General features: G+C 42.5%; 8 protein-coding genes across 9 annotated transcripts in view; 5 read left to right on the forward strand and 3 right to left on the reverse strand.

The window, feature by feature from the left end:
- The first annotated feature begins 565 nt into the window (after positions 1–565).
- On the forward strand, positions 566–8052 carry LOC126385218 (zinc finger protein 14-like). Its single transcript, XM_050036821.1, has 7 exons — positions 566–936; positions 3202–3404; positions 3828–3929; positions 4036–4131; positions 4256–4366; positions 4855–4978; positions 5224–8052. The coding sequence occupies exons 1-7, from the start codon at positions 909–911 to the stop codon at positions 7803–7805; spliced, it is 3246 nt and encodes a 1081-aa protein (XP_049892778.1). The 5' UTR covers positions 566–908; the 3' UTR covers positions 7806–8052.
- An 11152-nt stretch (positions 8053–19204) lies between these two features.
- igf1 (insulin-like growth factor 1) lies at positions 19205–46284 on the forward strand. Its single transcript, XM_050036853.1, has 5 exons — positions 19205–19534; positions 20845–21004; positions 36978–37234; positions 39359–39394; positions 40432–46284. Exons 1-5 carry the CDS (start codon positions 19487–19489, stop codon positions 40489–40491), a joined length of 561 nt encoding a protein of 186 aa, XP_049892810.1. The 5' UTR covers positions 19205–19486; the 3' UTR covers positions 40492–46284.
- Positions 46285–58228: 11944 nt separating this feature from the next.
- pmch (pro-melanin-concentrating hormone) lies at positions 58229–62174 on the forward strand. The gene is made up of 3 exons (XM_050036855.1): positions 58229–58516; positions 60919–61060; positions 61218–62174. The coding sequence occupies exons 1-3, from the start codon at positions 58274–58276 to the stop codon at positions 61265–61267; spliced, it is 435 nt and encodes a 144-aa protein (XP_049892812.1). The 5' UTR covers positions 58229–58273; the 3' UTR covers positions 61268–62174.
- A 136-nt stretch (positions 62175–62310) lies between these two features.
- parpbp (PARP1 binding protein) lies at positions 62311–82601 on the reverse strand. 2 transcript variants are annotated; one of them, XM_050036835.1, is made up of 11 exons: positions 82530–82601; positions 82045–82200; positions 79314–79550; positions 79092–79196; positions 76562–76732; positions 76261–76415; positions 72787–72970; positions 72461–72642; positions 70192–70273; positions 63828–64014; positions 62311–63296 (listed from the first exon to the last, which is right to left on the reverse strand). In XM_050036835.1, the coding sequence occupies exons 2-11, from the start codon at positions 82192–82194 to the stop codon at positions 62971–62973; spliced, it is 1779 nt and encodes a 592-aa protein (XP_049892792.1). In that variant the 5' UTR covers positions 82195–82200; positions 82530–82601; the 3' UTR covers positions 62311–62970. The 2 variants fall into 2 exon arrangements, with proteins under 2 accessions (XP_049892792.1, XP_049892793.1); XM_050036836.1 differs by lacking the exon at positions 70192–70273.
- A 221-nt stretch (positions 82602–82822) lies between these two features.
- nup37 (nucleoporin 37) lies at positions 82823–103335 on the forward strand. The gene is made up of 10 exons (XM_050036847.1): positions 82823–82983; positions 83973–84169; positions 84253–84374; positions 92834–92906; positions 93138–93232; positions 99671–99761; positions 101675–101856; positions 101964–102014; positions 102945–103038; positions 103129–103335. Exons 2-10 carry the CDS (start codon positions 84014–84016, stop codon positions 103240–103242), a joined length of 978 nt encoding a protein of 325 aa, XP_049892804.1. The 5' UTR covers positions 82823–82983; positions 83973–84013; the 3' UTR covers positions 103243–103335.
- Positions 103336–111588: 8253 nt separating this feature from the next.
- th2 (tyrosine hydroxylase 2) lies at positions 111589–119813 on the reverse strand. The gene is made up of 12 exons (XM_050036838.1): positions 119418–119813; positions 117685–117859; positions 117434–117522; positions 117274–117341; positions 117141–117191; positions 116904–117049; positions 115157–115292; positions 114998–115067; positions 113614–113670; positions 112537–112632; positions 112304–112437; positions 111589–111942 (listed from the first exon to the last, which is right to left on the reverse strand). The coding sequence occupies exons 1-12, from the start codon at positions 119727–119729 to the stop codon at positions 111777–111779; spliced, it is 1500 nt and encodes a 499-aa protein (XP_049892795.1). The 5' UTR covers positions 119730–119813; the 3' UTR covers positions 111589–111776.
- A 1861-nt stretch (positions 119814–121674) lies between these two features.
- Positions 121675–147420, reverse strand: pah (phenylalanine hydroxylase). Its single transcript, XM_050036861.1, has 13 exons — positions 147261–147420; positions 143614–143733; positions 135664–135847; positions 131598–131700; positions 131060–131113; positions 128346–128542; positions 127994–128129; positions 127835–127904; positions 127625–127681; positions 127001–127096; positions 126377–126510; positions 123868–123983; positions 121675–122264 (listed from the first exon to the last, which is right to left on the reverse strand). Exons 1-13 carry the CDS (start codon positions 147330–147332, stop codon positions 122221–122223), a joined length of 1383 nt encoding a protein of 460 aa, XP_049892818.1. The 5' UTR covers positions 147333–147420; the 3' UTR covers positions 121675–122220.
- A 22563-nt stretch (positions 147421–169983) lies between these two features.
- The window catches only part of LOC126385221 (uncharacterized), an 82399-nt gene continuing 11101 nt past the window's right edge, over positions 169984–241281 (forward strand). The window contains exons 1-10 of the mRNA XM_050036824.1: positions 169984–170273; positions 176559–176624; positions 185812–185995; positions 187726–188178; positions 190098–190583; positions 197886–198038; positions 205456–205656; positions 210092–210168; positions 213553–213655; positions 223257–223487. Coding sequence (XP_049892781.1) covers positions 170106–170273; positions 176559–176624; positions 185812–185995; positions 187726–188178; positions 190098–190583; positions 197886–198038; positions 205456–205656; positions 210092–210168; positions 213553–213655; positions 223257–223487 — 2122 coding nt within the window. The 5' untranslated portion in view covers positions 169984–170105. The remainder of the gene's footprint in view (positions 170274–176558; positions 176625–185811; positions 185996–187725; positions 188179–190097; positions 190584–197885; positions 198039–205455; positions 205657–210091; positions 210169–213552; positions 213656–223256; positions 223488–241281) is intronic.

Genomic DNA, 241281 nt, shown 5'->3' on the forward strand with positions numbered 1-241281 from the left:
AGACAAAAAATGACAAAAGGAGACACAAAATGATTACAAGTAGACACAAAATGACAAAAGGAGACACAAAATGATTACAAGGAGACACAAAACGGCAAAAGGAGACACAAAATTACTATAAAGAGACACAAAATGACTACAAAGAGACAAAATCACTACAAGGAAACACAAAATTACATTAACACCAAAAAACAAAACAACTTCAAAAAGACACACACAAAAAAGTATCAAGGGGCAAAATGACCAAAAGAGATACAAAATTGTTATAGGGAGACACAATAGATACAATATTATCTATAAAAAGACAATACAGAGACATGAAATAAGTTCACAGAGGAGAAAACAATAACAACATCAGCAACAAATGAAGACGGAAATGACCACAACAAAGACAAGCAACAAAATCAATCAATTTTATATGGGAGAGGTTGTGGTGCCTTTTGTCTGTGCCCAGGGGTCCACTGTCTCATAAGCCGCCCATGCTTGTCTTAAAAACAGTCACTTCCTCAAACGTCCTGCAGGGGGCAGTGACCACCAGAGCAGCTTCATGTGAGTCCGACATTCAACAGGCGAAGAAGAAGAACATGTTTTCATGCAGGCAACTCCGAAGTTAGTGAAAGACACCACACAGAGTCGTTTCTGTGTGTAAAGTTAACAGAGTGTGTGTCTCTGCAGGTCGTGTGAGTAGATGTAAACTATGTAACCATGTATTAAACTATGAGGAGTTAGAAGCTAGTGAAACAAACCACCGAGACGTATATTAGCGACGACGCCTGCGCACTCTAGTCTGGACTGAATATCGAGCCGCCCTTCCTCCCCGCCAACTTGCACCGCAGGGTCGGGCAGACGTCGACTCACAACAACCCCGAGTTCATTTCCTCGTCTATTTGGATATTTTCCTGGATAAAATGGAGAGCCCGTATCGCACCGAAAACGGTAAGCCAAAGAGAACCTAAACATGTACCACCCATCCAGAGTTATCTGGTTTTATTTTGGATTGTGTGCGCCCGATTTTGAACATGGCGTACCCCGCTCTGAGATGGCGGTGGCTTTGTGCTACGTTACAGCGCTAGCGAGCTGATGTGTACTGTAGTTACTGGAAGGAGCTTCACGTCAGCTAAGCTAGTTATTAGCCAGCTAGGTAGTTAGTTAATCTGCACTGATACTTAACTATGAGAGAAATACGTAAACGTCACAGGCGGTGACAACTCACTGTTGACACAGGTTAGCATTAGCTAGCATGTGAAAACTAGCAGAGTAACGGTTGACTGATGCTGCCTTCGTGGGCTTCATCGAAAACTGCTCAGTTATCTAGCTAGTAGCTAAAAACAAAAATGCAACACAGCTAACGTCTGAAAGTCGAGCTAGCAGGAAAGTAGAAACACTTGCCAATTAGAAAAACGACGTGGAATTTTAAGAAGTAAATCGTGTTTACTAATTGAAACAACTTGTGTAGTCACGACTTCCGCAGCCATGTTACCACTGTGTTGTGGTTGTCATGTGCGGTAAGTGGTAATTACGACACTGTCGCCAGTCCATGAAGGCAACCAGGGCCAGCCTGTGGGAGCTGGGAGTAAATAATGTGCCAGCACATCATACTGGGTGACTGACCCGGGGCCACTGGGCCACCAGGGACCCCAAAGGCCTGAGGTTCACTCTCTGTCAGTCAGTTATTAAAGTATACTTAATTTTAAAATGGTTTTGTTCGGAAATATGATGGATAGTGACAAAATATTGCAGTGTTAAGTGTGTCATTATTGATTTACCACACTATATTTCACATACATTAAACTTGGGGGTAATGTAGTTTTTTGCATAGTAGAGGAGAGTGGGATTGGTTGGCACTCAGCTACTTTCTGGTCCTTTGAAGGTTTAGTTTAGTTAAGTTTATGTTGGTCATTTTCCAACCTACAAAACTCACATACACTGGCAGACAGACAATAAAAAAATATTAGGTTAATGACGAAAAGGTGTAGGCTGACACCTTAGATTATTACACCTACCCTTTTAACATTAATTATTTTTGTCCGCTCCCGTTAATTACACAGAACAATAAAATAAAGTAACAGAAACTAAGAACATATGCATTATGTTGGCCTACTGTCTACCCCAAAATCCCAAACACATTTCATGTACACTCGCATGTTCATACTTAGGTTTTATGTTTGTGACTCATACTGTGTTTATTAATTTTTTTAATCTATTGTGTGTATTATAAATCACAGAATATGTATAGCTGAGACTTTAACCTATCAATAGTTGCTGGTTAGAATATATCAACATAAATTATGTCAGAGAAGTATGATAAAGAGTGAAAGTTGTGCCAACCAACCCCGGTCCCCGCTACCACTGGCTGTTTTTTTGGGGTTGCTTGCCAATGTATATGTAAGCTGCCATATGTGATCAGCTGTGTGTACTGGACTTGATTGTTACTTGAACAAGTGTCAGAAAATGGCGACAAATACCCTGCACAATATCTCAGACCCAACTTGACGTACAGATAGCTTGTAAATATTACAATAAATTAAATTTATCATTGTAAAAAAAAAAAAAAAAAAAAATTCAGCTTGTGTTCACATTTGAGAAGCTGGATAATGGATTAAACTGGTTATGAAAGCCCTATAAAATAAGTCATATGTCTTTTATTTACAGTATATTCACATATTTCTTTTCTGCAAGACAAAGAAGCTACTTGAGATGTCTTTGAGGTTATTTATTATGAAATAAAGCCCGTTTTTGGCACCTAAGTGGTGACTTGTACGTGTTTTTAGACAGATTACTTAGATTGACACAGACAATAGTTGATATTATGCCATGTTAAGATTAGAATACTGGACCATCTTTATACAGTAGAGGTCTTCAGTGTTTCCGTCAGTAATTAGTTAAATGACTTAATGAGTTTAATCAATAAACGTCTGAAACTAAAGCCTACACTCTCTAGACCTTGGAATGTTTACGGTCTTCACTAAAAGCCTGTGCAGAGAAAAATATCGAATATTTTTTATCATTAATTGTGAAAAAATAATATCTATTTCTACATGTGTGTAATTCATTTCAAACATTAAAGCAAAGTCATGTAAAATACTTTCTATAAAGACATTAACTGTGGTGATGAGATATATTAGAGTTGTAATTAAAGGCTTCACTTTGAACATGTGATTATTCAAATTCTGATTTTAACATTGTAAATATATTCCCCAGACTCCCCCCTTCTGCTGCCATCTCTCCGCCTCTTCATCCCTCCTCTGCGCCTGGTGTCTGCAGCCATGTGGCAGGTCGTGCAGAGGGGCAGCGTGCAGGACTACGGGATGGTGGAGGAGTTCATCAGCACGGTTTCAGAGCTCGTACCTGATCTTTTGAATGCAGATCAAAAAGCTCAGCTCCTCCTGGGCCTCAGAGCGCGGGTAAGACTGTAGGGTGTCATGTGTTGAGTGTTTAGCAAAGACATTTAATGGTTCCTGTGAGCAAACATAATACGACAACAACAGCAGTTTCTCTCATGCAGATGTTTATCTGTCAAAACAAGTTGTGTATTCTAGTGGTCCCCTTTGACTCAGTCGGTGAAGACATCAGAATTCACAGCATCTAAACAATAAAAAGTTAAATTACGGCCTGGCAGACTGACAGTAAAGGAGCAGCTGATGAAGAGCTTTAATATTTCTTTTGACAGAAAATGTCGGCGTCACCTGCAAGGCACCGAATGTCTCATCTGAAAAGAGTTATTAAAGATTTAAATTTTACAGTGCTGAATCCTGTCTGAGTGAATAACACTTCCAGGTGCTGTTCTGTCAGCTGTATTCACCCCGAGGTGACACCATGTGTTACAGGTGGTTCTTGAATTGTGTCGTGCCGAGCAGATAAGAGATACAGAAACCATTGAGATGCACCTGGAGCGGATCAAGTCTCTCATATCCACCTGGGCCGCACAGGTTAGCTGCTTTGAATATGATATCTAGGTCAGCAGTGTTGTCATGGTTTCCATCAAATTTTCATTTTTCTCTGCTTCAACTGCATCTGTGCATATTTCTGTTCCAGCCGTGTTTTGCAGAAGTCGAGTTTCCAGAATCCAACTTTGTGGATCAGGTTGAATTGCTGATGAAAGACTCTGAAGAGAAGGAGAAGTTTTTCCAGGTTTGTAACTTGTGTCTTTGAATTTATGTGTTAGTTAAACTCTTGGTGTGTATAGGATGTATAAATGTATAATGTGAAGTGGCTGTTGGGTACCTGAGCATTAAACTGTGATTATTTCCTTCAGGATGTTTTCCCTACGGATTTTGGGCCTGAATATGACAGCGCTCTACAGGTGCTAATGCTGGATTTCCTGTCCAGACTGGAGAAGCTTCTTCCAGTGCCAGACATTCAGCAGGTACTGCAACATAAATCTGCTTAAGAATCATAGAAAAAGAGATGTTGTGTTGTAGTGTGTGCATGTTTGAGATTAGAGAGAAGAACATCTGTGAAGTTTGTCCTCGTGTGATGCAACATGATTTCAAAATCCGTTAGGATTTCAAAACTCCTGTTGTCTGACCCTGACTTAAGATAATAACAGGAGTAAGAGACGTGCAGTTATACATCAGATGACAGTTCACCAGGTCAACCAGCTTTTTTGGTTGTATTTTATTTATTTTTCAGTAACCTCACCTGTCTGGTTGGTAGTAATGTTGGTGGTGGTATACGTCACTGAAATGTGAAACCGTTGAGTATAAGGCCAAGTACATGTTACAAAATAGGACCAGGAGATTGCTTAAAAACCTTCAAATGTTTGTCCCTGTGTTGAAAACCTGTGAACACAACGACAAAAACTTTTCACTTTTCACTCCTTGTTCTGACTGTAATCTGGTGTCTCTTCCTCAGACTGCGTCCATGCTCAGTGCCGTTCCATCTGCACTGGAGGAGTGTGTGCACTCTGTTCCTGACCCTCAGCACCTGAAGACTGTGCTCCTGTACCACACAACACTGGGACATTTCGACTTATCTGGTGAGTCACATCTGGGCTGTAATTCAATCAGTTATTAACGTTATATCCTTTATTTAATGAGGTATCTTGACCTCATACCTTTTCTTGTCCTCAACAGAAAATTGTGCTTTTTTCTGATGTAAGAAACACATTTTAAGATATAAGATTGATTTATTGGTTTCTGAGAATGAAGCACATTTTTTCTCATCTGGTTTTGTTTATAGACACGAACCATAAAGCTGATGGGATTCTTATTTTCCCCACAGATGAAACTCAGACCATTCCGTCTTCCTTTGGGAACTGCATCCTGTCCTCGCTGTCCCTCCCTCAGCTGGAGAAGGTCGTCATCGACGCAGATCAAATACAGTTGCAGCCTCCGTCAGAGCAGATGCAGGGCTGTATGACCGTCCAGGTGGAGGGGGAAACTGTGACGCTGCTGGACTACATACAGATCGAGCAGCCGTCAGGTTTGGTCGATCCCGATGACGAAGCAGAAAATGAAGTAAACGAGGATGGAGCTGAGGACGTCGGTGACGCCCTGAAGCCAGCTGCTTTTCAACCACTGAAACAAAGCAAAAGGCTCCAGGGGAAAAGAAGAGCCATAACGGATAAAGACTTTACGACAGAGAAGAGGCAAAGAAAAAAGTACCCTAATAATAAGACTTGTCCTGTGTGTAATAAGGTTTTCCTGCGGGCTGCGGCCATGAGACGCCACCAGGAGACTCATTCTGCCAATCGGGAATTTAAGTACAAGTGCGCCAACTGTGACAAAAGATTCAGGGACCATTACGACATGAACCGACACAACATGCGTGTTCATGAAAAGGAAGGGATCGGTAACAATGGTAAAGAGGAGGACGCAGAAGATCCCAGCACTTCTGAGATGTCAGAAAACAAAAACTGCGCTCTGTGTGGGAAGTACTTTGGCCGTCGCGTTGACATGGAGCGACACATGAGGTCGCACTCTGAGGACCGCCCGTATAACTGTTGTTTCTGTGAGAAGAAGTTTAAGAATCCTTACGTTTTAAAGAGACACCAGAAGGAGATCTGTAAGAGCAGAGAGCTGAAAAGGCCGAAGAAGAGGGAGGTGCAGCGCTTAAATCCACAGCCACCGTCAGAGGGGTCGACGGAGGGCAAAGTCTGTCCCATTTGCAGCAGGATCTTACCGTGCACTGCGGACATTGCAAAGCATTTACGGTCTCACACGGAGGAGCGTCCTTTTATTTGCGTCACCTGTGAGAAGGGCTTCAAGTACAAGGACACGTTGAAGAAGCATCAGATCATTCACGGTCACGAGGGGATCAGAGAGGAGCAGAGCAAGACGGTGGAGCAGATTTTGGCTGAAGCTGATGCAGGTATATTTGATAAGAAAGACAAAAATCCAGACGCACCTGCAGACGCTTGTGAGGACTCTCCATCTGAGCCTGTGCAGAAAGTCAAGAAAAAAGCCCTCAAAGTGTGTCCTGTGTGTTCGCGGGCGTTCGACAGCGTCAAAACACTAAACAGGCACATACAGTGTCACACAGAGGACCGTCCGTATCACTGCATCCACTGCAAGAAGCGTTTCAAACACATGCACGGGCTGAAAAGACACCAGATTTACGCCATCTGTCACAAGAAAATCACCCGATTCTCTTGGAAGAAGGAGCAGAGGGCGGGGCCCAGCCAGAGCGAGGTAACCAGCACCGACCCTCAACAGGGGCCGCCTCTGAAAATACCCGTGTGGTGTTCAAACTGCGGCAAACACTTCGAGTACCCGTCGGCTTTGAAGGAGCACCAAGAAAACGTTTGCAAAGTGGAAGTGAGCGAAATCATGAAATGCGACGACTGCGGGAAAGAGTTCAAGAGCATGACGATGCTCAAAGTGCACCAGAGGATTCACGACCCGCTCTACTGCAAAGAGTGCGGGAAGATACTCGCCAACGAGCCCGCGTTCGAGAGGCACAAGCTCATGCACAGACCGATGCAGTGCACCATGTGCGATCAGACTTTTACTCTGTTGAGGCGCTTGAGGGAACACTACGAGAAGCAGCACGAGTTCACCGGGCCGTATCCGTGCGCTCAGTGCGACAAAACCTTCATCCAGCTCTCCTACCTCGCCATCCACCAGAGAATCCACAAAGGAGAGTTCCCGTACATCTGTAGCATGTGTCCGGAGAAGTTCAGGTCGTCCAACTGTCTGACGGTCCATCAGAGGAAACACACGGGGGAGAAACCGTTCCTCTGCTGGCAGTGTGGGAAGTGTTACCGCTCGGCCTCGGAGCTCACGGTGCACATGGGAACCCACTCCGAGGAGCGACCCTGGGCGTGCACACAGTGCGACATGGCTTACCGCACCAAGCTGCAGCTGACAAACCACGTGGAACAAATCCACATCGGCGTCCGGTATCCCTGCAACAGCTGCGGGAAGCAGTTCATGAAGGAGACGTCGCTGAAGAGGCACGAGCTCATCCACACAGGCGAGAGGCCGCACCAGTGCACGGTGTGCGGGAAGACCTTCCTGACCGCCAACGAGCTCCGGCTACATAACCGCTACCACACCGGCGAGCGTCCGTACAAGTGCGAAGTGTGCGGGAAAGCCTTCATTCAGTCGGGTTATCTGAAGTCGCACATGCGCATCCACACGGGAGAGAAGCCATTTAAATGTGACATATGTGACAAAGGCTTCCGGTTGTCGTATCACATGAAGAAACACAGGAGGACTCACGCTGGGAAGCCAAAGACCTACATATGTGAGGACTGCGGGTTAGGGTTCCTCCTCAAGAAGTCCCTGTGGGAACACTCGCTCAGTCATGAGGTCAAAGTGGAGCCATCCTTCACTGATGAAGTCAGAATAGAATTTCAATAGAGACGCTTGTATTTTCATGCAGGTGAGCTGGAAACATCGTCACCAAAAACACTTAAATCGCTCTTTGTTGTCTGATTTTGACCAATTTGCAAGTTGGTTGTTTTTGTTTTTCTGTCCCTGTTGCTTTACTGTGTTGATTTACATCTTCTATAAAGCATATGATGAACTATGAGGCATGTATATATTACAAGACAATGAATAATTTCTGCTTACATGGCTTTTTGGAATAAATTTATCATGAATGTAATTCTTGCTCCGTTCATTTTTATTTTAAAATAAGTGCTGAAATGTCATCGATTAGTCGAGTGTCAGAAAATCAAACAAAGACATGATGATCAATTATTTGTTTAACTGTTCTGCTCTGTTGTCTGTCTTTGTTAAATGAAGCCACACTTTCAAATTGCTTCTTCCTCTCCGCCATGACTCCGTGTTGCAAGTTTCCAGCAACGTAGATGCAAGTTTGAGGTCATTGTTATGCAACTGTCAGGAAAACATGCAGGTATCAAGAGAAGGAATTGATAAGCTCAGAGAATATGGAGCCAGTTATCAACTGGAACCTGTTCTCGATTCCCATGCTGAGTCATCAGTGGCTGTAGGGCATTGTGATGGACATTTTTTTATTGTTTCTGACATTTTACATGAGACATTTGGATATTCTATTAATACCAACAGCTTTTTTAGCCCTCATAAAAGGTACATAATCAGTATTTTGTTCTTCCCAAATCACCCAAAACAAATCCGTGTTATGGTCACCGAGTAAAAAGACATTTTAAAGGGATAGTGCACCCAAAAACGAAAATTCAGCTATTATCTACTCACCCATATGCCGAGGGAGGCTCAGGTGAAGTTTTACAGTCCTCACAACACTTGCGGAGATCCAAGGGGAGAGGGGGTAGCAACACAACTCCACCTAATGCAGGCTGACGGCGCCCCAGATTCAAACGTCCAAAAACACGTAATTGAAACCATGAAATATCTCCATACTGCTCGTCCGTAGTGATCCAAGTGTCCTGAAGCCCCGAACTGCTCGTCCGTAGTGATCCAAGTGTCCTGAAGCCCCGACATAAAAAGTTTTTTGGAAAAACATCATTTGAACTCTGTTTTTAGCCTCATTGTAGCCTGTAGCTCTGACTGCCTCTCTGTATACAAGCTCACGTGTGCTCACAAGTTGTGCTGCTACCCACTCTCCCCTTGGATCTCTGCAAGATGAAAAGGTGACCTACTTGTAATATATATACACCTTATTTTTGTTTCATGATAACTTTTACAATTAAATATTAAAGATCCCCTCCATATGTGTCCTATAAAAGATGCTTTGAATAATAATTTGTTTCTGAGATGCTTTATCCAGAAAAACTGTTACACTCAGATTTAAAGGGACAGTTCACCCCCAAATCAGAAATACATATTTTCCCTCTTACCTGTAGTGCTGTTTATCAGTCTAGATAGTTTTGGTGTGAGTTGCAGAGTGTCGGAGATATCAGCTGTAGAGATGTCTGCCTTCTCTCCAATATAATGGAACTAGATGACACTCAGCTTGTGGTGCTCAAAGTGCCAAAATATATACATTTGGAAAACTCAACATCAATGTCTCTTTCAAGTCATCTGTCTAAATTCTAAGTCAAGTGTCATGTCATAAATACCAAGTCAAAGTCGGCTCTTATGTCAGTGTTAATCAAGCAAGTCTCAAGTCCTCAGCTAGCTCAGTGGTGCTAGGTGAGCTAGCAGTAGATGCACTCTTCCTTCTGCGCAGTGATACAGTTGGCAGGTGTTCAGTAGAAAGAAAATAGTTCCTCCATGAAACTGCTCACAACAAGGTCTGTGGATTATCTTCAGTATCTTCAGGTCATGATTTCTGGAAAGAGACGATGATGTTGAGTTTTTCAAATGTATTTTGTGGTGCTTTGAGCAGCACAAGCTGAGTGTCATCTACACTGAACAAACATTTAAATGTAAATACTTTTGTTTTTGCTCCCAGTTTTCACAGGTTTAAGTTACAGATCTATTTAATGCATTCAAAAGACACTTCTCTCAAATGGTGGCGGCAAGTTTCTCCTTTTCCAAGCTAACTCATCCACCTGACAGGTCTGGCATACAAAGACACTGATTACACAGCATCATTACCACACAGGTGTGCCCTGGGCTGGTCACAGTTAAAGGCCGCTCTAAAATGTGCAGTTTGATGACACAGCACAATGACACAGAAGTTTTGATGGAGCGTGTCATTGGCATGCTGACTGCAGGACTGTCTGGATAAGCTGTTGCCCATGATCTGGATGTTCATTTCCCTACCGTAAGACGTCTCCAGTGATGACTCTGTGATGGCGGTGCATCTAACCATCCTCACAACTGCTGACCACGTGTTACCAGCTCGTGACTTCCACATCCAGTGTCTGCATCTGCAAGATGGTCTGAGGTCTGCCACCTGGACACCTGACGAATTTCTGCAGAAGCTGTCTCAGGGAAGCTCATCTGCATGCTCATAACCAACTCAAGTGGGCAACTGCTCACCATCGGTGGTGTCTGGCACCTTGGAGAAGTGCTCTCTTCACAGATGAGTACTGTTTTACACTGCACTGGGCAAATGGCCAAAGTACAGTTGCTTTTTTTTGTTTGTTTTCTTGGGTGCTTTATGCCCCACAAGTGCCATCTCGTTCCTTTATATTCAAGAGAAGGCAGACATCTCTACGGCTGATATCTTCAACACTGCAACTCACACCGAATCCAGACTGAAAAATCGCACCACAGGTAAGAGGAACGTGTTTTTGATTCTTGGGATAAGTGTCCCTTTATACACTAAAGAAAACATACTCATAATATTACATTCCTGCCTGTATACCCCCTAAATCCTTCACACTGGACCTTTAAGTTGAGCACAAACAGCTTTCCTCTGTCAGCAGCTGAATGTGAAAGCAGCCCTCTACGGTCAAACTTAAACGTCTAAGTGGAGAAACAGAAAGCACAATATATTTTAGAGTGCAGAGGGACTTTAGTCTTTCAGGATTTAGGATTTTGTCGTGACAACAGGAAGTCAAAAGCTGCTTTTGGAGCAATCGCAGCACTCATGAGGTCGACCAGTGCTGCTCAGTGTTTCGTCAGTAGTGTTCCTGAACCAGGAGATGGCAGTATAGTCGTGCTAATGAGCAGCAGGGCTCAGCAGCTGGACCTCACAGGGGAGGGAGAGCTGTCAGTGTTGCCCCCTGCTGTTACAGCTTGTGTTGGAGCCTCTCAACTCTGCAAGCTTCCTTATACATAAATAACACAGTGTTTATCCTTCGTTAGCATCCATATCTCAAGTGCAGCACACATAAAGTCATCTGTTTACGTTGTAAATTTGCGGGTTAGCTTGTTTGTTTTATGCAGCGTCTCTACTTTATGCAACATAAATTTCCCAATGATTGTTTATACAGGCTCAGTGACTGCAAATCAATATTTATCCTGCGCTCTTCCTCGCAGCCCGTGTCACCTGACTGTTTACTCAGCCTGAGTGACAGTTTAAACCACAGCAGCAGCAGCTAGAGCAGCATCCCCTGCCCAATTCCCGAGAAACTGCTCCCATCTCTGAGAAAAAAATCAAAGGCCGACTGAGTCAGAGCCTCTCCAGAGTGTTGGGAGCAGATCACTTTTTAACCCAAAGCATATTGATTTATATGGGGCTGTAATTGCTTCAGTGTGTCCTGGATTATTCTCCCCGTAATTGAGGCCTGGCAGAGGTCTCTTTCCTAGACATAGCCTCCACGGTGCCAGGTGGTGGGCAGAGAGGAGCACCGCACCCACTCCCCAGCCAGCCCGGAGAGAGCCAGGGAGCGGTGGCCCTTACCCCCCAAAACCGCTCCTCGTCGTGGGATAAGTAAACAGCACCAACAGTACGCTTCCCTGCATGCTTTGAGGTATCTTGCGCAGGCCCTCGTCCAGCTCTAATTGCAGTATGAGGCAGCACATTATGAGCAAAGCTGAATGGGACGGACAGCTCGCTGCAATATCACTGACACCAGAAAGTCCTGAATGTGTGCATTTCTCTGGTTGCTTGGCTCTCGTCTGTGGTTTGTCTCTCCAGGATTAGTTGTGTTTACTGAAACCGCATATTAAGGCTGTAATTACTGTACATGCTATTGTTCAAGTATTTGTTTTGTGTTTTTGTTCGTGACTCAGTGGAACATTCCTAGATTTTGTAATAGACGGAATGCTTGCACGCTCTAACAGGTCTGGAGATCACCGGGGTGTCACACGCACAGGGGGGTAGACACAATAATGTCAACACTCCACGGGGAAGTCACCTTTTAAAGCAACACCACATTGTCTGTGCAGTATGTGCCATAGGTTGCACCTGCAGACAACTTTATCTCTGCTGCAGAAAAGTTTTGCTTCTTTCTTTTGAAACACTTTAACATCTGCAGGCCTTTAAAAGGCTTCAAAATAAACAGTCTGAGAACAAAGAAAATCACTTTCACAGACCATAACTTTTGACAAGATGTTGCAAGTACACATTGACTAATTTTAATGGGTCACAAGCCAAAAAGGTTTGGGACCATTATATTCATAGTAATTCAAGGAGGCATTTGTAGGGTTGCCAGTCGTAATAAACCCACATAGAATTATCACTCAATTCTGCAGCCACGAGGCAGCTTTTTAGCCTCTTTTAGCGCATTGTTTTGGTTTTATGGCACATTAACTGCATGGTTCAGTCTATCCACTCTCATCACATTAATTTCCAGCTGCAGAAGGCAGCTTTTTAAGCAAGAAAAGCTCAGATAATCAAGTGTACCAAGATGCCTGCAGGTCCTTTTTAAACCAGTGGTACCTAAGTGGTGCAGCCACGGGGTCCAGATTTCTCCTCAGTCATTAGTTCAAGGTCCACACAGTTTAATGAAATTAAAAAATTAAATTAGTGGTCTTGTTTTGTCTCCGTACTGTCCTAGAGGCTTTTTTTAAGAGGTGCCTTTCCTTGCATTGAACTCTGGGCGATGTACTGCGCCAATAGAAGTGTAAACGACCACCAAGACGCACTGTGATCTGATCGCTCAAACCACTCACCGAGGTGGTCTGGGTTGCATTTAACTACATGTCTTTTGATGTGTAAAGAGAACAGGATACAGCGTTGGAGGCAGGACCCCAGTGGTGCATGAAGCCAAAAATGTTAAACTGGCACAAATAACTTTACCTGGATGATCGGCACTGTGTCCGCGTCATTGGGCCCATAGAGCAAGTGCACTAGAGACACTAGCCAAGCTGGCTACTTCGTTTTTAGCACTCTGCTAACTTGACTGAGGATAAAAGGATTCAATCATTCGGCTCTTCTAGACCCTCCAACTGTTAGTGGACTGGATGGATTCAGTCCTGATAGTGAAACGAGTTATTTAGCAGGGGTTAAGAGGTTTCCTTTTACTATGAAAGTCAGCTGGAAAAGTCTGTTTGGGCCTAATGGCGTTACGTGACGGACAGAGGTTGTAATTCCGCTGTTTGGCCACAACGAAAATTGGCTTTAAAGCCTGGTGTGCTTCCGGGGTTTGGTCCTCCTGACGCGTCCTCAACAAGGACTACATCATCAATGCAGGACATGGTGGTTGACGACTTGTGTTCTGATCACGCAAACACGTTAACCACTGTGTAAAGTTGTGGATGGTACCAATGGAACCGTGCCGTACCGTCCCCATGTTTGGTTCCCCCTCTGTTGGGGTACCTAGCACACAGATCTGGTACTAAAAGGTGGAGCTGTGAACACTGCAGTCTGATTGGTCAGTAGANGACAACTTTGACCATCACTTTAGTTTCATCACTTTTAGTAATGAGTGGATCTTCAGGCATTTGTGTATATTAATTTCGACCAGGTTATGTGAACTGTATATATTCTAATCCTCACTCGGAGAAAAAAAAAGCATCATGGATCATCGTTCCTGTGGGCTACAGCAACACTAAACCCCTGAGCTTGCCTGAGAAGGACTAAATGCACAAACCTGCTATATTTAAATATCCCATGGAGAGAGACTCTCACTGCAGCCTGTTATATTTTGTTCCGGAAATGTCGGCGTGCAGCCTCGTTCTGTGGACGATAAATGAGTTGGAGACTGATAAAGGAGGAAATACAGTGAGTGCTGGACGGAGCAGTGAGTGACAACAACCCCGCCCACATTTAAGAGGACTGTTTGTGGTGGAAACACTAGGGTCTAGGTACCATGTCTGAAGGGTTACTGTTGGTTCCAAAGGTACCATAGTGAAAGAGTTTGGTGGAAACTGGGGTTAAAAACAGCCATTTGATTCATTGTCTATATAATGATATAGATTAGTGCAGCTTTAACTGATCAGGGCTTCAGTGAACCAGCTGCTTCAGACTACCTTCCTGTTATGTTCAGCTACACAGTCACATGAGCTGAATATACAGAGAAACATACAGTAAATAACGGCTGAAAGTCTACACCGAGAATGTGGTTGTATTGTTCTCATCACCAGTAAATGGAGGCTGCAGCGTCCAAGTTTAGTTTCCTGGGAAGCTGATGTGATTTGTTGAAAACCCTGCCACTTCCAGCATGTTCAGCGATCACAAACAGTTAAACTGTCCCAGAGATATTTTTGAAAAAGTAGGTTTTGATCATCAACAGGCACCACGGAATTTCCTGGCCTTTTTGCCAAAATACTGTGACCCCTGCGAGTTACTACGGAAACATAGCGTATCAAAACAAGCGCCCCATTTCTTGCTCTTGCTCCATGACGCACCTTTATTTCTTCCATATGAACAGTGTATGGCACAGCAGAGGGCTTTGATAACAATATCTGCCTTGAATGCATGGACAGCGGTGCCACGCACACACTCGTGCACGCCCGCACCACACCCTGTTTAACCACCAGGCTTGGCAAAGTTATGCACACACAGAAAAATTACCCCGACAATCACTTGTAATGGATACTTTCATTGTTTTTGCAAAGCTTTTTTTTTTGTTTTAGTCAATTGATAAAAGAGGAAATATAACAGAGAACTCACTAAGCTGGAAAAAACCCTCAGACTAATCAAGAGAACAGAAGGATTGCTGTACTAATCAAGTGTGTGTACATGCATGCGCTTGCATGTGTGTCCTCAAGTGAGCCCTGCAGTCCCCACACTCTCTCGCCCTCCATCCTCCCTCAACGCTGTGGGTTTATCTCGTTTTTCATCCACTCTAATTCTTCCTCCGTCCTCTCACTTTCATCCACTTGCATTCATTTGCATTCTGCACCGCTGTCTGTATCTGTGTGTCCCTCTGACTCGGACATTTGTTTGGCAGGAGACACCAGACGGGATGCTGTTAACACTGCAAAAAGTGTCTGTTTTTGCAAGTCTGTTTCTTTTTGTTAACATAAAGATGCATCCAAATGGGATGCAACAGCTCTGCTGAGTGCCAGATTTGTTGCATAAATTTTCTCCTGCAAGTCTCACTCTCTTACCAAGGCAGATCCCTCAAAATGAAATGACACTAAATGACGGAAATCATTCTTTAAAAAGTGAGAATGCATGGTAATGATGTGCGACTATCCTGGTGGCATCATTTTAAACTCTTCCTCAGAGGAAGATGTGATTTTGAAGCTCCCTCCTGATCAAAATAACTTACAAAGATGCACATTTTTTGCAGTGAACACTTCTCCTTCCTACACCAGAAGGGAGTGAAAACAAGCCTTTCCCTGGTCAATGAGTTCACTGGGGCGGACGTCTCCTTAGACAAGGCTGCAGGGGGGGTTAGGAGGGGGAGGTGGTGGTGTGGTGGTGGTGGTGGGGTGGAGGGGGGTGGGGGGGTTCAAAAGTCTTGCAACCGAAGAGAAAAGAGAGTCGGAGTGAGGGAGGGAAAGGGAGAAACCTGGCACCAAGACAGTTCAGAGCACTGGGTATTAGAGACGGCGAACAAGGGAAGGTCAGCCCCCCCCCTCCTCCCTCCTCCTCCTCCTCCTCCTTCTTCTTCCTACTACTGCATCAGCAGATGTACGGCACAAGCCCATCATCAATACTGCCAGACCACAGCGATAACAGGAAAGTCTGTGATGAAGCGTTTGCATGCTAGATTGTGGGGTTTTTATGTCAAGAGTCAGTGAAAGATGAGATGATTTCACATCTAAGATCAGCTACTGACAGAGAGGCTTAGGGGCATCAGTGACCGGCCACGTCCCTGATCTGATGCTAACAAGGTCATCCTCTGGTCTGAAAGCAGCTTTGTCCCTCTAATCAGAGGAGCATCATCATCATCATATTCAACGTTGTATCAGCAGCTCTTGGCAGTGACGCAATCCGCCAGGGGAGGCAAACGGAGACGCCGCTCGGTGCACGTCTCAAGCAGCCATCCTGAGAGAAGGATAAATCAGCTCTCAGATTGATAAGGAGCTGAGATGTCGAATGTAGATGTGTTATTTAATGCACTGACCGTCTGCAAGCAAGATGTGACGGTGTAAAGCAAGGCCGCAACTACAGTTATAGTCAGAATCAATTGATCGTTTAATCTATAAAAAGACAAAAAGAGAGCTTTCAAGATCCCAAAGGAGCATCTTCCGATTGCACGATTTTACCCACCAACAGTCCAAAACCTGAAGATATTCAGTTTACCATCATAAATGACAAAGAATGTTGGGCGTTCTTGCTTAAAAATGGACTGAATCAATTATTTGATTATTAGAATAGTTGCTGACAGTGGCGCATCCCAAGGAAGGGGGGTGTGCGCCAACATACTCTGGTCAATATTACTGTTTTTAATGGACAGTGGCGTGCTCATTTTGTACGCTAGTAATAAAGGTGTCTCAGGAAACTAGACAACCTAAGGCATCCATTGGTACCAATCACGCCAACATAGCTTGTCTGGAAGGGAGCTAGATATTGTTCCAAAGTTAGGCAAAATTTTAGCAAGGGAATTACTGGCATGGCAGTTTTCAAAGGCGTCCCTTGAACTCTCACCTCAAGATATCTGACTGAAAATGGGTTCTATGGGAACCCACGTGTCTCCCTGAAATTTGAAAAGGCTTGTTCCCAGGAAACGTTTTGTTCCCTAGAATCAACTTCAAATTAAAGCTGTGACAACAGACAAACAGCATATCCTCATACAACAATGAATTAGTACCCCATGAATAAAATCTTTAATATAACTCCAAGTTCACTTGGTTTGACACAGGACATGAACACTGGTTCGTGGGGGAAAGTCCTGTATTTGTCTGACCCATCCTCCCTCTGTACGCAGACTTTTGCTCTGTATACTACCTCTTTCTTTACACCTTTCAGCATATTGGTGATGTGATCGCAGCCCTCTCAATTACGTTGGTTACATAGGAATTCTGGTGCATTAGTTATCGTACGTATATGTATGAACAGTAGTAGATTTTTTTGATCAAAAGATCACCTTTAAACAGTTGAGGGAATATCTCTTCAGGCGCAGAACATACTGTATGTGCTTGTTGGCTGTTGGCGGTAGTCTTTGCGGTGTGTTCAAGGGCAACTTCATGACCACCACCAAAGAAAGTCAGTGTTTGTTGGACCCATCCACCACAGCTCCTGCCTGCACCATTCGGACTTTCGCCACCTTAACTGATGTTGTTTTCCCCCCTGACACCACCAGGCAAACTATAATGGCGACGTCTGTGTCTGACACCCCAAGTCACTGCCCAACTGCTGGATTTCGACAACCTCAGAGTGAGACCTAGGCGACGAAGCAGTCAGGCTTTGGGCCCTCAGGAGTACTTTCTGCAGTGGAAATGCAAAACAAATTGAGGGTATGGGTTTCATATGTGTTCTAAGGGTGCTATACCGAAAGTGTTAAGTGGAAATGCAGCTAAAAAGTACCAGGTACAAGGAACTATCCACATTTTCTGTGTGTGGAAAACCAAAAAAGAGCAGGATGAGTTGAATAGAGCCTTGCCATATCACACAGCAAAAGATATATGACGATGAATCAGCATCACCTTTGCCAACATTTTTGGCTTTTGACTCTTTAAAACAAAGTAATGTCTGCTTCAAAGGCTTTGTCATATGTTTTATATGACCATGAGCTGTGAGAAGTTCACAGAGAGCATATTTACTATAAAACAGTCCAGTAATCTAAAGCAACAGTTTCACAAAAGTCAAATAAAATCAAGTTTTCTTTTCTTCCCACCAGCTTGTGACCCCTCACCTGTATCATATGACCCCTTCAGGGGCCCCAACCCTCATGCTGGACACCACTTATTTGGTGAAGTTTGGACATGAGAGGCCTCAGCAGCCTCAGCACCATGAGATTCAGTGCCGTCCGTGTCAGGCGGGGACATTTGATCGTGCTTGTGTTGTGACCCACTTTACCCCAACAACCCTAACTGTTGCGTGTCTTCATCCGCGGTCCCCTTTGGATCCGACCCTGCTTGTGATGCACTTACACACACTGGCCGAGCATGCTGGGATACTCGCTGGTGTCCTGTTTTATGATTGGGTCGCAGCACTGATCTCATGTTTAGCGATTGGATCAGTGTTGATATGCCGTCCCTGCTGAAAACAAGTCTCTTTAAGCCCTCGGCTCGTGTGAAGCTGTGGCCTGTCAGTGCTGGGGCTTTTTTTTCCTTCTTCTGTGGCACAGTGGGAACACTGGGGCCCTGACTTTAACATGATGAGGGTGGGTGGCTCTGCACAATGGGTGCCATCAAGTGTTTGTCAGTCCAGTAGTAAAGCATCCAGCTCTGTAGTTTGCTTCAAGGAGGTGCAGTGAAATCAGAGAAAAATGAAATAAGTGCCCTTTTTTCCCATAAATTCATGTTTTATTTGTTTTTCCACTCTTTTTTCACACCTGTCAGTCAGTTCATGAAAGCATCACATGCATTAGAGTGAATTTTTTCAGAAAAACTCATGCATTAACTAAATTTCAACACAGAAAACAGACAAATTACTTATTTCTGATGTGGAATTGCAGAGACAAAGTGCAGAAAAGCAGCAAATCCTGCACAGAAGCACAAACTTTGGAGAGAACAGGACTCCAGATGGGGCTTTTCTGGTTCATATTTGCTCTGTATTAGAATAAAAATGTAATTTCCCCCATATTTACTGCAGTTCCCATGCATTTAGCTTGTTTATTTTGTTTATTATTAGGTGTTTATGTCAGTAACACACTAGTGACAAAGTGGGAAAGTGTTTTTATGACTTATTTAAGCCTTAAGCAAACCAGACTTTGGATACAAGGGCTGTTGAGTTACGCGGTGCCAAATTACGCACAACAGTGCCATCATAACCTCCAGCTTGTCTTTAACTTCTCCTTCTTTCAGCGCATAGAATAGTGTGTTGTGTGAGTGTGTGCTGCTGCTGCTGCTGCTGGTGGTGGGGCAGCACCGCTTTTTCTATCTTGATCTGAACTACTAACCAAGTCTTAGAGAGATCAAAATTCAATCCCGTTCTGAGAAAAAAAAAGAGAGAAATGACGTTATTTGAATATGTGCCCAAAATCCTTAATGAATAACTTAGGACGAGTAGGAGGCAAATGCTGCCCCAGCTGTTTCCTGTTGAAAATGTCTGTGTAATGTAGATAAATGTGAGGGATTTTCTCTCTAAATCCGTCTCCTGTTCGCTAAATCTCACTTCTCCAAAACGAGCCTGCGCAATGGAACAAAGTCGGAATATTGAGATGTGACATTGCCCGCATCTCATCCTCTTTCTCCCCGTTTTTTAATGACTTCAAACAAGTTCATTTTCGCCGGGCTTTGTCTTGCGGAGACCCGTGGGGATGTCTAGCGCTCTTTCCTTTCAGTGGCATTTATGTGATGTCTTCAAGGTAACTTACCTGATTTCCTTTGACACTATACATTATCACCTTCACTTGCTCACTATTTGCACAGAGCATCCTTGTTTGAAACTGGAGCAACACTGCTTCACTTTATTTCTGCTGCTTTGCAATGCATGATAAATGTGGATTTATTCTGATTTTGATCCTTTTTTAGTCAGCCACAGAGTCCTGCATGTCTTGTGATTTTTTTTTTTTTGAAATAACAAAGAGACTGTCCACCTTCTGCTTTGATTGACTTTTTCTCTTTTGGAAATCTTGATCGTGCATGAGTTTCACTGCTCGGATGAATGGGTTTTCATCCCCAGCGCCTCTGTGCGCCCTGCGCTCTTTTTCAGCAGAAAGTCCTAATGCAGCTCTGCAACTTTCAGAGTAATTACTGCTGAGTCTGCATTATTAAGTGCTAAATATCTAACCTGGGGCTGCGGGGTTAAGAGAGAGGAGAGCTTATAACATGAAATACTTAAGGGCGTCGGGACCGTGCGGTTGGGGTTGTGATGTAGATGGATAGTGTCCTGTGTTTATTCTTTTTATTATGTATATTTGGCCCACTCAGCTTCCTCGGCTGGGTTTGGCGGGAGAGCCGTTTTCCATCTCACAGTTTGGATCGGAAAGATCCCTGGCGCTTTTTGCATCTCTTATTCTGCTTTTTTTTTTAAATTTTGCTGCACTTTTAGTTTTGTGCGTAATAATGCGCTGACAGCTTGTTTTTTGGCACCGGTGCCTCACGCGCAAGTGGTGATTAATGAATGTAAAATTCCCTGATGAATGTGGATTGTTGTTAAGTTGTGAGGACGTGTTCAGGGGCTGAGCAGCGACATGATAAGGAGAAACGTGTGTTTTCAATTTGGACGCGCTCTGCTCGGCTGCGCACAGGCGCTCCGGAGCATCAGAGCTGGTCAGCCTCCTGTTTGACTGTTTGACTCTGGCACCAAGTGGAAGTTTGGGATTTAATACGTTTTCCTCCACATCTCCAAACCCCTGTAAAGTTACCATCTGTGGCCACTTTTATTTCTTCTTTTTATTTCCTTTTCTTAGTAGAGCGAAAGTTGGGGAAGCGAGCCCTCAGCTCACTGGGTTCAAATCTTATGTGGGAAAATGTTTAATGTTGCCACCTCTGATGTGTCACTGAGCAAGGCACCGAGCCACCAACTGTCACAGCAGATCTGCTCAGTGGCCAGCAGTGTAACCTGAGAGCAGTGTCGCTTAAATTAACTGGATATATCTGTGTGATGATGCTGTGTCTTTAGCAGCAGTGCAAATGTTAAAGCTCTCCCTCTGTGTCTCTCCCTGTGCTGCAGAGTGCGATGTGCTGTATCTCCTGTAGCCACACCCTCTCACTACTGCTGTGCGTCCTCACCCTGACTCCGACGGCAACAGGGGCGGGCCCAGAGACCCTGTGCGGGGCGGAGCTGGTCGACACGCTGCAGTTTGTGTGTGGAGAGAGAGGCTTTTATTTCAGTAAGTGCACCTTTTTATTTATTCATAAAGGTTGGCTGTATCTGTCCCAGAGCTCTCCACCTCCAGCGAGCTCATAAATAAAAAAGCAGCCAGTTTGACATCTTGTCTTGACTTTCCCTGCATTAATGTTCCCTTTCTTCCTTCATTCATTCCTCCTCCACTGTTACATCTCCTCTTTAAGTTCATCCCCGCTCCACTCTCACTGATGGACAGGAGCCCAGATCTTGAACAAGCAAATGAAATATGGAATAATGATAATTAACTATATTGTTGGTGGCAAATCGCAGTTTTGCCCACGGGCAAAGAGCTTTAAGTGGAATTTGGCTGACTATCTCTGAGAGAGAGGAGGGGTAGAAACTAAATGTTGCAGTGAAGTTTTTTCTTTTTTTCCACCAGAGAAGGGAAAGCGACCCAAAGAAAACCCTCCACCAACAATCCAGGATTTAAATCTCAGATTTTTCCATTAAGGGTACAACCCAGCCCAGAACAGCACAGGATATATGGAGCTACCGAGGTTAGGTGCAATGTTCCACCAGCTGCCAGGGTTTCTCAGGACATGTATCCTGATCTTTCTGTCAGAGACCAACAGTGTGGCTGTACATTAGCAGTATGGCTGGCTCAGACGCTGCACAGCAGAGCTTTATAACCTCATTATTCACATTTCTTTGGCTCACGTCCACCAATTAAGCCAATTTGCATGGAATGCCCCGCAGGAGCATCGTATCTCCCTGAAAGTCATTTTAACATTTTCTGTAATAATTGATTGTCCCTGCGACTCCTGCACAGCTTTGACATAACAATCCATCATTAATGGTTTGGTTCCGACCCAAAGTTATGAAAGATTTTCCACATGTGGTAGACTTTGTCAGCTGCCAATTTCAAAAAGAAAAGAAGAAGAAGATATAAGATTTCTGTGGGAAATCAGCAGCATCTATAGTGCTCTATTTTCCAGTAATTGATTGCTTTCGCCTCAACCTGAACCTGGAGTGGTTTGTAGATACACCTTCTGGAGAAGCTGGTGACTGATGGAAGATCAGGGGCCAGGAGGGAACCAGCCTGTGAATCCCTGACTCAGTTCAGCAGACGTTCAGCCCGTGCAGCCTATAATAATCCAAATCTGAAGCCATTACAAGCCAAGAATAGATAAGTCAATTTTATTGATTAGATAACATGAAATGAGTGTACAGCCAGCTCTGTGAGACTGTACTGTATTGTACACTGTGGTGCTTAAAGCTAAATGCTAACATGAACATGCTAACATGTAATGTCATTAGTTTTTGGACACTCTTGTGTTGACCTGATGATGGCGCTATTGGAAAATTTAAGGGATAACCCAAGTTATTAGAATTTATTCTGAGAGGGACAAGTTTGTGTAAATCTGAGCCCGGTGTCACTCCGAAGTCGTCGAAATCAGGTGCTCTGGCAGTGCCTTGTGGCATCAGAAACCAATGATAAAAGGCGTCCTGTAACATCGGCATGATATGCAGTCAGTCGCCGTTATAGTTTAATGGCACCCGGCGGTGTCAGCGGGACAAGGACGAAAGTTAATGCGGCAGAAGTCCGAGTGGCGCGGGCAGGAGGGGTGGTGGATGGGTCCAGCAAACACCAACTTTCACCCGAGAGAGCGTGGTTCTAAAGCCAAACCCTGCTCTTTTTTCCTAAACCTAACCACATATGTTAGCTGTTGAAGGAAAAGAAATGTCAATTTGCGTTGTTGTACCAACGTAGTGTGTTTATTTTGAAAGAGACTGTACGTAAATGTTAAATTTCCTGTTAAAACCGAAGTGTATCTTGAAAGAAGACAATGCATGTAACAAGCAGACCTTGCACGTCATATGTGGATGTGGAAACCAAATGTCAATATGTGACGAGGTCGGAGTGAGAATTTGTTGTAAATCCATCTCTTAGTTATCAAGACATTTCCCACAAAACCTCATGGTGGTGCCCGAAAAATAGTCATTGGGATTCGTCCTCTGGGGACCATGAGTAGACCCAAATAGAGCCGCACACCAAGTAGCTCCTGTCGGAAGGATTTTTAACATTTCAAGCCAGTGGCTCCGCCTCTGACGCCTTGACAATGAATGTCCGCACAATATTTGATCAGTACAACAGTTCTAATCCAATGATAGTCATTTTAAAGCCAACGCTGCCGTTTAGTCTCAGGTTTGATGGCCTAATGTATCCGACACTGTTGGAAACTAGTGCTGTTCATCCTTGGCCATCTTTGTGTGATTGACTTCTCAGTCTAATCCATTCATGAACTGCCCATTGACGTCACTTCACAACCACCTTTCTTGATGTTTCGAACAGCAAATGTTTGCCCCTGATTTTGGGGACTCTGAAATGCCCTCCTATACGCCAGCAACTCATGTCTTTGATCATTCAGAAAAGCCCAAATGGCATTTTTTTTGCAGGGGCTGAGACTTTTTTCCTGCTTCAACCAAATCATTGAAGCTGTCGTGCTAATGCCTGAGCCTATGATACACACTACAGCTTCTAGCACCTGCTCATGGTACCAACAAACCACCAGTCTTTGATGCAGCTCAGTCACCAGAAGAAGATGTTGGCATTGTACATTTTCTGCAAACCACGGATATACAGTGCCAACTGGCGATTGGGTTGTTTTACAAGACAGCGGAAGATGTTCTCTGAGATCGTGCTCTTAAAGCACACGATAGGGTGGCTCTGCTTTGCCTCAGAGGAGGTTGAATGTGCAGGGAAGTGTAGCGTCCCAGAGCTTTGACCATTCAACACTAACGCCACACAAGAACGTTGCCGGTGGCCCATTCAGCTAAACCTTGGATTACATTCAGTGAGCATCCAATGTCAGTGTTTAAAAAATTATTTCGTACGGTATGGTTGATGGTAGGGAAAGATGCTGTTTCCAAAAATATTAATTGCAAGCTTTTTTGCTTTAACCGGAAACCACACCAACACGTGCTAGACATGGATCCACCATCCCAACCTCCATGCTAAATGTGCCTACACAGAGTGTACTACTTCCTGCATTGGCACTGCAGATTGGCATTGGAAGCATTGTAAGTTGTTGTCTATATATAGACGTAATTCCTATAGAAACTGGGCTGGGCCAACAAACCTCTCAGGTCCATTGCCTGTGTGCTCCCATATATGGACAGCAATTAGGTTCATAATGGATCATTTATGGCACACAATGTATGAACAGACTGTTGGTACCAATAAAGAAAGTAGTGTTTACAATATCTAGCCAGATGGAAAATAAGACTGTGAATGGGTGTGTTAATGCTAACACTGTAGTGCCTAAAGCCCAGTCACCAGAGGAAAGTGTTGGCATTGTGCCCTTGGAATTTTGTAAACCACGGATACGTTACATCTGCACGTTTCACACATATCATATCAACATTTCCAAGGCGACATTACCTATAAACTGACTTTCAAAGTGAGGTGGATCAGATGGTTAATGGCATGTTACTTCGACAAGTTGCAGACAACTGTTTGAGACCAATAAACAACAGAACCAGTTGTTTTTAGCGGGTCAGTGCTGTGTTTCCAGTTGCTGTTTAGGCACCAAACGTGGGTGTTTTTAGTGACCTGTCACTGTTTTTCCTGCCGGGATAATAGCATGAAAAGTGGTTGTTTTTCTACCCAGACATCACTGTGTTTAGAGTTGGGATTTGGCCTCTTACGCCAGGTCTTTTACGTCAAAACATGATATTTTCCTACCCATAACCAAGTGTTTTTTGCGCCTAAACATGACAACCACAGTCGTATCTACGACTTAATAAGGTGCTAATGTAACAAATCCATGGTTTGAAGAAACACAATGGCAATTGGGTTGGTGCTAACCCTACACTAATCATGTGTTGCAGTTGCCTAACCTTAACCATACCTTAATATTATTGTTGTTTCCATGCATGGATATTATAACAATACTTTAAGAACGGTGGCATCGACCATCACAGAACGTCACTGAACGAAATCCGAAGTTTTTTGCTGAATCATCCCGTATCAACGTAATGCCTGGCAGTCGTGTCACCATGCACCTTGCTGCTGCTCCCCACCGTCCCGCTGCCACCCTCCTCCACCCCTGCATGCAGCTTTTCCAGGACCAGTCAACATCATTCTCTGCATCGGGCCCTTTGTACGGTGTTTGCCAGAGAGTCTGTTGGAGAGCCACCAAGCTGCTGCAAAGCTGCGAGTCTTGTTCGTCCAGATGCTGCTGGCAACACACACATGTTGTGAAGTGGTCATGACAGCCTGCTCGATTGCCAGTTTTCTGCCAGTTAAGACTTTTTGGTCTTTGGATTCCCTCTGCTGCAGCACTTCTCTGGTATAAATGACCATGTTCTCCTCAGAGACAGTGGAAGATCACGGACTACATGATTAAAGAGAGCTTTTTAGCAAATCGTGCGTCACATTTAGCGTCGACGTGATGCAAGGATCAAATCTTTAACACCAACAAGACCTGGCATTCTCTGCTTAGATGGTGTTTGCAATTACATTTTGGTCAATCTTGCCGACTGGTAAATCCCATCTCAGTTTGAGTGTTTGTAAAATGTTCCCCAAAAGCGTCTGCAGCCGTAGCTTAAAGCTGATGAAATGTTCAAGACTTTGACAAGGTATGAGGGTGTCCAGAGATTGGATGATGTGAGAATGTGACAAAGTGTTGGCTACTGATAGCAGAGTTTTCGCTACAGCTTTATAAATGTTTCTCACAGGCTATAGAAGTACAGCACTACTGTCTATATTCATCTCATGAGAAAGTGTTGAACGGAGGCCAAAGTAACTCATGAATCCTCATGCAGGATACACTTCTTAAACAGGAACAGACCTTTTTGTGGTACGGGGAATGTATTTGTCTTTCCCGCATTACCTTACACTGTGCAGTCACTGAACTGCACAGCGTCCATCTATCAATGCCACATTTTCCTGTGTTGAAAAAGAGGTGTATTTCACGAACACTCCATCCTTTTTCTGAAAAGACGATGAGGTTTGAGCAGCAGGGTGCTGTGCCTCGGAAAATATGCTGCTCCCTGTCTTCCTCTGTTTCTCTCGCGCTCTCATATTCTTTCTGTCATTCCTTTTCCTCCTCCTCTCTCTCGGTCGCCACATGTACCAGCGGCTGTATGCGTAAAAATATCTGGAGAATCCATTTGGGTTCTGTCGTCTATGGGACCCGGCAGCGTAACAGCTTGGCCAAAGGAGGCGTACTCCTTTCCCTGAACTCTTCCCCTCCAGTCTGGCCGTGTTGAACTTGGCAGCCCTCTGATTGATAATGTGTCCAGAGACAATGTTGCAACGACAGTGGGGCTTTCTGTGCTAAGAGTGCTTTTTGCCAATCCACCTTACACTGGTCACCAGTAAAGTAGCATACTTGCATTTTAAGACTACAGGTTTCCTACCCCGACAGAAATGCTAAATACTAGTTAGTGGAAATTTTTTTTTTTTTTTTTTTTTCTAGGTAATGAAACAAACTGCGGTCTATGCAACAGAAAAAAACCCACAACCGTAGTCAGTTTTTCCAATTATTAGCCTGACCTAGAAATCCTCAGTTGTCTTTGTAATGCTTTAGCAGGCAGTACCGTGGGGTGATTTCACTGCAATGTTCATTCCATGAATCAGATCTGTTATGGGAGTTTTTTGGCCAAAGTGTGAGTGCTAAGTGGCTCCCAGTCCTAAGTCACTTCATATTTTATCAGTTCATGCTAAAATATTCACATTGATTCAAGAGTGAGCATGGGATATATAATCTCACTGTTGATTTCTGTGAAAAGAATGATGCGCAATCGCTCTTGAATTACGACAAAATGGAATAATCCACCATTTTTTGGACTATTGTTGGTATGCAAAGTTCAGCCAGATATGAAACGTGGTAAATTTTTAGGTGTTTTGGCTCTGACTGATGGCATCTGTGGGGAAAGGAGAGGGGAAACTGCCTTTAGCAGCCATTGATGAGACTTCCCCTTCAGTGTTTGTCCCTGTCAATTTTATTCAAAGCCACTGGAGCTGCAGAGGGAGGTAGAATGTGCAAACAGCACGTCACATGCATGCACGCACACATGCACACACTCAAACACACACATTGCCAGGCCTCAGCAGCAGGGGATTATGTGGATTACAGGATGATCAGGACACCCCCCCACCCTCCCTCCCTCCCTCCCTAGTTTTACACTGGACCCGAACACACAGCAGAAGGCACTGAGATCTGAAGAAAGACCTCCTGTGTCCTCTCCATCACTGAGAAAAAGGTGTCGTTTTCCCATTAAGACCTGAACTAAAAATCTCCCCCGACCCTTGTGTGAATTACTGCTTGGCAGAACAAAGAGGCATCTCATGAAAAGGACAGGCAGGCGTCCTCCAGATTTAGATCTGTACATTAGCTGAAGTTGAGACCCGAGGGATTTGAGGACACTCTCTGGGACTAAACACTACTTTACCTTTGAAACTCTTCATCAGTTTAATCCAATCACATAATGTAGGACCCCTAAAAAGAAAATCGAGGATATATCTAGTTGCATTAGCGCAGAGATCAGCAGGGTTCATGGTTGACATCCTGGACCTTTCTGGCAGTCTTTCTTCTTCACCTCTTGGCCACGAAAGAATCGAGGCACTCTGTTGAACATTTGCACTCACTTAATAACCTCTGACCTTTGATTTTACCTTCATCAGGTACATGTGAGCACCAGCACAGGATTATTTTGGCTCCTTTGCAGTTAGGAGTTTTTGATTCTACACACCTGTCAATAAAAATTATTATCCATATCCGCATTCCCATTGTACACAAGAAAAGGATTAACCTCACATAAAAATGTGAGCATCATTCTTTTCGTTTCTGTATTTTTGTTGCTCATTTTTTAGGGGATGGTGGAAGTCGTAAAACCCAAGTACAAAGCCTGACTGGTCACTATGCCAGTAGGAAATGCAGCAATGTCTCAGTAAAAGGAAAAAAAAAGCACTCTTTGTGCCACTATCCCCATTGGAAACACAGCGACAGGTTGCTACAAAACCCATTTGGTGCCTAAAAAGCCGCTGGAAAAGCAGCAACAGGTTGCCTGCCAAGCTGCAGACCACTGTTCAAGACCAAGAAACAACAAAGCCAGTTGTGATTTAGCGAGTCATCTCTGTGTTTCCAGCAGCTTTTTAGGCACCAAATGTGGGTGTTTTGTAGCGACCTGTCACTGCTTTTCAAGCGAGGATAGAAGCAAGAAAATGCAGTGTTTTTTAACCGAGACATAGCTACGTTTCCTGTCGGGATAGCGGCCAGTCGGCACGCCACCATTTGAGACCAACAAACAACAAAACTGATTCTGATATAGCAAGTCATCGCTGTGTTTACAGCAGCTTTTTAGGCACCAAATGTAAGCGTTTTGTAGAAACCTGTAGCTGTTTTTCCAGCTAAGATATAGCTGTGTTTCCTGCTGGGATAGTGACCAAGCTGAAGACCACTGTGTGAGACCAGCAAGCAACAAATCCGGTTGCGATTTGGTGAGTCATTGCTGTGTTTCCAGCAGCTTTTAGGCATCCAGTGTAGGTGTTTCGTAGCGACCTGTTGCGTTTTTCTAAATGCACTGACAGTTACACCCGTAGTTGTTTTCTATGGAGACACTGCAGCTTTTCCAGCAGGGATCGTGTCCCAAAACTGGGTATTATACACCAAAATGTGATCTTTTCCAAACCATGACCAAGCGGGTTTTTGTGCCTAAACCTAACCAAAGGTTAACCAGTGTTGTTAAAATGTTAAGTTTCAACATATCTGCTACATAATAACGTGCAAATGTTTGCAGAAACGTGCAATGCCAACATTTTTCCTGGTGACTGAGTTGATTTATTAGATCACTACCAAAGTTAAAGAATCCCATACATCTGTTTCCATCTCTTGCTTTGGGATTTTTTTTCTTTTTCATATGATTCAAAAAAATCTTAATTATTTCTCATAATAAATCTTTAGCGATAATACCATGAAAAACACTTATAGTGGCAGTACCTTTGGATAAGACTCCAGTGTCACGGCGCACTAATGTGAGGAACACTTCACTCATGCCATAAACTCTTTGTGGTACCAGTGATAAAGAGGTAGTTTCCAGTACTTTAGCAGCTCTTATAGTCCCTGCCCAGCCGTAAACTGCTTGACACTTTGCAGGAAGAGCAGTGCACAGGCTCCAAGAATCCACTGGTTTTTATTGACCATGACCAAGCTGTAAAACTCAGATGCTTTCTGTGCCACTCTGGAATGGGGGAATCCAGCCATCTCTCTCCAGTGCCGCTCCTTGGAGGAATGAACACTATGTGTGCTGAGGCTGTCAAACACCAAACCAAAAGATGTTAGATGGAGCAGTACAGCGGCATCAGATGAAACACTTAGTCAACACTAAATTTGACAGGTTGAAGACAGTTGGTGCTACTGCATAGTTTTCTGTTAGGAGGATGCTGGCACTCCACTCCAAAGGAACACTCCTTATTGTACCAAGTAACTCAAGGTGGTTCTGAAAAGTTCATAACCTGCTGATTCGTGGAGGACAGCAGCTGTACTCAGCACGGATTTACGGCAGATACAATTTCTTCGTAAGGCGACTAGGAGTCACGGAAAACAGTGAATGTGCCAGAACATAACAAAACATCCACAGAAACTCCTCAAACCACCTCTGTAGAGGCTGTGTTCAAACGTGCAGCATGTTGATTCATTTCCATGAGACCTCTGTGAGAGAAGAAAAAAGGAACATTGTCCAGCAAAAACGACAATCAACAGGCGTTTTCGGAACCAGAGGAACTTTTTCATAGTTCTAAGAACCTCCTTTCGGTTGTGCTCGCACTGCAAGAACTGGGAATGCTCATAGTTCTTAGAACACTGTTTTGAGGGACTATTCATATAGCTCTTATTCCAGAGTAGGTATGCTCCCAGAACAAGAGGAGCCATGAGTCATGAAAGTGTACAATGCAGCACTGGCAACCACCATTTAAAAAAACCCATTGGCCGTGTAAACAAGAGACAACACAGAACACAAACAGCTCGTATCAAAAAAACATGAAGAAAACACGGTCAAATGGATCAACAGTCAAAGTCGCACTGTGGAAATATAACACAATTATGACCTCTCAAAGTGATAGTGATGTTGCTATATCGACTGCTGGCCAGCTCACAGTGCATCACTTCAGTGGTGCAAATGCAAATATAAGCCCTTGAAGGTTTGTCGTTCTCTCTCAGGGAGTCCTCAGAACTGATTGGTTCAAAAACGCCTAACGTGACATGATCTAGCAAGGTGTCGAATTTGTCAGTCAAACACATGTACGTGCATGTCAACAGCAAATTAATATGTAACATGAATGGGGTTATTCTACCTCGCAATCATTGATCGTAACAATGTTGGTCTCCATGATAACTCTCCAAAGATGTGAAATCCTTTCTCATAGTGTCAAAAAGCACTGTACAGTGTTTTGGCGTCAGATAAGCCTTCAAACTCATTGATGTTTGGCATTGGTGGAATATATTTCATTGTTTCACTGGTCCATGAAGCAACACTTCCCTACAATGAGGGCACTTTAGTACTTTACCTATTTGGCATTGCGCCTCTGTAACAGTGGCCCACCTGGTGTTAACATACGTCTTGGGTGATGCGATCACAAGTGAACAGTGCTAAATACAACTGTAAAAGACCTCCAGGACACATTAGGCCCGTTTCCACTTAAGAAGTTCCTGGTACTATTTGGGGGGCAGGAACTACTACAGGAACATCCTCTCGCTCGGCCCTCTCAACCGCCATGTCTCCACTGAGAGAGCGAAGTAGGAGGAAGGTTCCTGTAAAGTTACTGGGCTCTGGATGTGACGTAATCGTTGCGCGACCATTTTGACCGGGGCGACATAGGGGCGTAGGGACGTAGTTAGCTGTTAGCCGTTAGCAGTGTCTGTATTAACTCAATAACTCAATAAACGGTCCGTGAAAACAATATTTTTCCAGCGGATGTCTTAGTTACAACATGATTGAGCTAACTGGAGTAGTTTCATGTCGTAAACATGATTGAGCTAACTGGAGTAGTTTCATGTCGTATCCGACAACAGGAGACTTTTAACAGATGACATCCTGATGTTAGCTTTGCTGCTGCAGTTAGCTGTCCCTGTCAGCTGCAGCCACTGATGCTTTCTAGACATCGTGATTTCCCAAAACTGAATGAATACCACACATAGCAACACAAAACTGCTTTGCTAGCTCAATCATGTTGTAACTAAGATATCCGCTGGAAAAAATATTTTTTTCACGGACCGTATATTGAGTGTACTGAGTTACTACAGACACCGCTAACGGCTAACAGCTAACGGTTAGCCCAGCTAATCTACGATAACCATAGTAATTACAAAACGTCACATCCCGCCTTGAGTATATCCAATCAGCACCAAGTAATCCCCAAGCCCCAGCCAGGAGTTTCTCGGGGCCGTTCTGAGTACCTACTCCGAGGCAGGGACTTGTTTAGCCCCTGTAAAAGTTCCGGAACTCTGTCCTTCGGGGGTGGTTCCTGCGGTGGAGACACGCACCAACGGCCCCGGCCCCATAAAATTACCCCGAAGTTCCTGCGGTGAAAACGGGCCTATTGTGACCCAATCACTGAGACCACTTACTGAAGTGGTCTGGAACGTATTTGACCGCTTATCTTTTGTAGTGTTGCGTGGCCCTGTGGAAGAATTAAGTGTTGCATTCTGCTGACAGTGATATCTCGAGCTGTACGGACACAACCGTGGACATAACTGTCTGCAGGGCCATTTGACCTTCTAGTGATGTAGGCAGTAACAAAACCCGAACACAATTGGTCAGCTGGACACACGTAATGGACACAGATGTAAAAGGCGATGTATCTCAGCTGTCCACTTGTTTGGATCGCCAAAATGCACGTTATTACCAGGTGTAAATAGGGTCATTTTTGGACTCTTTATGACAATTCTCAAGCCTGAAGTTACACCATGTTAGACTACTTCTGGTGGAGAGATCCCGCAACAGGGTCGAAACAACTAACTTCATTATGTTGCCTTTGATTTTTTTTTTTACACTGAACCAAATAACCCCAACATAATGCAGTGCCAGTGATTTTAGATGCATACTGGCATTCCGGAAGCTAAAGAAGCGTGAAAGGCGTGGCATGTAACACAACAGCATTGGCCTCTTGCATAACAATAACAATGGCATAACATGGCAATATCATTAACCTTCTTCTTGTCGGTTGATCTTGTCCTCTCTTAAGACGGTAAGGAGCTCTCGGACTTCATTGTGCCCCCAATTTATGGACATTTTTAGTTGCTTTTCTTTTTCTTTGAGTTAGCTGCTAACTGCTCCTAGCTGCTTTTGAAATGTTCCAGCGGTGGAACACACACAAAACATGTTGTCGAAACGTCACACCAGCTGACAGCTGTCCCTTTTACATGGACGTAAATTCAGTTCTATCATTACCTCCGCTGTTGGCTTGAAGGCGAGGCAACTCTATCCCCCCATTCCGTGATCATACAGAATGTCGAGGCAGAATAACGGCACAAAGTTCCTGTCTTGAAAGGAAGTGTAAAAGGGGGAAGAGAGAAGTGGATTATACTGCAGGAGAGCTTTGAGAAGTTTCTATGGATAGTTTGACACATTGACGTCCTCTGAACAGAACCGAGTTACAGTATGAATCTTTTTGATCTACATTTAATCCCATATGTGGTGAGAATTCAATACTCAAAAGATACAGTAAATTTGTGGTGTATGTCTTTAAATGACCTTACTATAGTTTGGCCCCTGCACCCACTGATTCCTTACATATTACTGTAAATATGCAGAAAGTGTATATTTACCATTTCCCCCCCTCAAACCTGATAAATCACCTCTGTGAGAGGACAAAAATCCACCAGACATTACTGCACTCTGCCTCGTCATGATGGCTGAAACGCTGACACGCGTTTTCTAATCTGACCTGAAACCCTCCTTCATCAACGTGCGTGATCCGTGCATCCTCCACCCAGAGTCCTTTGCAAACAGCAGCGGGGAGCACTGGCAGAAAAGGCTGTTTACCCTTATTTGTTTAACAACAGTCACAGAAAACAACTCTTTGTTTATGAGGGATTACAGCAGCTATCCATGGAGTTGGAGCATTTAAAACCTCCCAAAGCTTTTAGACCTGATTATTATATGCGTGTTTTTCCCCAAACCTGCCCGAGCTGATTATCCTACATGTTACAACCGGTGCCAGCTGATTTTTCTCTCCCTTCCAGCTGTTTGTGCAGCAGGGTTGCAAGCTATTTTCAGAATAATAGCGGATGTTAATTTGTAAGGCTTTATTGGGAGGGATTGAAAAACAGGCCAGGCAACGAGGCACGGCCCCTCTTTTGGCTTTCAGCAGCCATTATATAATCGCTAGCCAGGGCTCAACGTCATATTTCTCCCTCTCTACATTTCTTGACATCAGGTGTTAATATAGCAGCCAAGGCTGATCCCAGTGATGCACACCACAGGGAGGAAATATCAGGTTTTGTTTGTTCAGATGACTGAAGGGGTTGAAAAGAAAGAATTACAAAAGGTGTAACTGTCAGTGCATTTGGAATTAATAAAAATGCAAATGTCAAAAGCTAAATTAAGACTTTTGTCATCTGCATATTTCATTTAACACATCCCTTTTGGCAGTTTGAGATCTGGGTGACTCTGGTTCCTCTGTTCCCTAAATAATGCAGGTGCACAGTGTATTTTTAGCATCATTCTACCTGATGTGCAACATGAAAGCCTCCCTATTGTCTCCCCCCTTTTCCCTCCCTCTCATTCACACCTCCATTATCTCCCACTCTGCTTTGTGTCGGGGGGTCCGAGGAGAAAGATGCTTCTGTTTCTGAATGAAAGCCGCTCTCTGTCCAGAACAACATTGTCAGGACAAGGCAGACAGAGAGCAGAAGTTAATGCACTTTGTCAGCACTGGCAAGCTTCTGAGCCAAGAGCTATTAACTCTGAGAGGGAAAGGCATTTCCTCCTTGTAAATGCCATATTAAATTATTATTATTTTATTTGGTAACAGGGAAAAGCCCATCAGGGCTATATTGCTCAAGGTGAGCAGGGAATTGTTAATGGAGAGTCTGCGTTTTTCTAAAGGCCACCAAAAGAGGGTGGGTTTGGGGGGTAAGGGAGTTGAAAAAGGAAGTGAGTATTGGCGTCATGGTAACTTGATGTGGTCACTGAGTCAACAAGCTGAGTATCACACCTTTAAATAATGTTTTACCCATTTTTTGTCAGTGATAATATGGACTACAACACAATTTCCGCCTCATCTCTAATGGTCTTGTACTTACAGTCGTTTCTTGGGTGCCCCCATCTCCAGCATCCATGTTCTCCAGGGTGCTCAGGCTTCTGCCAAATGAAAATGTGAATGAACAGTGGGGGTACAGTCAACGGGGGTGCGGCCTCAAAGCCTGCCCAGCTGTTTCTGCAGGTTGATCAGGCCCAGAGGGTCTGTGGTTTGGCCTCGCTGGACGGGCCTCTGTGTAAAGGATACCTGGGCCAAAATGGCTGAGCGTGATATTCTCAACGTTTGGGTGACTGCGGCCCCTTTTTACAGGGAAGCAGCTGCCAAAAAGGGTCCATAGTGTGCAATGTGATACACTGTAAATTATACACGGAAGAAATCCATGTCATTAAGGCAGTTCATATATCAGAAAAATCAGACCCATGGCCTGGCCTTTATCACTGCTTTCTTACAAGCATAGTGTCTGGCAACAAGCCACAATTAGTTTGATTGAATGTGATAACAGATATAAAGCAATGTGAAAAATATCTCTTGTTGTATTGACTGTTTGCTAAACCCCCCCTTAATTACTGTTGCTACACCTGTCAAGCTTTTTTGTTGCACTTCACATGTGCAGTTTGCAACAATGAAGGACAACTTAAAATTAATTTTTTTTAAACAGCCCGTTTTACACAGAGATACCACAACAGGGCCGCAACGAAGAGCCTTCATTACACCGGCTTTGCTTTTTTACACAAAACCAAACAATGCCGGCATCATACCACCCCAGTGTGTAAGTCATTGAAGTCGTCAAAATCCAATGCTTGGGCAGTGACTTGCGTCGTTGGAAACCAACAAAAAAAGGCATCCTTTAACGTTGGCTTGATACGCGGCCAGTTGCCGTTATAGTTTAACGGCGCCCAGCAGCATCAGGCGGAAACGCAGCAAGGACGAAAGTTAGGGTGGTGGAAGTCCGAGTGGGGCGGGAGACTTTCACCCCTAAGAGCCGCCATTTCTAGCTGGCTGTCATCGATTTTTGTTTCCGTTTTTATCAGCTGTAGCTAAACGTTTGGGGAGTTCATTGAAATGTCGTCTCAGGCTGACTTTTTGTGTTTACATATATCACGCCGAAAGACTGACGCTAGAGCTGCATGTTCCAGGAAAATTCAGCATCCTTACCAGTTTATGCGACATGGAAATTAAGAAACAGTTATTCTTAGGAACCATGTAACATCAGACTACTGTATGCTTGTGGCTAGATGGTAACCCTAGATTTGCGAAACTCTCGTGAGCTGCTTCAACATATACTTGTCTAGGTGTTGTATGGTGTGAAAATGCTTTGGCTAAGGTCTTGTTAGGTTTAGGCACAAGAAGCACTCGGTTATGGTTAGGAGAAGATAATGGTTTCGGTTAGTAGGTTCTAGGACTGAGGTTAGATATCTAGTTTCTTTGATGTACTCTCAAACTATAGGTAAGGTTTCACTTTCAGCGTTACAAGAAAGAAAGCTGTAATGTTTTTGGCAGATCACTAGTTTTACTGTGGTTGTTGGATTGTAATTTCCTAGCTCCAGTAGGGCAGCGTCATCTCTATATTCCCCAGTGCCTAGCCTAGCATTGTGTCCAGTTTTGAGCATATGTTTCTTGATATAAACCAACATTGTAAGAGATTTTAAAGAGCTGTATTTTTGTTGTTCATATTGCAGAAAAAGGAAGGGAGAAAGACATTGCAATTGCAGTCTGAATAGTAGAAATCTGTTCAACCACTGTGGAGATATCAATGTCTAAATTCAAGAAAGTCTAAACTCTTGCTTGCAAATTGAGGAGCTAATATTAGCCTACACTTTGATATAGTAGAGCCTTCGACCTGCACATAGATTTCGAGTCATGAACAAGACTTTTTTAATGTAACCCCTGAAAATAATGTAGTATATAATGCAGCTGGCCTTGGTGATAACGCTGGCACTGTCTCAAATCAGGTACATTCATTAGTACACTACACTGCGTATACTATGTACTTACTTGTGGAGGGCACAAATTTTGACAGGGCGGTGGAAATGATGGTCACAACATTTGAAAACTTTTCTGTGCCTTTGTCAGCTAGCTTGCAAGCTAACCTTGGCATCCATGTTATCGAGCACGGTCTCTCTGCGAAGTCTTCGAAACCCGGCGCTTGGGCAGTGACTTGCTGCGTCAGACACCGATGAAAAAGGTGTCCTGTAATGTCGGCATGATACACGGCCAGTTGCCATAACAGTTTAACGGTGCCCCTCAGCATTGGAGGAAACGCAGCAGGACAAGAACGAAAGTTAAGGCGGCAAGAGTCTAAGTGGGGCGTAAGATTCTAAAGCCAAACCCCGTTTTTTTTTCCAAAACCTAACCACGTGTTTTTGTTGCCTAAACCTATAACGTCAACAACCAGCGCACCCAGGGTACTTTGCACGTCGTGTGTGGACGTGGAAAGTCCATGACCAAAACATCGCTATGTGACAAGGTCGGAGTGAGAATGTGTTGTGTTACAGTATGCTAATTAGCTATACATGCTAATGTTTGCGGCTAACAAGGCAGCAGATAAATTTAATTCCTTACACTTTTGCTCTTATATTTTTGGTTTTGAAGAGGGTGAAAAATACTTAGAAGAAGACTATAGAATTAAAAATGCTATTTGTTTGAGCAATAAATAACAGCACTGAAGGAATTCACAACCTAGATATTCAGCCTAACTATGTTGCCGTTGAAACTGACTCCAACTCCTCCTGCTGTTTCTCTCAAACAGGTAAACCAACAGGTTATGGCCCCAATGCACGGCGGTCACGTGGCATTGTGGACGAATGCTGCTTCCAAAGCTGTGAGCTGCGGCGCCTGGAGATGTACTGTGCACCTGCCAAGACTAGCAAGGCTGCTCGCTCTGTGCGTGCACAGCGCCACACAGACATGCCGAGAGCACCCAAGGTTAGTACCGCAGGGCACAAAGTGGACAAAGGCACAGAGCGTAGGACAGCACAGCAGCCAGACAAGACAAAAAACAAGAAGGTGAGCACAGCACCAAACAGATACACTCTAAAAAACGATTTACTCAACAGGAAATGTGTAAGAAAAAAGAAAAGGTTTGATGTTTTGGTCGCATCTGTCAGAGCATGAACACGTCATGTCTAGAGAATGTTAAAGAAAGTGTTTGACATTTGTTTTGTTTTCTTCGAGATGAGAAGATTGATACCACGTTCTGTTTATTACAGCAAGAAAATGGTTAGCTTAGCTTAGCATAAATAACCCACTAACATTGCGCACTATACATAATCAGTATGTAGGCCCAGTAAATACTGCTTAGTATGTTATTACCAGCAGGCTGTTCACAAAAAAGTATAGACTGAATCACAGCGTTTGTTTCCAGTAACTTTCTGGTAGAGAACCCCCACGTTACGCACTTAAAACGAAATGGCACTGAGTAAATGTTGCCTCAGTTGGTTAGTTTTATAGCCACCCAAAAAAAGGCCCACCAAAAAACATCATTGTCATTTTAGGTGTCTTTAAACATTACAGCTACAATTTCACATATCGCCACATTAGAGGTCAATTGCCAGTTGCCGACCGGGGAGTGAATGTTGTTCAGTCTATTTAACTTACAGCTGATATGGGCAACTAACTTGTTTGCTCGTTTCTGTAACGGCAACAACAAGTTAATGATATAACCTAATTTCAAACAAACATTTCCTGTCAGATTTTAATTATGTTTGATAAGTAAGTTAGCCACACTGTATATCGCCTACTTCGTACCAAACAGGGCTTCCATTTTGGGTCTTGATTACCCTGTTGCTATTTATTTTGCCAGTGCCAGCTAAAGGTTGCTTAATAACTTCATCCCCTACACAGCCTACTGTAGTCTGTGGATGTTAGCATAACCCATGTTACGCAAACTCAGTAAAAAAGTCTTTTTTCGCCTGCAACTCACACAACCAATACGCCATGTGCGTTTCTTAAACTTATTTGTAAGATAGTGGCTTATCAATGTAGTCAAGAAATACTATATAAAAATGCCAAAATACATTGGAGTGGGGTTTCAACCATATCGTAACATTACTCACCATCATTCGTTATCCAGTGGTTAATTATTTAAACCATCTGCCTCACAGTCCGCCAATGCATAGTCTGAAGAGACGCAGTGCATTCTGGGGTGGTTGAGTTTGTCCAGTAAGCTCATGTCGCTCATTTTTCGTCTCTCTTGTTTACCATGCCAGTAAATCCGAATGAATTAGTCTTCTGTGGTGCTCATGGTTTCAGTAAACTTAAGTGAACAACTGAATTGTGGAGAATCTAACTGAACTAGCGGTGTGTAGCATCTCCATACTGACAAAAGTTTAAACCTTTATATTTGTATGTGCCATCAAAGCAGCTAGCTAACGTTAGCTTAAGTGGCCAACAACCTGGTTTTATACAGCCAAAGAACTTCTATAAAAATTAAATGTTTGGCGACCAGACTAGAGGTCTCATTTAAAAACAGTGCGTAGGATCCATACTAGAAATGTACATACAGACAAAAGCCAAAAATAGTGCACAAAAAATATTCGACAATTTCTACAGTCGGCTTCCACCTCACCATCTGTGTCGCCAATTTCCCGTCTCCAAAATGTTCGTAAACGTGGGTCAAAGTTTCTCCCATCAAGTCTGCTTTTATAGATCACAGCTTTTGTGTGGGAAATGGCGTACACCTCTTTCAGGCCTCATTTTGTGCATACGCAATGCCTCACACTTAGTATTAACACTGTTATATGCGATCAACACCTTAGCCTAGCTCTGCCCACGGGTGTCCAACCAAGAAATAGTTTCACTCAAAACACTCAAGCCAAAACATGGTAGTTCATGAGCTTATGACCTGAGCCAGGCTAGCTAAGCTCACACTTTAATGAAAAGTAAAAACGTTGCCCATTTTTTGCTAGACTTGCTGTCCTCCTTTTTCCAGTCTTCATGCTAAGCTAAGCTAGCTAGGTAACGGCTGTAGTTACATATTCAGCATACTGACATGAAAGTGGTCTCAAACTTCATATCTCATAAAGTGGTAGCATACCTTAACTTTAAGGGGTCACTAGATTTGCTAGTAGCTGTTGTATAGCAAGTCGAATGAATCCATCCAATTTAAGTGGCTTCATTTTCCTCCCACAGAGACCTTTACCTGGACATAGTCATTCATCCTTCAAGGTATGCATGCCAGTGAATACTTTTTATATACCTGTATTATTATTCATTCAGACCTGTAAATCATAAAACCTCCACCGTGACATTCTCAGGAGTCTCAAAAGCAGAGCAACCTTTATTTTGAAATGAGAGAGATTCATTTAAAGAATCTTAGTTCTGAAATCTTAATCTCTTGGCCAAAGAAAGAAAGCGTGAGGTCTAAATGCAGACTCTGTTTCACCCTCGCCAACCTGCGGGAGAGCGTGATCCTTTTAAGATTCGACCGTGTGCTTTTTACCCTTCTCTCAAAAAAGAAAACCATTAGCAAGAGAAGGAACTAAGTGTTTTTTGTGGTAGACCCAGTGGCACTCCCGCTCCCCAGGCAGAATCTCCACTCTGCTACTGTACATTGTGTGCTGAAATTCTGGCGTCTCACCATAAACAGACTGACACATGCAAGGTCCAGAGATGAAGTCAGCATATCACGTTTAGTGTATCTGCGTGTGCAGTGGCTTCCACATCACTCGTCTGTTTATTAATTTGTGGATTGTGGTGCAGCTGTAAATGGTGGATTCATCCAGCAGTACCATTTAATTAAATGTAATCCTCCTCTCGTTTTTTAGTGATTTAAGACACCAGTCCTTTTACAACACTTAGAAGAACCTACTGTTAATGTTGGATTGAACTAGTTAGCAAGCTAGGCTAGCTAGCGTTCACCTAGCTTGCTAACTTTAGCAATGCCTCCTTCTATTCGTTACTGTTTGTTCATGTTATTCAACACCTAACTACCCTCTGACTAGAGTATAGCATTGTACGTTCCATTACATGATATCTGACAGACACTTGTCCGAAGTGACTTGCATAAGCGCAATGCGTAGCTACCATCAGCAACCAGTAAGGCATCTACTGCTTCACAACATTCAAAGTTTGTGAATCAGTAGTTTAGCTTGCTCATGTGGATGTTTATTCCCATTAAAAAACACAGCTCAAGCTTGCTCATTTTATCCTGTATCAACTGTGTCCCTGATAAATGTCTAAAATGCGTTTCTCTTTTGTTGCAGGAAGTGCATCAGAAAAACTCAAGTCGAGGCAACACGGGGGGCAGAAATTACAGAATGTAGGGAAGGTGCGAATGGACAAATGCCCAGCGACTTGGGAAGAGAGAAGGGAGTGGCCTTACCTGGTACCCCTGTGGAATGGTTCACTGTAAAACAAAACAAAGAGGATGCTGACAAAGGTCCGAAAAGCTCTTCAAAATGATTGAAACCTGAGAGCTAAGTGGTGTTTAAGGGTTTGATGAGGGATCTTGTGATTATTTTATACACTGCACCATTCCATATCGGGAGGAATTCTTTGTTAATGCAATGTAACAGACTAGTTTAGCTGCTGAGACACGAACAAGAGCTTATTATACCTCCATGTGTGAGCTGCAGCATCCCCCCCCCCCCCGGCTCCAGGAAAGGTGGGAACGGATCTGGGCTTCAGCCAATCAGAGAGCGGCAGGCTGTGTTTGAGAATGAGTGGTCCGTCCTGTCTCCTGAACTTTGCGGAGGTAAATCCTTTCAGTCTGAGAGAGTGGATTCATTCACTCCTCAGGTAATACTTTATCACCTGTCACATTTAATAGTTACTACCCCAGTTATAAACAATCTGATTGTCTTACCTTCAGACTTTGTTTTTATGCACCATGCATTGCTAAAGATATTCTAAGAAGAAAAAGCAAAGTTTGCTTTAAAGGTTCAGTGTGTAAGATTTAGGGGGATTTAGTGGCAGCTCGTGGTGAGGATTTGCAGATTGCAACCAGCTGAAACTTCTCCCGGTTAGATTTTCTTTAGTGTTCATTGTTCAGGAGGTTTTTACCGGGAGCTGAATTATCCGCAGAGGTCTCCTCCTCTCTAAAACAAATGGACCAGGTGATTGAATCCACTAAAAACACTGTATAAAACAGTTTCACTTTACAAAACAGTGTTTCTCCGATGCTGTTTGGCATGACGGAGACATGCCGCTAGCATAGCACCCGCTAATGTGTGCTCACCTTTCTTCTCTGATAACTTAAAATCCAGACGTTCAGGAGGTTTTTATTGGGAGCTGAATTATCCGCAGAGGTTTCTTCCTCTCCAAAATTAACGGACCTGCTGATTTAAACCGGTAAAACACTGAAAAAAGCAGTTTCCCATTTAAAAAATCTGTTCTGCCAGTGCTGCTTGTCACAGAGGGGCTGCTAACTATGGTGGCAAAAACATGAATGGCCCTATCAAGGGCCAGTGTTTTGTTTGTCTGTTCTGGGCCACTGTAAAAACATGGTGGTGCAATATAGCAAACTCTGTGGATGAGGACCTGCTCGTGGTGTAGATAGCAACAGCTCATTCTAAGGTAATGAAAACACAGCAGTTCTTATTTTCAGGTGATTATAGACGGAAAAAAAACACACTTACTATATTATACTCCATTTCTGCCGATATATCCCCATAAATCCTACACACTGGACCTTTTGACAGACAAAGACCAGGTGATTCATTATCAGACTTTAAACATTGTTGTAGTTATTTTACCTTGAGCCCAAGTCAAATCCCTACTTCTCATTGACTCCAGAAGGCAGCGTTCTTCTGTCTCAGTGGAGTCCCTTGAAGGTTTGAGTCCAATCCAAATCCCTCCTAAGCCTCAGGAAGTGTTGAGAACCTGAGGACAGAGTCTACGATCCAAACACTTCTACAACAACAGATCAAGCACCATTAGAGGGGATTTTCAGGAAGGTGGGAAGTACAAAAACAAGATTGTGCCTGTTTAAGAAAAAAACAGAGAAAACTAATTAACCAGAAGCTAAATTGAATTAAGGATTTTTTGGCCAGTCGGTCCATGGTGCTTGTTTTGTTGTCAGAAATGGGTCATTCAGTGGATTCAAAGTGCATTTGGCATAAGTGAATGGAAAAGGGCAAATAGCGACAATCAGGCAAAATGTCGTGGCCAAATCTGATTTTTGTCAACAATCCAGTCAACGGTGATCAACATTTGATTCTGAGTGGAGGCCTGTGTTCAAGGTTAAGCACCAGTCATGAAAGTTTAGTCACAGCAAGTCAACAAGCGCTCTTTAGAGTAAATTATTTTTCCTGTTCTCTTAAAGAACTATTATGTTCCCAGATCTGTCAACACCTACGTCTGAAGCAAAATAAGGAGAGGCTCTGACTATAGCCACGTAGATGGGAAGTTTAATGGTTACTCGATCTTGGCCATTTTGATAGTTTGGGGAGGCCGAGACCTTTGCTACTTCAGTTGTCGCTTGGACTGCATTGCCTGCCATCATGGCGAGAGCACATCAACGAAACCCACAGCATCTGTTGCAAAGTCCACCGAAGAAACACGCAGATTAAACGATTTGGTAAATATTGCGAACCAAAAATGACAAGTCATCCTGGAGATGTGAGATACGGCACACATATAACAGTACACAAACACACATGCAAAGCACCCACAGTGTAAATGAGAGTTGTGTAACTGTGCGCAAGGGTCAAACACACACAGACACACAGACACACAGACGTTTCATAAAAGCCAGTTCTGAGAAGTCCTTGCATGAGGGCCGACAGTCATGGCTGTTTGTACAAGCCTCCATGCGGATCTACAGTCGTTTTATCGCACAAACCGCCCAAGACATCTCATCTCTGGCTCTGCCTCCTCTGCCTGTGTATAATCAAACAGTACTCCCATTTATGTTAACCTATGCATTACTATCATTCATTGTACATGATGGTTTCATATAACAAAACTGTATTAAGAATCCTATCCACTGTATAATGGTGCTATTTTGTAGTTTGTTACTTGCAAGAGATGGCTAAGACAGACAGATGGCAGGGCTTACATCGGAGGTCTTCCCTTTTGCACAGCCTTGTGGCCACCATTTTAATAGTGTTTTTATTTGTAAGCTGTTTCAATAAGGTAGTAGTGTAAGCGAGTAAATGTATCTGTGTGAAATCTGTGAATGCATGGAGATAAAAAAAAAAGAAGAAAATACCATGTTGTGGTCCCAAGAAGGCAAAATGCTATTTTTTCTACTGTTTTTGAATTATTTTCTCAATATAGATCCCTTATGCCAAATAACTTGACAAAAGTACTGTGAACTGTGATTCTTCCAATTGTATTGACATTCTTAAAAGTCATGGTGTGCTTTTGTCTGCCCTGAGATGTGTGTGTACATGCACCTCACTGGAAGCCAAGGTATTGATTATTGGAAAAAAAAACTATATATATATGTATATATATATATATATATATATATATATACACAAGACTACGTAGCTTTTGCTGAACAGCAGCCACTGTGGCTACAAGTGGTAATTACAGGATAATGGCATATTAAATTTGCCTTCATTCCCCAAGATTCTCAAGAGTCAGACACCATTATGTTTATCTGTGACACGCTAAAATGTAGTGTAACAGGACTGGTAGAGAAAAACAAGTAGAGAAAAGGTTTAAGGTCAGTGAATTTAATCATTAATATCGCACAGCGTCTAGCTTAAAGGAATAGTTCATATTTTTGGGAAATTCACTTTCTTGCCGAGAGTTAGATCAGAAAATGCACTACATAAAATAAAAAAAATTGGCCACTGTGACGACACCCATTGGTTTGTGGACTCACGTTTTGAAGCCTCGAGTTTGGCATTTTGACTGTCGCCATCTTGGATTTTTGGAGCTAGTTGTGACCGTGTTTGGACGAAAAGGTGAAGATAACCCGACTGCTTGCTGCTAGCTTGGTTAGCGCGATGCATTTACAGCTATGGTTATGTGTAATAATGCTAATGCTAACTTTTATTAGTGAAAAAAAGGCTGAAAACCATTAAAACAAAATGTACTTAACGGAAAGCTGGATATCCCTGTACAGTTGTCATGATCAGGGAAATTAGCTGTAGCTAATTAGCTTAAGACCAAAACTGTTTCTTTACCAGGCTGTAAACATGTTTATTTCTGCTGTAAAGTTGGGCATTTTGACATGGGTGTCTGTGGGTATTGACTCGCTTTTGGAGCCAGCCTCAAGTGGCCATTTAAGGAACTGCAGTTTCTGGCACCTCGGTGCTGGCTTCATTTTTCAGCTGTGAAGGTTGCCACTTGGTAAAATACAAGGCTTTAGCCAGCAGCTGGTTAGCTTAGCTTAGCACAAAAAGCTGAAATAGGAGGAATCAACTCCTGGCCCTGAGAAACGCTCAGCCATTTTTTCCAAATTTTCCCAGTGGCCACTCTCTGTATTGCAGCACAAAAATCCCCCTGCAGCCCCAAAAGTTTTTTCCCCGTAGACCACCATTATAAAAGAGATGTCTGTAAAACTGTTAACAGGACACCCCGTGGTCAATTACGACAATTTCTATTGTGAATTTTTGATCCATGGAGGTTTTATATTCAAAAAACTTCAAAAAAGCGATGGTGGTCGACAAGCTAGCCAAGCAAGTAGTTTCCCCCTGTTTCAAGTCTTTATGCTAAGCTAGGCTAACTAGCTTCTGGCTGTAGCTTGATATGAGCGCATTATCAATATTCTCATCTAACTCTGAGCAAGAATGCGAACAAGGGTATTTCCCTAAATGTCGAACTTCTGCTTTAAGTTTGCTAACATTAGCTAACATTAGCCTGCATAAGCTACTGGTCATACTAGACCAAACAAGGCTGTAGTTACAAAACCCGTAAGTGTATTAAATTGAGCAAGGGTGCATTTTGTTGCTTTTGAATTCAACTTTTCATATGTAAGAGAGAGAATGTGTTATTTCTTCAGAATGTTGCATAGTCTCACTTTAAGAATAGGCCAGGAGTTTAATTTATTTTCACCAAAACATTTGGGTGCCATGCCATCGTTCCAACGGCCAGAAATTAAGAAGCCCCTGTAGTCTGAAAAATGTCCCATTGGACCATAAGTCCATTTCTTTGACAACCCGTTATCCAAAAATCAAATGCCCATTGATCTGAAATCTTGTTTCTTCCAAAAGACATATTCTGTGCAGTTAGTTTTAGTTCCCAAGCAGCGTTCGAGCAGCTGATCCAGGGTGTTTTTACCAATCCTGCCGTTTGAGCCACTGACCCCAGGTAATTTATCAACCCTTCATGGTGTTTCCAAATGGCATTTTAGACACGATCCTGGGTGTTTCTACCGACCCGTTGCTGTGTTTCCAATTGCCATTTGAACCACCAATTCCAGGTGTTTTTACCAACCTTTGAAGCTCACAAAGCAAACATTTTTTCTGGTGATTAGATTGTCTAACTGCAGGAAGTGTATATTTTTGGAGAAACGGGACTTTGGAGCAATGGCCGTTTGTTTTTGAGACAATGGGCTGTCATAGTAACGGGCTTTGTGTCCAACAGAACATTTTTGGACTAACGGGGCTTCTGAATTTTGGGCTGTCGGAACAAGTAGCAGTCCCCAACAGCAGCTCTCTGAATTAAAACTTCTTTTACCGATTAATTTAAAAGTGTGTTTTTATCTTTAACAACCAAAAATCGGAATTTGCATATGTGCTTTGGTGTCTATTATTTAAAAATTATGCTATCAGTCAACCTGGCGGCTGAAATGAAAAAGAAACTGGTCCTCCCAGATTTCCAGATATACAGAACAAACCAAAGACTTTTTAATGAGAACAAAGCCTCACTTCGCATCATTATGCAATGAACTAAACCAGTAAATATCAAGTGTTGCCATTCTTGTCTAAACTGCGCTGCAGCTACAAAACACCCTTCGCACACCGTCTCTGGTACCTGACATACAGCTTATAATATAATAGATAGCAAAGTGAGCCAGACAGAAGTCCCTCTGTGTATCTGGTATATTTGAAGAAAGCTACAGCAACCAACTTCAAATCATGTGACTATGAATCATTCAGACATGTCTGTTTGTCACTTGTGTGAAATAATAATAAAGTCTAAAATGTGGGAGTGAGAGATTCACGACTCTGTGAGGTGTTTAATGAGAAAACGTCATTTCCTGAAGCTCACTGTCCAAGAAACTGTTTGATTACAGCGCTGTTATTTATGGTGCTCGATTGCCTTCTGTAGAAAAAAAAATACTGACAAATTGTTCACCATTCCTGCTGAATAAACCACTTGTCAACATCACAGAAATGGCTGTGGAGTTTTTCTTTTAATGCATCATGCACATACATCACATTCACAAAATATTAACTCATTTCACATTTTCTTATTTTGCAGCCTTGTGCTTAAATGCTTTACATTATTTTTCCATCATCATCAGTCTACACTTAAAACCCCATAATGACAAAGAGAAAACAGGATAGTAGAAACATTTGTAATGTAATAAAAAGAAAAAACTGATATATCACATTGACAAAAGCATTCAGACTCTTTACTATGACTGTTTAACTCAGGTGCCTCCCATTGCTCCTGATTATCTCTGAGATGTCTCCACGCCTTGATTGGAGTCCACCTGTGCTCAATTCAGCTGATTGGACGTGTCTAGGCTTTATAAGGCCAGAGAGAGGCTTGTCTCGAGTCACAGATTTAGGGAAGGCTACAACAGTGTTTTGCTGCTTTGAAGGTTCAGAGGAGTGCAGTGAACGCCATAATTTTTTAATTAGAGAGGTCTGGAACAACCAGAAATCTTCCTAGAGCCATGTGCGTGGCCAAACTGAGCAATAAGGGGAGAGGGCCTTGTTTAGAGAGGTGATTAAGAATCTAATGGTCACACTGGCTGAGCTCCAGAGCTCCTGTGTGGAGATGGGAGAAACGCCCAGAAGGACAGCCATCACTGCACTGATCTGGGCTTAATGGCAGTGGCCAGACAGCTCCCCTCAATGAAAGATTGAATGAAAGAAGATGTATTTCACTTAATGACCAGCAGGGCGCAGCCATCTTTCTATAAGCTAATTGGTGACATCATGAGAATGGTTGTCTACGAGGGGCCTGAGACAGAATGAAGTTTGAGTTTTGATGAGATACAAAGAACCTTAGACAAAGTTAGAAACCAACCACCAATGCTTTTTGAGCCAATAAGACCTGTTTACATGCAGTAGTACAAGAGCTGCCTGAACTTGCCTAAATGTTTTATTCAATATCAGGTTGCTGCAGCTGACAAACCGTACAAAACTCTTCTCTACACCAAATATGTGCTCTAACACTAAGTGAGTTTCCATTAACCCTAGAAATGCACAAAACCTAAATATCACAATAAAAAACTGGTAATGGAAACACCTACATTTCGAAAAAACTCTCAGATATCAAGGAAAAGTTTTTACGCTCTCGAGGTGGTTTTTCAGACGTGTCGATATAGAAGTATATCGCAAAAGTGTAATGGAAACACTTTTTGCGCAAATATACGTCACCGGACATTCAAGTCCTCTGTGAATTCCTCGTTCACGATCCTCTTCCAGAAATCCTTTATCCGTGGTCGCTGCCACACGTAAGGACTTTGCCTTTGGCCCTGTTTAGACGACAACGGTTTCTCTAAAAACGGAAAAGTCTGTCCTTTGCGTTTTAAAAAACTAATGCGTTTATATGACGACGTTATTGAAACGATAACACGGAGCCGCAAGATCTACTGGAAACGCTGTAGTATGCACGCCAGGCCAATGGGTGGCAGTGTAAATTTGCAAAGCAACACCACGGCATGACGCCATGCGCCTGCGCTGAAGCGCCTTCCTCTACAACGCGGTGATTACAAACCAAAACAAAGAAGACACAATGGCGAAAGCATGCGCAGATAACTTTGTCTGGATGGACGACGAGGTGGAGTTGCTACAGTAACTGATCTACACTTCACTTCAAATCAACAGGGTGAGCAGCACAAACAGAGCTCAGCATTGCTGTTGTGACGGTCGGCGTGCCTAGTGACTGGAACCATAATGCGCATGTGCGAAAAGTCTTCGTTTTCAGAGGAACTGCATATTGCAAGTTTACATGACAACGGAGACGCTGCCGTTTCCAAAATGTTGCACTCTGGAACCCGTTTTCGAATCGTTGCGTTTTCAGGCACCCAAAACGCCGCTGTCGTGTAAACGATGGGCCAAAACACAACTAAAGTTTACCGTTTCCAGTTGAAATCGTTGTCGTATAAACGGGGCCTTTGGAGTACCACTCGCTCTCTTTGTCTTCGGTTGTAGACTACTGCAACAGCAGCAGTGGCAACCGAGATGATTGTTCCAGCTCGCAAGAGATTTGGAATGTCCATCTTACTTCTGCAAACAAAGTGGAGTCTCGTGGGACGAGATTTTACGAGAATTACGGCTCAACACCTTTTAATGGAAACACCTACAAATTGCAATGGTACTGTGTCGAAACTTTAGAAATATCGCATTTATTTTGCGCAAAACCATAATGGAAATGCGACTACTGTCTGCATCAAGGTGTCAGACCACAACAACAATGCGAGACCCTTCTAATGTTGCATTAATATTATTCTGTCGCAGCTAACATTAGCTTAACCCAGCGGTCACGTCCACAAGCCACCTTATATCACGTTCAACACCATTCCCACCAAGAAGCTGAGTCAAATATAGGCATTTCCTGCATCATGAAGCATCCGTTAAATAAGCAAACTGTATGATTCATGTTCAGATGGACTGTCTGGGTTGAGTGCCACTTGCACTTGCACTGTTTCCCTGTGCATGTTGAGTCAGATAACTGGTGGTGGCAGTTTGGTTTTGTGTTTGTGTGCCCATCCATCCTTCTTCGTATACATAATAAGACTGTTATCTTTGTCATGGAGACACCACCAAGGTGTTGCCGGTTCATCTGTAAAAGTTTGGAAACAAAGTGCTCCCTCCTCAGTGACAGAATTGGCTCAGAAAGTCAGGCTGTTTAAACACAAACCAGAAATCTTACTCTGTTTACTCATCATCACTTTCATAATAAGTGCTCTGCTTGTTTTGAATATCCATATGAGTAATCCCAAACTCCAATTCTTCCATCGACAGCAAGTAAGGTGGACCTGCTACGCCACCCAGACACTGGTGGTGTCCCTTCTGTCAGGCACTATGTGTCTTCGTGTACATTCATGCACCGCTCTTCTCAAAATGCCATCTCGTACTGCAACAGAGGACCACAATAAAAGTTTATTTCAACATCGACAATTCTAAATATTTTACATGTAGTCTGTCTTGTAATCACCCTGTCGTTTATGTTTTGATCTTGCCAAACATTCTTTTTATCTATCTTTCTAAAGCTTGCGTGGCGTTTACCAAGAAGTTTTGCAAAGCTTGTCATGTCATACCCAAGAAGACTCAAGGCTGTAATCACTGCCAAAGGTGTTAAGGCTCTGACTGCTTATGTCAGTGTTATATTTAAGCATTTTCTTTTTAATAAACTTGCAAAATAAACCTATAATCCTGTTTTTGCTTTGTCATTATGGGGTACTGAATATTGAATGATTAGGGGGAACATGGATTTAAATGATTTAAGCACGAGGCTGCAACACACCAAAATGTGGAGGGGTCTGAACACTTTCTGGATGCATATACACTCATAAAACCTTGTGGGGAACACCATCCTATAAAGACATGACTGTTTGGATTATGCAACATCATGCTGGTATACTCTGCAGCTTTTATGAGGAACCCTGTGGATTCAGACACATAAACAGCAGATAATTGCAAAGCAGATGTTTGTCTCTCTTAAGCGTGTGCAAATCTTTTAAGCCATTTTAGCCATAGATGAAGCTGTAACTCAAGCTGAAGCTTTGTGCACCGTGCAGTATGAAGCTGTGTGCTGAATGACAAAGTGATACTTCCTAAGAGGTGGCGGGGTCTGCCAAAGCAAACACGACGGGGCGTGGTGCTCCCTGAGGCCAGAGCTGCATGTTCAGCTCTTTGGAGGATGCTCGCAGTGACAGCGCCTGAGCTCTAACTCACTCACTGTCAGCACTTTTTTTTAAACGGATGTATGTGGGACAACAATCAAACCCTGATAAATTGGCTCTCTGGCCCGCCGCGCAGCAGACGGTGGAGATCAAAATGTGGAGCAGCAGGGAGGTTGGCGAGGCCCCGGTCATCCCGGCCATCCTGGATGTTATTTCATCCGTCTCCATGACTAATACAGAATCAATTATCTCACCCTAATAGTCCAATTGTAGGCTGCAAGCTTGCAAGATTTAGAGTTCAAATAAATCAGAGAGAAATTGTGTGCAGAGAGGCCTGGGCAGTGGTGGGTAACCAAGCCATCACAAATAAGCCAATTCTCAAAGTGAATACGGACGTACAGTATCATCCAGTTGTAATTATTATAAAACACAAACTTCAGGACGTCTTAAAAATGCTCTGTTTATCCTCTTATATGTGCTAATTTTGGATTACATGGTGACTCATGGAGTGCAACACAAAGATGTTTGAATAACCTCAAGAACCAGGATGGTTCTGGAAGGAACACAACCCGTTCCCATTGATCTGCTTGCACTCAGGATCCAGTGCATCTAAGGACACAGAATTTGGACCGAGCCCTGAAACACAATCTCTCCACACTCTTCAACTCCTCATCTTAAGCACACAATTGTCTTTTGAATGACCTTGTGGTCTGTTTTACTACACTCACCAATTTTACTACTTATTCTACTGGTTGTTTTACAGGAAAAGTGGTTGTAAGGCTTCATCAGTCTCCATTCATTTTTTTTATTCCCCAATAGGACACACAGGATTTCACTTTGCTGGGTTTAACCAAATGGCAATCTCCAGGGCTGAAAAATGAAGCCAACTCTGAAGTGCCAAAATCTGCAGTTCCTCTAATGGCCAGTTGAGGCTGGCTCAAAAACAGAGTCAATCCCCATAGACCCTCATGTTAAAATGCCCATCTTTACAGCAGAAATAAACATGTTTACAGCCTGGTACAAACACAGTTTTGATCTCTGTAGCTAATTTCATTAAGGCTTAACGTTACACATTATTAAGGGCCCCTCCACCTCTCACTTCGTCATGGCTCTATCCTCTGTCAAAGATTGGCCCTAACCCCTCTGGCTCCAAAAACCAAGATGGTGACGGCCAAAATGCCGAACTCAAGGCTTCACAACATGAGTCCACAAACCAGTGGGTGACCTCATGGTAGCTACATCCATTATCTTATACAGTCTATGCAGAGGGTGGGACCAGGTCATTGTTTTGCAAGTCCAACTGGATGTAGACTGTCGGTGCTTCTCAAAGTCAAGTTTGATTATTTGGTAGGACAGGTCCTTCCAACTTGGGTCCTACAGAGGTTAGGCAAGACTTCTTTCTTGCATTCAGTGAACATGCATTGGAACAGCCTAGCGAGTGCCCAGGTGTGCATCACTGAAGAGGTCCTACCTTCAAATCCAGCAAATTATGCATAAAGGATTGTACTAAGAACGGTACTTCATGCCCGCTGAGGGTGCATCCTTGAAGGACCCAGTCCTCAGAAGAATTCAACGGATCCTTGACATTGGAACAGGCGTCCTTGAAATTCAGCTGTTTAAGGATCATTCCTCGACTCTGAGAAGCAACAAGAGGCTATAAGCCTATGTGGCCGGATATTTAGGCTAGCATTCAACCCCCATCCCGCTATCTCTGTGTAACAGTTTTCAAATCCCCTTCGCTATGGAAAACAGCAACCTCAGAGCTAGCAACCTACATGCTGTTTGATCACACAACAAGGCATGCCGGCTTTGCTCTTTCTCTGAATTATTACTAAGATCTACAACGAATAAAACAACTTGTCAACGCACCTCGGAGAAGTCCACTTAACAAAGAACTTTTTAAAAGTTCTTTGTTTAAAAAGTTTGTTTAAAGTTTTTGCGCTTCCATCTATAATGTGAACCTGAATGTTTTGCATACTTGTTCCAACTGGTGCTTCATAACATAATGTTAGTTTTTCCATGGAATTTTCCTGCAACTTGATTGGATGCTGTCAGTTTAGTTCAAACAAAGTGGATCATCTGGGGAATCAAGAGTCGACTTGCTGGGAATGAACAGCGTTAATGTTTGTCGATTCAGGAAATAAAAGGGAAATGAATTAATTCATAACAGTTTTTAAATAACATACTTTTTATTCTTTGGATTTGGGGGGAAGGTATCAAGTAGTGTCATGTCAAAAGGCTCAAGTCCAAGTGTAGTCACTAGTCATTTGAATTAAAGCCAAAGTCATTTTGCAAGTCTGATTTTGTCAAGTCCAGTCTAAAGTCATCAAATTTGTGACTTGAATCTGACTTGAGTCCAAGTCATGTGAATTGAGTCCATGCCTCTGAGTCTATGGGTTTAACTGTTGCTCCTGTCAACTCAGCGTTTGTTGTCTCCATTCCCAAGTATTCTCATATCCGGAGACTTGCATCCAGTCTTGGCCAGTGATGAGTCCATGACAAATTTACAAGTAGCCTTGTGTCACATTTTATTGTTATCGCGAGCCAAGGCCAGATGTAAAAGGAAATTGAGACACAAGAGTCCAACAAGTGCACCATGAGCCTCGCACTACAGCGGGAATGTTAGCAGTTACATTAAAGCATTTGTTTAAAAAAAAAGTGTCTAAACCATTGGAGGAGATTCTCCCTCTTTCTCAATTTCAGTCGACAGTGGAAATTCACTGAGGCTTGATTATAGCAGGAGAGAGTGTTGGCTCAGCTGTGTGCTTTAAGAACCCATGATGTCAGAGCCTTATTTTCCTTGGAGAGACTCTCATCAGCTGCATTGTTCCAGGAAACCATGGTCTGTTCTCTGGGCAACAAAAAAAAAAAAAAAACCTGCCCAAAATGTGGTCCCCCCCTTTTGCACCCGCATCTCTGCTGAATGCAGCACGCCGGCCTCTGGCACAGCTCAAGCCTCTGCAGCACACAGATATAGAACATCATGCATTGAGCATCGGTGCATCATATTTCCCTGGAACCAGAGCCACTGTTTGTTTTTTCTTTCCTTTATATTTTCTATTAGAAGACGAGTGTCGGTGATGAAAGGCAGCGTGTTAATACAGGACGAGGAAATAATGTGTTGTCCCCCGGAGGATTATAAAACAATGCTGCTACTGATGTCATAGGGCCCAGACTTCTGAGGCCTCTTTATGCACAAAGCTGTAGGCGGTGTGATTGAAATACAGCACCGGCGACTGACAGGTGATGCAAGCAGCTGACAGAGCTGATGAAAAAACTACTCTGCAGCTTCTTTGGGTTCAAAATTTAAAGCATGCACAAGGCCGGATCGAATCTGGACGCAATTACAACAGCGTACAAACAAGACCAAATATAAATCAGCGACAGCACCGTCAGTAGTTGAATAAACTTTACTGGCATGGGTTGAAGATTTGACGAGCTGTGTTGTGGAAACATAAAGATTTAGTAAATAATGTTCATGGATACTCACCGAATCACATCTGGTCCTCATAAGATTATTTGACTCTTGGCTTTTTTTTTCTCTAATGTTCTTTGTTAGAGAATTATGGTAATGATTTCTTAGAAATTCAGACCAGGGAAAAATCACAGTTACCAGATAAAGACCTTCACCACAGCTCAGAGTTCACTGAATCTTCTCAGTGAGTGCCAAGATAGCTGATAGAGCCCAGAAGCTTTGGATCAGGTGGCACTGATTTGCAGCGTCCATATCAGCAAGTTAATACAGCCTATATGTCGGGAGAAATATGGGAAAAGGAAAGGAGAGATTATCAGAAAGAGAGAAAAAGCGAGAAAGGTTACAACAACAGAGCATGAAGCTCACAAGTTCAGTTGTGCTTCTGCTGGAACGGCCGTGCCCCTGTGGACAAGTTCAGTCCTTCAGTAGAAGTCCTCGCCCTCCAACAATAATACTTACAAAATAAAGGCTGACCGCTCCAAGTAAAATCACTTCAGCTGAGTTCAATAGCTATTATTCATGTCCCGGCTCTCCATCCCCTGCGCTACGGCTCCTGTGATGTTAATAAGGTAAGCCTTTTGAGCCGAGAAGAAGCCTGCGAGGAGCTAAGTCAACATGGAGGCCCTTTAGGTTTTTATTTGCCTCCGCCTTTCATCATCAGCTGATGGGTGCTTGTCCATCAAACGCTCCCAGGGCTTGATCACAGAGCTGTGGCATATCAAATTCAGACATACGAGAAATACGTTTATTTGATCTCTTGTCGAGAGCGAGATGAGAAGATTGATACCACCTTCATATATAAACTAAATATGAGGGTCCATCCATCAGCCTGCTACCACTGCACTGCATAAAGACTGGAAACTGGGTATACAGCAAACCTGGCTCTATCCAAGAGCAACAAAACCTGTCTACCAGCATCTTTAAAGGTGCATTTCCATGAGATCCAGCAACCGAGGGGGTCTCAGCTCTTTCTTTTTCTGCATGGTGGGAATGTTGCAACCATGAGTGGATTATGAGACAATGGGCCCCTGGGCAGAGATGCAAAGGTCCCCACCACCACAGGAGCAAGACACACAGACTTGGTGGTGGTTTACGTCTCTTTGTGGTCGTTATGTGGCTTTGTGTCTCTTAGTGGTCATTTTGTGTCTCCTGGTGGTTGTTTTGTGTCTCTTTGTGGTCATTTGGAGTCTCTTCAAATAATGGTAATATTACAATTTGCACCTGAAGGCCAAGGAGCCCATGGGCCTGTGCCTGGTAGGCCCATTTAGTTATCCATCCATGGTTGCAGCAAGTTTGGGGTAGGGGTTGAGCTACGTTTGCTGGTCTGTACTAGTGGAAAATAGACTAGATTCAATTTTATGCAGATGAGTCTGTCCACTGCGATGCAGCTGGCTCATGAAACTTGATGCAAGCTGTCAGATTAGGCGGTGTAATTCTAAAATAAAACAAGCTTCAGCATTGGTGCTGCCTATTTCTTGTCTCAAATGTTTTCAGAAATACATTTTGGTGGATTGTTTAGACAGAATAACAGAAAGATTGTGAGCAGGCTGCCATATTGTTTCCTGTTTGAAATAACAAGTGGAGAACCAGGGACCGCCCAACAGGCAGCCTGTTATCCAATCAAGTGAACTCCATGATAGAGTACGTCATCGGTGGAACAGTGCATCACTAGTGTCCTTGCCAGATCTTTTGAAAATATAGTGTAAAGCTAAATCTAGTTAAATCCGTACAAAAATTATGAAAAAATACAAAGAGAATCTACAGCCATACTAGCAGCTCTGTGAGGCTGCACATCATGCTAATATAGCCCCAATGACGAAGCTAACATGCTGATGTTAAGCCTCTGGGGGCAACGACCAATATTCCCAAGTAGCTGCAACTGGAGCATGTCATCTGGCCACCAGCTATGTGACTTGTCCTACTACCTACAGGTTGGTAGGCTGACCAAACGTCCTCTTTTGCCTGGACATGTCCACTTTTCACGTCCTGTCCGGGGCGTCCGGGGGATGTTTATAAATTGATGATAATGTCCGGTTTTCCTTTACGAACCCGACAGTCATTCTGTTTTGTTATGTCCGAAACCGAACCGAGTCCGACATTATTTAATCACTAAAGCACTGAGTTTGTGTCACACAGTTGTTATGGTTACAGGGTATTTAACAGGCTGGGCGTGCGCCGTGGGTGCTCCGCGAGAGGGAGACCTCCGTGTTTGAGACGGGAGCGGGCAGTGGGAGGTCTGAGGCTTCCAGCGAGGGGAGAGGGAGAAATATAATAAAATAAGATAAAATAGGAAAAACCTGTCTCCCTCTTTTATTTTATTTTCAGCGTTTAATCAAGGCGGAGGCGGGCGGCTGGAGGTCCGAGGCTTCCAGCGAGGGGAGAGATAGAAACAAACAGCCAATGTGTGTCTGTGTGTGTTATGTTCAGGTGTTGTCACGTAAATAACAGTCCCCAAGCAATAAACAGGACAGACAATAGGATTTTATTTATTTTTACACTACATTTTCACTGAAAGCTGACCGAATCCGACCCGAGCCCGAATACAATTTATACATTTTGGACTGAACGGGTAGCCACACTCTAGTGTGTGTATGTGTCCCCTATCTATAGAGGCCTATCTGAATTTCTGTCTTTGAGAGATGTTATTTTGTAATATAACTGAATTTTCTATCCATACATATAAACTTTAAATATATTAAAATTATAAGGCATCTTTGAGTAAACTGCGAGAATCATTTAAGTAGGCTATCTCGTGGCCAGGCCGAGTGTCCTCTTTTTTGGAAATCAAAATATGGTCACCCTACAGGTTGGTCTAAGATAAACCCCCCTTTATTCCCTGAGTGGAAGCCTTGAAAAAAAGGCTATGTTAAAATTTAGTTAGCATTTAACACTGGTAACGGTTAGGTAGGCATCACTTAAGGTGAATCACTTCTTGTATCACAAATCATAAAGTGGATACTTGCTATATGTGGCCTCATATTTTGATATATAGAGTTCAAATAATCATTGTGTTGATGGGTTTGTCTTGTACTAGTGGGTTCGATTTGTGTTGTGTAGACTCCGAATGAAATGTGGCTGTAGCTGTACATGTTTCAGTATATCTGGAGATTCGGTACAGATATTCGGGCTAAGACATCCTCTTCTGTGCACTGGTCATTGTTTACAGTCAATTAACAACTTGAGACAGGTCCAGACAGCATTTTGGCAAGCCTAGACATCTACATATGAATGCAAATAGTTTAGTAAATACCAATAAAAAGCTAAATCATCGTCAGATGATAGCTGGTGGATTCCGAGGTTGGATTTTGGCCAATGTGTTCCACCTCTTTGGCTCTCCAAATGGACTAAAACTTTTAGTATTGACTCAGTCAAACATGATTGGTCAGTACTACTCTGACTACAAACAGAAGCCCGTAAGTTTCTTGTCCCGTCAACTACAGGTTGTGCATATATGCAGAAAACGGTTTATCAACCCAGTCTTGCTCCAATGCGTCAAAATATGCTGCTTGGGCAGTGTCACAGGTGTGATGCCAGGGGCACTGTTTAGCATCTGTAGGAGATGCACAAGGCTTTCAACCAGTTTCACTGTAAACCCATCAGGGCCATTATTAGACACTCAGAGCAATGGAAGTCGTATAAAGAGAGTGACAGTCCACGTGGGGTAAGTGGGATAGGAAGTAGATGGGCCCAACAAGCACAGGACTTTGACCCAGAAGACTGGTGTCTGTGTCTCATGTGAAACTAAGCGTTGAGTTATTTTGTCAGGTCAGTCGTTAGTCACATCAACCACAATCTTTTCCAAACCTTAACCAAGTAGTTTCGTTGCCTAAACCTTACCGCTGACCCCTTCTGTTTCAAGATCCATTGACCCTTCTGTGTCAATATACAATGTAAAAAGCTGTCCCAAGCGCCATTATAGTAACACCAGGGCGTGTCAAAATATGACAGTTCGGGATGGGATTGCTTTGTGTTTATAGAGTTATAGGTGTTAAGCAGGTATAATGTTCACCACTGTAGTTTTACATGTTAAAAAGTACAGTTCTCAAAGTATCTATCACTTCCTGCAGACGCGTGTCGACATTAACGACACCAGCTCCTACAGTTTCGAGCCTTTCATACATGTAACTGACCTTTTCGGTTGGTCCATCATGTTCAGCCACTGATGCCACTCAGAGAAAATGACGCACTTTCTCTACTCAATGGGTGATGGGAGTCAGTCTCTGTCCTCTCACCTGCTGGGTTCATTTCAGCATGTGGATTCTGGAGGAAAATATCCACAGTTAATTCCTGCCCCTCTGACCTCCTGTGAGCCCTCTTGATGCTGCCCTGTGATGTGATGGAAATCACAGCCCCTCCATGTTTCACCTCTCTATCCATTTGAATCCATCACATCTCAAAACAGACAAAACAGTGCTATTCAGCCTTTTATTTCATGAAGGAACACCTATTAATGGATTTACACCGTGACCTTTAAACTTCCTGTGACCTCCGGCCTTTAAGATAGATGCATCCCTGCAGGAGACACGACACTTTCTTACATGACAGCTTTAAGTTGTGAGCAAACTGCCCTCTTTGTGAATATATAAGACGCCTGAGAGCCCAGTCACAACACTCGTCAGCTAATAGAGAGCTAAACATTGTGGAAACCATGATCTCTGTTTACTCTGCTCTGTACACTCTTCTGCTGTTCTCTGAGCTGAGCAGACACTCGGTCACTGCAGCCATGCCCGCAACTAAAGGAGACGACAGCTTATCGGAGCAAGATGGCCTGTTCCTAGGGGACAAGCCCATGTCTGAGCCTGCTGGGGTTCCTCCTGTGTACAGACGAAGCCTCATGCTGGACACCAACGAGATGATTGAAGATGGAAGACCTAGAATCATCATCGCCTCAGTAAGTGTCACACTGCAGCCAATCTAGAGCCAGTGTTTGATTGTTTGTTCAGGGCTACTGTAGAAACAACATGGTGGACTTTGTGGGAGAGGACTTGCTCCATATGCAGATATAGACAGCTCATTCTATGGTTAAAAAAAAAAACACTGATTCTTAATTTCAGATGATCATACACTAATGAAAACATAATTATCAATATTATATTTAATATTTGCCAGTAGGTGCTCCTAAATCTTACATACTGGACCTTTAAAGGGTAACTAATAGCTTATATCATGGTTACCAAAACATTTACTGATACTTTATAAGTCATTAATAAGATAAATGTGTGTATATATATATATATATATATATATATATATATATATATGTATACTACTACTTTCTCTGAAGCTAGAAAAGATAAGAATTGCTCTACGAGGCCCCGAGGATAATTGTTCAGTGTATAGAAACCTTTCTTTACATACCTGCCTGAAAAGTTGTGAAGTTGCTGTATTGTTTGTTTCATCATTTGCTATATAATTTTTTATTATGGGGACGTCTTATCTTATTATACGTGATTCCATTTGTCTTTTTCCCTGAGATAAAACAATCCCATATAGTAAAAATGGGCCAAATTTTTATCTTGTGTTAAATATCTTGTCTTATCTAAAGATAACTATCTTGTGCACACAGGTTATTTTCATGTGCGTGCAAGATATTGTGCAAAAAAGATGAAAAGAAATCACCTGAATAGCACGGATTACGAGAGAAACGCCTAAATGCTGGGAAATCTGAGAAGGATACAGTAAACTTGGGTACTTTATTTATCCAAGAACCAAGGAAGTTAACGTGTTACAGAAGCTAACAACACAACAAATAAATTACAATGAAAAATAAAATAATTATAGACATCTGAAATACTATTAGACTTTATTAGACAAGTAAAATGGGTAAGAACAGTATGTTGTAGAACAGCATTTTTAGTTGCAATCTAAATTAACAGTTTTTTGGAGTCCATAAAATAGGCCGGGTTTTGGGTCTCTCTCCTCTTACAGGTCAGGTCTCTAATATATTCACTCATTCATTCATTTTCCGTAACCGGTTATCCTGTTAGGGGTCCCAGGGGGGCTGGAGCCTATCCCAGCTCACACTGGGTGAGAAGCAGGGTACACCCTGGACAGGTCACCAGACTATCACAGGGCTGACACATAGAGACAGACAACCATTCACACTCACATTCACACCTACGGACAATTTAGAGTCAGTCTTTGGACTGTGGGAGGAAGCCAGAGAACCCAGAGAAAACCCACACTGACATGAGGCAACAATGGTAAATATATATGAATATCATATATAGTCAGGAAAGGTGGGCGAAAGGGGGGGGTGACATGCAACGAAGGGCTGCTGCAGAGAAGGTCAACCCATGTCTCTAATGTCTTGGGCAAAAACGGGTCGGGTATATTATATTTTAAAACCCAAAGGGACTAATAAGTGTTTGGAACAAATTTTGCAGGTCCATTAGGGTTCAGGTCCATCATTTGGGACCCATGAAGACCTCTGTGAGCATATCTTTTTTTATTATTTGAGTGAACCAACCCTTTAAACATTGTTTGCTCAACAACAAATTAATCCAGTCTAAAGTTACCAGCTATTTGGACTACTCTTAGCTCATTTATCCCCCCTCAAAAAAAAAAAAAAAGTGTATCTGACCAGTCTCGGTTTGCAGTCACTGAACTCTGCCAGTAACAGTCATGCATCATAACTATTAATTGCATGAGATTTCTTTCCATAAACAACCGCAGCTAACCATAGTTCAGCAACAAAGAGCACATTATCTCCATCCTGTGACTGAACATTTGACCCCTCTCATTCGTCACCATCCTTGTGTCTACTGTTAAGTCAATATTTCATACACCTCTATGAAAAACTTTTACAGCAGCGTTGGAAATCGGGAAATACTATTAGCTGAAAGGTCAAATGATCACAAGCCTATAAAGATTTATTGGAATCACAGTGGGAAGAATGATGATATATCTGTGCTCCCTCAAACGTTTGGCTGCGATGTGTAAAGAGTTTATCTGGCGGTTGCGTCTCCTGTGTGTCATGAACATGGTGGTTATCTCTGCGGTAATAGGGAACAGGCAGCCATGTTGGAGAGAACAAAGCCATCTGGGTGAACCAAGGGGGGAAGTGGAAGAAAACAGGCCACTGTGATATCATAAAAAAACGGGGAAACACATTTCTTCCATTTGGGGTTCCTGTGGCTTGGATCAGCTGGTAAAGACAGATCCAACACCTGTGCTGCAAGTGAAAAGATAATCCATGAAAGCTGCGACGATCCAGAGTTCAGATCCTGCCGTATGGAAATGTGTGTGGTCTCACGGTGTCACATGCAATCACTGATCAATACTGTGTTTCAGGACATGGGGCTGAGAGGACGCAGTATTCGTGGGCTGAACCCGGCCTTCACCCGGACCTTCCCTCTGCTCACAGACCAAAGCTTGAGCCACACTCCCGCTGAGCACAGTTTGAAAATCGATCGCAGAAACACCGACCAAGACTGTAAGTATCTGTAAACCCATGTTTCTGTTTTAATGCTAAAAAAAGTTGAACTAAAGCTTTTTTTTCCCCTCAAGTAATACCTGTCCAATAATGTTCTGATATCGGATTTCTTGATGTTCTTGAAGTATTTTTCACTTTCTTTATTCTTCCCTTCCAGTGCTGCGGTGTATGATAGGAAGAGTGTACCGACCCTGCTGGGTAGAATAAATGTTTCTCCCTGTGCTGCCGTCCTGCCCTGATTGTGCTGTAGAAATTTTCCCCTTGTATGTGTTACACTGAAATGCATTTTCTTGTAGAAAATGAGAGCTCACAAACTTGTAAAACAAAATAAAAAAGTTTATTAAAAGTGAAATGTGAGCATCGTATTTACAAAGTTACTTTCGCTGTGGAATTTTACAAGTTAAATAAACTGTACAACTAATGATTAAATAGGCTACATTTCAAGCACAAAGCAGGACTTGTCTCAATGAAAGAAAGTGTATTAACCAATTTCCCAATGATGTGCTGTCATACTGATTATTCACACTGCTAAACAGGTAAAAATAGTAGTTAAACTAGTGTGGAAACAATATATTGCTTAGTTAATCAACAGAAAATTAATCAGCGGTAATTTTGATTAGCGATAAGACGTTCATGTCCTTTTTAAAGAAAGAAAAAGCTAGATAATTTGCTGGTTCTTGCTTCTCAAATGTAAAGACTTTTTTCATCCACATTTTATAGACTTAATGATTAAATTAATAGTTTGACATTTTAGGATTTTGCTGAGAGTTAAATGGGAAGATTGATACCACTCTGCTGAGTATGAAGCTACAGCTACCAGGCAGTTAGCTTAACTTGTAGCCAGTTAGCTAGTTTAGCATAAAAAGCCAGTTAGCCAGTTTAGCATAAAAAGCAGAATTCGGGGGAAACAGTTTGAAAAATCCCCTCACTAGCAGCTCTAAATTTTTACCAATTAACTTGTTATATCTTGTTTAATGCGTCCAAAACTTGATCTGTGTGCTAAATGCTACTGCTAGCCACTTAGCGTAGTTTAGGGCAATGCCCTGCAAGCTCCAGCTTCATATTTCACATAGTCATCTAACTCTGAGAAAGTCAGCAAATGAATGTATTTCTCAAAAAGTATTCTTTGAAACAACAGGCTGAAAATCATCATTAATTGCATCCATTAGCCAATTAGCTTATCCTAGCATAAAGAGTGGAATTTAGGCGAAACTGTTAACCTGGCTCTGTTTAAAAAAGTTTTTTTAAAAAAAAAAAGCTTCCAACCAGAATCTCCAAAGCTAACTAATACAAACCAAAAGTGCAATTGCTAGTCTGTTAGCTGCTAACTGATAGCTTATTTTAGCATAGAAACTGGAATTGCAGTTTGGATTTTTAAAACTTGGGACAACACCAGACACTCAGTAGCACCTCTAAATTTTACTAATTAACTTGTTAAATCTTGTCTACTTCATACAAAAATCGATCTGTATGCTAAATGCTACTGTTAGCCAGTTAGCTTAGCATAGAAACTGGAGGGAAACAGTTTGCCCAGCTCTGTCTAAAGATTTAAAGATGTGCCTAGCACCTCTAAATTGTACTAATTAACTTGTTATATCTCAATCATCAGAGCCAGGCTAGCTTTTTAGCTCTGCTTAATGCTAAAATAAGCTTATCATTTGCTAGCTGTAGCTTTATATTTAGCGTAGAGTCATCAAACTCTCAGCAAGTAAGCAAATTTCCCAAAAAGTATTTGTTAAAACAACAGTCAACAGATTAACTCGGACTAAAAATCATCATTAAAAGCAGCCTTAATTAGAATATTCATGTACTACACAACATTTTTCAAAAAAATTGCAGCTGCTTCGTATGAACACAGCTTGACAGAAGGTTCTCGCAATGTACCATCATGAAACCAGTACAAACAACCATTAGACTCTGAAGAAGCTGGTTAGCTTTCCCTGTCCAGCTATCAGCTTCTTCTTACTGGAGGCCTTGCCGACATTCTTGCCAGGCACTTTGACCGAGACACTAGTGAGCTGCTTCTTCTCTGGAGGCTCGTTCTCTGAACCTCCATGTTGCTCTGACTCCACCTGCTTCCTCTTGTTGCCCTTTCTCTGCGTCTCAGTGCCAACGGTTTTCTTCCTATTGCCCGAGCCTGCACCTCTGTTTTGGGCATTTCCACTTCTTGGCGCCAGAGCAGCCCCCCGCTGCACGCCGCTCTGCTCCTTATTCGGGCATTCAGATGTAGACTTGGCTGGAAAGATTGAAACAAAGCAAAAAGCAAGTGTGACAACCTGGTAGGAAAAAAAAGGGAAAAAGCTGTGACGAAATTGCTGACGTTAGCTGCCGGTGGAAGCAGGCTGTGTGTTTATTCTGTGAAGCTGAAATTGAACATTTGTCATGTAACCTGATGGAGCCGAGCCTGAATTCCCACGGAACAAAAGACAGAAGGGGAAATGGGCAAAAAGTCTGTGTGAGTGTGTGTTCTTTTTGGTTTTTTACTACAGATGTGGGTGTGAGCAGGTTTTATAGAATAGGGGTTCATTTCATGGCTGATGGTAAGTAGCAGTCCCAGGGCTGGGGCTGGGAAGGGTTCAAGGCTGGAGCTGAGAAGGTGTGCCTGGGCCTCAGTCCAGCTGTGTGGCGTCAGAGGAAACAGAAATCTAACCCAGCACAAAGAGAACGCTGCACGGCTTGTGTTGACATATTGAGCTTTTCTCCGCATGCAGTGGAGCACCACAAAAAGTACCTATAGGATTTTATGAAATTAAGTTTGACTCTGTACCTTGGGTTGACTGCTCCACATCAGAGCTGCAGTCTTCATCCACAGCTGGGAGGGTTTGGAGTTTGGGTGCTGGGTGCACACAGGTTGGGACCTGGCTGGTGCTGGGGAACTCCAGCACCCGGTTGAGTGGCAGTTCTTCATCTTTGTATGTGCACGCAAACTGGGATCGAATGACTTTGTCTCTAGGCTGGAGTAAACAGAAAAAAAAACACATGAATCCAGCTGATATATGGTTACACCATTTAATGATAAGTATCATTGCCTCGAGGCAGGTGGCCGAGGTTTCCTTCATTTCTGGCTTTTGTTTTGGTTTTCAGAAAAAAAGAAAATACCTCCATTCACAATTAAATTTCAAAAACGCCAGGTGACACTGCCAAAGAGGCATCTTGTCTGAAACATCCGTGTGGCAATATTAAAAAGCCAAAGCCAAATTCGTGTCTTTCATAAAGGATCAAGGACTCAGTCTTTTTTTTTTTTAAAGAATGTCTGTACTAAATCTCATGGCAAGATATTTTACCACAAGACTCATGATGGTGCTACATAAAAGGTCAGGGGATCCCCAAATTCATTAGGATTTGTCCTCTTGTAACTATTACTATCTGAATCAAATTTAATGGCAATCCATCCAAAAACTGCCTAGACATTAGAGCTGCACAATATATATGTATATATTTTTTTTTTAGGTTGACGTTTTGCTAAGCCCCGCCCCTTTGTGATGGTCCGTCAAGCTGTCAGAGTAAGCACTTTGCTGGTATGAACCAGCTGTGTGTCATCGCAGTGTGTGCAGACGAACAGTGTTTGGCTTCAACCTTCATCTGCGCACACTGTGATGACACACAGCTGGTTCATACCAGCAAAGTTTCCCTGCTTCCCTTCACTGGTTCCTGTACAGCAGGGTCGGTCTTTGTTTCACGGTTATAATCATTACAAAGCATATGTATACATTCAGTAGGCTATATCTTCAGTAGCTAGCTAGCTAACCCTACACTTTTCAGGGTTTGATTTTGGTTTTGGAACAGGGAAGAAACGTATATCTTTTTCCAACCTCTCCAGGTAACGAGTATCATTAATACACGACGTGCCCCAGGCACAACATTTAGCTCCAAATCCACAAATCTGAAATGACTGCATTAGAGTCAATGGAGCACAGCTGTGTTGTTGTCAGACCCTGGTCTGAGCCGGCCTGATGCTCATTTGCACATTTTATTTGAAACTAGAAGAACAAGTGCTTTAAAGAGAGAAGGAAGCACAAAATGTCTCAAGACGTTTGATCTTCACGCCAAAAATCCAACGAGACAGAGTGAGGCGTTATTGATAGTGTTCCGAATCAGTCTATTCTGCTGTAATTATTTGACAATATGACTTTTTACACCGACTACAGGCCACTCGATGACTGCCTCAAAAGGTTGACGAATTACACATCAGCCCTACTTTACACCACTTTAAACAGGAAAACCAGTTTCTTCCATCTTATCACAGTTACACGTCTCAGACAGTAGAGCAGCGCCTCATTAAAACGCCTTTTCGGACAGCCTAGTTGTGAATGATACTGAAGACTACAATCCTGGCCCTGGGGCACACAGATCCACAGCTTTTCAAACCACTGTTTGATCTACGCCTGCTTGGGATTATCACAATCCAAGGATTTCACCCTTCAGGCCAGTGGGCCACAGTGGGGAGGAGAAATCTGAGGGAAAAATACAGCGAGCAAAGCTGGGTGGGTCCGTAAAGCACAAAGGGATCAAAGCCTTTGTGCTTTTCAAAAGAACTTCTTAAAAGAGCACCTAAAACAACAGTAACCCTAAGAACAAGGCACACTTCAATAATGGAGCTAAAAATGTATGCTGCCCTGGTTGCATGCTAATAAAACATATCTGAAACGCCCCTGAAACAATGGGAGGGGATGGAAGAGTGAACACGGCCAAACTATGACTGACGGATAACATCTAATCCAATTACAACAGGTGGGAGCCCAACGTGGCACCGTGTGGTCAGACGGCCCTCATTCGTCTGAAGACGGCTGTCCTGAAATAACCTCTGCACACCGCCTGACCTGACGCTGCAAACACCTGACCAACACATGCCTGACAGTACTTCCAAAAGCAGGTGCAAGCAATTTCTGCAGCCTTGCGTCTTGACACGCAGGTGGTAGAAGTGAGAACAGGTGCACCATTAATATTATCACCACCACAGACTGAGGCAATCACTCTGAAATAAAATCTATGTACTATCATGCAATCAAATGCATCTTTTCACAAACAGCACGTCACAGGAGAGCAACACGAAATAGTTTGATGGTTATTTCTGCGTCTGGATAATCTGTGGCACCGAGACAAAGATTTGGAAACGTCCCAAAAAGCAGAAACTAAATCTGTCCATCTCTGTGTGTGCCAGTTGACGTCAGTGCATGATGAAACCGCTGGAGAAGTCTGGGATAAAGTCATTCAGCAGACAACAGGAAACAATAACCTTTCAAGTTTCCCTTGCTAGTCGAATTACGCGACTGATATGGCATCTTCAAAGTGAAATTGATGCAGAAAGCTTCCGCTCACCGAGTTCAGGAAGCGGTGAGCTGCCCAGGGACCATTACAGCGCACTCAAACAGGAAGGCAGCCAGATTGTGGGGAGCTAAAATGACATCTGCTAGCGCAATCAAATAAAGGAGCCATTTCACAAAATGTGTTTAGCATACATGTTCAAAAGGAGTTCACATAGTGGAGCTGCTTCATGTTAAAAGAGCAGCAGCCCTACCTTAAAATCTAAAGCTGGTGTTGTCAGTGTTTTTTGGGTGACTCAGCAGTTGTGGAGTGTGTGCTGTGGTGGAAGAAGTAACACTACACTGTAAAAATACTCTGATAAAAGTAAAAGTCCTGCATTCAAAATTTTACTCAAGTAAAATATGAAAATATCATCAGCAACATGCATGAAGGTATAAAGAGTACAAGGTACTCATAAGGTGCAGAACAGCCTCTTTTAGAGTGATATTACAAATATATATAACTGGATTATAGGTGTAGATTTCAGGGAGGGATGTAAGGGACACATCCCCCTCAATATTTAGAACAAGTGTGTTTGTCCCCCTCAAAACTGAAAGAAGCAGAGGACTTCTATTTTGACAAAATCTATCTATTTTGACATCTGCACCATAAATTATTGCAGAAAATACACAAGTTGGTGCATGAAAAATCACCAGAATGAAGGAAATTAAGTGTTTTATGCTCAAAATGTTCTGGTAAAAGACCCCCAAACACCCCAAATATTCCACAGCATTGATATCATTCAGCTTTTCAGTAACAGTCATACTAATTACGCCCCTTCCCACCTTTCCATCTATTCCTATAATTCACCATCTTGCACATTTTCGCCAGCATTGCAGTGTTGCGTCAGGTTTTCAAAAACCTTGAAATATTCCACAGTATTTGTATCAGTGGACGAGTCAGTGACATTCATACACATTTAGGCCAGCATTGCAGTGTAGTGTCAGCTTTAAAACATTCCTATAGATATTCCACATCATTCATGGTATTATTCAAAGTTTAAAGTCAGCATTGCAGTGTAGCGTCAGCTATTCAGCATGCAGCATTAACACCCGCAATTTCTTCAGAAATTGCATTCTTTATCCAGCAAGCAATAGTCGTGATTTAAACGTATAGGCTATATTTAGCTCCGATTTAGTCTAGCTACATGTAACCCAAATCTAGCCGATTTAACTTTGAAATTGATTAAATGTAATTTTCGCCATTGCAGATGGCGTGCGGTATGACATTCAATCACATATGGAGATTCACCAGTAATTAAAATATGTTTATCTCCATTTTTTGGACATGGTCTCTACATAGCCGTATAATTGATGACATCTACACTTTGGCTATGGTTAGACGTCTACCAAATTTTCACTGACAGCCCAAATTCAGCCGTGATTTAGCCTAGATGTCAGGTCTTCATGTAGACGGCTATTAGACGTTTTTTAAACCAAAAAATGCTTGCTGGGATAGTTTATTATTAGAGTCCTGTAGCACTGTGGAACTCACAATAACCAGTTTTTAAAATATTCTCAAAATTAATGCAGAGGTACAGAACCTGAGAACGATCATACATCCAATTATTTCTTTCTTTTTTTTTTTTTTTTAAATGCTGTTATCGAGATCACAAGTTCAGTCTTTCATTATCTCAAGATAACAAGATTATCAACCCATTATCTCTAAACAACAAAAGGTCATTTTCGCTTTTTTAATGTTTATCAGAGATCAGTAGTGCCATGCCAGCATGCATAGATAGTGTCTTGATGAAAACGCAAGTTTATGGAGTAGTCAGACTGTACTTCAGTCAAGGCCTGACACATGCAGAAGTTGCGTTTGAGTCTTTGTGATAACATTTAGATCAGTCATTTAAGGAGAACCACCAGATGTGATCAAATGAACCTGACACTCATTTTTTTTTAAGTTTGCCATAATTATCCTGTGATCTCAAGAAAACAAAAGTCTCCTTTGTGCTAAATAATCTTGTTATCTCAAGAATTCAGCTTTTCGTTTCTCAGGAATTGACATTAATTATCCCATTATCACGAGAAAATAGGGTATCCCCACTAAATACCTTAAGGTACTGACCGAAATGACCCAGTACCAAGAAGTATTGAAACATCCCCAGTCAAACAATACCTCAATTTGATCATTTTTTGCTTCAGAGCTCTGACCCGTGACTTCCCACCAGACTAGCAAACTTTCTGTTGCTGCTGTCTCCTCCCAGTCTGCTCGTGCTAACATCTGCCCGGTTAGCCCAAGCTAACACAGTAACAGTGGCTACATCCAACACCGAGCCATCAAAGGGTCCCAGCAACACAATGACTAAGAAACAGCTTGTAAAAAACAATTAGTTCCTTCTTCACGTCCATATGTCCAGTCTTTAATTTGGCATGGATAGTGCTAATGCTGGTGTGCAGGGCGTCCATGGCCACGTGGTTATTAGCTTCACCTAAAGTGACAACTTCATCAGCTGTTCCTGTCGCCATTTCCTCAATGTTTTTACTGCTTTGGTTTACTGTGGTCTTAGTCTTCCTTAGTTTATATTTCCCCACAAGGTTTATCATGAAGTAGACGTGAAGAATCCTCTAAAAGCTCGCGAATTATGTTGCTGCTCGTCTCACCGCCATACTAGAAAGTCCACAAAGAAACAGCTCAAATCTGTTGTTAAATTCATTAATAACCTTTAGGTCATGTTAGCTGTGTGATGCTAACAGTTAGCCCTGTCACTGTGGCCAGTGTGTGACCGGGCACACTCCAGCAGCAGCAGCAGCTATAACCCATACAGTCTAGTGTGGTGAAGTCAAGGGCGGACAATTTGACAGAGTTGGCAGTTTAACATGCCAAGAGCCATCTATTACACGTCACTCACATTACTGATATCAAATAAGTACTCTGTTGGTATTGGTATCACTTTAAGGGTACTGGTATCATGATTTTTTTAGATGACACCCAGCCCTACGAGAAAGTAAGTTCGGTTATCTCAAGATCTCGCAATCTAGAGATGACGGCGTTAAAAAGATATTTGCAAACATGGCTGTTCTCGGCTTTCATACAGCAAAACCAGAGATATCTTTTTTATTCCATTCATTCTTCTACAATGTCAAAACATAGAGCCTACATTTCCCACAATGGCCCCATAGTGTGCATCCTCTCAAAAACAATCGCAGGGATCCATATTAGATTGTTTTTCAAATGTAAATAGCAAAAAATGGAAAGACTCATGCACAAGTACTAGAAAATGGGACTTAAGTAAATGTACTAAGTCACTTTCCACTGCTGAGAGTGTGCTGTTGTAACTGTGCTGAAGCAGGAGTCTGATGAAACAATACTCTTCGCTCGACACAGATTAAATTAAAGCACACAGTAAAGTCTGTATCCTCAAACCTTATTGGCAGCAGGGGCTGTGTAATTACAATGAGACAGATTCTCTCACACTGATCCCAGAACAGCTGAGCTCCCAGCCAGGAAGGAAGACGGAGATATTGATATCAGATATACAGTGTGTTATATTGTGCACTGTAAGCAAATGGACCGGAGCCCTGACAATAGGATAACTTATCATCAGGATTGGTTAATGGTTTGAATCCCCACGAATAAGTCTTTTTATGCCATGGATTTAAACAGCACCCTCAAACCAACACTAAGAGCTAAAACACAGCTGTGCAAACGGGAACGGTGGAAGTCAGTTAAGATGTGAGCTTCAGCTAAGCAAATAAATAATATAATACCAGGGAGAAATTACAGGATGTAAAGACATTATTTTCAATGTTTGTACATCTGATTCAATTTGAAGTAGCTGATGGTTTGGATTTGGGGCTCTTGGATGAAGGGGCCCACGTTACCTTGGGTTTGAGCAGGTCTAGCCGGCTCTGGACCCGGTTCTTTAGAGGTTCTGGAGAACATCCAGTAGACACTTCAGGGGATCTGAGGGGCGAGCCACAACGAGAGGCAAAGACAAGAGGTTTATAAATTAGAAAAGCAAGAAGGTTACATGGTCACACTAACCGAGAAATCTACCCACTACTGTTCTCTCTTTATTGCAGCTTTGCATAATATTTTCAACATGTACAAAGATGTTTTCACTAGCGTCAGACGGAGCTGACGTTGGGCTTTTGCAACAATTTGGATATCAGCCATTTAATGTCATGCAGCTCCGACATAATGTAGGTTCCCCTTCCGAACCGCAGCCAGTGCCTATTTCTTTTTTTATGTTATTATTTTTATTTCAGATGTTTGACCAGAGAAATTGTTCCAGTGTGGTGTGGGAGGATTTTCCTCCATATGGTTTCAGTGGAGAGTTGTACAGTCTCATGTTGGTCTAATTGCCGTTTCAGGGGCTTTCCCACTCTGAATCCCGCGGTAGTGAAAATAGTCTAATCTAATTCAAAGCTCTGTGACTTTTCCATAGTAAAATATCTTTTAATTTGCCAGTGTTGTACTTGACCCCTGAAGGGTGTAACAAAGCAGCTGGATTTAAAGGGGTAGTTTGGATCTTTACAAGTGGGGATGAATGCAGTACTTATCCATAGTCAGTGTATTGCATACAGTAAATGTCAGTCAGCACACCATCAGTTAAAGTAGACGCTATATTCAGAATATTTTCACTGCTTTACTTTGCTGCCAGACTACAGCTGCAATGATTAATTGATTAGTTGTCAACTATTTAAGTATTTGTCCACTGATATAACACTGATCAATCAGTCTGAGTAATTTTTTAAGACAAAAAGATCACAATTATCTCAATCCAGCTTTTTAAATGTGAATATTTTCTGGTCTCTTCACTTGTCTTTGACAGTAAATTGAATATCTTTGGGTTGTGGACGAAACAAGACATTTGAGGACGTCATCTTGGGCTTTATGAAACACTGCTCGACATTTTTGATCATTTTCTGACATTTTATAGACCAAACAACTTATTGATTAATTGAGGAAATAATCAAAAGATTAATCAACCACAAAAATAAAAGTTAATTGCACCCCTATGTCAGACAGCAATTTCTGACAGGGAACAAAGCCAGACTCCATTGAGAAAAACAGTAATTTAACATTGCTGAACACAGGAGTTGCTGCTCTAACGCTTCCTTGATCAGTTGGTTTGTTTGTGTTATTTTGTGATCTTTGGTGTTTAAAACACACCAAAGGTCACAGAATAACACAAACTGACTACCTGATTGAAGCAGTGGTAGACCAGCAGCTCCTGTGTTAAAATTAACCTTTTTCTCAATGGAGCCTGGTGGCTCTGAAGAGAGCACTATAACAGCTTCAGTTCCCCATCATTAATCGCTGTCTGACAGCAAGGTAAAGCAGTGAAAATATTCTCAGTAAAGCGTACACTTAAACAGATTTTTCAGGTGGCTAAAATATGTTTTGTTACTGCCCCCATCCACAGCTGTACATTGCTTAGCTTCTGTGGTATTACTCCTGCCTGCTTCTCCAAACTGGGGGCGTGATGCCGCCATCTGCTGTTGGTAATAGGGCCCTGACACGCCACTGCTGAGCACCCTGGTGGCAGTGTGTCCCCCATCTTTGACACTAGTCAGCCCATGTTGGCTGTTTTTGACTGATTCAGCATGTTGAATGTGCACAAGAAGAGAAACAGAAGTGAGGAATGTAAACAAAAGGCTTAAGTCAAAAGAGTGTGAGATCAAAACAAACGATGCACGGTAAAGAGCCTTTGTTCTTTCAACGTTAGGTTTTTTGTCAACGTGCTAACTAGCGATTTGAATTGACAAATACAGACTAATGGTATCTGCCAATGTGGAGAGTTATCTCCTCTCACGCAGGCACAGAATGTACGTGCTAGTTGGCCGTTGACTAGGGTTTGCGTCGTGTTCAAGTACAACTTCTTGGCTGAGACGCAGGCGACATAAAGCGATGAAACAGTCAGCCTTTGTTGCCACTAGCTCTTTGTCGGTTTGGTGCGTCAGGGCCTTTACTCCGACTATGGAAACCTCAAACAACCCCACTTCAAAAAAATCTGAACTATCCTTTAAGACCCATCTGTATCTATGGTTACAGTCTGTGGTATAAAATAAAATAGAACTACAACCCTTAAAACATATGCTCCCCATCCTAAATCCCAGTTTGTACTGTGTGATTGTTCGTGCCAACCTGAACAAGTCAAGGACGCAGGTTCCCTCTGCTCCACTGAGGACGGGCTGGTCCTCAGACAGAAGGTCTGCCTTGTTCTGACACGGAGGAGTCAGCGCCTCTTCATCCAGCAGAGCCATCAGTACCTTCACAGTGTCCCGACCTCCGTACGCAGTGCAGTGATTGACTGCATAAGGCTTTGGCTGGAGAGGAAGATCAACACAACTACAATCAGCTCACATAGCTGACTGTTAGAGGAGATGAAGTGGGTTTTTGTCTGAATGTATGGAGAGACACAAAAGCCAGAATTGTAGTTGCTTGGCTGGAGAGCAGAGGTTATACATTACCCTGGCAGGGCTTATCCCTGTCCCGCTTCCATTAGCAATCTGTTTCTGGATCTGGTGTAGCTGGCAGATCCTCTCCTTCAGCTCCTTTGTCGTCTCCTCAGCTGCGGCGTACACTGCCTCTCCGCTGCTGCGTCCCTTCACCAGCGCTGCCCTGACGGCGGTCACCAGCCTGGCTCCACATACGCTGAGGAATAAACACAGTGACAGTCACAATGACATCTGCAGGAGAGCGCTATTGTGCCATAGGTGGAGGAAAAAACTGTTTGTTTTGGAAAGCAGTGGAGTCTTTCTTCTGCAGAGCACACATACAAGTTTTCATCTGGATGGAATTAATAGTGTTCAAGAGTTCAGCCAATATTTGCCAACATGAATAACTCTCTCCTAAAACTGAAAACCCAGAAAAGCCAGGCCTTAGTCTGAATGTCTTCAAAAGATATACTGCAGCTTCACTTTCAATTAATTGGACACTGACTCTAAGGGCTCAGAGTAATTGTTTCGGTGTTAACATCCAGTTGAGCTTTATTTCACTGTAGCGCAGCTTTGCCAATGTTAACAGTTATGAAGCAGAAAATGTGCTCCAAATCCCTGTTAAAGTCACCCTGGGCACGGTCACTGCGCTCACCCATGGACTGTCAGCAGACAAACTCCAGGATTTTCCTCTTTATAGTTCTGGGGGATTTTCGCCCGTGCTCGCTTGCTCTGCATGTCCAAAAATCATAGCAACATATCACTTCTGTAGGTTTCAAACAGTCAAGTGCACTAAAGCATGCTCGGAGAGATCGCAGTAAGGTGGAGAGGCGGTGGTCCGACCCTGACCCGGCTCTGATGTGAGCAAGCAGGGCTCAGTAACAGAATCATTTGGGAAAACAGATGTTCAGTGAACAAGGGGCCCTGAACTCTCCATAGAAGGTGTTTGTATGAGGAAATACAGTACTCCGCTGAGAGTGTAAAGGCACTGCCTGTTGAAAGACACATGTTGGCCGAGTTCATCAGTGTCTCATCAGACGTGGAGCGCTCTCATCAGCCTGCATGAACTGAAAACCCTCAGTAGAGCAGCGGGAGTCGAATCCACTACTACACAAACATCACAATGTGTTGTTATGGCTCGGCTGAGTGAAGCTAACGTGGCTACTGGGACTGCTACAAAGGGTGCCTTCAACGGCTTCACCTCAAAAGCTCGACCCTCACATGATTGAACGGCTAAATCATTTCTGATAACCGCTTCTGTTGTGGTGCCAGATGCTTTGACATCCAAAATAATCTGTAATGGTATGGAGAATGATCTGTGGGCTCGAGGTTTGATGATAATTCATCAAAGAAAGAGCTCCAAACAGGGAACAAGTTATTTAACAAAGACAGGCTTTGATGTGGCAAAGATGAACATGCTTTAGCAATCCAAATGTTATCATGAGAAGCTTAGATGGGAGTCATTACAGGGATTTGAAGGAAATAATAACGAGCCGCAGTGGAACAGGTGGAATTTATGATCACAGGTGTGATTTCAGTGCACAGGTCTGCCAGGCTGCGAGTATTCCTACCAGTAGTAGCAGCAGCGGGACCGACCCACACATAGAGCTGATATTCTAATAAATTCATGAGAACTGAATCGGCCACACCACAGAGAGAGGAAACAGAATTTAATCTCAACTTGAATTGCAGGAAGAAGTGAAGCAATTCAGAGAAGCTTCCACTCAGTCATAAATCACGAATTTCAGTGTATTTGACGTCATTCGCTGCAAGATACCGAAGAATGCTCAACTTTTCTTGGAATCTGTTATTCCTCTAATCAGCTCAGGATGATTTCTCTGGAAATGGAATATGTGTATATGAGTATTAGACTACAATAAAGTAAACACAGCATTGAACATGAAATGTTGTACCGGAATGTTAAGATTAGCTACTACAAATAAGTGATTCATCATTGGTTGAAGAATGTGGCAACTCAGGAAAATACACCACTGTAAGGGACTGTTCATAATTTATGAGAGGGGAGGGTGTGGTGAAAAAGGGGGAGGCCTGCGGGGGGTCATACAACTTAAAATGGCTGTATTTTGTAATGCAGGAGTTATACTTCTGGGTCGAATTAACGCTGTGTTTACAGCATAGGCTCTGCATTAACGTAGCCTGATGTGCTCCTCCCCAGAAATGTAACTACGCGTCGCAGCGACGCAGACCTCCTGTCTATTTCTGTAAGCTGAAACCATTTCCCTCAGTGGAAACAAAACTTTTATTTACTTTAATTTCACAGATAAGAAACAATAAATTGTGAAGACAATAAAAATAGCATTTTGAGTCTTGTGTGTGATTTATCCTGGCTTCATATGAGTAGAGGAAAAGTCAGCTAGCTGCTAGGCTAATTTATACAATGTAAAATGCCATAGTCTTGTGCTAATAACATTAGCACGTTGTATTTGTGGGGAAAATGTGTCCAGATAAAGACAAGTGTTTGTCTGTGAATGCTGTGAGTTATTGTGAAGCTGATTTGTGTACTTGTGTTTGAAAAAGCGTACAAGTATAAATGCTCACAACGGCGTAGGGTCTGCATAGACCTGATGCACAAGTATAAATCCCGCTGAAGAAGCATTTGTGTGTGTGTATCCTCTTCCTCTGAGCCAAAGAGCTCCATCATTGTCCAAAAACTCTTAAACCACATCAGTGAGCTACACTGTTGCCCTGGGTGACATGTTCCAGCATTACCATGAGCACTAACACTGTTTATTTTGACTTATTGCCACATACACAGTCCTGCTGCTGTAAATATTCAGAAGTGCAACAAATGCGTGTTAATCCACGGCTGAAAATAGTCCCAAACAAATGCTCCATTGACTTCTGTTTCCAGTCTTTGTGCTAAGCTAATCTAACAAGCTGCTGGCTGCAACTTCATCTTTACCTGACAGATGTGAAAGTAGTGTTGACATTTTACTTTAACTCTCCTCCAGAACTGTTGAACTACTCCTTTTGCTGTTTGTTAGTTTACTCTGTCAAGTTTTGGACCTCAAATTCCTTTTTATTTTTAAAATATTTGATCATATAATTTGAAAATAAGACCCTAATTTGTTTGGTTACTTGTGGATGCCTTTTGAAATTCCAGTGTCTCTGACCGGACCACAGACAGGAAGATTGCAGTGACTCTTAGTGGCTTGATGGTCTCCTGCTTTAGCACGAAGATCGGTTCACCAGAGCGGCCCAGTTCCTGATGAGTTCCTAGAAATTCCCCCGTGCTGTGGCACATCGAAATGTCTGTTGTCAGGATTTCAGACACAATAATGACGAAGTCTTTCAAAGTACTGAAAGACCAGCGCCACAAACAAACAGATTGAGAACAGAGCACGAATCACAGTTCAGTCCTTGAATGGAGCACGTCCCCACCTCCAACATTTACAGCCGTCTCAGTCACAAGAAAGGAAGCATTACCTCAGAGGCAACAGTAAGACAGGGAGCGAGTGGAAGCCTGGATTAAGCTGCATTGTGTACCTTGGGTCAGGAATCTCCCCTAGTATTTCTTCCAGGTTGTCTAGAAACTGGACAAAGTCAGACAGGCCTTTAACGTGTTTCCTCAGTGGGTCAGACTCAGCTGGAGCGTAGCCCTTCCCTCCGAGCTGGATGGCCCTCACAAAAGATGTCACAGCCTGCAAAAGCATGAAAGAGACTCAAATGTTGCGCCAGAGAGGATTACTCCAATTCTAAAGTCATAGCTTTGGTTTTCTAGTGATGTAAAGTGTGAATACATCATCGCTGAAGCCCGAGCACATGCTGAGTGCGGGTGTTTTCTTACCAAGAAGAGGGAAGTGTTGTTGTTCTGTGCAGCATGCTTTATGTCAGTGAATGCCTGACGTCCAAGAGTGCGACTAGGGACGTCAAGGGTTAGCGCCAAGGCCAGGTCGTTCTTGATGTTCACAAGTAAATTCAGATAGGAGCAGAAAACCCGTCTCACTGCCGTTTTCACCTGTTGATAATAAACAGAATAATTAAGCACATCATTATCATTTTTGGGAAGAAAACATTTTAAAATCCTCTAATGTCCATATCAAACAGCATTTCAAGAGTTTCTAGCTTTAGCATGCTGTTGCTAGCTAGCTAAATTAGTCTTAGCCATGTGCAGCTAAAACTTGCAGATTGATTGATGGGAGGTTGTCATGAAATTATTTGTTGAAATTGGTTGGCGCTCTCTTATGTAAGCACACGCCATACTTTGCTTTAAAGCAAGAAAACATGATACGATTTTACATATAAATACAAAGAATTTGTTTTTTGTTAAATAGGTGCACAATATGAACAGGGATGTGATCTAAGGGGGCATTTTTAATTTCATCTTGACTTTAAGTATTTATGTGAGAAAACTGATACTACTCTTATATCTGTCTGCTAAATGTAAAGCTTGAGCTGCTAAATTAGCTTAGCATAAAGACTGGAATAAGGCTCATACAGGTAGCCTAGCTAGGTGACAAAATCCATCTTCAAACACCTCTAAAGCTCACTTAGTGACAAGATTTATCTTGTTTTTTTTAATCCGTACAAAAACTCAAGTGTAAAAATGAAAATTCAGTGTTTCACATTTATGTCAGATGTATTTCTCAATAGCAGTTGCCAGGCGACGAGAGGAGACTGCAGGAAGTTCCTACTCCCAACCAAAAAAAGTATAGGGTGTTATCACACCTGCCCTGTTTGGTTCAGTTCAATTGAACTCAAGTTTGTTAACCCCCCAAGTGCGGTTCGTTTGGTCAGATGTGAACACAGCAATCACACTCAGGTGTGCACCAAAACAACCAGACCGAGACCTTCTTGAAGAGGTATCACACTCAGGTGTGCACCAAAACAACCAGACCGAGACCTTCTTGAAGAGGTGGTCTCAGTCCGATAACAAACAAGCTCTAGTGAGGTTTGTTACAGTCCTGGAGGATTATTAATGTGCACCTCCTCCTGTACTGCCTTAATATGCACATTCAGCACATCCAATGCATCAAAACATTGTTTTCTAGTTGGAGCCGCGCCTCGTTTTCAAACTGTATGGTTTGACTAAAATGAACAATGACAGCAATATAGTCCACGATGAGCAGCGCTAAAATCAACCTGCGTAGTTGTCCCTCCATTGTGACATTAGAAAGTGTCACATTTATCTTGCAAGTGTACTCTTCTTCAACGTTTGCTTTACTTCCTGGATTTTTCCCACATGGAAATTCTGACCAGTCAAGAGCAGCTTTTTGGCGCAAGGCATTTGATCTGGTCCGCTTGTAAATGCTGCCGTGAGAACACGAAGCAACTCGAGGCAATTATGCAGTTTTGTAACAAAGTTAGTCCCTGATTGGGACCAAAGGAGACGACTCTAGGTCTGAAAGCAGCCTTAGATGTGTTCAAGTGGATTTTGTTATATTTGGACAGAGCCAGGCTAGCTGTTTGAGCCTGTTTTAAGTCTTTGTGCTAAGCTAAGCTACTACGGTTGTCTCATCTAATTTGCCAGCAGAAAAAAAAACAGCCTAGCAGCACCCTCCTGGGCTGAAAAACAGAGACATCCCAGAAGTGCCAAGAACTGCAGTTCCTCGAATGGCCACTTGCGGCTGGCTCCAAAAGTGAGTCAATCCCTAAAGACACCCATTGGTCACTTCTGGCCCCAAAAATCCAAGATGGCAACTGCCCAAAACGCCAAACGCGAGGCCTCAAAATGGGAGTCCACAAACCAGTGGCTTAAGTCATGTTGGCTGCATCCATCTTTTTATATGATTTATGGAAACAGCATATTTCCCAAAATATCAAACCTTTGGCTTGCGGCCAACCCAGGTTGTGTTTTTAAACTACCAAAAACGGACAGTAGCTTTACTGCATGAGTAAAACCACTAAAAACAGCAGCTGACAGCCCGTATTAAACTCCAAAAAAATGACATCACTCCGCTCTAGCAAGCGAGCCTTCACTACAAACTCATAAATTCACAAGTGACAGAGAATAAGTGGAGGAAAGAGACTCTGTTACAGAAGCTCTTGTCCAGCCCCACATTGTGTTGTTTTAAACATCTGCCTGGTAATTGAATTCACATTGCGCTCTTAAATCTAAGTGATATGATATAGAGTTCCTGTCAATACGAGCAGGATGGATTCCAGACAGAAATTAAGTACGCTGAAGACTGGGAAAGTGAATGTGTGGATTATTGCCAGCGGGAGAAAAAGCTTTCACTTTCCTGAGACAAAAAAAAAAAAAAAAAAAAAAACTTTATATGGAGGGTAGAGGGCAAAGTGGAAAGAGGGGTTTCTTTTGGTGGTTTATGAAATAAGTTGCACATTTTATTAGTGTGTGAAAGCGAGACTGGGCCTACCTGGGAGCTGCAGGGCCTGCTTTTACTGGACGGTGTTGACGGGACTGAAGAGTCTGGCAACTCTGAGACCTCCGTGTTTCCTGATAAGAACTTAAACAACTCGACCTTTGTACAAGAATAAAGAAAGTAATTAGAGAGATACATTGATTGGAGTTGTCTTTTACTCAGCAGCCAATCTGATCATCGACAACATCAGCCTGATTTCAAGCAGCTCCCGCTCACCGGGCTCACAGGCTCCCCAGGGTCTGTCTCCTCTACTCTCAGCTGTTTGTACATGGAGAGGATATCAACCAGGTCCACAGTGTTGGAGCGTTTCAGGAAGGATTCGTATGCCTCCAGGATGAGATCATAGTTCTCCAAGCGTGCAAAGTTGGGGGGTGGCAGGTGAAGTTTGTCTAACAGTAAGTGTTTCCAGGCCATCAGGACATCACTCAGAGCCACTTTGAACTCTCCGCCGTGCTGTCACAGGAAGAGAGAAAACAGTGAAAGCAGCAGCCATAATTACTGACGGCCTGGAACCAATCAGTTCAAAAGCAGAGAGACCTTCTCCCGCAGTCCAAAAATGGGTCATGAGCGGTCTCAGCCGGAAATCTGTGGTAATGTCATCAGTTATAGACGTGATGACAGTCGGCCTGATGGTTCAATTGAATTATCCCATGATGATGATGATGTGAACTGGGCTTGTACGGCTTCGCTTTTGGGCCACCGGATAACTTACAGTAAGAAGACAGAGAGTACCGATATTGTTGTATTCGTCTTCTTTGGAAATAAGTTTAACTTTTTATTTTATTTGTTGGTTTGCATCCCTTTGTGACAAGGACAAGAAGTGATTGCAAGATGTTGTTAGCATTAGCTCTAAAATTAGCAGCAAAGCACAGAGATCTGAATACATCCCCCCAAAAAAATCATATAAGATTATCAGTGGCCACAGTACAATAGGTTGTTGGTTTATTTTGGTCAGGGTTGCATGGGTATACTGTGAAACTGTGTACTGGGGTATAAAAAATTGACAGTTATCAGATATTTGCTTATCTAGGGTATAAAAAGGAGCCCAGAAGAAGAATCTCAGCTGCATATTCAGAGCTCCTTTCCTTCTCGACTGCCTGTCAGAAGTAGAATGGTTCCAACTTTAATAAAGTGTCGGTTCGACCAAAAAAAGTCCTCTTTTTCAGTCCTTTAAGGGTCATTGTAACTGATAATAATAATAATTGAACGTATATTGGGTGGCTGTGGTTTAGAGGTAGAGCGGGTTGTCCACCAGTCGTCCACCAACGGCTCCTTCAGTCTGCATGTTGAAGTTTCCTTGGGCAAGATACTGAACCCCACATTGCTCTTGATGGCTGTTCCATCGGTGTGTGAGTGCGTGTGAATGGCTACTGAGTAGCAGGTGGCACCATGTGTGGCAGCCTCGGCCACCAGCATGTGAATGTGTGTGTGAATGGGTGAATGTGACATGTAATGTAAAAGTGCTTTGAGTGGTTGGAAGACTAGAAAGGGGCAATATAAGTGCAGTCCATTTACCATATTGTGATGTCGTGAATCTGATAATCTGATATTTTCGGAGACAGTTAGCGTGTTGGGAAAATCTCATCTCATGTCATTACGGCAGTAGCTCAGTCCATAGGGACCTGGGTTGGGAACCGGAGGGTTGAGTCCCCGTCCGGACCAAATATGGAGCGTGGACTGGTAGCTGGAGAGGTGCCAGTTCACCTCCTGGGCACTGCCGAGGTGCCCCCAACCACTCGGGGCGCCTCACCAAGGCAGCCCCCTCACTCTGACATCTCTCCACTTTGTGCATGTATAGGTCCTGTTTGTGCATGTGTGTCTTTCAGACCTGTGTGTAATTGACAGCAAGAGTGAAAACATTGAATTTCCCCTCGGGGGGATTAATTAAGTATAAAACAAAAAATTACAACCCTTATCTTGCATAACGATTTATGAATGCCAAGGCCCGAGCCATGGAGTCAGAATTTAGGGAGACCAAATCTGCTTCTTCCTTTCTCAACTGCTCCAGAAAAGAAACTAATTTCCAATTGTAGTATATTATTTATCATAAGCAAACACAGCTATACAGTATACTGTATGAATATGCAATTCACTGACATGTAGAACTGTAGTGCACTGTAATACCAGAACCAGCAGTAATAATAATGGCAATTTGTTACGTTTATTTATGATTATGAGTATTTAAGACAGCAATGCATGGTTACCTGTTGTAGCATAGCAATTTTCATATATATTTTTTTTATCATAATATATTCAGGGATCCCACACATTTTCATGACTTTTCAAGATCCCATAATGACAATTTACTTTTTCTTGTCCCACTTGTCCAAACACATCAGATTCAAACAACATAATTTCAGGAATTAATTAGGCATGACGGGGTGAGAGAGAGGAGATAAACTGAATGTGGGGAAAAAATAAAGACATGATGGTAACCAAAACGTCACTCACCAGCACATATTAGAGTTACATTGCGTCATCAGCCACTTTAAATAATATTATGTAATGTACCACTATGTGGAGGATGACTTTTCCAAAACTTTCAATGCTTGCATTTTGACTAATTCAGTGACTTTTCCAGGCCTGGAAAATGTGATTTTGAATTTTATGACTTATCCAGGTTTTCCATGACCACTGGGACCTGAAGACCATCCTGTTACATATCAAAAAATAACAGGAGTTATGTGGGGATACAGCACTTAAAATTGTATATTTTTTTTACCTAATTAAATGCATTTTTCTACTGTTTTGTGCAACAGCTCACATCAACAAAGAGAGCAGTCATTAAAACTGGCAGACTGGTATATTGGGGCGCATTTCAAGCATATTTCCTCACATTATCATAGGCCTATCTGTATTTTAGACCGCTTTTGTGTGCATTTGTGTTTGCATACAAATTAATCCACTGGAGAAGCTGGATTTTTGAATTAAAGCAATGACCTGTTACCTGCTTATTAATGTCTGCCATGGCCAGCTGCAGCAACATCAGCATGCCATCAGCTCCATGGATGGTGGTCCTCTCTGAGTGTAAAACCCTGTGACACTCTCTCCTGAAGACTTTAACCATCACCTTCAGACGGTCCCCTAGTGCCTCCATTTTCCCCTGAAACAGCAGTAGAGTAAAATGCCAGTGAAACCATGACTCACAGCAAAGATAGGTAGACTATTGTGAATTCACAGAGAGCCGATTATAATCATAAAAATGTAACTTTTAAGGAACAATACAAAGCCAATGGACTCTCACGTAAACACAAAAGTAACCCTCAGAGTCTATGGCCTCTGAGGCACAACGGTACTGAGTCATATTATTCAAATCAGTGCGTCACACTGTGTCTTTTTGTCAATTCCCTTAAGATGCTCACATATAATTAAGCGTATCGTAAGTTAATGGCTACACCAAAACACAAATAATGTTAATTTAACAGTGCAAACCTCTAATAGTGCAGCAGTCTCCGAGATCACACGTCCACAGCTAAAAGCAGTTTGAATTTTTAAACTCCCGATGACGTTATATGCCTTCTGACCAATCAGCTTTTCGTAGACAACAACAGGAGAGCTCGACGATTTTGAGTATTTCTCTGCTGCATTATGTTTGTCGTATTTTCATCGCAAAAGAGTAAAAAGTGTTCTTTAGTTTTAAATAAAACGTCACAATACAATAATATGCCGATATGTCGCGGAATAATATAGATATTTTTAGTAAGGATACGCTAACCCCCCTTGAGAAGTGCGCTCAATGGTACATTCCATGTCGTACCCGGAAGCAGCTTGAAAACATCTCAAACGCGCGCACCATTTGATTTAAAGAAATACTTAAAAATAAAGTGGTAAAGTTTATCAGCCTGTACCGTATCCTGAATCAGAAAAAAAGTCTCATAACCAAGAGGTATGTATTAAGTTCTCAATCGGGGCGTTAAATAGTAAAAACGGGCAGTAGAAACATTTGTTTGGCTAAATGCTAGCTAGCTGTGCACTTACAGGTACTGTAGCTGTCACGTTTTAGCTCTTTGCCCGGTGACACATTACCGTTATGTGAAACGTTAGTTATTTAAACACGGGGACTGTGAATGTAACGTTAGCTCATTTAAGCGAACATACACAATAGAGCTAGCTTGCATTGTCACTAAAATAACCCAGGAGCTGTACAACATATATGTGGGAATATCAGTCTAACCTCTCACTTGCCTCCAGCTAAACTAAGGGTAATACCAACATTTGAGTTAAGCATACGTCAGATATTGAACTGCTTCATGTGTTCAACATATGCCGAATTCAAGGGTTATGATATAGGTTTGCACAAACAGGCACATGCCCTACTAGCTATGCATGCATACTGGAATATATCAAACGTGGATTTATTTGAGTGACGTTTGGTCTGACGTTGACTTCAAGCCTCCTAAAGACAATCTAGTGCATAATCCATACCGTATGAGGGTGTCTGATTTAACTGTCTACAGTGCTCTTCAGAGGGTTGGGAACTATTTGATCTGTGACAGCTGATGTTATAGATTTAATATCGTAGTTTTTCTTTTTGTGCGTCATAGAACTAAACATAGGCAGTGAGCATTATGCACAGATTTTATTCCACTATAAATTATGTCCTCACAAAAAGCAATGCTTTATTGAGGTCCTGCTCAAGCTTGGAGTGGGGGGAAATAGATGCAATCCTCCATCATTCATATATGATTCTCTATTGCAATGCAGTCAGACCTGTATCATCTCAAAATATATATTTAGTCAATATCAGCCAACTGTAGCTCAAGTTAACACCCAATTTTGTTAGCAGGTGTTGTTCCTTTCACAGTGGCAAACATCTTTCTTTGCTGATCATTAGACTAACAGTTCAGTGTCTTCTTTTATTCTGATGTCTTACAGTTGAAACTCTGATCTGAAACCAGCTTTACCAGGACACCAGCATGCAGCAGGACTCCAGCCGCAGTCCCACTTACACTGTGAAGTGTGAGGACTACGTTCATGTGGTTGAATTCAGTCCTTTCAGCTCTGGTATCCCTGCCTCTCTCCTGGCCTACGGTGGAAACCAGTATGTGGTCGTCAGCACCTGCCTGTTTCAGGTTAGAGATGCAGCTTCATACAGTCTGGTTTACTTGTATTAATACCCAGTATGTTCCTTTATAATGCATACTTGTTCCCACAGGAGGAGGATATGGAGGTTGAGGGAGTTGAGTTCAATGTTCTTCGAGCTTTCCATCATGGATTGCGAGTCGATGCTCTCGCCTGGAGTCCTGAGTCCAGGCTGGACAGGATACCCACTATCAGGTACTGCTACTTTGTTCCCACCACCTTTTGATCTGGTGATATTATGTTCCCACAAAGCTGCATGGTGCAGGACAGTATGATGGCAGTATCTGTCTGCTTGTGTCTTGATTCAAGTAGATTTTTGATCATCTTTCTGCATAAACTGTTTCTGCATAATATCAAAATTTCTTATATTGTTATGGATGCAAATTAGTCCCAGTATGTTACACTATACAATACATCATACGTCACTGCTTGAAAGAAAATAAGTATTACCAGTCCTGATTTATCTTAAACACACTTAAGTCCATGGTGAAATACCAGCTACTACAGTCATACTCAGGCAACAGATTCATTTAGCATACGAAGCAAACAAATTAGGATATGTACTGTGTGGACTTGTGTATCTAACTTTAAAGTGAGTAAAGAGGATGAAACAACCCGGCAAAATGGTTGTTTGACAAACCTGAATGTTTTGGTTATGAAAAAGATGCGATACAGGAGATCTCTTTCTTCAAAAGAGTCAAAAGCTGTTTAATTTTAAGTCACTTTGTTATTCAAAATATTGTTTAGCCTTATCAACTGATTATCATGGAACTAATCATAAATTCTTAAGTATGATGCTGGTATTTTGGTATGTCTGGTAAACTGTGATTACTACAAATTACGTTAGCGCTGAATATATACAATGACATGTTCACTAAGAGTGGAGGAAAAAATCGATACAGCGCAGTATCGCAATATTTTTGTGTGGCAATATCGCATTGTCACATGGAAACTAGGGCTGTACCCAAATATTCGGATATTCGAATATTCGTTTCTATGGGTAGGTATTCGTTATGAAAATTTGGTATTTGATATATATTTTTTTTTTAATTTACTTTTTTTTTTTTTTTTTTTTTACATATTTTTTGGTGCTAAATGTAGTCTTTTTGTTGTTGGTAAATTTAGGTTATCAATAAAAATCAAAACTTTTAAATTGCATTGTTAAAAATGTGAAAATATAGTATCGCCTACCAACTGAGCTTGTGCGCACGGCACGCTTGAGCGCATCCGTCTGAGGCTGTGGATCAATGCCAAGTTTTACCACTTTATCACTATTCCCTCTAACTTGTAGCTGTTTTTTCGTTATCTTTTGAATTTAATATGAATTATGGAACCGTTTTTGTCAACGTTTGTTTCCCCCGTTTTGTACAATAAATTATTGTTTAAAGTTTCAACAAGTTTCTTTTGGAGTGCGTGACACAAGTGTGTTTTGAAAACGACCGCGGACTGTCACCTGCTCAACGCATCAGTACCTTCGGATGCCATGACAGTAATAGCCAATAATGTCAAAATATCATTTACAGACCGATTTAACAGACGATCACTGCTGCCCGACCCGCAGGTCCATTTGCGGGTCCCGCGGGTTACGGGTCGACCCGCGCATCACTACTCAGCTCAGTCTATAAGGCTGTACACAACAGTAAGGCTATAGACATTATATTCTATTCAGGCCGGCAGAACCAGCAGCGCATCGGCTCTACAGTGCACGGCACTGCTGATTAACCATTTTATTGCAGCACAGAGTGTCTGCCAGCAACCAATTACTTGCAGAGGCTTCCTACAACTTGTTTCAGCAGTTCCGATTTAATCAGAAGACAAATTAAACAGAATGACTAGCCAATGTGAAAATCAAAAGAAAGCATAGAATAATGTACTGAAGGAGACTGTTGTGCCATCACATTTTTTTGTGGTTTGAGAGCAAAGATCCGGTCGCCGCTGTGCAAAACTCCGCAATACAATTAGGTCCGAAAAACCCCCAGAGTCCGCCGCCACAACAATTTGCTGCATTAAAAATGGCTGAAGTGAGAGGAACAGACTGAAAACTTTATTTTATTAGATAAAACAGATGTTGACAAAGTTTTCCTTTGGGACATAATTTACAGTTGAAAAAGGTAATATATCGCAATATAGTTTATCGCAGTATTCATCATATCGCAGCATATTTAAAATTGTGATCGTATCGTGGATCCTCTGATGATTCCCACCTCTTACACTCACTAAGGGATCAATTGTGCCCTCAGGTCACAACAAAGTGCCTCTTCAGCAGCCTGAGTGCCCCTCTTGTTAGTTCAGGAGCTGCTCTGTAGTGCCGTTAGTGCAAACTGCTGCTTGGAAGTGTCTGATTGGTTAAAAAAAGGCTATAAATAAAAGGACACTTGGGCTTTGACTTCTGAACAGCAACCTTTTTAATGCAGGAGGCTGCCAAATTAACATTCATTTCACTGGAGTAATGTCTGTTTAATGTCTGCCTTCCAGATTTGACTATTTAGCAATATGGTCCATGCATGTTTTTTAGCTGATAACTCCTAAATCTCAGTTCCCTCCAACACTGAACACATTTGCATCACCATACAACACCTATTGATCCTCGTTTAATTACAGGTAAATTACATTTACTTAATTTGGCAGATGCTTTTATCCAGTGCAGAGCATTGATTCTTTTTTTTAAATTTAGTCCTTCATTTTATCGATTAATATGCCCATTATTTTCTTGAAATTAGTGTTTTGTAAAGAAAATGTAAGAAAAATATGCCCTCATCTGATGCATGGTACAGGCCTGTGGTCCAGGGGTTGGGAACCTCTTCTCTAACCTAAAAAAAAAAGTAAAAAAGTAGAGTGCATTGTTTGTCAATTTCACATCCAAATCTTTAAGAGGTGGTCCATATTTTCAAGGCAGGTTTTTTTGTCGCTGTGCTTCCTTCATGTAGCTGCAAGGTAGATTTTAACCAATAAATCAATTTCTTTGAATAGCATGTTAATCAAAGCAGACTTGGGCTGCAAATAATGATTTTCATTATTGATTAACCTGCCCATCATTTTCTTGAGTAATCGTTTTGTCAATAAAATGTTCGAAAATAATGAAACATGCCCTGTGTAATTTCCTGGAGCCCAAGGTGACGTCTCAAATGGTATGTTTTATCCAACCAAAACTTCAAAGCTATTCAGTTTTTATCATGTATGACAAGGAAAAGCATCAAATTCTCACATTTACAAAGCATGAAAGCTGCAAATGTTTGGCTTTTTAGCTTAAATTTAAAATTACACAAACAATCATTTGATTGAAATAGTTGCCAATTAATTTTATGTCGATCAAGATAAACCGACTAATTTTTGGGAGAGAGTTACTGCCTCAAGCGAAGAAGGTCAAGCATCTTGGGGTCTTCTTCACAAGTGGAGCATGAGATGGATCAAGAGTTTGGTGCAGCGTCTGCAGTGATGCAGGTGCAGCGTCTGCAGTGATGCAGGTGCTGCGCCGTCGTGGTTAAGAGGGAGCTGAGCCAGAAGGCAGAGCTTTTGATTTACTGGTCCATCTATATCCCAACCCTCACCTATGGTCATGAGCTCTGGGTAGTGACTGAAAGAATTATGTCACGGATACAAGCAGCCGAAATATGTTTCCTCCGTGGGTGACTCAGCCTTAGAGATAGGGTAAGGAGCTTGGACATCCGGAGGAAGCTTGGAGTAGAGCCACTGCTTCTTTACTTCGAAAGGAGTCAGTTGAGGTGGTTCGGGCATCTGATAAAGATGCCTCCTGGGTCCCTCCCGTTAGAGGTTTTCTGGTAGGAGGGAGGAGTGGTAGGAGGCCCCCGAGCAGACCCACAACAAACTGGAGGGAATACATATCTTATCTGGCCTGGGAGCGCCTCGGGGTCCCCCAGGAGGAGCTGGAGAGCGTTGCTGGAGGGAGGAACGTCTGGGGCGCTTTGCTTGGCCTGCTGCCTTTGCAGCCCTTGGCCCCAGATAAGCAGATGAAAATGGATGGATGGATGAATGGACTAATTGCTGCAGCTCTAATCTGATGTCGCTTCTAGTTTTACCCATACACACCTACATCAGGTGGGAATACAGCGTGTTCCTCAAGCACACTACCTACATTCAATGGGCATGCCCCTCCGCTGGCTAAGTCATCCATATATTATGTGAAATGGTGCTGACATATTTGCTGAGTCATAAATCAGTTTAAGTGCTGACCTTATTAGCACCATTGGCTATTTTTAATAAAAGACGGTGTTCATGCTGTGACATCTGCAGCTCTGTTGTTATGTAAGAGGTCATCAGACCATTGTAATAGGATTAGGAGGTGTCAAGGTGTCATACTTCAGTCCCACATCAGGAACCTGACATCTATGTCTTTAAAAACAACTGTATAATTATTCACCAACACTATTCTTGTGACCAGAACAAGAGGCAGTTGTGGAGAAAGCACAGCAACCACGCTGTGTGAAAGTCATCACCACCTCTCGTTGTCACACTGCAGCTGCCAGGATGTGAGCCAAGTTATTTCAGGTGGCCTTGGACAGGAGGGAAGTAGCCCTAACTGTAGATTGTTAGAAAGCAAGAGTTTCCTCCTAATTGGAGTGGTGGATGGGAAGGTTCCACGATCCCCCCGGAGGTGTTTAGGCTTTCTGTAATTGAAAAGGAAAGGCTGCGATAATTCCTGGCCTTCTGTGGTTTACTCCACAGGGCCCTCGAGCCAGCGCTGTGACGTGCGCACATGTTATTGCGCTGATGACTACCCACTCGGGTTCCATCCCTCCCTTCGATCTGCACGTAGCCGTGCCTTCCAGGAAAAGTACAACGTTCTCACGGGCTTGCCTCAAGCAGGGGCCCCAGAGAGTGAGAGGAAGATGAGGGGAGGAGAGGGGGCTTGGGCTGCAGCGCTGCCACCGTCCACCACAGCAGTTTGTAATTGAAGACTACTGAATCCTACAAAGACCAGACACTCCACAGACAACTGCTGCCTTCCACCAAATACGCAGAGTTTTCAGTCTTTATAGAAAGCAGCACATGACAAAAAAAACCAATTCCAATCTACAGGTGTGCCCGGCCATATGCAATCTAATAAGACAAATTAAGCCAACCACTGTGCACTAAATAAACCGATTTACTGCTTGTTAGAGAATTGAAAAACTTGCTGTGGCATGGCCGATTGCAAAGACAAGTAACAGCCTTATTTAATTACATTTTTGGTCCCTGCTATTGCACACATGTTGTGCCTGCACAGCGACCAACCAATCACAGTCCTCCTCAGAGCAGATTTGTTGAGCATACAATGGAAAACTTAAGCCTACAAGGAGTGAAGAAGAGCTGTTGTGGAAAGAAAATGTTACATCTGCTATTTGGAAATATTTTGGTTTTAAAAAAAGATGATGTGGAACAACAGCAGGGACTTTTTCTCTCTGTCCAAATGGAGGTCAAGAAAAAAAGCTACACAGTATTTTCTGAACTCGTGTAGTTACATTTATTTTTGCCAACATTTTAGAACACAGGGGTTCAACCTCTACTGGCGTCATGACTAACCAGTAGGGGTCACTAATGACAAGGATAAGAACCCTCACCGGCTTCCCACCTATTCACAGCCAAGCTGAATATGCAGCTACTGGGAATCACACTACTCTTAGCTGGTGGGCGAGAACTTTGCCTCCATTTTTTTCAAAGATGGGTTTTTGACATGTTGGGAAATATGCTCATTCACTTTAAGTCTTGTCATCACTGTGATGTTGCCAAGCAAACAAAGGAGGAAGTCACAGGGACTGAGACATATTTCACAAACAAGATATAACATGAGAAAGTTTATGACATGCTTGTAGGCCAATTTTTTAACTTTGGACAGAGCCAGGCGAGCTGTTTCCCCTGTTTCCAGTCTTGTGCTAAGCTATGCTAACTGGTGGCTAGCTGTAGCTCTTGACATGAGAGCGGCAGCAATTTTCTCATCAACTCTGAGCAAGAAAGCAAATAAGGTTGCTTTTGGTGGAAAACATTTGTGCTGGCCTTCAGATGTCAAATGTTGATGCGACTAAAGAAGTTCCATACTTAAAGATGCAATATATGACATCACTGGCTAGTTAATTGCTTTACCACTGATAATGTTGTCGTCGCAGTAGGGATGTGTGTCAGTCCTCGATACCTCTGAGGTATTGACTGAAATAACCCAGTACAAAGAAGTCTAAGCGTCTGCAGTCAAACAACCTGCATTCAGTTCCTTTTGCCAGGTGGTCTTATCTTGGACTGTCCCAACTCCCTGCAAACTTTCTGTTGCTGCCGTCTCTAGAGCCGCTTTCCTTTAGTTGAACGTCTGCCCAGTTAGCGCGAGCTAACGGAGCAGCAGAGACTAACGTGTGACAACAAGCTGTTTAAGGGTCCTAACAAACTCACACTGACAGCAAAACGGGTCGACTCTGTTATCGATTACTGTAACCTGTTAATAAACGTCAGGCAACGTTAGCCATGTGATGCTAATAGTAAGCCTATCAGTAGGGATGCTGCGATCCAACTTTTTCACTTTCGATCCGATACCGATACCACAGCCCTAGTACCGATCCGATACCAGCGCATATTTCTATCTCTCTGTTCTGACCAATAGGTTCACTTTTTTTAGTACTTTTTTTGTAATGTGGAATAATAGAAAAGGCTTGATCAAATGCTATTACTCAAAATGAGAATAACATACTCCCCGAGATGAAAAGTGCAGTCTTTTTCGCTTTTCTGAAGGAAGTACTGCCACACCGCTGACATTTTTTTCAACTACGCTGTTTTTCACCCTGTTGTTGTTATCATGTGACCTCCCACTCCGGCTCTCCTCTCTTCTTCATGTGTTACAATGAAGTGCTAGATGGAAAAGCTGGAGCGGATTTGTGGAATGGAGTGCTAGTATCGCAGTGCTAGTATCGCACTTTTCCCCTGCAGTGCGATCCAATCCACGTTTTTTGGCTGGATCGCAGCATATTTTCGATCTGCGATCCGGATCGCAGCATCCCTACCTATCAGTGTGTGTACAGCCAGGCGGACTCTTGCAACTCCAGACACGGAGCTCGCACTCCCCCAGCAGTAGCTAAAACCCATACAGTTTGTGGCGTGGTGAGGTTAAGAGTGTTTGATACTTATTTTTGAGTTCAGCGTGTCACCAAAATGAGTATGGCTACCACATGCCACTGCATTTACATCATAGTAACCCCCAAGGTTAACCCTGTTAAGCCCAGTATACGCTGCGATTTTGAGCTGTCCCAGACGAGAGATGACTAACATGAAAGAAACATGCCGATATTCTTAGTTGTGGCTCTAAAACAGTGGACCTACGTTGCACAGTGAGAGAGGTTCAAGGATGGTTGCTGTCACGGCGTTGTGATCAAAGACAATGCTAAATGCTAATAGATGCTAATAAATACACTTTAAGCTCTTGTTGCAAAATTGGCACGGCAAGTTGGCCTCCACCTCCTCCTCTTCTTCAAACTTTTTTGACACATAAATGCCACTTTAGAAGGGCTTGATTCTTATTCTTAGTGGCGTAGAGGGATGACGCACGTCGATGACGCTTTGTCCTTGCGTATTGACATCGATGGACGTGCGTTGTAGCCTGCAATTCAGTAGGCGCTGTCTTTGACACAGTCTTTAGGGGGCTGTAGCTCTGTCAGCAAAGTTGCCATTGTTAGCACTGTTTGCATTGTTAAAACTGTTAGCTGCTAGCTGCCAGCTCAGCCACCTCCATATTGAGAACCTTGTGCAGACAATCCTGGCTCAGACTCTGAATCATGAATATGCTCTGAATGTCCTATACAGCAAGTTAGTTCCTCTACCCAGAGTTCTCCTGTTTCACACAGAATTTGTATCAATGTTGTGTTTTTGGGTTTCTGTTGACGTGTACTTTGTGGTGATATAACAGACAAAGGGATAAACTCCTGACTCTCTCTTGTGCTACAACAATAATCACAGTGCTCTGCAACAACACAGCTGACATTCACTGGTGTTTCCCTTTTAATAGTGACTTGTATTGTGTTACCCAAGATTGTTGGAGATCAATAAAGAAAATGGCTTTGACATTAAATTTAAAAAAGCAAAAAGAGCCAGAATGTTTTCCATGCTTTCCTCCAAAGTACAACACTAATTTGTAGGGTTAGAAGGCCTATCCTAATATAATCTAATCTACTGTAGCAGTAATACCCCGAAGCATGTTAAGGGTGTTTGTAGTGACATCATGCCAAATCCATCTGTGCCTGCGACTGAAAATGTGTGAACCGCTGTCTGTTTATTCTGGTGATATGTGTGTGTTTTTCTTGTCATAAGTGAGTTAGTGTAATTGTGTGAATAATTGCAGCCGCTGGTGTATACTACGACTGATTAGAGGGAAAGTCCTCTGCCTGGCTCTGCACAGGTTTTTGCACAGAGACATGCGTAAATGGCGTGAGGAATCTTGTTTTTCTCCGTGTTTATCTTAGCTTGCAATTAGAATCTCCCTGGCAGCGTTTCTACTGATCGCTGTCCAAGTTTCTACCACACACACTGACACTCTCATCCAGAGGTGTCAGTCTAGGGCGGCTGCAGGCATGCATGTAGGAAGAGATGTCATTGGGTCTATACAGTCTGACTCTTTTTTGATGTCTCTCTCTTTGTTTTTATATCCTCCCTTTCTTTTCCTCTTCCTCTCTCTCTCTCTGCAGATTTTGCACCGCTGCAGCTGACAGAAAGCTACGCCTGCTGACTTCTGATCTTCAGGATAGGCATGAAGTCAAGGTAGTGCAACATCTGGAGTGCATTGGCCAGAACTGCGCTTGTCGGTTGGCATCAAACTTTCTCTACTTAGCACTGACATTTGGTACTTAGTGATACAGGAAATGTAGCCGTACACACAGAGAGCAGAGCTGCAGCCAGCGTAGTGAGCCCAAGTTTGCTGGAAAGGCCAATTTAACAGTTTATTGATCAACTGTTTTTGTTTACATGTTGTTTTTCTGTACTGTTGCCTAGGTGATGGAGGGCCACACTAGCTTCATTAACCATTTGGTGTTCGAGCCCACAGAAGGGAAACAAATTGCTTCCGTCAGTGATGACCACACTTGCAGGTCCAAACCTTTTTATTTCCATTTGTGTGTGTGTGTGTGTGTGTGTGTGTGCGTGTGCGTGTGTGCGTGTGTGCGTGTGTGTTCCCAGCTTCTGATTTTCAGTTCTGTTCTCTGTTAATGGTGCAGAAAGTCCTGACTGTGTTTCCACAGTGAAACATGATGCTAAGCACAACATGCGCCGGTGTGGCTGTGCGTAAGCACAGAGCTGCTTTGTAGCTTTTCTAGCTAATTGGTTAAATATGGAAATCCAATTAGCTGCAGAAAGATTTTCCTCTCTAAGGGGGACCTATAACAAGGTCCCCAAATTTTCCTTTTCAATTAACGCTAGAGGAGGGAAAAAGTGTGTCAGTAGCCAGGGTCATGTCAGGGACAACCTCTCTCTACATCAGCAGGCTGGTTCTCCTGCAGCTGTGTTACAGCACTGGGCCCCTGCTCTTTTATTGTTAATGCACAGAAAGTGTATGAATTACTTTAAGTAGTTTTGATACTTTTAGATTTGAAGCAAAAGTTGCAAGCAGGTGAAGACGAGGGCTGTAGCTAACAGGTATTTTCCTTACGGTTAATCTGCTGATTTGTTTTGTCAATTAATCGTTTTTAAAGAACAGTGTTAGAAAATAGTGGAAAATGTGAATCACAGTTTCCCATAGTCAAAAGAGATGTCTTCTTGTGGCTTCTTCTGTCTGAGCAACAGTGCAAAACCAAAATATTCAGTTTAGGATGATGCAAAACAGAGAAAGGGAGCCAATCATAACAGTCAAAACAAACCTAAAACATTAATCGGATAGGGCTGCCCCTTAAAAAAGGAAAACCCAATAAATAAACAAAAGAAAACACACAGTCTTTAATTTAAAATCATTCAAAATTAGCCTGTGTCGCCTAATCATAAATGACGGTAGCATCCATAGCCAGGTAGTCACATCAAGCGGTGACATTAACAGTCACCAGCTTGATGATCGTCCTGTCCTTCTCAGTGCCTCGTCCTGCCACATCAGGCCATCTGAGTCTCCTCCACTCCCGTCCACTCTCCTCTTCCCCAGCCTCCACTGACCGGCCAGAGAAAACAGCAGTGCGCTCCATCTGCTGAAAGATTTAAATTCTGTCATGTTGAGAAAATATGGGACGCGGGAGGAAGACTGAGGCGGAACAAGGGATAGATCAAGTTAACAGGAGAGGACCTTCCAGTCAGCCCACACAAACTGAGCCTCGATATGAGAGGAGGAAACTAGTCCTGCAGAAAGGGAGGGAGGGGAGTGTTTGCCTGCATGTATAGGCTCATGACCTCTCCATCACTCTGTTAGGTTTGGCAGCGGTGCCTCTACTATAAGTTTGCTTAGCTTTGTCATCGCTGTCCCCTGCAGTTGTGGGAACTCGGCCGTTGCCAACATGCAACCTGATGCTGCAGCATCTAGGTGGGGAACCAGACTCCACTCCCTCTGGGGAGTTTACATTTGGTTCATGTAGTCTAAACAGCTCATGGTATCAGTATAGATGGAGCTGGGCAAGTGTGGGGAAATGTGCCACCTAGAGATGTGAAGGGCACACTGCAGGATCCTAAGGGGATTTGGGGTCGACTGAGTTTGCAGATGAACTCAGAAAAACGCACACCTGCTGCTGCTGCTGCTGCTGCAGCTGCATTATGTATATGGTTCAAAGCATTTTGTTCTGTTCCCAGTGATAATCCGTTTGTTTTTTTCTCAAGCCCTTATGTTGTGTAAGGGAAACAAATTACAGCGTGACATGCTTTCAAGCTATCTCCTATCCCAAGTGTTCTTGGACTGACATGCCCTCACAGCTCTAGTCCCCAGTCATCAACCCACCTGTCATGTTCTAAATATGCTCTTATGAATAGATTTTAACCTTTTTATTTCATTCATGTTGAATATTTTTACAGAACTTTTAATGAAATTAAACATTCAGTGTTTAGGTAAATTGATAGTTGTCCATTAGGCCACTTTGAGGTAACTTTGTCAAGCATTTTCCATAACTTTTAGCTATGTTTCAACTGTTAAGCTATTACTTTTAGCTAACATCATCTATTTCAGCCATTAGCCATTACTTTTAGCCATCTGTTTAAATTATTTTGCTGTTATTTTCTCAGAATTTTAAGTGTTTATCAGTTACTTCAAGTTATCTGTTTCAATTGTCCATTACTTCTAGCTGTCAATTTCAGCCATACACCATTACTTTTTTTGTTTAAAATGCTTTGCTGTTATTTTCTCTGTATTTTAAGCATTTATCAATTACTTTTAGCTATTTCAAGTATTTACCCATTACTTTTAACCAACGTCATCTTTTTCAGCTGTTTAGCCATTACTTTTAGCTAGCATTATCTTTAGCCATTTTAGCTATCTTTTAATCTGTTTTACTATTATTTATTATGCATTTCAAGCATTTATAAATTACTTTTAGCCATCTGTGTCAGCTATATATCCATTAATTATAGCTAACGTTGTCTGTTTCAACTGTTGAGCCATATACTTTTAGCAGTCTGTTTGAGCCTTTAAAGTATTGCTTTAAGCTAGCATGATCTATTTCAGCCATTAGCCATTACTTTAGCTATCTGTTTTCAGCTACTGAACTATTAGTTTTAGCTTGCATTTAGCTATGAACCATTACTTTTAGCTATCTGTTTAAACTGTTTTGCTAGTATTTTCTATGTATTTCAAGCATTTATCAGTTACTTTTAGCTATATCAAATATTTACCCATTACTTTGAGCTAACATTATCTGTTTCACTTGTTTAGTAATTACTTTGAGCTTTCTATTACAGCCTTTAAGCTATTACTCTTTGCTATCATTATATGTTTTAGCCATTAGCATTTAGCTATCTGTTTAAAGTTGTTTGCCATTATTTTTATGTATTTCAAGCATGTATGAACTACTTTTAGCTGTCTTTGTCAATTATTTATCCATTACTTTTAGGTTTATCCTTTTCAGCTGTTTAGCCATTTATTTCAAGCATTAATTAGTCACTTTTAGCTATTTCAACTGTTTATCCATTACTTTAAGCTACCGTTATCTTTAGCTATTACGGTTAGCTATCATTTCAGCCGTTAAGCTATTACTTTTAGCTAGCATTGTGTATTTCAGCCATTACTTTTAGCTTTAAGTTCAAACTGTTTTGCTTTTATTTTCTGCATTTCTTAGTTAAATTTAGCCATTCCACTATTCATGTCACTTTTAGCTACTTCAACTATTTAGCCATTACTGTTAGCTAACGTTATCTGTTTAAACTGTCTAGCCATAACTTTTAACTCTCTGTTTCAGCCATTAAATTACTATTTTTAGTTAGCATTATGTTATCAGCCATTGCTTTAGCTATCTGTTTAGGTTGTTTTCACTATTTTCCACGTAATTCAAGCATTCATCAATTGATTTTAACTGTCAACTATTTATGCATTACTTTAAGCTAGACTATTATTTTACTTTAGACTATTATTTTCTATGTTTTTCAAGCATTTTTTAGCTATTTAAACCATTAATGCATTCAGCTACTTTTAGCTATCTATTTCAACCATTAAGCTGAAGCTTACTTCATCTATCTTACTTAACTGCTTATTATTAACCACTGTATTACTTTTAGCTTTATGTTGTAACTATTTTGCTGCTATTTTCTATGTATTTCAAGCATTTATCCATCACTTTGAGCTAACGTTATCTATTTCAACCTTTAAGCCAACTTTTGGTCGTCTGTTTCAGCCGTTAACATTTACTTTTAGCTAACTGTTTCAATTGTTTAGCTTTATACATTTGGTTATCTATATTAATCACTTACCCATTTCTTTTAGCTTACTATTTCACGTTCTCTGCTTGCTTGCTAACTGTTTTCTGCACACTCTCAATCACAACACTTGGTCTTTGCATTGCAAATATTATTAACGTTAGCATCATACCAATTTGTAATCCTGTATTATGTGTTCATTTTCCTTCTTCAGACATATAAGGTGGATATAGTTATTTAGTTGAGCTACTCTACAGTCTTTCCACGTGCTGTATACTCTGGCAACCATACAAGTAACACCTGGGGTACAAGTTTTCTTGGTTGGGACTCACTGTTCTATCCCATAAGCCAAACTTGTACATTTGTATATATTTATCTTTACTAGGCTTTATAAAGGGGTCCCTGAACTCGCCAGGTGTATGGGAAAAACATGCCAACCCAATAAACATGTCAAATGGTTTCATGTTGGGCCGTCTAAATCAAATGTTGAACAGGTCCTGTTAAAGTAGATGCTGATGCAAACATTGTGCACCTGAAAGAGCGACCCAGCAACGCACTGTGATGGGATTATATTGTTTGACTCTTCCAGTTCTCTCCCTCCAGAGAATCACCTCCAATTATTTACTCTGCTCTCTACAATAAATCAGATCACACAGCGCTAACGGCATTTCCCGTTTCCTCCACTTATGGGAAACATTGACAAACCGTAACGCTCCGGCCACGCTGTTTTCTCACTTAGATAACACAATACAGGACTTCAGGTGTCCTTTTCAACTCTGTTGTACATGGAAGCGGAGTGTTATTGCTTGATGTAGTGTTATGCAATTACACAGTGTTTTATCAGAGGCGGTCACGCATGTTTTCGTGTCTCATGTCTTTCACCTCATTTGGCGAAGGTTATGTTTTTTTGGGGAGCCGGTGCTCTCTGTTTGAAGGGCAGAGTGGTTGACCACAGTTTGGCCGTTGGTGGTGTAGCGTGCAATTGAGCTCTGCTTGGCTAGTGGTCTGAAAGAATAGGGTTTAGTCGTTGTTTTCCTGGTGTGGTCTGGGGGGTTTTCTTTTTTTTCTGCTCAGCCTCACTCATGCTCCATGGTGGAGACTCTGGCTGAGTCTGCACATGGGCAAAGGAAAGAAGCCCAGAGTTTCGACAGGGCTCTATCCTGCTGCAGGGGAGATGAGGCAGGAAAAGTTGAGTGTTTACTGAGGTCTTCATCTGAGACGGGGCATATCCTCCCCTACACCGCACCACTGAGGACATCAATCTCTCCAACAACACACTTGACATTTAGATGGTCTTTGGAGGTACTTTTTGGGCTTTATTAGATGATGTCTTCTGCATGACCTCATCAGTCAGCGCCTTCCCATGCTTCACAAGCGTTTGTTTAATATTCCCAGAAACACTTGCAGCCCCCCACCCCTGTGCCCCCTTCCCCACCTTTTCTTCTCGTTCAGAGATCGTTTAGATGTGGTTAACCATAGATCCAGGTCTCAAGACCCGCAGTGCTCTCCGTCCAAGTGATTCATTACATCCGTGGTCTTTCTCAGCTGCTTTTTCTATCATAGATCTTATTAGCTTTAGAATCAACTATTATTTAAATGGAGATTGGTCATAATCCTCACACGAGCTTTGGTTCTTGGTTGGCGTTTGCTTGCTTGTTTCATTTGCACAAAGTCGGATGCTGTTCAACTTCTCTCCGCTGCTCTTTCTCAACTGACGTGCATCCTGCTGCCCTCTCTGCACTCCACAGAAAGTGAATGGCAGCGGGCCGCCCACAGCGAAACATTTGCTGTAATGTGAGTGGAGCGTAACGCCGACTCAGGCGAGGGTGATGCCCCCCTCCTTCCCATCCCCCTCCTGCCCCTGATATCATAGCTCAATGTAATGTGAGGCTGGCGTTTTCTGTGAAAGAGGAGTTCAGCATAAGTCTGTCCGTCTTCACAGCTCAGGGCCCAGATCTGAGAAGAGAGCCCTTTTCCCTGGAAAAGCATGAAGACCATGAACAACTCTTGTGCACAACAAGCAGAAGTTAGATCAATTAGGAGCAAACATGCACTTGGATGAAAACATGTCGTCTATCATTGCTCACGCTGTCTGCCATTAAAACCTCATAGTCGTGTCTTGTTTTGAAAACTTGGGCTTAAACTCTGTCAGGAAGCATCAGAAGAAACAGATAAATGCCTTTTTAAAGAATATTTTGGCATTATGTAATGAGGAAACTTGCGACCTTATACTGTTAGGATGGCGGCTGTATGTGTGTTACATTTAAACTACCTGGACAATGTCATTTTGTTTTGGCTCGAACGCCACAAAGGAACAAACTTTGGGAGGGTGAACTCTTCTCAGGTATTATGTAAGCGTCTCAGGGTGGCTCAAACGCCGATGCTATTTTTGGAACTGCTCTAAAACCCCATCTTTGTTGTTAATTAAGTGGATTTTGTTTTGGATTTTAGGCCAAGAGCAGTTCACACATCAAGTCGAATCAATCCGTAACATTACTAATGAGAACTGATTAAAAGTCCGGTGTTTGTTCACAATAATCCAGGAACTGTTTCTTGGGTTGCTTCTCACACTTTCAGTTTAAAATAAAACAGTTATACCTATAAAACTTAAGTTGTGCAAATGTAACGCTGGTACCAATGTACTAAAAGCATACTGGGTCATATAATCGCTCTTTTTCATCAACTTTATTTTCATTCATCTTGATTTATCTCCACAGGGTGTGGGACCTGGATGGAAATGAAAGCACTACTCTCAGACTCCGCTCTCCTGGGATGAGTGTGTGCTGGCACCCAGAGGAGGCCTTTAAGGTGAGGGGGGCTTTGTTTCAGATACAGGCTCGTATTCTGAGGTCAACCTCTTGAGATGTCTGTATGGAACTGCACATTGTGTGCCAATCACAGTCAGGTGTGAGGTGAAACCAGGGTTCCTGTGGATTCTTAAAGTCTTTAAAGGCAGTGAATTCGTAAATATAAAAATACAGTTTTCATTGGTATTAAATTGTCTTAAATCAGTCTTTTAGAAGTCTTAAAAATGCTAAGACATTGGAAGAGGATTTTATGAATCCTTTTTACGAGTCCTTTTTAAATCTTATTTTGTTTAATAATTTACGGAATGCCTCTCGCATTAACGTCTTGCAGATCAAGATAGTGGATCCAACAATCCTCAGATTTTGTCTGTGGTTGAGATGCTCAGAGCAGAGGATCCACTCTCCGCTAGCTAGTCATCACTGTACCCTGGACGACATGGGGAAGAGCAAATTTGACAAAAAGTTGGCTGTTTAACCAAGATTATGCTGCATGGCTGAAACCGTTACAAGGCCATTGCCTGCATACAAGACTATTGTGTATTTTATGCAAAAAGTTTTTCATGCAAGGCACAATGGCCAAGGCAGTGGGAATCAAGGCAATGAAATGCCACATGCAGAGTGAGAAACACAAAATTGCCAAGTCGTGTTTTAGGTTACAACAAACATTTGGGCAAAATTGTCCCCAATCTAACCTAATTGAGGTAGGTTTGGGTTTTTTTGTGTGTGTTTTGTTTTTTCAGTTGTTGAAAAATTGGTCTTAAATTTCATTACATGCGGCATTAAAATATTCTAAATCTAACTTGCCTTAAGGTGTAGGAATCCAAAGTCAAGACTACATTTTCCTCTTACCTGTAGCGCTGTTTATCAGTCTAGATTGTTTTGGTGCGAGTTCCCGAGTGTTGGAGCACCCTCTCTTCCAGAAATCATGACCTAGAAGGAAGTGTGCATCTGCTCATGGACGAGAGGCTTGTGCTAGTGACAGCATAGGATATAGACATTAAAGGAGAACTCCAGTATCCTTCACACTGGACCCTTTTTTCCCCATGTTTTTATGCCTCCGCGCTTGCGATAGCTTTGGCCAGAGGCATTATGTTTTCGGGTTGTCCATCCACCCATCTTATTCTGGTGAATGCGATATCTCAAGAACACCTCAAAGGAATTTTTTCAAATTTGACACAAACATCCACTTGAACTCAAGAATGAACTGATTAGAATTTGGCAGTTTCACACAAATGTCATATAGGATAAAATGAAGTGATGACATTTTATACCCAAAAGGTTAAAGGTCAGCTTCACCCTGACATAATGTTATATAAAAACACTTTTCTGGCCATTACTCAACGTCATATCTCAGGAACAGAAGGGGAGACATTTGGTCAGATACTGAATTGGTGACTCTCATCTTTGGTGTCCACCTTGAAACTGTTCCGATTGTATAGATCTTCTGAGTTGCTGGGGGGAAGATGTGTGAAGTATCCATGTTTTCACAGACATGGATGTAAACTGTGACTGCAACTTGACTGGTCTGCGGAGGCATGCAACCATAAGGCAGTACTCTCAGGAGAGACTCTTTGGGTCGAACCCTGCATGTAAATAAGCTGAAATAAGACAGAACTTTATTTACTTAGAAGAAATTGTTATGCAGCTGTTGCATTAAAAAGTAGGAAAGAGTGCGGATATATATATACACAATGCCATAATAAGCAAGGTTGCTTCCTGGTGAGTTGTATATAGATATATGTGAGAAGTACAAATCTCAGGTACAGATAAGTGTCACATGACATCATTTCCCATCATGTCCTGGAAATCAGGATGTTGTAATTGTAATCCAGAAGAGATCTGAAATGGATGCTGGAGATGCACCCATAGAAGAACCATAAATACTGGTTTAAATGACCCGTCTGTCCTCTCTAGTTAATGGTGGCAGAGAAGAAGGGAACTATTCGTTTCTATGACCTGGTGGCCAAGCAGGCCATCCTGTCACTGGACTGTGGTCAGTCACCACTCATGTCAGCTGACTGGTGCCTCACGAACACAATCAAAGTTGGGGCCGTGGCGGGCAACGACTGGCTCATCTGGGACATAACTCGCTCCAGGTAACCAGGGAAGTGTGGGTAATATACAGTTGATGCTGCACAATGTATTGATTTGGGACGATGGCACGTGTGGGATGTGCTTTGAACTTTGTTTGTATTGTTTGCAGTTACCCACAGGAAAAAAGACCAGCCCACATAGATAAAGCACGGTTATTCAGGTAAGAGAAATGTTACAAGGAAGCAGTTGCAAAACTTAGTGTGTTCTGTTTTCACCAATTTTCACCAAGATTGTGTAACTGATTTTCACCTGGATATTATGTCCACCTTCATCCCAAACTTGCCAAATCAGGGGCATGAAGGGACAGTTCAGACTTTATGAAGTTGGGTTATATGAGGTACTTATCCATAGTCAGTGTATTACCAACAGTAGATAATGGTCAGTATGTCTCCAGGTTAGACAGGAAGGCTGGGGTACCACCATAGAAGCTAGGCAATGTACTGCTGTGGACAGGGGCGGCAACAAAACATATTTTAGCCACCTAAAAGAATTGGTATCAATTTAAGTGTATGCTATAGTGAGAATATTTTTGCTGTGAGAGCAGCCCATTGCAACGGTGAACTGAAGCTGTTGCATTGCTCTCTTCTAAGCCAGACTCCATTGACAAAAACAGTAATTTTACCTCGCTGAACACCAGAGCTGCTGGTCTGCCTCTGCCTGGATTGGTTAGTTTGAGTCTGGTGGCTTTGAAGACAGCATAGATAAGTTTTTCTTTCAGTTGCCCGTCGAAAAGGGCTGTCTGAGGCCAAGGTAAAGCTATGACAATATTCTACATTTAGCGTACTGATATTGATTTTTTAGGTGGCTAAAATGTGTTTACTGTTGCCCCCGTCCACAGCAGTACATCGCTTAGCTGTCGTTGAGGCGCTCCTGTCACTTCTCCAAAGTTGGGGCATGGTGACCGCCATCTACTGTAGGTTAATACACTGACTATGGATAAGTATTTTATACAACCCCACTTCAAAAAATCCAAACTATTCCTTAAGCCAGCAAGTTTTGGGTGGGTGTTGATGAAACATCTTCATATGGCTTTGTATTGATTTCCAGCTGTTTTTAATGATGACATATAAAGAGATGCTCTTCTCCTCAGGTGGTCTCGAGCCAATGAAAACCTCTTTGCCACCACTGGATGTCCAGGAAAGATATGCAGTCAGTTACTCATCCACCATCTTGGCCACCCACAGGTAAGTGAGATGTTTTTAACAGTCCGGATCTTTCTGTTGTTAATGTTCTCTACAGCTCCAGTCTCATATTACATACTGATGTCGTTACAGCCGGTGACGATCGGGTCGGCAACAGTAGGATCGGGCCTGAGCTGGCACCGGACGCTCCCACTCTGTGTGATCGGCGCTGACAGGAAACTTTGCTTTTGGATGACTGAAATGTAGACATCTGTACAGCACCTTTCATAGTGGACAACTTAAGTCCAACTCAGTGTTTCTATTCTAGTAAATGTCAAATAAAATAAATATTTTTCTGAGTATCTGCTGAGTAGGTATGGAGTTTGATGGAAGTTGGCTTCATCTTCGAGCTTTGTTCTTTTTATTTCTGACAACCCCTTCATGTCAGCTACAGATAAACAGCGGGCTGGTCAGGTCTCTGCGAAGAGCTCGTTTTTCTTTTCTCTTAAAAGTTACATCAGCTGTCTGTTATGTCCTGCCAAGAAAGCTGTGCTTCAAAGGAATGCATCGACGCATCTGTGCCAACTCTCCACTTCACCAGTCAACACGAACATCGTACTACAGGTGTTCTCTCTCTGAATCATATCTGTAATATATCTTCATATGGGCAGTTCCACCTGCTGTGGAGTACAGAACATCCACAGGAAGGTTAGGCTGGAGGTCTGGCCGCACTCCCACTGTTGGACAAACCCTGCAGGGGAGGCAGGGGTTGTAAGTGCAATCATAGGAAGAGCTTTGGGAAGCATGAAAGCCATTTCAGGTCATCCCCAACTCTTTGGCATGCAAAGTGAGCGGTTCATGAGGATGCAGGGAGAGGAAGAGATGCGCATCATCTTACCTTGGCGTATAATTATCAATGCTCCACAGACCAAACATGGAAGACAAGGGATCATTTGGCAGGAACATGTAATTCCCCCCAGTGAAACAAGGACTCATTGTCCTGTCACAGGAATGCCATGTGTGAGAAACCACCATCTCCACTTTCAAGGCAGTCAAATGCCTGCTAAGCTGCAGAGGGCACTCATTTAATTAACTTGATCATGAATCATTCTAGATGACAGCTGATCACTTGTTTCCACAGATGTACTTAATCTTCAAGGGTGCAGTGTTGGAGAAATGTGCATTCATACTGGGATGTCCAACAGAGCAATTTATTGTACTTTATTAATGTATATGTCAGCTGGAACACTAGCGTGTATTGTACAGCAACGCCTCTGCACGACAAGCAGAGGCCTCGGAGACCTCCACTCTTTCAAACCAGTTCGTCAACCTCGTATATTTCTTGGACAGAACGCGTTAACCGCCATCCACAAAGCATAACATGCTACTGCTCTCCTGCGCCACGCTTTTGTTTGAACAAGTCCAATGTGGTCTCCGCTCTCTGCGTTTGCTGTGCGTTAGGTGCAAGTGGTGCCGGAGCAGCTGCGTATAACACGGGAGATGTCAACGTCAGATGCAAAGAAGCTGCCATTTTCATCTGTGGACACTCTGAACGGTTTCCAAAGAGTATAAAAGCTCCCTTAGAGGGCACTGGAATCGCTAACTGAGCCACTTTCCTCTGAAACATGAGTCATGAATCTCAGTGGTTTCACAAATCCCAGTGACTCAAGGACACCATCTGATGGCCGATGAGCAGAACAGCATCCAGATTGAACTGTTGTCTGTGAGCTGATTTCTGCAACATATGATCCATCTTGGAGATCTTACAAACTCACCTCTTTCCTGGAAGCACGTCTTCAGATGTCACTGCCCCGGGCCTCCATTTGATGTTACCTGAATGAAGCTATTGTGCCTCGCAAACAGTTTTGATCTCTTGTGGTGTGTGTGGACTAATAACAAACTGTGAAATGGATGAAAGAGAGATCAGACCGCCTTAAAATCCTCACCAACTTTCTCCTAATCTCCCCCCTCAGATAATTCTTCTGCGGCCGTGCCAACATTAAGCCTGGGCTCAACAAAGAAGAGAGCACATAAAAATAATGAGGAGCATGATATGAAGGGAAACAAAGAAAGAGATTAGAGCTCTTTGAGGCCGGTGTTTGATTTAATCTCACGGCTGGTTTGTTGTGCAATGCTTTTCCCAGAATGAAACGATTTTGTTGGTCTTGATGAGTAGAAGAGAGTCAGCCAAAAAGTGCTCCATCACTTCTTTTGAGTAGTTTGTTGATCATCTAAACTGTTGCTGCCACAAAGTGTGTGACAGCTGGGGGATGAGGATTCGTCAGTATCACTTTCTAATAAGGCAGAAGTTTAACCAGTGGCTTTGATAATAACTAATGAATCATTTTCTGAGGCTTTATAATCCAGACATAAGTCATTAAGAAAGAAAAATGGTTGCAAGTGTTCCCTCTCCTCCAACTTGACCTCCTTTGGGCCATTTTTGATCACTTACTTCCTGTTTAAAGTTCTCCAGAGCATCTCAACCAAACTTGATAAATTATTAGAGCTCTTTGTTTTTGTTTATTAACATTAACAGTGGTGCAGTGGTTAGCATTGTCGCCTCACAGCAAGAGGGTTCCTGGTTCCAGGGTGGGGGGTTTGAACCCTGGGCTGGGGGAGCTCATCTGTGTGGAGTTTGCATGTTTTTTTTCCGGGTACTCCAGCTTCCTCCCACAGTCCAAAGACATGCAGGTTAACTGGTCACTCTAAATTGGCCGTAGGTGTGAATGTGAGCGTGAATGGTTGTCTGTCTCTATGTGTCAGCCCTGTGATAGTCTGGTGACCTGTCCAGGGTGTACCCCACCTCTCTCCTAATGTCAGCTGGGATAGGCTCCAGTACCCCCGTGACCCATAACAGGATAAGCGGTTATGGAAATTGAATGAATGAACATTAAAAGTATAGATGACCTCTTGACTTTTGCTGGTGGTTTACTAGAAAGCAGTGTTGTAGTACTCGGGATTGGTCTTGGCTTTTGGGAGACCACTTTTTGAAGGGCTCAGTCTCATCTTGGACCCAACCACATTTTTGCCTGTTCTTGTCTCTGTCTCTTGTCTCAGACAAAAAGGACTCGGGATTTTATTTCATGATTGGTCAAAACCACAACTGCAGGGATTTCGCTAAATTGCCATGAAGGATTTTTTGGATAAAGATGGTTAAGTTGATTTCAGCTCCTTAGTGTTTGTATTTGCTCACTCACAGAAAACAAAGTAAAATTTCCAGAGATAAAATTCATCTCTGCCATGCTTCTTGATTATTTTATTGAGACATTTCTCATAATATACGTATATATACACACATATATACAGTAGAATATGGCAATAAAAGAGGTGAATGGTGAGAAATCTTCAGTTGTTTTCTGTTGGTCATTTTATGGGAATCTGGTTCTTTCAGATCAGTTTGAGTATTGCGTATGGTTTGCATGTTCCACAGTTTATCATAAGTGTGTCATGCCATATGGGACTCGCACTAGTCAAGTCTTGACTCTGTCTCGCCATGCCTTGGTCTTGGTCTTGACTTGGTCCCAACCCCTCAAAGTCTTGGTTTTGTCTCGATCTTGATGCATTCAGGTTTTGATCATAACTTGGTCTTAGTTTGGGTGATCTTGACTGCAACACTTTTTCCTAGATCTGGGTACAAAAATGATCGAATGCAGGTGTCATTTGAAGTTTTGTTACTACTTGGTCCCAGGTTATTTCGGTCAATACCTCAAAGGAATGGAGTGCTGATACCCAGTCCTCAAGAAAAGCGTTGCATCAAGCATCCTTTTCAAGGCGGTCTGACTTTTTGAGTGGCCGCTCCGGGTGCTTCCAGTTGAAAATCTCTTCAGAGGTCGCTGGTGTCCTCAGTGTTTTTCTTCCAGAAAAAAACCCCTCTATATTGACACTCAGCCTTATTATTCCTCTTTGACCTCCGTGGGACATAAGCCTCTATCATTCCTTACCCTTGGTAAGATTAAGAACCTTACCCTCCTACCGGAGCTTGCTAGTCAGGTCTTAAGTTTTAGGGCTGCAGCAGGTCATCTTGGTCTTTCTTTTGCCTGGAGAAGTCCATCTCAGTCCATCCTCTGGATCCTGCCTCTGCTTTATTTGTGACAATGTCGTGCTTTTTTGTATAATTCCAAGGTTGTGATCTTGTTAGGCCAGGAGACGCCACATAAACCTCTCAGGTATCCATTGTTGGAACGCCTCAATCTTTTTCATGGTGCCAGCATTCAGACACATACAATAGGACGACCTTGTTATGTAGATCAGTGGTTCCTAACCTTTTTCCTTCAGGGACCTTTTCTATTATTGGCTAATCTGAATCTGAACGCAATAACTGCAGGAAGTTTCTGTGAAAGGATGAATTTTGAGCACATTATTTCTGGGTTGTGGTTGTCTGCCAAAAGCTGTCATTAATTTACTTTTTATCCATATTTAAGCCTCATTTTCACACACATTCTTTTTTATCTTGGTCGTTTCATTTTCATCTATATGTTTTAACTGGATAAAGGATTTTAGTCGATGGACATCTGGATCTTAAACGATCAGACAAACAAGCTAAGCAAATGTTAGTTGCAGCTCAGCTCCAGCCCCTGCTTTGCCAAACAGCATTGGAGAAACACTGATTTGTCACATAAAACTGCTTTATTCAGCATTTTTACTGGTTTAAATCACCAGATCTGTTTGTTTTGGAGGGGATGAGCCCTCTATGGATAATTCGGCTTCGGGTAAAAACCTTCTGAACGTCTGGATCTTAAGTAATCAGAGGAAAAATGTGAGCACGTATGAACAGGTGCTGGGGTAGCATCCCTTGAGCGACGAGCCGAACAGCATCGGAGAAACAGTGATTTTCAACATGAAACTGCTTTGTTTGGTGTTTTTACTGGTTTTAATAAAGTGGTCCATTGTTTTGGAGAGGAAGTGACCTCTATGGATAATTTGGCTCCTGGTAAAAGCTTCGGACGATGAACACTGAAGGAATCCTAACCAGGAGAAACTGATTGCAATGTCTTTTGTTATTGTTTTGATTGAGAGGCTCCAACCATCAGAAAATGACTTACTGTACAATCAAACAAAAGAGGTATGACTTGTTTATCAGTTTGTCAGCTTTAGAGGTATTGGAAGGCAGGTTTTTCAGTTTGGACCAGGCCGGGCTAACTTTCTGTTCCTGAGTCCAAACACTTCTTATTTCCCAAATCGTTAAACCATGTTTCCCGTCAATGGCTGATCACTGATCTATGAAGCACCGGTAAATGATTTGTTGACTATTAACAAAGCTATTAGTTCTTTATCAGGCTTTAAATCACTGGATTCGCTCACATCTCATGGAGTATCTTTCTCTTTGAGTTCTCAGGCCTGAGGACACAGTGAACCTCATGACCCTGCTTCCAGCCCGGAGGAGGCAACCCAGCCAGCGCAGGGATGGGATGGCCCTGACATCAATAAAGGAAACACTTATGGTTGGAGTCAGGATGATACAGCATTTGGGATTTGCGGCGAGTACTCTGTGTACTCTAAGAATCTAGCTGGATCCCTTACAGGTCACCCCGTTGCCCCGGCAACCTGCTTTTTGTTTAGCGCTCAGCAGATTCGGGTCCTGGCGTTGGTATCGTGGGGATTTGTGGATTTGAGAGTGCTGGATGTAGAATGAGATACAAGAAATTATAAAGTGTTTGCTTGGAGAGTGTGTGAGTGTGTGTGTGTGTCCCTGCACACTTGTCAAGCAGTAGATCACTGTTTCCCTCCACTTGCTTTATCCTCCCTGCCCCCCCCTCCTCTCTTTCTCTTCACACACAATTTTTTCTACTCCACAAACACAGGGTTTCGTAGGGAGGCCGGAGCAGGGCTTGATTTACTGTACAGTGGAATTATGGGAAGGGAACGCTTCCCAACACAAGGTGGCCGAAGGGATGGTTTGCCAGCCACCGTGTTGATGGTGGTGATGCTTTACGAGTCCTGCAGATGGATATGATTTGTCTACTCTTTTTTTTATTCGAGGGGAAAGCTTTGACGTGCGCAGCTCTGATATGCATTGTCGCCTGTGTGGAGATCAAAACGCTGGAAGTCTGTCAAAAAACCCCGAAGGCCAAATTCTGCAGTTGCACCGAGAAAGAGAAATAAAGAGAGAAGAGCATCTGTCAGCAGTGCAGCCCTGCGGACCGTGCTGTGGTTGACTGTGAGGTCCCGGTGACCTGGCCCTACTGATGTGCTGGGCCTCAGTGCTGGCTCTGGCCTTGACCAGCAGAGGGAACATGATACTTAAATCATTCATAATTAGCTCCTTCCCTTTGCTTAATAACACATGAAGATAAATGGGTTCCAAGAATTTTCCAAATGGAAATACTTGGTTTGGAATTAAAAGCTAGAAAATGGCCCTACATGCTCTGTATTGTAGTGGTTCACTCTGTCTCCGATTCCTCCTGCTGGCAAACACTGAACAACAACACTTCTCTCCTCAGCACCTTCTCTGTCTTCACTGGTGGCATGTAGATCAGTACATTTACTCCAGTAGTTCTTAAATACAAATTCACAGCACGTGTACTTTACTATTTCCATTTTATGCAGCTTTATGCTTCTACTTCATGACATCTCAGAGACAGAGACAAACCACTACATGCATCTGAGGAGCAGTGTGTAATATTAAGCAGTGAGGATTGCAGATTGCAGCTGAAACTTCTCCCGGTTAGAATTCATTCAGTGTTCAGGAGGTTTTTACCAGGAGCAGAATTGTCCGCGGAGCTCTCCTTCTCTCCAAAACAAGCTGATCAGGTGATTTAAACAAGTAAAAACAGAGCGAAGCAGTTTCCCGCTGCAAATCAGTGTTTTTCCGACACTGTTTGGTATCTCGGAGATGGTCTGCTTACGTTCACCGTTTTCCTCTAATAACTTAAGATCCAAATGTCCAAGAGGTCTTTACTGGACACTGAGTTGTCTGCAGAGTTCTCCTCCTCTCCAAAACTAACGGATTTAAACCGCTAAAAACGCTGTGTGAAGCAGTTTCACGTTGAAAATCTGTTTCTCCAATGCTGTTTGGCTCGTCACTCAAGGGATGCTAGCCCAGCACCTGCTAATGTGTGCTCACCTTTTCTCTCTAATAACTTGGATTCCAGACATTCAGGAGGTTTTTACCTGGAGCTGAATTATCTGCAAAAGTCTCCTCCTCTCAAAAACAAACAGACCAGGTGATTTAAACCAGTAAAAATGCTGAATAAAGCTGTTTCACGTTACAAATCTGTGTTTCTCTGATGCTGATTGGCAAAGCAGGGTCTGGAGCAGAGCTGCCACTAACGTTTGCTAAGCTAATTTCTCTGGTAACTTAAGATCCAGAAGTTCAGAAGGTTTCTGCCTGGAGCTGAATTATCTGCAGAGGTCTCTTCCTGTACAAAACTAACAGACCTTGGGATTTAAACCAGTAAAAAATACTGAATAAAGCAGTTTTACATTACAAATCAGTGTTTCTCTGTGTTTTGGCATACCAGGGGCTGGAGCTGAGCTGCTACTAACGTTTGCTAAATTGTGTTTTTCTGATGCTCTTGTTGCAGAGAGGCGGTGACCTACGGTGGCTGCCGCAAATTTGAATGAGACTTGGCATAACAATGACTTGGTCCCCACATCTCTGAGTACTTATATCACACTGTGAGAATCAGAGGACTGGAGTCACAAATTTGATGATGTTCAACTCAACTTGACAAAATCCGAAATGACTTGTAGCTCGACTTAAATGTCCATGACTCAACGCTGCACTTGGTAGTGATGTGACGTTCGTGAACGAGCCGACTCTTTGAACCGGCTCTTTGAAGTAAACGAGTGAACCAGCTCTTTAGAATGAACGAGCCAGTTCCTAATTTCTTTGTTTTTTGCTTTAATTTACTCTGTATCCATTAATTTCAGATTATTTGATCCGGAACAAGTTGAGAGAGACTAGTTTGTGAGGGAGAAAGACAGTGCAGCCGCTCACTCGTTCACTTCAAAGAGCCAGTTCAAAGACTCAGCTCGTTCGGGAAAGTCACATCACTACAATATCCAGATCACGTGACGCAATAAATCAGCAATGCGATTCGTCGTTGAACCCACTAACACCCCCCCCCCCCCCACAGACACACACACACACACACACACACACACACACAGAGCAAAAAAAAACAACAACAAACGAACGAACGAACCGCATCTTTGAACTGGCTCTTCAAAGTGAATGAGAGCCAAAGAACCGGCTCTCACAAGTGAACGAGAAATCCCATCACTAGCACTTGGACTTGAGCCTTTTGACTTGAAAATGCCCCATACCCGTCTCTAAGCCAATTTAGCTCAAAATTTAGTACTTGGGACCTGTCAGTCTTGACTTAAGACTTGAGTGCAAAGACTTGAGACTCACTTGTGACATGCAGTACAATGACTTGGTCCCACCTCTGGCATTTCCAAGTCAAAAGGCTCAAGTCCAAGTAAAGTTGCAAGTCTAAAGTCATCACATTTGTGACTTAAGTTTGACTCGAGTCCAAGTCATGTGACTTGATTCCACATCTCTGATTTCCTTAACTTTTACTTCAGGAAAGGATCCAACTACTTCTTTTTTTGTCTCTCAGGAAAATAAAACATTAAAGTTTTGAGACTTCTCCAGGAAAATAAACATTTATTTCTTTTTACATGATACATTATACACACACAAGTGGCCATGTGGAACGTCACAAACTCGACTACATTATGATGTTCTGTAGGTGTTGTTCAAACAGTAGATCTCATATACAGTGTTTATACAGGCCAATTGTCCTCTTCTCTTTCTGTATGACTTCCTCCTCTCTGTAGAGCGTCTGCTCCTGGTCTTAAGACGAGCTGAACTTCTCCAAAGCGCTGTGAAGGGTCTTCAGGTCTTCTCTCATCTGGCTCAGGGCGTTTTGGATCTTGCCGGGCTGATCCAGAACCTCCACGCTGCAGGTAAAGGGGTCGTAGCGGACTGTGAAGGGGCGCTTGATGGTTGCAGAGTATCTCCTGTGGATATGAATGAATGCATATGGCAGATTATTAGTAGATGCTGATTAGGAAAAGAACATAAGTCTCTTTCTGGGGTGTTTCTAAACCTATTAAAGGTTTGTGGAGGTTTTGACCACCAGTACTATGAAGCACCAGAAGCTGAGTGCCATCTAGTTCCACTATAGTCCATCTCTGCGGCTGATATCTCCCAAAAACTATTCCAAAACTTTATGTGCCGTGCTTTGAACAAGCCACATCAAATTAAAATACATTTTCTTTTATTTGAAGGGTAGACAGTAAAATCCAGCTCAATAAACACAGTTTGTGTGTTTGCACCCAACAACAGTGATGTCGTCATCATAAAGTAATCAGTGATTACCTCAGCTTCGTCTTTGCATCCTCAAAGCTCTCAGACACAAAGTAAACAGGCTGGTAGGTCTGGTCCTGGTACGGCTGCACCGCCGTCTCCTCGGGGTTAAACGGCCTGTATTCTGGCTCATTGGACAGAGCATACTAGAAGGGACAGGTCAAAGGTCAAAGACTGTCAATACTCTGAATAAAGATTAACTTGCAAACAAATATTTGTGTGTTAACATCAGAGAGCACACTCACAACAAGCTCTCCGTAAGATGACAGGAGGCCGGCGCCGTAAGCTTTTACTGTGCCGTTCTGCTTGCAGAGGCCGAACTCCACAGTGAACCAGTATAACTGTAGAAGAGGCAATGAAAGGCAGATGAAGATTTTGATGTAGGAGGAAGTGCAATATAATGTGCAGTTATTCATTGAAGCCACTAGATGGCAGTGGAGATCCATTAAAAGCACAAGGTGAAGCCAGTCTGGGTTTTCCCTCAGATATTGGGGAGAACATGCAACGAGGGAGTTTGGGGGCCTTCCACCAGAACATTCTGAGCATCAAAAACTTAATTTCCTGCACTCTGGTGAATTTTTCTGCTCTATTATTTCCCCACAATCTGTTTATTGGAGTTTCTCAAATAAAGCAGATAGAAAGCACAGTAATATTTGGTCAATCCAAAGGTGACACAGCAACGAAGTAAGTAGTGGGTAAAATAAGAACAATACAAGACAGAGAGAAGGCAAATACTACAAACCAAATCATTACCCAGAACAAGACGAAGAACAAAACAACAGTAATGAAATTGAAATATGTGTAAATGCGTGTATGATGATTAAAAACCCCCCACTAAATACTAAAACATAATATAATGGTTGTCTGCCTGTCATATCACAATTTAATGTCTGTAAAATACATGATCAAGTCCAGCTCTCACTCGAAAAAGGGATCCCACATCATACAAAATGTCCTCAGGAAGCCCTTCATCATGCACCTGAGTCTTTCCAGTTTGACTATTTGTGCCTTTTCTGCATCATGGCTTTAATTATGTCACAATAAAAGTCCTCCGCTACTTTCATGTTTTATTAGAGGGGACAAATGCACATGTTCTAAATAAAAATGGGGACGTGTCCCCTGTGCTCCCCCTGAAATCCACACCTGTGGCTGCTCTTTCAACATTTGATATGACAATGAATCAGAGGCAGGTTTGTTGCTAAGTAGTTTTTCCACATACAAGGAAGGAGCCTTGATATATACACCATATCTGATTCTCATTGCATCTACTTCAGGTCCCTTTAAAGTGTCATTTGAGGTTTAAAATCTTGATTGAAACTTACCGTTGACAGTTTCTCGATGTCTTCATCTGAAGCTCCGAGTGAGGCCAGTCCAATCTCCTGAAATAGTTCAAACTGATTAGTATTCAAGGCGAAACAACTACATGATAGGGCTGCCCAGTATGAGGAAAACATGCGATATGCCATAATGTTGAATATCACAGTAACTATATTACTTGTGATAAATAAACAGATATTATAATTTAGTCTGTTATATCTCTCTGGGTGTCAAAGACTAACACTTTGTCACGCCCCTTAGTATGTTGTATCAACGCTAAAGTCCCCTTTTGGCATCCTTATGAGAAGCACCACACTGTCAACTGTTATGTAAACCCATCTACGGGAATACATGATGCTGACAGTTAAGTGTAGTTAAAGAGCGCAGGGTGGGAGGGAGGGGAGGTGGATTGGTCAAACAAAAACAGGACTTTCATCCATAAGACAGCAGTTTGTGTTCTGTGAGAAACCAAAAGTCTGCATTGTTTTAACATAACATTATGCAATTTTTGTGAGGGTGTAGGTTTAGTTTCAATATTGGAGGGGACGCATATGAAACGGGAAGGTTAGGGGTCCACCCTCAGCAAAGTTTGAGCGTCAGACAATTAATTTCCTGCATTCTTGTGACCTTGTATGCTCAATTTTGTGCCTTTTCTGCATCAATTAAAGGTGGAGATACCTTTAATTTAAAGGTAAAGGTCCTCTGCCACTTTCATGTTTTACTGGAGGAGGGACAAATACACATGTTCTAAATATACAAGGAGACGTGTCCCCTGCATCCACCCAGAAGGCCATACCAATGAATTTACATACAGTGTTTGGGCTCTGACGTCGTCACATTTATTTAGGTCACGTTACATTACATTACATTACGTGGCAAAAGAATTTTCTAAACATGACAATTAGTTTTATTTTCCAAAGCCTAACCACACTCCAACAAATGATCCATGGGGTTAGTGGGTAACGCTTAAAACAAAGAAGTTTTTCTGCATAAAAAAATTACGTTTGTCACATTGACATGTTTTAGCATGTGGAACTCAAATAAATAAGTTGGAATATCTTACGTAATTAGAGTAATTTGACCACTAAATATCACCACAACTTTTGGATAAACATGAAACTGGTTCAACTAAATTTGGCGTTTCGAGGTCAAAGCTAATCATGTTGGTTGCACTAAACTAACTGAGATTGGCAGATTATAAAAGGCTCATAGGACTGACTCAATAATTCCAGAGTTGGAACTACTTAAAAAAAACGTATGCAAATTGTGAACTTAATTTTATAAAGTTGATATACATTTTATATATATATATATATATATATATATTGCAGCCCTACTAGATTACACTCTGATTATGTCATATCAAAGAAGAGACAGCGCAGCAGTTACCTGTGAAAACTGGGCGAACTCTTTATCTGCCAGCATGGGAATATGTCCGAGGAGTTCATGGCAGCAGTCCCTGTCAGAGCAGATGGAACAGAGTCAGTGATAGAAGAAGCAGCTGAATACATCAACAGATAAAGTAGGTCCCAGAAAGCGCTGACTCACGGCTCAGGGGAGTGCATGGGCGCGGAGGAGTGACGGATGTACTGTGTGCACTGAAACACCCTGAAAGCCAAACTGTTGAGGAAGTCTCTGGCTGACAGCAGGCCGGCGACTGGTCGCAACTGGAAACCAGTTTTCTCTAAAAGAAGGAGAGAGACGCTGTCAAACACACTGTGGTGGAGCTCAACGGTGGTAAAGCTGGTAGATGCATGAAATTATAAGAGCGGTATATTGAATATAACCTCAGTGTTATGTTGATTTTTTTGGGCATTGGTGGTCTACATTTCTCTTTCAAAATTTCCCTCCGTCCCTTTCTTCGTTTTAATGTTTTGTCTATTTCATATCTGTCTCAGTTCGTACAGATCTCATTGCTATACATGACATGAAGGACAACCTTCATCAAGCACCTGTGCAACATGCCAGTACCCCACCTCGCAACCCACAGGACTGAAAGGATCCGCCATTATGGTACCAGACACCATATGACACCTCCAGAGGTCCTGTGTCTATACTTTGACAGGTTAGAGGTCTCACCATGGATCTGGCCCAACTGCTATCAGGGTGCCATGAGGAGGGGAACTTTGTCTGCAACAGTACTTTGGTGGGTCGTGCGTGTTAAATGGCGTCCATGTGAAAAGCAGGATCAAAGGTTTTGCAGGGGTCTTAGTGTTGGGGCTGATCGGTGTATATACCACTCTTAATTCTACTTGTTACAGGGGCTGTGATAAATACAGATCCTACTGCTCTGACTGCATTAACATTTACTCAGATTGTATGCATATGATGGCATGTTCTTTATGACAGATTTCCTACAATTAGATTTAAATAAACCACAATATATGCTTTGGCGGTGGACTTTCATATCTACATATCACGTGCTAGGTATCCTCCTGCCTGTGCTGTTGATGTTCTGGGACGCTGCAACCAACACCAGCATGTCAACAAATGCAAACGGTTAGGATTAGAAAAAAAACATCAGGCTTTGGCTCTGCATTCATATGGGTAGCGGACACCAGAATTGCGGGCGAAAGTCTGGGATTTGTTTGACCCAGAAAATGGACTTTCCAGGTCCTTATATTATGTTGTCACCATCAGCGTTCAAACTGACGCCATCCAGTAGTGTATCACACTGCTGCAACAGGTGCCATCCAGCCACGTTTCTAACTGATGCTGTCCAGCGGCGTATCATACCGCCGCAAAAGGTGGCCTTTGGCGTCATTGTCTGTCACCGAAATCACTGACAAAACAGTGGTATTTGACGACTTCAAAATGAGAACGGGCTGATATATTGCAATATATTGTATCGTAACCCCTGTATCGTGATACATGTCGTATCGCCAGATTCTTGCCAACACACAGCCCTACAGCAACGTGGTGTAAATTCAACAGTGAAGGCTGACGCTTTCATTAGCGGTGGAAAAGTTAATTCTTTTTCATTGGAGGATGAAAGGGTTGACTTTGTCTCATTGTACGGGATTTTTTCCAATGACCCATGCGATGGAGGAGGCAGCTGGCCCCCAGGTATTTTCACATTATTGAATCTGACCACCTCTGTTTTAGAGTGTCGGAAAAGGCCCTTTATTTTACCTTTTCACTGCTCAGTTTCAAAGACCAAAACCTCCCATAATTCTGCTTAAACTGTCTCTTTTAAAACACATAAAAGACCAGCAACATTCATGTTCTTCACTTTTTCAATCTGTTTTATCTTTGAAGACCAAAAAGCTCTCACAATTCTAAATTTCTGTCTCACCTTTCAGGAAGGTGGAGACCTCTCTGAGCTGAGGGATGCGGTCCTCTCCGTAGCCACACTCCCTCTCCAGCTGCTGCAGCCCGTCCAGGAACTGCCTGCAGGCCAGACGAGGGTAAATACTCCGCAGCTGCCTATAAACCTCCCTCCTGTTAATAACACAACACATCATTGCACTTTAATCATCCTCCACTGTGTATCTGCATTTATAACATGTAGGACTGTGCAGCTCATTCTCACCATGTGGACACTTCCTCTGCTGCGTACTCCACAGTGGGCAGCGGGTCCCCCCTGTGACACAGAATATTCATATATGAGATAATATTTGAGTGACACTTGGTGCTTAATGATGATGAGTGAATATCTGACTCACTGTTTGTATCTGAAGGCGAGCTCAGAGATGAAGGCTCTTCTTTTTCTGTATTCTGGATCACTGTATCCCTGCAGACAAACATGTAACATCAGTATAAATAAGCTTTATTCTGTGTGATTAGTGTGATTTTAAAGTGTGCAGCAGATGTGCGAGCACTCACTGGATGGTCCTGGTCCATGTCCGGATCAAATTTGGTTATTAACATGTTGCATCTGTCGAGGTCTTTTATCTGTCGGGGGAACCAGGGAACTGACGGGAGGAAAATAATTAATTAGTGCTTTTGTTGTTGCCCTTTTTATCATGTGATTAAAACCCTAAAATGAGAATTAACTGATTTAATAAGGCATGTTAAACTGCATATGATGTCCTCACATGGACTAAGAAAAAGGCATAACTAATAAGATCAGGTACCTTTTTCCTCTGGTATGGAGCGAACGTCGTCAACCACTCTCTTCAGTGAGTTGATGAACACGTCCAGGTCAGAGCTGTGAACTTCACACTTCATGAAGAACTCCAGGTCTGTCGTGCTGTTCTTTGACTTCCTCCCTGGGCGGCTTTCGATGTGGAGAAGTTTGGCTTCAAACGTCTGTGAGGGATGGAGAGAGAAAAGCAAAGGTTGGTCAAAAATTATCCACAGAGACCAGAATTATTCTTCCTAATCAAAGCTTTGACACTGAGGACACTCTCCTCAGCTGCATCCCAAAACGGCCAAATCATGCTGAATAAATACTGAGGTCCAGGAGCCTCCAAGGAGCTACAATGTCCACTGTGCTTTGATTTAATAACAGCTGACCCAGTAATCTTGTCACTCATCACACAGATGTTCATTAGTGTAGATTTTTGGAAGTTAAAGCCTCAGGTGATGTATTTCAAGCACTTGTTTTGCCCGTTCTTCTAGTCAAATCCCAAATTCAAAACACGAATTTGGAGCCAAACATTAATTAAGCAGCAGATCTTTTAGGACGAAGACAAACGGAACACAAACAAAAAACATTTAATGCATTTTAGGGCCTGTTTTTTTTTTTGTAGATTTTTTTTCTCAAATTCATGAAAAGGTCTTAATAATGAATAAAAATCAATTTTATTTTAGTATCTTGATGCAGTGAAATCTTTACATCAGTAGTCTTTGAAAACCAAACAGTGCATCACGGTCTATTTTTCCAGTTATTTGTAAATGTGAACAAAAGTCTTACTGATATGGTCAAAATTATGGATTAGAGCTGATTTGTTTTATGTTACTGTTACAAATATGAATCAAGTACAACAGGCCTATTTGTACTAGTTAAAATAACTAAGTACGTTCATTCTAGTGTTGTACTTAAGTACAACTTTGTAGGTACTTGTATCCATTTATGTTTGTTTCTTTCTACTTATTCTATTTTGTACATTTATCCCACTACATTTTTATAATAATATAATAATAATCTTTATTTATAGAGAAGTAAGGATAAGAGAATGACATTAAAATGTTTAAATATAAAGCAATCAATAAAATAAAATAGAAATGAAATGTGCATTATGTTACCGTGTTTATGTAACTACAATATATACATCAGTAGAATATAACAATAATAGAATTAGAGTAAACATAATAAATATGTACAGTCATGTCCATTGTATGTTGAATTAATATATAATTAAACAAACTAATTAAAACTGTTATGATAGCTATAGTCACTGGATATATTTCAGATCACAAACCTGCATACATCATGTAATTACCATTTAAAATATTTGTTTTTCGCTCCCTAAAATTGGGACCACATCGATTAGTCAGTTGCCTATTTTGATCATCTATAGAAATTGAAATCAATTCAGCCAAAAATTAAATGAAATAAATAATAAGATAAAATAAAATAAGATAAATAAAGCCAATTATTTGATTATTCCAGCCTCTAAAATGTGCCATTTTGTTGTCTTACATTAGACTTTATTTTTTTGTTTCTATTTTTCTTTTATAGACCAAAGATTGATGATTAATCAGCAAATGAATCAACAGATTAATCAGTGATTGCAGCCCTGCGTCACCAACAGAAAATGCTAATTAAACATGACATCATCAATATAACTAATACTGTAATATCATGTAGCCTACAACAATGGTGTTATTACAATTTAATAAATGATCTGAATTTAATTCTTACCTCGAATATTTTTCCCGTTTTGAAGAAACCTGCGTTTTTCTCATTGCTGAGTGTGAACAGGACGTTCAGAGTCACCCTGCCGTCCTTCTCCTCGAACACGAAGCTGTCTCCGTACCTGGAGGGCCCCGGGGGCCCCGGAGAGCCCGCGGAGCTGCTGCGCTCCCTGCGAGCATCCTCGATCAGACTCTGCTTCCTCCCGCTGAACGGCGCCGTCTGCACCCCGCTCTCCGTCTTCATGTCTCCGGCTGCTGGAGGAGTGAGTGACACACATGGGGACGGTGTGTGAGGGGCCAGGTTTATATAGCCTGTCATCTGAGGGTTTATGGAGATGAGTTGCGCAAGTGGTGCACGTGCGTTTGGCTTTTTCAGGCCTGTTTTGCGTCATGATGTTACATCTCTCCATGGGACAATAATAAAGCGCTATCAGGAGGGAAAATAGTCTGCTCTGCTCAGATGTATTCAACCAAAATAGATCAGTGTAGGTTACATAACAGTGACATATTCTTATTTATAAAGAAGCCATAATTATATATATTAGGGATTTTATTCTCTGCCCATGAAACCAATATCCCAGATCCAGAATACGACATTGGCAACATCAACGATCTTTAAATACAACAAACAACAATTATAAAATAAAATGAAATAAGGAATAAAAAAAAAAAAAAATTAAAAAAAATGTTTTTGGTGACAATTTATTTAAACCCCATTTTAAAAGCACCATTTAAATATTATAATAAATGCTCTATAACAAACTATAATGCAGACGTCAGCAGCTATAAACATTTTAAATTCATTATTAATATATTTGGCAACAACAACAGCCTAACTGAAAGCTATATGAACACATAATGAATGACTTAATATAATACAACAGAATGTGTGGTAAAAAAATACGACTGTAAAACTTCAATTAATAGCCCGGGCTGTTATTTGCTTTAATCTGAAACCTGAATTCAACAGGCCTATATTTGGGACAGGTCTTTAACTCATTTCACATAAATGATCAGCAAAGATCAGGAAATACAGTCAAATTGTTTAAATTTTAATTTTTAATTTTAACTATAAAAGAAATGGGTAAGACTTTAATTTGCATATCCTCATTCAGCATTCATAAAGGGACAGTTCAGCCCCAAATCAAAAATATATATTTTTCCTTTCACCTGAAGTGTTACTTATCATTGATAAATAACATAAGTAAGAAGGACTGTTTAATTATATGCTTGGTGGCGTCGTGGGAAACGTGGTGGGACAAGAATGTAAGTTAAGACGGCAAAAGTCCAAGTAGGGCAGGTGGGATGGGTCCAATAAACACAGACTTTCACCCGGGAAAGCGGTGTTTGTGTCCTGTAAGATTATAAAGCCAAACCCTGTTCTTTTTTCCTAAACCCAACCACCTGCGTTAGTTGTTGGAGGAAAAAAAAGTCAATTTGCGGTGTTGTACCGACGTAGTGCATTTATTTTGAAAGAGACTGTATGTAAATGTTACATTCTCTGTGAAAACAGAACTTTATTTTGAAAGAACACAATGAATGTAACAGGCAGAACTTGACACGGCGTCCCAGAACGTCAACAACCAACACACCCAGGGTACCTTGCACATCGTATGTGGACGTGGAAAGTCCATGACCAAAATATCAATATGTGACGAGGTCGGAGAGAGAATGTGTTGAATTAGGCAGTTATTCTGGGGGAGCACATCCCCGCAATATTCAAATATGCTCAAAATCAGGGGCGTAAATATAGACAGTGTAGGCAGTGCAGTGGAGGGGCCCAGTTGCTGCCTGGAAATGCGCCTGTGGTCAAAGACGAACTCAAGTTACATAAAAAAAAAAAGGGGTGATTTTCAATATATGCCCTCAAAAATAGTAATTGTAAAATATTATCAATCTTTAATAAAATAAGCTCATTCTACATAAACTATAAAGATATAATTTAACTATAAAAAAATTGAATCATGTGACGAGTTGATACGATTTCCAGCAGCTAGTTTTGGTACAAAATCTCAAGACTGACAAGCTGGGCACATCTGCAAGCAGATATAACATAAGAGCGGCAGTGAGACACACTGTCAGTTAAATATACTGTATAAAAGCCTAAAACTCTGTGTGTGTGTGTGTGTGTGTGTGTGAGTGTGTGTGTGTGTGTGTGTGTGTGTGTGTGTGTGTGTGTGTGCTTCATAACTAGTAACTGGGGTGCACTGGGGCCCATCATAATCGCCAGTAGAGGAAAAAATAACTGACAAATGACAAAGATAGAGAAGAGAAATATTTGTTGTTTTTTATTCGAACATATCATGCATTATACAAAACATTTATTAAGCAGAGCAAAATAAAAGCTGAGGACAAAAATCATCTCTCAAAATGCCTTTAGGTTTAAAATGCATAGAAAAAAAATCAGATTATTTCAGCTGTTTTTACATCACATGAGAAACAAAATTTGATTTTCACATTTTGGGTTCTGAATTCATTAAAGTCACAAGAAAGGTGCTGAATGACAAAACCCTCTTATTTTGAAAAACACGTCTCTTATTGACACTAACACTGTAATAATATTGACAGTAAATACATCCATTATTATCCTATATGAGTAACAGACTACACTTTATTCACTTGACTAAACCACTAAATGGATTACAGTAATATTGCCATTATTGGACTTGCATATGTTTTAATACAAAGAAAGCTAATTTGCAAGCATGCTAAGCAGAGCCACACGCAGCCTAATAACAAAGCGTAACAAACCGTTTCATCGAATAAATGAAGAGATTCTCAGGAGGCTACGGCTCAGATCACATGTGCAGTTAATCCAGTTTCCGCAGGGCTTCGCACAGTTTCGCCAGTTCACCTGAAATAAGAAAAACAAACAAATAAAAATGTAGAATAAAATAAAACAGAGTTGTCTGAAATGGCTGTTAAAGAAACGTATCAATTAAGTTTCATAAACTGACCCATTTACACAAAAATAGCCCTGTTATGTCATCCACGCCTGGTTGGCTCATACCCCACTGTGCTGCTGATGAAACCTGGCCCAACCTTTCAACAGCTTTATGACAACTTACTGTAATGTTGTTTTTTCTTATTGCATCATAATAACTGTGTAGCTCACAGGGGGTTCAAGATAAATCTGAGGGTTACATGATGATTAAAGGGACAAGAAAGCAGAATTAAAACAGTCATGATACACAGACTACGTATAGTTTTTGTTTGATATTTCTATAATCTTTGTTTTTTTCTGATTTTACCTCTTAAAGGAATACTACAGTGAACGGAGAATCCAAAAACTGAGAAAATTCTTGATTAATTGACGTCACGGGTGGCCACGTTTAACAACAGCAAAACTATGTCAAAAAATTAGGGATGGACGATATTGGCTTTTTTGCCGATATCCGTGATGCTAATGTAGAATAACTCATTTGGCCGACAACCGATATGGATATCAATATATCTGCTTTTTCCCCACCTAATTTTAGAAATCATCAAGTTCTTCCGAAGTGGAATTAACAAATACTCCTATTGTAATGGCCCACCAGCAGATGGAGACATGAAATACAATGCTTTGCATGTAATATTCATTCATTGTGCAAATTAAGAAAAAGCAGGTTGGCTAATTTTGATTTTAAAGGCGATATTTGCCGATACCCATACTGTGCCGATATTATTGTGTATCCTTACAAAAAATCTGGTAACAAACTCTGACACAACTCGTGCAGAACAATCCAAGTCTCGTTTATCCAGTCGTATGCTCAGTACTTTCCAAACAGACAGACCTTTCTGACGGGGAACTGAAATAAAAGTGAAACTTATCTATGCTCTCTTCAAAACCAGACTCCATTGACAAAAATAGTCATTTTACCTCACTGAACACAGGAGCTGCTGGTCTACCTCTGCCTTGATCAGTTAGTTAGTTTGTGTTATTGTGTGACATTGGTGTTTTATAGGGTTAATTTGGATTCAGCAAAGTCACACAATAACACGAACAAACTAACTGATCGAGGCAGTGGTAGACCAGCAGCTCCTGTGCTCAGTGAGGTAAAATGACTATTTTTGTCAGTGGAGTCTGGCTTTGAAGAGAGGATAATGTAGGCAAGTGTCACTTTCAGTTCAGTTCCCTGTCGTAAAGGTCTGTCTGTTTGGGAAGTACTGAGCATATGACTGGATAAATGAGACTTGGATTATAGTGCACGAGTTGTGTGAGAGCTTATAAACAAATACTTTGGCATTTTGCTGATGTTAAACTTTGCTCCAATTCAGTAAGAATTCTCTCTGGTTTTGGATTCTTGGTTCACCATAAGCATGTGAGAAGAACACGGACATTAATTCATTGTAATGAAACCAAATAAAGATTGGAACCTGCTTTAAATAACTGATAAAAACAAATTAGGTAAGGAAAAAAAGATTTTAGTATCCACTCCACAATGAAGGGATTAACTCATGGGGGTGACACGTACTGCTGATGCTGTCAGCCAGGTTGCTGAGCTGCTTGGTGTTGTCCAGCACTTCAATACTCTGGGTGTAGGGGTTGTAGCGCACTGAGAACGGTTTGGGGATGGTGGCTGCAAATTTCCTGTAAACAGACAGACGTTAATGTCAGAAAAACTTTGTATGTAACCTAAACTTAAAGGGTAACTTCGGTATTTTCTCATGTTTTTGTGTCTAAGTGACTAATGGAGACAACAATTTTGGAAACTGGTCCAGTATTGAGGGAGAGGTCTGCAGCTGGCAGCGGTAAAACAGACTACAATATAACCACCTGGGGCATTTGGGCACAAACGATTTATGTCCACTTAAAGTGCTTGTTTTTGCCACTGACGGGTTCGGATTGTTCTTTTAAGTGTCAGACAACTTATGGAAAGGATCCCTACAGAGATAGACCTTTTTGTTAAAGCCTCCTGAGACCTCAGCTTTTGTTTGGTATGCGTTTTTAATTTCTTCGAGCTATTTGGGAATGTGGGACCTGTTAGGTATAAAAAAACTAAGCATTGTCTTTGAACAGGAAGTAGTTTATGATAAAAAAAAGATGTCCTCATAAGGGGACCATGGGTTTATTTTTAAAAGCCACAGGCATGTAATACATTATAAAACTGTTTATTTCAATACCTGAACATTGCTGTACAAAACCGATGTCCATTTTGTCTGTAGGAATAGTCTGTCACACCTGACTGGCCTGTGTGAAATGCTGGGATAATACAATATTAAAGTCCAAGTGTCCTCAAACTAGACGATAATATAGTCCCAATGTCCTCAAACGAGTCCTGATTAACAGCATTTAAGCTTGTTACTGTTGCTAAACTATCAGCACCTCCAAGTCTGAGGCCATGGTCCTCAGCCGGAAAAGGGTGGATTGCCCACTCCAGGTCGGGGGGGAGGTCCTTCCTCAGGTGGAGGAATTTAAGTATCTCGGGATCTTGTTCACGAGTGAGGGTAGGATGGAGCGGGAGATTGACAGGCGGATTGGGGCGGCGTCAGCAGTGATGTAGGCGCTTAACCGGTCCGTTGTGGTGAAAAGGGAGCTTAGCCAAAAAGCGAAGCTCTCGATTTACCGGTCGATCTACGTTCCAACCCTCACCTATGTTCACGAGCTCTGGGTAGTGACCGAAAGAACGAGATTGTGAGTACAAGCGGCCGAAATGAGTTTCCTCCGCAGGGTGGCTAGGCTCAGCCTTAGTTATAGGGTGAGGAGCTCGGACATCCGGGAGGGACTCGGAGTAGAGCCGCTGCTCCTCCACATAGACAGGAGCCAGTTGAGGTGGTTCGGGCATCTGGTAAGGATGCCTTCCGGACGCCTCCCTTGGGAGGTGTTTCGGGCATGTCCAACCGGGAGGAGACCTCGAGGCCGCCCCAGGACACGCTGGAGGGATTACATCACCCGGGTGGCCTGGGAATGCCTCTGGGTTCTCGCGGAAGAGCTGACGGAAGTGGCTGGGGAGAGGACTGTCTGGGCTTCTTTGCTGAGGCTGCTGCCCCCGCGACCCGGACCCGGATAAGCGGAGGATAATGAGTACGAGTACGACTGTTGCTAAACTTGGTCAAATTTGTTGCCATATCAAACTACAAATAAACAAGTTTCAACCATTAAGTTTGATCAGGTTTTGTACCTTGTACACTTCTGTCAGGATAAGCTGTAGACTGAGCATTTAAGTGTCCACTGATGAGGACAACAAGTCAACAAGTCAAGCAGAGTGATGTGTAAGGTGCAGGAAATCCAAAAGGTCCTGTAATGTCCTCATGTGAGGACCCAGGGTCTCAGGTGGATAGAGTAAGACCCTTTTTGTTTAACCAGAATTGCCATCACCAAACCCACCAGACTCCATTTAAATAAACAGTCATTTTAGTGTGTATAGATGCAACATGTTTTCACATATTACTGGGTGATTTAAGGGCTTATTTAAACCAAACCAGAGTCGGTGATTGTTGGAACAGTGGAAAGTCTAACCAAGATGGTTTTTGTGAGTTTTAATTTGTTTCAGTTGACTTTGAATAAGGTGTGTTATATGATGATAAAATTAATGTTTATTTAAATGGAGTCTGGTGGGTTTGGTGATGCCGATTTAGGGGCTGTTTCTGGTTAAACACAAAGGATCTTACTCTTTAACAGTAAGGTCGATCTCTGTAGGGATCATTTCCTTACATTGTGAGACACTTATAATAACAATCTGAGCCTGTCAGTGGCAAAACAAGTACTTTTAATGGATGTAAACTGACGCTGCACAAATGCCCCAACTGGTTACATTGCAGCTTGTTTTTTTGGCTGCCGGCTGTAGCGGTCTCGCTCAATACCGGACCAATGTTTGAAAAATTGTTGTCTCTATTTGTCACTTACACATAAAAAAAAATTGGGATTAGGGTCCAGGTTGAAAATACTGGAGTAACCCTTTAAACTTGTATAAATGCAGGAAAGCTTTAAACCATATTATATACATATATATATAAAAAAAAAAAAAAACAGCACGTCCTTACCTGACTTTCTCTTTGGCGTCCTCAAAGCTCTCAGCCACAAAGTAAACAGGCTGGTACTCTGTGATTGGGTATTTCTGGAGGGAGGTCTTGGAGGGGTCGAAGGGCAGGATTTGGGGCTTGTCTGTCAGACAGTACTGAAAGAACACAGTGTAAAAAAGGATATATTTAATCCGGCTTTTTACTATATGGATTTCAGTTTCTCAATGAGCGTCTCTGTTCCCATCAGTGCTGTCAGTAAACAGGAAGTGCAGCATGATTCAGGACTCTGCTGTCCCGTTGATGTGACTTGGCAGAGTGCACATCCTCTGCTGACAGTGGCTGATGTAACTGGTGACCTCGATAGCGAGCTGTTCATCCATCTCTGCCCCCACTTACCCACTGAACTACTTTACCCACACCCCACTGGGCAGGCAGGCCGACTCCCCCAGTGACACATAAAACCCCGATCTGAGTGGACCACTAACCCACTGCCTGCTCTGCTGCTGTTGTGCAATAAGGTGAATGTGTCATAACAACACATGGGGGGGTTGAGCTATCCATCTCGCTGCTGCGGAGGTCCGTGTTTGCTCAAAGTGATGCACAGACTCTGACTCAAACACATATGTCACCCCCCTCCTTTCTTACCTGCAGCTCTCCGAACGATGAAAGCAAGCCAGCTCCGTAGGCTTTGATCTCTGAGCCCTGCTTACACAGGCCAAACTCCACAGTGAACCAGTACACCTGAGAACACACACACGGTTTTATGAAAGTATGATCTATACACCAAACTGAGGCAGGAATTCATAAAAACAAGGACGGTTGAGCTACAGAAATCCACAAACCCAGAGACCCTTGAAAAGATTTGATATGTTATCCCACTTGCATCTGGTGCTATCTGGCCATGCATTACCGCAAAAAATGTATGCCGTCTGTGTGGAGTTTGCATGTTCTCCCCGTGTCAGCGTGGGTTTCCTCCAGGTGCTCCAGCTTCCTCCCACAGTCCAAAGACATGCAGGTTAATTGGTGACTCTAAATTGTCCATAGGTGTGAATGTGAGTGTGAATGGTTGTCTGTCTCTATGTGTCAGCCCTGTGATAGTCTGGTGACCTGTCCAGGGTGTACCCCACCTCTCGCCCACTGTCAGCTGGGATAGGCTCCAGCACGAGGCAAGGATACTTCGACATGCGGACTGAAGGAGCCGCTGATCTTATGATTAGTGGACGACCCACTCTACCTCTGAGCCCCAGCCACCCTGTGTGTAATACTCACAGTAGCAAGTTTCTCAATGAACTCATCAGGGGCACCGAGGGAGGCGAGACCGATTTCCTACCAGTGCAAAGACAAAGATAATCAAATATATTTAGATTTTAAATATAAATAGATCAAAGTTATAAAGATATATAAGGTGTAAGTCTTTCGGCTTTCTGCTTTATTTAGTTTTGTATTTATTGTTTATCTTTTCGTCACTGGTAGGGGTACCTGTGAGAATTGGGCGAAACTGGAGTCAGCAAACAGAGGAACGTGTCCCAGCAGCTCGTGGCAGATGTCCCTGTATTAAAAAAATCAAAATGACTCTTTAAAAATCACACAAATCTGTATTTCTGTCCTTCTTTTTATGAACAGTTTGTCCACACTCACGGCTCAGGTGTGTATGTGGGTTTGGAGCCGTGACGAATGTACTGCGTGGAATGAAAGACACGGAAGGCGAGTCCAGCCAGGAAGTCCCGAGACGAGAGCAGGCCGGCCACAGGGCGAAGCCGGAAGCCTGTGCACGCTGCAGGAGAGAGGCGGAGAGATGAAAGAGGTGAGGGGTTTGGGTGTGCTGAATGAGGAGTCAGTGAGGGCAGGGAGAGAGGAATAGGAAGTAGGGCGTTTGAACAGGCCCTGCCTCCCACAGTCACCACCCCGGGGTTTCCAAAATGACATGAATGATAATAGATGGAGATGTCATCAGTGGGACCTTTAGGGTCAAATACAAGACGGGACTTACACTGCAGGAAGCGGGAGACGTCCTCCAGCTGCGGGATGTTGTCCTGCCTGTAGCCGCAGTATTTCTCCAGCAGGGGGAAGACACGGTTGTGTTCGCGGCAGGCGTGAGTCGGGTACAGAGTCTTCAGCTCCTTAAACACCGTCCCCCATGTGGTCTTTTCTTCCTCTGTGTACTCCACTCGAGGGATGATTTGGCCACTGGGACAAAGACATGAGGTTACTGTTTGTGTTCTGGGCTGTTTCTTAATGAGTTTAGTGAGTTAGTAGAAAGCACTGCAAAACCAAAAATACATATCTTTCCTCTTGCCTGTAGTGCTGTTTATCAGTCTAGATTGTTTTGGTGTGAGTTGCAGAGTGTTGCAGATATCAGCTGTAGAGATGTCTGCCTTCTCTCCAATATAATGGAACTAAATGACACTCGGCTTGTGTCTATATACATATATACACACTGGTGTTCATAACTTGTAATATTTGTAATGACTCAGCCAATTTTACCTTCCTATGTGGTTGGTTAATCTACCTATAGTTTCCTGAGGGGTTTCCTAAAAAGAACTGCAGTTATTCAGTTGCACCGCCTCATTTATTATAAGATTTCTCAAAAAACATTCCCTCTCAATCATCATTTATGACCTGCTAGATGTTTGTGACTGTGTATTTATCTGCAGAGACTCTGCCCTTTTCCTGTGTTTTGTCATTTTCTCCTTATTTTGCTGTGTTTGAGACATTCCAGTCCTTGGCCCTTTGCTCTTCTCACTCTACATGTTACCACTAGGACACATAATCCGCAGACACAATATTAGTTTCCACTTTTACGCAGATGACACAGCTTTATTTCTCTTTCAACCCTACCATCAACCAGTAAACACTCTCCAGGTATGCCTAAATGAAGTACAAATCTGGCTGTCTAATAATTTCCTTCAATTGAACCCAGACAAATCCGAAGTCATTATCATAGGCCCAGGCACCACACACAATCACATCTCACCACAACTTGGCTTATTCTCCACCAGCATCACCCCCAGCTGCAGAAATCTTGGTGTCATTTTTCATAGTAATCTCAACTTTAATCAGCATGTTTCATGTTCATGTTTCATCCAACTACGCAGAATCTTCAAAATCCGGTCCTTTCTGTCTCCCAAGAACCTGGAAATTGTCATTCATGCATTCATCACATCCCGTTTAGATTACTGTAACTCCTCACTCCTCACAAAGTCAAACAAAAGAGTAAAAACCTGTGCGTTTTAGAATTGATTTTAAGATTTTAACGATCACTTTTAAGGCCCGGATGGGACTGGCCCCTGAGTACATCAAAGACTGCTTAGTCCCATATGAGCCAAGGCGTAGCCTGAGATCCTCCGGTGGGTCCCTATTAGAGATTCCAAGATCTAGATTGAAAACCAAGGGGCGACCGGGCCTTCGCTATCAGGGTCCCGTCGCTCTGGAACGACCTGTCGGAGGAGATCAGGCGAGCCACATCTCTGTCCTCTTTTAAATCTCTCTTACAAACACACTTTTTTTAAATGTGCTTTTACTTAATTGCTGTTGTCATCTAATAATGTACTCTAATAATGTCTAATGTTTTCTATTTTCTAATGTTTTATTGTTTCTTATGTTCTTATAATGTTTTTATATTATTGTCATTTTATTGTAGTTAGTTTAGTGCTATACAAATAAAGCTTATTATTATTATTATTATTATTCCTGGCACAGCGCTCAGGTGAGGTAGGGACTTCTATAAAAAGGTTGCAACCAGGTGCCAGATCTTAAACAGCAGGCATCTAAAAAGGATGCTTGAAAATCGTAGACACAGTTCCGAAAACCCCCCCACAAATCTAGCGAGGTAACACACCAAGCGGACAGAGTTCGTTTCAAAATGAATCTGGGGTTGGCTTTCACTTTTACTTCTGCTGGCAATACTGTATACAAACAGCAACCCACCGTCACTGCACAGTATACCTTAAGAAACACCAAGATATAATTCCTTGAAAAAGCTACTTGGTGAACTGACAGATCTCATTTAAACCCTCTTAAATATTCACTTTTTATTCATTTTTACTTTATTTTCTGTTTTTGTTGAATTGTGTGCTCGCTTATAGACACATTTTTACATTTTTAATTAGGATTATTTAATGGGAAGTGCCTCCATTTTCCCTATCTTTAATAACAATTTTAGGGACCTTCCTAAGAATTTGCAAAGGAAACCAATTTTAGTCAATTTTTACGTTGCTGCAGTCAGTAAGTCCTGCTTCCTCCACACTGCACATCTTAATAATGCCACAAACAGAATCATTATCCAAACATTCTGCGGATATCATCAAACGAATGTGTTTAAATTGTTGAGTTGTTCATTTTAAGGTTTCCTCCAAATTTCCCAACAACGATAGGCTGCATGAGCAAAGCATCACTTCATTATTTGTGAGTATCATGGTCTTTGTGTGTATAATTAAGAGGTATTATTCAGAGGCACAACAAAGAGTGCCAAATACCCACCGAGCATTTACATAGCTGTGTAACACTAAGGCCCTTTAAATCCACCACTGGCTGCCTGCAATTCGTCCCTATTTGTTTATGATAATTTTCAAAGCAAAGTAGAGAAAAAAATCACCCAAAATAACCACTTGAAAACACAAATATTTCAACATAGCTTCTTTTCAGGCTTTAAAAACACAAAATACGAGATGGGGTTGAAACAGTAAGATTTCTGGGAGTAGTTACTGTCTGTAGTTGTAGGCGATGTCAGCAAACTCCTTCCTGCGGGCTCTGTACACTGTGTGAAGCCCTGAACACACACACACACACACACACACACACACACACAAAGGAAAGCCATGTTAGATCTCATGATCGCAGCCCGGCCACTCACAGCTAAATCAAAGAGTGGAAATCCTCTGCTGAGGCTAAACCCTGTGGCCTTTGACAGCATTATGCACTCCGTCTCTAATAAGAGCTCGCAGATACATATTCAAATGAAGCCTTTGTAGAGTGTTTTTCAGCTTATGATGAATACATTCTGCTTTAATGGCGGTGGCAAAAGGGAGCAATTATCTATAATTATAGGGGCTCAATTAAAGCAATGACATCAATTTGTGTGTCTAGATAGTTTCCATTAGAATAGACAGCAGAGTGCAGCCTGTCATCTCCACAGCCCCGTCTTTCATAACACACGTGGGCGTGAGTGGACACGTATTCACACACAAACACACCCACACACACACATGCAGAGGCAGGATGTGGCACACAGACAGTGACGGATGTGTCAGTCCTTACTGGGTGATCAGCATCCAGCTCGGAGCCGTAACTGAGGATCTGGTTGGCGAAGCGGTCCAGGTCTTGAATATCATTAGGGAACCATGGCACTGCAGAGTGGAAACAGTTATTAAACATGGACAGTTTGTTTTGAGTCAACACTTCGGCATCATTAAAATGATTTAAATCCAAATTAAAGTCCAAATTATTCATTCCACAAACAGAGCTCAGGAAATAAATAAATTCAGGATATTTTTACATGGTGTACGTTTGTGCTCTGTGGTTTTATGTGGTTGCAAACTGAGTTTTGGGGTTTTTACGGAGCCCCTAAAGTCCCGAAAGGTAATATATATTTTTGGAAATCTTGTGCGCAAAAGATAATAACTTTCATCATATGCATCCAAGTAATTATTTTGTGGGAACGAAATAAATTATCTTGTGGGAACAAGTTAATATCTCAAGTTATTTATCTTTTGGGAACAAGTTTTCTTATGCACACAATTTAATTATTTTGTGGGAACTCGTTATTGTGCGCAGAGGTAAATTAGCTTTTGGGAACAAGTTATTATCTTGTGCACTCAATTTAACTTTGTTCTTGTGCACACAAGCTTGTGTCTTGTGGGAACAAGTAAATTTGCTTGTGGGAACTAGTTATTGTGCACACAGGTTAATTATTTTCTGGGAACAAGTTATTATCTTGTGCACACAAGTTAATTATCTTGTGGGAACAACGGAATTATCTTGTGGGAACTATTTATTGTGCACACAAGTTAAGTAACTTTTGGGATATTATCTTGTGCGCTTAAGGTAACGTTCATCTTTTGGGAACTAGTTATTATCTTGTGCGCTCATGTTAACTTTCATCTTATGTACACACGCTATTATCTTGTGGGAACAAGTTAATTCACTTGTAGGAACTTGTTACTGTGTGCACAAGTTAATTATCTTTTGGGAACAAGTTATTGTCTTGTGTGCTCAAGTTAACTTTCGTCTTTTGGGAACAATTTATTATCTTGTGTGTACAAGTTGATTATTTTTTGGGAACAAGTTATATCTTGTATGCTCAAGTTACCTTTCATCTTGTGTGCACAAGCTATTGTCTTGTGGGAACAAGTTAATTCACTCGTGGGAACTAGTTATTGTGTGTAGTTAATTATCTTGTGGGAACAAAGAAATTATCTTTTGGAAACAAGTTATTATGTTGTGGAAACAAGTTAGTTGGCTTATGGGAACTAGAAAGTTAATTATTTTTTGGGAACAAGTAATTATCTTGTGCGCACAAGTTATTTTCTTGTAGGTCGGAGTTGTTATCTTGTGGGAGCAAGTTAATGTCTTGTGCACACGAGTTAATTGTTTTTTTGTTTTTTTGGAACAAGTCCCACAAGGAAATTAAACTGTGCACAAAATAAAAATTTTCATCTTTCGGGGGTTTTCGGACTCTGATGATGGACATTTTTCACTAACTTTACAGACTATTCGATTAATCAGCAGTGAAAATAATTGTTTGTTGCAGCCCGAACATTGTGCGATTCTTGACCAGTAATAATCAGTAAAGTGCAGATTGGTATTGCTGTTGATAATGGAGATGATATTTTGCCAGTGCCGTGCCATTTTGACACTCAGCAGAACAGTAATCAAGGGTCATCTGCTTGTTCTTATGGATTTATGACACTGAAAAACACTCGTGCCCAATCATTAATCTGCATTTGTGCAGTGTGGTCCAGCCTGAGGCCCCAGGAAGACAATATGTCCCTGCCAGGCTCCTCCATAAACAGACAGTCTCCAAAACAGGCCATAAATATCCCCTCGTCCACTTGACCCTGACCACCAGACCACAGTGTCTACACCGAGGTCAAAGCAGGATCCATGGTGGCCCTGTCTTTCTCTGCCTGCCATGACCTTGGCATGGTCTCCTTCCCTGTGTTAGTCTGGGACCAGGACACAGAGCTCCTCTGTTCCTGCCGAGCCTGTTGGTCCTCAGTAGCTAAACTAATGTCATTCTGGAAACAACTAATAAAGGGGTCTCGATGTGAGCAGTGGGCCATCAGTCTCATCGGCGACGCTGGCTGTCCATTACCCAGTCTGGATGGGGGTATAAAGCACCACCCAACCACCCAACAGCTAACACAGTGCTCAGTTGATAAATGGACTGTTTCAGCTTTATTGATCTCCACTGAATGAGATTTTTAGCCACACTAGCTGTGCGGCTCCAAGGGTGGCAGTGCTGGTTGGTGGGTCCATCATCCAGACTGATCTTAACAGCTGTTGGAGTGATTACCACTAAATTTTGTACAGATATTTATGGTCACCAACAGATGGACCTTCATGACTTTAGTAATACACTGACTTTTCTTCTAGTGTCACAATGTTCTTTAGTGAAAAGCCTCAACAACTACAGGATGGACTGCCATAAAATCAGGTTCAGATATCAATGTTTCTCAGAGGATGAACCCTAACCAACTTCTCCTCTGGCACCACAAGCAGGACAAAAGTTTCACTTACATGGAAAAATATCTTTAAATCTACCTGAAGGAGAAATCCAAAAGCTGTTAAAGACATTCATGATCCCCAGAGGATGAACCCTATTAACTGGTGATCCCTGACTCTTCCTCTAGCACTACTAGCAGGTCAGAATTTTCACCCACTTTATGTAGCAAGACATATCTATATATACAAGATAGATTAACACAAAATCATTCATGATCTCCAGAGGATAAACCCCATTGGCTGATTTATCCCCTGACTTTTCTTCTAATGCCACCATGAGGTGGACATTTTTGTTTTTTGGTGAAATGCCTCAGCAACTATTAGATTGCCATGGTATTTGGTTCAGATGTTCATGTTCCCCAGGGGCTGCATCCCATTAACTTTGGTTATCCCCTGACTTTTTTCTAGCTCTTCCTACCTAGCACTACCAGCAGGTCAAAAGTTTTGATGTATGTATCAAAATATCTTTACGTCTTCTAGATGGATTTACGCAAAATCTGATATTTATGATCCTCAGAGGACAAACCATAATGACTGTGATGATGACTTTGGTGACCCTAAGACAATTCCTCTAGTCACCACCTGCAGGTCAAAAGTTTCACCTGTGTGGCAAAATATCTCGTAATCTACTTAATGGTTTAGCACAAAGTCTGTTAGACATTCATGATCCCTAGAGGATGAGCCATATTTACTTTGTTGATTCTCCAACTTTTCCTCTCACCCCACCAGGAGGTCAAGAGTTTCACCCACTGTGTGTAGCAAAATATCTCTGAATCTACTGGATGGATTAGCACAAAACTTGATAATGACATTCATGATCCCCAGAGGATAAACCCTGCTGACTTTGGTGATGCCCTGACTTTTCCTCTCGCAGCACAAAGAGGGTGAGATTTGTGCTTTTTTTCACTGAAATATCTTGACAAATATTGGACGATTCGCCATGACGTTTGTTACAGACAGCCATGTTCCCCTAAGGAAGAATCATAATAACTTCATAAGGATCCTCAGACTTTTCATCTAGCGTCATCATCAGGTCAGATTTGCAATTTCTAATACTTTGGTAAGAAACCAAAAAGGTGCAAAACTGATGACATTCCCATCACCCTCAGATGTTTTAGTGTTAAGTGATAAGCAGATGTTAGTATGCTACAAAGAAATTGTAAAATGGAGAACATACTAAAAAGTTGCATTGTCACTGTGAGCATGTTAGCATGCCGACTTTAGCATTTAGCGCAAAGCATCACTGTGCCTCAGTACAACCTCACAGAGCTACTAGCATGGCTGTAGATTCATAGTCTTAAAGAGTATAAAAATACTAATTTGTGACATTAGGGGAATCAAAATTCACTAAACCTGTAGTCAAGTCTTTGGATCTATTAACATGTGACACAAAAATGTAAACACTCCTCGCAAAGTAGTTGGTGACTGACAAGATATTATAATTTAGTCAATGTGATGAATCAGTGGATAAAGAGGGAACTCTGGTCCTCAGACAACCATTTGTAAACTCTCCTCTCACAGCATGTGGAGCTTGTTATTTATATTTCATGCTTATCCTCTCACTGTAATTACACAAACTCTCTAACCTGTGTCCTTCTCTTTGTTGCGTGACAGCTCATGCACGTGGCCACTGATCTGTGTGCGCAGGCCGTCAATAACCTCATCCAAGGCCTGGGAGCAGGTGGGGTCCACGCTGATGAAGAACTCAAACTCGTCTTTGTTCGTCCGCGAGGGACGGGACTCGATGTGCCTCAGGTTGATGCCCTTGTCCTGTGGTTGACAGAGAAGACAAGAGGTGATGGTGAGACCTGATTTGTTTGGGTTTTAAAGATGTTGTTGGTCAAAGGCAAAAGTTGCATCGTAGAAACAAAGTGGAGAAATTACATGCATATAAGAGATACAACTGATTGCTTTTGCTGCAGCACTGCCTTTGTCCCACCACCAGAGCGCGTTGTGTTGTTACTTAATTGATGGCTATCTATCAGACTTTGTGGAGTCCACCATGACCGCGGGTCAGAGCTGCCTTGAACTCTCCCTTTGCAAACTGACACTGAGACAGACAGACAGACTGGACATGCATAGTAAAGGCATTCAGGACATATTGGAGTGGTTAACTGCAACATCAGCCAATAAATCATTTTGCCCTGCCGGCATTTAGACTTTTCTCATTCTGCAGCATGAACACAAAACTCTTGGGATGTTTCCAGAATCTTCTGAATGTGAATTCATCTTAATATCCAAAATGCAAAATAGGCCCCCGGCTCGTGCTGGATAGCGTGACTTCAAGTTGTAATTACCATCAAAAATGTGTTTTTGTTTACGTAACATTGGGGAGGGAGGAAGAGGGAGTGCGTTGTTCTCTGCCTACTATAGGCCAAGTGAAGAGGAGGGTGTGTGCAGCAAGCAGGGCCTCCCGTTTTCTCCCATCTGGATCCTATTCTGCGTTTAACAGCTTTTCTTTTAAGTACCATGTGGTCCTGCATCCCCCAGAAGTGACAGAGCCTGAGTCCAGGTTGGCATATGAAAGAAAACATGACTCGCTTTTTGTGATGTGCTGTTCTCTTTTCACTGTCATCAGATTTACTGAAGCTTTCTCAGCATGTCGAGGGAGGAAAAACAAATCAAATTCTCAATTATTCAGCTTAATGGCTGTAATTGACTGAATATATTATACAGACAGTGCACAAAGGGAAATACTTCAACATGTGTGCCTGGTCCAGCTTAACCCTAAATCCTAAACCCGGCAGCATGCAGAGGTCATTTAGTCCGATTTCTGTACCCCTCTGAGCCGGCACGCCGATGTTATGCAGGTGACATTTACCCTCCTATCATCCTGACTAAGGCACGAGGTCAAGGCCGGCGCATGGCTCTGGCTCTGGCTCGTCACATGAAAAACCACATTGTCGTGTCACATGCGCTTGAGTCCCCTCACGGCTAAACAGTGTGGCGGTTTTAGTGTGCAACTTTCTGACTGAAATATAGAGATTAGGCATTCACGAGATGAAAATGAACCCGTGATAAGATGCCACGGCTGCACGGGTAAACGTTAGCACATTGCTTGGCAGAGCAGTCGATTTCAACTTGTCACAGAAAACAAAGACATGAGGAAGAGGTGCAGTGTGGTGCGTTCAAAGGTGTTTTTAGGGGAGTCATTATGTGTTATGTTGCTGTAACAGAGAAGGGGGTGTGTCGATGGTTTGGGGGTAATTTGGCCTGGTTTTCAGAAAAGCTGGAGAGAGGAGGAGATAAGGGGGTGGAGCAGGGGGAGGATCAGGAAAGTGGGAGTTCATAGGTTCAAAGAGGATCCTGATGTTTACTGCTGCATTTGGAAAGCAGCATTTGGCACATACTTAATATTGAACAGAGTCAACCCACTTCTCTTCCCCCTGCAAACTCACATGTCAATCCAAAAAAAATATTTTCCTTTAATAGAAAACATCTTTCATCTTGTGATGTTGCACATGTTATAACTGCTTTGCTGCAAAATGTTTGGGAGATGAACGCTGTGTTTTGCCTGCGAGAGGAGCAAACTCGGACCTTGATATGACGTCCGTGTTGAAGATTAAACAATGAAGGGCTGCCAATCAGTGTTTACTTCGAGCCCCTGTACAGTCACGTACACATCTGCAAAGAAATTTACTCTTCATGTGTTTTGTTTAATGTTAATCAGTAACTTTACAATTGTGAAAGACCTGACCGAGTTTCATCATCAGCGTGTACATCTGTTCTGATCAGACCATCAAAGGGTAACTTCGGTGTTTTTCCAACCTGGACGCTATCTTCATAGGTTTCTGTGTCTGCGTGATTGATGGGAACGACTGGTTTTGACTTGGTCCAGTACTGACCAAGAGAGCCGCAGCTGGCAAAGACAAATCAGTGCAATGTAACCACTCATGGCATGTTCGCACTGACAGGCTCAGATTGTTATTATACATTTAAATGGAGTCTGGTGGGTTCTGCAATCGCGATTTTGAGGCAGTTTCTGGTTAAACAAAAAGGATCTTATCCTTTACAATAAGCTCTATCTCTGTAGGGATCATTTCCATAATGTTGTCAGACACATCACATAACAATCTGAGCCTGTCAGTGGCAAAACCAAACACTTAGGAGATGCAAATTAAGAGTGTAAACATGCTCCAAGTGGTTACATTGCAGCCTGGTTCACTGCTGTCTCCTGCAGCCCTCTCGCTCAATACTGGACCAGTTTAAAAAAAATAGTTCCCATTCCACCCTTAAATGTTTCAAAGGGAAAATGCACTTATTTGCTTTCTTACTGTGACGTATATGAGAAGGTTGATGCCACCGTATTATCTCTTAAGTAAAGTACAAAAGTATAATCACAAAGTAAAATGTATTACTACTAAAATGACCCCTATCAGTGTGTTATTTTTTGTGTTATATACAGGATTATTATTACTGATGTATGAACATGCAAATGGTGTTCTAAAGGAACACTCCACCTATTTCACACATGAATTTCATTTTTATCACAAATCAAGTCCATTTTTATTTTTATAGCGCCAAATCATAGCAAACTTTATCTCAGGACATATAGGTCATATAGAGCAGGTTCAGAACAGAGACTCAACAATTCAAACAAATTACCAACAAATCCTCCGTAGCTAACTTTACGAAGCAAGGCTCTGATGAAAGACACGCCATGTGCTTCACCTTTTTTACGCGGCCACTTTAAGCACCTCGAGTTGAAAATCTCTGAAGTTTTCAGAAAGGCACTGGTGACGTCACTGCTGCCCCTTTAGCTAGGGTACTGTCACAATGATGTTGCTGGTGAGTGTTATGCTTGGTACGGTCACTACCTGGAGCTCGCATAAACGGAGCCTGGGTTTGTTGAAGGTGGCAGTGCTGTTTGGACTGAGAAAGCCATGTGTAAGTAAGGTAAAGGAGGTTGTTGGGTTGGTGCGGGGAGCAGTGAGACCTGGCATTAGGGGAGTGTCTCTGGGACGCCAGATATCACTGTCAAGCCTCCTGGGGGTGTCGTGGGACCAACTAGACGAAACACTGGTGAAAGGAGGTTCCCACCTGATGACCCCAAAGACATGCTAGTTATCACTGCTCACTGGTCTGTATAGTTAAGCCTTGCCATAATAGCTTATCATAGGGCTTAAGGCCCATTTATGCTCCCTTTACGTATGAAAATGTATACATCCGTTTCAAACGATGTTACCGTCACTGCCCACATACTTCCATGCGCCCTTTACGTTGGCATGGATGTTAACCAATATATCCACCAGGAGGCAGCCCAGCGTCAAAAGTTTATGACAACAACAAACTCAAAAACAAACAAGGAGATACTGATAATGTACCTCTTGCATAAAAGACAAAAACAGGCAGCGTTGTAGGAGACGGTGGTCGGAGAGGCCGTTAAATACATCGCGACTGGAGGACGGAGAATTCTTTTCTCTAGTACTGCCGATGAAAGAAATTGAGTTGTTATTTCTTCTTCGTGTCTCACTAGAGCTACATATCGGGTAGTGACAGCAACACTGCCCCCACGGTTCCCGGTGGTACTGCTCCGTTTGGCCCATATCCGTAAGCTTTATGGAAACGTACAAAAATACGGACGAAATGACGCGGAGCACGGACAGAAGGCTCCGTCCGTATCCGGATCCATATTTAACGCTGAGCATAAATGGGCCTTTAGGAGGTTATTCACTGAGTGCTGATCCTTTCTCTAGAGCACAAACTTCTTGTGTTTATTTGAATTCATGTTGTAAGCTTATATTCAGGGCTGTTTCAAGACACTCTGGGGGCCCTAGGCAAGAGGCACCTTGGAGGCCCCCCCCCCCAGATACCAGTGAAAGTACGATACCAGTGAAAGTATCATGGTTCTGAGTAGTATCACGATACCACAGCAAAAATGAGGCAGATGTGCCTTTTGTCATTTATAAAAAGATAAATCACTTTTCTATAATACATCAATGATATTTCAATGGAATAAATTACTTATTGACTTATTCATACTTCAAAAACAGCATCAATAAGTGATTAACATAGGGGGGATCAAAATAAAATAAATAAATAAAATAAAAATCAACCAGCCACCCTCCTCCCCTGACAAGTAAAGAACAGTCCCTAAAGTGCGGTGAGGTTTGTGGACCGTTACCTGCCACAAAGAGAGAAATGTGAACGGCTCGTTTCTCCTCTGACACATCACATACCTGTGTGCCGCCACTGCTCGGCTGTTCAGGCATTTCTGGGCAGTCATGAAATCAACAAAGAGGAAATTATTGGACACTGGAGCCGGACTTCCCCGTCGCCGGTAAGCCTTATCTTGCGGCGTATTTGACAGGAATACGGCGTCTGTGAACCCCTTTCAACCCACAACTGGCAGGATTCGCCTTTTGTTTCTGCTGCTGGTTGAAATCTGTACTTGCATAGCGTGCTGAATGATTTGTTTTACTTGCGCAAGAGGGTGAGTGTCCATGCGCAACGACGTTGGACTTTGAACTTATCCCACAGTAGTGGTACCTGAGGCACCGTAGTACTACAGTACTCCAACAATGCTAGTGCGGGTGGCAACCAATCATGCGGGACATGGTCTCAATTTGCGTGACACGTGAAAAGAGACAGTAATGCTGTGCAGTCCCACACAGTGCGGGATGTCTGGTCACCGTACTTAGCCACTCGCAAGCAGCAGCTAGTAGGGGGCCCCATTAGGGGGGATTCCAACGTGTTGTCGTTGTTGCATTGTCTATAGGGGTTCCATCATATTGTCATTGATATGGACCAATGTCAGCCGTCTCTGGGGGCCCCCTTCCAGCTCGGGGCCCTAGGCAATTGCCTAGTTTGCCTGTCCGGTTGCGACGGCCCTGCTAATGTAGCTTTAGGTTAGCTACCTAGCTAACATTAATGTCCAGATATTATTGTCATAGAACATACTCACATACTCCCCAGCCTGCCTCTGCTTATATTTTTTAAAGATTATTTTTTGGCCTTTTTGCCTTTAATGACAGGACAGTTGGAGTCTGAAGGGGAAAGAGAGAGGGGATGACATGTAGCAAAGGGCTATGGGCTGGAATTGGGCCTGTGGCTGCTCTGGCAGGGACACCGCCTCTGCACATGGAGCTACTGCTTTTCTGATGAAGAAAAACGCTATGTGGACACAGACTGTTAGGAACTAAAAGTCAAGATTTGTTTTTAAATCTGACTCTTGCAAGTACCCTAACTTTATAAAAGTGTGTATTAAATTGCTGGAGAGTCCCTTTAATATTGCAGTTGGTTATGGTGGACTGCTTCATAAACTATTGGCTTGTTAAATCTCTACCAGGGTATCACTTCATAGGCTGATATATTTTGTATGTTGAAAAGTAACCAATATAATAAGTAAACATATTTTTAACTTTTACAAATGTGGTGGAACAGAAGTATAAAGGAGTAAATAAAACAATCTAGTTAAGTACATATACTTCAAAATTGGACAAAATAATGTAAACTATACATGAGCGATCAGGTTTTCAGTTGTGAATGTTTTAATGTTTGACTATTTCATTATTAAAGAAGCCCTGGAGGAGGCGGGTGAGTGGATCGAAGAGCTACCTGGCATGTTTGCACAACTGACACACAAACATTTGAGATAACCTCAGTTTGTTTAGCTTTGTTCTTTAAAAGGTCACAAAAGGCCACGAACGTGAAAACGACACCAAAACAACTACACATCTCTCATCAAGTCAAGAATCAGACGTGCTCACTGATGTCCTCACAGTTCACAATTCACGTCAAGGAAAACCTGCTATTCTTTGGTTGCAGCTGAGAACCAACTGAATGGTTCAAAATTAAGTGCAGAAACCAGAATGGAAGCGGTTCCATTTTGGTGGAGAAGATGTAACAGTGTCCGGAAATCATAGGAAAACCAGGTCAAATTGGACTGAGGAAGAGGAAGGTAGCTTGGCTTTGTCCAAAGGCAACAACATCTGCCTACCAGCGCCTCTAGAGCAAACCCACAGTAACTCTCATTTGTTTACTCTGTAGGAACAAACACGATTCACCATTTTACCGGGAATTATGTACAGGGCAACTGACCCTTCACTACACTGGCCAATCATATTGTAGCATCGGGTCAGCTCAGACCAGGGTCTGACAACAACACAGCTGTGCTCCATTGACTCTAATGCAGTCATTTCAGATTTGTGGATTTGGAGCTAAATGTTGTGCCTGGGGCACGTTGTGTATTAATGATACTCGTTACCTGGAGAGGTTGGAAAAAGATATACGTTTCTTCCCTGTTCCAAAACCAAAATCAAACCCTGAAAAGTGTAGGGTTAGCTAGCTAGCTACTGAAGATATAGCCTACTGAATGTATACACATGCTGCTTTTGCTTTGTAATGATTATAACAGTGAAACAAAGGCCGACCCTGCTGTACAGGAACCAGTGAAGGGAAGCAGGGAAACTTTGCTGATATTCAACCAGCTGTGTGTCATCACATTGAGATCCCTGCCTGTCCGACAGCAGAGGTCCAGGTGCTGGCAGCAGCACGGGGACGAAGCCAAACACCGTTCATCTGCACACACAGCTGGTTCAACATCAGCAAAGTTTCCCTTTATATTCATTGTCTTGTGTGGCGATCAGCAGTGATGTGGTGGTTCACTTTTACACTGTGATCTGTAGCCTATAGTTCGGCTTTAGCTTCTAACTATCTTTGTCTTTTTAACCTGTTGTTGCTGCTGAGTCAGTTTGACATCCTGGATATATCCTTCAAACACAGACTGTAGACATGTGAGTTGCATCGATCTTCTCAACTAACTCTCAGCAAGAAAGTGAAGAAGTTTATTTCCCATGTCAAACAGTTCATTGAAACATCTGACTTAATTACTCTCAGCCCTATTTCCTGGTAACTAATTTAAAACAGCAAATGTACTTTTCTAAGGAAGCGAATTATGTTTTCTGTTGAGATAATGAGAAAATATTGCAAATTCACCGACCTGGAAAGTTGCAAAAATGCAAAAATGTTGTTCATTGACAATGTATTTAATTTGTTTTCCACCAAAACAGGAGTTCTTGGTGTGTCCTGTGAACCGCAGACAGGACTCTGGACGCAAACCCAGGATTCTGGAACTCCGAGACTTGGTGCTCCAAGTTGTCACCATGACTCAATTATGAAAACCATGTAGTAATATACAAACAGATTTTTTAGGAGACAGTGTTGTTATGTCTTTTAGAACAAAATAAATTATCTGTTGAGGATGCACTGCATTCACTTGAAGAAAACAAAACAAAAATGTGTTTTTAACCACATCATGCAGTGGTTAGTTTTTCGCCATTGTAGGCATAACCGCCCCAGTAGTAAATTAACATTCCTGCACGCTCTGGTTGGTGTTAAACTGCAGGAGTGAGATCCTGAGCGACAGGATTGATCTTCTAATGATGGCTGAAACCGTACATGTGTCCGTTTTATTGTAAGTCAACCCTGAGGATGACCAAGCAGGGTCAGTGGAAACACAAGGCCTCCTGGTCAACAGTGACGAGGTGATGGCGTGTGTGTGTGTGTGTGTGTGAGCTGTCAGCTGAGAGATTTACCTCAAAGAGCCGCAGGCCCTTGGCTAAAGCTCCAACCTCCTCTTTCAGGGAGAAGATGCAGGAGATCACCTCGGACTTGTCGGTCTCCTCCTCCAGGTACATGGAGCCCCTTCGCTTTCTCTGAAAAAGACGCATTTCAGGAAACAACATAAGGCTTAAATTTGGAATAAATTTTTGTTTATCTTTGTTTTGTTTTATGTGCTTTGGGCATTTTGTCACACAGGCAGACTCTCAGAGGGGCAGTTAATACAACGTTTACTGCAAGAGTTAATGAAACAACAGAGAGATACTACATGCAGTCATTTTTATAGTTTATCTTGATCTTTTTATGACCTTTGTGATACAAAACACATGTTTCTTAAGCTAAATCTGGCCGCTGAATGGGCATGATAGTCTACTAACTCTAACAAAGCTCTCAAAACACCACAGTCCCACTTCAAGAAGAAGTGTAACTCTCAGATTTTAAGAGATATTCTAATTGTTGTATCTGGGATCAGACCTCATTCTGCACATCTGTGTTTAAGCACGGCCTCATGTAGAAGGAAGTGCATGAAATCTAGTTGGAGGTCGTGACATTCTGTATTTGAGGCCTCTGATCTTACGGCTTAAAACCTTGACACCTTTAACCTTTTAGCCCAGACCTCTGCAGTAGGAGTGCTGGCATTGACCATAGACGAGAGAGGGTTTCAGGCGCATCGCAGCGGTTCAGAATATCTTACAGCTGTAGAGATTCCTGCTCAGTCCAGATGGTCATTTATTGAAAACACTTCTTCGGGTGAAGTCAGGTCATTCGGGATAAACAAGGTTTCACATCTTGGGCTCTTTAAATATTCGCAGCCAATCACTAAACATGTTATTTCATTGTTGCTACAAATATTCTTCATGTGAAACAATCATTTTAATTGGTCTGAGATGACTACAATGATTGATTATCTCTGTTTTGGTACGAAAAAAATACTGCAGCGAAATTAATAATGGTTGTAGTCGTAAATGTCGCATTTTATTGACTTACAATACAGTATTTTCCCCAGTGGCACATTTGGTGCCCTGGGCAAGTGTATCGGGGTTCACATGACGTGGGATAGCTTGCCCATCTCCCCCAGCGGCCAGGTAAAGTGTAACGAGCTGGGGAGGGGGGGCCAGGGTGTGACAGGAACCCAGAAAAAAAGGCCTTTGCTATGTAGTTATGTTGTTGCCTTATGTAATACTTCACAGTAATAGTACTAATAGTATTAGTAAAAGAAAATAAAAGCTAAACATTTTGTTTTATTCTCTATTTGTGGCGCCCCCTATGGACGATGGCGCTCTTAGCATTCTAGCATTTTCACAATACACTTGACTTTTTATGAGAAAGGGTTTTGAGTGATACGTTTTCCTGAAGTGAAAATGCTATTGTTTGCCACCCTGTCGTATCATATTTTTGTCACTTCAGAAATATTAAGGATGATGCAACTGAGCAACTGACATTTTTTTTGCAGGCCTACACAAAAGTTAGCCTCGCACCTGTTTCCTCGTCAAAAAGTGTGTACGCTTTTTCCATTGGATTATTGCTTAAAAAAGCTCTGTCGCAAAAAACATTTACAGTACTTAAGCCTGATTTATGGTCCGAGAGGGCTGTGATTGGTTTGCTTGGTAGCAACGCATTTCCGGTTCCGTATTTCCAGACTGCGCCTGTGATTGGTTTGCTTGGTAGCAACGCATTTCCGGTTCCGTATTTCCAGACTGCGCCATCCCCACCATCTTTAAACATCTTCTGTTGCGATGTAGATGTTGCAGTATTAAGGCCCATTTATGCTCAACGTTCAATACGGATACGGACGGAGCCGTCTGTCCGTGCTCCGCGTTCATTTCTCTGTGACCGGAAAAGCCAGAAGCTAAACAAAGAATCAACTAGAGACGACGATAACCACTCAGGAAAGGAACGCAGCCTCCTACCGCTCTGGCGGTGAATTGCACCGTGACGAAATGGAGTGACGGAGAAGTTCGAAGGGTTCACGACGGCGTCACAGCAACGACGTAGGTACGACGTAGGTACGCCGCAGGTACGCCGCAGGACCATAAATCAGGCTTTACATGTTTTGTTCGGCAAGATAATCTTCACAAATGAACACCACTTTTACGATTGCTGGAGCCTAAATGCAATCGCCAGAAGTAAAAAGCTAACGTTAGGCTATAAATGAACTACACTATGGTCGCATGATGTAGCATCACCAGCATAACAAGACCGTACAGTCGTGTTTGGCGCATCTTGGTGTGATGACGTTCTGTAGTCTCATTTAGCCACTTGTTAGCAACCACCTATTTAAGACACATAGAAGCTTCAATATTCACAAGTGGGTATTTACTGATATATTTTATATTGAAGAGCAAAACATGAAAGTCTCCTTAGCTTGTTTAAACCACAGACCTTATTTCAAGTATCTAACCAAAAACCAATTTAAAGAAAACCCATTGACTTCAAGACGAGGCAAACAGAAGTGCTAAAATGCTAACTCATTTCTGGGTTTTAGGACTCTTTAAATAAGACTGAGCCATCTTGTTACACACACAATGTTCGTTGTCGACAATATGGCAGAAAAGTTGGACAATCTTTTTTTAATGACGAGCCACAGGTTACGTTAATGATTTCACGAATTACTGATTGAACTGACGAATGGAATTAACCATTAAAAAACAGGACTGTCCCATTTCACTTTACCAGCTGTGTCATTTTACCTGAACGTGTCAGTGGAGTGAGGTGGGGGTTCTCGGTGTGTTTGAGGGTCCAAAGTTTCTTGGCAACATAGATACTATTAACAGTGAGACTATTAACAAAGGCTTCAGAGTTTTAGGGTTTTTTTTTTTTGGTAATCTACCAAAAAGTGTCCCCAAATTACCTGCCTGACTTCTGACGTCTTGAGAGAGTTTACGGACCGTTAAATTAAAGACAGTCTTGACTGCAAGAATAGAGCATAAGGGTTTTTTTTTCAGTTTTAAAACTGCTGTAATTAATGATTATTTTCACTATTGATTGATCTATGGATAACTTAATCATTTTGACCATAAAATAATGGAAAGGACCCACCATAAGTTCCCAAACACCCATCGTCATGTCTTCAGACAGCTTGTTTGTCAAATCAGTAACCAAAAATAAAAAGATGTTTAATCAGTCTTTGACATAAGACCAAAAAAGAAGCAGGAAATCCTCATATTTAAGAAGCAGGCGTTTGGTCATGTTTGGAAAATGACTGTTGATTATCTAAATAGTTGCAGCTGACTTTTGAGTTGATCGAATAAAACTCTATACATAGGCCTACATATGATTTGTGATTTGTGCATGCCTTGTCATATTCCCCAGGTTTATTATGACAGCACATATTGTCCATTCTCAGTAACATCAGCTGTTTTTTGTCTGCTCTTCACTGAGGCAACTTTCCCTGCTTTGTCTGCTCTACCTGGAATATTCCAGCTCTGACTGGCTCTGTCACTGTTGTTGCATTAAAAGCAGACATACAATAACTTGAAGCTGTTTTCTGCCTAAAATGACCACAACATGACAGAAGAACACAAATAAGTAGATGCATTTCTGTGAATAAAAAAAGTGGTGCCACAGCCAAACGCAAAGGACTGATGAAGTTATATTATAACATGTCATAAATGAGATTTACCCCAGACTCCTGCTCCTCTGTCGCTGCCTCTGGCCCGTAGTTTCCATTCACTCTCTTGTACGCTGCGTCCATCCTCTTTGCTCTGCAGGTGAACAACCTGTGTGTGCTGATGCTGAACTGTGATAGACCGTGTGTGTGCAGCTCCTATCTATAAAACCTTTCCGCTGCACCGCCAAGCCACGTGACACCACACCCCCCTCTGCATCGGTATGTCACGGGACGGTTGTTGTGAAACAGAATCACAATAGCACATCTGGTTCTTGTTGTCCAGCGGAGCAGGGCTGAGGTTGCCCCTCCGGATGTACACTGCTGCTTTGCAGCTTAAAGTTTTTGTGTTTAGCTGCTGTCCGGATGTGTGTTTGTGTTTGTGCAACATGACGGTGAACATGACCTGACACCAGGTACAAGTCAGCGACGGTAATTACCCTCTGAGAAAATATATTTCAAGTACAAAAGCAGCACTCTTTATACAGAATGTCCCTTTAAACTGGTGCGTTAGTGTGTGCATCACTGTTATGTTGCAGCTGGTATATGCGGTTTGTAATTACTTCATGTAGTGCTGCAAGCTTTACCCATAATGATGCATCAGTTTAATCTGCGGGCAGGAAACATTGGGGCCTACTTTTTGAAGCACCGAAACGTCACACCACAAATAAAGTGTCTTCCGATGTAAAGCTGACCACATCGACACGATCCAGAGACCCCACAGACATGGACTACCCCTCGAGCCCACTTCAGAAATGTGCTTTAAATTAACTCACATTATCCATATGGACTATTACATAGTAATTATTATACAGTTGTGCACATCCGGCTCAAAACTTACTTATAGCTCTTGTACATATTTAAGTTTTTTATGGTATATATATTTTTCATATTTATATTGATACAATTTTTCTATTCCATATTTATGTTCTTTTGCAGTTTTATTTCCTCCTAGTATCCTTATTGTGTGCACAAAACGCCAAGGCCAATTCCCTCTCAGGGACTGTTCATTACTTGTCAGAGGAGCCGGGTTGTGACTTGCATTTTTTTTTCTCCTCGAAGCTACAAGTATTTTTCCTGTGGCCTCCCTGAGTGACTGGTGCAAAATATATGACCCTCCCTCCACCATAAATTAGTGTTCAGTTTTTTTTAAAACTGACTCTTTGATGTTTGAGAGTTGAAGACAAAATCCAGAAGTTGAAAAAAGCCTTGTTTTTGTTGTGCACGCTGGTTAGTTTGTGCAAACAATTTATTTTTGGCCAAAATTTAAATGGAGCTTAGAATAAAGTGATTTTGATAAAATATCATATTTTAAGCTCGGATTTGATGATTTTTCTTTTCTGTGATGGAAGCCTTTGTGGCACATGATGTGTTTGAAGACTGTTGGAAATTTGAAAATTCTTACAATAATTTCTGTTTTTGCAGTTTCTGACTATGATAAATGGTGTGAACATGCATGAGGTGGATTTGGAAGCATGTTTTCTTTAAAAATCTGAAGTAAAATATATACAGAACACAACCATTCAAAATCATATACCCTCCCCTAAGCCAAAAAAAAATTCAATGTACAACCCCAAGCTGGTAGCAGCTAGACATGAATAGACATGAATTTTACTTGGTAACAAACCTTATTCTGATTCTGATTTGTATGGAAGCCCATTTCTGCCACTTGATGGAAAAAAATAAGATCTAATAACTCAAAATAATGAGATACTAAGTCGAAATAATGAGATGCTATACCTCAAAATAATGAGATACTAAGTAAAAAATAATGAGATACTATCTCAAAATAATGAGATACTATCTCAAAATAATGAGATACTAAGTCGAAATAATGAGATACTATCTCAAAATAATGAGATACTAAGTCAAAAATAATGAGATACTATATCTCAAAATAATGAGATACTAAGTAAAAAATAATGAGATACTAAGTCAAAAATAATGAGATACTAAGTCAAAAATAATGAGATACTAAGTCTCAAAATAACGAGATACTATCTCAAAATAATGAGATTCTAAGTCAAAAATAATGAGATAGTATGGAAGCCCATTTCCGCCACTTGATGGGAAAAAATAAGATCTAATAACTCAAAATAATGAGATACTAAGTCAAAAATAATGAGATACTATATCTCAAAATAATGAGATACTAAGTCAAAATAATGAGATACTATCTCAAAATAATGATACTAAGGCAAAAATAATGAGATACTATATCTCCTAAATAATGAGATACTAAGCCAAAAATAATGAGATTCTATATTTCAAAATAATGAGATACTAAGTCAAAATAATGAGATACTATCTCAAAATAATGATACTAAGTCGAAAATAATGAGATACTATCTCTCTTAAATAATGAGATACTAAGCCAAAAATAATGAGATACTAAGTCGAAATAATGAGATACTATATTTCAAAAATAATGAGATACTATCTCAAATAACTCAATATAATGACTTACTAAGTCAAAATAATGAGATACCAAGTCCAATAATGAGGTGAATGAGTACAGTTACAGCCTTCGACAATCCATACTCTTCATCTCTCAGTCACGATGGATAACATCATTGAGGGACTCAGTGCTACAAGCAGTCATTTAGGGTCCCAGCTGCCTAATAATAATTAACATATTTTATTTTTATAATTAGTAGTTAGTATAGACTGTATAAATAAGTAGTTACTTTTAAATGACAGAAAAAAGCTTAGAAATTCGCATCATATGTTCGGCCAGAACCAGCCAATAGGATCCTTCCGCACATATGTGAGCCTGCTGTGGTGAGCGTGAAGACGTTGGTCTAATGCTACAGGTAAAGAAGCTAGCTGTTAGCCTAAGAAATAAGCAAAAAAAGGGATTAAAATGTCGTCAGATATGTTGTAAAATGGCAAAAAAAGTCAGAACTTAGAAAGGTGGACCAAGAGGCTTCAGCACAAAACGAAACTCTGGCTAAAAATGAGAAACACAGAGACAAGGCAGGTGCAGCAAAAAGGGCTAGCTCACTGTCACTGTTGCTGACTGGCCGCCATGTTGTCAAACTCATCAAGCCCAAAGCTGCACCGCTCTTTTTTACTCAGGGAGTTTTTTTGAGTGGAAAAACCCGTCACCTTACTGGAGATTGAGATAATAAGTTTAATTATAATAATAACATAAGACTAGTCTACAGTCTCTACAGTGCTGTAAGCTAAATGTTAGCATGCTAACATGTAGCTAAAATGACTGCATGTTCATGTTTAGCAGGTATAAGGTTTACTATGTTCACTATGTGCTAATGAGCAGGGAAGTAATGGCACCCTGTAGCTTTTTACACAACACAACACAACAAATACAAAAACACAGATACACATATTGATAGAGCACTGTTGTTGCTGTTGTTGCTGTTGTTGTTGTTGTTGTTGTTGTCAAAGCACTGTAGCAGGATTGATGTACACAAACTTCTATATGACAATGTCAAAGTCATAGATAGTCTTTGTAATCATGTGTAGGTGCCAATTTTGCATTTTTATTGTTCATTTCTAGTATATATTACCATACCCGTAGGCTTTTTTCTTGTCAGTTATCTTATTTTGTGTTTTATATACTGCTTGTTTTAGAGCTGTATATTTTGTGTTTTTGTTCTATGTTTTATGTCTGTAACTCATGTTGCTGCCTGTCTTGGCCAGGACACTCTTGAAAAAGAGATTTTTGATCTCAAGAGGTTTTTCTGGTTAAATACAGGTTTAATAAAATAAAATACATAGGTAAAAAGAATAGAAACATAAGAATGAAAACATGGGAGTGTCAATAATTTTGTATTTTGACAACTTAAATTCTTGACCTGAAGGCGCTACATGAAAAGTGATGGGGGATTGAAGTTATTGCACTTTATCTCATAACAATATGCTCCAGTTTTATAATGTATTTAGTCTTAAGAGACAGCTGCCTGGGCCAGTACAGGTGTGTAGCTGTGCATATTTCTGCAGAAATGTCTGGAAACAACATCAGGGTGCTTTAGTCCTCTGGCCTGGGGATTTACCAGTTTGTGCCACAAGGTGTGGCCAAAAATCCACTATGATCAAGGTGGTTGCAAAAGGTTTCCTCACTAAGCAGACTGCAGCGTGTGTTTGCAAAGACTGAATGAGTTCCTTATCTTTTTCTCATGTTAGACCTCTTTTCATACAACATACCTTGGCATAGTGAGATGAAAATTGCATCTGAGTTATTTGCATGTTTTCTTTATTTTTATCTGTTTAATGAAAATCCAGATCCTCCAAATCCTTTGTGTAGAAAGAGGTCAATTGAGGTGGTTCGGGCATCTGATCAGAATGAGAGGTGTTTCGGGCACGTCCAACTGGTAGGAGCACGCACCCAGAACACGCTGGAGGGATTACATATCTCTTCTGGCCTGGGAACTACTCGGGGTCCCCCAGGAGGAGCTGGAAAGCACTGCTGGAGAGAGGGACGTCTGGAATACTCTGCCCAGTCTGCTGCCTCCGCAACCTGGCTTCGGACAAGTGGATGAAGATGGATGGATGGATGTTTAATGAAAACAGGTGAGGTATTCTTGGAGGAAAATTGAACATGTGTTGATAAATATTTTACAGCGAGACTACAGCTTTCAGTTCATCCAAAGTCAGCCCACCAAAGGCTGGTGGAGGTTTAAATAAAGCTCTGTTTAGAAGTGTGAAGGCTAAGCATCTTTTTATTTCCTTCGGTAGGAGAAGCCTGGATGACTCACAGAACAAGGGCAAACATGCCCCACTGGATGCTTTAACTGGCCTGAAGAAGTATAACAAACCTGCAGTCCTGTCTCACAGGTAATATTGCTCATTCAGCTGGTTTGGGGACAGAGATGAAAGTCATTGTACATTATTTTGTAAAGGAGGTTATAGGGTTATAAAATCCAGAATTAATGTCAGACAGTTGACTGTAAAAGGCTTATATAATGTATCCTAAATCATGTAGAACACAATGACTCTGGCTCTTCAAGAAGTTTAAAAGAAATTGAAAGTTTTTATTTGTTTAAACATGTAGGCCATATCTTCTAAACGTTTGAAATACTGTGTGTAAAAACAAGTGTCATGCTTGACAAGGTTGCATATTGTCTATTTAGTGATTGTATCTTAATACGCCTGCAGTAGGTCAAAAAGCACCGTCCTAAATTAATAAACTTGTTAGGTTGGGTGATTATGCAGGACTTAATGACAAATAATGTGTTAAACAAACAAAATTTAAAAGAGCACCATCACTGCATTGGAAAACAACAGCCATGCTAAAACTAGGAATTTACAGCTATTAATATTGAAACCATATAAAAACTCCTGGAAGTACAGAGAGCATATATGTGTCTGTACATCAACTATCACACCTGATACTGAGGAGATCCACAGGTGCCACATGAGGGCAGTGTAGGTTTGGTAATGCAGAGAGAGCACCACCAGGCCAGCACACAGAGCAACACATTTACAATCCAGTTGTTGAAAGGTGTAGAAAACATTTTCAAAGCGTATTAAACTTCTGAGTGACCCCAACTTTTATTTTCCAAATAAACTCGTATTAGGTATTGTAGCTTATGCCATTAGGTGGAATCTTTTATTTAAAGTGATGAACTGAAAGTGCCTTTCAGTACGGAAAACCTTATAGGAAGTTAAATACTTCGCCTTTATACTCTCAGTGTAATGCTACAGTGAGATACCTGTTATCTAAATACGTTCACCCCAGTAGCTGAATAGTTAATTCACATACCATGTAACTGCAACATCCCTGTTTTTATTACAGCGAAGGGCCTTGATTGCATGTCACTCCCCTGTCTCTTCCTGTCCACTATGCACACACATCATAGTCACATCAGATAGACTTTCATTGGCAATGAATGATATGCCACGATACGAGTGTCATCGAAGTCTATCTTTTGTTATTGTTTTGATTGAGCAACGGCAGAAAGTACAGACTGTGGGTGTCAAACTTGTACAAAAAGTACTGACCACAGATTTTTCTTTAGTGTTTTTATTCTGTTTACGTTTTCCGCTAAAAAACTTACAGAAAGTTATAAACTGATTGCACAGAGTTTGACATCCTTCTGACCAGAATAAAGATTCCTCTGTGTATTTATGGTTTTATTAATTGAAGGTATTTCGATTATTATAGTTTTGAATCTGCCTCAGATTTGTGAAATGTTGTGCTGTTTAAATAATGTTTTAAACCACAGTCAACCACCTAATATCTTCAACGTTCACAAAGGAGCAAAAATTAACCTTAAACTTACAAGAAATAATGATTTTGACTTTTTAAGATAATTTGCAATATTGACTGATGTGCTATCTTTTATTGTTACAACATTTTTAGTCCTATTGGCCAGCCCTTCCCTGGCATACTACCATGTATTCAAATAAACACAAGAAGTTTGTGCTCTAGAGAAAGGATCAGCGCTCAGTGAATAACCTCCTAAGCCCTATGATAAGCTATTATGGCAAGGCTTAACTATACAGACCAGTGAGCAGTGATAACTAACATGTCTTTGGGGTCATCGGGTGGGAACCTCCTTTCACCAGTGTTTCGTCTAGTTGGTCCCACGACACCTCCAGGAGGCTAGACAGTGCTCTCTAGCTTCCCAGAGACACTCCCCTAATGCCAGGTCTCACTGCTCTCCACACCAACCCAACAACCTCCTTTACCTTACTTACACATGGCTTTCTCAGCCCAAACAGCACCGCCACCTTCAACCAAACCCAGGCTCTGTACATGTGAGCTCCAGGTAGAGGCAGTGCTGATACTACCTTTCCTAGCACATTCACCATACTCTATTTCACACGCTACATAGCATAACTACAATATAAGCTAAAGTTAAAGGAGATAGATAAACTCACAGGATCAGCAAACACACTCACCTTGCAGCATGGTCTCAAACAAAAGGGATTCAAATAGGCCACTCCCACACTTAAATAACCTTCCTCTTCCTGGATTTCCTCCTGAGAGGAAGTGGATCTCTCCACCTGATGCCAAGAAGTTAGGTACTCTGCTTAGTAGTTCTAAGTGCTAAGTGCCAAGTACTAAGTGCTCCCCGCACCAACCCAACAACCTCCTTTACCTTACTTACACATGGCTTTTTCAGCCCAAACAGCACTGCCACCTTCAACCAAACCCAGGCTCCGTACATGTGAGCTCCAGGTAGAGACAGTGCTGATACTACCTTTCCTAACACATTCACCATACTCTATTTCACACACTACATAGCATAACTCAAATATAAACTAAAGTTAAAGGAGATAGATAAACTCACAGGATCAGCAAACACACTCACCTTGCAACATGGTCTCAAACAAAATGGATTCAAATAGGCCACTCCCACACTTAAATAACCTTCCTCTTCCTGGATTTCCTCCTGAGAGGAAGTGGATCTCTCCACCTGATCTCAAGGAGTTACGTACCCTGCTTAGTAGTTCCCCCTGCTGGCCCCCAACTGACATTATTTCTACGCTTCCAGATCCATTGGCTACACCGAACTGCTTCATCTGACATTTCCTTCACTGTCTTCCACAAACTCTGACCCCGCACTCCGAGTTACCCCAGGAGCGAGACAGCTGATCTTGAATCCCCTACATCCCACTTCCACTAAGTACTAAGTGCTCCCCGCACCAACCCAACAACCTCCTTTACCTTACCTTACTTACACATGGCTTTCTCAGCCCAAACAGATAGATTCAACAGGTCTCTTCCTATTGTGTTATGTGAGCAACCATTTGCCTGAAACGGCCACCACACACTAACAGAGCTATTCAGGAACAACCAGTCCTGACTCTCCTTACCAGAAATCTTGTGTGATCAAATGAGACTTTAGAGAAAACAAACCTGACAGATGACATGCAGGAAGCACTAGCTGTTGGCAAGATGATCTTTAATACTATTAAAAAATGGGTCTTTGCTGATGATTGTCAGGACGGGGTAATCAGGCCCATAATCAGTTTGATTCTTGTGTAGTGTTTGCCTGGCATTGATTCTGCAAAACATCATCATGTCTGTCAGCTGGTTGTTTGGTTTTACAGCTCCAACTTGCAAACATGCTTTTAAAAACCCACATGCTACACGCTCAACACTAAACAACAGGCTGAAAAAGTTAGCGACTAGCAAGGTGAACACTAACATGACTCCAGATTAAGGTTGCTCTGTGTCTCTGTGTCAGTGTTGTGTTAACAGCTTCCATCTGCCCCAGACTGCCGAAACATCAGGCGGCTCAAGTTGAGTCTAGCCTACTTGAGATGCACATAAACATGCTGTAGCCGCCACTTTTTTCTTGCAGAGGACTCATAATGGGCCACTGTATGTGTCGTCTGCTTGTCTTCAGTGGTCTGTAATTTGGGACGTGATGTCACACAAAACTCCCAAGGTTATTCAGTGTCCTCTTCATATTGTACAGTGGATGGAGAGCTCCCCACTGCGTCATTTACTGTCTTTAATGGTGATGGAGACAATTGCTCATTTATCACGAGAAGTGGTGCAGTGTGCGCCTACAATGGGCTTCTCCATATGGCCTCAGTCTTATTCACACACTGAAGATCCATTCTCACACTAATGATTTGCCAGATGCGAGTCAGTTTTACTGCCCAGTGCGAGGAATGAGCTCTTTTACACGCTGCAGCTGTCCTCTTGCTAAAAAAAAAAATCATTTTTGTTTTGTCAAGATTATGCAACTCCAGCTTTTTTCATAATTATTGCTGTGAAAAAGTGCAGTTGGACGAGGAAAACCAACTTTAGCACAGAGCATTGCTCAGCAGGAGGAGTAGCAGGGGTGCTTAGAGATGATAATCTGTTATAGAGTTGTGAGGTTTCTAATTGTGCTTTCATGAGATGCCGTTGATTAATGGACTAGTTGACAGACATCCTGTGAATGTTGTCCACATGTGCACTGTCCACAGGGGTGCTGAAGAATCCACTCCAGCCTTCCAGCAGCATTGTGGAGGCTCTTTTCTGAGAGTAGGAGAGCAAGAGAGGGACAGGGGGTGGGAGGAGGGATGAGGGGAGGAAGAAAAGGAGTAGGAGCAGAGAAAGAGAATTAAACTTTGAGGCTTTCGGCAGTGCTGTTGTAAAGGGGAGTGAATGAGAGCGGGGGCCATGCAGCCAGCCACATGGGCCGTTCTCACTCGGGATAATGGAGGCCTTTCTGTGGTTCTTAACCCCCTTGTCGCATGCTGGGAACGGGCAGCCGTCCGCCCAGCGCTCACAACAGACACGCTCACCCGCTGGATAATTGAATTTTACACCCAGGAAAGTCACCCCCTTCCCTGGATGGGTCCCCAGCTACACGTGGCCCTGACAGGAACTCTCCCAGGATCAACATGTCATCCAGAGACAGAGTCTGAGTTAGGTGTAGTGAGAAAGGGAACTGTTGCTGCTACGATATGATGGAGACACTTGGTTTAAGTCAGCTGGTTCATCACTTTGGTCCAAACTAAAACATCTGAACAACTTTTGGATGGATTGCTATGAAATTTTGCACTGACACTCACGTTCCACAGAGGATGAATCTGTTAGCTGATCTGTCACTTATCCCTTTGCACCTACATGAGGTTGACATTTGTGGTTTTGAGTGAAATGTCTCAGCAACTATTGAATGGATTGCAATGAAACTGGTGCCAGCACTTGTGTTCTCTGGGTGAATAGTAACTAACTTTGGTGATCCCATCGGGTCAAATTTTTCTTGTCCTTTTATTTGGTTGATGACTTCATAGTGTTCTTGCAAAACTAATGAAATTGCCATCAGCCTCAGCTGTACGTCGTATTTACTGTGCTGCTAAACATCAGCATGTTAGTTAGTCAGTCATTATGAGCACGTTAGCATGCTGACATTAGCATTTGGCACTGCTGTATAGCCCCACTGAACGCTGCCTGCTTCCTTTCAGCGCCAATTCAGTTCAATTCAGTTTTATTCATAAAGCCCAATATCACAAATCACAATTTTCCTCAGAGGGCTTTGCAGCATTTGGCATTCCTTTGTCCTTTGAATACTCCTCCAAAAAACACAGTGTGTGTGTTTCTGAACATCTAAAGCGATAAAAGTTGGGTTTATCAATGTCTCTGATTTCATGCAAACACTAATTGCATGCTATAAAGGCTGTGACTGGGCTCGACAGCTGTTTTGTCTGTAGCTTTACAGATTGTGCAACACATAACACGGAGGCATAGTGTTACCTGCAGGTGGACACTGTATCATGGTGCCATCTTGTTTCCTACACATGTGGTAGAGATGGAGATTAGATTGAGAGTGTTTTAAAGGGGAGAGAGTTGAGGTCCCTAACTGAGGGGGATGACTTGTTAAGGTTGTGATGGTTAGGGGGGTGCATTGTGGATGGGAGGAGAGAGTGATCCTGACCCTCCCTCCTTGCCCTCAGGCTGATGATCTCGTCGGCAGGGGGACCTGGTTCAGCGCCCTCACCAGCTCTCTGACCAAACACAAAAGGCGCTTCCTCCCTTCAGCCGTGGTCACTTTCACCTGTCAGTCAGACTTTCTCTGTGTCACCCAGGGTCTGTGGAGGGCGGCTCCAGGTGAGCGCTCGAGTGGCTAACGGCTCCTCCTGAAGGGCCTTCTTGTCCTCAGTGTAAGACACTAAGGTACGGGCACAATCCTGCGTTTACTGTAGTTAAAATCGACCACAAATTACACATTTAAACAGCTCCCAAATACAAAAAAAGTCTACTACATGTTGTTAAATTCATATGTGAAAATAAGTGAGGCACTGACAATGAAGGTAAACTGCATTTCACATCTATAGTGAGGAAATGACTCATCAAACTCTGACGTGATTAGCTGCTGCAGAGTGACAGCCCATCTGTGTTCGGTGTGAGCAGTCGTGCAGGTATTGTCAGGTATTGTTCGATAAGCATCATGAATGTCAGTCAGTCGCAGAGTTCTCATTAAGTCTCCATGTTCCTCCACCTTCAGCACACTGCATGTTCTGCCAGTGACGGCTGGGTAAACACAGACCTGAGGACAGCTTAAAAGGCAAACACGGAGGAGATGAAATACGCCTGATGACTGAGTCGGCCGGATGCGCTTGGAAAGGTTTGGGACACCACTGAACAACAACACAGAGTACAGCCGATTTAAACATAACATGCATTAGTATATGTAGTTCAGGACTGATTTGAGTTCAGTAACGATGGTTATTTCGAAGAAGACTGATGACGTTCCCTTGAGCAAGACACGTGCACAGAGATAATAGGACATTATTCATCAATATCAATATATATTATTTGCATTCAAAAAAAGTTACTAGTATTGATATTGGGCGGCACAATGGTGCAGTGGTTAGCATTGTTGCCTCACAGGAAGAGGGTTCCTTGTTCAAACCCAGGGTGGGGGAGCCCTTCTGTGTGGAGTTTGCATGTTCTCCCTGTGTCAGCGTGGGTTTCCTCCAGGTACTCCAGCTTCCTCCCACAGTCCAAAGACATGCAGGTTAATTGGTGACTCTAAATTGTCCGTAGGTGTGAATGTGAGTGTGAATGGTTGTCTGTCTCTATAGGCCCGTTTCCACCGCAGGAACTTCGGGGTAATTTTACGGGGCCGGGGCCGTTGGTGCGTGTCTCCACCGCAGGAGCCACCCCCGAAGGACAGAGTTCTGGAACGTTTACAGGGGCTAAACAAGTCCCTGCCTCGGAGTAGGTACTCAGAACGGCCCTGAAAAACTCCTGGCTGGGGCTTGGGGATTACTTGGTGCTGATTGGATATACTCAAGGCGGGATGTGACGTCAACAGAAAGCGAGAAAATAGCCGGCATTTTTAAAACTCAGCAGCTGTCATTCATAGCTTCCACCGCCATGTAAACGAAGAGACACGCCAGAAACCCAGCAACCACCTCAGCTCCTTCCATGCTGATAATCGTCTTTCTTATGTCTGCTTTCTTCTTCTTACTTCTGGTTCGTACTTCTGCTCCTTCTTCTTTGTTGTTGTTGTTGTTCTTTGTTTGTTTCTTTGCCGCAACGATTACATCACATCCAGAGCCCGGTAACTTTACAGGAACCTTCCTCCTACTCCGCCGCACAGTGGAGACACGGCGGTTGAGAGGGCTGAGCGAGAGGACGTTCCTGTAAAGTTCCTGCCCCCCAAATAGTACCAGGAACTTCTTCAGTGGAAAAAGGCCTATTGTCTGGTGACCTGTCCAGGGTGTACCCTGCCCCTCACCTGACGTCAGCTGGGATAGGCTCCAACCCCCCGCGACCCCCATCAGGATAAGCGGGAGCATTAATTAGCATTAATGGATAGTACTGATATTGGGGATCCTGGCCCTGTGCTAATTTGTGTAAGAGTTAAACAAAATCCTGTGGTATCTCCCACCCTAAATGACAAATAATAAAGCAAACACAGGTTAAAATAAAAAGTGAAGAAGCAGTGGGGCTGAATAGGAAATTAAGTGAAGCTATTCTGATTTTCAAAGTCGAAGTATCCTTCAGCAAAATACTGATCTCCACCCAGTTTCAGGGCTGCTTAAACTTCACTTAACTTGTATTTCAACAAGACATTAGAAAACGTCAAGAAATCAATCAATCAATAAAAATCATTTTAAGAAAGCAAACTACCAGTGGCAGGATGTTTAAAGTGCAGTAACAAGATATAAGTTAGGAGAAACATAAGCATGAAAGGACTATAGGATAAACAGTAATTCACAAACCTATTACGCAAAAAAAACAAAACAACAATAATAATTGGTAAGATTTCTTTAAAATATATTTTTAAAAAAAATACAGAGTAGGACCATTTGTTCACTTTTCTTTAAAGGGATACAATGGGTAATATCTGTGCAGTAGAGGCTGTAATGTCTTGACTATTAGTCAGTAGGATCGATGAAGCTTCAAAGAAAAAAACACTGGAAACTACAGATCCCAGAATGCAACTGGATAGCATCTTTCATAAGAAATCCCCTCTGCCTCTGAAAAAGACCACATCTTTCAAACCCCACTCCTCCTGTTGTGATGTAGGCTCGCTGTTGGAAATCTCAAACTTTATGCCCAAGCTAAAATCACATATGAACTTTGTATAATGACTTGCTTAATGTCTCTAAAGTTCTGCTTTACCTTAATTCAATACATATCCTAGAAGCAGAATATCTAAATATAAGTGTTAATCTTTGGCCAGATGAAATGTGAGGTCTGTCTTTTGGAGCTGGGTGATTCAGCTGAGATGCTGAACAGTGTTGTTGTTATGGATGTCTGAGTGACACTGCACAAGGACAGCAACTCAGCGAGGTGTTGTTAGTGACGTTATCCCTCTTGGCCTTCATGCACGTTGTAAAGTTTTGAATGATTGATCCTTTAAATGAGTTCTTGAGCTTTACTGCCTGTTTTTATTTTGGCCCCAACAATTTTCTTTCTTCAGCACCAAAGCGATGTACAACAAGTGGCCTCAGTGGGAGGAAACAGCACCAAACATTGATGTTATGTTGGGAGACTCTGGCTGTAACGCTCTCCACCAGCAGAGGACGACATTCGCCCGGCAACCTCTCTCCCATCAGCGCCCCCCTCCTCCTCCTCTTCCAGTCAACCACCTCTCTCTCCCCAGCGACGGCCCCTCCCATCAAAGCCATAACCTCTCCTAATCCCCCCCACCCCTTGTTGCCCTGGAGACGGCTCAGACGAGCAGGTGATGCATTGACAGGGAGCAGATGGTTCCCTGTGGAGGTAAGCATGGCTGAACAATGCTTCCATATTCATCATAAAGTCTCGCTTACTCTCTGTGTCTCCCTCCTTCAACTGCACGTACACACATAACTTCAAAGTTGAATGAATCATGCTTTCACTCACTCACTCACACACACACACACACACACACACACACACACACACACAGATATTTGTTCAGTATTGATTGAAGCCGACCACATTCTGATGAGTCTGTCAATACAGCAGAGTTTGTGCAGACTGAGCGAGGTGATAGTGTTGTGACAGGTTATTAGATAGGACTTGTGATAAACAGGAGCATTCAGGAGGAGCTAGTTTACAGTACCTCGGAGAGACAAGCAAAGTAAAGACAAACAATAGGGGTTCCTTGCCTCGGCCTCCCTGCGCTTGTCTTCTGCAGGTGTTTTCGGGTTTTTCGCCGCAGTAACTCACTCCTCTAAAGAAGCTCCTTCTTTAGCCCCTGTCTCCCCTGGAGATAAAGTACAGACACCCCACTCTCCCTGTCCCTTTCTTTCAGCTAACTCCTGAATAATCCAGCAACAATACAGGGCTCTGAGGCGGTGTGCAGCGATTCGCCGGAGGCCTGACTTGTTTTGGGGTGCAGCGGGGGCGGGGGAATGGCATTATGGAGATCAGCTAATGCATGTAAAACACTGCATCCATTTTTTTTTTTTTTTTTATTGGAACAAGTGGTAAAGGAAAAAAAGTCTGCGGCACAATAGAGGCTTCGGAGCGCTACGCTTAACCCACCACACCTGGAGCACACAACAGGGGGTGAGAGTGGCAGCCCACCTCCCCCCTCCTGTCTCACCCATCATCACCAGCACCTATCAATACAAGCTGTAAGGAGTTTGGTGGGGCTTGAGGAGGAGGGGTCTGCCTGTATTCACGGCCTGACTATGATAAAGACGCACAGTGAGGAGCCATTCAAGAGCCCTGTGCCCATAATGGAGTCACTAATAGGTGCCTATTCAGCGGGGAAAGTGTTTTCTGGAGGAGAAAAAAAAAGTTTTGGGGAAGCAACAATCACTTTGTCTGCTGCCTTGTGTATGTAAAATTTATGCAGCGCTCCACCCCTCCACCCTTTTCCAACTCTTTTTGCTGTCTTTTTTTCTTTCTTTAAAGAGCGTCACCACTGAATAGACGACATGCATAGTTTGGAGTCTTCCTTTCATCCTTACTTGAAAATAAATTGAATGGTCTGTTCTCGAGTGAGTCCAGTCCAGTGGCAGGGATACACACTCTTCTTTTTCACCTCGCTCTCTCCATAAAACTGTGAGCCATATTCACAGGTGGCCAACTTTTACTTAAAGTATCTTTGTGACTGGAGTTTTTGGATCTCTGTCAAGATGCATCATTTACATTTAGGTACTGATGGGTGTGTAGTAAGCAGATGTGAGGACACGCTGGTACAAGTTAATGAGAAAGACTGGAAAACCAAATGTAATGTACATGATAAGATTGGATTAAGCATGGCTCATGAAACTACAATTTACAACTTAAGAATTTCACCGGTTTATAATGAAACTGTCATGTTTTAACTTCCTTTTGAAGCTTGAAAATAAGTTCTCACACAGATCTGGTCAATATTTGTCACGTGATAACATTTGGAATGCAGGGAGAATTAAAATACATCTCTGCTGTAGCACAAATTAGTTTTAAAAAAGCTTATACATGCTGTTGCTTCGACCACTGCAATGCATTGTTTACGTGCCTCACTAAATCTTCAGCAGCTTGGCTTCAACTAGTACAGAATGCCACAACTCATGTTTTAACTGGGACAAATTGTAGGTCACCCCAATAACTCCAGTTCTAGCCTCCCTCCACTGGTTGCAAGTTAACTTCAGAATTGATTTTAAGATTCTTTTAATAACTTTTAAAGCTCAACATGGTTTAGCACCAAGTTATATAGCTGAGATTCTGGCTACCTATGCTCCAAGTTGTGACCTGAGATCCTCAAGCCTACCCTCACTAGTCGTCCCTAGATCAAGGCTGGTAACTTAAGTTGACCAGGCTTTTGCCATCAAGTTCTGGAATTTAAATACCTGATTTGTTCTTTTGTGATTTGTAACTTTTGTATTTTATTTCCTTTGTCTTGTTTTGTTGTCTTTGTAACCTTGTTCAGATAAATGCTATACAAATAAATATTATTTATTATATGTATTTATAGTTTATATCACTGTAGGATGGTACATTTAAAGGTCAAAACAACAAAAGTTGCAGCTGCATGTCCCAAACGTTTTTGAGACATACTCATGATATATAGCTCGATATACATACAGCTATAGTTGTTGTATCTTCAGACTGTCCAGGAGTTATAAAATCTACTTAAAGCCCAAATCTTTTTTTTCTTAAACTCCAAAGATTCACGAATACATAAGCAACAATCAAGGTTAAAATTCAGAAAAAACATCCAAATATTATTCATTAAGAGTTTAACACTTAAAAAACATCTGATCTGCTTCCTCAGGACTGCATATTTGTGATTTGATACATAGAAATAATGGACCTAGTTACCATGACATCACCCATTGGTTTGTGGACTGCTGTTTTGAAGCCTTGTGAAGGCATTTGGCCATGTTGGTCTTTTTTTGGAGCCTGAATTGACTGATTGATTGGATGAGAGGGTGGAGCTGTGGAGGAGCGAGGGGTGCGTCTGACTCATAAACTGTAGTGACATCTCACAGATAGCCTGTCACTCAAACAGCGAGCACTGACCTTGAATATGCATAACTTTAAGTCTTTATAAAGTGTAAACGGGTGTTCCACCTCTGTACAGTTGTCATGAATGTTGAGACCACTGTTTTTTGTACCAGGCTGTAAACATGTTTATTTCTGTTTTTTAACATGGCCGTCTATGGGGATTGACTTGATTTTGGTGCCAGCTTCATGTGGCCATTTGAGTGGCACTTATGCATTGGCTTTGTTTTTCACCATAAGTTAGTGCTTGGTTTGATCAGATATGATCGACAGTGCTGGCAACATAAACCATCAGTTCATCAACTGTCCTCAACAGATCATGATCCAAATGTTGCTAAATCCTCAGTATTGCAAATATGCGACTTCACCTTTTCCCAACACAGCCCTGCTCACTTCAGTCACACAAACAAAGAAATCTCTAAAGTGAAATAACCAAAACTGTCAAAACTTAAGGATCCAGCTGCTCACAGTAAGAATGTGATTACAGCAAAAGCTTTCAGGGCCTTTAATACATGGATACAAAAATCAGATCCTTGATGAGTAGAGCTGGGTATTGATACTCAATACCTGACGGGTATCAACCAAAAAAAAAACAAGAGTACCAAATAGTACTGAAATGTCTCCAGTCAAGCAATATCTGTATTCGATCCTTTTTGTGCCGGGTTCTGACCCCGATCCATTTCCGACTTAGCCTGGAAATCCAGACTCAAATCTAGAAAGATTTAGGGTCTGGCTATGAGTAATGCAAATGGCCCAACTCGAGGGGCGGCACCAAGCATGCATTTGAAAATATCACTGCACGCAACTGGATAACACTACGACCAATCAGAACAATACACAGGGTGACGTATCCAGAGCGCTACCAGCGGAGCTAACTGGTAGATTAGACTCTTGCCGTATCCAGTCGGCAAAACAGCAAAAACGTCCTTCTTGCAAATGAAAGATTCGAGCACCGTCTTCTGTTCCTCTTTTAGAGAAAAAGCCAAGTCTAACTCGTTCATTGTAGCGGCCAAAGCCGTTTCAAACAACTGGTGTTCATCCGTAGCCATCTTGCAATGTTTACTGACTGATTCTCGACTTCGTCGTCGCAGCGCTGTCGTCATCTGTTTAGCTCGCCTCTGGCCCGCCTATATCAGATACACCGAAATGATTGGTGCAGCTCGGTTTCATGGGCATAGGTAATGAGCATCATTACTGATTGCCAGAGTGACTCGCTGAGCAAATTCAAATTGTGCTCTCGCGAGAACTCTGGATTTCCAGGGTATTTCCGACTCCCCACCTGATCAACAAACTTTGAGTTAGCTGTTTCTGTTCGGATCAGTTAGCAAAAGCTAACACAGCTAACATCAAACACCGAGCTACTAAACGGTCCCAAAAAACTCACTCCAATGAGCTCGCACTCCTGCAGCAGCAGCTACAACCCATACAGTATGTACTGCGTTGAAGTTGAGCATGGCATTTTTGATGGACTTGGCAGTTCAGGGCGCTGAGATGCCACCATGACATTTGAAAGTACAACTGTGCAACACCTCACGAATGTTGGTACCAGTATCACTTTAAGGGTACTGGTATGGGAACTACCCATTGGTCCGACAGCCCATTGGTCCGACATCCCATTGTTCTGAAGTCCCATTGTTCCGAAATCATCATGATGCCCTGTGGTTAAGGTCTGGTTAGGTTTAGGCACAAAAACCACTTGGTTAGGGTCAGGAAAAGATCATGGTGTGGGTTAAAATGAAAAAGAAAGTGGCAAACACATAAGCCGTGAGCCTGCTTCGCCTCAAGCCTTTCCCAGCTGACCCAGAGCCGGTCGCGGCGCACCATCAAGGCTGAAATACGCCCGCCGAGAGCCGTTCAGCACCGCAGAGAGCTCCCCACACAATACCGACCCCAGAGTTAATAACAGGAGGTTATGGTGTTTCACTCTCTTCTCTCTATGACACTTGTATCTTGACCAGTAGCCTACTTTTGTTGCGTTTGCTGATCCTCTATGGTACACAAATACAGTATAGCCTAGTATAATCACATATCGGAACAACGGGACGTCGGACTAATGGGATGTCGGACCAATGGGCTGTCGGACCAATGACATGGACCCACTGGTATTGGTACCGGTGTCATAATTTTTAAACGATACCCAGCCTACTCATGTGTCAGGATGAGATAATGAAATGTGACGAACATTATTTTGGCTTCAGTAAATCTTAAGTATAATAGGGTTGGATTGACACTTGTGAGCTTGGCCTATGACGTTACTGTTTAGTTACGACTCTAGGAGAATTACACCAGTTTGTAATGCTTAAACTTCCAATTGAAGCCTGAAAATAAGTTTAAGTCACATATATTTGGTCAATATATGTCATGTGATAACTTGATAAAAATAAATCTCTGGCTGCTGTTCAGGCCTGTACACTGACATCTCTTTGCTTCTAGCAACTTTGTTTGCTGTGGACCCCCCCCCCCCCCTGGTCCCGAGGCACCAGGGGAGCAGACCTTATGGGTGAGCTGACTAATCTTAAAATGCTGGAACCATATTGAAAAGAGGGGGAATGAACTGAGAAATACTGGGACCATATTGTGTTGCGTGTCAAAGGGCTTAGCTGACAGATTGATGAGATGAGGAAATAACGGAGCAAACCGGGGGGCGGCAGGAGGGAGTCGAGGGGGGGGGAGCGGGATCCCAGCATGGCATGGCAACCGGGGCTTGGAGTCAGAGCAGGACTCCCCGCAGGCCTGCCGGGCAGAGCCGGCGCAGGTCAGTGCTCTTTGATTCTGGGTCTCGCAGCCGACAAAGAGCAGCACGCAGTGGGCAGGGCTGCTTTCCTTAGAACAGCATGAAAGCCCTTGTAATTGTATTTTTATGTGTTTTGTGGGAGGCTTTGTCAGCTTTGTGTGCTGATGTATGTGTTTATTTGTGTGTGTTTAGTGTGTGTGTGTGTTTGTGTGTGTGAGAAAGAGTGGTTTTTCTGACTTTTTTTAGTCTAATAAAGGAAAAGATTGAAAATTAATGACATTTCTATCTTAAAACTACATGACTCTTAGTTTGTCTAGGGGCATTCGTTGTAAGTGTCCCAGTGTTAGCCAACTGTTTCAACTGTTGTCCCTCAGCCAAGTATTAAATAAGTTGTTCAATTAACAATAAAGTGGTACATAAATTATTTTTTAACAAAGAGTAAAGTTTGAACATTGAAGCAGCTGTAATCAATATTTTTACATTACTAGTTGATCACATGACTACTTTAATGTGAAAAGGGTGCCTTATAGCAACAAGCCCAGAGGGTATAATCCCATCTCTGCAGCTTTAGCATCTCTCAGCTCATTGTTTTGGTTTTCCAGCCCTCAACTTAACTGCTTTGTTTCACTATCACCCTTTCCATAGTCGTTTTCAGATGCAGTTGGCACCTGGTTCCAGCAAAAAAGCTCTAAAAGCTAATTGTATGCTACCTGTCTAACACCGAATTGCAGACAGACACAAGGTGTGGGCAATGACGCAAAATCTGGTTTCGATCTGAAACCAAGAAATCGCTGATATCAATACGGATACTAATACTTTTTATTATTTAAAGTGCCTTATGCACTTTCATAAAAAAACTCTAACATTAACCAATGCTGATCCGATTGGACTAAAGTACTAATTTCTCGACGCTACTGTGTATCTTGATATTCCTTTTTCTGAACCTCCCTTCCACAGTGCGCTGCATGCAGGTGACAGTATGTTGCACACAACAGTGGAGAAGCAGTACATGTTCTAGATGTGTTCAGGACAACAAAATGTTGTTTGTACAGACAGTTTTTCTCAGGCAATACAAATGAGTACAACGTGGAAGAGAGAAACTGATCCTTTTTTTGGTATCGATTCTGTTGATGCTAGAATTGATATTCAAAATGAAAACTTATGTGCAGTACTGATAGTTTGGTATCGAGCCACCCACCCCTAATAGACACAGTTAGCAACTGGCTGGTTAACATCCTGGAGCATTTAACACCTAGTGAGAGAAATATTTCCTTAAGGAGTTGGTGGAGACCAAAGACAGAGCTAAAATGAGAACATTGCACCTACAGTTATCAGATTGAAATTAGGTTCAACTATCAGTCAGAGACCCCTCAGTCAAGCAAGATTCTTCAAGTTGAACATTTGTTCTTGTTTTTTGTCTTTTTGGTCTCCAGATATAGCTGCAGAGTTAGTGCTCTTTGCTTTCATGCTGCTCTTTGGTACAGGCAGCTGCAGACTCATACCCAGGGTGAGTCTGCGTAAGACGAAGGCAGCTGCAGATACAGACCCAGGGTTAGCCTGAGTGAGACGGGGGCAGCTGCCTGAGGGAAGAGAGACTTTGCCCGGTCAGGCTTCGAGGTAACACTTCTTCACATCTTCTGGCTTGTGCTTAGAAATCACACATTTACAGCTCACAGCAACTTAATGTGATACTCTCTCTGGCTTTTGTCTGATATCTAGTGTCTGCACATTTCTGATCAGTTATTAGCATAGTTAGCCAGCATTAGCTCGGAGGGCTAACTTCCTTGTTGCTTGTTTGCTATATTATGTTAACATGACTGTCACCCTAAACATTCTGCTGAACCCTGTTCAAACTCTCAAAGTCTTCATGCAAAAAAGAGAACAAATAGTCGAATATTCGTGTTGAACAACCAAATACAATTTGACTGACATTATCCTAAGTCAGGTACAGCCGTAGTGGACACAAATGACACCAAAGTAATGCAAATGTTTTGCTCTGTATCTGCTGTGTTAATAGGCGTCTGTTTACAAGCACTTTTTATGTTTACTGCTTGTTTCCTTTGTCCACCTAGTGGCCAAAAAAGTAGTTACAGCATGTTTAAATTATGATTTGAAGAGCTTTTTTTCGTTTTTATCTCTATAGGGAAAATGCACATGGATCAACTCCATTGTAAATGTGCTAGTGATGGCTAAGTGGCTAATGTTCAGCTCCAGCCAGATGTTAATTATGCATTAAAATAACAAGTAACCAACTGAGAATTAAATCAAAATGAGTAACAAGTGAAAAATCAGGTGAAGAAAGGATTAAACGGTAAGGAATCAAACAGCACAAATACAAGACAATTCATAACTCAACCAGTTTGCATTGTGTTGATTATTCAATGCAATAAAATCTGTATTAAAATATCTTGAAACAAGGATGTACTGACGACCCAAAAGTTCTCTTCATTAAAGCCAAAAAAAAAGGCACTGACATCCATGCCACAAAACCAGTGCGATGTCCAACCTTACTTCCCCTCACACAATGCATTTTCCTGCAGTGTCTTAGCAACTGGTATTGTGGCATCCAGATTACCCAGAAAGAACTGCAGAGCCCCCGTAGGGTCGAACAGAGGGAGACCTCTGAGAGAGTGTGCTTTAGGAAGGGAGATGTAAAGGAGAGGTTGATCTCAGATGGTCCCAAAAGGCTTTAGTACATGTCACAAGTTGTGCTTTTATGATCGGAGTATTTTCATGCTTCTTCTTTTTTATTTATTTGTCAGTTTTAGAGAAATTAAACAAAGCAGATTCTTCTTTCTGCAGCTGAAGCAGAACACAGATGTCTTTCAAAACTAAAATAAGCTTAAAAGATTTCTTCTTGTAGCTGAAGCGGGACATGGGTTGTGAGGGGGTAGCTGCTTGTGTCTCCACTATAAGTGTTTGGTCTGGTCACCATGGAACACACTGACTACTCCCCACTTGTCCACAACCCTTGTTAATATTACACCCAGAGCGTATTTACTTGGTCATTCTAGCAGCACAAATCTTCAGATGAAGAACCTCCAACTCAAGTCACACTCACGATAATAAGCTTTGATTGGAGACACAGATAGAGGGCTGTTCAGAACATGCACACACACAGAAGCACACACACACTCTGCCGAGCTCTGATTTGTGGAATTGATAGGGTCCATTGTTTCCACAGAGCTTGCCACTATATGCCCTGTAATGTAATTAAGGCCAGGAGATTTATGCTGCTGTATAGCAGCCCAGAACCTGATCCATGTTGTGTCTGGAGTCGGGCTGAAAAGCCCTCTCTCTGTCCAGCTGCTCCTGATTTCTGTTCTGGCCTCTGTCACTGTGTGGGGCTACAGTGCTGTTCACTTCTTAATTGAAAGCTTTGGTTTATTGTAGCCCTCGTTTTTGTGTTGCATGTGGAGGGGACACTGGGTTTAAGTTTATTATTTCCCTGCAAATTCGTAGCAAACTCAAAAGGGACAAAGCTCTGTCTCTTTGTTACTTGCCAAGGAAACGACATGCATGAGAGAGTTGCACTAGTTTAGCAGGATGGTAATTATTAACAGCCATAAGCTATTTAAATAGAGAGCATTTTTTAACCTCCCACAGAGAGGCATTGCTCTATTCTTAAATCAGTCCGCTACAAAGCATGAAGGTACTTTTTTCACCAACTTCTTTGGTGAAATGACGCCGTTTTCTTGTTACTTAAGGACTTCAGTGGTGAAATGTTCACATTTTTACCAAGACGATGAGTAAATTTAAAGATTAGGGCTCGCTGGACATGTCTGCTGTCGAGAGGAGAGGAGCTCCAGAGCCACACTGGGAAAACAAACCTTCCAGAAATCAAGATTTCAAGCATCCCCGGAGGCTTCTGGCTCGGCCCAGGCATCCCGTCAGCAGGAGCACCTGGCTGCCTGACGGCTCCCGCTCAGCACACCACGCTCACAGGGTGAGTCCATCCATGCCCACCCAGCTCTTCCTAAATCCACAGCTGAGCGGCCTGCTGCCGCCACCGCCCACAACTCCAATATCCCAAATGAAAGACACGTCAAACGCTGCTGAATGAGCCCCATGTAGAGAACATGAGAGAGAAGATCCGTAAGACCCGGAGCATCTGTCCACCTCTCTGACACTAATGAATGTTAAGTAGGTTAGCTGCTGGTGTGCCACTGTCCCACAGGTCATTGTGACTGGTGGTGCTTTTTTGTCAGGCTGCGCCAACCCCCTGTGAGACATCTAAAATGGCTGGACCGCTTACTCCTGCGCACAATCCCGGCACCAATAGTTGCCATATTGATCCCCCTTGCTTGCAGATTAAAGTATAAAAGGAGCTCTGTCCTGCCAGCGGGGTTCCCCACTGACTCCGGAGCTCATTTCAGGGTCACAGAGTCCTTGCAGCCCCCTGACCCGAACCCCAACGTGAACACACACAAACACCGGTGTGAGGCAGGACAGAAACCTTTCCAAGGATGAACCCCATTAAACAGGATTGGTCGGATGCTTGCATTCACGGCTCATTATAGCTGACCCCGGGCTTTCTCTCTCTCAATCTGCGTGCTCTCCTATTCTGTCTTTGCCTCTAACCTGGCCAAAGCCATGCTGAGGTGGTCACACACGCCTTTTGTTTGCCATTGATAGCTCGGACGTTTGCTTGATTGTTTTCTGAACTGGATCCCCTCGTCAGTTGTGTTGCGCTGCATTGTCGAGTTCCTGTGGTGTGCTTTTAAAGTTTTTGTCTGGGCTTTTGGATCTTTGTAGCTCTTTTGTCTCTAAGTTCATTGGTTTATCGACAAATCCGGCAGCTGATTTTTGTGTAGTGATCTGTAGCCTTTTCTAAACAGAGATTTTGCAAGACTGTTGAAATGAAGATCCACATTACACCGCCTTTGCTTTTTCGACTAAACTATGCTGCCCCGGGGTGTGACTTTAGCAAAACTGAAAGCGCAAGAGGCATAACGTGTAACACAGCTGCATTAGTGTCTAGTGCGATGGCTTTCCACATTTTAAGCAGATGTTGATTCGACTCTGTTATTACCTCTAATGCTGGCTAAACAGCAGACCAACAATGCTACCCCATTCTGTGTTCCTACATTTTATACAGAACAGCGAGGTGGGAAGACACCGCAACATTCCCGCCTTGGACAGACTGTTAAAAAGGGGCCTGTGTAAATTTAGAGGTTATTTAGTCTCAGAGTCTGAATTTGGTTATTCGGTTAAACCCCCTACGAATGACTTTCTTTCTTATGATTTAGGTCATATCATACAAAGTAAAAACAAAGGGTAAAAATGGAACTGTATTCAGGAAATGAAACAGCCTGCAATGTTATTGTTTGGTTTACTTTCAGCGCTGTCATATTGTCATTTAACGCTACTTGTTAGCAACTTAGCAGCTAAAGAGATATGTCCCTCAGGAGGTGGTAGAGACCAAAAACAGGGCCAAAGTAAAACTCACAAAAATCATCTTGGTTCATCTTTCCACTGTTCCAACAATCACCAGCTCTAGTTTGGTTGAAAGTAAACCTTAAATCACCCAGTTAGATGTGAAAAAATGCTGCCTCTATACACACTACTGTTTATTTAGTTGCAGTTTGGTGTGTATGGTGATAACGATTTCATTGCTTTTTCTGGTTAAAAGGGATCCTGCTCTTTAATGGAAATGTTTAAAAAAAAATTTAGTTTTCTTTATTAGTTACTTTGCCACAAAAACATGGAAAAAACAGAGTCCAGTTGAAAAAAAACACCAAAGTTAAGCTTTTAAAGGAGATGATGTTGTGTTCACAACTTGTTTCTGCTAATCAAAATTCCATTTTTTCCAAACTTCAAGTTGATAACGGCACAAAATAGAAGAGTAACTAAGACTGGATTCAACTTTGTAAGAAGGCCTTGAAGCCTTATTTTAATGGCATTTGTTGAATATATTTCAACATTTAAAGGCTTTAAAAATCCTTTACATTACAGTGTTATGTGCAGGTTTTAAGTGCGGTGCCGCCGCAGTAACAGCAGCTTGTTTATTTCAATATATGTCTACATAATGTGTGTTAGTGTGTCCTTGGTGCTGACCTCACCAGGATGCAGCTCTGATCTGTGGCTCTCTGTTCAGTGCCTGCTCCCTTAATTAAACGTTGATTAAATGCCTATTAATGTGCCCTGACTCACAGACAGGGTGTAATCAGGTGAAACAGAATTAATAAAACATCCCGTGTGGTGCTCAGGAGAGAAGGAAAGGCTCCCCTGAGAAAGACGGGACAGATGGCGGCAGGAATCACCAGAGAGAGGAGAAGGCAGAGTGGGAGAGGAGATAAAGCAAAGACCAGTCACCACTTTGGTGATTAGCTCTAAATTGGTAATTTGATCTAGCCCCTTCCACCTACTCATTATTGATAAGGCCCACCATATTTGACCATATTTCCCCCTGCTGGCTCAGGCCGGCACCACAGCACTTCCTGTCTGCTTGAGTCCTGCCAGCCCACGCCGCTCTGCGCTCAGTAGATCTGACAGGAAGTACCTTGAGGTGGAGTTTGCATGGAAAAGGGGGGGTTACATGTTGTCGACACATGTACAGTGGAAATCCCATCTGCTAGGAATCTCCCTAATCTCATCATCTTAATTGAACAAGGAAAAGAGGAGCAGCAATCAATTTAGACAAACCCTATATGGGATTATGTGTTGTATTTGTGATGATGGGTCAAACGATGACATCAAAGCCAGAAGGAGGCTAGCTTTGATTAGCTTAGCTTCTGTTAGCTTTGGTTGTGGCATGGTTTTACAAATGGATGGCATTATTATTTATTTCATTTAGAAGTATTAATCTATAGATACATTCTGAATGCTTTGGTTTCAATACTCATTTTCCACAATGTCAGTACACCAGAGAACAAAAGCATGCACCCTGCGCGCCTCCTCTTCTCCCCTGCGCTCGTGACGCAGTGCAGCCTCAAACTGCGTGTCATTTTTGTTTAAATTATTTATCAGAGACGCAAAGTGGGAGATGCAAATATTATTTTAAATTTAGTTCTGGGAAAGCAATTCAGCGTCTGTCTCGCTCGCACTGGGCAGTTGGTGAAGGCGAATCGGACAGAGAGTTGGAGGGAGATGGTGTGGTTTTACGCCAGACTGGCTGACGTGTTGTTAAACTTAATGGTGGGTTATTGCCTACATAGGACTGGTGGTACTGAGATGTTTTAGTAGTGGTTTAATTTTACATCAGTGGCAAACACTATCGTTACCTGGCTGTCCTGTACGGCAGATGAGGGAGACATAATGCTGTTCTGCAGAGCGCTCGATGTTCGTGCGGCTGCCACAGGGGAAGTTGAAGAAGGAGGAGGGGCTCGACTGAAATGCTGTTGTCAGGCAAAGAGCACACTTTTAATTGAGAACTGATGCCATGGGCCAATTTAAAAGACTAAAATATCATTTAAAGGAGGGCACTTATCTAGTCAGAGGGCAAAAGGACAGGAGCTTGAGCACCACCCGGGGTCTATCTGTGCACGTGCCTAATGTTTACTAAGTTATTCCACTGTTTTCTGTTACTAACTAAGAAAAGATTAAAGAGAAAAGATTTATGCTCTCAATGTCAGATTTTTCAGTGGTATCAAAAATGGTAGCACATATTTATATTTTTTTATATTATTGTGGCGTATTTATTATGAATACAGTCCATCTGACGCTTGTTTTTTGCCGTTTCATCACTACTACAAATGCAGCTGTAGCCAGTATCTCACTATCACTATCCTCATTCATATTTTAAGAAGCTACAAATTATATTCAGCCACTAAATAAACCTGAAAAGCTGCAAACCAGAACAGAAGTACAGAGAGTTGTTGCATAGAGATGATACACCATCTCATTTAGTTGCATTGGTGTGAATCAGCAGGTTTTAAGGACGTTGCAGAACGGCACATTGCAAGTAGCTGCCTGTTTCAACTCATCTCGTCGCAAAGCTTTGGTCTGAACTGGGAACACGATCTTTACCGGCAGATGAAGTTTGCCCAGTTGTAGATGTTTAAATTTCCAATATTTTTTTTAAAAATAATACAGCTGTGAATAAATCCAAAGAGGTTCAGTGAACTGTCACTGGTATGATTTTAAAATAAAAGTTGCAGGAGCAGAGTTGCAGTTCCTAACAGTACTTAGGCACGTCATGATAACCGATATTTTGTAGTTGATACCAATACCATTGAAATTCCACGGTTCTCAATACCCAATCGGATACCAGAAAACATTAACAAGATAATAAATCCCATTCGCTTTAACATACACTCCTTTTGTTTATCAAAAAAAAAAAAATGTATTATTAATCCCTGATGTTTGGGCTCGAAGGCTACATCACGACAGTATATTAATGTATTACTCCTTGGTGGTTGTTGTTCAGCACCTGCACATGCAAGATTTGATGGTTGGTCTTTGTGACAGGGTATTCGTGCTGTCCTGGGTAAAAAGTGAAAGTGATGAGCACAGTGTTTTCCCCAAACTAAAGAACAAAAATGCCTAATGTGCATGTGAATAGACGCTCAGAGCCTCATTACACTGCTGGTGTTTGTAGCATGGTGGAAATACATGGCGCTCCTGTTGCAAAGAATTTACAACATGCGCATGCCACAGGGGAAAAAACGTTTATCTCCAAATGGGTCGAGGCAGAGCTGTCGCTGCCGCTGCACTTGTCACCATCTTTCAGAGGTTGTTGTTGTTTTACTGTGCTGGTAGATGATCTCCTTCTTCCTTTGGCATTTAACGGCTGACTAGAACACTTGGAGGTGTGTGTTGGCCCGTCAAGTCTGGAAGAATTGCATCCATGGGACCTAAGTTACTGGAGAAAAACGAGCACCGCCACGTTTTCAGAATTTTGGCATCAACTTGATACCAAAGTATCGGGTCTTGTAACATCTTTAGTACTACATAGAAATAATAGATAATTAAATATATTTTTTAAAAGCATTGGTTTAGCATTTTTTCCACACACTTTTGACAATGTAAAATTTACACAATTTTCTCTTGTTTATTTCCACATTCATTTGAATTTTGGCCTCTTTCCTCTGCCTTCTTTTCTGTTTCAGTTCACATAATTTCTCCACATTGTCGTCCCGGGCCAACCCCCAGCCACTTCATCCTTTACTGTCTCAAAATGTACTTGATTTCACATTCAGCATATAATTAGTAACAACAAGGTCATTGGGCGGCAAGCACCCATGATTCACTGGAAAATTGGTCGTTGTTCATTATTCGGCTGCAATTAAGGCTTCTATTAAGCATGGAGAGCTTGCGAGGTATTTCTCGCATAATGTGCATAATCATATGTGATGGGCTTTGTTAAATACAACAGGTACGGTCTAAATGAAGCCACTAGACAAAGGCGGTGAGACGGCCAGACCTGACGCTGCCCTCTAGCCTCTCATGGTGGCACTGAATGGGTTTGAGTGTCTGGCACAAGCTGGCAGAGAGCTCCACACCAGCGCACTCCAAAGGAAAGGGAAACGCACACATGTATACACACATCAAGCTCCATTGTCCTCCCACCCTGGGAGCCCCTCTTGGCCCCTGTCAACCCACTCTGGTCTGGGGTTACAGCCCATGAATGAGGGGTGAGTTCTGGGAGGATCTGCTCTCTTGCTCCCTGGAGTGGACCAGCTCTGGAGCTGACTCAGTGCTTCTGGGAGCTGCCAGGAGCCGCAAAGAGAGATGGATGAGCCGCTCCGCTGACGGCTGGGCATCGGCTTGTGATGTGTCTCCGGTGATTGATGAGTTAACACAGCGCCCCCTGCTCCACGGGTCAAACTGATGCACCCTCACCATAAAACCACCATACTGTCCTGAGGCAGTGACATGTTAAAAAGAAAGGGGAGAGTTAAGCACCAGACGTTTTGTAAACGGAGCAGATGTCGGAGAGTGGCTGCGTGGGAGAGCAGACTCCATCATTGAGTCTTCTGCTGTAGGGGCTCAAACCACTGGAAGAGTTTCACAGCAGCTCAATAAACAAGATGGAGGTGTTATTAATGCACTGGTGGGGGTTTAAATGTCTGTGGGGAGCCCTCTCACTGTGTGGCTTTCTATCTGTTGTGACAGGCTTCAGTCATTGTTCCCAGCCTGCAGAGAGACTGAATTCAGCTCATTTCTAAACTCTTCTGAGTGATCAATCTCAATCTGACCCTGATAAATCTGTTTTTAAATTTCAGTATGCACCAGTGTCTTCTTTAATTAATTTTTAATGGCTCCTTTTCTTTATCTCCTTTTCTTGCAGAGCCCTGTTTATGTGTCATTTGTCAGCAAGGCCATCTTGTGGGATCGGGGTCTCTGCCACTACAGTGTGAGTGCCTTAATACTATATGAACTATGTTTCTCCTCACATGCCCCAAGAGTCTTTTATGAATTAAAGTAAAAGCCAGCCATATTTAACGACGACAAAACCATATTAAAACATCTGTTTGTCAGAAAAGAAGAATCAGAGAAAACAACTTATTTACTTATTTTCCTGATGGTTTGAATAAGTCACTAAATTCGTCACTAGTTGCTTTTTAGAAATAGTCACTGAGATGGTCTGCAATGTAGCTAACAAGGGGAATTGACAAAGCATCGGTATTTGACGACCTGGGAACGAGAGCAGTGATGGCGTGAACCATTGTGTGGTGCGTGTACAGTTTCGGCTATATCTGAGACTGACCACCCAGTCATTGTTAACGGCTGAAAAGATGGCAGTCAGTGCAGAGGTGATAAGTGCATCCAGGAAGTGACTTATCTTTTTGGAACTGGAAGTGGGAATTGTTCTCAGCACCACAAAGGAGACAAAACAAGTGGTGTGTGTGGGCCCTTCTACTCATCTAAAAGTCAAAAATGCCTATTAAAATTACAGTTTTTAAAAGCCCAGGGTGCCATGGTAAAGTGCTTGATTTGTCTATCTGACCCAACGATATTCAATATACAATAATAAAACAGAAAGAGCAGCAAATCTTCACATTTGAAAGGTTCGGCTTTTATCTTTGGTGACACACACACACAGTGATTAATGATTAAACTTATATTCAGTGATGGAGCATTTTTAAAGTTCGAATTCAGCAAAGATTCCAAAATCTAACCAAATATTCTTCCCTTTCCTCTAGCAAGTAAAAAGAAACACACACACACACACACACTTCGTCTGTCTCTCCTCCGACACTCAAAAGTCCCCACCTCTCCCCTTGGCTGAAAAGAGTCTGGGAGTGGATGTGCCACAATTAACAGTGGGGTTGCCATGGGGACAGCAGAGTTGTGTGGGCTGGCTTCCTGTCTTGGCCTCTGGTTAAACAAACAAGTAAAGTCGGCAGACAAAGACGCTTGCTGGTCCTTACAGCCTCATTTACATCCTCGACTGCCTTCAGCACTTCTGCATTCAGCCACTTCATCAGGCCTGGCATCACCCTCTGCCATTCTCCATGTCTCCACTGCTGCCGCTATATCTAATAAATCACCAGGGCATTGTGATGGTGAAACTGCTCCTGTCATACAGCGAATACAACTTTTACAACAAGCGTGTCCCTGTCTAAACAGGCAGACAGCCGACAAGAGGCTGTTGACCCAGCAGCCTGCTTTATATAGGCGTCACAGCTCCTGTACTGTCACCCGGGACACGAGCTGCAATGGGACAGTCCAGGTCAGAATGCACAGGTGCCCAAACAAGCCAACATGGCTGCACAGCTCCAATTTAAAACTTAATATATGTGGGGTTTTTTGCACAAGGAGTTCAGCCAAGGTTTTATGGTTTCAGTTGTTTTTTTAAATACTGAGTGAAGCCTCATCACTCTCCACACTTTTTACTAGTCTGAAAACCGTTTGACGATACACAGCAGACATTAATCAGACTTTTAAACACGGGTCGATCATGCAAAACCACTGGTACGGTCCTGTAAGAGTGCTCCCCTGATTTAGCATTGCACATACTCAACTGTTAATTATCTACACCAGCCATTTATGTAAGTTACTGCAAGAAACCACGGATGTATCCGGCACATAGTATTGTTGGACTCACGATGGACAGTCTTAAAAAGAAAAGGATCAAAGTTGATGCAAGAGAACCAGAGCCCTTCGCAAAGGAGGTTATGTTTTCAGTTAGGTTTATTTGTCTGTCTGTCAGCTTACGGGAAAACTACTTGCTCAATTTTTATGAAACTTAGTGGAAAAGTGAAGCATGAGCCAAGGAAGAATGAGAGATTGTTTAAAATAAAGGACATAGCCACTGTGCTGTCACCCATGGGATTGTTGACTCACATTTTAAAGCCTTGAACGTGGCATTTTGGTCGTCGCTATGTTGGATTCTTAGACACAGAAGTGACCATATTTGGATCAGAGGGGTGGAGCTAACCCTAACGTAGCTGCTAGCTTGGTAAGCATGGTGCATTTATAGCTATGGTCAACTGTGCTTATGCTAATGCTAATTTTTGCCGACGAAAAAAGACATCTTACTTCTTAGAAGGTCTTTTGGTACAACCAAACACCTTTTTTAGGCGACCAAAACTTTGCGATTAACTTTCATGACCTGAAAACACACTGAAATAGCAATAGCTACAGCTTTAGCTACATCTACATTCTGTGAATCTAGTGGGTAGGTTACCTAACCAAGATTGTCGCCATGCTAGCAACTTGTCAAAGGATGGCACCCACCTGTCACTCAAAGTGGCCACGCCCTTAATTATGCATAACTTTAACCTTTAATAACATTTAAACAGGTGAGGTATATAAAAATTCACCCCGGCACAGTGGTCATGAACGGGGGAATTAGCTATAGAGACCTTAGAGAAACTGTTTTTGTACCAGGCTGTAAACATGTTTATTTCTGCTGTGAGTTGTGCATTTTAACATGGGGCTCTTCGGAGATTGACTCGCTTCTGGGGCCAGCCTCAAGTGGCCACTTGAAGAACTGCAGTTTTTTTGCACTTCCATGATGGCTTCATTTTTCAGCTCCGGAAGTTGCAGCCTGGGAAAACCCATTCAATTTTGGAGCAGATCTGAATCATAGAGCAGATACATGAATTATTAGTCACTGTTGTTAACATTGCCAGTGAGGGCATTTGGCCTTGGCTCCCTCTAGTTTATTTTATGCATTCTTGTCAAAACCTGGTGCCTACATTACCCACAATGCCAAAGGGTGTGTGTCATCACAGCTAATGTAGTCTTAATCTGTTAGCTTCAATCACAGGTCTGCTAAACCTCCTTCTTTCTAACTCCACACCCCCAGATTTTTAAAAACCTTTACACCCAAACATCACTCGTCAGGGCTCAACAGTAAGGATCACCAGAGGCAAGTAAAATGCCATGTCTGGCTAGTAAATCCAGCAACTCACTCGCCTGATCCAGCATGCGGTAAAAAAGAATTAAACACAGTTTTTTTCTGGAGTGAGCCATCTAGTAACCTCCTTCTCATTACTGTTAAAAGTTGCACGTGCACGGTACTTGGCACATGCGGGGAAAAGGAAAGCAGGTAAAGACAAGGTTTATGAGCTGAAGTGACAGCGAGCGTTTCCATTATCCTGGAATCAGGAGTTGAGTTAGGTGGCGTTAGAGGATGTGGGCAAAACTCCAACTATGTGTATGCTGCAAGCTTGAGAGGAAGGCGGATAAAACAGAGTTGTTTTTCATGACAATTAACTTTTGTCTTTGTTCGATAACTGCTAGTAAATAAAACAGTTTGTGTAGGGGCAAGTATAATTTACTCTGAGCAAGTAGATTTCTGACCCCTTGCCCGACAAGGCAAGTGAGCTCCCTCTGGAGCCACGATGTGTTTATGCAATATCACACATGTAGTGGTAGTAGTGGTAGTACTCCCCAACACCTGTACACAGATGTTTGTGTATAAAGTTGAATACTTCTTCCACCACTGTATGTCATGCTGTATTGGAGTCCTGTCCTGTGCTGTGTTGTGTTGTTTCAGGATGTGGGGGCTTCAGGGGAAGAGTTGCCGGGCCCTCTGGGGTTGCGTGGGCCTGCAAAGGGGGGTCATTGTCTAACCACCGAAAGTAGAAAGTTGCTCTGAATGCTAAGCTGTATCTGAGCCTGGCTTCTGACACGAGCTGATAATCAGATTTACTCCCCTGAATCCGCCGGACTCCACAATGCGCCCCACTGTCATCGTCCCCCGCTTCGCCTCTCGCCGGCCCCCTCGCCAGCATCCCGACCCTTCATCCACCCTCCCTCCTCCCCCGCAGCAAAGCTAATTACACCCCGCAGAAACACAAATCTCCATGATTTAAAAAGTCACTCTTTTTCAGGGGTTTAACCTTGTTAGGGCCTAAGCCTGGCTTTCTTGTGCATCAGCTCTGTGAAGAATTCTCTGTTCCTGCAGACACTGGGACATAGACACACTTCTGTCTTTGCTCGTAGTCGTCCGCCTGTCAGAGGGTTCACTCGGAGGCAGTGTAATTAAGTGTGTGTGTGTGTGCGTGCATGTGTGTTATATATGCTCGTGTGTATGTGTGTGTGTGTGTGTGTTTAGAGGTGGGGGGGGGGGTTAAGGAGCACACGCAAGTCTGTCCTCTGTAGGCCATCTGGGACTCTGACTAACTAATAGACTTCCTACATTCATCGAGCAGCGCTTCTTGTACATCTCAATCAGGGAGCCGTTGACCACAAACAGGCCCGTAATGACATTAGCCAGTTCTGGCTGTGTGAGGACAGCGTGTGGGTTGCCTGACGCCAGGAGGTCAGCCTGTTTCCTGGGGGCCTGCAGGGCCCCGAAGGAGCCCACACGAGTGATATGGGTGTGGACAGAAACCACACTATTACCTACTGTGTGTGATGGAAATGCTTTCCTCTGTGACATGTTCCAGTTATGAGTAGTGCAGCAGTTTTGTCATTGAATGGTTATTTTAAGATTCTGTAAATATCAGATTGGAGCTGAAGGGTCAACATACAGTTACAACTCTCAACATTTGATTCAACTTTTTGTCTTGGATCGATTTTAAATTTACAAATATTCCAATGCTATAAATTCAGTGGTATTTAAGGCCCTACCCCTCATTTTCCAAGTGCCACCTTGCCCCTCCAGGGTAGGGGTAATGGTTGAAATATTCCCCTGTGAAATGAAGCAACCCTTGAAGACCCTGATACGTAAGCAGACCTGACTCTGGCAATATTCTCATGAAGATTGAAAAGCACTGACGCTCAAGATTCGTTCGTAACTTGAATTTCACACTTTCAATCAATCAAACAAGTCATCTACTAAAAAAAGAACACTGCTTCATCATTAGCGGTGCTCTGTAGGCTAACGTTAGTAACCTTTGTTACTTTTGTTGCGTGTGCAGTCATCCTGACGATGATTTTTCGTAACGCTCAGTTTGGAGTGTGCCTCTGAAAAACCTCCGTTTGGAGGGCGGTGTAGCCGAAACACTTGTCCTTACCCTTCTATCCCAACAAGAGTCAGGACACCCTGCTCCTAGACGTGGACGTGGAAAATGGAGGGGTAACAGATAAAATTTACTTTGTTCAAGACCTGTCTCTGTCTCAACAACACACTCTCGCGAGATCTGGCAACAGGCTCTCGCGAGATCTGGCAACAGGTATCTCCTCTCTGGTGCTGAAATCAGTGCAGTTTCACCAAAGACACTGGATTAAAAAAAATATTTTTTCCAGCAGATATCTTAGTTATAACATGATTGAGCTAGCAAAGCAGTTTTGTGTTGCTATGTGTGGTATTTATTCAGTTTTGGGAAATCACGATGTCTAGAAAGCATCAGTGGCTGCAGCTGACAGGGACAGCTAACAGCAGCAGCAAAGCTAACATCAGGACGTCATCTGTTAAAAGCGATCGTTGTCGGATACGACATGAAACTACTCCAGTTAGCTCAATCATGTTGTAACTAAGACATCCGCTGGAAAAAATAAAAATTTCACGGACCGTTTATTTATTTAGCTTACGGCCAGTAAGGGTACACACATGTTGACAGAAGCGAGGTTGGGGATACTCGTCTTTGATAGGCGGTTCTCCATCGTCTTTGATTGGGGTACGGGGGAAAACGCCTACTTAGGAGACCGGAAATGTATACCATTTCATACAGTGGGAGTATATTGTAGGTGGGCCATCTTGTAGTAATCCACTATCTTTGTCTTCGACCAGACAGTAGTGGCTCCACCTATGGTCAGGAGCAGAGTTTCGCCTCGCTATTCCAACAGTCCCTGCTGATGGTGATCTCGGGGCAGCTGTGTCTGTAGCACAAGGAAAATGTCATGTAAATGATGACGCAAGTGTACTTGAGTACAGAACAACATAACTAATGTGAAAGCAGAGCGGCAGGGGAGAGGATACAGATCAGTGCTACCAAATTCAAAAATGCTCTAAAACCCCAGTGTGACCAAATAACGTGAACCAAAAGGTGCATTAAAGCTGCTGCAGAGCTTTAAATCAAATCAAATCTCATATACTTTCATAAGTTGTAATAAACCAGAATTATCCTTCAATAAGATTTTTCTGTCGCTATATTTCATGATATGGCAGATATGTGCAAAAATTGATAATAACCTATGATCCACTTTTACTTATCAGACAAAACTCTTTGTTAGCATAAAACAAAATTTTCTATAACTTATCATTTATTCACTCTTTTGTAAATAAAAACAAATCATACATTATTAAATTATGGCCCGTGCAGTGCTGCCTTTTGAGCCTGATTTGTGAAGATAAGCAAGACAACAATAGTAATAACTTTATTTGTAGAGCACTTTCCATGATCAGTGGGAGGCTGTTCCAGAGCTGAGGAGCAGGAACTGACCAGGCTCGATCACCCTTTGTCTTTAACCTGGACCCTGGAACAGTTAGAAGACCCAGACTAGCAGACCTGAGGGGCCTGTTTGGACGATACGATTTGAGAAGCTCTGATGCCAGATCTCCGAGAGCCTTGTATGTCATTACAAGAACTTTAAAATGGATTCGAAAAGAGACTGGAAGCCAATGCAGGGAAGCCAAAATAGGTGTGGATGCCTAGGCAGGTGAACAAGGCATTGCAGTAATCAAGGAGGGAGGATATAAGAGCATGTATGATTGTCTCTGTGTTATTGAGGGACAGAAATGACCGACATTTGGAGATATTCCTCAGCTGGTAAACGCAACACATGTTCATTGGTATAAAGAGGTAAAACTCCAGCAACAGTACATAGAGCAACTTTATCTTTAGACCTGATGAAGGCAACAAATCAAGACATTGATCCAGGAAGCTTGCTGGAGTTTTACCTCTTTAGACCTTTTGTGTTCTCCATGCACCTTGGAAATTGGTGAGGTTGTGCGGGATATGACTACTAAGTTTATTTGTGTGGCAAACGGCAAGAAACACATTGAAATGGTTGTGAAAAACACAATAAAGTGAAGGATAGGAAATACAGTCATTGTGTGGGGGATGCAATCGCCAAGGTTGTCTTTGGGTTTCTAAAGAAAAGCAAGTGATAAAGCAGGATTAAGCCATCTTTTGAGTAACTGTGAAAACATCAGGTGTGAGCTGCTCTTTCAGGGTGGATCTCACACACGCTCATCAGTGTGACCGCCGTTTGTGATAAGAAACAGGACACGCTGCTTTGCCCTGTACTGTACGATTGTGTTTGCGTGTGTGGACGCATTAAAAGAGCTTTTGCGTGGGCCGTAATGACACAAGCCTACGTGAAACATTCGTGCCCGGACCTGCTCTGCAGAAGGTCGCGAGTGTGATGACACCAGCCGAGTCTCACCTCACAAAGGCCTCCTCAGCCCGTGACAGGTAATGAGGAGGCCGTAGGGGAGGAAGAGGAGCGAGGAGGAGGAAGGGCCCCCATCAGCGGCTCTTGTTCTACTGTTTCTACCTCACTTCTCCCTCTTTACATCACAAGAATGCAAATCTTTAAAGCCTCCAGATCTGAGAGAGGGGAATCAGTGGAGATGGTGCAGGGATTTAAAAGCTGATCCTCCCTGTGTGAGTCACAGACAGTGACCCCACCTTCCTCCCTCCCTTTCTCTGTCTGTCTGAAGGTCTCCTGGTTCATCATTGTACTCAGACAGATGTTGAATCTGTGCATTTTCTCTTTGTCTTTATTGTGCGTTAAAAGGGTGAGGAGCTGAACTTTGTTTTAGATGAAGCTTAAATCCAAGGCAAATAAAGCCCAGCGTCTGCGGGACATTTATTACAACTATTTGCTCTCTAAAGGCCAGAGAGGGTCTGAATGAGTCACTGGCACCGAGGCTGTACGCTGGGCTGCTTCTCACTGGTTGGCGTGCTGCCGGCAGCTGTCCGTCCCTCCGCATTTCCAATATTGACCGTCCTGCTTGCTTTTATCTCCCATGTCCCGACCGTGTGCTCCAAAGAGTTTTATCACCCTTGAGATAATTTTCTGCCTCCTTTCTTTTAAAGAGGAGGGAGGTTGTGGATGTAAGAGGAGAGCAGTGGAGTTACCGGTGATCTGATTTAACAACACAAGGGGGCAGTGGTGCTGTCATGCATCATTTGAATTCCCCTCCACTAACAGCTCAGCAGGGTTTCTCATTCAGGCTTTTATTTTGTAGTAGCAGTGGACACAGATGTTTCTCAGAGTGACTTTTATTTTGTATATTGAGTGACATGAAAGACATGTTATCTTGGATCAGCAATAAATGTCAATCACAACAGAGTGTTAAAGGTAAATGGAAGGATCACACAAACAAATGCCAATAAATAATAAACAGCTTGATGTTTTGCACAATAAAGTTTTCTTTAAAGTTATGCAGTTTTATTTTTTATTTATTTTTTTTACAAATTTATGGTATTTTAATGTTTAGGTTTTAATTAGTATTTTTATATGTGTGAAATAATAACAATTATTATTATTTGTTTTTTCTTCCTTTTTGCCAAATTAAAAAAAAACACATTTATTGACTGTATTTTTTTTAATTAAATTTTCTTTTCTATTCCTTAATAATGATTTACTTATTTATTTATTTATTTATTTTCAAATTTTGTTTTTTATATTTATTAATATTTTGAAAATAGGTACTTATGCATTTTTTTTTACATTTATTTTTGATCAGTCAGGTTAAATTAGGGTAAAATATTATTTCAGAATGGATTTAAAGTTTTGTAATTTTCTTTTTTTCTTTTTAATTTAATTTTATTTTTGTGTGTTTAGATAATAATAGATTAATATATTTTTTTATTGATTTCCTTTTGACTTATTTATTCATTGAATTTTTAATGTTTTTGTTTTGATTAGTTTTTATATGTATCAAATAATTCGTATTATTAATTATTTGTTTTAAAGTAATGTATTGACATTGTTTTTTATTTAATTTTTCTTTTTTAAATTTATTTCGTGTATTTTTTAATTTGTTAATTTTTTTCTTTTATTTATTAATATTGTTGAAAACTTTTTTTTTGTCGTCACTTAGTTTTTATTTGTTCAGTACATTTTACTTAATTTGTTTTGTTACTTAAAGGGATGAAGGACATTTGATAAGGAAACACTGAAAACATTTGATCTCTTTAACTTTAATTTTGCACTATACTGAGAGTTTTTCTCTTTCACTTCTCTTCTAGCCACACGATCGTCCAAATCATCGTCCCTTATTGTGTCCACGGTTCTTGTCTCACATGAAAGCTCGTCCTGAGGACCTCAGACCTCCTTGTTTCCTGAACTCCAAGTCCAGACCACAGCCTCCATCTCAGGGGAAGACGCCAACAACACACACTCTCGCTGCCCCGAAGACACAGACTCTGGAGGGTGAGGCTTATCAACAAAACACCAGGTGCTTTCACACCATCACAGCCACAACAGGAGGAGAGCACTGGCTCCTTTGACTCCACTGCCTCTGCTCATTAACAATTTTTCTTGCCTTTTCTTCCTCTCCTGGAGCAGTGGAGGTAGAGGCCACCAAGCTCGTCGTTAGCTCTTAATCTCTCTCTGTGGTTGTGTTTGGTTAAGTGCAAATCTCCTCTCTGGCGAGGAAGTGCCCACAGCGCCGCCCTCCTGGTGGTCCCCTGGTAGGACTGAAAGGCCCGGGGCCGGGAGACCTGCCGCTCCTTTCAGAACCCAGCCTCTGATGTGAAGGCATTTTTCCCAGCACACACCTCAGCTCCACAGCAGGGCACTGCTTTCACCATGCTGGTGTGTGTGTGTGTGTGTGTGTGTGTGTAGCAGAGGAGGGGGGCATTTCTCTGCACCGGGGTCTAATACTAATTATTCTGCCATATGGTGGTCGGCTCCCTCACAATCGTCCTTAACCCTGCTCCCTGAAGAAACGTGCTGCGCCCTACGCCGTGGCTTTGCACTCTGACACATGTCATTCATATGCACATCAGCACACACACATACACATGCACTAGTTCACGTATATGTGTGTGTGTGTGTAACAGATGGGAATGGCAGGGCATTGTAAAAGGAGGCAGTGCAGCAATGTGCTCTCCAGTGCGTTCTCTTTATCCCCCTGTGCTGACTCCTCTAGGAGGCAGACCCCCAGAAAACAAGAGCAGATTGTGTGACACCCTCCACCCCTCCACCCCCATCACACACTCACACTCTACACACACCCAACACACACCCGCTCAGTGGTCAACAAAAAAAAAAGGGAGGAGAGAGAAAGGAAGGGGTGTGCAAAGGCAAAGGAGGAAGAATTAGGAGGCGAAAGGGAAATGGGCGTCGCTGGATGGAGTTGATGTTTGTGAAAGACAGTCTCAGACGGGTGAAAGGAAATGTTCAGAAGAAGAAAGAAGAGTTGGAGAAGGGGAGATAATGAGTGTTATAATGAGAGAGAAGGATGTGTAAAACAGTGCGACAAGTGCTTTAGAAATGGGTTGTGCTTTGCTCTCTTGTAGTGCTGAGGTGATTAATCCAGTTGTTTAATCATTTTTCATCCAGCCTCTCAAATGCAAAAATTGTCTTCTTCAGTCTGTTTAATATCTTTGTGAATATCATTTAAATCAGCCTCCTTGAGCTCTGAGAAATTGAGAAGTCCATGTTGCACTATGATCACAACCTTCCCAAAACATTTGACCGACCCAATCAAATGGAAACAACCCAGTCCAACTGCCCAGCCACATGTTCCCAAAAAATGTGTTTTTCAGACACCTGTAACTGACATGATATTCAGCAGACCAGCTCTCCTGCCCTCAGGTCTTATTACTATTGTGAATATTGAGTTTGGAAACAGGCAGCTGCTCCAGCGGGGCAATTTCTCGCTGCCTTTGTTAGCAGGCCAACCCACCCAGCAGGGAAACAAACGTTAGCTCCAGGACTGAAGCGAAGCGGGAACAAGAATGTCACAAGCAGACTTTGGCAGTTTTAAAAATGACCTGCATCATGTTGGCCGTTAAAAACACTCTTTGTTGAGTGCTCAAAAGTGGCTTTCATAAGCCTCTGGGTCTAACACTAAAATACATTCTTGGCCAAACTAATACTAGCACTCTAAATGAAATCCTGTATATCTTTAAGGATGTGTTTTGTCTTTCTTGAAGGTGACTTCCATCGCAGTCCAGACAGAAGAGCAAATCGTGTGCAGATCACAGGAAGGCGCTCTGCTGTTGTTGTTCCCTGCCTTCCACTCCCTACTACTGCTCCACCACCATCCACCATTAATCCAACACCTCCCCACCAAAACACCCTCCACCCTGACTTTGAGAGACAACAAAGCAAGCTGGACACTGCGCCAGCTTCTCCCTCCCGTCCTCATCCTGCTCCAGAGGAAGAAGATGAAGTTACGGAGAGGGAGCGAGCACCACAACCTGCTGTGGTGTCCATCACAGAGTCAGATTGGACGCTGCATCTTGAGCCTGCTGGACCAGAATGCTCACCGCCGCCGGCCTCCACAGTCTCACACGGGTCTCTTTCAGATTTAAGTCGTCCACCATCCAGCCTGTTCAGCCGCAGCACTGACCTCGCTAGCGGCAGGAGCAGTGTCCTGTCTGATGGTAAAACTTCTTCTGTGATGGTTAGCATTAGCTGTAGCCTCGTCATATGTACTTCAGGAAACACAAAAACTCTGTAATGGGAAATATCCTGTAGCTTCTAACTTTGAAAGATGAGAGTGTTTTCAGTTGCCACGAGGAGATGATTTAGACACTAAACTTTTTCGGATTTTGAAAGTTAGGCAACATTCACACCAATACATTTTTGTTTTAAAACGCATAACTATCGCTGCGTTCATGCCTAGCGTCTACGCAGCTCTTGCATTTTGGAACCCCTAAAAACAGAGACCTATGAAACGCTGATGACCTCATTTTAGTTTGAAAACTCCAGAGTTGTGTTTTAGTGTGGACGGGTGGAAACAGAGACTTTTGAAGATAATAATGCAGACAGTAGCCATGTTTCCATCAGCCTGTTTAGATGTGCATCTAGAAGTATCGCATCGGAAAATTATGATGGAAACGCCAAAATTTGAATTAAAATCCCCAGATTCACACAAACTAAAATAAGCTCGCTTTAGCCAGGTTTTGGTTGATTCGAAAAAATGTTGATTCGCAAAACCGGGGGATGAAAACAGTTATGTTCGAATTAAGTCTGACGTAGCGCACCTCTCTCCATGGTGATATCCACACTCCAGGTCGGGAAGGCGGTAATGCATTTACAAGCTGGTTGCCAACCGGCAGAAAACGTAGAAGAAGAACAATGCGAGACTTGTTTTGTTTCCGGTTCTGCAGAAAACTCGAGCGAGTTTGTAGTTTTCACCAAAGTCCATACATTTAATGGAAACCCACAGGATTCGTATTTCTTTTAATGCGCATTTCCCAATGATTCGAATCACTTTTGGATGGAAACATAGCTATTGACATTCACTTCCAGATTAAGTCTTATCAGTCATGCATGTTAAGCCAAAACACTGTAGGTCTACACACCTTTGTGATTTTATCTTTCTGGTGTAGGTAATGTTACTCCTTTTCTACTGCCATGACTTCTTCTAGTGATGGCCTTAAGGCTCTGACATACCTTCCACATTGAACGTCTGCAGATAGCTGCGCTCACTTAGGTGCTATGTGGTTTCATTCATTGTACAACTGAGGGTCCACGTCAGCCCATAGCAGTAAATGGGAGGGCTGGGAGGTAAGCAAACAGAAACAGATCCGGAGTGAATGTCTGTATTGTAATAATATCCAGTTTAATACTAACTTCGGTGTGGTGTGGCGGCTGCAGTTAGCTTGACCACAATGTTTTGGACTGGACTCGAGTGTAGAATAAGAGCTCTGAGCATACACAGTCCGTACGCTTGCTATGTGAACAGTCTGCACTGTCACAAAAAATGGGCTGCACCCAGATGTCCACGTAGGGGTCTGTGCCGACCTTGTGGACATAGACGGGTAATGATTTTTATGTCACATGGGTGCACAGATGTAGAAACTATGAATTGGCCTTTATACTCATGTTACTTTCAGTTTCTGTACCTATGCAACCAATTGCTGAGCAGACAGTTTTATTCATTTATTTAGAAGAAGAAGAAGAAGAAGATCAAGAAGAAGAAGAAGATCAAGAAGAAGAAGAAGAAGAAGGTCAAGAAGAAGAAGAAGATCAAGAGGAAGAAGAAGAAGAAGATATATGTTATTAATCCCTGAGGGGAAATTCAGTTTTTTCACTCGGTTGTCATATACACACAGGCTCAAAATATACACACATGCACAAACTTTCTAATGCACATACAGGAGTGTAGTGTTTGTTTTGATTAGCGACACGTTGAAAATGATGCATGCATGATGCAAACAATGTGAAACGGTATCCAGAGCTTATACAGGAATTGTGGGTTTGACAGTTAAAAATGATCCTCTTATAAAAGGTACTTCATGTGGACAATGCTGTGTTGACTAAAGCTACCTTGTAATTTTCCTCTGTGGTTTTGCAGCAGATATCGGGGACTCAGACCCAGAAGGCAACGTTTGTCTCTCGCCATTCCAGCCTTGTCCAGTGATGCATTCACCTTTGGCTTCCTCCCCTTCAGTAGGACCCAACCTTCACCAATCATTCGTGAATGCTAAGACCACCCCTCGACTTTGTGAACCCCTGTATGGTCAAACCAAACCCCTCTCACCTCGCCCAACATCAGGCATCCTCCCTCAGACAGATAAACCTCAGAGCAGGTGTGACAGCACAAAAACAACAGAGAATCTCCTCCAAGATGAATCTGCAGATCCTGGTCTCCACCCATCCTCGTACCCAGATCGTGGCCTCATTACCCTGGCATTCCCCTCTGCTACTTGGTCTTCCTGCCCAAGTCCACGGAGCGCCACTTGTCGTTCAGGGTCAGGAGCAAAGCTGACCCCTTCTGCATCAGTGACTCGGCTGGAGTCTCATCGCTGGCCTGTCCTGCCTCCTATCTCCCCTGTCAGAGGTGAGAAATGAGCTCTGCTGGCCACATATGGACCGTTCACAGCCTCCTCCCTGCTGGCCGTTGCGTTCCCGCCCATGTTCTTCAGGGCCTGATTGTCCTGAACATGGCTGGACATCCACCCATAGACAAAGACACAGAGAATTCAAAGCCTGCTGCCATAGTGAGGTGTTATGATGCTCCTCCCCTATCAACACATTGTGAAAGCAATGCTGTCAGCCTGTTTTTCCCACCTCCTCCCACCCCATAATAAATAACGCAGAAAGCTTTTCTTTTTCCTCTAAATCAGCGATAGAAAGGAGGGCTTTTGATGAAAAGCTGGTACCGTTTGATTCCCTGTTCAAAGGCATGAGGCCCCAACAATAGAAGCTGGGGTGCCGATCTCGTGTGCCGTGCCTCTCAGCCATGGCTCCCCCGTGCCTTCGCTATTCTCTGGGCTCTGAGAGGGAGACGTGTAGCCGATGGTCATAAATCCACACTGACCACCGCTCGCTGACGGCAGAACACTGAGGAGGGCCGCCACAATAGAATACCTCCGCAGCTTTCCTGCGGACGCTAATTTACCGTTCCCAATGGGGATAAAGGACGGGGCCACTGACATCTGACTCCTCCTGGAACTTTATGAAAGAAAGCAAACAATGTGGAAATTGTGTAGGGATTTTCTCTTTTCTATCAGAGACATCTACTGTTCTCTGTGTGGTGCTGTACTGCAGGGGGGCCCATGCTTTATCGGAGCACGCTGTTCTCTTCACAGCAGACACAGAGCGAGTGTCACTGGTTCATTTATTTTACTGCAGATGGAGGCAGTTCAAGCTCAATGTGGCCTCAACGTGGCAGCGAGAATATCTTAAAGGATGATTCTGGTTTATTACAACTTGGATCTGTTTTCATAGTTTTGGCCATCATTTCTAATTGTTATGATAACACTGTTCTCACCAAAGTGATATGAGAACACAACAACATCAATACAGTGATGTGCAACTGGGAAAGATACACAACAACCACTGGACAGGTTGGACATCTAAGGGTGCTTTCAAACCCACCCTGTTTAGTTTGGGTCGATAGCACTCACGGTCGTTTATTGTGTCGTCGCCAGACTGAGACCTTCTTGAAGAGGTGGTCTCGGTCTGGTTACAAACGAACTCTGGTGCGGTTCGTTTGTGATGCGGTCTGGTTACAAACGAACTCTGGTGCGGTTCGTTTGTGATGAGAAGGTGTTCCGACCTGGATGTGAAGCAACTGCAGTCACATGACACATTGTTTGGGTTAAACATGAGCATGTTACAGTCCTGGAGGATTATTAATGTGCACCTCCTCCTGTACTGCCTTAATATGCACATTCAGCACATCCAATGCATCAAAACATTGTTTTCTAGTTGGAGCCGCGCCTCGTTTTCAAACTGTATGGTTTGACTAAAATGAACAATGACAGCAATATAGTCCACGATGAGCAGCGCTAAAATCAACCTGCGTAGTTGTCCCTTCATTGTGACATTAGAAAGTGTCACAGTGTACTCTTCTTCAACGTTTGCTTTACTTCCTGGATTTTTCCCACATGGAAATTCTGAAAAAGTATGCTCACCAAGAATGTTAGTAATAATTCTGCATTGTACAGGAATTTGAGCACCAGTGCAACATGTTCAGGACTTCAAAGCTGAACCAGACAGTCGGTTTATATAATGCAATGGACCGATTGTATCAGTTTGTACCAGATAAGTTTTGCCAACTTTGGGGTTAATTTAGAGCCATGTTAGGACAGACAACAGCATTGCAAATGAAATTAGAGGTCATTTTTGACTATAGATTTTGTCCCTCATCACTTAGACATTGAAATCGCGTCAGGAAAGGCTGTCTTTCCTGCTATCTTTTAATGTAAATGTGGTCAAGTAAGTCTAGGCACTAAGACTTAAAACCAGACTTGCAGATGGGTAGTTTCAGGTAAGCTTACTTGAAAATATCACGGGCTTGGGCAGGCAGATCAAAAAGTGACAAAGCAGCATCCCGACTTATTTGTTAATATCTTACAGAAACACTGCTCGCAATAGCCCACCTTCCACCTTCTCTTCCCCTCTCTTGAGTCACTCTGAAGGTTATTTTTTTGGGCTTTTTGCCTTTAATGGACAGGACAGATTGAAATGGGGTGAGAGAGAGAGTGGGGGTTGACATGCAGCAAAGGGTTGCAAGCCGGAGTCGAACCTGCGACCGCTGCAGCAAGGCATCACCTCTGTATATGGGGCACCGGCACTATCCACTATGCTACCGACGCCCCAAGTCACTCTGTCTCTCTGAAACACACACACACAGGGCACAGTGCTCTGCCCCCATCCCACAGTTTTAGTTGGGTTAGGTTTGGGTGGTTGATTAATGCATATTTGGGTGGTCTGGATTGGCTATCATAACATTTATATCAGCTCGTTTTATGAACGTTGCAGCTGGCAAGATGAAAGCGTTACTAGAGCACAGACAGAGTGTGTGTGTTAGAACAGAGTGTAAATGTCGGTGCACCGCTGGTGATTTTTCCTGGAAATGTTGCCCTTGACACCCAGTCCGTGATAGAATGGTGCAGGAATTAGTCCTAAAACAGGGAAATAAGTTAGCATGTTTGCTCTCCCGGTTCCCTTATCTCGAAGTCAATGGATTTTTTGAACAGGTTTTTGGTTAGATGCCTGAAATAAGGTCTGTCGTTAACACAAACTTAAGAGAGTTTTAGGTTTTGTTTTACTGCATAAATACAACAGTAAAACCCCGCTTGTGAATTTTGAAGCTTTTACCTGTTTTAAAAAAGGCTGTTTCCAACAAATGACGCAATGAACTACAGAGCGTCATCACGCCGAACATGGCTTAACAGTCTTGTTGTGGTGGCAACATTGAAGTCATGTGACCCAAGTGTAGTTCGTTCATAGCCTAATGTTAGATTTTTACTTTTGGCGATTGCATTTACACTTCAATAATCATAAAAGTGGTGTTCATTTTGTCTGGCACAGAGCTTATTTTCTGCATTGATCCAAAATCCAATGGAAGCATCTCGTTGGCTTTTTGTTGAGCCAGGGCGATGCTAACTTCCGTGTCCTTTTATGGAGTTTTGTTGAGAACATTCCCAGAACCCATCGGCTGTATTCGGCGTCTGACTTCTGGCAGACGGCGATACAGCCTCTAGGGGCAGACCCCTGATTTTTTGGCATTCCGGTTTGATTTGGGCGGAGGAGGCGAATTTCCATTTCCGACTTCCGTTTATATTTAAGTAAATATGCTGAACAATTGCGATGGATTCAGAGTTTACAATGACGCCAATTATGTTCCGCCTCGTTAGTTCACCGCACGGAGTGTTTAACCTGGCAACAACTGCAGCCGGCTCAAACGTGATTGGTCAATATCACGAGGACTACAAACAGCCTACAACCGGAAACCAGGGCTCTTCCGCTCTTCTTCCGGAGGCAAGATCTCCGGGGTTTGCCTACAGACGCTACATTCACTGAATGTAGAGTCTGTATATAGAGACTATGTTGAGAATTATTCAAAAAAGAACTTTCTTAGGAAATTGGCCTGAGTAGATGAGGTTGTTTCTGCAGCAGCACATCAGGTGTTATACTAACCCCTGTGTGGTTTACATACTGTATGTAACTGATGGGAGTCTCTTCATCTCACTTAGGCTTTTTGACCCCCAGCATGTTTTTTCCAGATCCCTTACAGCATGACCCTGAGCTGACCTGTTTTGAACAATATCTCCAGAGTGTAACTGTCCCTGACAAAGAAGCGGGGCACTGTCTCGGCCCGACCTGGCCTCTCCACTCTGGGCCTTTTTAGCCCGGCACTGTGACCAGGAAAAGAGGGCCACAGGCACACAGAGACGGCCTTGTGTGCGTCTAACTCTGTCATATCAAACTCACTGACCCCCCACCGCCACCTTTAACCTCCCCGAAAAACTCAGTACAGCCCTCCTGGTCTGCTGAGAATGACAGCTGAGTTGACAGCAGCAATATGCTTTGAAGTGTCAAGTCAAGTCCCTCCATTGTCTCTGTGAGTAGAGCGCCGAGCCGCTCAAGTGCACAATGGTGCAGTGGTGTGCGCGCGTCGTTGTTCACATACTTGACTGTGTGAGGGTGGTTTCATGTGTACATTTAAACTTGTCCATGTGGGCAGACACCAAGGAGCTGAGTTTGCCTTTTCCTTTTAGAGCCTCCGTATATATTATCCTTTTGTCCGGGCCAAGCTGTTCTGCATTTCTAATGTGAGAAAAGCCCCGACAAGCCTCTTTCAGGACAGCGACAAAACACGCCACCCGGTGAAACAGTTTCTCTCACTAATCCTCTGGTTTCTAAACCAGGCAGAGTGAAACAGTTTTGTTTTGACGGTTTGAGAGAAGATAAGTAATTAGTCATTAGCCTGACGGTTTTTACCGTTCCTTTGAGTGAACTCTGTGGTAATTAGAGCTTAAGGGAAGAGTTTTGTGTTTATTGAAGGTTAAATGAGAATACTCTTGCCCCAGAGGTCTGACTGTAATGCCATACTTTGCCTGAGGGGATTCACTCATGGAGGTCCTGGGTTTGTGTTGTCCACTTGTCAGAGTGTAAAACCTGGAAGGGACAGGCTTCAACTAAACCCACAACAACATCCAGCCCAGATTTATAGTCTGATAGCTGCACCAGAAAAATGAGTAAATAAATAAGGGAAGGGGAGTTTAGAAATTTACAAACAAACAGATTGTATGATTGACGGAGATTCACATAAAGACAAAAACAGAGTCTTTAATATGATTGAAGGTTCTAGAGTATTTCAGCAAAGGTCCCCACACCTTAAAGGAGCAATAAGCAAAATTCATCATTTCTAGATTGAAGGAATTAAAAAATTGCCATGTGAAGAACTAGAGGTGTAATAGCATGACCTCACACACCCTCCCTCTGTGTTGATCTCCAGCCCATTGTTTACAAGCCGGTCCGGTTGCGCGTTCATGTACATTCATGTGAATCCCCACCTGCCCCCCCCCGGAGCCCTTGGCCCCACCCTCCCTATAAAAGGCTACAGCCAGTGAGCAATGGCAGCGCGTATTTTCGAAGTGAAATGGCGGAGTCAAATGTCTGTTTTAATTAGTGTTACAGTAACGTTAGGCACATGTCGCTATGTCGATTCAATTAAATTTAATGTTACAATCGTAGCATGGGTTAATGTCCGGAGTTTGAGTTATTAGCGGCTTGGTCCCAGCAATGGGTCAGGCGTTACGGTTGTGTTAGGTGAGTAGCCTGGCAGCCCAGCTAACATTTGCAATTAGCATTGTAAAATGTAGCCCGGCGGGCAGCCTGGCGGGCTGTGTTTAGCTATTCCCCTGCCTACTTCAATGATGATGGTCCCTGTAATAAATGTAATATATTTGCTGAGATGGAGGCGAGGCTCAGTGACTAGAAGAGCTGGTAGAAGCGCTCCATAGCTGTACGTTACTCCAGTAGCCATAGTAGCTCTAGTGCTAACTCCAGGAGCTAACGCTAACGTCCCTACTCTGCGTGAGCCGGAGCCATGAGCCGCGGGCTCACGGAGAAGAGTAGGAACGTTAGCGTGGCAGCCGACTAGTGCTAACGCTAACGTCCCTACTCTTCTCCGTGAGCCGGAGCCGTGAGCCTGGCGGGCTCGCGGGCTCACGGCTCCAGCTCACAGAGAAGAGTAGGGACATTAGCGTGGCAGCCGAGTGCTAACGCTAACAGGAAAGCAGGGAAATAGCTAAACACAGCAGAGACTGAGAGTGAGTGAAAGACATCGCTAACTGCTAAACTAAGCAAAACTAAGTTGGCTGTTTAGGTTTTATTTCCTCGCCCCTGTGGCGAGAGAATCTGCCTGTAGTGAAACCAGGGCTAACCAGTGCTTCCTCCTCAGGCTCCACTTCACTCCGCTGCCAACAGGGCGAGTGGGGTGGGGGGTGGAGAGCAGAGGTAGAGGGAGGAGTGGCTCATGACACACTTTGTTTTGGTCTACAGGCAGTGCACAACAGCAAACCTAGCGGTGAACAAATTTCGCTTTTTGCCCCTTTAAGGGAACTTTTCGTTTTGAGACAAACTGAGTAGTGAAACTTTTCAAGCTTTAGACAGGACATAATGTCCCTCAGCCTAAGAGCATGGGGGGACGGGACAGCATCTCTTTATCTTGAGCCCCTTTCCCCTGCATAAAAAACCCACTAACACCCGCTAACATCTGACTTTTTATTTAATGGGAAAGGTTACAGTCGGCATTCACTCTCAGGACAAATGACTCTGCTGTAGTCACAGGTATTGGCTCCAGCTCTCACTTCCATTGGCAATGATGGAAATACAACACTCGGATGGACACGCTAGTTTTAGCCCCTTTGCCAGCACATTGCAGTGACTGACCAAATAAGTGAGAGATATTAAAAGTAGAAGGAAATTTTCATTGGCCTTCATGCTGCTTTCTTCTCTTTACTAACCTGTTTTCAGGCCTATCGATAACATTGAATGTGACGCACCAGAAAAAAAGAAAAAGCCACGCAGAATGCATGCTCATCTCAATGGTGCATGTTTAAAAAAAACTCCATTCACACGCTAATTTGGGTGGTAAAAGGAAAAGGGTGCTAGTAATACTGCACGTCTGACCAAAAGAGAAGCGAAGGACAGTGCTTAGTGTTTGAATGGAGTCAGGTGGTGCCAGAAACAGTGATCACAGGGTTGGCTTCTAGGTCAAACCTGAGGATTAGTGATAGGCTTTGGAAAACTTTTGGAAAATGTAGATAAGGTAAAGACTAACTTCTTTTAGATTTGCCACAGTAGGATTCACATCTGGGTACATTCAAGATAGATTGTCTTTGGACACATTTGTGTTACGATGTTTTGCTTCAAGTGTACTGCAAAAAATATCTTCAATCAACAAGAAGATAGGCACAAAATGATGGTACAAGATTTTAGTCTTTGAAAATAGCACCAACAATATCACTCGGAAACACTGGGGGAAAATCCAATTTTCATCCTTGTTAAGTGTCAGGTTGAGATGAAAAATCAATACAATATCTTATTAATTAAAAGAGATCACTTACCTTGAAACAAATAAACATATTTATCTTGGGTGAGAAAATAAAATATTTAATCATCCCAACAGAAGATAATGTGACTTTCTGAGCTGCCCCGTGTGCACTGTGCTCATTTAGCTCTCCCTGTTGTTTGATTATTATCCATACACCTCTCTGCTGTTGCCTATTATTTTCTAATGAAGCAACCCACTGTGCCCACGTGTGTCATTAAAGTTACATCTAATCCTCATCATCGTTGTGTTCATCATCATAACATCATGCACCCACTCTGCTGTTTGCAGGACGCTGCGACACAGCAGCATCACGCTGCTCGGAGCTCAGCTGCAGTCAGTCTCATGTGTTTGATGAACTGGAGGCCATCGCCCCTCGATCTGCTTCCTGTCCGTCTCTGGATCAGCCGTCAGATTCATCTGGTAGCCCGTCACCTGACACAGGTACAGACACAAACTCACACTATTTTCATTTGTCTGGTACTTTGGTTAATAATCAAATACCTGGAAAACTAATCACATTCCCATTTGCCTCAGTTGTACTTTGTTGTGATTATAGCCTAGCGTAACAAGTAACACAACAGCGTTGGCCTCTAATGTGACATAAAACATACATGTTAGCAGTGCTTTATAAACAATAACAATGGTGAAACATGTCAATAACAATAATTTACCATCCCCGTTATATGTTGGCAGATCTCATTCTCTGCTCCTGAATCTCATTGTTTTCCCAATTTGCGGACACTTATGGCTGCTCTTCTTCTTTGAGTTAGCCGCTAACTGCAACAGCTACTTTTTAAATGTTCCGCTGTGGGTCGCACGCATAACACCTTGACAAAACGTCACACCCATCCTGTCCATGGTTCCATCCTGCTGACTGTCCTGTATACATACACTGTTTCAGCGCTGATACTGGATTAAAAGCGAGACAGCTCGGGGTTATTGAGAGCATGTTAGCATGCTGATATCTGGCTCAAGGCACCTCACAGAGCTGCTAACATTTTTTTTGTAGACTCTCAATAATTTTCACAATTTCATGAATTGTTTTGTCTATAAAATGTCATAAAATGGTGAATATTTCCCACATTTTCAAAGAAGTAACATCTTCATATGATTTGTTTTGTCCAACCAAATGTTGGGATTTGATAAGTGGCTTAAATGTGAATCAGTTATTTGAACTGTTGGTGGTTAATGTTGGAGCTTTTATCATGTCATGCACAGAATTATGCCCAGCCTGTATAGGCTTACCAGGGTTTTCCATAAGCACTAGCTCTCAGCTGAGCAGCTGGACATTAAAACATTTCCAGCTGTTTACTTTCTTGCTGTTTAAAGTCATGTCCCCTTTACTTTTTAATCTTGGCTGCTTTTAACTAATGTTTTATCTTTTAACTGGATGAAGGATTCTAGACATTGGATGTCTGGATCATAAGTTATCAGAGAAACAAGCTGAGTTAAAGTTAGCGGCAGCTCGGCTTGCAGCCCTCCTCGATCCCCTCCAGTGTCATCCGCAGAGTGTGGGAGAGACAGATTGAAACTGACAACATGAAACTGCTTTATTCAATGTTTTCATTGGTTTTAATCACTGGGTCTGGTTGTGTTAGAGAGGAAGAGACCTCTGCCCATAATGCAGCTCATAGTTAAAAGGAGTTTAAGCCTAAAACATGCTAAGCACCTAGAAACAATCTGAGCTAATGTTAGCGGCCCCTTGTGACTTCTGGCCACCGAAGCGCGTTGGAGATTTTTATCATGAAACTGCTTTATTCAGTCTGTTTGTCTGTTTTCTACAGATATGCTCTGAGGATATGCACATGTTGATGTTTCAGCTCTAAACCTGAACATCAGACTTCATTATTAGATTAACATCACGTCTTGATCTTGCGTAAATATATTTTACATATTTCGCTTGAGCCCATTATATTTAAATTTGGAAAGTTAGCCGCTAAATTCTTTGTAGCTCCTCTTTCAGTGTATTCTGACAAAGGGAGAAAATCCATAATTATGTGATTGGATGTAATAACTGCCAGGTTTGTGTTCTTCTTAATATGTTGGTGTTTGTTGTTGTTTGCATCTCTCTGTGGCTCCTCGTAATGTCTCAATTAGACATGCTCTCCTTCCTCTGCGACTTCTGCCTTGTTACAGGCGGGGATGGGCTTATCTGAGCGCTCACTGTGTCAGGTCTTTGTGTCAGCCCATGTTGGCCAACAAAAGCAGAGTAAATGCGATGTGTGTGTGCACGCCTGTGATAGATACCATGCGTAAGTGTGTGTGTGTGTGTCCTGGAGGTGGTTCACTGAGCTGCTGAGAGAGACATTAGCCAATGAAGACTTCTTCCACCACCCTCATACTCCGCTAATCCCTGACAAGGTGTTTAACCTGCTTGCTTGACCCCGAACCTCCATCTGACCCCGACGACCTTTGCCCCGAGGTTGTGGAAGGATCAGGGCGATCGCTGCCATAGCAACCACAGTGTGATAAAATCAACTCGGGGCTCGAGCCAAATGTGAGCTAATGCTGCAGACTGATTTTTATCAGAGACTGACATGAAGCACAATTTACATTTGTATAGACTGAGGCTGATTTAAAGCTCCACTGAGCAGGACTTTTATTGAAACATACAGATACGTTATCGGCCTCAATCACAAAGCTGCAGAACTGAGAGGAATATTTCATCTTTAAATCTATGTGGGGACCAAGGCTGTGTGTGTCCATGCAAAAAATAAAATTGTTAATTGTAGCTGCTGAAGTGCACACAGAGTAATAATGAATAACAGAGGCTACAACAAAACATGCAGATAAAGCAACACATTGTTTCTAGAAATGTTTCTTCTTCACTTGCTGACGGAACAATTAAACCCCAATGTGAAACAGATTTTAGGAAAATGTACCCAAACACAATATACATAAATTATTTCTTCAAATAATGACACTTAAGTCACCAAAAGGGACTCGAGGACAGTCGGACACAGTCTGAAACAGACAAGTTGATAAGGCCTGATCCAAAATAATCCAAACGAGAGAGAAAGCAGCAACATAATGTTTCGCTAATTTATAAGCAGTTATGGTCGAGACGAGCAGCAGTAAATTATACGCTACTGTGCAGTTCACAGTTTGTGACCTGCACAATCAGAGTCCTCCCAGATCGCTCTGTTTTGGAAAACTTTTGACAGATAAAGCAGTTCAGGGGACATTTTTTTGTATTTGGGAGCTGTTCAAATGTGAAACATGTGGTAGATTCTGTTGTTGTTTACAAACCAAAGAAATGAGAGGTTATTTTTGTTTAGTTTTCACTGAATATTTGAAGGCAAACTATAAAACTCTATCACTTATTTTGTTGTAATTCTGTGTTCATAAATTAACAATATATATATTTTTTTTTTACTAATTTGTCTTATCGTCAAGAATATTGTTATCGCAAAAACACCCTGAGATATTGTGATTTTATTTTAGGGCCTTATCGCCCATACCTCCAGCACAAATTCTGAGTCGCATTAACCAGCCTTAAACTAAATGGCTTAACAACCGCTTTCAGTGTCACAGACAAATGTCCAGTGTTGGAATAAACTTGTCTTTTTCTCGTCTTAACGTTCTGACAGAAACATGTTTAATATTATTCTAAGTTTTTAGTCTTGGCTCATGCAAATACTTAAGTTTAATGACGTGAACACTGTCGACAAATAGCTGCGCTCTATTCAGCATTGAACATGAGGGGACAGCGTGAAGGTGCAAGACTGTGAACTAGTCTTGGTTCTCTCGTACTGTGGAAGAGGAGGAGAAACTGGTGGAGTTGTGGAGTGAACAAGAGTCGATGTGTCTGATCTAGCAGCTCTTATTTTAGTGAGGAAAATTTTCATGAAACGGTTTGCTTCTTAATCCCACAGTCATCTCCCACTAAAATAGTGCAGCTAACTAAAGGAGGCTGACGGCGAGTTCAGGCAACAAAATCTAAAATGCAAAGCTTGTATGCAAATCCAGTTTATCATTATGTGTTATACTGATGCGGAATTGACAAGAAAACTGTCGACATATGATGCCTTTTTTCTTGTGTGTCTAGAGTTATGTGTTTCGGCAGATAGAAGGATTTGTTAATATGTCATATTTCTAAAAGGGAGTTTGGTGTTTTCCACCAGGAGGAGGATGGCAAATAATGTAAAAAAAAAAGTGACCCTGCAAGATCCCCAGGCTTTGCAAAACCTTATCGTGTGTGACTAAAAACTCACATAGTGCATTTGACTTTTGATGATTTGAATATGGGGACTTGTAGGACATGACTTGGTGCACATAGCCATCCCGTGTGAGGTCTATTGATGTTGCCCTGTATAAACTCTAGGTGTATTTATTTTAGAAGATGTCAAACTGTTAATCTGTCTTCAAACCTCATCTTTCTAAAGTATAAATCATTTGAATTTTGAAGCCTATCCGTGCTCTTCTGTCTTTGTCACTCTGAGTGGGTGGTAACCAGCGTGTCCAACACCTTAATCACAAGATTAGTCATTTGTTATCTGCCACTGTGTTTGCCGAGTGTCTTTCAATCTTGCGGCTACTTTTGGCAAATGATGGACTAATACCCGGCCTAACTGAAAGTGTGTCCTGCCACATTGTGTTACACCCACAGTTATCCCTGGGATTTCCTCTCAACGACTCCTTAATGTATCAGCTCTGGCAACAGTTCCTTTTTTCTCACCTGAGGGATTACTTTACCAAACGTCAGCACACCTACAGAGGTGTGTGACTTCCCAACTGAAAACACTTAACAGGAGAGTGTGTGTGTGTGTGTGTGTGTGTGTGTGTGTGTGTACACATTGCGTAATACAATCAAGACAAACTGAAAACTTTCTGTCTGTGAAAGTTAGTCTAATGTAAAGGTCTTTCTACAGCTTTTTGGGATGTTGCTGGGAAAGTTAAGAGTGTGTGTGTGTATGTGTGTGTGTGTGTGTGTGTGTGTGTGTGTGTGTGTATGTAGCGGGGAACCTGCAGCAGAGCGTGTTGTGTGAAATCCCCTCAGAGGGGAATGGCAGCTCCACACCCAGCCAGCATGGGCCGGGGATTTGCATGGGCAACGGGCCACACTGTCACTGATCCGCTTTTAATTGGGTGTGACGATGAGAACTTTGGAGCCTGCGGGGGGAGGTGGGGGCTGGTGGTGTGAGTTGTCCTAGGGTGGGAGGGTTTGGGGTTATGTAGGGAGAAGTCAGTGTCATTTACAGTAATTTTATAATCCAGTTCAACAAGTCATTCCAACTAATCATTAGGAGTTATTATTTTCAAAGGTCAACGGTTGTAAATTTAATCCAGAACGTCTCATTACATGAAGGGAATTATACAGTTTGTTTTAATCTTCTAAACATGTTTATGTTTTGACAGAAGTGCTCTATTTTTCTTCACCTTTAACCATGACTCTAGTGATGGCAGTGTCATGTTATCATTTGGTTGTTGGTCCACTTCTTTGGTCCATAATGAAATATCTCAGCAACCTTTTGATGGATTGCCATGAGAATTTGTTCAAAGATTTGTGGTACTCAGAGGATGGATCCAACTGAGTTTGATGACCCTCTGACTTTTCCTGTGTATGGCTGACAGTTGACGAAATTTGGTGCACATACTCATGGTACCCAGAAGATGAATTGCAATAACTTCATTGATCTCTTTTAGATTTTAGATAGTTTTTTTCTTATGTTTATGTTCCCTAAAATGTCTGACCTTGACTATACTGACTTGTGCCTGAGCAAAGTTTGTCACTAGAGAGGTGTTTTCACATTCCCCTACTGAAGAGCGCGATGTTTGTGCTGTTCTTAAAATCTAAGATCACCGTACAAGGGGCAGACTAGATTAGGTACAACACTAGAGCTGGGTATTATTTAAAATATTATGATACCAGTACCCTCAAAGTGATACAGCTTCATACCAATAAAGTACTTTGTTTGATTACTACATGAATGGTGTGTAGTATTAGCCTGGAAATCCAGACCCAAATCTAGAAAGATTTAGGGTCTGGCTATGAGTAATGCAAATGGCCCAACNTGACTCGCTGATCAAATTCAAATTGTGCTCTCGTGAGAACTCTGGATTTCCAGGGTAGTGTAGTATAACCATTCTTTCAAACGTTCTGGCGGCACTTTGGCACGCTGAACTGCCAGCTCCGTCAAATACACTGCAGTCGACATCACCATACCACAGATTGTTTGGGTTGTAACGTTAGATGCTGCCGCTGGAGTGTGAGCTCCGTGCCAGAGACAGAGCCCACCCAGCCACGACGGGAGCGTATCTATGTTCCCAGGGTTCTATGTTTCCCGGGTTCTATGTTCCCCACTTAACCCTGCAAAAAAGGTTCTATGTTCCCCGCTTACACAAAAAAGGTTCTATGTTTCCCGGGTTCTATGTTGCCCGCTCAACCAAGCGGGATGACCCCGCCACGACCACACAGTGACAGGGCTAAGTGTTAGCATCACACAGTTAACGTTACCTAACGGTTATTAAGAGATTTAACAGCAGAGTTGAGTCGCTTCGTTGTCAGTGTGAGTTTGTTGGGGCAGCTTAACGGCTTGGTGTTGGATGTTAGCCGCTGCTGCAGAGTTAGCTCGTGCTAACAGGGCAGATGTTGAACTCACTGTTGCTGCGAGGAGAATGGCTCTGGAGATGGCAGAAACAAAAAGGCCAGGACGGTTAGCAATCAGACACCCGGTGCAAAAAGGATCAACTGTAGGTATCATTTGACTGGGGATGTTTCTAAAACGTCTACACTGACGCTCAAACATAGATGGCTGAGTCTCTCTGATGTTTCCTCTAATGCTAACACTAGCCATGTTGATGGACAACGTTCTTTCAGCAGTCAGCCTAGCATGAGCAGCGGTGGTGAGTGGTCAGTGGTGCAAAGGCTAGATCCATAATTTCCTAAAGAAGGAGAATGAGTAGATCTACTGCCAGCCCCCTTTCATTTTTTTTTAAATGTATTTTTTGTGTGTGTGGCAAAACCATGTTAGACAAAATTTTAATAATAGCAGAGTATTTTTACATTAAAACATTGGTTCCCAACGGGAGGGTCACGGGTCCATTTTGAATGCACCGCAAATGAATCGCAAACGTATCAAGTCTGTAAAAAACACACTTTATTTTGAAGTACAGTAAATATCTGGAGCAGAGCTTTCATTTTGAAGTGCAGCTTCCTGCTGTAGATTGAGTGACTAATGGACAGAGACAGCAAACTGGCTCGACGACATGACCAAATGCAAAGATGATGCTGAATGTGTCCACTGTGTGGACCCTGAACTAATGCCTTAGGAGAAATATGGACCCTGTGGCTGGACCAGTTGGGAACCACTGGTTTAAAATGTGTCTGGAAGGAGCCTTTTACTTTTTATTTATTTGCTGAAATGAGTTTCCGCTATAGAATAGCTGGGCTCACATATAGAGACAGGATAAGAAGCTCAGACATCTGAGAGCTCAAAGTAGAAGAAGAAGCCAGTTGAGGTGGTTTGGGCATTCGATCAGGATGCCACCAGTGCGTCTTCCTTTGGAGGATTTCCAGGCACATCCAACTGGTAGGAGACCCTGGGGTAGACCCAAAACACACTGGGGAGATTATATAACTCATCTGGCCTGGGAACACCTCAGGATCCACTGGAGGAGCTGGAAAAAGTTGCTGGGGAGAGATAGGTCTGGAATACCTTGCTTAGTCTGCTACCATGGTTAAACAGATGGATTTTATTTCTGAATATAAGATGTAGGTATTTGTCTGCTTATTGTTAGCAGATTCACCGAGGCGAAAGCAAACCTGTTTGACAGAAGCTGTATCATTATTTGTTGTGTGCTGCAGCACCGCAGGATATTTTTCTAGTCTTCCAGACTTTGCTGTCTCCCCCTGCAGAGCTGTCTCCAGGCCTGGCAGCGCTGACAGTGGGCTGTGACTCTGGGAATCTGGGCTCCCTGTCCCGCGTCCAACTGCTCCTCCTGGATCGACTGGAGCCAGACACCGTGCCGAGTCCCTTCGATCAGGACGAGGAGCTCTCACCAGAGCAGGACTGGTCTGATCTGAGGATGCCGTATGATGCAGGCTCAACTGCAGCAGGTACAGCTTTTCATGAGAGAGATGCATAAACAAATTTCGAGGAGTATATAATACTGTATGAATGAAAGTGTCTTTTCCCTGAAACATGATAAATGATTAAAGCAACAAATTCACCTGAAACACAATGAAAGAAACATGAACAAACATGATGAAAATGTACTTCTTCTAGCAGAATAAATATCCATTTCCTCAGTAAAACAAAGTGTTTGCTGCCAAGTTTAACAACTTACAATAAAATGAGAGGAAGAGATGCTCATGGTAAAGTGAAGAAAAGCATCGTATGCTTTCAACATTCAAACTTGGCTCCTCCTTTCCACTATGCTTACTCTGTCCGCACCTACCTGGAACAGGAAACAAGCTAATTACTCATCACTCTTCATCTCCATCCTCTCCTTCAGCGCCCACCAATGAAAGTGAACGTCAGCTCCAGATTCACTCTTGTTTTGAAATGAGCTTTGTCCCCTTGGCATTTCGCCTCACTATGCTTACATTATTTATGTGCTGTTTCCATATTTTCCCTAGCTTCCTCCTGAATGCATGCTGCTACTACCTAGTCACTATAAGGGATGGGCATTTTAAGTAATTACCATATTTAAGTACCTGCATTTAATCATTATTGAGTACTTGCAAAAAAAAATAAAAAATCTAATGTCAAAGTGGGACTGCAAATTGGCTAAAAACGGAAAGCAAGTGCAATTTGATGTTGGTTTATTGAACAACTAGGCTTCCATTAGTTCATTAAACTATGCCTTGCTAGCATGAGCTAATACAGCAGCAGCTAACATCCGGCACCGAGCCATTAAAAACTCACACAGACACCAAAACGACTTGACTGTGCTGTTGAACCCATAAATATTCGGTACGGAACATTAGCCGTGTGATGCTAACAGTTAGCCTGGTGACTGTGGGTGAGTGTGTGCAGGCAGACTCTCACTAGCCTTTTTTAGATATTATAGGAATTGTGCAAATTTGCAGGAAAGCCCAATCAGTCTTTCTTCAGCATTGGCAGTATAAAAGCAAAATCGGGGAGTGCAGCAAAATGCCGCCTACCTACTTTTGTTTATACAGAATGTGCCTTTTTCGGGGCAATGGGGGGCGTGAGCAGGTAACAAAATGTGTAGCTCAGTGTGTGATGTAACCAGTGACGTGAGAGGGAAGCTGCGGCTGGTCAGGTGGCGATAGTCAGGCGGCGATTCTCTCGTAAATCGGCCCGTCCTTCACTCTTCCCGTCATCTGACGGTTAATGGCCTCTTCGTTTGCGAGGACAAGGAGGGCGCGCAATTCCTTGTCTCCCCAGTTGCTCATCTTTACAGTGTCTGTCAGGTTTGTGTTTCCCTCTTGCTACTAGCTGCTCTCAGCTGTTTCCTGTTTATCCACCGCTAGTGGGTCGCACGTGCGGTGTCATCAACAGCTCCTCCCACAAGTCATCAACAGCCCCTCCCGTTGCGGAAGGCCACCTCGATCTGTTTAAACTAAAAGTGTTCCACCAGTACCCTATGAGGAGGAAAATTGGCCACCTCGGATCAATTCGCCAATCCGGCTCTGTGTGTCTAAACGCTCGTAGCTTGCCAGCAAAACGACCCAACATTCGCTGAAAATCTGGCAGTGTAAAAGGGGCTACTGTCTCAGGCATGGAGCTCATGCTCCTGCAGCAGCAGTCTCATGATGAACAGAGAGAGAGAGAGTAACAGCTGGAAATGGTGGCCTTTAGTGAATCAATACACTGCATGCAGCTCTACAGTGAAATAAGATTTTTATCCATTTTAAAAAGTTAAAAAAATAAAACAGAAAAACCATGTTAACATGTGGGAAGATAACTCGATTGCAATCGAGGTTACTCCCTATTTGCTATGTTTTTATAAAGTCCTGACCTCACCTGTGAGCTGTACTCATGAACGTCCTGAACACAGCAAAATAATAACAACATAAATATATGCAGGCAGCGGGCAGAGTCTCTGCAGAGAAATACACCACCACACGTTTAGAGTGGGTCATAGGTGATGACTGAGAGGGGTTATTTCTGTATGAGTTTTTCAGGAAAGTCCTGCATAGTGTGCCTTTGATGCCAGGATTAATCATAATCCAGTAAAAACATCCCAACACCCTCGATACAATCAGCTTGTTAATGCCAGGAGCCAAAAGAGGAAGTTAACACTCGAAAGACAAACTTTGAGGCAGTGTCGTGTTTCCTTTCTGACTGTTGAAACTTCTTTAGTCAGTCAACAAGTATCCAAAGTGTCTGTGATTTATTAGTGATCATGTGAAATCATGGCTTGTGATTTGTTCGTAAGTGTATTTATGAATTTAATTGTGACTGACAGGCAATCTCAGTTGACTGAGCATAAACCTCCTGCTCTGACAAATCTTTCCGACAGTTTGAATGAGATCGTTTGATAAGCAAAAACCGTCACTTTAATAACAGGGAGAGTCAGACAGGTGTGTCCGTGTGTGTGTGTGTGTGTGCGGGAAAAACACAACACTGTAGGTGTGTTTTCTCCGTCCGCGGCCGGCCTTGAGAGTAAGCGATGCTTTTATGGTGCTGAGCGGCTTCTCTTTTAACGAGCAGTGATACCGCCTCTCATCTGCTCCCAGGCATGCCGCAGCGAGCTCTTAACTGCTTTTCCCCGAAGGTGTGGCAGCTCAGAGGAAAGGTTTATAGGGATATCAGGATGTGCCATATTAATAAAGATCAAACCGCTAGAGTGGATCATTAACTGGGAAAGTCCGACTAAGATAGCAGGAGACACTCGGGACCGAGCAGTGCATACATAACAATGGATAAGAAACTGAGACGAGCGTGTGCAGAAAACTCATTCAGTCTCGCGCCTGTTGTTTATAGTCTGATAACATGTCGCGGAGTGTGATAAGGACTGTAGACGTTTAAAGTTTACAAAGGAAAATCTTCCCGAAGGCTCTTCAGCTTCCTGATTAAAAACAGGCGCTGATTGAATACGCCGCCTGCAAACTGTGATTGGTGTATCAGTCACTCACCATGCGTCACACTGAATTTGTGAAGAAAATTTTGGGGTCTGCATTTCACAACAGCAAAACTAATTTAAATCATCCTTATACAAACTCACACAACTTCTACAGTATAATCCAAGTCACATTTATTAACTATTGAAACAATTCCACATGTAGATAGTGTAACCAGGGCATGTCCAGGGATGCTGCTTGGCCGTGCATCAGTGTTTGAACTGTCTTAAAGCGTGAAGTTTGGGACCCCCAGTGGCTCAGTGGTCCCATGTGTCCTTGCAGCAGCCATGGGTCGATTCCAGCCTGAGGCCCTTTGCATGTCATTCCCTCTCTCGCTCTCCCATTTACTCCTAAATATTCTGCTGTCAAATAAAGGCAAAAGATAATGTTAAAGAACAATCATAAAGTTTTAGTCAAAATGCATGTGTTTGGGATGTGCCGAGCCGAGCGTACGACTGGATTAATGAGACTTGGATTTTACTGAACAGATGTTTTGATGTAGCTTTACTGTTGTTAGACACTTTCCCCTTTTGCTTCAGTTCATAAATAATGCTCGTCTTATTTGGATTCTCCATTGTCGAGTAATTGTTGTACACGTGGTCATTTTACTGCTGAAGTTTTCTTTTAAGGTGTGGTATCACAATCTGTTCGGTGTTGGATGAAGGCCAAGTGTGTCACTGTGCTTCAAATTAAGTGCCTGTCAGATGGCTGAGCTGCATCTAAAACGCTCTCTCCATACCTTTCCAACATAGGAAGATGTTGTCGGACACTCTGGGCAAATTAAGTTTTCATTTGCATCACTTTCTACTGAATAAATAATGCACATGAAAGCTGTTAACTGCATGGTCTGTGGATTATTGAAAGAAAGAGGGACACAAAAAGAGGTGTTGCTGTTGTGTTGGCACGGCTGCATAAATCTCAGAGGCAGATATCTCAAAATCTGAACAGACAAAAAAAAATCTATCTGCAGATTTCACCTGAGGTGAGTGAGGAGATGTTTTTGTAATGTTGGATGAATCAGCAAAAGATGAATATGATAACCACAGTGGTCTTGTTTTTAGTATCCATGCATCTGTGCCACTGATGTTTACAACAAGACAAAATCTGTCTGAGTTTGCTGGAAGCTTGTCTTTCCTCTCCCTGTGTCTCCAGAACAATGTTTGCACCTGGCACGCTTCTGTAGACAGGTGCTCCTCCGGGTTTTGTTGCTCTATTTTTTGCCATTATTTGCTCAAAGGTTAAGAGCCATAATTGGAACTAATACACTACATTACTCATATCTGTGCACACACACTCAAGTACAAAAGAGAAGTGCGTGTAAGTGTGCACCGGAGGCTAACACTTATGTACACACATGCACAGGCACACACGTCTGCCTGCCTGCCTGCACCGCCGCTGCAAACACACAATTGCTTCCTCTGCTTTCAGCCTGACGCTGTGTCCTGTGTGGTTTTGTCAGGTGTTCTGAGGCCCCTCACAGCTGGCAGCATCTCTGAAAGGTGCAACTCTGCAGGGAAAGTCCAGGAGAACAAATCGGTGAGTGCCGCTACCTCTTGTGAACCCGCTTTTCACTCTCTACCCCCCTCCTCCGTTCATCTATCAGATTTCCTCCAAAGGCAGGACCGTGCCTTGTCGTGAGCAAACACTAGACCTCCAAGAATCAACTCCTATCAGACAATAACCCCGAACCTGGCGCACACAGTCACCCTCCCACACAAAGACCCCCTTTTTACAAACTTGAACCGGCATGCATTTATAACTGTCATTCCAGCAAGACGAGCCAAATTGTTGTTGATAATTGAGACACAATAAAACAGAGGGCACGCGGCGTGCAGCAGGTGTGTGGTTAATCAGTCACGGCGGCAGGAGGGGGGAGGCCTGACTGTACAGGAGCAGGCAGGCTTTTACACCAGCTCATTGCTCTGTCGCAGGGGGGTACGCTCGGCTAAACGCCCAGCGTGGTGGGATTCTTTCAGAGGATGCACCACCACTAGGATCAGACAGGGGTTGAGGGGTGAGGGGTCAGGGGGGCGTAAACAGGGCTTGTGCATGCTGGGCTGCAGTGGAATGGATGCAGGTGCTCCACGTGATCTACGATTAATCTCCCCTTTATGACGAATGAGAGAGGGCCCCTGAAAAGCATGAATGAGACTCATAAGCCCCCTGCAATTATGCCAAACCACAATGACGAGCTGAAGTGCTCAGAGCAGGATTCATGCGACCATTTGCATAATGCACCTCACTGAACCAAGTATCCACACGCTGGATTATTTATAAAGGTTCTGGGGTTTTAAAGGAATAGTTTGACATGAAGGGAAATATACTTGGTTGCTTTCTTGCAGAGTCAGATGAGATTATTAATACCTGTCCAATCTGTTCCTGGAGTCTTATCATTGTTGTGAGGTTGCCAGGTAAGACTCCAGGAAATCACAGTTGAAATACATGGGGCACGGACGTGAATCATCATGTTTGGCGCCACACACTTGCAGCAGAGCGCATCCATTATAATCAACTAAACCGCTACACTGACCATGAAAGCCAAGCTTGACCTTGACTCAGTGCAGTTTTTACGCTACTGGTTCATTTTTTTATGTATTTTTTTTTGTCTCTCCACGGTTGTAATTTGTTAGCATTGTCAACGGGCTTAAATTGGGATGGGTTCTTGACATTTTCCCGGTGTTAGTGTCCTATTTCTATTGATAATGAACGGTAAAGTTTCACTCTTACTGCGCCTGGTGCGCTGACGCTCCGAGAGTGTGGTGGTGGCCCTCTTAACTCTTCCAACAGCGACCCCTAATTTTAGAAATGTTCCAATTTGTGCCAGCGTGCACTCTGGCACTCTGAGTGGCTATTCACAAACCCACCCCATGTCAGAAATATCACAAATACCTGTTACCACACTATATAACCTTTATTTATTCTCGAGAGACATTGAGGTTACCCTCATTTTCAATGCCGTCGAGTTGACAAGCCATTAAAATATTGACAGTGATTACACACAACAATATACATTTAACAAGAAAGACAGTCATCTGAAACAATTACAATTAGAAACACAGTTATCTGTGATTAAGGTCCTAAACTCTGTGAGTGAAGGGAGTGTGTCTAATTTCAGGATGTGTTGTAGTGTGTTCCAAGAGCTAGGGGCATCATAACAAAAGGCAGTCTTACCAATACTTGTACAGACTCAAGGAACTTTGAGTAGCAGCAATAAAGCTGACCGGGTCATGTAAGTGCCTGAGTTCCACTCCAACAAATTTGCAATATATGGTGGTAATTGGCCTAGAAAGGCCTTAAAAATATATAAAAGCCAGTGCCTCTTGCGCCTTTCCTCAAGAGAGAGCCAACCAACTTTTTCATACAGAACATAGTGGTGAGTATCATATTTATCACTAGTTATAAATCTAAGGGCTGAATGATAGACCGATTCCAGACGCTTCAAAGTTGAGGCAGCAGCATGCCTATAGATANCCAACTTTTTCATACAGAACATAGTGGTGAGTATCATATTTATCACTAGTTATAAATCTAAGGGCTTCAAAGTTGAGGCAGCAGCATGCCTATAGATAATATCACCATAATCCATAACAGACATAAACACTGCTTCAATTATTACTCTTCTTGAGAGCACTGAGAAGCAAGATTTGTTTGTCGCAACTTTAAAATAAGTTCATTAATATAATATTTGAATGAGAAATCCTCATCTAGCCAGATGCCAAGATATTTGTACTCTGTGACTCTCTCGATTTCTGAGCTAGTTTTGGTGTATAAATGCACATTATTGAAATCAATGTTTTTGGCTCGGGTAAACCAACACGTATTTTGTCTTTTTTGCATTAAGAAGTAGTTTGTTTGGTTAGAGATTCTTGAAAAGAATTAAAAGCAGTTTGCAAGTTATTGATGGCTGTCTGAACAGAATCTGCAGTACAATATAAAATTGTGTCATCTGCATAAAAATGGACATGACAACCAATTAAAGAAAGAATAATATCATTAATATAGACAGTAAAAAGCAATGGACCCAAAACAGACCCTTGAGGTACACCTCCACTAACTGACAAAAAATCAGTTTTTGTATGGCCAAGCTTAACACATTGACGCCTGTCAGTCAAGTAGCTCTGAAACCATGCACATGCATTTTCATCCAACCCCATTGCATCTAATTTTCTCAAGAGCAAGTGATGATTGACTGTATCAAATGCTTTAGACAGATCTATAAAAAGAGCAGTGCAGTGATATCTTCTGTCTAATGCCGATATGATGTCATTTGTCACCAGTGTGATTGCTGAAATTGTGCTATGGTTGGCCCTGAAACCAGACTGATAAGGATTTAAAAGTGAGTAGTCTGACATAAAAAGCTTAAGTTGAGAGCTGACCAAGGATTCCATTACTTTTGCCAGACAGGCTAGTTTGGAAATAGGGCGATAGTTGTTTAAGTTATCTCTAGCTCCACCTTTGTGTAAGGGGACCACATGCGCAGATTTCCATTGTATCGGAAATTTTCCACTTGAGATGGATAGATTAAAAATGTTTGTTAGTTGCTGCTGAAACGACTTGTGATGAATGTTTAAATAAATAAATTATATATATATAATTTAAAGTGAAAATTCAAGTTTTTATTTGAGCTGCTGCCATGGTTCAGACTCTGGCCGGACTTAGACGTAAACTCTGCAAGTTTATGTAGAGTGTAATCAAAGCCCTCGTGAGCATCAGCCACCGTTGCTATGGAGAAGTGAATAGGAGCTGTGGCATATAGGGCTAGATTAAATATATATATCCTGTATACTTAAAAAAATAGGCCCTCTAGAAGCCAAGACATCCAAAATACTTTCTTGACTTTGCAACTTACAACAGACCAACTGCATCACATTGTCTTTGAACTGTTATTAAAGATTTATTCTGTGTTCTGCTTCCATGCAGGATGAGTCTGAAGGAGGTTCTGGGTCACCATCTTCATGGATCATAGACCAGAGTCCATCATACAACATGTTCAGATCAGATTCTCCCTGCGTGTCCAATCACGGTACTGTATCCCTTTAGTCTACCTAAAAAAATCATTATTTCTCTTGATCTGCGTGTGCTGCTATCACACATCACCTCCCTGTTAAACTGGCGTGCTCTCTTAAGAGCCTATAACGACAATAGTTAATCAATACAAGAGCCTGTCTTTGCCATTAGCGTCTGATCCGGTAAAAGCTCACTCAGTCCCTGTCAGCTCTGGTTTATGAGGAGCCATTGTCTCCTCACTGTCAGCGCTGTGTTTGGCGTTCCCTTGCCTCCGGTACACTTAAGCCCGCTAATCCTTGCTAGGGCCAGCTGGCTCGCGGTATCACCTTCACCTGTGTGGCAGGGTTGTGTACATTCATGAGTGATGGTTCAGAGGCAGCGCTTACTGTACCGAACACAAACACTGGAAAACTGGCAGCAGAAGACAGGAAAAAGGTTCGCTGAGGTTCTGTCACCTCATGGAGATGGAGAGCCACCCCTGAGCTGTTAGCTGGCTCCTTTTACTCCCATCTTCATCTGATCACATCTGTCAGACTCTGATCATGCTCTGGTTTTTTTTCTTGCTGGAAACTCACACAGCCAGTATCAGTCATTGTTCTACAACACTTATGATCCATGGTATGCCGTGTTCCTAGAGGATGTTGCAAATGCATCATGGTATCAGAGACTGATATGTCTGAGGGCTGAGCTGCAGCTAACCGTTCAGACCAGTGGTGACATATGTGACATGTCTTCCTAATCCAACATGGCTGATGTCAGGTGCCAAGACTGTAAAGTTTGATTATTTTCTCACTCAGTCTTTGTGGTGTTTTTGATGAAATACATCAGGAGTGGAGGAGGGTGGAGCTATAGATCAGGCTGGGCTGTGGCAATCAATCTATCTGAACATTTTGACATCAGTTTTTTCAAAACTTGTTATAATCAGCCTGAAAGTGCTTCTCAGTTGTTAAGCACCATCTGAAACACTCTCCCTCCACTCTTTGTAGACCTCAGAATTTGGGAAATGCATCCATCGATTTTTGTGAATGTTCAAAACTGACAAGCACTCACTTTATGCAGCGATTGATCCAGTGTGTGGAGGAGATAAGACAGCAGGCAGGATTTGAAACCTTCTCTCAAACTCTCTTTTTTGTTCTTCACTCTGCTCCTTATGACACTTTTCTTGTCTACCACCCAATGCAACACCTTGAATTCCTTTGAGAAAAGACTCTCTAAAGGCATGTTTCCAGTTATCTCTATTTATCTTGCCCCTCTCTGTGACTGCAGGCTTCTCTCCCCACCTATAACAATAACCAATTTTATGTCATCAGGCTTATCTCGGCTCGGGCTAGAAAATAGGTGTTGTGGAGTAGCGATGTTCCTAACTGCTAATTTTCTCCACATTTAAACAAAAGTTTGAACTTTGACTCGTCCGCTCGTATAAAACTATGATAACATTCAGGAAACAGTCAAAATTAAGTAGAATTTAATCTATTAGGTTACACATTGTCCGGAAAAAAAATTACGTGAATTCTAAGAGCCATTTGAAATTGTAAATCACATTTGCAATAACCAACTTGTATTCTAAATGCTGCTGAAATATGTGTCACTTTGCACCGTGCATTTTGAACATTGCACCTTATTGTATGAAACATGACAACAACTCACTAACTTGATTCAAAATAATGTCAAACCATGCATGTTTTACAAGATGCATTTTTTTCCCACCTTGGTACTTGCAAGAGGAACCAACCAGTGTGTGCTTTTATGTAATTTAAACGTGTAGACTACGTCAATAAGATAATGATTTTAATGATAAGTTTAACCAACTAGTATTTCTGGAGCTGACTAGCGATGGAAGCAACATTTAATCAATGAGTTAACCAATAGCACACATCCCTAGTGTGGAGTTCAAAAGAGGTTTACCAGGTACGGGGGATCCAAGGAAAAGGCAGTCTAAGGAAATGCTGTTGAGTTGCATCATGGGAACTGTAGGATTCTGCATTTTTTAATGTGTGAGCCATAGTGGGGGCTAATGTCGTGTGCGAAATTCTCATAACGTTTGGTGTGGATACGGATTATTGCATCGTGTGACTTGTGCGAGTTTGAACGCCAGAATATTTTGTGTTGACTCGCTTCATATATGCAAATAATTCACATCATACACGCGTGAAACTGCTGAATAAACATCCATCAGTACGTCCTCGATGTGATACGTCCCCGGAGGATCTTAATGGTCGCTGAAGTTCCAATTTTTTAACCCAAAATTAATGTCCAGAAGTGCTCTCATAATGGGATGGGCTAGGTCCCTGGAACATATTGACATTTATATATACATTTATATTGATCCTAATGTGCTGTATGTTACACGATGTCTTGTGTGACCCGTCTCTGCAACAAGGACTGAGTTTTTTTATGATTTAGGAGCTTTTTCATTACAAAGAAAGATTGATTTATCAGCTTGTTAAATGTACACAGTGTGCATCCATTGTCACAGCACACAATGTCTGAAATTCCCTCCAGCTTTAAAATTTTTAGCTCCTTACACATTTTACGACAAGGTTTTCTTTGTTTAACTGCCCCATAAGAATAAGGCAAACTCAACTAATGAAAGAAGATGTCACCCAGAGGATCCTCAGTGATGGCTTGTGTGCTCTGACCTTTTGGAGGCCAAAGGCATGGTCACACTCAGGGGGAGGACGAAGGGGAGGGGGGGTCATCAGCAGGGCGTGGAGGGGTCACGCCTGGGGTCACACAGTCTGTAAAAGATGCCCAGTGTGTGGCATGTCTTTGTGTGGATAGGTGAGATTTGGTTACCCTGGAGGTGTGAGCAGTTCAACTCTTTGAATGGGGCTCCGCAGTAATGGACGAAATGACCCCATTATGACTCAGTGTCTATGAGACAGTTGAGAAAATGGGCCTGAGACACCATTTGCATCTGGAATAGATGATCACTTCACACGACCAACTGCTGATTTAGATTTAGGGAATATAGGTTGAAAATATAGTGTGTAGAGTAAGAAAAATAATCTGAAGCAGCTCCGAAATATAACAATCATTTAAGGTATTTATCAAGCAGAATGCATTTGCTTTTCTGTTTATTTTTAACTTCTAAACTGCTCTAAACTTTTTTTTTTAAATCAAATATGAAGGTGCGCTCTTAGTAACATCCCACAGAGGATTATCACCCAACTTTGCAGTTCCCCGCAGCGCCATAGAGCTTTTTTTAGTGTCTTTCAGCTCATTGTTTTGGTGTCCTTACTTGCAGCTTTACTGTTTTGGTTCAGCCTCAGCACTCTTAGGCCCTGTGTCCACATAGCGCCTTTTTCTGAGCGCCAGAAGAAGGCCAGCATCTTTTTTCAATTGTTCCCAATGAGGAGAGAGCGTCTGCAGCCGCATGCTAACCCTTTTTTGTGTGTCCGCTCCAAGCGTTTTGAGTTGAAAATCTCTGAACCTCAGCTTAGTTTGGGTGGGAAAAGAAACTCTACGTGCTCAACACCAAATGGCAGACAAAGTTAGCAACTAGCAGGTGAAACTAGCTGCTACAAAGCCAGATATATTTATCTCAGGAGTCAGTGAAGAGTAATGGTGGACAGAAACATGAGTCCTAGTGAGTCCTAGTGAGTGCTGTATGTGTAAAAGGCAAAGGTCACCAAAACAACTTGTCAGTGTTGTGTTTACAGCTTTTGTCAAACAATTTTGTCAAACCAAATGATTGTTGCTTTGATATTGTGGGCTTACACAAACATGTAGTTACGGACAGGGAGCACAAAAAGAGACAAAATTAAAAGGAAGTATCTATACAATCTATCCGTTTTCATCCGCTTATCCAAGGTCTTAACGAGCAGCACGCTAAGCAAGGTACTCCAGACAATCGTCCAGCTCCTCCTCAGGGATCCCGAGACATTCCCAGGCTACATGAGACATATAATCTCCCCAGCATGTTCTGGGTCTACCCCTGGTCTCCTACCCGTTGGACGTGCCCGGAAAACCTCTAACAGGAGGATCCTGGATGCCCAAACCATCCTAACTGGCCCCTTTTGACACAAAGGAGCAGCGGCTCTACTCTGAGCTCCCTCCCAATGTCTGAGCTCGTCAGCCTATCTCTAACGCCCAGTTCAGACCAAAGATTCGCGATGAGACAGAAACTGTTGCAGGGTTGTGAACTGGATGGTTTCAGCTCAACTCAAGCCGGCTGATGGTGTCACCTGCGACTCAGGTTGTCAAGTCGCCAGCAGCTGGTTTTTGTCTGTAAATGCACCACTTCCAAGCAGAAGAGAGAAGATCACGTTATTTCAGAGCCCTACGGTGCAAAGTTTCTCCTCCTCCTCTGTGCCGCTGCATCACATCCCCAAGTGTCTATATCAAAGAGTAGCCTGAAAGTCAAAAGCGCTCACAACCCAAAAACAAAATCTTAGTCAACTGAGGGGTCTCCGACTGATGATTCGAATCTCCGACTTTCAAGGGGCAGCCCTACTCCACTACATCCTACATTTCCCATAATGCAACTGAGGACTGGCGTTATAAAATAACTTTTCTTTTGTACTTTCAAACTTTGTAAAGCTTGTCTGGAGCCACAGATAACATTATGCAGTGGTTTCACAGTGTGAACAGTGTACCTCATGATGAGCAAACTGACGCTTAAAATGGCCCTTTAATTATTGTTTTCTTTAAATTTATTTAACGATAAGCAATTTTTCTGATGCCTGAATTTTCCACCTGTGTCTGGATCAATCGACAATGGTTGAGCAATTCAGAGAGTAAAATGAAGCCAGAAATGAGCTGTGATAAGATGCTCCTGCTCCCCAGTGAGGCTCATGTTAAGACCTTTGTCCATCTCTGCTCATCAGGAATTCATAGGTAGAATAATCCCTCCCCTCATAATTGTTTCATGACTGTCTCCCCGCTGCCCCGGTCACTCTGCGCTCACTCCAGTGTTTAGCATTCAGCTGCTACTAAAGATGTGAGCGTCCAAATGAATGTAGCGATGCACAGGGCCACAAAGAGCACTAATCTGAACTGACCCTGGTGGATTGTTCCGGAAAGCTGAGGAAGCTACGGGACAGATTAGCCTCCAGAAAGACAGAGATGGTGCAAGCAGAGATTAGTCATGTACTAAGCAAGGATCGTTTCCCCCCCAGAGGACCACACACTGACAGTGTAGCCATGTCACCATTGTCTCTAAGCCACCGCCACTGTGGACTCCTTGGCTATTGTCTCCGAAATCCTCCAGCGTTTCCCCAAAAACCTGGACTCAAGCCCTTTGATTGGCACTTGTCAGAGCTGATAGAGAGGGTGACGTGTTGGGAAAGGCTTCGATAAAGGAGCCCTGAAAGGAAAATCCCCTCCCCATGAATAATAAATTGGCGAGGATTTTCCTTTTTACTCCGCCCCGCTCCTATTCTGCCATTCTTTCAGCAGATAGAGGAGTGAAGGCTTTGGGTGGCATCAGTGAATAGCCTCGGCACGCTGATTGTCTCCCTGATGCTCATCCCTTTCTCAAACATGCAAAGAAAGAGATACAAGTCCAACCTTCTTGCCTCTGCCTGCTGCGCTGGATGGTAAAGGGCAGGCAGTGTGTGTGTTGGAGAGAGTCGGACGAAGGGTGGGCGGCAAATGTGTGTGTGTTTATTGTCTTCGGCGGCCTTTTCGAGATCAGCTAGGGGATTTGACTCGGCCGCTCGCAGCCAAATCCAGCTATCTGCTGTGTTCAGATGCTGTGGTTGGTATGGTAACCTGCTCTGTGTGTTTTAGATGGGCTCTTGTTTCCAGCTTGAACTGACCAGTAATCACTGCTGTGCATTCATGGATTAGGCCATGTTGGAGGTTAGGATAGGAGCATTTCAAAAGGAGGAAACCAAATCCTGAATAATTTTAGTTGTGGTTTCACCCTGCTTTAAAGATTGTACATTATAGAAACTGACTGAACATAAAGATTTTAACCAGCACCTAAATTATTGGTCAGCTTACTGATTAGTTGCAGAAAAATGGTTATCAGCTAATTTTCTACTTGATTAAATGTGCTAAACATTTGATGTAACAAGCTTCTAAAGTGTAAGGATTTCATTGCTTTTCTGTTTAGTATCTCTGCAAAATTAAATTTCGATTCTTTGATCAGACAAACCAAGCAATTTGAAGATGTAACCTTGGTACGGTGGCCCTTAAGCCCCGTTTCCACCAAACTCTTTCAGTATGGTACCTTTGGAACCAACAGTAACCCCTCAGACATGGTACGTAGACCCTAGTGTTTCCACCACAAACAGTGCTCTTAAATGTGGGCGGGGTTGTTGTCACTCACTGCTCCGTCCAGCCCTCACTGTATTTCCTCCTTTATCAGTCTGCACCTCGTTTATCGTCCACAGAACGAGGCTGCAGTGAGAGTCTCTCTACATGGCATTGAGTAACATTACAAGTACACGTTCCACCTTAAAAGTCACCAGCAGTCGGCCCAGTGAATGAAGTTATTTTTTCTCAGACTCCAGCTGCTGTGAGAGGCAGCAAAACATCCTTTCATTTTATAATTACAGTTTACTAATAAAACTCTCCACAGTATCAACAGTGGTCACATGAGCCTCAAAACCAGCCACAACTCAGCCCTGAGCAGAGTGACCGTCCTCTACTGACCAATCAGACTGCAGTGTTCACAGCTCCACCTTTTAGTACCAGATCTGTGTGCTAGGTACCCCAACAGAGGGGGGACCAAACATGGGGACGGTACGGAACGGTTCCATTGGTACCATCCACAACTTTTCACAGTGGAAACGGGAAAAAAAACGTTCCAAACTGAACTGAACCGTACTGCTTGATGGAAACGGGGTTAAAGGTGTGTGTGTGTGTGTGTGTGTGTGTGTGTGTTTGAGAGGGAGAAAGAGAAAGTGACAGAGAGAGGGGAAGAGATTGTGGAAGGTGGACTATCGTATGCAATGTCTCTGTACTTTATTAGCCTAATAACTTACTTGAAACGCTGCTTTGTCACTTTTTGACTTTGATGTTTTCTAGTAAGCACCTCCCCGACCTCTCACGTTGAAGATCAACCCGTGCATCACATGAATTTCTCCTGGTGAAAGATCTTGTAGTGTGTGACCCTTACGGTCATTTCTAGTGAAAACTACAAGACTTCAAGACTCCTGATTATAAGTCAGCAAGTTGTGAAGTATGAACAGTAAAGGGATTTGATGACTCTGAAAGCTGTGCAGTGTACTCCAAAGAAAACACATGCAAATAGACAAAACTCAAGCAAATGGAGAAAACATCTTCACAAGTATTGACACATGCGCAGCGTCAAAAATGTGCTGCAAATATAGAAAACAACCAAATACAAAAATGCTGCAAGTTGCGCAGAAAAATGGTAAAAAATAAAGGTTACAAAATGTTTTCAGGGAACACCAAAAACTGACACTAATAACTGCATGACTCCAATATATATCTACTAGTGTTGCACAGTATACTGGTACCAACGGTAGACCGCGGTACTTAAACACCACGGTACATATGATACCATAATGTTGGAGTACACAGTACACACAGTACCACTACTGTGGGATAAGTTCAAAGTCCAATGACAAGAGGGTGAGTGTCCGTGCGCGGTCCAATAACGGTGCGTGCTGGCCACCTGGCACTCAAGATGCTGCTGCAGTGGTTTGTTTTCCAGTGACATTTCAGATATTAGCTGAGCGATTGAGTATCTTTGAGTAGTGAAAGTTATTATTTATTTCTTTTTAATTGTAGGCTAGATTTGTTTATATATGCTACAGTGATTTGTTTTCCACTACAGAGCTCTACGGTGCGAGCATTTTACTCGCATTTGCGACTAAAAATAGTTTTGTGCGAGCAAAAGAAATCATTCATAAGCACGCTGTGTGAGTACAGATTTCAACCAGCAGCAGAAACCAAAGGCGAATCCTGCTGGTTGTGGGTTGAACGGGGGTCACAGACAGGAATACGGCGGAGCGCTATGGCCACCGCAAGATAACGCGGTTTACCGTCGACCGAGAAGCCCAGCTCCAGGCCCAATAATTTCCTCTTCCAAAAGTAGGCTACCTGAACAGCCGAGCCGTGGCGGTACACAGGTATGTGGAGTGTCAGAGGAGAAACGAGCCATTCACATTTCTCTCTTTGTGGCAGGTAACGGTCCACAAACCTCACCGTGCTGAAGGGACTGTCCTTAACTTGTCAGGGCAGAAGGGTGGCTGGTTGATTTTTATTTTATTTATTTATTTTCTTTTGTATGAATAAGTCAATAAGTAATTTATTCCATTGAAATATCATTGATGTATTATAGAAAAGTGATTTATCTTTTTATAAATGACAAAAGGCACATCTGCCTCATTTTTGCTGTGGTATCGTGATGCTACTCAGAACCATGATATTTTCACTGGTATCGTACTGTGGGTCCCAATTTTGGTACCGTGACAACACTAATATCTACACTTGCTGTACACAGTGTATATCTTGAAAAACAATTTTAAAAAAACACTTACTGATGGATTAATGTCAGTCTGTTTGACCTTCATCATGATTTACCTCTGCCGTGTTTTCTTAAGTTGCGGAGGCTTAATGCAGTGCAGCTTAAGAAAACAACGCAGTCTGTGATGGTTTTATAAAGCACAATTCCTCGATAAGTTGTAAAATGAAACAGATTTAAAATGAAAGACAAAATGTAGGTTTCATTTAAATGCTATTTATGATGCGTTTAAGAAAAGTTTTGATTTTTGAAAACTATTATCTTCACATCACATTCATCAGATATTTGCTTTGTGTTGCATATAAAAAATCACCAGAAATGATGAATTCTACACTCTAAAGACGAATACATTTCTCGTCCCGTCATCTGTTTTGGTGACATTGAGACTTCAGCGGGACGTGGAGGCTGATGGAAGCGTGTGATTGTGTGCAGTGTGGCGGAAGACGGCCTGTCAAATGAGACATGACTCCATCAATCTGGGCTGCTGACCTCTGTGCGCTCACTGACGGGATAAATGAATCCACCATGTTTGAAAGGCTTGCTGAATCTCGCTGCCTGTCAGCTACTCGACTGGTCAAGCTTTCTCCTCCTAATGAATGGAACCATCTCCAAATGGATCACATTTGAATTATCGCTCATGCGCTAACACAAGTAACACTCCCGTTTGCAAAAGTAGAAGAAGAAAAGAGTCCAAAACTCTAATGGAGACTGTTGCGAAAGATAATCAGAGCCCTCTTTAAGCTCAAGTCTGCACTGATGGAGCTCTTTGTCTCTGCTCTGCTACACCAAGACGTGTATTCTGTGGACTCTATATTCAGAGATAATGGGACTCTTAATTGGCTGGTCAGTGACAAAATGAATGGCTGTTTAGGTTTCAGGGAGAGCGTCCGCCCCTCAGAGAGCCTCTGAAAGGACTGAAGGGAGATGTGACTGTGGCATTTAGGACAACAATGTGATGAGAATTAGTGTTTATTAAAGGAGCTGAAATGGGTTTTAGTACTTTTTACCAAGTGGCAACTTCCACGTAGACGACCATGAATACAAATGAGGCTTTTCATGTTCAGGACTGTGGTGATTAAAGTGTTTAATTTCAAAAACATAACCCTGTACTAAGCAAAAGACTGCAAGATGAAAGACTTAATTTGATTTTTTGTGGTGTATCTCTCTGCTCCAGGTTCCAGCACAGATGAAGGGAGCCCAACTGAAGATGGTTATCCAGGATGGAGGGACCGAGAGGAGTCCTCAGCTGGAGGCACAGGGCCCGAGAGTTTTGACCACAAAGCTGAAGAGAAGGACAGAAGGATGGAGGAGAGGAAAACGAAGGTGCTGAACATGCTCTCCAAACTGCAGGACAACACGCCTCGTCAGCCAAAAGGCAGCAAAGGTCGCTCCAACTTCGAAGACTGTGAGTGAGATTATTTACGATACGATACGTTACGTTACGTTACGTTACGTTACGTTACGTTACGTTACGTTACGTTACGATACAATATGATACGATACGATGCGATACACTTTATTGTCCCTGTAGGGAAATTTGTCTTGGACTCAGGAGCTGCACAAGTATTGCTGCCTTACAATAATAGCCCAGAAGAAATGAAGCAGTATTGCACGTCATCCATTCATGTAGTGCTCACACCAGCACACATCAGAGTCGACTAGAGCCAGCTGTTGATCTTGGGTTGTACGTCAACTTTTTTCCACACGGCACTGGTGCTACAGAAGTTGAAACTTTTGTAGTACATGCCACAAAACTGTAGCACATGTGTAGAAGTATCAAATAAGTCCACTGTAGTTTGTGACTGTCCTAATTTTGGTTCGGAGGGAGTCTGAAGCCCAGTTCAGACCAAAGATTCGCAACGAGACGAGTTTAGAAACAGGCAACTACTTGCAATGTGCCGTTCTGTAATGTTCTAAAAACCTGCCAGTTCACACCAATGCAACTAGATGAGATGGTGTATCATCTCTATGCAACTTCGGTTTTGATTTTCAGGGTTATTTTTGATAACTAAAAGGACTCTCTTTAATAAAAAGGTCTATCTCTGTAAGGTTTCTTTCCATAATGTTGTCAGACACTTGTAATAATCTGAGCCTGTCACTTTCATTGGACGTACATTGACGGTGCAAAATTGACCCGAATGGTTACCTTGCATCCTGTTGTGTAGCAGCCCTCTTGGTCAGTACCGGACCGATTTAAAATCTTTGTTGTTCCCATTAGACACTTAGACACAAAAACATGTGGAAAAAAGGGTCCAGATTGAAAAATACTGAAGTTACTCTTTAAGACTCAACTGGAGGCTGTGCCCAAGTCAAACAAGCGGCTCTGTAGTGAAGCAGCTGAGGAGATTTTGGTCAGAATTAATCATCATAATAAACAGATATGAGACAATGTCCTGGTTGAAAATGCTAAGTGTTACTTGACTGTTAAAAATCACCTCAGCAATGTTTGAAGGCTGAATCTGTCTCTGCCTGCCAACACTCTTATTTGCTTCCTGCTCACACAATAGGCCATCCATGGAAAAACACAAACACGCGATGCATTTACCAACACTCCTCTCGACTCTAAAAATTTCCCTAAATTACAGCACTTGATTTTTTATTTTTTTTTGCAAACAGGAGTTTAGCCAGGAGTTCTCCAGTTTCTCTCAAGTGCCTAATTTCTGGCATCCAAGCCTTTGTGAGAGCGCTGGGGCCGGCGGGTGCGACAATAAGCATCCACACCTAAGGTCAAGGCTGAGAGGCCGGCCCTCTGCAGAGGTCAGTGGGGTCAGAGTTCTCCCGTGAGTGCTGGCACCCAGTGAATGGGACTGATTGGACAGGTTTGTTCAGACGGTAATCAAGCAGGCTGAAGAACCCTGCAGCTGGCCTCACTATTCTGCAGCAAGGTTATTACTAATGGAAAGCTTTTGTTGTGTTACAGGAGTATGGATTTTGGTTTGTGTGTGCGTGTCCTTGTGTTCATGTAAAAACTAGGTTGAAAGTCACATGTGACAGCTTTGCAATGATGTCAGTATTTGGGTTGTCTTTGCATCTTTAAGAGGTGTTTATCATGCTATGTCTTTGGCCATGGGTTTGTGATAACGATAGCAGCCCTGCTCCTGGTGATGACGGTCTGTTGGAGGATCCATCTCCTCAGTTCAGACTGAATATCTCAACAACTGTCGCATGGATTGGTGTGATATTTTGTACAGACGTTCATGATCCCCAGAGGATGAATCCTTATGATTGAAAGAAGTATTTCACTGCTAGAAAGATGGCCTTTTAATGAAACTAGGACATCTGTACAGTAAAAAGACGCAAATACTTTTGGAATTGGTGCTACAGAACTAGAGAAAATGGACACTTTTGCTCAAAAAGGAGAAAACCTACAACTACCAGAATGCACTGCGCCACACTAGACCAATAAACACTCCCACTGGTAGGTGATGTAATGGGAACATATCTGTTTGAAACAATGGCGGCTGGTTGGCAAGAAACGATCTCGTATTACAGTGCAACAGTAAGCGAAAACATGTTTCTGAAAACATTTGAGGCAAGCCAGTGACAGAATCTTGGTTCATATTTGATCAGCGCTGCTTATGTTTATCAGTGAATAACATTTGCTATAAAGGTTTATAATGGATTAAGTTCAGGTTGGGTTTAAAAGACGTGCAACACAATTCCTCATAATACTAGAAGTACAATGATGTGTCAGTGTGTGTTTTGTTTTCGGGTGTGGTGTGTTTACAAAGTGTGTCCTGATACAGTCCATCATTTTCCACTCCTAAATGCTCACCAGGGTCCTTTTGTTTTGTCGTGTGTGTGTCCTTGCACACACACAACTGCGGTTTCTGTGCTCACAGAAGTGTGTGTGTGTGTGTGTGTGTGTGTGTGTGTGTGTACCTCTTGTCCAGACACTTGTAACTGTGGCCCCTCATTAGGCTCTGAAAAGGCCTAACTGGTCATAATTGTCTCTTTTCGGTCCAACGTTGACCACTTGCCAAAGGATTCCCAAAATAGAGCCCACACACACACACACACACACACACACACTCACACAGACACACACAAACGCCTGTAACTTCCTGTACTCTGCCAGCGTCCATCCATTCAACTCTGTGACCCTCCTGGTTGTCATCATCAGTCAGCGGTCGCTGCCATGAGGCTCGTGTTTGGAGTTAACAGAGAATATGTACTCAAGCACAAAGAGCAGATGTAATTATGTTTTCAGAACGAGATGAGTCTGTCAGCCAGGCTTGCAGTGTAAATTTATATATTGACTTCATCAGTGAGTTCATACATAGAACTTTTAGTCGCATATCCGTACATTTTTGGTGATTATGTTGCATACTGGAGATAAGCACTCAGTCTGAAGTTGTATCTGTAAGATTCCTTTAATTTCCTTATACAGTACACCACATGGTCCATACCTTGTACAGTGTTGGAAATTCAAAACTAGTTGACTCAGAAGAGGCTGATGCTGTTTTGCCACTCTGTTCTTGACCAGCTCATCTAGGTCAGTGTTTCATATTTGTGTGCTGGGTGACAAAACTGCGACGTCATATGTCCTGTCAGACTCACTCTGTCATTCCCAGATTGGACGGTTAAAACGGCTCTCACAAATTAAGTAAGACAGCCAAACAACTGGGTGGTGATGATTCAGTATTTTAACTTTTTGGCTCTCAGCTCTTGGCTATATCTGTACACACTAAGAGAGCGCGTTCACAATGAACTGAACGCATTCATCCATCTATCCATTTTTATCTGCCTGTCCGGGGCTAAGTCACGGAGGCTGCAGGCTGAGCAAAGTACTCCACACGTCCCTCTCCCCAGCAACAATTTCCAGCTCCTCCTGGGGGACCCCAAGGTGTTCCCAGGCCAGATGAGATATGTAATCCCTCCGGCGTTTTCTGGGTCTGCGCCGGGGCCTCCTACCAGTGGGACATGAACTTTGTTAACTCTCAAAACAGTTTACAAAGCTCACACACTGTATTTTACTACATCTGAGGATTTACAGCACCCAGAATGCTGCTGTTGAACAGTGAAGACTGCAACTCGTCAATATGGGTTTCCCTTTACTTAAATGTGAACCAAACCTTTTCCTCTACCTGACCACAAAGGATGCTGTGAATCTTAACAGGAGGTAAACTCTATTGGACAGGGAACAGGCTTTGACTCGGCTGAAGGCTCTAGAACCCATAGTAGGCAGCAGGCAGATGGTGATATGAGTAGGATTGCAGAAGAGGATCTAAAGCCCTTTTTAAAGAGGAGTTGTGCAAATTTGCAGGAAAGCCCAATCAGTCTTTTTTCAGCATTGGCAGTATAAAAACAAAATCGGGGAGTGCAGCAAAATGCTGCCTACCTACTTTTGTTTATACAGAATGCGCCTTTTTTGGGGCAATGGGGGGCGTGAGCAAGTAACAAAATGTGTAGCTCAGCGTGTGACGTAAACAGTGACGTGGAAGGGAAGCTGTGGCTGGTCAGTCCTTCTGTGATTCTCTCATAAGTCGGCCCGTCCTTCACCGTCCCCGCCATCTGACGGTTAATGGCCTCTTTGTTTGCGAGGGCAAGGAGGGCGCGCAATTCCTTGTCTCCCCACTTACTGGAATTTCTCAATTGTGGGATCAATAAAGGTGTATCTTATCTTATCTTATCTTGCTCATCTTTACAGTGTCTGTCAGGTTTGAGTTTCCCTCTTGCTACTAGCTGCTCATTCCTGCTATCAGCTGTTTCCTGTTTATCCACCACCAGTGGGTCGCACGTGCAGCGTCATCAACAGCTCTTCCCACAAGTCATCAACAGCCCCTCCTGTGGCGAAAGGCCACCTCGTTCTTTTTAAACCAAAAAGGTTCCACCAATATGTCTACCCTACGCGGTGGAAATTTGGGCACCTCGGATCAACTTGCCAATCCAGCTCTGTGTGTCTAAACGCTCGCAGCTTGCCGGCAAAACGGCCCAACATTCGCGGAAAATCTGGCAGTGTAAAAGCGGCTTAAGAAGGGAGGGTGTTTAGATATGAAGGGGTTCAGACAGGTAGGAAGGGGCTTGGTTATGAAGGGCCTTAAAGGTGAGAAGCATATGAATATTTGAGCATATTTTTTGTGATAAGTTATAGATTCCAATTGAAAAAAAAACCTCACATTTTTATTCAGATTGTGCCCGCCAGGTCTAAAAAAACAAGTCACAAAGTCAGCCACATCGACAGCTAATTTAAAACAACACACTGAATTGAAGCTTTGACCAGTCTTGTGGAATATTTGCAAGTGACTGATGACTATTTGAGACTGTGACCTCAGTTTAGAAATTCAAATTGTGAACTATTAACTTGAACTTGTTCATTTTAATCAGTGTGAACTTAACTTGGAGCCAGCTCTTGTGAAGTGTGAACATGCACCACACTGTCTACATTACCTAATTCTCATATCTAGATATTGTTGATTATAAAAAGTACTTCAAAGTCCAGTTTTGCCTCATGGCCTCCTAATCTGTGACTGTGGTGAACAGCCCAGGCTGAGCAGATTGTACGTGCGTGGAGAGCAGGGTGACACTGATGTCAAGTAGCTGTGGTCTCCTTTGTGTCGCCACAGAGCAGCGACTGAGTGCGGTGTGAGGGACTCTGTGGGCCGAGGTCTCTGATGAATGTCAGTGTTGATATGGAACACCTGGCGGCCTTGAAGCCAGCCTCGCCGTGACCCCACCCACCACCACTCGCCCATATTACTGTCTCCTACCAGTGGGCGGAGATCAGACCTAATTGTTGTGTTCAAACAGTGAGTGAGCCAAAAAGAAAAATACGGCCGACCGAATGAACAAGAAAGACCAGTCGCTTAAAAGACATGAAGGGAGGTTACGGGCATTAGTGCGAGGTGTTTGTGAATGTGTGTGTGTGTGTGTGTGTGTGTGTGTGTGTGTGTGTGTGCGGGGGGGAAGTCTCATAGTGAATGTTTGGGTACAGTGCCTTTATGTAACCCCTGTTTGCTCAGCCTTTGGTCTGGAATACCTCTATGTATTTACCATCAGTCCAGAATGACTGGGCAAACAAACAGCTCGCCTATTGATGAGCGGCAGCGTGGAATATGCCCGCTGTATTCACGAGAGAGAAAAAAGGATGGGGTAGAGGGAGAGAGAGCAAAGTAAATCTGTCAAAGAGTCTATTATATGGTGTCCAAACAGAGAGCGCCCTCCACAATGGCCTTATTAATGGCACAATGTCAAGGAGCGGCGGGGCAATAATAGCAGATGATTTTGCTTTGTGAGGTTATCTCTAGAGATCTGCTATTGCAATACAGCAGATGATTTGGACTCTGGGGGCATATCGGTGCGGATCTGCGGCAGGAGCTGATTGGGCGTAGGCGTGTGTGTGTGTGTTTGTGACACGCTGCGAGTGTGTGTGCAGTAAGTTTGTGGTTTGTGGTGAGGCCGATGGCGTGCAGCCAGGGACAGGAGTGTGGCCGCTACGTGTGTCTTTGTTTGTTTTCCTAGCAGAGCTCTAACCCCCCCTTCGACACATACACACAAACACACACACACACACACACTCCTCAGTCTTTTTGGAGAAAGCAAGGGGGAGGAGTCGTGCGTTCATGGAGCAACAACAGCGTCTGCAGGAGAATGCTGCCAAATACTGTCACCCTCTTTTACATTGTAGTGCCCACTCAAGAGACACCAGCACATGTTGCCAAATTCTGCTCTGAAAAGACTGTTTTATACAACACTAGTGAGGCGCTCTGAATGTTGATGCACTCGTCTTCATTTGTAAAATTGTGGGCTTTCTATAGTCATTGACAAAATAAGTTGGTTTTTTATTGCCCTCTGAAAAACGGTGGGGGGAAATCCATTCTAAGATGCATTATGATTCTCTCTTGAAACATGATGTCTCAATGCACGAAAGTCAATAATCAGAAATTAAAAACCCATTTCTCAAGAGCTGCTAGCATCCCCACCACTGTCGCCAGACTCAGGTTGGGTGTTATGTTAAAAATAAAAATAATGCACACTAAGAATTATACTGAAGTGCTGATCACTGGCATATAGATCTATTTTATTTTGATAGCGTTTTGGCCTTTGGGCCTTCTTCAAGAACAAGTTGTTTTCTTCAAACAAGTTGACATGTGACCTTGATTTTCAGATGTTTGGGGTCGTCCACATCTGTCCCTGTGTGGTTTTTTGGGAACTTAATTTATTGCATGTAACGTAACGAGTTGTTGTGAACTGGAATAACCTTCACTCTGATTGGCAGTGCACGAGAAGAGGAACGGACATGAAGAAAGCAAACAAACCACTAAAGTCAAGAGGGCGTGAGGTCAAAACAAACTTTTTCTATTAAATATGTTTGTGTTAAAGCAACTCTTACCTTTCTTGCATTTCACACAACACTTAGAAAAAATTTGAACATCCACAACTCCCGCCTCCCTCCAAAGTCCCATCCTCGTCCTTATTACGTCTATGATAGACGTAGGCGTTGGTATGGTAACGTTAGATACACGGAAGAGGAGGGCGAGTGTAACGTTACAAATGCATCCCGGAGTTTTAAAACTCAACCGAAGTCAGTGATGACTGATAGATAGTTGCGTTAACATTACTAGTAAGTGGAAACGCACAAGGATGATAACGTTAATGTTTCACATAAAGTGAAGAGCCTGGTTTCTATTCACTCCGAATTTTGTCTGGATTCTGGTTCCGGTCTAGAGAGCGGATGCCGAATTCACCAAATTCACCAAATTCACCAAAGTAAAAGTGTTCACCTAATTAAAACTTTAAATTCTGGCGCACCATCGATTTGGGGTGATGAGGGGTGTAAGAAAATTGATTAACTTGGCTTGGGGCTTTTCTTGTAAATTATATTCTTTAAATTAAAGTTTCACCGCATTTTTATTAGCTTGGTGCTTTTATTTTGGCGGAAAGGCGCATCCATCGAATTCTGGATCCTGTCTCACTCGCCCTGGTTCCAGTTCCTTACCAAAACGGCCACTAACGGCCCCAGACTACTTGTGAGCATCATTCCCGGGAATGTGAAGTTAAAGCCCAACTTGCAGGTTGGAGACCATGGTGAATAAATGTGTAGGAAAATAATGTAGAAACTCGATTAAAACAAAAAACAAAAACATATACACACTACAGTGACTTTTGGGGTCGTTTTTTTGAGAGAATGTTGCTTCCGCGTCTAAAAACCCAATAACCGGAAGTGACGTAGCGTAAGGGAGTCCAGCCAAGTTCGATTGAGTGTAACATTAATAAACATGGATCCCAGTACTAGTTTTGAGACTGACGAGGCTGAAAATGTACATTCATATGCATATGATGGCCCACAGGCTTATAATTATGAGCCTGCTAGGCGTCCAAGAGACCAGGAACAGATCAGGGTTAGGAGAAATAACGGCCACAGGAGAGAAATAGAGCTGTGGTGTGAGGAGAACCAGTGGAGAACTGGGCAGGTGTCTTGGTGAGCGACCAGCGTTAGCTAACGACAGCTAACGATGTTTAACGCTGTGTTCACAACACAACATTAAGTTTGCCATCACGTATTAGGTTATAACAAAGCTACCAATAGCTCTGCCAGTGTTAGATAACTAATGCTACTTACCCATAACAGCAACTAATGCGCAAATTATCAGCTTGCATCAGACGTATCTTGCTATGCGTGTTATAACTCCACATTACGATGTATTGACGTCCGCAGGGGAGAGGGAGAGAGAGAGAGAGGGAGAGAGAGATACGAAGATTTCCTGATAATTTTTTGTATGATAGGTGCTTGTGTGGGAACTGCCAGCCCGTGTCCTCAGCTGTGGAGAGTATGTGCTGCAGGGAGGTGGATGCCTTCTGGGCTCTGGTGGAGAATCTGACCCCCAGACCAGACATAACATGCCTCACACTGCCCATCAACCTTCACGCCGCCCGCTCCCATCTCAAACACGGAGATCTCCCTCTCTGCGGAGCCCGCCCAGCCTCACACATACCCCCGAGGCTCGGGTCTCCCTCTCCGCCAGGAACATAATCCTCCTGTCCAAAATGAGCGCTGCACACGACTGTGTTTTTGGTCACAGATGAAGTCGTGAATCGCGCCTCTTCACCTGCACAAAACACACCCAGGCACGAAAACTAACTCCACTCCTTTTTCTGTCCGGAAAACGGTGGACTCGATGTCCTGACAGACTCCAGTTTGTGCAACCTGCACAAACACAATAATTCGGCATAATCACAAATGGTGAAATGTACTGTTAACAACCGAAAAAATACTAACTCACAAGTTTACTACCGCTCAGACTCACTACCACCTACTACTGCGCATTGGACAGAGGCAGGGTCAAGGACCTCTCGTGACGTAGTATCAGGCGATGTTGAAAAAAAAAAGCGTTTTTAGAAGAGGAGCTAAAAAGATCCACTTTTTCCTCTGAATTTGTGCTCTTATGTCGTGTAAACCATAATAAATTCTGAATTAACTTCTCATATGGTAATTTTCAGACAAAGTTATGTATATATTTTTAAAAAAATTTAACCTGCAAGTTGCACTTTAAATATGTAGTTTTACTGTTGGTGACAGGGACTCTTATCCTTTAATCTTAATCCTTTAATCTTCATAGGCTCAGTTAAATCTGCATGACATACATTTCTACTGTATCATAGCATCAAACTTGCGTGTGAATAGACAGAAAATAAACTTGATAATTTGATAAGTAGAGATCATCACCACAACATCACTGCCTGTTCGTTTTAAAACATAAGTGTAAAAGCTACAAACCATCTCCTCTCTGTGTGCACGTTTGTCGCCTGGCGGCTTCATCAGTCTGAAAACCTGCTCCGTCACTTCTCCTGCACCTCCTGCTGGTCTGCACCGCTCTCCCTGTAACATTTTTATCAGATAAGGTTTCGATCCTTACCTTTGATGTGGAGCGTGTTCAAAACAGCCAACAATACCTCATTCTATACTATTGTGAAACGATACGCTTGGCCTGGTTTACAGGTCTGCGTTGGCGCTCAAGACCTCTCACCTCCTTATCTTACTTCATATTTTACGCCTTTGTCTCATCGCACTGAGGCAGTAGATTTACAGCATTATCACATGTTTAAGCACTTAAACCCAAAACATCCCATAAACCCATTTCTCATAGACTTTCTGCAGTTGAAGATCGGTTTAGACTCTGTTTATCTGTGTGTGTGAATGCTATTTGCTCTAAATTCGCGCTCTTAATCACATATTTTCAGGCTGTATATGTGGGGCATGTTGCACTCTGACATTCTCCTGCTATTAAAAAAGGGGGTCACCTCCTCTCCGCGACTGAATGTGACCTTTGTTAAAGGAATTATGGGACACTTTATACAGTGTGATGATGATGAGCAGAAACAAAAGTCTGGGATTAAGCGGGAAACAGAGCAACAAACAAAGTGAACTCGTTAAAAAACACAATAGACCCCTGTGTGTGTGTGTGTGTGTGTGTGTGTGTGTGTGTGTGTTATCAGTTGCTTCCTAGCTCTGACACTGTATGACAAGTCAGTTATGGAAGTTCATACTAAAACTGTGTTTTATTCTCTGTGGCAGGTAACGGCCCACAAACCTCACCGCACTTTAGGGACTGTTCTTTACTTGTCAGGGGAGGAGGGTGGCTGGTTGATTTTTATTTTATTTATTTATTTTATTTTGATCCCCCCTATGTTAATCACTTATTGATGCTGTTTTTGAAGTATGAATAAGTCAATAAGTAATTTATTCCACTGAAATATCATTGATGTATTATAGAAAAGTGATTTATCTTTTTATAAATGACAAAAGGCACATCTGCCTCATTTTCGCTGTGGTATCCTGATACTACTCAGAACCGTGATACTTTCACTGGTATCATACCGTGGGTCCCAATTTTGGTACCGTGACAACACTAGATGTCACAACCATTCCATTGGGAGTCGTGCAGTGAGGCGGCTCGGGTGCCGCTTAAAAAAGTGTTCCCCCACTTTTGGGAGTAGGGGAACACTGCTCTCTCAGAGGCCCAAAGTGTTCCCCTACTTCTAATTTTACAAATGAAGCACTGGTTATTAGTTTGGCTAAGTCTGCAAAGATATTGTCACTGCCACTGGTTTGCCTGATATTAAAATAAGACAGAGCTAGCTAACGTGTGCGCGTGCCTGCATGCATAATTAAGCTACAATTCTTAGAAATGTTTTAGCTTAATATTTGGACAACCACTGTCATTACAATAAATTAAATCTGTAGTCATTTAATACTCACAGGCCTACATTCAGCAGGCCTATATTTTGTGCTAGAGGGACGTTATGTTATATGAAACATTAACCATGAAAATTAACCACGTCATGTTAGCTTGTCAGTAAGGGGGGTAAATAGTGCTCCAAATTCAGGCTAACGTTTAGCATGGAAAACAGGGCACAAGCAAGGGGTCCCTTGTTCTCTTACTTCAAGATACCTGAATGAAGATGTTTTCGTATGATAAGCGTTACCCCTTTACAAACACATCCACTTCACTCTAATCCCTTGCAGTTTTGTGCAGAACCCACGCGGTTATTTTGCGTGCGCTATTTATGTAATTTCGCCTATTCTATTTTATTATTCCTGCATATTGGGGTCCTTAAACAGTATTACAGTTGGATAAATTGGGGCTGACTGGAAAACTGTGACTCTTGTGGAGTCAGTGAGCCCCATGTATTCATGTGTGTGCCATGTGTTTACACTCTTGCCTCATCATGAGCTGTTTTTGATATTTTATACAGGTGATTCGAATCGAATGCCTGCTATTGACGACACAATAAAACATCCATCGGTTAAAAGTAATTAATACTCTGAGTAGTTTTTGAGAAGAGTACTTTGTACTTTTACTTAAGTATTTTTTAAACACCAGTACTTTTACTTGTACTTGAGTACAAATTTTCAGGCTCTTTCCACCTCTGCTGCTCAGGGCTTACGGGGCCACAGGGGATTTGTTTGGCTGCAGTAAGGCACACGGCCGCAGGAGAAAATTGGCTGCAAGGCTGAGGTGAAGGGCCTGATCCCTTTACAACATTCAGCTAGTGAGCTATGCTAGCTAGCTTCCACTGAAAAAGACGAGGCTAACAGGCCTAGCTTGCTAACACTAGTACTGACTAACAGTAGATGTTGCCTGCGCCCTGGAGAACACTAATGTCACAGCAGATTTTTTTTTTTGTAACAAGACTGCAAATCTAACAGGACCTTTGATGCCAGGATTCAGTGTCAGACAGTTTTTGTTACTCTGTGCTACAGACATAATTCAGGCAGCACCAAAAAAGCACAGAGGTCACAATGGAAAATATAAATCATACACAGATGAGTACCAATAGTTGTCAGAAGAGCAGTCAGCAGTGTTTTTCATCTGTCAGCTGCAGACATTGAAAATGACGTCCAAGTGTGTGTTAAATGAGTTGTGACCCGCGGCTGTTTGCAGCCTGCGGACCGGTGCGCAAGCAGTGACTCTGCAAGAGAAAAGGAACAAAACAGGAAAAACAAACGCCAGTGAAAGAGTGAACCTCCCTGCTCATCATCATCATGGCCCCATTCTTCCTCTCTCAATTGCAACTGAATCGCCTCGGTCTCATTACAGATTATGGCCTCAGCAGAGTGACTCTCCCCTTTCTCTCGCCTTTCTCCACACAGTCCCTCTCTTGATTAACATTTTCTGCTAGGCTTCACACCAAAGGCACAACCTGTGCGCTTTAAAGGCAGGGTGAAAAAAAAGCCATCAAGCGCTGGAGTGGAATCAGATAAGGCTATCAGGCAGGAGGCTTTACTGCCTCGGCTTTGTCCCGCTCCTCCACCCACCCTCGCTTCCTCCCTCAATCTCTCACTCCACTGCACCTTTTGTCCGGTTGATTCCCTGACGGAGTGCTCCCCTCAGCCAGGGACCCCCCGACCTCCAGCACCACTGCACTGCAGGCCCACAGTGTGTGTGTGTGTGTGTGTGTGTGCAGACAAGAACAGGCAAGGTTGTGGTCACGGCTGATGTTGAGGTTGAACTTTCTTAAACTCTGCCTTATTCAGAATATACTCGAGACCTTAAACAACATTATCATCACATGATATGTAAATGTACATTTGGTGATATCATACACTAGATATTTAGATTTTTTTCCCCTTAAAGCAATTATTTCACCCATTTTTGTTGATTGTTTTCCAGTACAACCACACTTACAATAATCCTTTACTAATAAAAACAAAAAAATAAATTGAGAATAACTCTAATACTGCATTTTTGAGTTTAAAGAAATCTGATAATAGGCCTACGTGGCCAAAATGAATTTTATTTACACATTTATTTATTTATTTATTTTCTTTTAATGTCCCCTAAAATGTCCGACCTTGACTATATTGTCTTGTATCTGTGCTAAATCTGTCACTAGAGAGGTGTTTTCACATTCCTCTACTAAAGGGGGCGGTGTCTGTACGCTTCCCTAAAATCTGATTTTCAACGTACGCCGGGCAGCCATATTAGATACTAATACAAAAGCCAAATTCTCTCTAATATGTGAAATACATACCGACGGGGCCGTAGATTTCGACACAACACCAGCAAATTAACCTGAAAGCTCCAGGGCAGAGCGGACTGTCAGTGCAGAGAGCAGAGCAAACATCGTAGAGTGTGTAGTTTTGTAAACCGGACCAATGTGAACACTGTGACATCAAAGAAAATATTGTTGTATGTTTCATAAACACTAACAATGTGTCAGCCACTGCCGGTTAGCCTCCAAGCTTGAAAATTGAATTTCCCGTCAGGGATTAATAAAGTATATAAAACTGAAAAAAACTGAAAAAGCTAACAAACAACATAAACAAATAAATGATGCTAACTATACGTATCATTCAGGTATGTCTACAATTGCCAGTTTTGGGGCACAACTAAGCGGCAACCTCCAGGACTGAAAAATATAGCTGACACTGAAGTGCCAAGTACTGCAGTTCCTCTAATGGCCACTTGTGGCTGGCTCCAGAAGCCAGTGAATCCCCATAGACTCCCATGTTAAAATGCCCAACTTTACAGCAGAAATAAACATGTTTACAGCCTGGTACAAAAAATGCCTTTGGTCTCTTTTTTTTAATAACTCATCCATTTACATTTTATTAAGGTTCAAAGTTATGCATAATTAAGGTTGGGCCGTACTGAGTGACAGTCTGTCTACTGATATTGTCCTCAGGCTCACAGTCTCCAGCTTCTCGCCCAAATATGGTCACTTTTGGCTCCAAAAAACCAAGATAGCAACGACCAAAATGCTTAACTCAAGGCTTCAAAATGGGAGTTCACAAAGCAATGGGTGACGTCATGAGAGCTACATATGTCCATTATTTTTACAGTCTACGTACAGAACGGACTCGTCATCTGAGTCTGGGTCTGACTGAGGCTCAAACATGTCTGGCTGAAACTGGAAACTAAAGGTGCGGACACACCAAACTGACATCAAAGAACTAGCGGCGACGAAAGCCAACTGCTGCATCGTCTGCGTCGCCTCACGTCGCCCTGTGTCAGTTGCATTTGAACACACTACTCGAACTACATCCGACGGCCAAGTGGCACGTACGTTCTGCGCCTGCGTGAGAGAGAGCGGACTGACAGAGTGGTACATCCTGACAGCCGAGGTGTTACCTATCTGTGTAGCTGAGCACCGCAGCACCTCCACTGGCTATTACATTACATTTACATTCAGATTAACCCGCTGCTTCTTCCCGACTTCAACCTGAATAACAAACCAGGGCTTGGTTCTCCAGTTGGGTCCAAACGGAGAGCCGGGGTTAGCTGGGAAGCTAGCGGAGGCTAACTGGCTGTGCTTCCCTCTGTCATGCTGCGCTAGCTGCTCCCAGCTAGCTCTGGCTAACTGGCTGTGCTTCCCTCCGTCATGCTGCGCTAGCTGCTCCCAGCTAGCCCTGGCTAACTGGCTGTGCTTCCCTCTGTCATGCTGCACTAGCTGCTCCCACAACCTGATCTCACAGAAATACGTGAAATGACCACGACCTCTTAACACCGCATTCCGTGGTGGCAGCACGTAATGGGTTGAAATTACGTGCTGCCACCACGAAAACAATGCCAATGTAAAGTCAATTAGGATCCTCTCCCGTGGTGGACACACGGATTCCCTGATTCAATCACGTCACGTCAACCTCATTTTCCTCAGTGATATCTTTAACATTCCTGTACACACACAAAGAAGAGTAGATCCGTCAGACCCTTTTTAGAGGGTTTTGTTGTTGTTGTTTCTTTTTTATTTTTTGTGTGGGAAATCAACATTAAGATAATAATCATAGCAGTGTTTTTTACAGTGTGTAAAATGCATCTATAGGGGGAGTTAAACAAGATTTACTGGGCAGAACATTTTACAGCTTTAACATAAACTTGTCTCTACTTTTCAACAGCTACAGAACAGTGACACTGTTTGAAAACATCTTTGTGCATTTCTTTACTTCAGTGTTCTTCATCATATATCATCTGAATTATACACTGATACATCTGCGTTACCAATTTATCGGTTGGCCCTATAGCGCTTAGTTCTAACCACTACTACAACTCTGTTTCTCTGTTTCTGCCATTGCTCTGCCTACTGTGGCGCAAAGGCAACATTCATGATTGCCACATGGATAAATAAAACTCTGGGGGCATGTCTGAGCTTTAATATCATTAGTGCAGTTTCTTTTGTGAATCAGACGTCGAGACGGGACAGATAGTGGTTGCAAGTGATGTGCTTTTCATGGTGCTATCAATGGCAGCGGTCCATTCTTCGTGAATTTACTAGCAGCGAGTCTATATTGAGTAAGTAAAATGTCAATCTCCAAAGTAACTAGTAAGCAGAGCAGTTAAAAAAGTACAATTTGAGTATATGAATTTATGAAATATGGGGGAGTAGATGTACAAAATGGAAACAAGTAAAGTGGCTTAAAAGTGAATTTAGATATAGTTTGTGAGTAATAAATGATAAGGGATCCTTTAAAAAGAAAGAAACATATCTGTGTTTCTGGACTCACTGAAGTCACCACAGGTCAACGGCTCACTCTCCTCCAGATGGTCAGTGAACCTCAGCCCGCCTCGCTGTAAAAGAGAGAAGGTGGATCCATTCACTGCGTCACATAAGCTGCCATTTCACTTTAGCAAATTGACCAGTGCACTGATCCAGCCACTGTGTGAACCTTTTGAAGAGAGCGGACTTTAAATCTGGTCCCATGCCAGGCTGAGCAGCGTCTGCATGTGTGACTCCAGATCCTCCTGCTCCTGCAGCCCCTTCTCATCTCAGATATTTGCAAACAGATGCACGAAGCCGGCCCGCAGGTTTTTTGATCAATCAAGCTTTAACAAGTCAAGTTGACTAGATGCGAATGTAACATTTTGCATGTGAAAGGACGAGGCCGGGTAAGGCCTGGTTTCGATTAGGCCTAAGCTGATAAATGGCAGATTCAAACAGCCCCCCTGCTACTGCGGAGAAACCCCAGAGGTCCAGGGGTTTAAGTCCAGACTGATATCAACTCTGTTGCTCCTCTTTCTTCTCCAAACCAATGAATAGATCCATTATTCAGTAGACTCATTCTCATCTCCTAAATTGAAGTGGCAGCAGCTTAAAAGCCCCCATTTTCTACCCCCCTTTTTTTCCAAGTCCTTCTCCCTCCTAATTTGCCTACTGAAATATTCATGGGTGTGGTCAGCCTCAGTTTGTCCCCTGTCGTGTAATCATCGTTCTTATATTGGAGTCTTTAGCATTCATCAGTACTTTTAAGTGACAGAAATTAGGTTCTGTTTTTATCTATCTTAAGAAAGAAGCCTTAGTGAGTTTTATGATCCTTTTATAAAAGTTTCTGCAGGTCCTTAAATAGTCCTAAAATGTCTTAAATTCAGTTCTCTAAATATCAGGCCTTTAAAGTCATTAAACAGTCTTAAATCTGAATTTATGAGGTCTTAAATGAGTTGAGCTCTTCTGCGTGAAAGTCCAGATTTCCGATGTTACAAATCCTTAAACCTTTCACTGAACATAATACTGTCTTTTTACTTTATACCTGCATGTACTTGTTGGCAAAATGTGGATTAACCTAACCTAAGTTGACTGAATTTGGTTTAAAATTATTTTTGAAAAGGTCTTAAAAAGCATCAAATTCAAGTGTCTGATACCTGTTTCTCTGTGTCTTGTACGTAATCTCTTTAAAGTCTCAAAATTAAAAAGGCACAAACTTGAGCAAAGGTGTCATGAGACATATATGTAGCACTGCAACAATTATTTTCAGAATCCATTATTATCTTGATTAATTGTTTGGTCTATGAGATATTAGAAAACACTGAAAGACGTCCATCCAAGTTTCTCAGAGCCGAAGGTGACGCCATACATTTTTTTTGTTATTTTCCGACTAACAGAACAAAACACAAAGACATTCAGTTCAGAAATATTTCATTATCTAAAAGACGGTATGTCCTGTACCATCAGTTGTCATGTCATGTAATGGCCATAACGATAATACCAGGCAGGCATGAAGAGGTTTATTTTTCACTTCCTGTTTCAAAAAGTAGTTATGTTCAGTTATGGTTTGCCATCAGATGTTGTACCTTTAATAAGTAAAACTTCTGTAAACGAGGTTGAAAAAAAATACCTGATGACACAGAACACCAGTCCCTCTCCCAGTGGGACATGTTTTGCAACATAGTATGTAACCATGATCATTAATGAGGGACGTTCTCTGTCATTTTAGTTTCTCAGTCACTGTATACTCTGCTTTAAGTGTTACTGTTTAAATATAGTGTGGGTACATGTTGTCATTGTTGTTATTATCATTTGTAGTTTTCTTCTGATTAATTCATTTGTTTTAGTCTGTTTTCATTTTGTTTTATTTTCCTTTTTGCCTTTGATTTTTTTTTATTGTGTATTTGTTTTACGGTAGGATTAAATGTTTACTTGTGTGGACTGCAGGAAGAGTAGTTGGTACCTTGGAACTGGCTAATGGGGATCCAAGAAAGGAAGGAAGGAAGCAAAGGAAGGAAGGAAGCAAAGGAAGGAAGGAAGAAAGAAAGAATGGAAGAAAGGAGGAAAGGAAGGAAGGAAGAAAGAAAGAATAAAGGAACAGAAGGAAGAAGGGAAAAAGAAAGAAAGAACAGATGGAAGAAAGAATGAATGTAAGAAAGAAAGGAAGGAATTAATAGAAGAAGAAAGAAAGTATGGAAGAAAGGAAGGAATAAATGGAGGAAGAAAGAAAGAACGGAAGGAAGGAAGGAAGGAAGGAAGGAAGGAAGGAAGGAAGGAAG

Source organism: Epinephelus moara, chromosome 23 (genome assembly GCF_006386435.1).
Source record: "Epinephelus moara isolate mb chromosome 23, YSFRI_EMoa_1.0, whole genome shotgun sequence".
NCBI classification, from domain to species: Eukaryota; Metazoa; Chordata; class Actinopteri; order Perciformes; family Serranidae; genus Epinephelus; species Epinephelus moara.

Excerpts from the sequence above, each read along its gene's own strand:
- LOC126385218 (XM_050036821.1), top strand. The coding sequence starts at position 909 with ATGGAGAGCCCGTATCGCACCGAAAACG. Across the intron at positions 3,405-3,827 it reads TCCTGGGCCTCAGAGCGCGG|GTGGTTCTTGAATTGTGTCG; the intron begins GTAAGACTGTAG and ends CATGTGTTACAG. Across the intron at positions 4,132-4,255 it reads AGAAGGAGAAGTTTTTCCAG|GATGTTTTCCCTACGGATTT; the intron begins GTTTGTAACTTG and ends TATTTCCTTCAG.
- igf1 (XM_050036853.1), top strand. The coding sequence starts at position 19,487 with ATGTCTAGCGCTCTTTCCTTTCAGTGGCATTTATGTGATGTCTTCAAG. Across the intron at positions 19,535-20,844 it reads ATTTATGTGATGTCTTCAAG|AGTGCGATGTGCTGTATCTC; the intron begins GTAACTTACCTG and ends CCTGTGCTGCAG. Across the intron at positions 37,235-39,358 it reads ACAAGACAAAAAACAAGAAG|AGACCTTTACCTGGACATAG; the intron begins GTGAGCACAGCA and ends TTCCTCCCACAG.
- pmch (XM_050036855.1), top strand. The coding sequence starts at position 58,274 with ATGATCTCTGTTTACTCTGCTCTGTACACTCTTCTGCTGTTCTCTGAG. Across the intron at positions 58,517-60,918 it reads CTAGAATCATCATCGCCTCA|GACATGGGGCTGAGAGGACG; the intron begins GTAAGTGTCACA and ends ACTGTGTTTCAG. Across the intron at positions 61,061-61,217 it reads CAGAAACACCGACCAAGACT|TGCTGCGGTGTATGATAGGA; the intron begins GTAAGTATCTGT and ends CTTCCCTTCCAG.
- parpbp (XM_050036835.1), bottom strand. The coding sequence starts at position 82,194 with ATGGAGGCACTAGGGGACCGTCTGAAGGTGATGGTTAAAGTCTTCAGG. Across the intron at positions 72,971-76,260 it reads GGGGAGATTCCTGACCCAAG|CGTATGTGGAGCCAGGCTGG; the intron begins GTACACAATGCA and ends TTTATTCCTCAG. Across the intron at positions 64,015-70,191 it reads TAGACCTGCTCAAACCCAAG|CCTAGAGACAAAGTCATTCG; the intron begins GTAACGTGGGCC and ends TGTTTACTCCAG.
- nup37 (XM_050036847.1), top strand. The coding sequence starts at position 84,014 with ATGCAGCAGGACTCCAGCCGCAGTCCCACTTACACTGTGAAGTGTGAG. Across the intron at positions 84,375-92,833 it reads GACAGGATACCCACTATCAG|ATTTTGCACCGCTGCAGCTG; the intron begins GTACTGCTACTT and ends CTCTCTCTGCAG. Across the intron at positions 93,233-99,670 it reads AGTGATGACCACACTTGCAG|GGTGTGGGACCTGGATGGAA; the intron begins GTCCAAACCTTT and ends TTATCTCCACAG.
- th2 (XM_050036838.1), bottom strand. The coding sequence starts at position 119,729 with ATGACAGGCTATATAAACCTGGCCCCTCACACACCGTCCCCATGTGTG. Across the intron at positions 117,523-117,684 it reads CTCCATACCAGAGGAAAAAG|TTCCCTGGTTCCCCCGACAG; the intron begins GTACCTGATCTT and ends TCCTCCCGTCAG. Across the intron at positions 112,633-113,613 it reads ACATCGAGAAACTGTCAACG|TTATACTGGTTCACTGTGGA; the intron begins GTAAGTTTCAAT and ends CCTCTTCTACAG.
- pah (XM_050036861.1), bottom strand. The coding sequence starts at position 147,332 with ATGGACGCAGCGTACAAGAGAGTGAATGGAAACTACGGGCCAGAGGCA. Across the intron at positions 127,905-127,993 it reads CCCACATACACACCTGAGCC|GGACATCTGCCACGAGCTGC; the intron begins GTGAGTGTGGAC and ends TTTTTAATACAG. Across the intron at positions 126,511-127,000 it reads CATCGTTCGGAGAGCTGCAG|TACTGTCTGACAGACAAGCC; the intron begins GTAAGAAAGGAG and ends GTGTTCTTTCAG.